The 259,224-nt window shown below is 40.4% G+C and overlaps 3 protein-coding genes across 6 annotated transcripts in view; 2 read left to right on the top strand and 1 right to left on the bottom strand.

The window, feature by feature from the left end:
* Window positions 1-3,347, top strand: part of nadka (NAD kinase a) — a 41,192-nt gene extending 37,845 nt beyond the window's left edge. For all 3 annotated transcript variants that reach the window (XM_051653408.1, XM_051653409.1, XM_051653410.1), the window contains one exon: window positions 241-3,347. In XM_051653408.1, the coding sequence (XP_051509368.1) occupies window positions 241-388 (148 nt within the window). In that variant the 3' untranslated portion in view covers window positions 389-3,347. The remainder of the gene's footprint in view (window positions 1-240) is intronic.
* Window positions 3,348-56,093: 52,746 nt separating this feature from the next.
* Window positions 56,094-120,821, top strand: LOC127415292 (periphilin-1-like). The gene is made up of 6 exons (XM_051653990.1): window positions 56,094-56,381; window positions 75,233-75,324; window positions 93,431-93,651; window positions 101,415-101,461; window positions 102,141-102,248; window positions 119,614-120,821. The coding sequence occupies exons 1-6, from the start codon at window positions 56,340-56,342 to the stop codon at window positions 119,779-119,781; spliced, it is 678 nt and encodes a 225-aa protein (XP_051509950.1). The 5' UTR covers window positions 56,094-56,339; the 3' UTR covers window positions 119,782-120,821.
* Window positions 120,822-128,232: 7,411 nt separating this feature from the next.
* LOC127415293 (prickle-like protein 2) lies at window positions 128,233-251,286 on the bottom strand. 2 transcript variants are annotated; one of them, XM_051653991.1, is made up of 8 exons: window positions 251,141-251,286; window positions 162,099-162,253; window positions 143,748-143,861; window positions 139,222-139,359; window positions 138,217-138,420; window positions 134,668-134,854; window positions 132,353-133,306; window positions 128,233-130,937 (listed from the first exon to the last, which is right to left on the bottom strand). In XM_051653991.1, the coding sequence occupies exons 2-8, from the start codon at window positions 162,228-162,230 to the stop codon at window positions 130,036-130,038; spliced, it is 2,631 nt and encodes an 876-aa protein (XP_051509951.1). In that variant the 5' UTR covers window positions 162,231-162,253; window positions 251,141-251,286; the 3' UTR covers window positions 128,233-130,035. The 2 variants fall into 2 exon arrangements, with proteins under 2 accessions (XP_051509951.1, XP_051509952.1); XM_051653992.1 differs by lacking the exon at window positions 251,141-251,286 and adding an exon at window positions 168,919-169,054.
* Window positions 251,287-259,224: the final 7,938 nt, after the last annotated feature.

Below are 259,224 nucleotides of genomic sequence, written 5' to 3'. Positions count from 1 at the left end.
CTTTTTTTATGAAATATTATATAGACACACCCTTTATATATATATATATATATATATATATATATATATATATATATATATATATTAGCTGAATGCATCTTGTTTTAAAGATGTTTAGATGTTTTTTACTAGAAAACAAGACAAAAATACTGATTAAAAAATATTTATTTTTTGTCATGTGCCTTTCTAGAAACTTAATGCATGACTAATTTTTTATGGATACTTCTCTCTACTTTTTAGTATTACCATCACTACGTCCTGTTTCCCTGTTCCCTCCATCTGTTTCCGTGATCCGGTGAATGATTGGTTTGAGAGTCTGGCTCAATGTTTACACTGGAATGTTCGTAAGAAACAGAGTCATCTGAGTTCAGAAGAGGAGGAGTTCTGAACACTTTCATAAACATGCTTTCCAACACAATCACTTAAATGATGTCCTTTCTTTTTTAAAGAGTTTTTTTTTTTTTTTTTTTAAGTTGCAGTACTGTATTTTCTCTGTTTATCATAATCATCCAGTGGTCAGTATTTTTCAAGAATCTTAAGAAAACAAGTCCAGGTTACATTTCACCCCCCCCCCCCCCCCAAAAAAAAAACAAAAAAAGAAAATTAGGCCACAATTAAGCCCACATTGTTTTTTTTGTAATTCACATTATTCTCAATGGTAATTTTCTTTCAGTTCTTAATACTGAAATAATGTAATAATGTTATACAGTTGTGTAAATCAGCAATAAATTAAAGGCAGTACAACAAATAATACATAAATACTTAAAACATTAAAATCATCATTATTTTTTTTTTTTTTTTGCATCACAATAATGAGAATTTTTAGGCAATGAAAATAATGTCTTTAAAAAAAAGAAAAAAAAAGTCATTATATTGTTCCTAAAAACAAAAGGCCTCGTTTCTGTGCAAAAAAATAAATAAAAAAACAATAATAATAAAAAAAATAAAATAAGAATATATATATATATATTATTTTTCTTTTTTTTTAAGGTGAAATATGACCCGGATGTGTTCTTGATAGGTTTCGTGAGATTAAACAGTCTAACCGATATCAGTTAATTTCATTATATTGTTGTGTAAAAGTACCATGTATTGTCAGTTCTTGGCAAACAAGATAATATAAAGGATTTTAGCAATAAGTGAATTTCAATAGATTGTGCCTTAAATCATGAAGAGCATTGCATCAAAATCCAGTCGTTCGGGGAAAATATATTTCTTATGCTGTATTTACAGCGCATTTACAATGTACTTGCATCGTACATCTTGGTAGATATATTTATATCTTAGCTTGAATATTCGTAAGAATGTTTTTGAAACCACTGTATTCATTGCATTGGTGTCTTACTGGTCAATAAGTAATCTATTTAACAGTTTGTCCATTCCAGGTTCAAAAGGACCATAATGTTTTGTTTTTAGAATGTTTTCTCAGTTTTAGACATGCCAGTAATTTTTTTTTTTTTTGGGACATTTGTATCTTCCAACATTGTGCTGGTGCAGGTTTTTTGTTTTGTTGTTGTTGTTGTTTTCAGGGGTGAGAAGGGGTCAAAACATAATATGAAATGAGCCGAATTGTGGTTTTAAGTGCCCTTCACAGGAAAAAAAGCTGAGCTTCTATAACTTTTAAATCTTATAGAGGAAAGGCAAAATTTCTGAAGGGAAAGATTTGACATAGGCCTACAGGTGATGGACAAAAGAATGGAAACACTTTGCGTTTTTCTTTGAAGTAAATAACAATTACAAATGCCAATTACCAACTGCTTGTGCCAGCTATAAAAGAGTTCTTTGATATATGAGCTTTCAAAGCAATCTGTATTATGTACCAGACATCCTGAATCACAAGTGCATCAATTACAAAAACTGCAAAATTATTTCATCCATCAGGTGGAACCGTTGCAAAATAATGAGCAGCTATGAGTAATCAGAGGGACAATTGTCACAAGCAAAAGCTCGCCTACAGATCCTTTTCTGAAAATGTGCGAAGTGTTTTGCGAATACTTCCTCAAAAACTACCACAGATAGAATGTACATTTTTTTTTTTTTTTTTTTTTTTTAAAAGCATACTGTGAATTGGCAGACCTGTCATAATGAAACATCATGTGTCCAAAATTAGCTTAAAAAGATCCATACTGTTGTATAAGGTATATATATATATAAAAAACAAGACCTTCCTTAAACATAAGATGGAAAGATTTAATTTAAAGTTCAGGAGATTTCCACCTACTCCATTTCTGTTTTTTCTGAAAGGATACAGTAGTATCTATCACACAGTCCAGTTCTGTTGAAAGAAGCTGCTCTGAAGCCAAATGATGATCCTAGTGCTACTAAATATGTATATATTAGGTCTTTCTGTTATTTTGTCCATCTCCTATTTTAATTAACTGGCATAGCATATGGTACAGCAGGCACTTTGTAAATTGTATTGATTTGTTTGTTTTTTCCCTGGCCTTTGTTTATAACATGTAAGAAGTCAGTTGCGGCATCAATTTATTGATTCATATTAGTTTGGTGGTCCCACCTGAAAATCATTCATATGGTCACATGGATAGTTTTCATTACTTTCTTTGAATCTTTTTACATTTATTATATAAAGTTTGTCATTTAAACATGTTATCTAATCTGAATTACATCAAACTCAAACCAAATGATTTGTAAAATAATGTGTTTTTGTAAAAGCCGATTGGGTAAAAATGTAAGATATTTCTATCGGAACATGAGAACAAGGGATTTTGTAACAAACAGCTGTGTGATTTGCTGAGGACTAAAATACATATTGTCACTAACATTGATTTTCAATCATCTGTGTTTTATCACATCCTGTCAGAAGTCAGTTTTTATTTACTGTCAGATTTTGTATTATTATTATTATTATTATGTTATTAAAAATAACGTTTTCCATTGTAAAACTAAATATAAAAATAAATCTCCCTTTTAATGCACTTTTCTGATTTGGTTTTCAAAGGATGTTTGCAAAATTTCTACCAGGCAATAATGTCTGTTTTTACTCCATGAGTTTGAGACATAACCATGTTTGAAATTAATTGTCTTTATTTACACGTTTAGATAAGCGACAGTGGTGATAAATCCCAGTTTATATTAATGCAATACTAAGATCTAGATAAATCTCTCAAATCTACAGCTACCGTGACCGTGATTTTGTGTTCTTTTGTTCTGTCACTGTTTCTCCTTTTGCTTTTAAGCCTATTGAATCCATCAATATGTATCCATCTTTACCTAAAGGTTCTTCCTTGTTCCTTGTTCCTGCATGGGCTTTCATCCCGTAAGGTGTGCATGCTTCACAGAAGTGTGTTTTTTCTGGAAATACAGTCAATAAAACCTCTTCAGACGGCTGTTTTTTTAATGAACTCCTATCTTGTGTTACACCATTATGGGTGTTTCTAGATTAGGGAAAGGGGAGATTTTTCACAATGAGTTTACTTGTTTCACTGACACATTCCTCTTGTGTTATCTTTAAAATAAAGCAAGAATGAACAAGAGTGTTTGTTCTGGACTTAAGAAACCCGGAAGTTGTAACATTTATAGCAGATCTGAGAAGTTCTGATGATAAAAAATGTGATCCAATGAAAAACTAACAAGTGAGTTTTTACACAGTAATGGAAAACAAAGTAACTACACATTTTGTTAAAATTGAGTAACCGAAATCAGGTCTCTGAAGTCTGGACAGACTATAATTGTCACGGCCACACAAGCATGAAAGTGTACATCCAAAGTGACTTAAGTACAGATTCCATTCATTTTTTCCATAGGGTTATTGATTATTAATGGGAATGTATAAACCTTTATAGACAGACCTACCTTGAGGTCCGAAATTGTTAAACCATCGGTCCACGTTATTTCCAACATGGTCACGTGGGAAGTAGGCATGTTGTTTCCGAGAGTTCCAGTACCTTAGGACATCAGATATTATATATTATATAATATATATATATATATATATATATATATATATATATATATATATATATATATATATATATATATATATATATATATATATAATATATTATATATTACCTTGGGGCAGGTGCGTTGCGTCAGCAGCATGGAAGACCCAGGTTCGGATCCCGTGTCGGAGGGTGTATTTTTCCATCTTACATTAAATTTTTACTTTACTGATGGTTAGGTTAGGTACGGGGGTTAGGACAGTGTTCGAAATGTGTCAGAGCTCTTGGGGAGTCCCATTAAATGTTACTTACCCAACCCCCAATATTTTATAAAGCTAGATTGTTTTTACAATTAATTTATTGTACAATTTATTGTTTAATTAATCTAGCTAATCATAGTCACCTCTTTAATTGCAGATTGTCAATCTCTTTATCACACTGTTATCTCTCTGTTTCCTGGGTTTCTCTTGCAAAACGACAGGGCAAGGTCACCACATGTTTACCTGATTCAGTGGAGCTTTCATGCTGGAGATGCCCAGTGCTTGAAATAGTTTCAGTGTTGCCTCACCCTATTGCGGTGAGGGGCTGCAGAAAAAAGACGGTAACCACGAAAACACTAGACTGTCTATAATTTTTTAACTGAACAACTTCCCAAGAATCCCTATGGTATAGTACCAAAAATTCACAGAATAATTTGATATATTCATTCAAATGATTCATTTTGATATTTTTGATAGTTGTAAGAATTAAGATGTTAGGCTTCATAATAGATTATAATATATATATATTTTTTTTAATAGTGGTCACCGTGGATGAGATGCATAGTGTATTGTAGAGCAATAAATAAAGGATTGCTCAACAATAAAAAATTTAAAATACACTGATGAGCCAAAACATTATGATCACTCACAGGTGAAGCGAAAAACGTTGATCATCTCCTAACAAGACCACATGTCAAGGTCTGGGTAGATTAGATGGTAAGTAAACAATCAGTTCTCATTGTCAACATGTTGAATGTAGGAGAAATGGGCAGTAGTAAAGACCTGAGTGACTTAGACAAGTGCCAATTTGTTATTGCCAGACAACTGGGTCAGCGCATCTCTGAAAGGGCAAGGCTTGTGGGGTGCTTCCGGTCAGCAGTGGTGAGTACCTATCGACAGTGGTCCAAGGAGGGACAAACAACAAACAAGTGACAGGGAGTTGGGCGCACAAGGCTCATCGATGCACAAGGGCAACGAAGGATATCCCGTCTGGTCCATACCGACAGAAGGTATACTGTGACACAAGTCACAGAAGATTTTAATTATGGTTACAGGAAGAATGTGTCACAACCCACAGTGCATCGCACCCTGCTGCGTATGGGGCTGCGTAGACGCAGACTGGTCCGAGTGCCCATGATGACCCCTGTCCACTGTCGAAAGCACCTACAATGGGCACGCGAGCTTCGGAACTGGACCTTGGAACAGTCGAAGAAGGTCACCTGGTCCGATGAGTCCCGTTTTATTTTACATCACATAAACGGCCATGTACGTGTGCACTGTTTGCCTGGGGAAGTGATGGCACCAGGATGCACTGTGGGAAGATGACAAAGGAGTGTGATGCTCTGGGCAATGTTCTACTGGGAAACCTCCGGCCATTCATGTGGACGTCAGTTTGATCCGTGCCAACTACCTTAACATCGTTGCAGACCAGGTACATCCCTTTATGGCAATGGTATTCCCTGATGGCTCCCTGCCACACTGCACACATTGTTGGGGAATGGTTTGAGGAACATGATGCCCTGGCCTCCAAATTCCCCAGATCTCAATTCGAGATCTGAGGCTCCACCTCACACTTACAGGATTTGAAGGATCTGCTGATAATGTCTTGGTGCCAGATACCACAGGACACATTCAGGGGTCTTGTGGAGTCCATGCCTTTGGCGGGGCGGCGCTGTTTTAACGGCACACGGGGGACCAACAGCATATTAGGCAGGTGGTCATAATGTTTTATCTCATCAGTGTATTCATTAAAATGAGTCACTATAATATTTTACTGAGTTGTAAGACAAGAGTAATATGTTAGGCTTCATAATAGATTATAATTTTTTGAATTTTGAATAGTGGTGACTGTGGGCGAGATGCATAGTGTATTGTAGAGCTATAAATAAGGTGTTGCTCAACAATAAGGATTATGTTATATAAGAACACTGTAAGAAAAACACTGGGTTGGTTTTACTAAAATAAAATTGAGGCAATTATTTGCATCAGCTTTTTGAGTATTTTAAAATCAACACATTTTTATTTGACATATTAGACTTCACGTTTTCAACATGTAACTCTAACCCAACTCAAATGTATTAATTTACAGGCCATTGTTTTAAGTCATGAAGACAATATTTATCTTGTTGGAATCTACCATTTCAAGTAGAATTTGCTTACATTTTCTTATAAACTACACAGATTTTTAAGTTAGTTACACTTGATTTTCAAATGCATTTAATTTATATTCCAAGGTTCCTAATAAAGCCTATTTATTATAAAATGTAAAAAAAATGTGTAGTTAACAAGTGCCTAAAACAAACTGAAAATATTTATTCATTTTACAATGTTAAAAATGTATTTACAACATTTCATGTTGTACATTTTCTATAAATTTATAAATGTCTCTAAGAGGTTGTTTAAAAAAATACTAAATACTAAAACACACCTACTTAATACACCAAAAGACACAAATATGAGTACAAGGAAATAGGTTTAGTATCAAAAAGTACAAGACAGGAATCGTACCTATTATTTCAACATGAACTACAGTTACATTTGGTCTTAATGTATTTAAAGACCAAAAACTAAAAACAAAATATTTTTCAGTTTGTTCTGAGCAGAAAAGTACTTTTTCGTTCCACTGCCTTCTTTCCAAATGGTAACCGGTCAGAACCAAATTAAAGAACGGATAATAACATTCAGTAAAAATGACTTAGTTATTTAGTTTCCAGCATCGACTGTCTCTCGAACTCTTTAGTCTTCATGGATGTATGAAATTCCACACGGCATACATCTATTTCACTCCCGCACTCACAACACAGCATCGCTCATTTACAGGTTATACAGTAAATAGTTGAGTTGAAAATGTGTTGAGACATACAAACCAAAGTGGAAAAACTGAATCAAAACCATTGAAGTTTTAAAAGTTAATGCACACCTGTGGTGTAACAGCCACTGCGCTTCGCTGCCGCATTACCACCTCCAGAATTTTTTGTAATTTAACTGTCCCTTGTTAATTATTCCTTCATATGTTAAAAAATTGCTAAGTAAATGAATAAAATAATGACTTACAGCTTACATTTTCCAGTTTTCTCTCTATTTTCTCTCACAGTTTGGCGCTCTCTTGCACTTGGCAGTCTTGAAAAAGATTTAAAAATGTTACATAATGATGTTCATTGTTTCTTTCATGTCCGCATTCCTAACCCAGCAGCGTTGTATTAAAGGTTGAAAACATTTACTAAACCAAATTGGTAAATATTATCTGCAAGCAGCAATGACGGACCCAAGCACCATGGGTCCATTTTCACTCTGTGGCTTTCGTAAAACAATGCAAGGTGGACACATGCATTTGGCATTTGACATTATTCTGAACAATTTTGAAGCAATTTGGGTAAATATAAGGACTATTTTAAAGTCTGTTGTAAGAGCCACACTTCTTGCTGCCAGGTGGTGGCGCTATGACCGTGACCCAAAATAGTCAAATCCATGTGATTAGCCCCCAAGACTTAACATACATATCAAATTTGATCTAAATCACACATTGCAAACAGAAGATATGAAAGACTTCCTGTTTCCCATTTTTCACCATTAATTTATTAATATAATTTAGTCTCGCCATAACAACACTGTTCAATATATCAGAAATCTGTTTGCAATTTAGCATCTTCAATGTCTTGTCATAATGTTGTCTAAATGTGGTGACAGTCACATGAATCCCCTAGGAGGAGTATTTAAAAGTTCATAGACTACACTGTTCAAAAACTCAAATGGCTGACTTCCTGTTAGGCAGACCTAATGATTATAACTATGAAAGTTGTCTGGTTTGATGAGAACTATATATGTACCAATTTTGGTGACTGTAGGTGAAAATGGGGGTGCTACAGAGGCCGTCTTACACACCCATTTTAAAGGGGGTGCTACAGAGCCCCCCTCCACATGCCCATGTTAGAACTTTTGCTCAGACCTAATGGCCAACGACTCTGATGTGTGTGCAAACTGTCATGACATTTTAAGCATGCCAAGTGCCTCATAAACACCCAAATATAGGAAGAAAGGAACAATAGCAATTAATGAATTGCATGGCAACAGTATTTAAGAAATCATATATCCCTTTACACATTTACATCAGCAGTTTCATGTAAACATAAGAGGGCTATTTCAAAGTCTGTTAAAAGTGCCATACTTCCTGCTACCGGTTGGTGGCACTATGACCGTGAACCATAATAGCCACATAAATGTGATCAGCCCCCATTACAAAACATTCAGCTGAATTTTCTTCAAAATCATAAAATACACATAGAAGATATAAGGAACTTCCTGTTTCACATTTTTTGCCATAAATGTATTGCTTCGCCATGGTAACACCATTCAAAATATCAAAAATCCGTTCACAATTTAGCATCTACAATGTCTTGGCATGATGTTGCACAAATTTGCCTAAATGCACATTCAATCCAAAATGTCCGACTTCCTGTTGGGCGGAGTTAATTACTGTAAATTTGAAAGTTGTCCGGCTTGATAATTACAATATATGTAGCAAGTTTGGTGACCGTAGAAGAAATGGACCCCACCACTTTTGTCAAAAGGTGGTGCTACAGAGCTCCCCAGCCACACCCAGACAACTCTGATGTGTGTGCAAAATATCATGAAAATTCAAGCATACCAAGTACCACAAAAACATGTGAATATACATAAAAAGGAATAATGACATTTAATGCATAGCCATGTCAACACTGTTGAAGATATCAAGAATCCCTTCAGAATTTTAAATCTGCACTGTCTTGACATTATAAAAAATACTGAAGTAATTCAGGTAAATATAAGAGGGATACTTCAAACTGTTTGCAATTTAGCATCGTCAATATCTTGGCATGATGTCGCCCACATTTGGTACCTATAGCATGAAATTCCTAGGAGGAGTATTTCAAATTCCAGAGCATGCATTTTTTAAACAATCCAAAATGGCCAACTTCCTGTTGGGCGGAGCTTATGACTGTCACCATGAAAGTTGTCTGGCTTGATGAGCTCTATATATGTCCAAAGTTTGGTGACTGTAGCACAAAAGGGATGTGCTACAGAGCCCCCTGAACATTCCCATCTTCTAGATAGTGCTACAGAGCCCCCTCTACACGCCCATGTATGAACTTTTGCCAAGCCCTAATGGCTGACAACTCTGACACGTATGCAAAAAGTCATGAGTTTTTGAGCATGTTAAGTGCCCCAAAAGCCCCCAAAACCTTGAAAAAAGAAAAATCCTTAGAAGAACAATAGGGCCGGGGGGTGCTAGAGAGCAAGCGATGGAGTAGGTGGCGTTTTACAGAGCTCTTCAGAACATTTTACCATTTAAGTATTACTTTGGCAAAATATAAACAAAAAACCCACAGTCTTTCTTCCAACTTGCTAACTAACTGAATGGAAAAACAAACCATGACCGGTAAGAACACCAAAGGCTGTAATACTAACACTGCAACAACTGGGCCTGTCAAGACCAGCACACTGTGTCCCCCCGGGACCTCGAGTGATTCACAAACTCCACAAGATGTTGGTTAATGGAGAAAAATAACCTTGGGAGAAACCAGGTTCACTGTGGGGGCCAGTTCCCCTCTGGCTAACAACATGAATATAATGCCAATATTACTTATTTATGTGCAGTGCAAGTCATAGTTTAAATTATTAAACTAAGTAAGTGTTAAGGGCCAGTGTTTAAACAAAGATTTTGTAAGAACTGTAAGATTAATGACTGATGTCTTTGAAGTTCATCCTGGATTAACTGCAGAAGTTCATATAGATGCATTCTCCTTTGTTAGTTGGCTGATAAAGGCTTTTGTTGGCAATTTATTGATAGTCTATGTATTCCATTTTAAGAGTGTAGTGTATCATTAGACAAAGGTGATGCATGCCGAGATCAGTGAGGTGCTTCGCAGTTCAACCAGCCAGTAATTTCGATGTCTATCCTAAGTCCAAGGTTGAGGCAATGGCATATGAACTACCCCATGTCTTACGGTTGGAGTTGGCATCAGTTCATCCACTGAGGTCCATTGTAATAGACTGAAGTGATGTCTGGCTGGCACCGGCTGCATTTTGTCATCATCACTCAGAGACACGTAGCAGTAGAGTCCGATACCAAGCAGGAATGGAGCTGGATCCAGCTGGTTCTGGTGACCTCGAGATAAGAGTCCCAAGGTTGAGACATGGAAACAAATAGAATAATATTAGCATAGATGCCATAAATTTTTTGCAGTTATAGATCATGATCAATGTTTCAGGTTCCAGCAGACCTCACTAAAGCAGCCTAATTGTGTGGTGAAGAATAAATCAGGTGTATGCCTGGCTAAATAGGTGAGTCTTTAGTCTAGACTTAAAAAGTGAGTGTGTCTGCATCCCAAACAGTGTCAGGACATTAATAATGTGAAACATTTCTATTACAAGTTGAAAAAAAATTCAGAACTTCTTAAACTACTTCAAAAAGTTCTCATCAAAAAATCATCCACGTGCAGCAATGACAGCTTTGCAGATCCTTGGCATTCTAGCTGTCAGTTTGTCCAGATACTCAGGTGACATTTCACCCCACGCTTCCTGTAGCACTCGCCATGGATGTGGCTGTTTTGTCAGGCACTTCTCACACACCATACGGTCTAGCTGATCCCACAAAAGCTCAATGGGGTTAAGATCCATAACACTCTTTTCCAATTATCTGTTGTCCAATGTCTGTGTTTCTTTGCCCACTCTAACATTTTTTTTTGTTTTTCTGTTTCAAAAGTGGCTTTTTCTTTACAATTCTTCCCATTAGGCCTGCACCCCTGAGTCTTCTCTTTACTGTTGTACATGAAACTGGTGTTGAGCAGATAGAATTCAATGAAGCTGTCAGCTGAGGACATAAGGCTTCTCTTGTTTAGTTGTACATCTGGCCTTCCACATCTCTTTCTGACCTTGTTAGAGCCAGTTGTCCTTTGTCTTTGAAGACTGTAGTGTACACCTTTGTATGAAATCTTCAGTTTTTTTGGCAATTTCAAGCATTGTATAGCCTTCATTCCTCAAAACAATGATTGACTGATGAGTTGCTAGAGAAAGCTGTTGCTTTTTTGTCATTTTTGACCTAATATTGACCTTAAGACATTCCAGTCTATTGCATTCTGTTGCAACTCAAAAACAAACACAAAGACAATGTTAAGCTTCATTTAATGAACCAAATAGCTTTCAACTGTCTTTGATATAATGGCAAGTGATATTCTAGTACCAAATTAGCAATTTAGCATGATTACTCAAGGATAAGGTGTTGGAGTGATGACTGAGGGAAATGGGGACTTTTTCAAATAGTGATGGTGCTGTTTTTTTACTTAATGTCCTGACTATACTTTGTAATCAGTTGAATGCCACTTTGGTGAATTAAATTATCAATTTCCTTCCGAAACAGCAAAATCTGTACATTATTCCAAACCTTTGGCTGCCAGTGTACATGTTATGGCTTCTGATGTTTCGATAAGTGTTGTAAGCTCTTCATGACCTATGACAGCAAAGGATTGAAGTTTCACATGTGGAAAATTATGAGACACTGTTTTCTGAGGTACTGTGACAGATGATTGCATAATTCCAATTTTATTTCTGATTATTTCAATTTTATGTCATTTAAAGTCATTACTATTGTGCTGCGACAAATATCTGGTTCAGCTGAGGCTTTATTCCTAACCAATTTAGCCACAGTACTGAATAAACACCTAGGATTGTTGTGGTTATTTTCTATGAGTTTGCTAAAATATGCTGACCTGGCAGCTTTTAGTGCCTGTCTGTAGCTACAGACACTATCCTTCCATGCACAGTGTGATCATTGTACCATGGTGTGGGGCTTTTTTGTTTAATTTTCTTTAGTTGAAGGGGGGCGACACTATCAAGAAAGCTAGAGAAGACTGTATTTATATTTTCTTTCATCAAGTTCTTCTAGACTTTTGGGCTCACTGAGTGTATGTGATAGATCTGGAAGATTATTAGTGAAGCTATATAAAGAATAGTTTTACCTGAACGATAGCGTGGTGTAGATTGAGTAACATTAGCTGATTGCAGCGTACAAGAGATGAGGTAATGATTTGAGATGTCATCGCTCTGCTGTAAAATTTCTATAGTATCAACATCAACTCCATATGACAGAATTAAATCTAGCGTACGATTATGGTGATGAGTTGGTCCTGTCATATTTTGTCTTACTCCAAGCAAGCTGAGAATATCGATATCATCATGATGTCGCCACAGATGGCTGCCTCGGTGTGGAGCTCCTCAGTTCTTTTGTCGTTTTTGTTTGTTTGTTCTGTGTTTAGTAATCTTTTTCCAGTCAGTTTTAATAGAGACGAACTGCTGAACATTCGACAGCAAGTACCAGACAATCTTTTCCCGGTTTTTGAATATTCAGACGTTTTGCTAGACATTTTAGTTGGAGGCGTGGCTTTGTTGTTCAGGAGACGCAGGCGAGGGAGACAAGCCGGTGCGCTGGTCAACTCCATCAGCGCGGATTTTGAACAGCGCTGCCGAGTATTCACTTAGCGAATCTCCACTCTCTTCCTAACAAAACAGACGAACTACATCTCCTCACCTGCACAAACAAGGACTTTTCAACCTCTGTTGCCTTGTGCTTCACAGAAACCTGGCTGAGTGAAGCCATTCCAGACAGCACGTTACATCTGCCAGGCTTCCAGCTGTTCAGAGCGGATCGCATCACGGAGTTAACGGGGAAAACGAGAGGCAGTGGAACATGTTTTTACATCTATGAAACTTGGTGTACAGATGTAACAACGTTAAAGAGGATGTGCTGTCCTAATTTAGAAGCGCTCTTTATTAACTGTAAGTCTTTCTACTTGTCGCGGGAGTTTTCCTCATTTATTCTGGTGAGTGTGTATATCGCACCAAACGCATGTTAGAACACAGTGCTGCAACAGCTGGCTGATCAGATCACAGACATGGAACAACAATACCCAGACTCAGTTATTATTATTCTTGGGGATTTTAACAAAGCAAATCTCACACGTGAACTGCCCAAATACAAACAGCACATCACATACCCCACCAGAGACAGGAACATACTGGATCATTGCTACACAACAATAAAGGATGCATATCTCTCTGTCCCTAGAGCAGCTTTGGGACTCTCTGATAACTGTCTGGTTCTTCTTCTTCCAACCTACAGGCAGAAATTAAAATCAACCAAGCCAGTAGTAAGGACTGTAAAGAGATGGACCAATGAAGCAGAGCAGGAACTACAAGCCTGCTTCGATTGCACGGATTGGAGAGTTTTTGAGGCTGCAGCCACAGACCTGGACAAGCTCACACATACTGTGACATCATATATCAGTTTCTGTGAGGATATGTGCATTCCTACTAGGATTTATTTAAAGTTCAACAACGACAAACCGTGGTTTACAGCAGAGCTCAGGCAGCTTCGTCAGGCCAAAGAGGATGCTTACAGGGGTGGGGATAAAGTCTTGTACAATCAGGCCAGGAATGCACTGAACAGAGAAATCAGAGTGGCTAAAAGGAGATACTCTGAGAAGCTGAAAAACAAGTTTTCAGCTAACGACCCTGCATCAGTGTAGAGTGGCATGAAACAACTCATAAATTACAGGACTCCTACCCCCAACCCTGTAGGGAACCAACAACTGGCTGACGACCTGAATGTGTTCTACTGCAGATTTGAAAGGCCCAATCTCACACCCCACACCCACTCTGATCTTCACTTCACACAAACACCAACACCTCCTGCAATCCCCCTCCTCCACCCTCCTGCTACTCAACCTGCACTTAAGATCTGTGAAAATGATGTGAGCCGCATCTTTCGATCTTCAATAGATCACTGGAGCAGTGTGAAGTCCCATGCTGCTTCAAACGCTCATTCATTATTCCTGTCCTAAAGAAACCAAAAATCACAGGACTTAATGACTACAGACCTGTTGCCCTGACGTCTGTGATCATGAAATCATTTGAGAGACTGGTGTTGGCCCACCTGAAGAACATCACTGGACCCTTTCTAGATCCCCTTCAATTTGCTTATTGAGCAAACAGGTCTGTGGATGATGCAGTCAACATAGGATTGCATCATATCCTGCAACATCTGGACAGACCAGGGACATATGCAAGGATCCTTTTTGTGGACTTCAGTTCAGCTTTCAACACCATCATCCCAGCTATACTCCAGAATAAATTACACCAACTCTCTGTTCTTACGTCCATCTGTCAGTGGATTTCCAGCTTTCTGACGGACAGGCAGCAGCTTGTGAGACAGGGGAAACTCACTTCTAGCACCTGTACAATCAGCACTGGTGCCCCTCAGGGATGTGTGCTCTCCCCACTACTCTTCTCCCTCTACACCAATGACTGCATCACCAAGGACCCCTCTGTCAAGCTCCTGAAGTTTGCAGACGACACCACTGTCAGCGGCCTCATCCGAGATGATGATGAGTCAGCATACAGAAGGGATTTTGAACAGCTGGCTGTCTGGTGCAGTCAAAACAACCTTGAGCTGAACACGCTCAAAACGGTGGATATCATTGTGGACTTTAGGAGAAACACCCCAACACTGACCCCCCTCACCATTCTAAACAGCACTGTGGCAGCAGTGGAGTCATTCAGGTTCCTGGGCACTACCATCTCACAGGACCTGAAGTGGGAGACCCACATTGACTCCACTGTGAAAAAGGCCCAGCAGAGGTTGTACTTCCTTCGCCAGCTGAGGAAATTCAACCTGCCACAGGTGCTGCTGATACAGTTCTACTCAGCAGTCATTGAGTCTGTCCTCTGTACTTTAATTACCCCCTGCCCCCCTTTCAAGAACTATACACTTCCAGAGTGAGGAAAAAGGCTGGAAAAATCACTCTGGACCCCACTCACCCTGCCCACTACCTTTTTGAACTGTTGCCTTCTGGCCGACGCTTCAGAGCTCTGAGCACCAGAACCGTCAGGCACAGGAACAGTTTTTTCCCTCAGGCTATCCATCTCATGAACAGTTAAATTGCCCCATTGAGCAATAACTATGAGCAATACACAGTTTCATCTTTTTTATATTTATCCAACACATCCAACCTCTTCTGCCATTTCATTCCTCTGAAGAAAAAAAAGAATTTTTTTTTTTTTGCACTGTACATAACAGATTGTATTAGATTTGCACTACCCATGTGTATGTGTGTATGTATGTATGTGTGTGTCTGTACGTATGTGTATAATTAGTTTAAAAATGTTTTTTATTATTATCTATGTCTTGCTGCTGTTTTTGTATTGTTTTTGTATTGTTGTACACTGGAAGCTCCTGTCACCAAGACAAATTCCTTGTATGATTAAGCATACTTGGCAATAAAGCTGATTCTGATTCTGAAATGCTAATCCCAATGTGTCATTTTCATTATCTATGTGAATGTTGAAGTCACCAACAATTAAAGTTATTTCTACAGTAACTACTAGATCTGATAGAAAATTTGCAAATTCACCATGGAAATCAGAATAAGGCCTGGGTGATCTATATACTGTAGCAAGGACAAAAGATGACAGAGCTTTTTTATTTATATCTGACGGTGATACATTAAGCATTATTAGTTAAAAATAATTAAAACTTATATCCTGTCCTCTGAGTAACACCAAAAACATCACTGTAAATTTTAGCAACACCTCCTCTTCGACCCTTCAGACAAGGCTCATTTTTATAACAATAACCTGGCGGAGTAGATTCTTTTAAAATAATATATTCATCCAGTTTAAGCCAGTTATCAGTTAAACAGAGCACATTCAAACTATGATCTGTAATAATTTCATTTACAATTAGTGCTTTGGTTGAAAGAGATCTAATGTTTAGTAGCCCTATCTTTATATGATGTATATAGTTTGGCCTTAATAAAAATTATTCTAAATTATTTAGGGAGGGGTTTGTGTTTGGTAGTTCGGGGAACAGACACAGTCTCTATGTGATATCTAGGTGAAACAGTCACTATGTGTTGTAGTTTATGTGACCTGTGTGACGTCTCAAGGCAGCTAGCAGACATTCGGATTAGCCAGTTTGTCTGCTTCCTGACCTGGGCCCCAGTTAGTCAAATACTATCACTATTAAGACTATGAGCCAAATTACTAGAGAGGAGAGTGGCACCTTCTCTGGAGGGATGGAGTCTGTCTCTCTTTATCAGGTCAGGTCTACTCCAAAATCTCTTCCAATTGTCTAGGGTGACCATACGTCCTCTTTTTCCCAGACATTTCCTCTTTTTCGGACCTTAATAAAGCATCCGGCCGTGATTTCTAAATTTGCGAAAATGTCTTGGATTCGGCTTTAGTTGCATTATGATGTGCATCTGGTCTAATACTTCATTGCGTGTGCGCGCATATTTGCATTGCTTTAACCCCTCTTTGTAAGTCCTGCCTTCTCGCACACCAATTGGTCAATTATAAGAGGCTTGCAGCAACTATTGGCCAAATTCCTGCCTGTCAATCTCTCCGCGAACGCGCGAAGCACTGTTGTGTTCAGCAACAAACAGTTGCTTGACAGTAGCAGCAAATGACAGCTGAGTGGAAACAATGCCCAAATGAAAGTGCAAATTTACAGAAGATTTGCTCAAAAAATTCCCATGCTTTCGTCCAGGTCAAGATCTGTGGGAAGCAGAACGTATGACAAAGCTGACACTTATGTGTCAGTTGCTAATAAAGGTGCAAGTGATCTAGAAGCACACATTAGCTCTATGAAGCATAAAGTATCAGCAAAAGGTGAAAGTTCAACAGGTAAATTAATGGATTACTTTTTGCTACCAGGTAAAATTGTTATCACATTGCTTCATTTTCCATGGACATTTAAAATAATAGTAATAGTAAATTAATTTTTGAATTTATGTTATGCTAATAGAGTGTCTTTTTCACTGTATTAAAGTTTGCATTCATAGTAACACTGTTTTGAACCCTATTATTCCACCCCACCCCAATCTGTTTTGGAAAACCAGAATATGGTCACCCTAGGTCTATAAATCCTATGCTATTCACCACACAAACATCCAGCCATTCAGTGACACTAATCTGTTATAAACCTCGTCACCACGGCAAGCAGGGAGGGGGCCAGAGCATATTACAGTGTCTGACATCATTTTTGCAAGTTCATACACCACTTTAACATTATCTCTAGTGATCTCTGACTGGCGAAGCCAGACATCGTTAGTGCCAACATGAATAACAATTTTAGAAAACCTACGTTTAGCATTAGCCATGTGAGTAAAGCGTGGAAAATCAAAATAAGTTAGTTAAAAAAGTATTTAAGGAGTTACTTGCCAAATACCATATTTCATAGATGGAGGAGGTTGCCTGTGGTTACCTCTACCCAATTTGATTTGACATAGGGGAACAGACTGATGTAAATTATCTATATAGTGCCAAACTAATGTCAAGTTAATGTCAAAGTCAGCCTGTTGAAATGTATGTACATTAGTCACATTCTACATAATTTTTACTATTTTGAGACATTTGCAGTAGTATTTAACCTCTTGATGCGAGTTCAAATATAAACAGTGGAAGGTTAGAGTGAGTTAGTTAAAACCCTGTTGAAAAGGATTATTTTATATATTGATATCTACACCTAAATGTTTTCATGTTCTGTTGAGTTAAGCTTTTAGCTAGTAGTTTCCCTATTATAAGCACATCGTGCGAATATTGTTACACTGGGGAGAAGGTCCAACCCAGTTAGGATGGGTAAGAAGGGGAGGGAAATGAGGGGCTTAAAGGTGTTTTTGTATTCAGGTTTATTTTTTCACTTGTTCTGTATCGTTTTTTATTTATGTAATAAATACATTTTGATTTATGTAATGATAGGGGTCTAATATGTAAATTATCACTCATCTCTAGATATACTCATTATCTCTGGTCATGACACAGAGTGCAACTACAGGAGGGATGGCTGCATGCCCAATTTCATTCGTGAGCTGGAATGTTAAGGGGTTGAACCATTCTGTGAAATGTAAGAGAGTCCTGACACATTTACATTAGTTAAAGGTGGATATAGCTTTTCTTCAGGAAACTCACCTAAAAGAATCTGATCATTCACGTTTGCGTACTAGATGGGTCGGTGAAGTTTATCATTCACAGTCTCAATCTAAATCAAGAGGAGCAGCACTTCTTATTAGTAAACATGTGCCTTTTATCTTTTCCAAAATCTATGCACACTCTAGGGGTCGATATGTCATTGTCACAGGCAAATTATATAACACCCCAGTTATCTTAGCTAGTGTTTATGACCCAAATTGGGACGCCGCCACATTCTTCACCAATTTCTTCTCCCGATTGCCTGACCTGAACATAATTTGATATTAGGTGGTGACATGAATTGTGTGTTAGCCCCTAGTCTAGATTGTAGCTCAGTTAAAATTACGCCAACTTCCACAGCTGCCCTTTCAATTCAGCTGTTTCTTGATACATATGGCATTGCTGATGTCTGGCATACTCTTAACCCCACTGCTCGCAAGTATTCCTTCTTCTCAGCTGTTCATAAAACATTTTCACATATTGATTATTTTTTAATAGATAAATGTCTTCCTTCTGTTTAGGAGTACGACTATCAAGCGATCGTAATCTCTGATCATGCTCCCCTTAAACTGAAGCTTTATCTGCCAACCGCAGAGTCTGTTTACAGACCTTGGTGACTTAACCCACTTTTACTTTCAGATAAAAAAAATCAGATTTTATCTCATCACAGATTGATCTTTGTCTATAAATTAATCAAACACCAAATGTGTCATCATCAACAGTGTGGGAGGCACTTAAAGCATATTTAAGAGGTCAGGTTATTTCTTACAATGCACAGTTACGAAGAACCAGGAATAATCGTACCAAGAAATTATTGAATAAGATCAGTAACCTCGATTCAAAATTAGCAGCATTTCCATCAGCGGATGACATTAAAGAACACCTACTTGAATTCGGTGGTGCTATGCACGGTTCGGACGTATGAACAGCGAGCTCTGCGCACTTTGCTGGTTTTAATGCTTTTTGTGTCATAAACCAGTGGGAGTTGATACGCTCTGCTCCATAATTGTCCTATGAAGACAATATGTCAAAGAATTCAAAATCCTTGTGCTCTGGAGACATTAAAAGATACTTATGTGCTCAAGCTGAGGCCCCTGAGCAACAGGCCGAGAGTCCGGGACTCAATTTGGCCGGTGCGGTAGAAGAGATTCAGCGTCAACTCTTGAACATGACAGCAATGCTGACGAAGGTCGTTGCTGACTTGGAGGATCTTGCTGTAATACATCGATCGATCACTACCATGGTGACAAAATTCACTGTGTTGGTTACAAGAGTGTCGGTTGTTGAGAAACGGATTGATTGATCTGGAGTCATCAGAGAGGGAATCAGCAGCACCAAATCCACTAGCGACCAAGACGAACTTGGAGAGCGTTAGGGAAAAGTTGGAAGACCTTGAGAATCATAACCGGTGAAACAACATCCGAATTGTTGGATTTCCTGAAGATGAAGAAGGCAGAGATATGGTGAAATTCCTAGATGAGCTCTTCCCGAGTCTGCTTGACATAACAGGCCATAAGCTGGAAATTGAGCGAGCTCACAGCGTTCCGGCTCGTAGATCCACGGAGGGAGACAGGCCCCGATCAATTCTAGCCAAATTTCTGAGATCATCTGATAAAGATCTTGTGTTACGCAATGCGAGGAGTAAAGGAAGGATTTTTTGGAAGAACCACAGCATTTTCTTGTTCCCAGACTTTGCGAATTTGACAAGGGAGAAACGTGATCAATTCAAGGAATGCAAGAAACTCTCACATCAACGGAAGGTCGCTTTTGCACTGATGTTCCTGGCCAAGTTGAGAATAGATACTAAGGATGACCGCAAAATATTTACATGCCCACAGCAAGCAATGTCCTTTATAAAGTCAATAGAATGAGTATGTCATTGTGTGATGCTCTCGATGCAGCCGAGTGGACCTGACTCACTGAACATTCATTCAACTGAGGGCCTTCTTTGATTCTTTTTGTGTTGGTTCCACTAGCATCTGGAGTTTATTTTGTGGAATAACACTCCTTCGGAACAGTTTGTGGATGAATCTGCACATTCTTTGTGTTTATGCCTCCTCTTGGATGGAGTTTGTTTTGTAGAATATTTCTTGCAAATCATTAGAGTGATTAGGGCATTTGTTACACTCATGTAACAGCCAAATGGGCCGGCTCACTGAACATTCATTCGACTGCCCGAGGAAACTGTATGTTTTTTTGTTTTTGTTTTTTGTGCTGTTCCGCTAGCGGCTAGAGCTTGTTTTGTGGAAGAACACACCTTCGGGACAGTTATGCGGATGAATCTACACATTTTTTGTGTTTATTCTGCTTACTGGCTGGAGTTTGTTTTATAGACTATTTTTTGCTGTGTATTTCTATCTCATAAAATTTATATAGAATCACCGGACATAATCTGATGGCAAAGTTGTCACGGAGACTCTCATAGGTATATGTAAAGGTTCCAACTGGAAGGAAGCAGGAAGCGGGTTGGCAGTCCAGGTAAATCAGCTTTTATTCAAGCGTTCAGCTTCACAGACAAAGTATAGGCTTTTCAGCTTCATTAACAAAGAGCAGGCTTTTCAGCTTCACGCAACATTAAACAGGCTTTCGGATACAGACGTGGCTCTTCAGCTTCACACAATTCTAAACAGGCTTTTGGATACAGACGTGGCTTTTCAGCTTCACGCAACTCTCTCTCACTGGCGTTCTTGCCGGCCTTTTCAAGCCCATCTTAATGGAGTTAAGGGGATCTGCCAGTATCCCTTAGTTAAATCCAATGTCGAATTAAATTGAGCTACACCCAACCAATCGAGCAGTTCATCAACACCGCATTGACTTTCTGGTAATCAACACAGAACCGGACTGACCCGTCACTCTTAGGTACAAGAACAACCGGGCTCACCAAATCGCTGGCGATTCTTCTATTACCCCATCTCGAGCATTGCCTCTAATTCGTCCCGAATCACCTTTTTCTTGTGTTCGGGTACTCGGTATGGCCGACTACGCACTACCACTCCCGGTGTGGTCTCGATATGGTGTTGTATGAGGTTAGTCCGACCGGGAAGAGGAGAGAACACGTCTGCAAACTCTTTTTGCAACCTGGTCACCTCCGTGAGCTGGGACGGTGAGAGGTGGTCTCCACAAGGGACCGGGGTGAATGGATCGGCTTTGAACTTCACCTCTGGCCCGAGCTCCACCCTCTCCGGAACTACCATCGCCATGGACACAGGGACCGCCTCTCTCCACAATTTAAGGAGGTTGAGGTGGTAAATTTGACGTGCCCCACCTCTATCCATTCGTTTAACTTCATAATCAAGATCCCCGACTCGCCGTGTAACCTCAAAGGGTCCTTGCCACTTGCCGAGTAATTTGGAGCTCGATGTGGGGAGTAATACAAGTACTTTGCCTCCCGGTGCAAATTCCCGTAGCTGGGTACCCCTATTATCCAGCCGGCTTTGTGTCTCTTGAGCTTGGAGCAAATTCTGTTGTGACAACTGACCCAGTGTGTGTAGCTTTGCTCGAAGATCAAGGACGTACTGAATTTCATTTTTGCTCTGGGAAGGTCCTTCCTCCCATGCCTCCTGTATGACATCAAGCACCCCGCAGGGCCGGCGTCCATACAGGAGCTCGAAGGGGGAAAACCCCGTGGAGGCTTGCGGGACCTCCCTGACTACAAATAATAGGGGGTCCAGTCATTTGTCCCAATTTCTAGCGTCCTCGTGCATGAACTTACGAATCGTGTTTTTAAGGGTTTGATTAAATCGTTCCACCAGCCCGTCAGTTTGCGAGTGAAATGATTGAATCCCCAGCAATTCATAAAGTTTGCGTAGTGTTCGTGACATAAACGTTGTGCCTTGGTCAGTGAGGATTTCTTTCGGAATCCCCACCCGGGAGATAATTTTGAAGAGTGCCTCCGCAACCCCGCGTGCTGAGATGTTGCGTAAAGGCACTGCTTCCAGAAATCGTGTTGCATAATCCACCAGGACTAATACAAACGGTATCTGCGTGCTGACCGTTCTAATGGCCCGACGAGGTCCATTCCAATTCTTTCGAAGGGGGCCTCGACTAACGGTAATGAGCAAAATGGCGATCTTGGGGTGGCCGGTGGATTCACCAACTGACATTCATGGCCGCACACCATCTGCGTACATCCCCACGAATGCCCGGCCAATAAAAGCGGGCCATTAAACGGTGTAGTGTTCTCTAAGTGACCCGCCATAAGATTGTGGTGAGCCTCCTTGGGACTAATAACTGGGTTGTATTTTCATGGGTTTGAGTGTCCTGCATCACTCGATACAACCGGTCCCTTATAATTGAAAAGTATGGGTATGTGAGGGCGGCATCCATCTGGAGCTGCTGGCCATCGATTACTCTCACTTGGTCAAAGGCGTGCCTAAGGGTTTCGTCATGCCGGGAATTCCAGTTCAGTAAGTTGCATATGCCAATTGACAAAGGTGGGCTAGGCCTACCCAAGATTTTGTTTTATTATTATGCATTCGGTCTCGGACATTTGGCTCACTGGTCGCTTCCACCTGAGAGAGCCATTGCAAAGCCTTTCTATCAAACTAACCGGAGAGGTTGAGTTACACCCCGTTATCTCGCATTTGCACTCGTTATGGACAAAAGTATCCAGAGTGTTAATTTCAGACATTTATTTTGAGTATTGGGATCTTTTGAAAATTTGGTCAACATTTTGGGATTCCCAGATCTCAATTCTATAGGTATTTACAGCTGAGCCACCTGCTCTGTATTGTTTTTGGGAGTAGCAACCCCCCCCCCACAAAAGTGGCAGATACTCTGGGAAAGGTGATTACTGCTTTTGGAAAAGGTCATGAGGCATCAGTGTATTACTCCCTGCTAATTCAGAGTCTGGGGGACGGAACTTCAACTTCTCTTAAGAGATTATGGGAGAAATATTGAAACTTGGTATTGGAGGAGGGAGTGTGGGCTAGGATTCTAAAAAATGTCAAGTCTGCATCTAGAGAGGCAAGGATTCACCTTATGCAATTCAAGATTTTACATAGATTTTACTGGACCCCCTCTAGATTGTATAGGCTTGGTCTTAAAGACACACCCACCTGCTGGCAATGCCAGTCAGAAGATGGATACGCAACCCATGTTTTTTGGGGGTGTGTTAAGATCCCAGAGTTTTGGTTGAAGGTTCAAAGTTTCATATGTGACATTTTGGGCCATCGAATTTCATTTTGCCCCAGACTCTGTATTTTGGGTGATGGGGCAGTCATACATTTGGGGGACAAACACATACAAAATTGGGTCCTGACTAGTATTATGATTAGCAGGCAGATTATTTTAAGGGGATGGAAGTCATATGGGGCTCCCTCATTTCCAGAGTGGTGTGCGGAGATGGGGAGGGTAGTGGCTTTTGAGGAGATGTTGAGGGGTTCGAGATTTGTTTGATAGGAAGTGGGGCAGGTGTTTGGTGTTTTGGGGACTCTTGGGGAGGGGCTGTGGAGAGAGAGGTTTAGTTTTAATTATATATGATTATTATATTTTCTTTTTTTTCTACTTTTTTTTGTGTGTGTGTATTCTATTTGTGACCACAGGGGTGTTCGTTGGGGTCGGGGTGGGGTTGGTGATAGGGGAGGGGTAATAGTGGGTGTTAAATGTTGACTCAGTGTATATATGTTGTGTTTTTTCTTTGTTATATGTTTATGAGTCAATAAAAAATGTTAAATGAAGAAATTTTCAAACCAACTGGCTTCCATTTTATACTCTGTATATAATGACTCCCTATCTGTGGGCTCACTGCCTGAAACATTACCACAAGCTACCATATCACTTATTCTGATGAAAGGCAAATTTGGCCTAATTTGGGAATCCTGATTTCCACTTTTTTGTGTGCTACTTTCTTCCAGTGTAAAGTGGATGTGAATACCTGAGAGTGTGTGGTGTGTTGTTTGGGTCCTTGTAGGCCACAGGATAGCACAGTTTTTTTCAGCAGGGAGACAGCTGGTTTGTCTGGGTCAGCGTGGCAGGCTGCTTGGATGTTTGACGCCGTCACCCTTCCTGCCTGCTGGTCAAACCACATGGCGCATTTTGACTGTAGTCTTGTCTCCCTTTCTATCACACGGCACTACAATTGAAAAAGGTTGAGTAACAAGTTTGTGATATTTGACGAATCTAAACAGTGATGAATTAACTTTGATTGAAAAAGCTATTAGAAAAAGATGACTATTGAATTCTGTGGAGAATTTTGTTTTCTGCACTTGAAGTATCCTAGTCACTTGTGCCTGGGCATTCCTGACATGCATGTCTTCAACTACATTTACTGACTGATGTAAACATTTACCTGATCTTATGCTTAACCCTGTAAAGACCTCATCACTCTTTGCCTGCAATTCTTGGCATGACAATGACCTGTACTGGGGCTTGAGCATCTTGCTTAGGGATGCAGGAATGTTCAGTTGCACTGCCCGAGGTATGTACCTCTTTGCCAGGGACAACAGATAAAATGGAGCTTTTGACAGGTTCCTTTTCAGTGCTTTCTGATATATGTAGCATAATGTAGAATGCTGAGCATTCATCTGGTGTTGGAGGTGGAATATTGGCAGGAGGGAGGTCACCACATCCATCAGCAGATCTCTTTCTCTGGGCCTTTATGAAAGCTATCTGGCTCCCTTCTGCATACCCTACTGTCCTTATGGCTGCCATACTAGGCTCGTTCCAGATACAGGCCTCATCAGTGCATGCAGCGGCACTCAGTTTGTTCACTGTTGCTAGCAAAGCATAGAGTATGGCACCCACATGCGAACACACTTCTCCTAACCCTGCCATTCACGTTAGGTAGCTAGCTAATGTTAGCTAATTAGCACTCACCTTTGCGCTGACAATTAAGAATTTCTTGTCCTTCACATCCCAAACAGTAGCATTATTGACCCAACCAGATCGAAAATACATATAACTGTCTGTACTTTTGTACTCTTTCATCCTGGCACAATGTAAGGGGAGGGATTCTCCACAAGATATATGTAAACATCGCCAAAGTGGAGCTCTGGCAGGGACTTCGCTGTTTTGGGTTAGTGTGTGTGCTATCTATTGATCGCCAGTGCCCAAAACTTGCAGTTTGTTCAAATATCTTTGTTTTTCTTCTTTTGAGAGATTAACTAAATATTTGTGGCTTAAAACAGATGGAATATTAACAGGCCTTTGCTGCAGTTCTATGGAGTGTCCAGTGTTGACTGCCATGTTGGAACGATATTTTTCCCTCCAGGTCTCCGCGCCAGTCACGTGACTGAAAACTATGAATAGGGCCACTGCATGTTCAGTGCTTGGACCCTAATAAATCCAACTTCTTAAGTTAAAAGTGTATTACTGACAAATCGCATGAATCTATCTCATGGCCTAGTCCATTGTAGAGATTTTTTCCTGCTCTTTAAACTAAATTGTATCATTCAATTTCAACGGTCATGTCTTTTAAATAAATGTTACTTAAATAGTATACCAAAAAAAGGCACACGTCTACAAAGCCTTTTAGAGATTACTCAAGATAATACATACAGTATACACTGATGAGCCAAAACATTATGACCACTTGCCTAATATGCTGTTGGTCCTTCACTTGCCGCCAAAACAGTGCCGACTCACTGAGGCATGGACTGTAAGAGACCCCTGAAGATGTCCTGTGGTATCTGGCACCAAGACATTAGCAACAGATCCTTCAAATCCTGTAAGTTGCAAGGTGGAGCCGCTGTGGATTGGACTTGTTTGTTCAGCACATCCCACAGTTGCTCAATCGGATTGAGATCTGGGGAATTTGGAGGCCAGGGCAACACCTTGAACTTTTCATCATGTTCCTCAAACCATTCCCAAACAATGTGTGCACTGTAGCATGCCACATTATCCTGCTAAAAGAGGCCACTGCCATCAGGGAATACCATTGCCATGAAGGGGTGTATCTGGTCTGCAACAATGTTTAGGTAGGTGGCACATGTCAAATTGACGTCCACATGAATGGCCGGACTAAGGGTTTCCCGGCAGAACATTGCCCAGAGCATCACACTCCCTCCACCAGCTTGTCGTCTTCCCACAGTGCATCCTGATGCCATCACTTCCCCAGGTAAATGGTGCACACATACACGGCTGTCAACGTGATGCTAAAGATAATGGGACTCATCAGACCAGGCGACCTTCTTCCACAGTTTCAAGGCCCATTTGTGTGCCCATTGTAGGCGCTTTCGACAGTGGACAGGGTTCATCATGGGTACACTGACCGGTCTGCGGCTACACAGCCCCAATACACAGCAGGGTGCGATGCACTGTGTGTTGTGACACATTCCTCCCGTAACCATCATTAAAATTTTCTGTGACTTTTCTGCCAAAGTAGACCTTCTGTCGGTTCGGACCAGATGGGATAGCCTTGCCCTTGTTTATTGATGAGCCTTAGGTGCCCAACACCCTGTCTCCGGTTTGTGGTTTGTCCCTCCTCAGACAACTGATGGTAGGTACTCACCACTGCTGACCGGGAGCACCCCACAAGCCTTGCCGTTTCAGAGATGCTCTGACCCAGTCATCTGGCCATGACAATTTGGCCCTTGTCAAAGTCACTCAGGTCTTTTCTCCTGCATTCAACATGGTGACTATGAGAACTGATTGTTCGCTTAGCATCTAATCTGCCCAGACCTTGACACATGGTCTTGTTAGGAGATGATCAATGTAATTCGCTTCATCTGTGAGTGGTCATAATGTTTTGACTCATCGTTGTATAATCGTAAAAATTATGTGTTAGCAACTAACGATATTAAGTTCTCAAAGTACTCAAAGTATCAAAGTAAAGTAACAAACAGATTTGATTGTTTAAAATTTCCTTTTTTTTTTTTTTTTTTTACAATTACAACCTTACTGATTCATTTTCCCCAGTGAAAGTACTATTTTCTCTTTTGTCACTATCGTTTATGGCTTGAGTATTTAAAAATATCGAGGGCCTTACGTCACGGGCACAAAATAATAAATGGACAAAGATACAGAATCTCTCCACATAGCATTCATTTAACAACTGTACAGCTGTCTGATGGTGTTGTGTTAGATAAATACGGGCATGACTACTTGCATATTAACTGCATGCATTTTAATTAACCTAGTGACTGTTCAGTAATAAGATGAGCGATTATTTAATGTCAGTAAATTAGGTGTACCAGCAATCATAAATCATCTAAAAATTATATCTTACCAGGTGAAAATGAGGATCCAGTCTGCCAGTATCAATCAATTGCCGTCTGTAAATACCTTTAGAAAACTTGGGCGTGTTTTAGATGAAAATAAATAAAAATAAAATACTTTTATGTTACAAGTGTTCTAGTGTTGATGAAACACCAAGAGACCACCCCCCCCCCCCAAGTTTAACTCCCCACCCCCAATTCAAACATTGGTTTGTGTTGGGGGTACAGTTGTTCATTATGCAAATATGAATTCCTCTTCAATGTATTAATTTCTGTACAGCTGGAAACAACTAGATGTGATTAAGAAGGTTTTTAATAAATTCAACGTACATATTCCCAACCAAAAGAGTATCAAAACACTGAGTAGCCTACAAGAAAACACTAAATACAAAAAAGTACCATGGCATACATTTTTTTTTTTTTTTTGGCATGCACTATGGTATACTTTGAATTACCCTGGAACACCATGTAAATACAGAATGGTACATAAATGGGTATTTTGTATAGAGGCAGAATTGGGTTGCAGAACTGGGTGTCGTCATTACCACCACAACCTGTAATCACCATCACAAGCTGTGACGTGCTGGTGATGACTGTGCTTGTGATGACATCTTTGCCATTTTTCCAAAAAAAAAAAAAAAAAAAAAAAAACCTAGCTTCATGGATGACTAGCAAGTCTAGCTGTATAGCTACATGTACAGTAAATTAAATAGAAAAAAAGTAAAAAGTCATCAAAATCATTTAAGTTAACAAAAATATAATGATGACACGTAATAAGTGTACATGCCTATCACTAATAATAAAGAGTAATTTTTTTTTACCTTTCAGGACACCAAAACACCAGTCTTCTTTCTTGACAGACATGTGCTCCACTAGGATTTCAAGTTACCATGGCTACCAAGTAAACTTAATGTTGAAAAAACTTTATTTTAGTGCATTATGTATAGTGTGTTGGTAATGATGGATACATTAAGGGAAGCAGTGGACTTGTCATCGGGAGAACCGGAACTTTTCCCGGTGGTCCAGCAGCGAAACGGGGCGCCATATGCCCCCCCCCCCCCCTACAATTTCACATCACATACACTCAACAAATTTTATCCAGGGCCGATTTTTTTTCCCAGTCCACCCCTGATTAAGGGACAAGTATAAATGAAAAGAAATAAAGAACAAAATTCAGATGTATTTTTGGTAAATTTTGTAGGAAATCTTTCATTTAAATGTAAATATATTTGAAACTCAGGGTTGGGCACAACACCAAAACATGCATTTTCTACCATAAAACACAAATAAAATGTACTAAAATAATTATCTTGAGACACACTAAAAAAAGTCTAGATCTGTCTTTGTCTAAACTGACTATGGACATTTAAAATAGTTGTGTGAAATGTGTTTTTCCTAGAAATACATCCCAGGGACAGAAATATGCCTGTATTCTGAGAATAACCCAAATATGGCAATTGTATATTAAAGTACCATGGTATTACCATCTGATACCATCAGATATTGGAGTGATATTGCCCAGATGTACTCACGCAGGCACACACTCATACACAGAAGGAATTTGGCCTCTGAACAGAAGCTTCCAGTACTCCGAGAAATACTTCCAGTACATACCTAAATGCAACAGCTATACAATGAATTACGGGATTTTGTTCTCCGTCTCTTGCTCCACTCCCTCATTTCCCTGATCATCTGTTCATCTGCCCTCCTGATTTCTCATTCTTTATATTTCCTTTGTCAGACTTGTTCTGTACTGGTTCATTCCTCTTGGTTTTTGTGCTCAGTCCTGTCCTGTCTGTCTGTTGCTCTGCCCTTCAGATTCCCTGGTTTGGATTCCTGATTTAAAGCATCCTGTTTTTTTATATATGGTGAAATATAGCTTTCTGAAGCAATGGGGATTACATTACAAATGTACTGACATTGGGTCCATTACAAAAAAGCTTCTGTATTTGGTTTAATTTACTGCCATCTGTTGGTCATAAACCTAATGTTCCAGCTTAATGCTTCTACAATGTGTGCTTTGAGAACATTATATTTGATTTTGAAGCAACCAATGTTGTCAGTGTTACAGGTATATTGTCGTAATTGCAACATTCACTGTTTTTTATATATATTTTTTTATAATTTTTTATTTTTTAACCCACTAAGCCACCGTGCCGCTCCAGTGCAATATATGTACATCGATATTCTTAGAATAAAATTAGCTTGTTCTAAATGGAGATATTAAATAAGACTACAACAAGGTTACATTTGTTAACATTACTTAACAACATTAGTTAACATTAACTAACAATGAACAATACTTTTACAGCATTTATACATTTTAATTAATGTTAATTTCAACATTTACTAATACATTTTTAACATCAAAAGTTGTATATGATAACATTAGTTAATGCAATATGAAGCAAAATGAACTAACAATGAACAATTGTACTTTTATTAACTAACATTAACAAAAATTAATAAATGCTATAAAAAATATATTGTTCATTGTTTGTTCATGGTACCTAATGCATTAACTAATGTTAATGAATGGAACCTTATTGTAAAGTGTTACTAATGATTACACTACATTATATATAATTTACAATAGGTTAACCAGTCATTTTATTTCTACCAACCATAGATATGAAAATGCATTTAAAAATTACAATAGTTAATTCTGTAAATAAATCCTACTTGTTGCCTACTTGTCCTATTTGTACAGCAGTTATTTCGTATGAAACTTTAAATCAAGATCTCTACAGATTAATATATAGTTTTTTGTTTTGTTTTGTTTTTTGCTTTTGGCTGACATGAAAAACGGTCTTGGTTTGGTTCTTTTTAGGAGAACTCAACTGTGAACCCTAAAAAACATTATAACAACAGCAGGGTTTAGCTAGCCCTAAAGGGAGCACTGTTCTTACACAAGATGGCTAAGGTGGGATTCTGACACTTGACATGCATTTCATGGAGGACCCCATATGAGGATCTTTCTCCTCCAGGCATGTCCTCTGCCATTGTGTTTTTGAGCACTTTTTAAAAAACATACATCAAAAGCAGGCTGGGAAGGGCCTGCACCAGAGTTTACCCTTCATGAGAATTATGGTAAAGTAGAGGGATCCCAAAGGATCAGGTCTACACCTTATTTTTCATTGTTAATAGGTCTTTAACTTTTAACTAAAGTCTAATTGTCTAAAGTTGTTGCAGGGATTATATAATTGTTCATTTTTATTATGCTCAGTGATCTAACACTGCTCGTCAATGTCGTTTGAGAATCAAAGATGGAGGGACTCACTTTTTTATATAAGCTAAACGGGAAACAGGTGAATTATTCCACCACCACGCATCAGCAAGGTTAAGAAGGTCAGTGTCATGTAATGTAAGTTGTAATTATCTAACTAAACATATGATAGAAATGTTGTAAAGACAGACAGTAATTACCACAAATGCAAACTTCTCACCTTTTGGCGAAATTCGCCGTTTAAAATTGAAATATGAATTGTCATTCATAAATGTTAATGAAAAAGCCATTTTCAACGCATGAAAACGTTGATGTTGAATTTAGAAATGTAAAACTTGTTTGTGTTTTGGATTGAAAATTTTGGATTTAACTGACAATAATAAAACTTGTAATGAAGCATAATAGTAGTTTTTGAGTCTTGGCCTCAGCCTTACATTTGACCTGGCCTGGTTCTTGGTTTTGACCTGGATTATGATTTTAATTCTAAACTTGCATTTTCCGTTTGGTTGGGACTTCAACTTTGTGTTTGGTTTAAGCCCTAATCCTAACCTTTATTTAGCCCTATCTACAGTGGGGGAAGAGGCAGGCCCACTTCTGGTGGGGTGCTTCCTTTAAGGCCCTTTTGGAATAATGAATGCAACTGGTATTTTCACTGGTTAAAAAAAGGCATCTTAAGGAAGCAGAGCAATGAGATATTGGGAAAATAATAAAAACACTTTTAATTTTAATAGTTGTCAACATCAGTGGTTCCCAACCTTGTTCCCAGTGGACCTCCAACACTACACATTTTGGGATATCTACCTGATCACACACTGTTTCACACACTGATTCAACTCATCAGCTCGATAGTGGTGACTCCAAGACCTGAATTGGGTGTGTCAGAAAAGGGAGCAGTGTGCAGTGTTGGGGGGCATCCAGGAACAGGGTTGGGGACCACTGGTCTACATTAAGTTGACAGAAAGGGCAAAGGTCACTAACCATAAACCATACCTTAGGGTTTGAGGTAGGTGATCCTAGTTTGTTTCCAGATGGGAATTAAGAAGTTTCTGCACCCAGGAGTCTTCTTTGTTAAGGATGATGTCTGGTTGGTTATGCATTAACTTTTTTAGAATCTTGATGCCCCACATCTGGCAGCTGTGAATCTCTGCCCAGGCCCATACCTGGATTTGATTTCCTTTTTAGGTTTGCTTAAGAGGTAGACCCCCTGGAATTTCTGGGGACCTAGGAGGCAGCAATCCATTCACGGCTGGCCCTGGTCCTTGGATCCCAAAGACTCGAGGCTTACACCTGAAGCAAAATCAACAGGGGTAAAATCCTTGGGGAACGAGAGGCAACGATATGTTTGCAGCTGGCTCGGGCTACTTGAAACCTTGTCTCTGGATGCTTCAAAAAAGGCCCAAGATAAGACCTTGAACTCAAATTCTTCTCAGGTGACCCAGATAAACTAGCTGTGTGAACGAGGGGTCACTTGGGGGATTGGCATGTATCCAGCCCCTCTGGGTCCACTTGGACATTTTGTACTACAACACACCATACAGTCCTTTTTTGATTGGACTTGTCTATATTTGAAATCACAGGTCTTTGGGTATTTAATCTTGGTTAGGAATTAGAATAATAATTATAATATTAGTTAATACAGTGAAGGCTGTGCGATATAGACAAAAACAATTATATCACTATATTTTTTTAGAATTTTGCCGATATTTGATGTACACTCACCTGGCACTTTGTTAGAAACACTTTGGTCCTAATAAAGTGCCTGAGTGGTCTTCTGCTGTTGTAGCCCATCCTCCTCATGGTTTGATGTGTTGTGCATTATGAGATGTTATTCTTCTCACCACAATTGTACAGAGTGGTACAATTATTTCCAGACAAAGGAAATTATTGCCATGGAATTTTTGAAGTGCAAAATCTTGATCGCCGCAGTATCTGAAATACACCACAGTGGATCTGGGACACTGACCATCCACCCACCAACGATCGATGAAACAATGATGCTATTCTACTCCGGTGGTAAAAACGAGAAGCTGGCATCGGCTTTATGGTGGACAGACAGGTTGCTGGAAGTGTAATTGCCTTCCAACCAATATCGGACCGTCTGGCAGTTCTAACCATTGACGGCACATTTAAGACCCATATTCTGTCCACCTAGGCCTCAACTGACACCAGCCCAGATGCAGCCAAGGATGACTTCTATAAAAAGCTCCAACACACGCTGGACATGATCCCGCAGACCGAGTTGACCATTCTGGCAGGAGAATTTTAATGCCCACACTAGTGCAGTTAGGACTGGATGGGAAGAAACGCTGACCAGATTTGGGCATGGTGAGATCAAAGACAACGGACTGCACCTGCTGTCCTTTGCAGCATTAAACAATCCGGTAGTAGGTAACAGCCATTTTCAGCACCCTCGCAAACACCAGCTTACATGGCGCAACCCATCTGGCGAAGACTCGGCCATCCTGGACTACATCATGATTAGCTCCCGATTCTGATCGTCACTCAAAGATGTACGTGCAATGAGGAGACCTAAGTGCGGATCTGACCACTACCTCGTCCGTGACAAGGTACAGCTGTGATTACAACGGGCGAAGCGCAAGGCACCCCCACCAGTCAAACTGAACTGGGAATGTCTGAGGGACACGGCTCTCAGACAAGAATTCCAAATCACCCAATCCAACAAATCCGTAACACTCAAACCATCGGACGATGTCGATACAGAAGAAATGCAGCTAGCGGAGTCCATTCTAGAATGCGTCACCCCTCTGTGTCCACCCATCTGCCGTTGGACACAGCCGTGGATTTTGGATGAGTGCCTGGATCTGGTAGACAAATGGAAACGAGTCAAACACGTCGACTTCGAACAGTACTGAACAAAGAGGTCAGACAGAAGAAGAAGGCAGAACGAGAAGCCTACTGGAATAGTGTAGCAGCAGACCTGGAAGAAGCAGCATCCAGGCACGAGTACTGTACTCTGTATCAGACCCTCAGGAGACTGAGTGGTAAAACCAAGTCGACCAATGACAACATCAAGAAAGTGGATGTCGACACGATGCCATGCGAGAAGCAGATGTGTGAGTGACTAGCTCTGTGCACTTTGCTAGTTTTTAATTATTTTCATGTTATAATCCAGTGAGATTCGATACACCCAGTTACATATTTGCTCTTTGAGGTAAACATGGCAAAGAAGTCAAAATCCTCAGACTCTGGAGACATTAAAAGAAACTTACGTGCTCTAGCTGACCTCTGAGAGACCTCTGGCCGCCCTGCGAGCTGGGGACTCAATTTGGAAGGCACGTCGGGAGAAGAAATTCAGCGTCAACTGTCCAACATCTCGGTGATGCTGATGAAGGTTGTTGCTGACTTGAAGGATCTCGCTGTAATACATCGATCTATAATGGCGATGGAAACAAAATTCTCTGAGTTGGTCACAAGAGTGGCAGATGTTGAGAAATTAATCGATTATCTGGAGTAATCGGAAAGGGAATTATCCGCTAATCCGCCCGCGTCCAAAACAGACTTGGAATACATTTTGGAAAAATTGGAAGATCTTGAAAATAGGAATCGAGGGAACAATATAAAAATTGTTGGAATTCCTGAGCATGAAGAGGGCAGAGATATGGTGAAATTCCTGGACGAGATTTTCCCGAGTCTGCTCGACATAACAGGCCATAAACTGGAAATCGAGCGAGCTCACAGGGTCCTGGTTCGTGGATCTGCTGAGGGAGACAGGCCCCGATCAATTCTGGGCACATTTCTGAGATCATCCGATAAAGATCTCGTGTTGCGCCAGACGAGGAGCAAAGGAAAGCTTTCTTGGAAGAATCACAATATTTTCTTGTTCCCGGACTTTGCGAATTCGACGAGAGAAACGTGATCAGTTCAAGGAATGTAAGAAACTCTACATCAATGGAAGATCGCTTTTGCACTGATGTTTCCGGCTAAACTGAGGATAGACACCAAAGACAGCCGCAAAGTATTTTTATGCCCCCAAAAAGCACTGTCCTTTATAGAAACTATGGGTGAGTAAACTATTGCATGTTACTTATGTAAGCGGACTAACTTGACTGTCTAAGGAAACTGGGCGCCATTTTTTATTCTTTCTGTCTTGGCTCCACCTAGCGGCTGGAGTTTGTTTTGTGGAATGACACTTCCTTCAAGAAACTTTTGCATTGACGGAAGATCACTTTTACACTGAAGTTCCCAGCCAGATTGAGCATGGACACTATAGATGACTGCAAAATATCCACATGCCCACACAAAGGATGTCTTTTATAAAGCTGACGGACCGAGTAAGTCATGATGTATTTTTTTTATGCGGCCTCCGAGTGAATTTGACCCTTGATCATCCAAGGAACCAGGATGCCTGTTTTGTTTCTTTTTGTGCTGGTTCCGTCTAGTGGCTGGAGCTTGTTTTGTGGAATAACACTGCTTCGGGACAGTTGTGGATGAATCTGTTCGTTCTTTGTACTTATGCCTCCTGTTGGCTGGAGTTGGTTTTTGTGGAGTATTTTCGCACGACATTGAAATGATTACGTCATCTGCTGCACGCATAACAGCTGGTTCACTGAACACTTGAAACACTTATTGTCTGTCCGAAGAAACTGAATGGCTTTATATCAGCTGGAATTTGTTTTGTGGGGGAACACATCTTCAAGACAGTTCTGTGAATAATTCTACATGTTCTTTCTGTTTATTCTGCCTGTTGGCTGGGGTCTGTTTTACAAAGTATTTTCTGTTATGTACTTTTGCCTCACAAAATCTGTATAGAAGCACCAGACTTGAGCAATCCGATGGTAAATTTGTTGCGGGGGTTCTCGTAGGCGTACATGGACTCTTTGAGTTTAGAGGGATTGACACCAGTTGGCGCTGTCGTGTGCGGGGTTAATGCGCATGCTTTTATTTTTTCTGTTTGTTTTGTTCTGGGGAAACTTCGGGGTTTGACTGTTGCATTGATGTTGAAATGTGGTCTCTGTAATCTTGTTTTTGACGCACAATTTATTTTTTATATATCAAATGTAAAATGTTATATTGAGTGGGATATCTTTCTCCACGTGGAATGTGAATGGGCTGGGGTACCCCATAAAAAGAAGGAAGGTTATTTCTTTTCTTAAGCGTAAGAAATATGATATAGTGTTTCTTCAAGAAACACATCTTTCCCCACAGGAAGCTGAAAAATTTGGGAAGATATGGTGTGGACATGTTTTTTAGTGCTGGCTCAAGTAAGGCAGGGGAGTCATTATATTGATAAATAAACATTTACAATTCAAATGCCTCAAACAGATTAAGAATATAAATTAGGAAGAGTCATTGTTGTTCTAGCAGAAATTCAGGGGCAAATGTTGATTTTGGCTAATATTTACGCACTTAATGCTGATGATCAGGGCTTTTTTATAGATCTTGAAGGGATGTTGCAAGCTGCTGGCACCCCTCATGATATAATATAGGGAGGTGACTTTAATATTTTTATGGACTCAGTCCTTGATCATAGTGAAGCAAAAGTGTGTAAGCCTCCTAGAGCAACACTGATGCTTCACAGGATGTGTAAAAATCTTGGTCTTGCAGATGTTTGGCGACTTTTGGAACGATCTGGTAGAGACTATAAATTTTTTTCATCAGTCCATAAGATTTATTCTAGAATAGATTTTTTTTTTAATATCTAAGTCCCTCATTTCATCTGTTGTCGATTGCTCAATTGGAAACGTTTTAGTCTCAGATCATGCCCTGGTGAGCTTGGAGGTGTTGCCACATATGGAGAAAACGAAATCATACAGCTGGCGCTTTAATGTATCCCTTTTTCAAAATCCTGATTTCCAACAAATGCTAAAGACTGAAATAAATGTCTATATGGAGACTTGGGAGGCACTTAAGGTAGTTCTTAGGTGTAGGATCACACAGTATGCCTCATTCACCAAAAAATCCAAAGCACGAGAACAAGTGGAGTTGGAAGGGAATATTAAAAGTGCTGAGGCAGAGCTGAAGTGCCGAATGTCATCTAATGGCCTCAGAAAATTGACCCGTTTGAAATACAGATATAATACTATTTTGTCGCAGAAAGTGGAGTTTTGGTTATTCAGGGCAAGACAGACATATTTTGAGTCAGGGGACAAAGCAGGGAAGATTTTGGCTAGATATATAAAGCAGAAAGAGTCTTTTTCTACCATTCCTTCAGTGAAATCTGCTGGTGGTGAAATTTTTCCCTCTGCCATTGATATTAATAATGCTTTTAAAGAATTCTATCTTGATCTTTATAGTTCCACGACTTCGTCTACTGATGAAGATATTAGAAATTTTGTGGAACCATTAGAACTCCCTAAATTGACAACTGAGCAAAAAAAAAAAAACTCTCTTGATTCTGAGATAACCTTGGAGGAACTTGATGAGGTTATTATGCCTTTACCTACAGGCAAGGCTCTGGGGACAGATGGTTTTGCCGCTGAATTTTTTAGGTCTTATGCTACAGAACTGGCTTCACATTTGTTAGAAGTTTATTCGGAATCATTAAAGAATGGAAAGCTTCCGCCAACCATGACGCAAGCCCAGATCAGTCTGATTCTTAAAAAAGACAAAGATCCAAAAGAGTGTAAGAGTTACTGTCCATTTTCCCTAATCCAGCTAGATGTAAAAATTTTGGCTAACCGATTAAGTAAAGTTATGACATCTCTTATATATATAGATCAGGTAGGGTTTATTCAGGGTCGTAACTCTTCTGATAACATTAGATGTTTCATCAATATCATGTGGTCAGTGGCAAATGATCAGACTCCGGTTGCTGTCATCTCACTTGAAAAAGCATTTGATATGGTAGAATGGGATTATCTTTTTAAGATTTTGGAAATGTATGGGTTCGGGAGTACGTTTATTGCTTGGATCAAGATACTTTATAGACACCCTGAAGCAGTGGTACAAACAAATGGATTAATTTCAGATTATTTTACTCTGAATAGGGGCACCTGGCAAGGTTGTCCTCTTTCCCCATTATTGTTCTGTCTTGCCCTGGAACCATTAGCAGCTGCGATAAGAAAGAAGGATCATTTTCCAGGGGTGGTGGCGGGAGGTGTGGCGCATAAGCTTCTGCTTTATGCAGATGATATTTTATTATTCGTCTCTGACCCTACTTAATCTATGCCTTGCCTCCACAGAATTGTTAATTCCTTTTCCAAATTCTCAGGATACAAAGTTAACTGGTCTAAATCCGAAGCTTTGGCTCTGACAGCGTACTGTCCAGTTACGGTCTTCCAGCCAGGCACCTTCCAGTGGCCCAAACAGGGCATTAAGTATTTGGGTATTTTATTAACTGAAGCTCCTGACTTATATCTGCATGATTTTATGCACTGCATTACCACCACATGATTGGCTGATTAGATAATTGCATGAATAAGTAGGTGTACAGGTGTTCCTAATAAAGTGCTCAGTGAGTGTATATCTCAATATATTTGCATCCCCCCAGCAAAAAGATATGGTTTGAATGGGACAGCAGTTGTACAAACAAAATGTTTACTGCAAGAACTAGACACCAGTAAAAATAATCAAGACATAGTGACCACTTACTGCTAGTTACTAAATGAACACAAAGGATCTTTTTTAAACCATATTTTTTATTTACCAATATAAAAATGTGAATAGAAAGGCACAAAACAAAGTGCAATCTGTCAGTTTCTTGTATTAGAAGTACTAAATTTTACACTTACATAAATTAACATATGGAATGATATTCAGTGAGATTTAAATGTACCAATATGATAATAAGAAGAGAAAGCTAAGAAACAGGCACAACACAAAGGGCAATCTGTCAGCTTCTTTAGACCAAAATACTTGAAGTACCAATACTATATTTTACTACACTGATGTAAATGAACACAAGGATTAAAATTCAGTAATATTTAAATGAACCAAAATAATATGAAAAGTACAAAACAAAGTTCAGTCTCTAAGCTTCTTTAGAGCAAAGTCATTTAAGTACTACATTTTACACTGATGTGCAACTGGATGTGCAACCCCCCACAAGCCGACACAGACCTGGCACTCAAGGAAATGTACGGGATTATATGCAAGCAGGAAACCGCTCACCCTGAGGCCACATTCATTGTGACTGGGGACTTTAACAAAGCCAATTTTAAATCAATTGCACCAGAATACCACCAACACATCAGTTTTAACACACGAGGGGACCGGGTTTTGGACCATTGCTACTCTCCCTTTCGGGATGGCTACAGATCCCTCCCCCGCCCACCATTTGGCAAATCAGACCATTCTTCCATTCTGCTTCTGCCCACTTACAGGCAGAAACTGAAACAGGAAGCACCCACCCTCAGAACGATCCAGTGTTGGTCGGACCAATCAGACTCTATGCTACAAGACTGTTTTGATCACGCAGACTGGGAGATGTTCCAGTCCACCTCTAATGATGACATCGAGGTGTACGCTGATAACTTAATGCGCGGACCTCCGCTTTTAATTCCGGGAATGCGGAGGAGCATAAACAAGTCAGTTATGCCCTCCGAAAAACTATCAGAGCAGCAAAACGCCAGTACAGGAACAAGATTGAAGGACAGTTTAACACCACCAACTCTAGAAGCATGTGGCAGGGAATTAATATCATCACGGACTTTAAAGGGAATAAAAACTCCGCCATGAACACCGCTGCTTCTCTCACAGATGAGCTGAATACTTTTTATGCACGGTTCGAGGGAAATAACACAGCCCTCGCAGAGAGAGCTCTCGTGGCCGAACCTACAGAGGTTAGTTCACTCTCCGTCTCTGTAGCGGATGTAACCCGATCCTTCCAACAGGTGAATATCCGTAAAGCCGCGGTTCCAGACGGCATTCCGTGCCGCGTCATCAGAGAGTGCGTGAACCAACTGGCTGGTGTTTTTACGGACATTTTCAACCTTTCCCTCTCTTTGTCTGTAGTCCCCACATACTTTAAAACGTCCACCATTGTGCCTGTACCAAAGCAATCCAAAATCACTTGCTTAAATGACTGGCGTCCTGTTGCTCTGACCCCCATCATCAGCAAATGCTTTGAGAGACTAATCAGAGATTACATCTGCTCTGTGCTGCCTCCACCAATGGACCCATTGCAGTTTGCTTACCGCAACAACCGCTCCACTGACGATGCCATTGCATCTACAATACACACTGCTCTCTCTCCCACCTGGAAAAAAGGAACACTTATGTGAGAATGCTGTTTGTAGACTACAGCTCAGCATTCAACACCATAGTGCCCTCCATGCTTGATGAGAAACTCCGGGCTCTGGGCTTAAACAACTTGCTGTGCAGCTGGATCCTGGACTTCCTGTCAAGCAGACACCAGGTGGTTAGAATGGGCAGTAACATCTCCTCATCACTGACCCTCAACACTGGAGCCCCGCAGGGCTGTGTTATTAGCCCGCTCCTGTATTCCCTGTACTCACATGACTGTGTGGCAACACATAGCTCCAATGCCATCAAGTTTGCTGATGATACGACGGTGGTAGGTCTGATCACTGACAATGATGAAACAGCCTACAGAGAGGAGGTGCACACTCTGACACGCTGGTGTCAGGAGCACAACATCTCCCTCAATGTCAGCAAGACAAAGGAGCTTGTGGTGGACTTCAGGAGAAGAGAAAGAGAACACAGCCCCATCACCATCAATGGAGCACCAGTGGAGAGAGTCAGTAGCTTCAAGTTCCTGGGTGTCCACATCACTGAGGAACTCATATGGTCCATCCACACTGAGGCCGTTGTGAAGAAGGCTCATCAGCGCCTCTTCATCCTGAGACGGCTGAGGAAGTTTGGAATGAACCGCCACATCCTCACACGGTTCTACACCAGCACTGTAGAGAGCATCCTGACTGGCTGCATCTCCGCCTGGTACGGCAATAGCACTGCCCACAACCGCAAAGCCCTGCAAAGGGTGGTGCGAACTGCCAGACACATCATCGGAGGTGAGCTTCCCTCCCTCCAGGACATATACACCAGGCGGTGTGTGAAAAAAGCTCGGAGGATCATCAGAGACTCCAGCCACCTGAGCCATGGGCTGCTCTCACTGCTACCATCAGGCAGGTGGTATCGCAGCATCAGGACCCGCACCAGCTGACTTCATGACAGCTTCTTCCCCCAAGCAATCAGACTTTTGAACTCTTGATCTCTCACGATCAATATACATCAGCACTGCACTTTATTAATCTTATTATCTCACACTGGACTGTCATAAATTATATTCTCTTAACAACACACTGGCAACTGACTATCAACCGACAGCCTGAATGTCAATACGGTACAATACAACCTACTGTACATTTTATATATACTATATATACTATTTTTTTATTGTATAATGTGTATTCTATATTGTGTGTATTTTATAATGTACATTGTATGTTATTATTTGTATATTGTGTTGTGTGTAATTATGTGTATATTAGATTTTAAATTGTGTTGTGTTAATTTGATGTTTATTGTAGATTGGTATATGTCTCATCACTGTCACGACTGCTATGTTGCTCGGAACTGCACCCAAGAATTTCACACACTATTGCACTTGTGTATATGGTTGTGTGACAATAAAAGTGATTTGATTTGATTTGAGTAATTTAGATAAAGTAGCCTATTTTACAAGCCTATCAACTGTTTCTGAGAGATGCTCTGTGGCATGACACATTTTTCCACTGGCACTAAATTCTCTCTCAGAGGGGGAACTAGTTGCTGATACAAATAAGTACTTCTTTGCTATTTCTGCAAATTGTGGGAAATGTATTTCACCACTGAAGTGGATTTGTATCACTGTCAGCATTTATAGCTTCCCAGTTACTTCTTAATGGCCTCACTCTGGGACAAAGACCTAGAAGAAGATTCAGATTTCAGATTTCAGATTTCTTTATTGGCTCAGTCCAGGCAGTAGCTTATAAAACACAATGAAAGTAATACGAATCTATAATTTATATCCATTGATTTATAAACAAGATAAAAGTTAGGATAAAAGTCAGGATAAAAGTCAAGATAAGAGACTGTTGTAATCATTAAAGTGCATAAGTATATAAATAAATAAATCAAGTCAATAAATATGGTGCACTAAAAGAATACTGGTAGCAGCGTGTGTGTAATTTCCAGTGAGAGAAGTGCTCCAACAGTCTAGACACAATGATCCTGTATAGAGATAGTGGAGGCTATAGCTCTTGGAAAGAAGCTGTTCCTCAGTCTGTTTGTATGGGACTGTATTGTCTTGTATCGCCTGCCGGATGGTAGAGAGTCGAACAGGGAGTGTCCAGGGTGAGTTACATCGCTGGTAATGCTTCTAGTTTTCCTTTGCAGCTGACTGATGTAGACTTCTCCCAGATTCGGGAGCTCAGATCCGATGACCCATTGGGCTGCTTTCACCACACGCTGTAGTTCTGTCTGGTTGGCAGCAGTGCAGCTGGCTTTCTGAAGTCCACAATGATCTCTTGTTTTTGTGGTGTTGAGGGTCAAGTTGTTGACCTTGTATACTGTCTCATCATTGTCTGATATCAGTCCCACCATGGTGGTGTCATCTGCAAATTGAATTATGGTATTGGAGGAGTGGGTGGGGGTACAGTCATGCGTGAGCAGGGAGTAGAGAGCTAGACTGAGGACACAGCCCTGCGGGGCTCCTGTGTTCAGGATTATGGTAGAGGAAGTGTAGTCTCTGATCCTGACATTCTGTGGTCTGTTTGTTAAAAAGTATAAAATCCATGTGCAGAGAGGGGCTGAGGCTGCTGATTTTTGTAACCAATTTATATGGTATTATAGTTTTGAAGGCAGAGCAAAAATCAATAAAAAGCATCCTTACACATGTGTTCTGGTGCTCCAGATGTGTCAGGGCTTTATGCAGTGCAACTGAAGCGGCATCCTCCATTGATCTATTGGTTCAGTAGGCGAACTGATGATGGTAAAGGCTGGGGGGGTATGACTGCCTTAAAGTGTGCCAATATCAGCCTTTCAAAGCACTTCATGATGATGGGGGTTAAATCAATCGGCCTGTAGTCATTCAGACATTTTGCTGTTAATTTTTTTGGCACTGGGATGATGGTAGATCATTTAAAACAGGTAGGGATGGTAGCCTGTCGAAGTGAGTTTTTGAATATGTTGGTAAACACATCCGCCAGCTGTTCTGCACACTCCTTCAAAACCCTTCCCTGCACTTCGTCCGGTTCAGCTGCTTTCTTGATGTCAATTCTGGACCTTACTTGATGGTGGTGTAGAGTGCTTGCTCATTCTGTGGTGGTGCAGTAAAGGTGGTAGGGCTATTGTTTTCGCCATCAAAACGTGCAAAGAACTGGTTGAGGACATCAGGGAAAGCAGTGTCAATGTTGGACATAGGACTGTTGTCACACTTGTAGTCAGTAATAGCCTTAATCCCTTTTCACAAGCTGCGGGAGTCATTGGTGTTAAAATGCTCCTAAATGCGCTGTTTATACTTGTGCTTTGCATCCCTGATGCCCTTCCTCAGTTTACCCCATGCATTTTTGTAGGCCTCTGTGTCCCAAGAAGAGGATGCTGCTTCTTTAAAGAAGCTCCCCAGTGTCTTCTTTTTACAGGCTGATGAACCAGGTGGGGCTTCTGCACTTGCTGTTGTTGTGGGCACTACAGTGTCAGGCTCAGAGTTACATTTGTTACCAAGTAGGGACTCCAACTCGGAAACAGCTTGGGATTTCACCTCTTCAATTGTGTTGTCTTCAGTGTAAGTGGTTTTAAACCTTGGATTACTGAGGGAGCAAAAACTTGGTCTCAGGATCAGAATATTTGTCACTGAGGTACTCCAAAAATGAGTTTTTGATTGATTTGGCGAGGTCAGTATATTCCTCTCGAGGTGCAAGGATGTTGGTGTTAAACAGATGAAGCACTGGTTTGTTACAGGAAACTGTCACATAGTCATCACCTGACAATGCATCAGTGAAATCTAGAAGGGACCATAGAGCTTTGTGAACAGACTCCAGCACCTCCAGGTCATACCAGGTTCTGTAGGAAACAAATGTTTTGCCTTTTTATTAGAGGCAACTTTGCTTAAGGCTGGTTCTTGCTCCAGGACTCAGTAAATCGTTTATTCTCTTATTCAGCTCAACTCCATCTAGCACTATTTTTATCTCATAAGTAAAAATTTTGCGTATTTACAACCTAAACGAACATAGAGAGCCTTACGAATCAATTATATACAATTGCCAATTGTACACAATGTGCATCGAACAACAGAAAGCCGAAAGGGACAATAAAGGGTTTATTTTTTAAATCACATTTTAAAGTACACAGAGTAAAAAGCATGCAATTTTTGATCTTCGAGCTTATCTGAAGTTGAGAAAAAGGTTGGTGGGACCTTTTAGTTTTAGTTTCAGTAATATTTAAAGATTTACTATCGAACTGAAATCTCACAGATGGAACATTTTAATTTTATTATGAAGTGTATTATATTCCAGTATTTCATCAAAGGATGGCCACATATGTATCTACAAAGGTCTGGACTAAGCCCCAAATATCCACTGGTTCTATGCTTTACACTACTCAAAAAGCTAACCCTAGCTTTCTATTCCAAATAATGCATTGTAACAGATAAAGGACGGGCAAGGAGGAGGCGGGAACCGGCTGAACAGTAAACATAAAGTTTAATGGTAAACTTAAACCAACATGAAACAAACACACACACACATGCAGTGCTGCCGCGTGCATCTCTCTCTTTCCCGAACCGGTGCCTCTGGCTCCCATTTATCTTGCTCTCTCGCTGACCAGCTGATTCAGTGCCGGCCGTGCATCATCACGGCCCAGCCACACCCTCCTCCTTGTCACATGCATCTTTTAAATAATGAGGTGAAATACACTGAAATTGGACAAAAAGACGTACGTTTGCCTTTAATCACCCTCAATTCATATATTCGTCTCTATCGTCTTCATCTCCATCATTTAACAACTGTCCTTTTTCATCCTCTTCTTGTTTTTTCTTTTGCTTCTGGCTGCCAGACAGGTATGTCCTCTTCATTTTCAGGAATTAAAACACATTTCTACATCATGCACGTTTATCGGTATAGCGTGAGTCTGCGGCGGCTCAACTTGAGTGTGAAGGGGGTAGCGGGAAGTGCATAAACGAGTCACAAGACACATACATCATGCAGTTTTAAATGAGATCGTGCCCCGCCAAGGTAATTATATATATATATATATATATATATATATATATATATATATATATATATTATTTTTTAATTTTTTTTTTAATCTTAATTCAGTTTTCAGATTTGCTATAAATTTCAGTTTCATGAATGGATTTGATAGTTACAGTTTAGCTTTAAAAAAAATGGGACACATTTCTATTTAATTTGACAGTATTACGGTATATTTTACAGAATTATGGTATGAGTGTGTACATGCATAACTAATAAAGCCCAGCAACAAAATATCCCTTATATCATCACCACTGCCGATCGTGAATGATAGCAGTATCCTGAAGTGAGCCGCAAATCGTCACAGGTGTACTGAACAAGTGAAGCCACTTGAGATGGAGAAGAAGAGAGACGCAAGGCTTAAGTCAGTCACAAATCATCCTCAAAATCTCAGTGCTCTGTTTCCCGTCCTCGCGAGACAAAGGGAGGGGAGGGGAATGGTGTCAGCTTTCCCAGAAAGCAAGCTGAGAGTGAAGCATTTTGATTGCACTGCAATGAGCACAATCATTCTCAGCAAGCACTGTATTAGCATGGACTGTGTCCAGGCAATAAACAGCACTCGTGTTTGACAAGGATAAACACCAGCGATATAGCATTTCCCTCACCATAATCTCCGTCAAACGTGATTGTATTATGCGCGCCAATAGTGGGGTGCAGATTGTCACGGCCATACTGAACAAGGCTCAAGCTCGTGACAAAACATCCTCAAACTCTCTGTGCTCTACATCCTGTCCTTGACACAGAAGGAGTATAGTAGAAGAGGGGGGAGCGGCTTAGGCTTTCAGAACAAAAGCAAGCTGAGAGCGAAGCTTCTTGAGTTTCATGAGATCAAAGTGAATGCAATCAATCTCAGCAAGCACTGTGTCAGCGTGGGCTAAGCTCAGGCAATAAACAGCACACACACTCAACGGGCGAAGCCACTTGATATGGAGGAGAGGAGGCATGCAAGGCTTGGGTGGGCATCAAATCCTCCTCAAAATTTCTGAGCTCTACCACCTGTACTTATGCAGTCCCTCAGGAGCCGTGGGAGGAGAGGGAAGCATTTTTCTTTTGCAAAATGGCATCTTTATTTAGACGTCGCTAAGCAAAAGGCCCTTTTAGTTTTTTTTCACTGCAAAGAAACACAAAGCAAAACAATTCAATCAATATCAAACACGGAAGTGTTCAAACGATACGCTGCTCATCTGAGCATGGCAGGGAGAGGCAGATATGTAATCCACCCACTGTTAAGGGTGCAAAACCAAATGACGAAGTCCTGAGTCTGGTTCATAGACGCAAGATGTTATCACAAGCCTGAAGAGAGCATTTAAAAAAAAAGGCACTGTGCTCCCGGATGACATATACAAAAGGGGTGGAGTGCCAAGTGCCATCTGCCAATTGATGTGATTCTAAAAGGGTTCAGCGATCATCACTCCCATAGTGTCAGGTGCTGACACAGCATCAAAGTGACTGGCTTAAAAGGGAACCGATGATTTAGAACTTATTTTTGTCAAAGATATTTGACGTGGAGCTCTGGGGACACAAGGACATTATAAGCAGTCTTTGTTCTTTTTACCAAGCCTATAAAAACTGTAATTGGGTAAAATTAAACATTATAAATAGGCTACCACAACTTACTGGGGACCGAATTTTAGGGATGTCTTTTACATTTTAAAACATATTTGAATCTATTGCAGTCTATTGTAGATGCACTTCTTGCCAACATCATCTGGCATCGCAATTCTAGAATGGCCCAACGCATTCTATATACTGTAGCCTATATGGACCATTCTACCAAACTGGTTCAAACTCAAAGGTGGAAACTTTTTTTTTAAATAGTTTTTCCCCAAAACTTTGTCCACATATATAATGTACCATACCTTAGGTACAAATATCTAGTAAAAGAACAGTCAGTTTTCATTTTATATTTTCAGAATTTTTTGTTGTGTTTTTCTTTTCCCAAAATATGTCACTACTGAAACATAGAAATAAACCAAAATAAAAAGGATTATATTTTTGTTTGTATATAATTTGTTTCCATTCCCCCTCTAAACGTTTTTTATAAATTTTTCTGAAAGATTTTTGTAGCCAAATAATACAATTTTTAACACATTTCAAAGTGCAATTTATACTTATTCTCTGTAAAATACATACACTTCATGATACTGATTTGAGAGTTAATGATTCATGAAACTAAATATATATTCAATCAATCATTATCATAAACTTTTAGTTAATAACTAATTTTTCCTTTATCTATGAAATAACACCAGTTGTTTCGGTTGTGACATTTTGTTTGAATGGTTGTGTTATATTACTTAAAATATTTTGCATAATCTTAAAAAAAATAAAAAAAATAAAAAAAAAAGAATAATTTTTTAAATGCTTTATGTTGAAAATATTACAAACACAATCGCTTTATGATAAATAAAATGTAGTGATTAATTATTAAAGACATAACAATTGGTTCTATCATCTGTATTTGGAAGGATAAACACTACTTTTGAATTGTCATTGAAGTTAAAGACTGTTTGGTCATACAGCTTTTTTTCCATACACATTAAAAATAGTTTAAAATAATAAATCAAGTGGTTTCAGTATAAAAAAATAAAAATTCAACCATCATATATTATTAAACCTTAGCTGTCTGACTTTGAGCACTTTGTTCACAAATTTATCCTACAAAAAGTGAGGAAGTGAGACTGCATCCTTGTCCATCATGGCCATATGGTGAGTAGTCAGATCCCATCATTTTGAAGTAAATGTGCTCCAAAGTCTGAAAAATCAGTGTGCAACTTTAAGAATGTCACTTCCGAAACACATATTCTCTGCAATAAAAATTTTTTTTTTACATCTAAAATAATGTTTTATTTGTATGTACAACTGTATGTACAAAGTTTATGGTTGTTTCCTTAAAATTAATAGTTGAAAATAACATTTTGTCACTACTGAAATAATCACGTCATTATCGAAACATTATCATACTGTATGTCTATGTATATGATTAGGTAGTGACAATTTTAGCATAACTAAAAAATGTTTGGGTTTTTGGGGTTTTAATCTTAAATGTTATGTTTTATGTAAGTTCATCTGTTCAAAGCTTGTAATTATTTCCTTAAAATGAGATGTTGAAGATAACATTTTGTCACTGCTTAAAATAATCATGTCACTTAGAATTAGCTAAAATTGTCACTACCGAAACAGCCACTTCTGAAACATATAATAATGTTTCGGTAGTAACAATTTTAGCTAATTTTAGTTTATGATTATTAGGAAATAATCATATGTTTTAAACAGCTGTACTCACATAAAAAAACAGAATATTTAAATTAAAACCCAAAAAAGTTGATTTAATTGCAGAGAAAATGTGTTTCATTAGTGACAATTCTTAAAGTTACACACTGATTTTGCAGACTTTAGAGCACACATACTACTATCGAACTACTCACCATATGGCCATGATAGGCAGAGATGGGAGTCCAGCAGGGGGTGCTCACCCTGTGGACTGTGTAGGTCCTAATGCCCCAGTGTAGTGATGGGGACACTATACTCTAAAAAAGGCACCATCCCTCAGATGAGACGTTAAACCGAGGTCCTGACTCTCTGTGGTCATTAAAAAAAAAATCCCAGGACACTTCTCGAAAAGACTAGGAGTGTAAACCCGGTGTCCTGGCCAAATTCCCTCCATTGGCCCTTATCAGTCATGGCATCCAAATAATCCCCATCCACTCTATAACTCCACTTTCTCCTCTCCACCAATAGCTGGTGTGTGGTGAGCGTACTGGCGCACTATGGCTGCCGTCGCATCATCCATGTGGATGCTGCACACTGGTGGTGGTTGAGGAGATTCCCCTGTTCACTGTGTAAAGTGCTTTGAATGTAGTATCAGAAAAGCGCTATATAAATGCAACATTCATTCATTCAATCACTTCCTGGTCAAAAATGCAGGGGTGTGGCTAAAATCTGGCTCAACCAATGGACTAAAACATTTTGTGTTTTGGTAGTGACATAAAAATGAGGGACAGCCTTTTTAAATAAAGTTTAATTATTTAGAAATTAAACCATCAATAGAATCTAAATAAATTCCTTTAAAATAAATGAAAAAGATCTTTTTAAAAACAACATTGAAAAAAATAAAATAAATAATTATTAAGTATTATTTTGACATGTTGAAATTTAAGTGTGAGGGTTTGGGACAGCCACCTCCTAATAGAAAGTACTGTATAAATTATGATTTTGTATATATTGTTATTTTAATTAATGCCTTGGGTTTTAATAGATCATAACATATTCTTATGACATATCTATTTCTCAAGAAGAATATATTCATCATTGGCAAAGAAAACTCAAAGAAATAAACAAATTAACCTATTTCCAAAGAATAAAATAGAATATAAACTGGCATCATATCTTACCAAGATTAAAGACTACCATCACAGGATGCTCTATAGGTTTTAAAGGAAAGGATTTTTGCAACCCAACTTTCATCGTATAGCCTATGTCCGATGACAAATATTGAAGATGCTGATAGGAGGATATCATAACAGCACAAGCTTCACTTCATGGAAGATCTGACTAAGGAGGAAAAGGGGAGACATTTGCTTCTATGGCCAAATGTGAAGAAAGCACGTGAAGACTGCAAGAAGGCCTACTATATAGGATCTAAAGCATTCATTGACAGTGTAGAAATCAAGCTTAATGCGGAAGGCCAAAGGATAAGCTGAACGGGATGGTTTAGCTGAATTTATGACATTGTTTCATCTTGAGCTAGTTTGAGTCATGTAAGTTATTTGTTCGTAATATATCTGAATTCATATTATAGCCTAACTGTTGTTCATACTTTTGAACCTGTTTCAATGGCTATGATGCTACTTTTATCTTGTTCCTGTACCTGAATTTGAGGATAGATCGAACCCTTTATATACACCTGTTATTTTTTCACTTACTGTTATCTCATAACGGATTTATCTCTTATCTCACTTAATGTAAAGGGCATACGCGACATTGTAAAAAGAAAGGCAATGTTTTTGTTTTGCAAATAATGAAAGCAGATTTTATTTTTTTACAAATCAAGTGCAGAAGATGTTTTGTTTTGGAAGATCCAGTGGGGTGATGATATTTGGTTAGCACATGGAAATAACAACCCGATCTCATGAATAGTCGTACATAATTTACGAGCTGACTATTTCATATGGTCTCGCACGATGTTGTTTGCATAACATCACATGCAAATTCCCGGATGTCTAATGCGGAAGTAAGTGTGAGTTCCGCGCACAAGGCGTTATGGACATACTTTTTTCCTCCCCTTTTTCTCCCCAATTTGGAATGCCCAATTCCCAGTGCACTCTAAGTCCTCGTGGTGACGTAGTGACTCACCTCGATTTGGGTGGTGGAGGATGAATCTCAGTTGACTCTGCGTATGAAACCATCAACCCGCGCATCTTATCATGTGGCTTATTGAGCGCGTTACTGCGGAGACATAGCGCGTGTGGAGGCTTCACGCCATCCACCTCGGCATCCACGCACAACTCACCACGCGCCCCACCAAAATCGAACCACATTATAGCGACCACGAGGAGGTTAGCCCATGTGACTCTACCCTCCCTAGTAACCGGGCCAATTTGGTTGCTTAGGAGACCTGGCTGGAGTCACTCAGCATGCCCTGGGATTGAACTCACGAACTCCAGGGGTGGTAGTCAGTGTCTTTACTCGCTGAGCTACCCAGGCCCCCAAGGACATACTTATTAATATTATGCCCTAACCCAAACCACTTATCTAAACTTAACCTATCAATAGAGTGTGTAAACATGATAGGAAGCTGTTGTGCGTGACAGAAGCAAGTAATTGTTGCGTATTAGATGGAAACAATGTCCAGCGACATCATTGGCTGTAGTGAAAATCGTAGGAATTCAAATGAGTACAGTCGTACGAATCCTGACGATTTCACTGTGAGAGTGTGTTGGGAAATAATCATTCAGCTGGTGTGATCATTCTGAAAGGCAGTTTCAGAGGGAAAATTCTTTATAAAAAATGTGATGTTAAAGGGCATTGGGTAATTTTAGTTATTGAAATTGGTAGCAATATGTTTACAATATGTAATATTTATGGCTACAATTCCTCTTCTTTGAACCACAATCTGTTAGACATCATCGAAAAAAATATATGTTTTCCCTCAGCTAAATTCCCAATGACAAAGTTAATTATTAGTGGAGACTTTAATATGGTCCATGATAAGACCCCCCCCCCCCCCCCCCAGTAGACATATGGAGATTTAGGATTGGTTGCACCAATAAGGATTAAATTAAGAAGAGTTTAGAGCTAATCAAAGATTTGTTGATCTAGGATTTATTTTAATTCGAGTTGTGTGCACCACTAAAATTTAAACATGGATTAACAAATCAGTGATTAAAATGTTAACCTGTTATTAAATCTTTCACTTGCGATTAATTTTGTCCGCCATGATGGATTAAATAGTGTAACAAAATAATAATAACACTATTTTATTTCCTTTTCGAGTGAGAACATAAAATTGTCTCTGTGAAAAACAAACTCATGCAGGTAAAAGAATTAAAAATTTTAAAATGTCTACAGTCGTTAATAACCGCTTCCTAGACAGATCAGCGGCACAAAAGGCAGATCAAATAAAAGCCAAGGAAATGTCGCAGCCACGCATAAGAAGTACTCATTTCACAAGCCATGTGAAGAATTTGATATCTCAATTAATGGAACAGTATGGGATCATAATCAAGAAGACATATAATGTTACTGTAAGAAAAAAAGAAGAGGCATGGGCCCAGCTAAGCGCCAGCTTTAATGCGTCTGCGGGTATCAAGCACAAGCGAGAAGTGATGAACTTGAAAGCCTGTTGGAAAAACATAAAAGCAAAAGCGAAAAAAGATGCTGCCCAGGAGAGGAGAGGAACTTTTCTCACGGGAGGAGGTCCACCAGCAAGCGAAATGGATCCATTGTCTCAAACAATCATCCAGATCATCCCGCAAAAGATATCTCCCTTATCTAACCCATTTGACAATGATGCCATAGCGGACCAGCCAGACCCATCAACACCAAACCAAGAAAAGTACGTTCCTACATTTCAATTAGGAAATAGCAATTAATTTAGTCATTGTTGGCTTAATAAAGCCAAGATCATTTCATAAAATGTTTGTTTGTCTTTTAGATACGAATAATGGAGAGGTAGCGTATGTTTCTTGCAAGCATGCCACAAATGTATGCGCCAGCGAGCCATGTTCAGTGTTCAAACAATATTTTGTTTTAATGTATATTTTTTTTAACAGTACTGTATGTAAATTGTATTGTGTCTGACTGTATTGTTACATTAATGTATTAATATTACATAAATTGCAATAAAGAACAAGAAGGCAACCATTTTAAATTGGTCATCTTATTTGTGCAAAGGATATTCAGGCATCTCATTTGAATTAAAAAAACAAGTTTTCAATCAATGTTAATAATTTATTGTATTGAAAGTATATTGCAGTGCATTGATATGTACATAGTTCCCCTCTCTCTCTCTTGTTTACATATTTTACATCTTTTAATGTCACATAACACAAATTATGCAGTAAAATGGTTCTCAGTTAGAGTTCTCCGGAAAGCATTTCCATTTGCAGTGGCAGTGCTGCAGTGCATCCTCTCGATCCTCATTTGGGTGATCCTCTTCAGACTGCTGTAGTAGCTCATCTCCAAGTCTTTTCCCAAAGTTGTATAATACTGCCCCTGCAACAATGACCATCAGTGTTGTCTCAAGCTTCGTTCGAAGCCAATTCTGCATGCAAGGAAACCTTTTTTTCCCCAAACACTCTCTTCACAAGACCTCTTGCTGAAGTGTGGTAATGTTGTAGCATTTCTCAGCTGATGTTATAGGTTCAAGAGGGGTTCATCAGGTAGGCACCAGGTTACCCTGGAAAGCATGGCTTTCAAGCAAAGCACACAGGTGGCTATTGTCAAAGATCCTGCTGTCATGTGTTGATCCTGGCCATCGAGCCACAATGTTGGTGATTTGGGCCTTCTCATCACACACAACTTGAACACTGATGGAGCAGTAGCCCTTCCTGTTGCGAAACAACTCTCCATTTTCTCCACCAGGGTTCTGAATCTGAATGTGGTTGCAGTCAATCGCTCCTATAACTCCAGGAAAACCAGCTCTCGTATAAAATCCAGCCGGTGTTCTGCCTGTCGGTGCAAATCTTATATACTGATATTTCAGAGTTGCAATTGCCCCTGATACCCTTCCAACAATTCTGTTCACAGTTGATTTATGAACTCCAGAAAGGTCCCCATCCACCATCTGGAAACAACCAGTGGCATAAAAGCGCTAGGCTATCAGAAGCTGGAGTAATGGTGGTATAGCCACATTTCGGTCACTGCTATGTTTAATTATGGGTCCAATTTTTTCATTTAATATAATTACAGATTCCTTGTTGAATCTATACCTCTTTGAAAATTCCTCATTGTCATAAAACTCAACAGGGTTCAGTCTGTCCTGTATTTATCTTCGAGGTACTCTTTCATTGTCCCTAATCAACCAAAAAAGTGCTACCATTTTCTATATTTAAACCTCCTTAGCTGAAAGTTTAACTGAAATTTAAATCTGATTTTAAAGTAATGGAGCAACAGTATTAAAGTTAATCTAGATTTACTGTGAAATTTAAATCAGGATTAAAACGATGGTTTAAATTGAACCATGATTATTTTTTAAACAAGGTTTAAAGTTTGGTGTGACAGAATTATTAAATGAACCTCGATTAAATCTCAGTTTAAGGTTAATCCTTATTGGTGCAGCCCACCCAAGGTTTTGCAAACTGGAATTTCTCCAGTTATTCTCACTAATCATAAAATTTTAACCTTAGAAAATTAACTTTGAAGACATCCAATGTAATTCCAGAAATCTGGGTTATTGAAAATTAAATAATTCACTTTTAAACCATCAGGATTATGTAAAACAAAATCCAAATTTGAAATTTGAAATAAGAAAATTTAGCATTCAAATTGGAAAAGAATTGGCTATCAAAAAAAAAGAACACTTATTGAATAAATAATTCAAGAGATCTCAAATTTAACCCAAACACCTACCCACATGTCCCAATATAATGTTCTAGAAAATGTACAGAAAGAATTAGACAATATTTATCAAGAAAAAGCCAGTGGTGCCTTTGTGAGGTCTAGAAGAAAATGGATGGAAGAAGGTGAAAGGAACAGCAAATACTTTTTTAATCTTGAGAAAACGAATGCAGAAATGAGCTTGATTAGAAAATTTAACATTAATGATGTTGTTTTCTGAAGATCTAAACATGATTTCTAAATACTACACAAATATCTATTCTTTTGGAGATCAAGATAACACTATTCTTTTTAAAACAGTAAAGAATACAAAAATGCTATCCTTAGAAAGTAAAATAAAATGTTCCCAAAACATTTCCTTGAATGAAATTGAACTGTGTATAAAAGCACTAAAAAACAACAAATCCACTGGAAATGATGGTCTTACATAAGAATTTTATAATTTTTTTTATGGACAGTATATCTAAATTACTGCTAGCTGTATATGAAGAGGCCTATAACAAAGGATCCATGCCTACATCTCTCAGACAGAGTGTCATCACCTTAATTCCTAAACCTAAAAAAGATATCCTATTACGAGAAAATTGGCAACCTATTTTATTACTGAATAATGATTACAAAGTAATGGCAGCAATTTTTGCAAACTGCATGAAAAATGCCTTAAATTAAATAATTGATGAAACTCAATGGCGATTCATGAAAGGGTGCTACATATCCTTAATGTTCGACTAGTTATTGATTTAGTCAAATATAGCAATTTACTAAATGGGGACCCTTTAATACTTTTTCTAGTATTACACAGTAAATCATAAATTCATATTTGATTCCTTAAAACTCTTTGGTTTTGGACATTATTTCATTAAAAGTGTAAAAACTATGTATTATGGTAGTAATAGCTCTATTAAACTCGCTAATGGAACTTCTCCCAGATTTAAAATAAATCGAGGTATCCGACAAGGCTGTCCAATATCTTTTTTAGCTGCAGCTCAAGTTTTAAGCAGTATGATAAACCAAAACCCCTTCAAAGGTATTGAAATTCAGGAAAGACAAATTAAAATATCGCAACTTGCTGATGATACAACAATCTTTCTTGGGGACAGTACTGAGGCACCTTTAGCTTTGGATATTATTAATAGCTTCTCCAAATTCTCAGGGTTGAGTTTAAATCTATCTAAATGTGAGATAAATGTCTATATGTATATTCAATATTGTCCCGTACTATTTATTTGGAAAATTAGGGGGTTATATTTTTTGTTACAGTGTCCCTACGTTACCAGTAAACTTCCTATTGCTTTGGCTAGTTATCACGAAAAGCATCACTTTACTGTAAGCACAATTTCTCTCCCAATAGATGTTTTATTTGGAACAATGGTAATATTACTTTTAACAACAAGTCATTGTACATAGAGAATTGTAATTTTATTTTAAAATATGGTTCTTTTGTAAATGAATCATAATAATAATTAAAAAATATATATTAATGCGATGAATGTAGTGGCATATTAGCCTTAACCAAACCCTCAACTGAAGATATTAATGATACAACTTTACAAAATCCCCAACTTTTAGTAAATGGTCTTTCTATTATTGATCAATGTTTTAATAATAATTTCATTAGACACTCCTTTAATGTCAGATCCAATCCCCCATCCAAATGGCTTAAATCTCACCATTTATCATGGCACAGCATCTGGACATTACCTTATAAATATGTTATTTCTAACTAAATAAAGGAAATTATTTACAAAATGATTCATCGATGTTATCCCGATAATGCAGCTATTAGTATATATATCCATACTGTATGTGAAAAATTTACTTTTTGCAACACATCAGTTGAAGATATTGAACATTTATTTTTATACTGCCCTTTCTCTATTTTGTTTTGGATTGACTTTCAAATAGACATGACAATAAAATGTAACAAATCTTTAAATTTAAAACCGTATGATATTTTACAATTTACAAAACCCAATTTTTTCTGAAAAACAAAATTACATAATTAATCTTTTAATTATTTTAGCAAAGTTTTACATTCACAAGACAAGAGTAACTCTTATGAAAATAATACAAATTCTAAAGCTTTTCAAATTCATGTAACTGCCCAAACATTAATTTTTATTTATGTGTTTTCTATTATTGTTGTTGTTATTTTTGTTCTTTATTGTATTTCACACTCACTGAACTGTTGAACAATCTAATTGATTATTGTATGCTCTGTATTTGACCATGCTATTAACCTAAGTACAATAATAATAAAAAATAAAAAATTAATAAAAAAGGATATCTACATCATGATATTCCACATTACCAGAGTTTGTGATGCAAATGCCTGAAGATCCAGAAGCTATAAAAAACAGAAGGGATTGGACTGGAAGAGTGATGAACAGTCTGTCACACTTCAGCCCGATGGAACTCACTTATGACAACAGCGAGAATAAAAACAGAAAGTGAAAGTGAAAACAAAGCTTGTAAACCCTAGGTGCTAACCTGTAAATACTCGCGGAGCTGGTGTTCATCTAAACAGAACAAAATCAATACACGATAATCGATTAATTCAGCGCGAGACGTCTGCAGACGGGATGGACACGCGGACAGACGCTTCCGCTCACGGGAGTAAAACGGTATGAATGGTTTATTTACATGAAAAATACGATGCATATAACATTTATTGGCAATATATATATATATATATATATATATATATATATATATATATATATATATATATATATATATATATATATATTTTCTGTTAATTTAGGACCGACCAAGTATAAACTCTCCAAATTGATCTGTGAATTATCTGCACTTTTGTTTCTGAATGACATTTCTCAAACTGAAAATGAAAGCTGCCTGAAGGAATTATTTAAAACCTTAAGTACAAATACATTACGCATAACAAAAGTTTGCGGATATCAAATGTTAGTAAGAAGTAAGACGTGTGTGTAGGATTGCTTGAATTATTTACCACTGTAGACATGTTTAAAAGATTTGTATAAGCGCGAGCTGTTCGCGTGCGTACAGTATAGTTTCGGCAGTTGCTGCTGCTGTGCTTCCGGTGCATCTGCAGTGCTTATCAAATACACTAAATAAACTTTTCCGTTTAACCTCTCTCTCTCTCTCTCTCTCTCTCTCTCTCTCTCTCTCTCTCTCTCTCTCTTTTTCTCTCTTTATCTTTCTCTCTCTCTCTCTCTCTCTCTCTCTCTCTCTCTCTCTCTCTCTCTCTCTCTCTCAATTCAATTCAATTCAATTCAATTCAAATTGGCTTTATTGGCATGACCTATACAATGTTGCCAAAGCATTCATGAACTAAAAATAAATTAATAAATACATGTATTACATACATAAAAAAGTCAAATAATAATAAAAAAAAATAATAATAATAATAATAATAATAATAATAATAACAATAACAACTATAAGTAAGTGCACAAAATGTAAAGAAAAGTAACTACAGAGAACAATGAGTAAATTAAACTGACATTTTCAGTATTTAGTGAGGGGTCTCCCTCTCTCTCTCAGATCATGACAAGAGAACCCATAATCTGCTGCTAAATCTATACATTCAGCCTTCTCTCCAAGAACATATGAAAGTTTCTCTATATTAATCATTCTGCTGAATTCAGGCAGTATCTGTCCTATGACTTTAAAATGTGTGTGTCTGATGGCCTCATATTTACTGCAATTATTTACCTCTATGACTTCTTGAGTGCAGAGTGAACACAGTCTGTCCTCTCTGGGTCTCCAGTTCGGTTTGTGTCGACCCGCCTCTATCGCTAGACTGTGCTCACTCTCTCGATACTTCATCAGAAGCTTCCTGTGACGGTAGTCTTTAATTTTGGTAAGATATGATGCCAAGTTTATATTCTGTCTTAATTTTTTGGAAATAGGTTAATTTGTTTATTTCTTTGAGTTTTCTTTGCCAATGATGAATATATTCTTCTTCCATTGTGTTTTGTTTTTGTTTTAATTTTGCCTGCCTGAATTGAATTGATACATTTAGCTGGTGCTTGTCCACTAAGTACTGTAAATGGTCACTCTCTGGGTGTACTGCTCTGTGTATAAGAGCACAGTGATGGTGATTTTCTGGGGAAGAGTCTGATAGGTGGAAACAGAATTTACCGGCTCTGTTTTGAATGTCAGTCAAGAGGGGGAATCTGCCCAGTTCTGCCCTACTGACCAAGCCAGAAGCACTTCTTTGAACTCCAAGGACGTTTTTACAAAATTCGAGGTAGAAAGTTTCAATTGAACTTTTGTCCCAGGATTCATAATTTAGTTTATATTTGGGTCCCCAGAATTCACTGCCATACAGAAGGATGGGTTTGATGACACTGTCAAATATTTTAAGCCACAGTTTGATTAGGGGGTTAAATTTGAATAATATTCAAATAATACACTGTATAATGCCCTACAAGCCTTGTCTATTAGGTCCTTTACAGCCATGTCAAATTGTCCAGTAAATAACTGTAACTGGTAACATCGCTAAGAATTTCTCCCCCAACTATAAAAACATATTTTTTGTCTTTAAGACAATTTTTCTTTTGAAAAATTATGACTTTTGACTTGTCCATGTTTATTGTAAGGCCCAGTTACTACAGTCATTTTCTAGAATTGAGAGGCTTTCACGTAATCCCTCTTCAGCAGGTGAGATTAGCAGCAGGTCACCTGCGTATAGAAGACATTTGATTTCTCTGTCCTCTAGATTGAGTCCAGGGCTAGAAGAGTTTCGTAGCATTGTAGCCATTTCATTTATATAAAGATTAAATAAAGTTGGGCTTAGACTGCAGCCTTGACGAACTCCCTTATTCTGACTGAAATAATCAGTTCTTTTGTTGTTTATTTTAATGCAACATTTGTTGTCTTTGTACATGTCCTTAATTAAATCATAAACCTTTCCTCCTGTTCTACTCTGAATCAGTTTTAGGAACAATCCATCATACCAAACTGAATCAAAGGCTTTTTTAAAATCAATAAAACAGCCAAATATTTTTCCTTGTTTTGTTTGGTGTACATGTTTGTGTATAAGTGTGTGCAGTGTGTAGATATGATCAGTTGTTCTCTGTTTTGTCATGAATCCAATTGGACAGTAGTTTAAAGTCTTGTGTTCTTGGAGATATTGGACTAATCTGTCATTCATAATGCAGCAGAATATTTTTCCAAGGTTGCTGCTCACTGAAATGCCCCTGTAGTTGTTTGGGTTAAATGTGTCACCTTGTTTGAAGATCGGAGTGATTTGATTTTCTTTCCAATTCTCAAGAAAGTGTCCTGATTTTAAGAGCAAATTGAATAATTTAAGAATGGCCTCATTCAGTTTGGGGCTGCATGATTCAACATCTTATTGCAAATTCCATCTGAGCTGCAAGATATATATATATATATATATATATATATATATACAGTGGTGTGAAAAAGTGTTTGCCCCCTTCCTGATTTCTTATTTTTTTTGCATGTTTGTCACACTTAAATGTTTCAGATCATCAAACAAGTTTAAATATTAGTCAAAGATAACACAAGTAAACACAAAATGCAGTTTTTAAATGAAGGTTGTTATTATTAAGGGAAAACAAAATCCAAACCTACATGGCCCTGTGTGAAAAAGTGTTTGCCCCACCTGTTAAAACATAACTTAACTGTGGTTTATCACACCTGAGTTCAATTTCTCTAGCCACACCCAGGCCTGATTACTGCCACACCTGTTCTCAATCAATAAATCACTTAAATAGGACCTGCCTGACAAAGTGAAGTAGACCAAAAGATCTCCAAAAGCTAGACATCATGCCGAGATCCAAAGAAATTCAGGAACAAATGAGAAAGAAAGTAATTGAGATCTATCAGTCTGGAAAAGGTTATAAAGCCATTTCTAAAGCTTTTGGACTCCAGAGAACCACAGTGAGAGCCATTATCCACAAATGGCAAAAACATGGAACAGTGGTGAACCTTCCCAGGAGTGGCCAGCTGACCAAAATTACCCCAAGAGCGCAGCGACGACTCATCCAAGAGGTCACAAAAGACCCCACAACAACATCCAAAGAACTGCAGGCCTCACTTGCCTCAGTTAAGGTCAGTGTTCATGACTCCACCATAAGAAAGAGACTGGGCAAAAATGGCCTACATGGCAGAGTTCCAAGACGAAAACCACTGCTGAGCAAAAAGCACATTAAGGTTAGTCTCATTTTTGCCAGAAAACATCTTGATGATCCCCAAGACTTTTGGGAAAATACTCTGTGGACTGACGAGACAAAAGTTTAACTTTTTGGAAGGTGTGTGTCCCATTACATCTGGCGTAAAAGTAACACCGCATTTCAGAAAAAGAACATCATACCAACAGTAAAATATGGTGGTGGTAGTGTGATGGTCTGGGGCTGTTTTGCTGCTTCAGGACCTGGAAGACTTGCTGTGATAAATGGAACCATGAATTCTGCTGTCTACCAAAAAATCCTGAAGGAGAATGTCCGGCCATCTGTTCGTGACCTCAAGCTGAAGTGAACTTGGGTTCTGCAGCAGGACAATGATCCAAAACACACCAGCAAGTCCACCTCTGAATGGCTGAAGAAAAACAAAATGAAGACTTTGGAGTGGCCTAGTCAAAGTCCTGACCTGAATCCTATTGAGATGCTGTGGCATGACCTTAAAAAGGCAGTTCATGCTCGAACACCCTCCAATGTGGCTGAATTACAACAATTCTGCAAAGATGAGTGGGCCAAAATTCCTCCACAGTGCTGTAAAAGACTCATTGCAAGTTATCGCAAACGCTTGATTGCAGTTGTTGCTGCTAAGGGTGGCCCAACCAGTTATTAGGTTTAGGGGGCAATCACTTTTTCACACAGGGCCATGTAGGTTTGGATTTTGTTTTCCCTTAATAATAACAACCTTCATTTAAAAACTGTATTTTGTGTTTACTTGTGTTATCTTTGACTAGTATTTAAACTTGTTTGATGATCTGAAACATTTAAGTGTGACAAACATGCAAAAAAGTAAGAAATCAGGAAGGGGGCAAACACTTTTTCACACCACTGTGTGTATATATATATTTTTTTTTTTGTGGGATTTTATTTTATCACTGAGTTCCTTTAGTGATATGGGGGTGTCCAAATGATTTAATTGACCCTTTATTGTGTATTCTAGTTGATGTAGTTGGCAGGTCATATTTGGTTTGGGTGGAGTTAGTTCATTTTATGTATAACACTGGATTCACATATACTCCATCAGCGGTGCATATGTGAGGCATGAGGGGCGCGTCAGCATTGGGCTTTCACACTGGCTGCGTCTCTTCTGCGAGACAGCAAACATCTCTGCGTGGAAAATAATGTTCTTTCTGTGATCCAATATCAAATATTTAATTTAAAAATGGCTAAAATTACCTACAAATATATTTTAGAGAGGGGGTAATGGTTAATAATTTCTTTATTCATGTAAGTTCATGAGTAGGAAGAGCACACATCACAATGCTATTGCTAAATAATTTGAAGTTACTTTCAACTTAACCTAATTGAGCTATGATAATACCTAAATTGTTGCATGTATCAGCTGCCAACACAAATTAAGTACAACTCTGATTTATCATCTGGTTACAGCATACACTGTACAGAACATGTGGTAACATGCATTTTACTTAATGTATTTAATAACATTTTATTTTATTGGTTGATTATGTTGATCCTGCATCTACTATACATAATGCCTACAAAATATGATATTACCTGGCCAATAAATAAATACATTAATAAATAAAAATTAGATTTTTGGCACAGAAAAGCAAATGCATGGCTCACACCTCGCTCACGTGCCGCTGACGGAGTATATGTGAATCTTGCGTAAAGCTTTCCAAAATGTTCTGTCCAGGTGTTTGGGTCATAGTTGGGAATTTGTTCTTCTTTTTTGGACTTATTTAAATGTTTCCATAATTCACAGAATACAGTTTGATCAGCTGCTTCCTCAGTCATGTTGAGCTTTGTTTTCATATGTTCAGCTCTTTTGCTTTTTATCAGTGACTTGTTATTTTTAAGAGTTTGTTGATAGGTGGCACGTGTTTGTTGATTTGCGGGGTCCCTGTATTTTTTATTTGATAACAATCGTTGTTCTTTTCTTGACATTTGACATTCTTTGTCAAACCAGTTTTCTTTTTACTCCTGTTCATTTTGATTTTTTTCAATGATTTGCTGGCAATTGTGAAAAAGATTTTATTTAATTGTTTTGTTGCCATATTGATGCTTTTCTCATCTGCTCCAAATGTTGTGAAGAGAAGCGCATCTATCTAGGGCTGAAACGATTAGTTGACTTTATTGACAAGATCGACAATAAAAAATTGTCAACAAAAATTGTAGTTGTCGAATAGTTGTTTGATCTCATTTAACGTAACATGAGATCATATAAAACTCTAGAGCAGCACTGCAGTTTGCGCCTGACTGAGGAGAGGAAGAAAACAGCTCACAGTCCAGACACACTAAACTTTCCAAACAGCTTCAGGTGATGTAGATCGTGAAGTATGAGGGAATTATAAAAAAATACCAAATAAGTAAATACAGAAGCACTCTCATTGTGGAATAAGCGGAGCTGGAGCTGCCGCTCCGCTGAAGCAAAACTTTTATGTCTTGTAAAACTGGTAGTCTTCGCCCCATCATACACTGCAACAAAATACTTTTTTGATTTGTTTTTGTTTTGGCTTGTTTTCCAATATAAATATCTAAAACTCCTTTAAAGCAACATACATTTACTTTAGCAGCTATATTGTAGAAGAAAAAATTGTTATCTGAGAATGTTGAATATAATATTAAAAATACAAATATTTGAAAATATCAAAAAATCCTTTAAAAAAAAATGCATTCACCTGAGAAGTAGCATATAAGATATTTAGACTTGCTTTTAGAGAATAGATCTTGAATATAAGTATATTTTGTCTTTACTGCACTCGCAGAATTATAACCAAGTGAAAAAATACACTTATATACAAAATACACTTATAAGATACATTCTCTTAGGGGGTCACGTGACGCCATGCAAGGATTTGAGGTGTGAACGGCGATCTCTGCGTACTTTGCTAGTTTTAATAACTTTTAATGACATAAACCGGTGAGATTCGATACACTCTGTTCCATAACTGTTCTAGGAGGACAATATGTCAAAGAATTCAAAATCCTCAGGCTCTGGAGACATTAAAAGACACTTACATGCTTAGGCTGACACCCCTGAGTGGGCTGCGGACCAGGGAGTCGATTAGGTCGGAGAATTGCGTGAATTGCGGCGAGATTGCGAGATGTTGAGCATGTTGGCAATGCTGATGAAGGTCATCGCTGACTTGGAGGATCTTGCTGTGATATGTCGATTGATCACTGCCATGGAGGCGAAATTTACTGATGTGGTCAAAAGAGTGGGGGATGTCGAGAAACGGATCGATTATCTGGAGTCATCGGAGAGGAATTATCTGCTAATCTGCTAGCGACCAAGGTGGATTTGGAGCGTGTCTGAGAGAAGTTGGACCGACTCACTGAACATTCGCTTGACTGTTTGAAGATCCTGAACGCTCTTTTTGTGCTGGTTCCGCCTATCGGCTGGAGTTTATTTTGTGGAGTATTTCTGGCATAGTCACTAGAGTGAGTAAGTCATTTGCTTACAATCATGTTGCAGCCGAATGGGCCGGCTCACTGAACATCCGCTTGACAGTTTGAAGAACCTGCACGTTTTTTTGTGCTGGTTCCACCTAGCAGCTGGAGTTTATTTTGTAGAATAACACACCTTCAGGACAGTTTTATGGATGAATCTACACACTCTTTGTGTTTATTCTGCCTACTGGCTGGAGTTTGTTTTATAGATTATATTTTGCTGTGTAATTCTCTCTCACAAAATGTGTATAGAAACACCAAACTTGAGCAATCCGATGGCAAAGTTGTTGCGGGGGTTCTCGTAGGCGTACATGGACTGTTTGAGTTTGGAGGGATGGAAGCCAGTTGGCGCTGTTGTGCGCGGGGTTAAAGTGCATGTTTTTCTTTTTTCTGTTTTTTTGTTTTGTTTTGTTCCAGGGGAAATTCGGGGTTTGATTGTTACACTAATGTTGGAATGTGGTCTTTGTAGTCCTGTTTTTGACAAACATTTTTTCTTATATGTCAAAATGTAAAATGTTAATATGAGTGGATTGTCTCTCTCCACATGGAATGTGAATGGGTTGGGGCACCCATTATTGATCTTGAAGGGATGTTGCAAGCTGCTGGCACCCCTCATGATATAATATTGGGAGGAGACTTTATTCTTGATGGACTCAGTCCTTGATCATAGTGAAGCAAAAGTGTGCAAGCCCCCTAGAGCAACATTGACGCTTCACAGAATGTGTAAAAATCTTGGTCTTACAGATATTTGGAGGCTTTTGAACACATCTGGTTGGGACTATACATTATTTTCATCAGTCCATAAGATTTACTCTAGAATAGATTATTTTTATTTTTTATATCTAAGTCCCTCATTTCATCTGATGTTGATTGGTCAGTCAGAAACATTTTAGTCTCAGATCACACCCTGGTGTGTTTAGAGGTGTTGCCACATATGAAGAAAAGGAAATCATATAGTTGCCGCTTTAATGTGTCCCTTTTGCAAAATCCTGAATTCCAACAAATGTTAAAGGCTGAAATCAATGTCTATATGGAGACCAACTGGTCCTCAGTATCCTCTGTGGGCGTGGCTCGGGAGGCAGTTAAGGTGGTTTGTAGGGGCCAGATTATACATTATTCCTCATTCACCAAAAAATCCAAAGTACAAGAACTCGTGGAATTGGAAGGGAACATTAAAAGTGCCGATGCAGAGCTGAAGCGCCGAATGTCATCTAATGGCCTCAGAGAATTGACCCGATAGAAATATAGATATAATACTATTTTGTCACAGAAGGTGGAGTTTTGGCTATTCAGGGCAAGACAGTCATACTTTGAGTCAGGGGACAAAGCAGGAAAACACTGGCTAGATATATAAAACAGAGAGTCTTATATATATATATATATATATATATATATATATATATATATATATATATATATATATATATATATAAATCATTTTAAATGATAAAAAAAGATACATTCTCTTGAAGCAAGTCCAAATATCTTATATGTTGCTTCTCAAGGAAATGTATCTTGTTTTAAGGATTTTTAGACTATTTTAAATGGAAAACAAGACAAAAACACTTGATAACAATAGGATTTTTTTCAGTGAATTTCTTTACTGAATTAAACTTAATAAAAAGTATTTTTTTCCCTTTAATTCAGGGAATGTCATTTAGAGGTACCTGTATTTTTAAAAGATGATTTTGTCCTCTTTATTGTTAGTAAGCACATTTAATACAACCTTTTAAGTTGGGGCACAAACTGAATAATCGGTTAAGAGCTAATGATTTATTGTTGCAATAATCGCCGAATAATCGTTCTAATTATCGTTAGATAAATCGATTATCAAAATAATCATTAGTTGCAGCCCTACATCTATCATGTTCTCAGTCTGAGTGCTGTGGAGTTCAGCTTCATACTGGGCTGGATTATTTTTTCTCCAGAAGAATCTGGTTGGGAGGGGATACATTTTAGACTTCTGATCTGAATATGGTAGAAGACTGGCTGACTTGTTTAGACTAATGACAATGTGAAAGTGGTCTGAGAAAAGTAGCTGTGGCATCACTGTGAAGTAATTTATCTTGTTTTGGTCTAGATCTGTGATGGCGTAGTTCACTGTGCTGCTGCCTAGAGAGGAACAGTAGGTAAATTGGCCCAGAGAATCACCCTTTGTTCTGCCATTAACTATATAGAAACCCAGGCTTTTACAGAGCTGCAGAATTTGATTTCCATTTTTGTTTATTGTGTTGTCATAGCTCAAACGTGGTTTAGTAGGACGTTTGTTTTGATGTATATTTGTATTATTAATAATAAATTTATCACCAAATGAACTAATATAATCCAGTTCTTTCCCAGTTCTTGCATTCAGATCCCCTATTATCAGGACTGAGCCAAGACACTGAAACTGAATGATCTCAGATTGTAATGTAGAGAAGATCTCATCACTATAATAGGTTGACTCATGTGGGGGGATGTAGGTGGCACACAAGTCAAGTCAAGTCAACTTTATTTATAAAGCACATTTAAAAACAACAAAAGCTGAACCAAAGTGCTGACAGGTAAGGTACACAGGTAAGTATCCTCATCTGAACAAATAAATTCCTTTTTCATTTTCATCCAAATATGTGTTCTCCCTTATTTAGCAGGCTGAATGTAATGGAAAAGATGTTCTTTAAACCAAACAATAATTTCTCCTTTCCATTTTTAGGGTGTTTCACTGATGGTATATGTAATTCTCTGTAGTTTTTTACTCTAATCCAGTCCATGTCTCAGTTAATTTTATGATATATGAACTACAGTATATACAATATTTACAAAATCAGGGTTCTTGCTTTTTACTCCAAAGGCTGTAGAAAACATACCTTGGATGTTATAGCTTGTGATTTTAAGTGATTACATTGTGATTTTACCAGAAATAAGAATGTATGATTTAGAGCCCGACCGATATGGGATTTTTGAGACTGATACCGATTTTAGAGGGGGGAAATTCACAGATTACCGATATGGTGGCTGATATAGATAATTTTTGAGCTGGAATGAAAACAGACCTTTTCTATGTGGATTGTTCACCGATTTTGCACCGATAAGACTATGCAAAGGTATTCAGAAGGCTGCTTTCTTAAATATTTTTATCAAAGAATATTTGACATTATTATTATATATATACATTATTATATACATTGTCAACAAATTCTAGAAATGAACACAGAAAATAAAGAATAAATAAAAATACAATAAATAGCTTAAAAAACATCAGTACTGTATGTTCAGTATCAGTCAGTTGCTGACCATTTAAATAAAGAATAAATAAAAATACAATAAATAGCTAAATAAACATCAGTACTGTTTAGTATCAGTCAATTGCTGACCATTTAAATAAATAAAAAATAAAATAAATAGCTAAATAAACATAAGTACTGTTTAGTATCAGTCAATTGCTGACCATTTAAATAAAGAATAAATTACAATAAATAGCTTAAAAACATCAGTACTGTATGTTTAGTATCAGTCAGTTGCTGACCATTAAAATAAAGAATAAATTCAAATAAAATCAATAGCTAAATAAACATCAGTACTGTTTAGTATCAGTCAAATGCTGACCATTAAAATAAAGAATAAATTAAAATTAAATAAATAGCTAAATAAACATCAGTACTGTATGTTCAGTATCAGTCAAATGCTGACCATTAAAATAAAGAATAAATAAAAATAAATAAATAGCTAAATAAACATCAGTACTGTTCAGTATCAGTCAAATGCTGACCATTAAAATAAAGAATAAATAAAAATACAATAAATAGCTAAATAAACATCAGTACTGTATGTTCAGTATCAGTCAAATGCTGACCATTAAAATAAAGAATAAATAAAAATAAAATAAATAGTGAAATAAACATCAGTACTGTTTAGTATCAGTCAAATGCTGACCATTAAAATAAAGAATAAATAAAAATAAAATAAATAGCTAAATAAACATCAGTACTGTTTAGTATCAGTCAAATGCTGACCATTAAAATAAAGAATAAATAAAAATTAAATAAATAGCTAAATAATCATCAGTACTGTTTACTATCAGTCAAATGCTGACAATTAAAATAAACAATAAATAAAAATACAATAAATAGCTAAATAAACATCAGCACTGTTTAGTATCAGTCAATTGCTGACCATTTAAATAAATAAAAAAATAAATAAATAGCTAAATAAACATAAGTACTGTTTAGTATCAGTCAATTGCTGACCATTTAAATAAAGAATAAATTACAATAAATAGCTTAAAAACATCAGTACTGTATGTTTAGTATCAGTCAGTTACTGACCATTAAAATAAAGAATAAATTCAAATAAATTCAGTAGCTAAATAAACATCAGTACTGTTTAGTATCAGTCAAATGCTGACCATTAAAATAAAGAATAAATTAAAATTAAATAAATAACTAAATAAACATCAGTACTGTTTAGTATCAGTCAAATGCTGACCATTAACATAAAGAATAAATTCAAATAAAATCAATAGCTAAATAAACATCAGTACTGTTCAGTATCAGTCAAATGCTGACCATTAAAATAAAGAATAAATAAAAATAAAATAAATAGTGAAATAAACATCAGTACTGTTTAGTATCAGTCAAATGCTGACCATTAAAATAAAGAATAAATAAAAATAAAATAAATAGCTAAATAAACATCAGTACTGTTTAGTATCAGTCAAATGCTGACCATTAAAATAAAGAATAAATAAAAATTAAATAAATAGCTAAATAATCATCAGTACTGTTTACTATCAGTCAAATGCTGACAATTAAAATAAAGAATAAATAAAAATACAATAAATAGCTAAATAAACATCAGTACTGTTTAGTATCAGTCAATTGCTGACCATTTAAATAAATAAAAAATTAAATAAATAGCTAAATAAACATAAGTACTGTTTAGTATCAGTCAATTGCTGACCATTTAAATAAAGAATAAATTACAATAAATAGCTTAAAAACATCAGTACTGTATGTTTAGTATCAGTCAGTTACTGACCATTAAAATAAAGAATAAATTCAAATAAATTCAGTAGCTAAATAAACATCAGTACTGTTTAGTATCAGTCAAATGCTGACCATTAAAATAAAGAATAAATTAAAATTAAATAAATAACTAAATAAACATCAGTACTGTTTAGTATCAGTCAAATGCTGACCATTAACATAAAGAATAAATTCAAATAAAATCAATAGCTAAATAAACATCAGTACTGTTCAGTATCAGTCAAATGCTGACCATTAAAATAAAGAATAAATAAAAATAAAATAAATAGCTAAATAAACATCAGTACTGTTTAATATCAGTCAAATGCTGACAGTTAAAATAAAGAATAAATAAAAATAAAATAAATAGCTAAATAAACATCAGTACTGTTTAGTATCAGTCAATTGCTGACCATTTAAATAAATAAAAAATTAAATAAATAGCTAAATAAACATAAGTACTGTTTAGTATCAGTCAATTGCTGACCATTTAAATAAAGAATAAATTACAATAAATAGCTTAAAAACATCAGTACTGTATGTTTAGTATCAGTCAGTTACTGACCATTAAAATAAAGAATAAATTCAAATAAATTCAGTAGCTAAATAAACATCAGTACTGTTTAGTATCAGTCAAATGCTGACCATTAAAATAAAGAATAAATTAAAATTAAATAAATAACTAAATAAACATCAGTACTGTTTAGTATCAGTCAAATGCTGACCATTAACATAAAGAATAAATTCAAATAAAATCAATAGCTAAATAAACATCAGTACTGTTCAGTATCAGTCAAATGCTGACCATTAAAATAAAGAATAAATAAAAATAAAATAAATAGCTAAATAAACATCAGTACTGTTTAATATCAGTCAAATGCTGACAGTTAAAATAAAGAATAAATAAAAATAAAATAAATAGCTAAATAAACATCAGTACTGTTTAGTATCAGTCAAATGCTGACCATTAAAATAAAGAATAAATAAAAATAAATAAATAGCTAAATAAACATCAGTACTGTTTAGTATCAGGCAAATGCTGACAATTAAAATAAAGAATAAATAAAAATAAAATAAATAGCTAAATAAACATCAGTACTGTTTACTATTAGTCAAATGCTGACAATTAAAATAAAGAATAAATAAAAATAAAATAAATAGCTAAATAAACATCGGTAGTACTGTTTAGTATCAGGCAAATACTGACTATAAATACTGCCAGTCAGTTATTGGCAGGTTGTAAAACAAGAAGCATTTACACCTGCCGAGGCAAGAGAAAGACAGCGGCAGCGGTTTTACACCATATTCTGCTATAAAAGTTCAGGGGAAACTTTCAATGGTGGAAAACCAGATTTTTAAATATTACATTTTATAAATGCAACGACTGGAATTGTTCAGTTGAAGGGGGTACCAAACTGTGAATCCTGAACAAAACAGTTTGGTGAATACATGTTTACACATTAGCTTCCACTCAGCTGACAAGCAATGAAAGTAGCTACATGGTTAGCTAGTTAGCTATAAGCTCGTTGTCACGGAGAGTAAAAGATGGACCAGCATAGCGTCTCACCAACTAGGTAACAACGTAGTGTGAAATCAACACTCAACAGACACAATCCACCACCGCACCGTTGTCTGCTGAGCTGCAAAAAGATGCTGTGATGTTTACCTTTCAATCTGCTACATTACTGACTGCACTGACAAACTATAGCTGGCGAACATAACAAACATGTGATAAACATGAGTGACATGGTCATCAGGGACAGGTTTAACGTTATATTAGTTATATTGAAACGGAAAAATGATGGGGTCATTGTTTATTAACTTTCCAGTATGTATTTCACAAACTAGTTAGCAACTTACTGTGAAGACACCACTCAACTCCACACCGCTTAACACAGCACTGTCTCCAGAACCGTCAGCTCAGAGTCAGCTCTGTAAACAGTGGAGTCGGAGCGTGCTCTGCTGGACAAACTATGTAATGACACCAATTCTAAAGCATTGTTTTCTGCATTATATGTTCTGAAAAAAGTTTTCATATCTGCGCATATCGGTAAACATATATGGCGATATCGATATATTGGTGAAAGGCTAATATCGGCCGATAATATCGGCCGATATTAGCCTAGTATGATTCATGACCCAGTCATATTATGAATTACTGAATTAAATGAAATACCTTAGTACGTCAGTTGTATAACAAAAAGATACAGTAACATAAATTAAGAAATAATTAATATGCTTAAGGACTGCTAATTAACCTAATAGATGGTCACATAAAAGTTTTAGCATTTTTTTTTCTGGCTAAAGTCGCTTGTGTCTGTAATACCTCTTCCTGACACGACAGCGGCAGTATAGCTGTTTGTCTGTCTGCTGGCATGCTTACCCATTCCTCACGATAAGGGGTTGTGCTATGGGGGCTTTTCAGTGCGACATCCTTGATTGTTTTAGCAAATATTCTCATGCCCTCTTGATGAATGTGGAGACGGCCATATAGATGCTCATGATGCGCCGATGCTTTGCTATGTGTACATTTGGCATGAGTGCACACACGTCAGCTATCTTTGGATTGATGGCATTGATGATGTTTTGTGGAGGTCTTTGCGAGGCAGAAGTGTAGAGATGATGACTCTGGCACTGGGGTAGCTCCCTCTAGCTGTTTTCACCACATTGATGAGAGCTTTGGCGATGTCCACTCTCCTGTTGCTGAGGTTATTTATCCCAGTATGCAGTATGATGTGTGAGGGTGTGCCCAATTCACCTTCTCTCAGCAGCTTTAAAGCAGAGTGAGAGGTGGGACATCAGAATTTCTTCACATTTCTCCCTGGAAACAGTCATCTCTGGTTGAGGTGGTTGCTGTTAGAATCACAGAGGATGACGATGTTGTGTTGTCTCTTCTCTGTTGCAGCTGATAGGTGTTTTTGTGGTCTGTGGTTATCTCTGTCTGGTGCTGATGTCTTTTCTCTTGGAGTTCTGAGAAGCTTGAGAGACCTGAGAAACCTGCTGGGTTGCAGGGGATGGATGGGATGGTGTGTGTTTGTGTGTTGACACACTGCTGGTGTTGTGTTGTGTTTGTGATGTGTTCAGGAGTAGAGATGTGGAGTGTTTCTGTGCTGGTACACTGTTGCTGTGTTCAGTGCTTGTGTGTAGCTGTTGTCTCATCTGCTCCAGTTGTTTCTCCAGCACATTGCTGTGTTGATCTCTTTTGATCAGCTCCTCTCTCACCCTCCTCAGCTCATCTCGCAGCTCCTGGTTGTTCACCTCCAGCTGTCTGACAGCAGAGCATAGCTGTTGAAGTTGTTGCATGCTGAGGTGCCTGGTCTGGTTTTGGAGCTGGCATAGGCTGTTGGTAGTTTCCTCTTTAAACAGGAAATAGTCCTCCTCCAGCTCAGCGATATTGTCTCTCAAGGCCTTGATCTTTGAAGATACAGGAGAGACAGGGTGTTTGTGTGTTACAGGGGAGCTCGAGCTGAGGTCAGTGTTTGTAGCTGTTATGTTGTAGGACTCTACACTGCTCAGGATCTTTCTTAAACTTCTGAACCTCCATTTTAAAGTCCATGAAATTCTTCTGGAATTCATTAAGGCTGGGTTCTGACCCCTGGACCTTAACTATACCATTGTGATACAAGTTTACAGTCAGCTTTGTCTCTTTTTCAGAGTGATTTGTCTACCTTTACTGATGCCACCTTTTCTGCTGCAGTTCATGGCAGTTATGAGTGTGCTGTGCCAGGCTGTTGGCTGATCAGTGAAGAATAGCAGATTACAACTGACTCTGTTGGGTTCTGGTCCACTGTAATCAGACAGCAGCATCACTGGGTTCTCTCTCAGGATCATCTCTTTCATCTTCTTCTTATCTTTGTTCAATTTAACTTCTGCTGGATATATTATGTCCAGCTCCTCTTAATTTTTTTTAAAATGCTACTGCCTTAAGGCAGTCGCACACCGACGAGAAGCGCCGTATCACGGCTAGGACACGGCACAGGTATCAAACACGGGGCACGTCGATGCGGTTCAGGTTGCAGACAGTACACACAATAGTTACCAAGGTTTTACCCTTCCTCAAGAATGAAGAACGCTAAAGTAAATAATCTATGTCCTTTGATAATGATTTGGGTTGAATTTAATGGAAAATATGCGAATTGCACTCCGTGGCACGGCAGAAATTTGAGCAGCCTCCGGGGTGGTTGCTGGGTGCCGGCGGTGAGCATACCTTCATTGAAAACAGTTGTTCCGAATTTTAGAATGCGTCATGTCATCCGTCAGATGCGTCTGGTGTGCGACCCCCTTTAGGCAGGCCCAAGCTGTGATCAAACGGTTTTAACTGCCATGGAATGTTAATCTGGCTAGCAGTTAGCTTTATGTATTGATTATATGTAATTTTTTATCTGATCTTTAAGTTTCTTAGAGGTCTTACCTTAAAAATCTTCTGCCTCTTTTGTTCTTAGTTTAGTTTCCAATCATTTAAGTAGCGTTCAAGTTGCAGCATGAGCTGATATAGTATTTTAAATTAATCCCACTGATGTGTTGTGAGCAGTCCAATAGTTTGTGTGTAATTTTGACAGAAGATAATATGTTTTTGAATGAAATATTTGATTTTGATGTGGAAGTTTGAGGTTTGTAGAAATGTGTGTGTAGTTTTGAGATTGTTTTTTAAAAACAGTAATATTCACACTGCTCTTCTCAAAACAACAAATGCATAAAGTAACAATAAGGACAGTCAAACTCCAAAAAAAGATACATTAAAGTATCATAAAGGTACTCTATATGACTCGTGCCCTACAATTCCCAAGTCTTCTAAAGCTATGTGATAGCTTTGTTTAAGGAATAGACCCAAATTTAAATACAAGTGCGAGCAGCAATTATGGGGCTAAGCACACCTACGGCCTGTAATCAAAGTAGAATTGCTTGTATTACAATACAATTCATGATAACTTTTGACCAATAGGTGGCATTCTCACCAAATGTAAATGGTGCATTCAGGGTTGTGCTGACATTGACTCATACAAATTTTCATATCAATACGCCAAAGCGTTGCCTTTCAGGAGTCTTTCCATCTATTTTGTAGGGCCTAGGACGAGTTCGAAAAAGAATGTTTTCAATAAAATTGAAAATGGTTTACAGGAAGAATGGCCAAACATGGCATATTTGGGGTCACCATACTTGGCGTGACCCAAGGAAGCTAATGATTTAAGTCTCATGACAACAGGCCAATTTAAAAAAGTTATAAGCATTTTATTACATAATTTGACCACTAAGTGGCCCTGTCTCCAAATGTTTTGAGTACCTTCAGTACATGGTCCCAAAGACACAGTCTCATGATTTTAAGCAAAACCATTCAGAAGTTATAAGACCATTTTTTAATATTTCTTTGCCACTAGGTGGCGCTGTGCCGAAACTGTTCAGGTACCCTCAAGTTATGCTTGTGATGACATAAACTAAGTTTTGTGTCAATATGCTAAAGCGTTGTGAAGATACAGCCTCATGTCCATTTTGGCAGAGTTTTGAAATGATGCGACCTATAAGGAATCAGAGGAAAAATAATTTTGTTTCTAGGTTATAGACTGAAACGTGTGTGCAATTTTGAACAGTTGGTGGCGCCAGAGAGTTTGAGTTAGATACCCCAAATTTGGGTCAGATAAGTTTGAGAGTGTCCTCTATCAGTGTGCCAAATTACACAACTTTCTTATATATGGTTCTATGGGCTGCCATAGACTTCTAGAGTGGAATAATAATAAGAACACAAAAGGATACAACAGGTGCCTATACCTTTCGGTGCTCGGCCCTTAATTATTTATTCCCTGATTTCAGTGCTCTGCCGCAGTTCTCTGTCAATTGAAACTTGGCATGAGAAAATGTGCTTACTGTCCTACGAACACAGTTCAACCTTACTTCATTATAGTTGACCCTTGCCTTAATGTATGCCAGTGTACTTTTAGTGTGTTTAATTGTTAACCCAAGAGCTTTGGCAAAAATATGAATGTACTGGAATTTTAGATTGGAGGATGTAATGCTCAAAAATTATTCCAATTTAAGACTGAAATTAAAAAGGCTGAAAGTTTTGAACTAGGTGTTTGAAACCAACATTTTGACTTTTTAAACCTTATAGTTACTAAGATTTGTGACAACTTCCCTGTGTGACAACTAGTGTCCTGGTTACTTGCATAACCTCCATTCCCTGATGGAGGGAACAAGACGTTGTGTCGATGTAGTGACACTAGGGGTCACTCTTGGGAGCCCGAGACACCTCTGGTCTTTGATAAAAGGCCAATGAAAATTGGCGAGTGGTATTTGCATACCACTCTCCCGGACATACGGGTATAAAAGGAGCTGGTATGCAACCACTCATTCAGGTTTTGTGCTGAGGAGCCGAGACAAGGTCCCAGCCATTTCAGCGGGTAGTGCAGCATTGTGGCAGGAGGGACACAATGTCTCATTCCCTCCATCAGGGAACGGAGGTTACGCAAGTAACCATGACGTTCCCTATCTGTCACTCACTCGACTTTGTGTCGATGTAGTGACACTAGGGGTCCCTATACGAAACGCCGCAACTGGCTGAACTGTGCTATGTGAACTAGTGGTTGCATACCTGCTCCTTTTATACCCGTATGTCCGGGGGCCAATTTTCATTGGCCTTTTATCAAAGACCAGAGGTGTCTCGGGCTCCCAAGAGTGACCCCTAGTGTCACTACATCGACACAACGTCAAGTGAGTGACAGATAGGGAACCCCAGTTTCTCCCAATCTTTAAAATGTTATAAAAAAATAAGTAATCGGGTTAGTTTTGTTCTATCTATAAACTGTCAGTTATATTTGAGTTCTTGCACTGTATCTTTGGATTTAATATAAAACAGTTTATTTTTATTATTTTTTTTAGAATGAGAAACCGCCTGTTCACAGAATGAGGAGTCCTTCGCGGAACACTCGCCCTTATCGACCAAGGTTTGGGGGGAAATACTTTCGTCCACGGTAAGAATAGGTCAAAAATCAAGATCAAGGCCGAATACAGCTAAAGGATCAAGCCATGGTTTATTTATGACTTGTTGCAAGAGGTTTTTGTCAAACATTACATCATACTGTATATTAGCTCAAGGTTATTGGAGTTATGCATTCTTTGTGAGACAAAAAGTGTAATAACATGAAATAAAATTCTTTCATAAATAATATATATATATTGATCTCTGAACTTTGTAACATGATTGCAGCTGCAAGAAAGCTGCCATTTGAACACCTGCCTTGCAATGCATGGCACATTACGAAAGTTGTGAGGCAAAGTGTGAGCACGAGGCGATTGTCTGTGTTCCACAACTGCTACTGGGTCCTTCAATAACGTATAACGTGCCAGTAAAGGCAGCCGGTGGAGTTTCTGGTGCCCCCTAGGGAGTTGGTGCCTTACGCAGACTGCGTAATATATGTATAGGGAGCGGCGGTACTGATTACCGGCTAACAGAAACCCTGCTGCTGTCTCCAAGGTTCTGTCACCGTGTCTCTGTTTGATAGTGCACTAGCCAATGCAGAAGTTAGAGACATTGCTGGAACCCTGCAGGTAATCTACACTGTCATTAACCCATTTAATTGGTCTAAAAGGAGTTTTTAATGTATTTTGCAGAGTTGTCAATTGTAAATGACAGTGCAGATTTTTTTGCATGAGTGGTGCAAATAGTCACATGACCAGAGCTATTTAATTCAACTGTGCTCCTGGAAAGATTATGTCTGTCAAAACTCCATAAAAAGAAGCGAATAAATCCTGTCATAATACACTTACAACTACCATATTTTGTACATAATTTGAATTGAGTTGTGCTGTGTTCATTTTCTATTGTTCAGCTCTGTTGTTGGGGCAGGTTTGTGTGGATGACTGAAAAATACATCTGGATGAAGAATATTTTGTCCACTCATGTTTAAAAAGATATTGCGATTATTATTATTATTAATTATGTGATTAATCGCGATTAAATATTTTAATCGTTTGACAGCCCTAATATATATATATATATATAAACAGTTGAAGTCAGTAGTTTACATACACTTAGGTTGAAGTCATTAACCACTCCACAGATTTAATTTTAGCAAACTATAGTTTTGGCAAGTTGTTTAGGGCATCTACTTTGCGCGTGACAAAAAGTAATTTTTCCAACAATTGTTTACAGACAGATTGTTTCACTTTTAATTGACTATATCACAATTCCAGTGGGTCAGAAGTTTTCATACACTAAGTTAACTGTGCCTTTAAGCAGTTTGGAAAATTCCAGACAATTATGTCAAGCCATTAGGCAATTAGCCAATTAGCTTCTGATAGGAGGGGTACTGAATTGGAGGTATACCTGTGGATGTATTTTAAGGTCTATCTTCAAACTCAGTGCCTCTTTGCTTGACATCATGGGAAAATCAAAAGAAATCAGCCAAGATCTCAGAAAAAAAAATTGTGAAGCTTCACAAGTCTGGCTCATCCTTGGGAGCAATTTCCAAATACCTGAATGTACCACATTCATCTGTCAAAACAATTGTACGCAAGTATAAACACCATGGGACCACACAGCCATCATACCGCTCAGGAAGGAGACACATTCTGTCTCCTAGATATGAATGTAGTTTGGTGCGAAAAGTGAAAATCAATCCCAGAACAACAACAAAGGACCTTGTGAAGATGCTGGAGGAAACAGGTAGACAAGAATCTATATCCACAGTAAAATGAGTCATATATCGACATAACCTGAAAGGGTGCTCAGCAAGGATGAACCCACTGCTCCAAAACCGCCATAAAAAGCCAGACTACAGTTTGCAAGTGCACATGGGGACAAGGATCTTACTTTTTGGAGAAATGTCCTCTGGTCTAATGAAACAAAAATTTAACTGGCCATAATGACCATCGTTATGTTTGGAGGAAAAAGGGTGAGGCTTGCAAGCCGAAGAACACCATCCCAACAGTAAAGCATGGGGGTGGCAGCATCATGTTGTGGGGGTGCTTTGCTGCAGGAGGGACTGGTGCACTTCACAAAATAGATGGCATCATGAGGAAGGAAAATGATGTGGATATATTGAAGCAACATCTCAAGACATCAGCCAGGAAGTTAAAGCTCAGTCGCAAATGGGTCTTCCAAATGGACAGTGACCCCAAGCATACCTCCAAAGTTGTGGCAAAATGGATTAAGGAAAGCAAATTCAAGGTATTGGAGTGGCCGTCACAAAGCCCTGACATCAATCATATAGAAAATTTGTGTGTAGAACTGAAAAAGCTTGTGCGAGCAAGGAGGCCTAGAAACCTGACTCAGTTGCACCAGTTCTGTCTGGAGGAATGGGCCAAAATTCCAGCAACTTATTGTGAGAAGCTTGTGGAAGGCTACACAAATTATTCAGACATTTCACACTCTTAAAATAAAGTAGTGATCCTAACTAACCTAAGACAGGGAATGTTTTCTATGATTAAATGTCAGGAATTGTGAAAAACTGAGTCTAAATATATTTGGCTAAGGTGTATGTAAACTTTTGAATTCAACTGTATGTGTGTATATATATATATATATATATATATATATATATATATATATATATATATATATATATATATACTATATATATACACACACACACACACACACACACAAATATCGACGTTTTACAAATCCAGAGGTTTTAAGTTAACTTCAAGTGGTGCTCGGCTATGGAATTAAATATGTGCCATTGGGATTTGAACCTGAATTTTAGGACTATAAACATTCAGATTTAGGACAATCTGAATTTAAAACCTGAATCAGTGTATTAAAAAATGTAATCTGAATTTGTGCCTCTGACTTTTTGATGTAATTCAAGTTCAAGTAAACATGTCCAAATTCAAGTCCAAAAATTCAATTAAAGTCCCAATGGCACATATTTCATTCCATACTTGGCCAGGTGTTGCGGACTGAACGTGAACTTTCAGTCCACGTAAAACTGGGGCTATGCACAAACTCAAAAATATGACAGATTCGATCTGCCAACCTAATTTGCACCAAAAAGGTGAATTAAAATGGCTATTTGGGAGCATTTTGATATCTGATGAATGACTAATAGTTATTAAAGGCGACAGATATCCGATTTGTAAAACATGCGGATAGAAGTCTGCAGTTGCTGAAGATAAGGCTGAACAAACTATTGGATGACATGAACGAAATGTTGCCCCCACAATATTCAATAAACACTCCATGTCGGGAATAAGAGGCTCAGGACCCAAACTAAAATTTTATACAAAAATGTGTCACAAACATCCAATATAAAACTCCCACAAGAGGGAAAAAACATACACAAACTACCCCGTAGGGGAAAACATAAAGTAATTAATCCAGGCTGGGACAGGGGAAAACAGGAAACAGGACCGACCGGACCGAGGTAGACTAAAATAAGGAGAGAAATCAAATGGGTTAACAAGACAGGGCAGGTGTGACTAATAAACTAATAATGGGCAAACAAGGAGGTGGGGTATGACGTAAAACAGAGAGACACACGGCGATACAGAAACAAAACAAAGTCATGTACTCTCACAAGACAACAAAACACCCGAAAGTCATGAGCACACATCGGCAAGACAATAAGGCAATATACACCCTTGCCAACTGACAAACAAGATGTGAGAATGTGTAGCAACACCAAACAAAGCAATGCCACACATTCTCACTCTAAACAAAACCTGAGTGTACATGGTGAGGCATACACCACGCTATGCATGCAACAGGCGACATAAACAAGACAGGACACCTGTGCGAGAGTTTGGTCATTCACACACCCGACACCTTAGACTGAAGTGACTGAACCCCAGCACAACATGAAGACAGCTCGCGACACGGGCGCGCAACGTGACGCGAGGCGCACCCGTGTTAACGAGAGACAAACTATTGACACGAGTGCATGCTGCCAAGATGACATAAGCACGATGTACCCACATAAATAACAGACAGACATGGAGCACGAGTGTCTGGATCCTGACACAGACCGAAACCGAACCAGACAGGAAGTCCGGATCCAGACACCGTGCTCCCAGCTTCCCAAAACAGGAACATCAAACAATATACAAGTCAGATAAAATGAGCACTAACATAAAACATAAAACACAACAGAAAGGGAGGGAAACCAGGGAGACAACTTAAGGAAAGGTGTGGGGTCTGTGGCTGTGAGCACAGGCAGTGAAAGGGGAACGACCACCATGGCCAGGAGTGCTGGCAGTGGCTGAGGAACGACCTCTGTGGCCGGAAGCGCTGGCAGTGACTGTGGAATGGCCTCTGTGGCCAGGAGCATTGGCAGCAACTGGGGAACAGCCTCCGTCACCTCCTGGCGTCCCAAAATGGGAACATCAAACAATACACAAGACAGACAAAATAAGTACTAACAGAAAACAGAAAATACAACAGAAAGGAAGGGAAACCAGGGAAAGGACTTAAGGAAAGGGGCAGGGTCTGGCAACCTGGGAGATGGTCTCAGGACAGAGGTGGGGTTTGGAGGCCTGGGAGGGGGCCTCAGGGTAAAGGCAGGGTCTGGTGGTTTGGGAGGCGGCCTCAGGGCAGAGGGGACAGGGGTCAGAGGATTGGGCGGCGGCCACTAGACAGGGGACAGGAGACTGGGCGACGGCTGCTGGACAGGGTTCAGGAGGGAACGTCTCAGGGGGCGGAGCCGTGGAAGGCTCGGGCACTGGGCATGGCAGGGGAATGGCCTCTGTGGATGTGAATGCTGGCAAAGACTGGGGAACGGTCTCCTTGGTCGTGAGCACTGGCAGGGACAGGGGAACACTCTCAGTGGCTGTGAGCACAGGCAGTGAAAAGGGAACGGCCTCCGTGGTCGGGAGCGCCGACAGCGACTGGGGAATGGCCTCCGTGACCGGGAGCGCTGGTAGCGACTGGGGAACGGCTTCTGTGGCTGGGAGCACTGGCAGCGACTGGGCATGTGTGTCCAGATCCTGACACAGACCGAAACCGAACCAGACAGGAAGTCAGGATCCAGACACCTTGCTCCCAACATGAAACAAGACAGACCGAAGAGCACACGGCAGGGAAAACAACCGAAGCTGTGCGCTCACACAAAGACAGACAACGAAACACAAGACAGACATGGGACGATGATGCCACGGTCCTGTCAAACAAAAACCCAGACTGCCAAAGTGACAGGACCATGACACTCCATGCTCCAGTTACACTGAAGTGCTCATCATTTAAGTGCTCAAGATGCGCATAAGTGGTGCTGTGCTGCTTTTTATCAGACCATCTCTTATTTTAGGACTGATAGTATTTTGCAGTTAAATGTTTAAATATTTTAGCTCATTTATTTGTTGAATTTTTGTCAGTTATCCTATTGTAGGACTACAGTCAGAGTCCATATATCCCTAACACACCTACTAACATGTTAAGTGGTGCTGTGATCTTATGTATTTATTTTATTTTTTGCCTTTGTTGGGTACTGTTAGGAAAATTTGTAAATAGAGTAATTGTAAAACAGCGTTTTTTTGTTTTGTTTTTTTTTTACAGTAATAACCCTGGATACAGCATGGAGTAAAGAGTCTTAAGGATATGAAGAGTCAAAATAGTTAGTAATTAAGAAGTAATTTAGAAGATGCTTTTATCCAAAGCAACTTACAGAACACTTACTACAGGGTCAATTCCCCTGGAGTAATCAGTTTAAGGGCGTTTTCACACCTGGCTCATTTGAAGCATTTGTTTAAGGAACTTACCAAACAATTGGTACGAGACCACACTGATGAGGTATTCTCGGTCCAATTGGAAATGATCTCTGGAGCAGTTCGCTTGTGGTGAGAATGCAGTCCAACCCAACAGAGCAACGAACTAAACAATATGGCTATAAAATAAGTTCTGAGGTAATTTTAGCTTGATCGCTTCTCTCTTTTGGATAGTGGCAGATAAGGATGGACTATATGACGATATATATCGTGGCGACGATTTAAAATCTCAGTCGATAGAGATTTTGCCATATTGTGTATATCGCAATATGTAAATTTCCACGTGCAAGGCGTGGGCTTATCTATCAGTGGAAACTTGGCCGTGCTTGGCTGCCCAAGCACATTCAATGATATTCAAAAGCGCTATGCTACTCATCTGACGCGTGCATCTGTATTTCACATGAATGTGGCACGCACTATCTCTGGAGCACATAAGTGTGCATGAGTCCAGCAGACTTCACGATATTTGTACTTCACAGAAAGAAGAGTGTAGAGCGGGATAACTTGTGCACCTTTATAATTTTTTACCCAGTAAAAACCCTAATGGAGAAAGACACCTCCACAGAACGGGACGACACCCAAACAAGTCATGAAAATGAAGAGGAGCTCGTTATTAAAACAGGTGCGACATCTGTGCTGTGGATTCACAAAAGCTGACACAGAGAATATACTCACTCGTAATACGTGTTTATTTTTGTTGGATATTTTTTTACTTTTGTTTTATTTGCTTTGTTGCATTGCTTTGAGAAGATCTTTACTTTCTTGAGAAAAGTTTATAATAATAATAATAATACTGGTTAACAACATATCATATTTTAGGATCAGGCAATCCTAGCTCACTCTCGAGACAGTTGTGCGCACACAGGAACCTGGTGCTCTCACACCTTAGCCGACTAGGGCTTCGAGTCAACTGGGAAAAGAGCAAGCTCCTCCCGGTTCAGAGCATCTCTTTTCTCGGTTTGGAGTTGGACTCAGTCTCCTTGATGGCGCGCCTTAGGAACGAGCGCGCCCAGTCGGTGCTGGCCTGTTTGAAGGCATTCAAACAGAAAACAGCGGTTCCACTGAAACTTTTTCAGAGGCTCCTGGGGCATATGGTGTCCTCGGCGGTGGCCACCCCGCTCGGGTTGATGCATATGAGGCCGCTTCAGCACTGGCTCCAGACTGGAGTCCCGAGATGGGCATGGCGCCATGGGACACATCGCGTGGCCATCACGCCGGTCTGTCACCATCTTTTCAGCCCTTGGACCAACCTCTCGTTTCTAAGGGCAGGTGTTCCTTTAGAACTGTTCTCCAGGCGCATCGTGGTCATGACAGATGCCTCTAAAACAGGCTGGGGCGCTGTTTGCAATGGGCATGCAGCCGCCGGCCTCTGGATGGGTCCACGACTGCATTGGCACATCAATTGCCTCGAGTTGTTGGCAATTCTGCTCGCCCTACGGAGGTTCCGGCCATTGATCCAGGGCAAGCACGTGTTAATTCGGACTGACAACACAGCAATGGTAGCATATGTCAACCGCCAAGGCGGTCTGCGCTCTCCTGTCACAACTCACCCGCCGTCTCCTCCTCTGGAGTCAGCAGCACTTCAAGTCGCTGCGAGCCACTCACATCCCGGGCAACCTCAACACTACAGCGGATGCGCTGTCACGGCAGGTTACCCTCGGGTGAGAGTGGAGACTCCACCGTCAGGTGGTTCAGCTGATTTGGAGTCGATTCGGACGGGCACAGATGGACCTGTTCACCTCCCAAGAATCCTCCCACTGCCCGCTCTGGTACGCCCTCACCGAGGTCCCCTCAGGATAGATGTGCTGGCACACAGCTGGCCCCCTGGCCTACGCAAATATGCGTTTCCCCCAGTGTGCCTGCTTGCACCTGCGCCCAGACCTCTGGAATCTCCATGTCTGGCCCCTGGATGGGACGCAGAAGACCTAAGTGGTCTACCACCCACGGTGGTAGACACGATCACTCAGGCTAGGGCCCCCTCTACGAGGTGCCTGTATGCTTTTAAGTGGCGTGTGTTCGCTAAGTGGTGTTCTTCCCGACGCGAAGACCCCCAGAGATGCGCAATTGGATCAGTGCTTTCCTTCCTGCAGGAGAGGTTGGAAGGGAGGCAGTCCCCTTCCACCTTGAAGGTGTACATTGCCACCATAGCAGCACACCACGACGCAGTCGACGGTAAGTCCTTTGGGAAGCACAACCTGATCATCAGGTTCCTAAGAGGTGCCAGGAGGCTGAATCCCTCCAGACCACACCTCGTTCCCTCATGGGACCTCTCTGTAGTTCTTCAGGGTCTACAGAGAGCCCCCTTTGAGCCTTTGCAGTCAGCTGAGCTTAAGGCACTCTCCTTGAAGACTGCCCTCCTGACTGCACTCACTTCCATCAAGAGGGTAGGTGACATACAAGCATTCTCTGTCAGCGAAACGTGCCTGGAGTTCGGTCCGGGTTACACTTACGTGATCCTGAGACCCCGACCAGGCTATGTGCCCAAGGTTCCCACCACCCCTTTTAGGGACCAGGTGGTGAACCTGCAAGTGCTGCCCCAGGAGGAGGCAGACCCAGCCCTGTCGTTGCTGTGTCCAATGCACGCTTTATGCATCTATTTGGATCACACGCAGAGCTTTAGAATCTCTGAGCAGTTCTTTGTCTGCTTTGGTGCACAGCAGAAAGGAAGCGCTGTCTCCAAACAGAGGATCGCCCACTGGCTCATTGACGCCATAACTATGGCATATCTCGCCCAGGACATGCCGCCCCCGGTAGGGCTACGAGCCCATTCTACCAGGGGTGTAGCAGCGTCCTGGGCCCTGGCCAAAGGTGCCTCTCTAACAGACATTTGCAGAGCAGTGGGCTGGGTAACACCTACAGCCTCCGGGTGGAACCGGTTTCGTCCCAGGTAGTGGCACCCAACACAAGCGGATAAGCCTGGGATAGCTGGCTGGGTGTATCGCTTGCACATAGTGCATTCCACCTCCTTTTGAGCTGAAGACGTGCGCCATTAATTCCCAGTAGTGTTCACAAACTTTGTTCCCTGGTTGACTTCCTTCGAGCCCTGTGGCAGTCGAGTTTTCGGAGAGACTCACTGCCGGCCCAGTACACGTGCTAACTAAGAGTCCTGTTCTGGGGTAGGTGCTGCGCATGTGGCGGTTCCCTGTAAGGCTAACCCCATGTGATAAATATCTTCCGCTAGTTCGTTTCCCTGTTGGCAAACTGCGTCTTCCTAGGGCAGAGCCTCTCTGCCCCAGTCTCCATGTTTGTAGTAACTCCTCCCCTGTTGGGTAGGATCTACCTTGAAGACTCTCCACATGGTCGGAAAGACCATGTGACGTATTTTTCCACTTAAATACCCCCCCCCCTCTTTGGGCGAGGTGTGGTCTCTGTGGTGTCTTCCCCTTGGGAGAGACACCCCCTGACTAGACCTGGTGGCCCAGTCAGATAGTCCCCCTTCTTTTTCAGGGAATGGAAAAAGAGAAGGGGAAAAGAGGCCACGACTGGGTTAAGCCTGTCTCTGTCTTTTGGGTAGTCGACTTGTCCCCAAGGAGCCATTCGACATTCATAACTATGTTGGGGGAGGTTACGTGTCGACCTGGTGTGCTGGCTATGAGGCACACAGTAGTCTGCCCACCACACACCACCAATTCACGTAACACAGTTCAGCCAATTGTGGCATTTCATATAGGGACCCCTAGTGTCACTACATCGACACAACGTCGAGTGAGTGACAGATAGGGAACGTCATGGTTACTTGTGTAACCTCCTTCCCTGATGGAGGGAACGAGACGTTGTGTCCCTCCTGCCACAATGCTGAACTACCCGCTGAAATGGCCGGACCTTTTATCGGCTCCTCAGCATAAAACCTGAATGAGTGGTTGCATACCAGCTCCTTTTATACCCGTATGTCCAGGGGAGTGGCATACAAATACCATTCGCCAATTTTCATTGGCCTTTTATCAAAGACCAGAGGTGTCTCGGGCTCCCAAGAGTGACCCCTAGTGTCACTACATCGACACAACGTCTCGTTCCCTCCATCAGGGAACGGAGGTTACACAAGTAACCATGACGTTTTTCTCAATCGATTTTATACATTTCTCCAAACTATAATCAATGCTCTCAAAACAATTCACACAGCAGATGAAACAGCACTCAATTTTGCAGAACAATTCAATTTCATGGCATAATGAAGCACTGTATACTTTTCTGATAATGCATTTATAAAAAATAAATACATCAAATCTAAAGATGTGTTCTCTATTGAATTCATAACATTTTCAGCTATAGATACACAACTGTACTATTGATATAACACATTTATCATGTTTTTCATGAAAAATGTTTTTTGTAACAATTTCTCTAAATTTTAAGTTGTTCCTGCTCTTCCTCTAGAAAGAGGACGAGGAAGTATACTGTAAGTAAAAAATAGCAGTCTTACATATTGTATGAAGCTAAGACAGCACTGTAAGCACAGATAGTAATAGTGGACATTGATTGTGGCATGCAGACCAGTGCCATTCCTCCCTCTTCTTTTTTGTTGAGATTGAAGTCACTGTAGATCTGCTCACATTTGACTGAACTCTTTGTGTGCCACAGAAAAATCGTGATTCATAACATGATCAATTAGAGGGAATCTCAGATCATTTGAGCTTCTTCTGTGTCTTCTTTACTCTACTCTTCCACCATGCTGTCTTCTTTCTCTCTGCTCATGATCATTACACCATTTGGTCTTTCCTCAACTCTGACAATGCTCACCTCTGAAACAGTTGAGAAAAATTTCCCCTTTTCTCATCAATTCTTCCTCCTATTTCCTCTTGCTTTACCCACTCTACCTCTTCTCAGTTTTTACCTCTTCTTCTTCATCTTCTTTTTCTTCTTCCTCATTGTTTGTTTGCTCTGAATTTTCATATTTGACCATTTTCATAGATAGCAAAGTCAAGATAATCATGTGAAAATTATCTTTGCAGTGTGCATTACTAACACAGCAGATATCAATATGAAGGGATTTGACAACCTGACATGTGCATTTGAGAATATGACTTTAATTTAGTTGTCTGTGTTAGCTGTTGTGAAAGCATGAATCTTGGATCAGAGAAATTTGTGTGTAGAGTTTCGAGAAAATGACGAAAATCAAGAAAAATGTGCAATCTTTTTAGGACAATTATAGTACAAAGTGTTCAGATAGCTTTGTTAATTGTTTTGAGAGCAGTGACCTGAATTTGGATAAATGTGTGAAATCGATCGAGAAAAACTGTAATAGAAGTCACATGTGAGCAAACTGTCATTTTTTATTCATTGGTTAGAATGTTTGTGTGCTGTTCCAGGATTCAGCTCATACATCAATGTACCTGTTAAAATGTTTATTTGTAGCACTATTTTACCTGTAAAAAACTGGTACAAATGTTTTTATTGTTGTTTATGTCATGGTTATGCAAAATGTCACTCCGTGGTACAGAATGTGTGTTCCAATCAGAGGTTGCACTACAAATAATCATTACCATTACTCTTGGATATAAGTTGTAAAATTTACATCAAGGCTATTTTTATCCATCATAAGTTGCTTTTGCATTATTTTTGCATAGAAAAGTGCCTGTTCTCAAGGTCATTGAGCTCTCTCTTTCTCTCTCTCTCACATACACACATGCACACACAACACACATACAGTACTTTGCCACATTACACCCAGAGAAAAAACAGAATTATGTTTTACATCATATAATATTTATATTCACATAATTCTATACCATACTCAATATACAGATTTACACAGGTACGTTTGTACAGATTTGTTAAGGTGTTTTCACAGCAGCAGTTAATCGCTTGAGGTTGCCAAGTCACTGTACTGGTGGTTTCTATAAGACGTTCCTACTCAAACTCTGTATATAACTGATTTTTCAACTTTGCAACAATCACAGAACATAACAAACCAACATGACCGTAAGAAATCAGTAAGCTATACCAATGACTTTTTTTTTTTTTCTTTCAACCATTTAAAAAAGTATGGATATTTTATGTATATAAAATTCTGCTCTGACTTCCAAGGTAAGTGATAAGCTGCCCTTGTAGATGTACTTTCCTGCAGAGCTGCATTTCAACACTGTAATTGTCGCTTGAACTTGATCAACTGTGTTTTATTACAGCTGGAACTTGATTAAAAGGTAGGCCTAAATTTCCAAAAGCAGCACTGAGCCCCACTGTCTGGAGGGTGAGTGTTAATCTCTTGCAGGATAGCAATTCCTATGTGTAGAGGCCTTGGGCTAGGGTCAAAATTGCCAGACCAGTTAGGGTCTCAAGCAGTCAGACCTTTGACTGCGTTCATATTAGATATATTATTGATTTATATATGGGTTTTACAATCTACGTTACGCATAATTGGAACTGATTGGCCCGTGCATCATGACACACAATATCAGGGTATGTGTAAAGTGGGGGAGTGAAGACTCAACTGCAGGGGCAACAAAAAAGCGTATTAATAAGGCAACAAATTCAAAGAATCCCTGAAGGGCAAAAAACTCACGACAGGTGAGGTCACAGGCAGACTGCTGTGTCAGGGGGGTAAATGAATGAGCTGGTCAAGCAGCAGAACTGCAGAGGCAGACAAGGCAGGCTGGCCAAACCGAAACTGATCGGCAAGCCAACAGACAAGAGTTGAGCCTCAACCGGCAGCCAGGGAGGAAGGTAGGTAGGGAGAGCAGCCAGAGCACGGGACCAGGAGAGACTGATGGGAGGGTCTCTCAGCCAATGTGGTCAAGCTCCAACCAGGCGGGGACCACCAGGAAACTAGGGACTGGACAAATGACAAAAAACAGACAAACAAGACCAACAGAAATTTGGTACACAGAGGGAGAGCACCACACCAAACCAAACACTTTGACAGGGCAGTAAACCACAACAAACTGGCACTATACAGAGCACACAGGGATATTAAATAGAGGGAGAAATAAGGAGGGTAACGAAAGGTGAAACAGATAAACTAATAATCAGGCAAACTAGGGGACGTAGTAAGTACTCTAGAAAGACTGAGAGGAGAGCACATACACATGGCAACACAAACAAAGCCATGTGCTCACAGACAGCAAAGGAACTGAACACAAAACAATGACAATGACAGAAGAGCAGATGGTAAAAGAACACAAACAGGAACCATGTGCTCACATATAACCAAACTCAAGATGGGTGTCAGGATCCTGGGCCTGTTCTTCGTACATCGCTTAATACATCTGAGATGATATGACGTATTCAAGATCTTCTAATCGTGATAATTCCTTTCTTGCTAACTCTGTTCTTCAAACACATGAGCAGATTTGGTTAGAATATCTGGATTGAGTTGTCTGAGATAATTGCGCCTTCATGTATCAATACTCGAAACCATGATCAGCAATACAGCGATTGGCTGGCAACACGACAGACCAATGTAATGATGTCATAAACTTGAGTAAAAATATGAATATAATATAAATCATTATATAGAATTATTTAAGGGTTTTGTTATTTTAACAGTATATAACATAATGAATATGTACATAAAATATATAGGCCTATACATTATTTAAATTTACATTACTTGATATTTCTGTATAGATTCATTTATAGATGGTTGTCAACATTAATGATAACTCTGGCCAAAAAGAAAGTAATCTTAAAAAGGAAAAATACAGAGAAAAGGCTGAAGGGTTGTGGATAAATTTGTAACTAACACTATTTTCAACTGCACATACTTTTGATTTGCAACAGTTTTTTTTATTTTAATGTCACAGATGTTACATTATTTTCAATTGGATTATGTCCTGACTTATGCAACATTTGTTTTATTATTCTTTATATGTACTTACCTACACAAACTTCACAAATGCATGAGGGAATAAAAGCTCTCTTTAAAAGCCTGCTTTCTAACATGGCCAGAAAACAACAAAAATCATGAAAGATTTTTTTATGTAAGATGTACATGTTTCTAATGGCACAAATGCAGACATAGCTCATTTATTAAGTCTTGAGCTGTATCAATGCAGACAGACTGCTTTGAAGTAAATGCAAGAACAATTTTACCAAACATAAAACTCATAAAAATGTATGAAGTAGATTACTCCCTCACGACTAAAGTGGTACCTCTAAATGAGTAAAATGAGCTGTACCTATTATTATTAATACAATTATAATTTATACTAAATCATTTTCACCTCTTCTTCAAAAAGATACTCTTGTAAGAATAATGCAGTGGCTGGGGCAGACTTCCAGTATCACATCTGCTTATAAAGGCACAATCTAATCCTGTTAAAGTTAAATAAGCCTGCTCCCGAGAAGGTTTGAGTTTACAGACCTTTTGCCATGGCAGCAACTCTGAGATGTTCTTCGAAGAACATAACAATCCAGGATTGAGACAAATCATCAACAATGAAAACCAGATAACTCAGTAATCAACATACAAACAACTGGGCCCCTGACACAAAGAACAATAAACAATGCAGACTCTTGTGACATGATCCTGACACACTGATTGATGTAATTGATGACTCATTGAAATTGTTATTTTGGTTGCACTTTATTTGACAGTACATTAACTTTTAGTATACTTGCAGTGTACTTACCCAAGAAAGTACTGAGTAATATTAGGTAACTACAGTTTAGGGTTAGGTTTAGGGTTAGTACCTAGTAATTACTATAGTTGTTGTAATTATATAGTACGTAAATGTGAAAAAGTACTGTAAAATAAAGCTCTACCATTATTTTCATAGTGGAAAACTCATCTCACATGCCACTGAGGCGCCGTTATCCACTGAAGATATTTCTCTCATCATTTACTCACCTTTATGCAGTCTCAAACTAATATGACTTTCTTTCCTCTTTAAAAAAGTTTCTTCCAAGCTCCAAAAACGACATCAAGGCAGCATAAAAGATTCGAGTGGTTAATGTCTTCTTAAGCGATACAGTCAGTTTTGGGTAAGAAACAGACCAAAATCTCAATCAGAAGCTCGATTACACTTTGTTGTGCTTGACACATGTGCAGAGCACATGTACAGAGCAAGATGCACATGTACAGAGCTTCAAATCAAAGCGATTGCTCACGAAACCCACTCTAACGGAAAATGTGTAGAGAGTCTAAGAACAAAACAAAAAACCTCAGTACAGACTATTTCAAAGACATAACTAAGAAAACAAAGAAGAATATGTAGCTCTGCTCATGAATATCCAATTTACTTGCTACTAATTGCCTCAAAGTTTGTCACTAAACTGGCAAACTTTTGCAAATCCTGTGATTATTTCATCCTAAAATGCGCTTGTATCAGGTTCCAGGCAAACCGATTTTCCATTTTGAGCAATCACCATTGCAGATATCTACAGTACTGGTCCCTAGATAGGTTTGTGGATTCTTTATTAATAGTCAAACCAAGTGGATGGCTCAAACTAAAAATAAACACAGTCAACACAGAATATGGTGTGCCTAATATTAAAAATGTTAATGGCACCTAGGAGGCTAAATAATACGGTAACACATTATATTCACATTCCCTTTGTAGAGGGTTTATAAAGGGGTTCATTGATGATTAATAACTCATCTACAATGAGTTGCATTGTAAATCATTTATGTGCAGTTATAACAACATGAATAAAAAAGGCGACTTTCATGCAATACCTGCCAAAGTGCCAGTTTTTTACTCACATGTTATAATGCTTAATAAAGGTACTTGTTCACACTTTAATCAAAATCATGAAATTTCATAATTCATCATTTATGGAATAATCCAGCAAAAAATAGACTAGTATAAAGATTAAAAGGTTTTGTGTTTATATTCATTATTGTAATGTCTATGACAATGACACTTTCCTGGTAATGTTAATGTAAAAATAATGGTGCTACTCTGAGTGGTGTCTTATACAGTCCTCTGTAGGTCTTCATGCTCACACACAACATTGTTTGACAGTTTAATTCTTTATTGTATATAATGGACACATACTGTATGGTGTTTATTCATGAGTTAACCTTGAACCATTTATTACCTACATTATTAACCTATGAAAATGTACCTTATATATTAATAAGTTACCAACATTAGAAAGTTGAAAGTGTACCTTAATGTAAAGTGAACAACTCTTAACCATTTATTAATACGTTACAAATGTTAGTAAATGACAATGTGTACTTTAATGTAAAGTGAACACCTGTGAACCATTTATTAATGAGTTACAAATGTTAGTAAATGAAAATGTGTACTTTAATGTAAAGAACACCTGTGAACCATAATGCAGGTACTGCATGGAAGTCACCCTTTTTATTCATGTTGTTATAACTGCACATTAATGATTTATAATGCATTTGTAGATGAGTTATTAATCATTAAGGGACCCCTTTATAAACCCTTTACAAAGGGAATGTTAATGTAAAGTGTTACCAATAATACCCACAAAAAGAGGAAAAAATGTTGCTCTGATAAATCATCTTCATTTGCCTTACCAAAATACTCAAACTGTTCCATGCACAGTTCAACACACTTGTGGCTGATGTCTCCAATGATTCCAGACATATTAGCTTGTTTGAAACAACAACAATTATACAACATGCTACTTCAACATTTTACCCTTCCCACTTTTTGGTGTCTTTTTTCAGTGATCTTTGATAGGTTAAAGGCCAGTTTATACTTCTGTCAAACCTATGCCGAAGGCTCCATGGAGTGGCCAATGCTGTGGTTTACATTTATAGTTTTGCGTTTGTTTTTCTGCGTCGTTCTGTGAGTACACAGCCAATGTGCTAGTGTATTGAGAGAAAATGCCTTCATTTCTGAAATTTCATAAATAAACAAAAGCAGTATAATTTATGGATTCAAGAGTATTTATTCCATTATTGTTGCATTAAAAAGGAGTTCATCAAAGTATTTAAACATTTTGAGATTAATTATTATACATGTTGCCTGTCATCAGGCATGTACTGTTTGTTTGCTTGCTCTGGAGTTGCTTAAATAATGATAAATACATATTTTGGCATATTTGGCCACTCTGTGCAGAGCAGAATTAAAATAGTACTACTCACTTAATGTTGGTTAACTTACAATGCATATAGGCAACATAACCAGCTCTAAGCAGGTGATTTTTAATTTGATGACAAATTAGAAGTGTTTAGTTTTCATAACTTCTGAAAAATGATCATTGACTGTACACCATACTGTCAAACATGCAGTCAAAACATCATAACGCACTCCTGCTTGTGAGATATTGCTTAAATATAATGTAATTATTATTGATATGTTATTATTAATTATAACTATTATTATTACTACTACATTAAATATTCCATTTAGTTATAAAGTAGTAATATATTTCTGTCATCATTTTTTCAATTTCACTAAACGTTAAATTGAGCTTTTATTTTGGTGGAAAACTGAATGAAGCCCTGTCAGTTGGTGTGTTTTTGACGACAGCTTCTCACCTGCGGATAAGCAGTTCGCTGTACAGGTATGGCCTGCAAATTAATTATATAAATATATAGTCTTCATGTGCTGCGCGCTTCACAGTAAATGACTGCGTGATGCTCATGATGCTGTTTTTTTCAGTGTATGAGTGGCCGGCTTCACATATTCACTTTGAAGTGCACAGCACATGGAGACTGTATATTTATTTTATTAAATCTCAAGCTTTTGTGGTTTAATCATCACACTAGGACATAATGATTTTAATTTAATAGTGCAAACATACATTCATATTATCCCAAAATATGTCCAATTCCATAATTTTCCACATTCTTTAGTTACTTCTGTTTTTATCACAGGATTCCGTGATTCTGTCCGTTTTTTCCGCAACGTGGAAATCATAGGGCCTAGGACTGTGTTGTCGCGTGGTTCCATTTTTGAAGAGGTGCATGTCAGGCTATGGTGTAGGTTTGCAGCAGAAGTAGAAATGGGCCTATATAGCCTTGCAATGAAGTGGGTATTTATTTATTTTTTCTCCCCTTTTTCTCCCCAATTTGGAAGTCCTCGTGATGGTGTAGTGACTTGCCTCAATCCGGGTGGCAGAGGACGAATCTCAGTTGCCTCCGCGTCTGAGGCCATCAATCCGCGCATCTTATCACATGGCTTGTTGAGCGCGTTATCACAGAGACATAGCGCGTGTGGAGGCTTCCCGCTATTCTCCACAGCATCCACGCACAACTCACCACGCGTCCCACCGAGAGCGAACCACATTATAGCAGTCACGAGGAGGTTACCCCATGTGACTCTACCCTCCCTAGCAACCGGGCCAATTTGGTTGCTTAGGAGACCTGGCTGGAGTCTCTCAGTACGCCCTGAATTCGAACTCGCGACTCCAGGGGTGGTAGTCAGCGTCTTTACTCGCTGAGCTACCCAGACCCCCAAATGAAGTGGATATTAAATCAAAGATTACTCTCATTAAAAATCTTCTTCCCTTTAGGTTTTTCAGGACTGTGGATAAGCGTTTTTTGCGACATCCAGGTGTTGTGTTGAAGTATCAGAGGTATCACGCGGGCCAGCGCTCCAGACTTCAGCCGAGCAGAGAGCACAGCCCAAAACAACTGCTGAAGCTCAGAGCCTCGTCCTCATCCAGTCAGCAGTCTAACAGAGACAAGAGCTCTTCCACAGCGGCCAGAGAACACAGTGAACACACCAGCACAGGTGAGCCGCAGTGGGTTTGTGCATGTTTTCACAGGTTTGTTGCAGGGTTTTGCATATTTAGGATTCATTCATTTTTGTAAAACTTGTTCAGGAATTTCCATTTTCAGGGCTTGATATTAAGCTTTTCTTTCGGACAAGTAAAAATTATGATTTACAGTCACTTGTAATTTTTAGTTTTTGGATTAGTGAAAATTAACCCAGATCTCTTTGGATTCATACTGTACCTGGCCTTGAAATGTACATTTTCTGGTCTGATTTAGTTGTGATAGGGTGTCAGAAGTGCTGCCATTACATTAACTTTATATTGTGAATATAAACCTGATAAGCAAAACAGACTGCAGATTAAAAGTGCCTTAAACTTTGCTGTTTTAATCACAATCAGTGCATTTCTTGCTTTCTTGTCTGCTGTGCATGAGAATCAGCATTCAGAATTCAAGAGAAATTGTTTCCTGCAAATGTGATCCTCGTGAAACTACATTTATGGTGCCTCTGTACTGCATTTATTCTTTTAAAAGTCTGTGAGTGCACCTTTTCTGAGCTGTGTTTGCAGAGGACTTCTTTGACCTCATTCCATATTTTAACATTGTGTGATTGTCACGGACAAGCATTAATGACGATCCCTGCTTATGTGTATGTATCGTGTTAGCTGAATCACAAGCATGGCCTCCATTTAAACACTAGTACACTGAAACTCCTTGACCATAGTGTGTGAAACATCATCAAAACTTCACAGAATTTCACCTCGAGGGTCAGTAATCATTCAATTAAAGTGTCTGTCATAGCATCTTAGAAATTATATTTTAAGAAATAAAATCAAAATTTTCTCTTCCACCATTCAATGCATTTTCTGATCTATAAATGTACATGCTATATTAAAATATCAGTGCATATTCAAGTATTAGAAAAGGACTGTGGGACCACAAGTCTACCACAGATCTAGCAGATTATGAGGACAAAGACATAACATTACACCGATTCACTGTGGGAAAAAATATTCTGGTCCATGACTGTCGTCAGTTTTTTAATTTTCTTTAAATAATTCTCTATTCCATAGTGAGAATAAGAAGGGATGTGCCAGCATTCACTGTACACTCAATAACATCAGTACATCTATTAAAAACTGTGCTATGTTTTAAAGAACTGCTTTCTGATTGAGAGCAACAGTCTGGTTCCAGAAGTAAAAATCCCATTCATTTTCTCCATAGGCAAATTTATTTCTAATGTTAATCTATAGACATTTAACCCTCCTGTGGTATTGAAAATTGGTATTCACAGTCATTTTTGACCGGAAGGGTCAGATTTGTAATCCTTTTTTATTTTTTATGATGATAATAATTTATTTTTCCCTGAAGTAAGAACAATAAAATGCTGCTTTTCTTTTAGGATTTTATCTTATTTTATCTTATTTACATGTAAATTTCAAAATGTTACCATTAATTTGCATATACAAATAAGCTAATTTTTGGAAAAAAATAAATCAATTTCAGAACCTACACTTCTATAAGTTGAAACATGAAGAAAATATGAGAATGTGACATAAATTGTTGGCAGATTGCTGCCATCTGGTGAACAAAATATAAATAATATTACGTGAAAACCATGTCATGGCAGTAACAGCCAGTAGATGGCTGTAGCCACCTACGGTGTAGTCTGATGGCTTAAAAACTAATTAGATATTTTATCACAAGATATGCATTTGGATATACACTGGTGGCCAAATGTTTGGAATAATATACAGATTTTGCTGTTTTGGAAGGAAATTGGTACTTTAATTCACCAAAGTGGCATTCAACTAATCACAAAGTATAGTCAGGCCATTACTGATGTAAAAAACAGCACTATCACTATTTGAAAAAAAGTCATTTTTTGATCAAATCTAGACAGGCCCTAGACATTTCCAGCAACCATCACTCCCAACACCTTATCCTTGAGTTATCATGCAAAATTGCTAATTTGGTACTAGAAAATCACTTGCCATTATATCAAACACAGTTGAAAGTCATTTGGTTCGTTAAATGAAGCTTAACATTGTCTTTGTGTTTATTTTTGAGTTACTACAATATGCAATAAACTGGCATGTCTTAAGGTCAATATTAGGTCAAAAATGGCCAAAAAAAAAAGCAACAGCTTTCTCTAGAAACTCATCAGTCAATCATTGTTTTGAGGAATGAAGGCTAAACAATGCTTGAAATGGCCAAAAAACTGAAGATTTCATACAAAGGTGTACACTACAGTCTTCAAAGACAAAGGACAACTGGCTCTAACAAAGACAGAAAGAGATGTGGAAGTCCAGATGTACAACTGAACAAGAGGATAAGTACATCAGAGTCACTAGTTTGAGAAATAGATGCCTCACATTTCCTCAGCTGACAGCTTCATTAAATTCTACCTGCTCAACACCAGTTTCATGTACAACAGTAAAGAGAAGACTCAGGGGCGCAGAAAAGGTTAGAGTGGGCAAAGAAACACAGACATTGGACAACAGCTAATTGGAAAAGAGTGTTATGGATCTTAACCCCATTGAGCTTTTGTGGGATCAGCTAAACTGTAAGGTGCGTGAGAAGTGCCGGACAAGACAGCCACATCCATGGCAAGTGCTACAGGAAGCGTGGGGTGAAATGTCACCTGAGTATCTGGACAAACTGACAGCTAGAATGCCAAAGATGTGCAAAGCTGTCATTGCTGCACATGGAGGATTTTTTGATGAGAACTCTTCGAAGTAGTTTAAGAAGTTCTGAACAATGCATTTTTTTGTTCAGCACATTTTGTTTGTAATTGTAATTTTTCATGTTATTAATGTCCTGGCTATACATTGTGATCAGTTGAATGCCACTTTGGTGAATAAAAGTACCAATTTCTTTCCATAAGAGCAAAATCTGTACATTGTTCCAAACTTTTGGCAGCCATAGTATATTTAGACATTATCAGACTATTATTTGTCAAAGTTTAGCATTTTAAAATTGATTTGAAGTGTCAGTTTTTGCAGTTAATGTCATTATGCTTGCAATCAAACCTGACCATGGTGTTACAAAGAGAAGACACAGAATTAGCATTTTTCTACCAATAATTTATTTCAAACATACAAATTTAATAACTCAAAGTAAATGCATAATAATGTCAAGGAAATTAACATCAAGAAACAGAAATGAACTGCAAAATTCTTAAAATTCAATTAGAGTATAAAACAGAAGAATCAAAGTAAACATTTTGCAATTTCAAAAGAAACCTCCACTTATTGATGTCCTGGTTCTGTGTGTGTATGTTTAGCATTGTGACTGATTTATTGTTTTTTCTTTGTTAGACAAATGTAAAAAAAAAAAAAAAAAAAAAAAGGCTCTGTGTTATTGTCTTACCAGTTCATTTGTGTGTGTAAGTGTGTTTGTGTGTGTATTTTTTGCACTGAGGATGTTTTAGAGTCTCACCCTGTATTTTGTCTGTTTTTTTTATTTTATTTTTTCTGCATTGTAGCTGATTTATTGATTGTATTTGACAGATCGAAAAATTGCTCTGTTTTTTGGTCTTTCCCATTCATTTTCAATGGTTGGTCAATTTTGACCACGTATATCAAAAGTGTTGTTTATTTATTTATTTTTACGAGCACTTAGACTTATCCAGTCAAGCCCAATTTTTTGTATGTTCAGATGGCAAATGGAGGAAAAGTCACCAAGTCTTATACTGCTCAGATAATGGAAACCATTTTTATTTAATGAGGAAAAAAATGTCTGTAAAAAATGACAGAGTACCATAGGAGGGTTAAAGACAGACCTACCTTGAGCTCTGAGGTTGTTTTTTTTTTTGTTTTGTTTTGTTTTTTCTCCCCTTTTCTCCCCAATTTGGAATGCTCAATTCCCAATACGCTCTAAGTCCTCATGGTGGCGTAATGACTCGCCTCAATCTGGGTGGCGGAGGACGAATCTCAGTTGCCTCCACGTCTGAGACTGTCAATCCGCGCATCTTATCACTTGGCTTGTTGAGCGCATTACCGCGGAGACCTAGCGTGTGTAGAGGCTTCACGCTATTCTCCGCGGCATCCACTCACAACTCACTACGTGCCACACCGAGAGCGAGAACCACATTTTCAGCAGAAAGACTGCTGAAAAAGTGCACTCTGTTAGTGTTTTTTTTTCCTTCCTCTATTGTGGCCTAGAATTTTTAAGGACTTTGTCTTTACATATGTTAACAAAACATTTATTTCAGCATTTTATTGACAGAAATGAACTGAGGGCAATTATGCTTGCCATAAGAGCTTTTGATAATGATGTTTCTGATACTGTATGTTTTACTTTACACAACATCACAAACTGCATTAGCTATATTATATAGTACATGCAAAACATACTCATGTTATGGGTAAGTCAGTCATGTTATTTAGCCAGTAAATGTCTTAGCATTTATGTGTGATGTTTGCATAAAGATAGACAGCTGAAGCATGTAAACACTGTGTTGATCGATTTTCATTGTCCATGATTCATTCTTTTTTATGTAGAAAAGTTGCAGAAAGAAGACCAAATTGGGAGCTATCGCAAGTAATGAGGGGATTAGTTGAATTTGCATTAATTCTTGTGATCACAAGATGAAAATGACTCATCCTCTTAGGAAATAACTGATACGCGTACCAGCAGGGTTGAGGAAAATCAAGAAAATGGAGATTAGGCTCCATTACAATTCATTAAATGTGTTGTGAAATGAATCGGCTACAAAGGATGTTGAAGTGGAATTTGAATGGGAATGACAGGAAGAGGAATTTTCTTGCTATTCAAAGAAATTAAAAACATCAGAGGGATTGCATGACACAAATTTAAGGTTTCATGTTGTTTGGAGAATTTGGGGGTAAATTAGAGCATGCCTAAGCAATAGTTCTATCAGGAAGATTCATTGTTAGCATCATGTCATTCATTCAATTCAGGCATCTCCATAATCCAGCCTCTGCTCTATAAGCTCTGCACAGCTGTCCTTTATCGCTTCATTATGCCGTCGTTGTTTCCCCCCCTCCCACCACCCCATCACCACAAGTTTAGGTCCCGTCCTGCTGTAAGGGGTAAGCTCCTCTCCCCTTCCAGCAGGATGTGACGGTTTGAGCAAGAATCACTGTAGGATGGGGCTTGCACCAAAGGAAACTATTATCTCAGTTTATCTGCGTTCATTCTTATTCTCAGAGTCTTTCTGGTAGAAATGAAAAGGTGTTCCACAATGCTCTATAAAAAAAAAAAAAAATTTTTTTTGAATCAGGACCTAGATTTCACATTGGCCATCAACTGGTGACCCAACACAGTACCAAAATTGTTTCTAGCACAAAAGTATTAGCATGACCTGCACAAGGCCAAAAATATGTAAAATTATTACCATAACACAGTCAGCCATTTGGGACCCCATTAGAACAGACTCACCAGGTGAGAACCACTGATCTATTGTTTCTAGACATACCCCATATATTGTATGTAGGAATGTCAAATGTACCTGTACTTCGGTACAAAGTCGATAAAAAAATAAAAAAATAAACATTTTACTATACCAGTGTTTCTGCAGTACTGGTAGTACTGAGCTTAATTCAGTTCCTGCACACTGTCTGACTGACAGACAGCTGCTAACAAATGCACACACGCTCATTTGACCACGTGTTCTGATACTCCTTTTATGCAGAAATGGACAATCAATCAAGTTAAATTATGATATGTTCTAGTGTGATTATTAATCTGAAAACGGATATGATTTAATTAAATAAATATGCAGTCTGCATTTGCTGCGCGCTTTAAAGTGAATATGTGAAGCAGCTCATAAGCTAAAAACATCAAATTTTATGAGCATCATGTGCTGTGCTTGTTGTAGTAGATTGCAGAAGAGAGCGTACATTCACTGTGAAGCACGCAGCACCTGCAAACTATATATTTATATAATAAATCGCCGAATTTTGCACTTAAATAGTCGCACTGGGCCATATAACCAACCGCTTGTCTGGAGGTGTGAAACATCCCTCAAAACACAGAAATGGGGGAAAAAAATGCCAAAATAAAGCTCAATTTAAAATAAAAGCTTAATGCATCAAATTGAACAAATCACAAGATAAATTTAGAATAAATAAATAAATAAAACTCCTTAAAAAAACTTAAAGCAATGTTTACCTAATTGAAAAACACTTCAAAGAAGCAAAATTGTTTTAATTTATTATTTTTAGGGATGTCCCGATACTGATACTGGTATCGGAATTGGGTACTCACGTACTTGTACTCGTGCTCGTAAAATTTTTCAGATAACAAAAACCGATACCATCTGACTTACGGATGTCATTCCATAAACATTCAGCACACAAATTAAAATCCCATTATGTCCTAGTGTGGTTATTAAACCGCAAAGGCTGCAACTTAATGAGATATATATATATAGTTTGTATGTGCTGAGCGCTTCAAAGTGAATGTGTGGAGCTGGGCAAATGCTGCTCATACTTTTAGAACTCCTTGTCTAATACACTGAAAACATCATCATGAGCATTATGTGCTCTATTTGTAGCAGATGACTATTAGCAGAGCATTCAAAATTCACTTTTTAGCATGAGGCACATACAAACTACATATTTATTTTATTAAATAGCAGCCTTTGCTGGTTTAATAATGACATCAGGGGTGTGAGTTTCATTCAGAAGTGGTCCTCCCTATGCCCTATTCCCTTCGAAGACTTTACCATCCACTGTGAGAGCTGTGGACTTTTGAGTCCAAAAATAACGTTCATTTGGAACTCACCTTTTAGGTGATATTTATTGGAAATGCTGTTTGAAGCGATCTTACAGCATGGCTATCATGATTGTTTTCCCTGCAAAGTGCCCTTCGGAGGCTGATTTATCCTGATTGAAATGCAGGGTATGTCACGTAGTGACCTGCTTTTCTGGAAGTAAGAAGCTTCTGTCAAAACACACAGAAACTGAAATGGCTTCACTCCAAAATAAAAGCTTCCAGCAAAATAAAAGCATCAAAATTGGTATTGAGAATTATAATATTTTACTGGTATTGGTACCGACTACTGAAGTTTTGGTATCGTGATAACCCTAGTTGTGTTTATGGTGGTTAAATGATTTGGGTAATTAATTCTAAAAAAAATTAACTATTATTAAAAACTACACTAACAGCAGTTATATGAGTATCTGTGAATTTCATTTCATTTTAATTCTTCTTACTTAAATTCTAATTCTATTTAGAATTCAGCATTCTGTTTGCTACCTCAGATGTTTAAATGCAGGAATTTAAAAGGCATTCTTAATTCAGTTCTAAATGGTGAAGAACCCTGAAATGTACATTTGAGTAGGTGTGTGTGAGAAAGTCATGTGTGCATGTATGTTTGCGCTGCAGACGTGCACATGTCTGTTTTTGAGTCGACTACAAATCAGATGTGGCGTGTTGGGAAGCTTCTACCTCCCCCTCCATCTCACACGCAGTTTTGTGCCTGTGAGATATGCAGCGATGATGGTGACTCACTGCGTGTGTGTGTGTGCACTTAGAAAGTAAGAGATAATGTGAATATGTGTGTGTGTGGGAGAGAGCTGAATGTGTTCTTGTGGGTATGTGTGAGAGAGAGAAAGATAGAAAGATGGGTCGTGTTTATATGCATTAAAGCATGCAGCACAGAGCCAGTATTTAACACAAAAGCCCAAATGTTGCGAGGCAGATTTTCCAAATCACACCCCATGGAGTGTCTTAAAGAAACCTCTCCCTTTCTCTTTCTCATGCTCTCTCTCTCTCTCATCTCTTTTTCTCTTTTTCTTTCCCTTCTAACAGACATTCCTTGGCTCTCCGCTGCAGACAGACCATCACTGTCATTCACTGTAAGAAACTCCTCCCTCTTTAAAACCTTTTGAATCCCCCTTAAAAAATGTGCTGGGTTCAATACAAGTTAAATGAATAGTTTCCCCAAACATGAAAATTCTGTCATTATTTACTCAACATTATGTCATTTCAAACCCATATGCTGTTATTTTTCCTTGGAACACAAAAGTAGACATTTCTGAAGAATCTTTACACAGCTGTTTTCCACTTAACAACAGTTATGTGAAAAAACAATGACAAAAGAATGAAAGTCAAGCTCCAAAAAGAACCTGGAACTTTCCTTAATAATTATCATATCCATATGTTATTTAACAAGGGCAATGAGGCATTTGTGTAATGTCACATTTGTATTGAGCTCACAGCAGGAGTGACAATATTTTCAGAAAATTAATTGTGGATTTTTTATTTTTTTTTACTTATTTGAATTACTTAAAACAAAATAATATTTAGCTGTACCCCACATATTGCCCACAATCAAAAATGGCAAACCTCAGATAAAATGAAAATAAAATAAAACAGCTCATGTATTATTTGGTTGGACCTCCTGAGCATGACAATCAACAGTATAAGCACTTCCTTTCACTGACCATTTGTTGAAAATCATTTCAAGCTCTATTTAGTTGGCATACTGTTTTAATGTAAAGTGTGTGATGTGTTTTTTTCTGGGGACCCCTGCAGGTGCCACAGGAAGGTCAAGCCTGCAGCAAAAGAGACGCTTTCTCATCTGTGACATGTGCTATGGCCAGACACAGAGCCATACAGAGAAAACGGGAGCAGATAGAGGAGGTAAATGTGTGTGTGCTTGTGTGTGTGTGTGTGTGAACTTAGCTATAGTTAAGTTTGATGTTAGTTTGATCTACCTAGAAGTGAGCTAAATCAGACAAAACCTCCCTTTGGAACATTTTGGAACGCCCTCATTTGGAAAAAACGATCCATAAATGTTTTTTTTATTTTTTTATTTAAAAAGTGCAAAAACAGTGCTAAAAAAGTAAGCTTTAGGGTGTTGATATCATTAACTACTTTGAGTTGTTATGACTGAACCAGACCTGAGAGGCAAATTCACTAACCAGTTGCACCACTTCTGTGCATAGCATTGCAGCTCAAAAATCTGCATCTTATTCACTATGCACCTGCAATCTATTTTTAAGCAGGTGCAATCAGCACTACAATAGCGCTGTGTCTTGAGTATTTAAATAAAAGGGGTCATGACATCCATCCATCCATCTTCTAAAGCCACTTGTCCTATGCAGAGTCAGGGGGTAGTGCTGGAGCCTATCCCAGCTCAAAGGCAGGGAAACACCCACAACACAGTTGGCCAGTCCATCACAAGGCAAACACATTCACACTCTCATTCTCACCTATGGGCAATTTAGAGTTTCCAATTCACTTGCATGTTTTTGGACTGTGGGGGAAAGTGGAGCCCCAGAGGAAACCCATGCAAACATGGGGAGAACATGCAAACTCCACACAGTCCTCGGCCCTGGGTGAGTCAGGACTTGAACTGGGGACCTTTTTGCTGTGAGGCAACAGTGCTACCCACTGTGCCGCCCCTTTATTTGTGCAGTTTTTTGTCAAAAAAAAAAAAAAAAAAAAAAAATCAGTCATATATTTGTAAAGCTTGATCATTTTCCACCCTCATTCTGACCCTCTGTCAGAAACGCTCGGTTTTGGTGCTGCTTCTCCTTTAAGACTTCACAGTACACGCCAACTGTTATGATTGGCTCTCTTCTCTTGACTGACCTGCTCTCTCTACTTGGTATTTCACTGCTCACCGCTACTGGGGGGGGGGCTACGGAAGTGATAAGGTAAAGCAGTGGTTGACATGTTGTTTTGGTGGTGGTCAGATGCAAATTTCGACCACAGTGTGACATCACAATGTGGAGGAAGTAGAGAAAGAATTGTTTTGGCAGCTTGGTTTCAAAAAATGCTCTTTTTGCAGTGAGGAGGAAGTTTTGAGTTCTAAAATGTTTAGAATGTTTTTATTGTTCAAAGACCTCTTATGTCAAAAGATCAAGGAAAATTTGATTCCTCATGCCATGACCCCTTAAGTCATTGTCTCCTTTCTACTGTATGTAAATTAGGCTCATTATAGATTGCTCTTTATGCACAAAACTCTTTGCTAATTGCCTGGTGTAGTTAACATCACGCTATTACTGCCCAAGAAAAGCGGGAGGTGACTGAATTTTTGTGAACATTTTCTATCGATCATGGCATCAGTAATTCTATCCAGGGGCGTGTCCTTAGAATTTGATGGGCCACCCCAGGTGCCACCCCATATTCTAAACTCTGATTGGTCATTTCCCAAGTCGGAGGTGGGGCTTCAATAAAACCAGGTAGAACCTTGTTGTTTAAATCGGAGCGGGAAACAGTGTCAAGAAATTACAGTTTATCAAGTGGATTCGGGGGAAACAGGAGAATCCGAAATGAATTAGAATACAACAGTCTGGGTCCGGAATTCAAAATCCCATTCATTTCTTCCATAAACTAATTGATTTTCAATGCTAACTTATAAACCATTAAGGACAGACCTACCATGAGCTCTGAGGTTGTTCATCGATGGTATATGCTTCCATTGATGAATCAGCTTTCGAAGGGCACTTAGAAGGGGGAACAATCATGATAGCCACGTTGTAAGATTGCTTCAACTGTCTATATGCGTTATTTCAACTTAATTGTTTAAAAATCATCTTTATTAGCGGGATTCCTTTTGAACAGCTACCAATGGTCCAGCAGAGAAAGCTTCACCAATCAGAGAACTGCAGCCAAAAACGCCCGTGAAATAAGCCCGGAAGCCAACGCCCACTCCCAAGATTCACTCTGAATGACGCAATCAAGTTGCTCTCCCTACACTCTCAATCTACTTATATATTTGTGTATATCAGAATATTTTGCAATAAACGTAAACTATATTGTTCTTATACTTATAATCAACAACCTAAAATCAATAGTTTTTATATATTTCCATAGTTTTACATTCGATTACATCATTCGCAGTGCTTCATGGGACTGTAGTCCGTGCCCTCATGAAAGTTTTTTGCCTTAAAACAACACTTTAATGGAGGATTTTATAATAAGTCTATGGAAGAAATGAATGTGAAAAATATTTCCGGAACCCACACCGCTGAAAATGTCGGCGGGCACTGTTGCGCTCAATATGGCTTGAACGTGCACTGCAGATCGTGCCGCATGTCACATCGCGAGACCACAACACTGAAGCGCACTCGTGAAGAGGGCTTGAAGAAATCAGGTAAGGAACCATTTCAGTGTAATCAACAGTTCCATTCACTGTAAACACCGTACAACATGATCATCTGACCCGACACCAGTGCTTGAAGTGAACAGGCCAGTACACTTATTCTGGCCAAGAACCGTTCAGTCAGATATGACATGTTAAACCAATCACACTTCACTTCCTTACGTGTGTCACGAACTGCCTTGTGTTTTTCCCTCACCTTCAGTTCAGTTTCAATGACTGTTTAGTTTTCCCCTTGTTTATGGACTACATTTCCCAGTATGCACCTTTTGGATTACACTCACCTGCCCTCCATCTTCCACAGCTGTTCCCTGTTCCCTCATTATTCATCTCTGTATATATACCCTCCTGTTTCCTTTACTCCTTGTCAGTTCTTGTTCATATATTAATCTGTAGCATTTGTGTATATATTTAGTTTGTTTGTATTCTTCCTTCTTATCATTAAAAAGCTGCAATTACATCCTAAGCCTCTTTTATAAAAAATCACCACCACGTTACAAAGTGATGTTTTGGGGTGTGAATAATATCGCTGTGCATTATAATAATATTTTGTCAAACATGCTGGAATATCTCGTTTACTTACTACTATCTGCCTCAAAGTTTTTAAATGTCTTTAAAAGAAATTAGCTTTCTCATATAGCCTATATTTATTTCCTTTCATAATGTAATACATTCAGTCTTAATTGATCTAGCCTAATACATTTCTTAATAAACGAAGCTAAATTAAATTTTTTGGAGGAAATAAAGATACGTTTTAATAAGTTTTGTTTTATTTTTTATTAATTAAATTACCTGGTATGGACATACAGTATTAATTTTATTTGTTCAGGTAGTGGAAAAGGCCTTAAATTTCATTTTAAAAACTGAGCAGCAACCCAGTATTACATACTGCAGAAACACTAGCAGTAGTGTAGTAGTATCCTATTCAGAACAACATAGAATGTGTTTTGACACCTGCTGGTCTAGGTGAGTTACACAAAGTAGCAAAGTTCAATCTGATTCTATTATACCATGGTTTTTCATTGCAATCACCATCATTAATTTTATTTTCATGAAATCATACAGCACAGCTCATGAGCAGATGACTCAGATACATGTGGAATGATTATTTACCCCCTAACACACACACACACACACACACACACACACACACACACACACACACACAATCTCTATGGTTACCACAAATAAGGCAGTAGGTGCTATTTTGAAGAGATCTGGTAATAGCAGCTCAAACACACACACTCACACACACACACACACACACACACACACACACACAGGTAGACAGCAGTAATGATTTTTTCACAGATATATACTTCTTCAACACACAAATAAACATAAATTGGGTTATCATTGTAGAAATGCACAAGATGAAGGATTATTTTATCATTTCTCTGTTAGCCATAAAGAACATTCACATTGATGTTGATTGGCTTATGTAAGCAAGTATGTAATGCTTTTATGTAACTCTGACCAAACACTCAATGAGGCAAAACCAAATTAAAATAAACCACTCAAAATATAACTTGATTTTCTGAAGAAAATGTGAGTGGTGCTCGACCTACCACCACCACGATGTTAGAGTTGCTAAGGTTTTCAAAGTGGTTTTTAGTGCATTGCTATGTGGTTGATAGGGCATTTTGGGTGGTTGCTAGCTGGTTACTAGTGTGTTCTGGGTAGTTACTTACTGAATCAAAAGATATGGGTCGGGTCCCTCCGTCAATGTAAGTCTATGGGATCAGTTAGAAAAAGCTCCTTAAGGTAACAACTGCACATTTTCACTTTTTACAGTGCTATACAGTAAATGTAATCAAATTATTTGTCATTAACTCTGTTTCAAAAGGATTTCAAAGCAATATTAAAGGAATAGTTGACCCAAAAAGGAAAATTCTGTCATCATTAACCATCATGCCATCCCAGATGTGTGACTTTCTTTCTTCTGCTGAACACAAATGAAGATTTTTAGAAGAATATTTCAGCTCTGTAGGTCCATACAATGCAAGTGAATGGTGGCCAGAACTTTGAAGCTCCAAAAAGCACATAAAGGCAGCATAAAAGTAATCCATAAGACTCCAGTGTTTAAATCCATGTCTTCAGAAGTGATATGATAGGTGTGGGTGAGAAATATATCAATATTTAAGTCCTTTTGTACTATAAATCTCCACTTTCACATTCCTTTCTTTTGTTTTTGACGATTCGCATTCTTCGTGCACCTACTGGGCAGGAAGGAGAATTTATAGTAAAAAAGGATTTAAATATCGATCTGTTTCTCACTCACACCTATCATATTGCTTCTGAAGATATGGATTTAAACACTGGAGTCTTATGGAATACTTTTATGCTGCCTTTATGTGCTTTTTGGAGCTTCAAAGTTCATTCATTCACTTTCATTGTATGGACCTACAGAGCTGAAATATTCTTCATATTGTTCAGCAGAAGAAAGTCACACACATCCGGGATGGCATGAGGGTGACTAAATCAGTGACGTGCATAGATCTTAGCAGGGATAGGGGCGGAAGAATAAAAGAGGGCACAGAATTTTTTATTTTTTTTAATGAGTAGTAATTATAAATACTTAACAAATTTCTTTGCTTTTTGAGTATTTAACCATTTTCTTATATATAAATGTGGCAGGGCGGAGGGCGGGGCCGGGTCGTGATTCTACACACCCGGCTCCTAAACAGGCTGATTAGCCAGAGAGGGATAAAGGCCGTCTGGAGACGGCAGTGCGACAGAGAGAGAGTTACGGACAGCTGTCCGACACCTGTTTGTGTTTGTCTTTTTGGTTCAGTTTATAATTAAACGATTATTTATATTATCAAGCCGGTTCTCGCCGCCTCCTTTCCATTGATGTGTTACAATATACTGTAGATATTTTTTAAATTTTTCCTTTATTACAAATAATAGCCTATTCTGTTATATTTCTCACAAAAAGCACCATGGTATAACACTTATTTATTTATTTTCAGACATGGTCTGTGATAACCCAAAGTTTATGACACGTGTCATATTAAAATCATGGTATTTTTTAAAGTGCCTTGGAGTACCGTGACAGTATCATCAATGAAAATAATAATCATTCAGTACCATGGTATTACCCTGGTAATGGCACAGTGTAATTTTTTGTTATAGGGCTCTAATGTTTTTCTTGTATCATCACTCTTTTCACTTTCTCTCATCTCTGCTCCCTCACTTCATCCTATCTCTGCTGTTTCCACTCTGACCTGGTCATCACCTTTATACAGTATAACTGACACTTCTTATGTTACTTTCTCTTTATTTCTTTTAATATTCAAATAATGTTATTTTACTGTATTCTGTCATTAATATTTATAAATATACAGGACCTTAACCCAATAAAATGGCGGAACCATGGTACTATGGTTTTGAATGGTTATCATGGTAGCCTACTTGTCCAAAAAATGGTAATACCATGGTATTTTTCTTAAAGTGATTAATCTAATGGCTTATTAGTTTCAACAAAACCAAACTGGCTTTGGCTGAACCTGACAGCTCCTTCAGTTTATTTCAGTATTCTATAAAAGATGAATTGAATGTCTATCACTGAAAGCGACGTGACCGCTCCCATTATAATTAATAAATCTGTCTACACTGCAGGTGTGCAGTGTCAGAAATGCAGTAGCAATCGAGTATTATTCTTTTGATGAACTTACAACACAATAAATGGAGTGGACTTTTTATCTGACCTGTTTCTTGTCTGAGGTAATGGTACTTTGATTCTCCGGGCGACTTCAAACTGTATTATTTGCTTCCTTGAAGAACACTGCTGCAGGAGGGGACGCCACTCGAAATATCGTTCAAAACGAAAGTGAAAAAAAAAAAAGTATTTTCTCAAAGGGCCCTACCATAAGACTGTTAGCGAAGGGTACATTCATACAGTAATGCCATGTTTCCTTCAGAGTACCCACTTCAAGGGCTCTGCACTTCGGAGTGAGTATAGGGCATAGGGAGGATCACTTGCAATTGGAATCTGCCCCTGATCTGCTGTAGTGCGCGCTCTTAAAGGCACCTCTACTTAATTTTCTTTAGTATGCCTGCGATTTACAAAGAAATATCATAACACATTATTACTGTTATTGTGAGATTATTACGTTTTTTATTTTATTTTATTTTTTATTTTTTTGCTTAACTATTTTAAATTATTAAAATGTCTCCCCTTTTTCTGGACGACCAGAAGGGCACCTTTAGATTTGTGAACAAAAGGGGCAGGGGCTTGCACCCTTGCTGCCCCCTGTTCTGTGCATGTCACAGGAGTAAATGATGAGAGATTTTTCATTTTTGGGTGAACTATTCCTTTAACATCGTCAGACACACCTTCTGTAGAGCATTTCCAAACAGTTACATATGAGCTTCTATTTCAGTTAGGATGCTGCTTTAGAAGGTCAAATGTCATCGATTGACCTTAGTGGAACATATTTTTAAGATTTTTTGTATTGTGGCATTATTTTCATGAAAATTACCCCCCCCCCATTCTCATTACAGTTATGCAAAAAAGAAAAAACAACAACAATAATAATTTATATACATTTTAAATTACATCATAGTATTCCAAAATTAACACCCGGCAATTGCCAAATTACATTTTCTATTTGCCAGGTTAATTTCACGGTGTTATATGCCACTCTGGTGGGCAATTTTTTATTTCTTTCAGTTTGTCAGGATGTTAAATAATGTAAAATTTTCCAGTTTTGTCCTAAAGGGGGCTATGTATGCATGCAGTCAGTAAGGTTGCAAGTGTTTACATGAAACAGCTCATTAACTAGTCCCGATGCTCATCGAATGTCTCAGTTTGCAGTAGGGATACCATACTCATACACTTGTACTCGTAAAAAATGCTCTGATACCATCTGACGTACGAATGTCATTCCGTAAACATTCAGCGCACAAATTAAAACCATAGTATCTCCTAGTTTGATTATTAAACCACAGAGAGTTAATGACATAAATATATACTGTATATAGTTTGCATGTGCTGTGTCTGTGTGCTTCAAATGTGAGCGCCTGTGAATGTGTGGAGCTGGTGTTGTGCTAAAGCCGGCTGCTTTTACGAGATCCTTGGCTTAAAATTGCGCACTCTGTTTGTGGCAGATGGCCATGAGCAGAGCGCTTATTGACAGAGCAGAGAGCTAATTCCCTTTATACAGACTACATATTTATTTAATTAAATAGCAGCCATTTGCAGTTTAATAATCACTCTGAGTTACATAGTGACTGGCTTTTCCGGAGGTGAAAACCTTTGTTAAAAACACAGAAACGGAAAGGGATTCAAAATAAAAGCTCAATTTAAATGGAAAAAAGTACGACAGAAATATATCACTACTGAATAGTTAAGTGATATTCACTGCAATACTACTACTATTACTAATAAATCAATAGTAATTGTATAATATTTGAGCAAAATCTCACATCTCTTATTCTGTCATGCAGCATATTATTTGACAAAAATAACTCCAATGTTGTATTTTGTATTATGCTGTGAGGTTCTGAATAAAAGCACTTGATTTGATAAAAATGATACAATATTATGTTAAAATTAATTGTTCTATTTCCGTTTGATTAAAGTTTTAATTATTTAATTTATTTGGACACCATTTTGATGATAACATTGAAATAAACCAATATGGATTTCAGAAAAAATAAAACAAAAAAACAGGTATCAGTATCGGCGAGAACTGTTACTGTGTTATGTGTACTTATGAGACTCATGAGAGTTACTTACTGTTCGTTCATTTGACAACATGTAGTTTAAAATACAAATTAAGTTTTGTTGTAAAAAGTGAATGATCTAAAAAAGATTTCTAAATGGACTATCTGGCAATTAAATATTTCATAAATAATAAAACAATACAATTCTTTAAAAAAGCAGTTTACTTTAAAACATGCTTACAGTATTGTTTATTTGTCTCTCATGTCTGTAAAATCCACTTGTCAAGTGCAATAAATTAAAAACAAAAACAATAATAATAATTAAAAAAATGGTAAATTTGTAATTTTGCCAAAATATAATTTCTTATTTCTTTTCATGTTAGGAAGAAATGACCTGGACATGTTTTCATGTGCAGCAGACCTCTTGGGTTTAGAACAGAGCTTGTGTGTGAGTGTGTGTGTGTGTGTGTATGATAATTTGTACTATATGGTAGTGATTTTGAGTGTGCATTTATCGGGTGAGAAACAGATGGTTACAGTGTTTGTGTGTGTGTGTGTGTGAGTGTGTGTGTGTGTGTGTGTGTGTGTGTGTGTGTCTACATACCTGTGGGTATGTATGTCTGCATACACATATGTGTGTGTAGCCGGTACACAGGTTGCGTGTGAAGCATCTAGTGCAGTAGTGCAGTAGTGTAGTAGTACTGCTTGCCGCATTGTGCTCTATGCTTGCTACTCTCTGCTTACAGCTATTGCCGCTGGCTAGCCTCCTTGATAGAAGGTGAAAAGAGGAGCAGAGTGTGTAAGTCTCTTCCTGCCAGTACAGAGCCTCTCCCACCAAGACTCCTGCAGTGCCTCCCCGGGGCCACACACAGAAACTGGGTATCTCACGGTCCCAGGCTAAACTACAAGGGATCTTGGAGCAGCAGAGGGCCCCAGAGATGAGGCGTGCAGGTCCACCACTGTGTGGACATGCCCTGGCGCCCGTCAACCACTGCCCCAGCTATGGGCAAATAGCCCCACTGCCTTGTGGTAAGTCTATTGAGACTAAGGCTAAGGGAGCACACCCTGACAGAAAAGCAATGCGCTGGTGGTGCGCAATAGGTGGGCCTTAACAAACAAAGGACACTGCAGCCTCCTGCAGCCAAGATGTGGGACCAATTGTCCCCCCTCGCCACTGGATTTACCCCATCATGGTGAAGATAGTGCTACTGGAGATGGTGCACATCCTGTGGCACTTTAAAACCCTTCCTTGTGCAGGTCTCCACTTTTGACCATGGTGAACAATATCTGGACCTTACATAGGTTGAAGTCTGATGGCGATGGGGTGTCTGGCAATGGGAGCAGGTATGAATGGACTGGGAGCTTCTAGTCAGAACCCTGCACGACAGCGGTACGGTATTTGGTCGCTAGCAGCTGGGACTGAGTGGCAGCTGCTTTCAGCAGACCCCTGTGCGACTGAGCAGCCCTATTGAGGGACCACACTGCTCTCCCCAATTGGGGAAGGGCTTAGAAAAGGTGGCCTAAAAATTGCCCATTCAATCTCACCTGGATAGGTTACTGCGCCTATCGGGTCATTCCACTACTGCGGTCGAAATAAGAAACAATATAACCTAAAACTGGCAATATGGAATGTAAGGACTCTCCTGGACTCGTATGGCATCTCTGACAGGCCTCACCGGAGAACAGCTCTGATCGCTGCTAAGCTGAGGCGCTACAACATTGACATTGCTGCCCTGAGTGAGACCAGGCTCCTGGATGAAGGTTCTCTAACAGAGGAATGGATGGGTTACACCTTCTTCTGGAAAGGTTTCCCCACAGGTGGACAACATCTCCACGGAGCAGGACTGGTGATCAAGAACACCCTTCTACCAAGTCTCACAGAAACATCTGTTGGCATTAGTGAAAGGCTAATGATCCTCCGTATCCCCCTGGCAAAGAAGCAGTATGCCACACTTCTTAGTGCCTGTGCACCAACTTTGCCATCTGAGAACGAGGCCAAGGAATGCTTTTATCAGGCACTGGATGAAGCTCTTTGCTGGATCCCTAAGAGTGACAAGATCCTCTTACTTGGGGACGTTAATGCTAGGGTGGGACAGAACAACAGGATATGGGGTGGAGTACTAGGTAGGCATGGTATTTGCAGGGTGAATGCAAATGGCATGAGGCTACTTACTCTTTGCTCTGAGCATAACTTTACCATAACCAACACCATCTTCCAGTAGAAGGCCAAGTATAAGACCTTGTGGATGCACCCTCGCTCTAAACATTGGCACATGATTGACTTCATCATTGTGAGGCATAGTGACATCAAGGATGTTCACATCACCCTTGCCATGAGGGGTGCAGAGTGCTGGACTGACCATTGTATGATTATGGCCAAGCTACATATGAAAGTGCGTCCCCCTCTGCAGTTGCAAAAGCCCAACAAAAAGAAGCTAAATTGCAACCGCTTGGGAAGAAAAGAAGCCAGAAGTGAGGTCCGATGCCTCTTAGCTGAGAAACTAAGCAAGCTGGAACCTTGTCTGAACCCAGAAAACACTATGGAACAACAGTGGACCTATATCAGCTCTGCGCTCTACGATGCAGCAGCCCAATCCATCGGCCATAAGAGCAGGAACCACCAAGACTGGTTTGATGATAACTCAGACACCATCCATAACTTGCTTAAGGACATGCACAAAGCACATCGGACAAATTTAGATTACCCTACATCCACCAACACCAGGCAGCATTGGCAGGCAGCTCAGAGAAAAGTGCAAAAAACAACATGGTGGACTGAAAAGGCACATGAAATCCAGTCCTTTGTTGATAAAAATGACATGCATAATTTTTATAATGCTGTCAAAACCATCTACGGCCCAAGAAATCGCTGCGTCACGTCTCTGAAGACAGCAGATGGTCTAAAGATCCTGAAGGATCAGGATAGTATCCTGTTGAGGTGGGCTGAACACTTTGACACCCTGCTTAATCAGGACTCTGATGCAGACTCCACCATCCTGGACAAACTGCTTGAACATCCTCCCATTCATGACCTCAGTCTAACACCAACCTTCCAGGAGGTTCTGTCAGCTCTTCGTTAAGAACAACAAGTCCCCTGGCGCAGATAACGTGTCTGCACACCCACTACCAGTACATTACCAAGGCCTGGACTGATGAGAACATCCCACAACAATGGAGAGATGCAAACATTGTTGTCATTTATAAGAACAAGGGTGACAAGGCCATCTGCGGGAATAGTAGGGGCATATTACTTCTTTCTGTTGCTGGTAAGGTCCTGGCTAGGGTGTAGCTTCAGAGACGCATCAGTAACATCACTGAGTCAATGCTGCCTGAATCGCAGTGTGAATTTCGGAGGAACAGGTGTACGGTCGACATGATCTTCACAGCCTGGCAGCTTCAGGAAAAGTGCCGGGAGCAACATCAGGACCTGTTTATGGCCTTTATCGACCTCTCCAAAGCTTTTGACACTGTGCAAAGAGAGCTCTTATGGGATGTCCTCCTCAGGTTTGGCTGTCACAATAAATTGGTTAACATCCTCCGCCAGTTCCATGATGGGATGACTGCTCGGGTGATCATCAGTGGACGTAAATCGGAGCCCTTCCATGTAGGGTTAGGGTTAGGGGATAGAATCTATAGTTCGTACAGTATAAAAATCATTATGTCTATGGAGAGTCCTCATAAGGATAGCTGCACCAACATGTGTGTGTGTGTGTGTGTGTGTGTGTGAACGTGCTGAGTCTTAATGTGCATTAATGTCACACATGATGGGACACAGCAAGCATCTATCACGCATGTTTTCACTCAGTAGTGACGACTTCCACAATTTCTGTGTTGTAATTTAGTGAGAGATGTGTGTGTGTGTGTGTGTGTGTGTGAGAGAGAGAGAGAGCGAGAGAGAGAGAGAGAGGTATCTTTTAGCCCACTTGAGATTAACCCAGAAATGGAAACTGTACACATAAATGTTTTAAGGATGAGAGCACTCTTTACAACCATTTTGAAGTGAGATGCAGCAGACTACCAAATCTTTTCAGACTAGGTATGGGCAGTGGTTCTTGAGTGACATTCCTACTGCAGGGACTAAAACCCGTTTTAGGGGACATTTTTAGGTCCTACTCAGGGGTAGGTACTTTTGGAGCATATAGGGACTGTGGGAGGTGCTGCAGCCTGTGATTGGTCAAGAACGTATGACACACAAATAGCTTTGAGAAATGCAGGAGTCCACAGCTTCCATTTGTAAACAAACCTTTTAGCTGCTAGACTGCTACTCAGAGGACTGCACTAATTTTACAATTCCCTTAACAGAAATAACATATAACAAACATAGTATCCAAAGAGAATCACCTGTTTCACACATGTGTGTGTGGCTTCATCAGGAGACACGCTTTGAGTTTTCATTGCATCTGTACTGTGACTATACAGAAAGTAAAGTGATTTCTGGAATACTACATCTCATTTTTCCTGGGATGATAGATATAAATGATCAGATGTTTATCGAGAGTGCCTGACATATGACATTAAACATTTTTAACAGTTTTAGTACCATTAGACAAACTATAAAAAGAAATCAAAAAATTGAACATTTTATTTTTATGTATCTTTTTTAATACATTAGGTCATTATCCTCCTGCTGCGTCTCACTTCAAAATGGTTGTAAAGGGACCATGGAGCTTTAGACTGGTTGCCCACTGAAGCTAAGCAGGGTTGAGCCTGGTCAGTACCTGGATGGGAGACCTCCTGGGGAAAATTAAGGTTGCTTCTGGAAGAGTTGTTAGTGAGGTGAGCAGGGGGTGCTCACCCTGTGGTCTGTGTTGGTCCTAATGCCCCAGTATAGTGATGGGGACACTATACTGTAAAAAGGTACTGTCCTTTGGATGAGATGTTAAACTGAGGCCCTGACTCTCTTTGGTCACTAAAAATCCCAGGGCACTTTTTGTAAAGAGTAGGGGTGTAACCCTGGTGTCCTGGCCAAATTCCCCCCATTGGCCCTTATCAATCTTGGCCTCCTAATAATCCCATCTCTGAATTGGCTATATAACTGTACTCTCTCCTCTCCACCAATAGCTGGTGTGTGTACTGGCACACTATGGCTGCCATCACATCATCCAGGTGGATGCTGTACACTGGTGGTGGTTAAGGAGAGTCTCTTGTTTAATATGTAAAGTGCTTTGAGCGTAGTGTCAGAAAAGGCATAAATGTAACATTAATTCATTCATTCATTCCTGTGGCCCAGCAATTCATTTTTGTGTAGTACATTTGTTATTTAAGTTTTTTTTAGCCCATAAATGCTACAGTGGTAAATCTTGGGGTATTATCAGAGGACTCCCTGGGCTTTTCAGAGATACCAAATGTTTGAGAGTTTGGCCATGACAACTTCCTCTCCTTGGTCTATAAATATGGATTGAACTGTATCACATTTCAATTCAGCTCATCAAATACAATATGAATTAAATATTATTTTTTCAATAAACAATTTTCATCATATGTATTTTATGCACCAAACACTTTATTGACATTTAAAAAAGGGAAATTGTAAAACTTTTTTTTTGCTGGGTCTCAGGAACTTATGGTAAGATGACATCATAATAGTCTGTAATGTAAAATAATGAGATCTTTGTAATGACAGAGCAGGCTGCATGTATAAAAATACACAGAAATATTAGTTCACACTTTAAATATATCTTATAAAAAGTATATGTCAGAATTTTCAAAGCTCTGTGATTTTTTTTTTTTGTTGTTTTTTTTTTTTGTGATGGGCATGAATGGAATGTAATAGTGATTGAGCGATTTACCTCAAAAGCCTATTGTATCATATTTGATACACGGATTTCAACAGGCATTTTCAATAAAATAATATACAAAAGTTTAACCAAGCACAAGTTGCTTATATTCAGCAAATACTCATTCCCTATCTGTCACTCACTCGATGATCACTTGAGCTTTAGATGCTCTGAGAAGCTCTTTGTCTGTTTTGGGGGACAGCAGAAGTGGAAGGCTGTCTCCAGACAGAGGATTGCTCACTAGATCGTGGATGCCATCACTTTGGCATACCAGGTCCAGGGCGCGCAGTCCCCCCTGGGAATACGAGCACACACCACTAGGCGTATAGCACCCTTCTGGGCCCTATCAAACGGCACCTCTCTAACAGACATCTGTAGAGCAGTGGGCTGGGCGACACCCAATACCTTTGCGAGATTTTATAATCTCCGGGTTGAGCCAGTTTCGTCCTGTGTGTTAGCAAGTACGAACAGGTGAGTATGTGGGCAGCTGGCCAGGTATACCGCTTGCACACAGTGCCTTTCCCCTCCCTGAGGGGATAACGTGCGCTTTTTTCATCCACGTGAGTTCCTGGGACCGGTGAACCCTGGATGTCTTTCCTCCCTCAGCACCCTGCAGCAGGCAAATTCGGTGGAGGAATTCGATGCCAGGCCCAGTACTCATGTTAGTATGCCCTGTCAGGTTAGACCCTGTACTGGGATAGGTGCTCCATATGTGGTGGTTCCCTGTCGGTAACCCCATATGACGTATTTTTCCCTGATGGTAAATCTGTGTCTTCCCTTGGGCAGAGTTCTGCTCTGCCACCAGCCGCTGCACTGTAGAGCTCTTCCCTTCCAGGAAGGACCTACTGCAGGGTATTCTCCACATGTTAACCTCCCCTTCGGGCAGGATGTGGTCTCTGCGGTGTCTTTTCTTTGTGGGAAAAAGAACACCTTCCCCGGCGGTGGTGAACTTGCAAGCGCTGCCCCAGGAGGAGGCAGACCCAGCCTTGTCGTTGCTGTGTCCATTTTACGCTTTGCATGTTTACTTGGACCGCACAGAGAGCTTTAGGCGCTCTGAGCAGCTCTTTGTCTGTTTTGGGAGACAACAGAAGGGGAAGGCTGTCTCCAAACAGAGGATTGCCCACTAGATCGTGGATGCCATCACTTTGGCATACCAGGTCCAAGGTGCGCCATCCCCCCTGGGAGTACGAGCACACTCAGAGTGTGGCATCCTCCTGGGCCTTGGTGAACGGCGCCTCTCTAACAGACATCTGTAGAGCAGTGGGCTGGGTGATACCCAATACCTTGCAAGAATTTACAATCTCCAGATTCAGCCAGTTTCGTCCTGTGGGTTAGTAGGTACGAACAGGTAAGTATGCGGGCAGCTGGCTGGGTGTACCACTTGCACACAGCGCCTTTCCCCTCCCTCAGGGGAAAATGTGCACTTTTTTCGTCCACATGAGTTCCTGGGACCAGTGAACCCTGGATGTCTTTCCTCCTCAGCCCTGCAGCAGGCAAATTTGGTGGAGGAATTCGATGCCAGGCCCAGGACTTGTGTTAGTATGCCCTGTCAGGTCAGCCCCTGTACTGGGATAGGTGCTCCATGTGTGTTGGTTGCCTGTTGGTAACCCCATGTGACGTATTTTCCATGGTACGGTTTCCCTGACGGCAAACCCGTGTCTTCCCTTGGGCAGAGCCTGCTCTGCCTCCAGTCGCTGCGTTTGTAGAGTTCCTCCCCTCCGGGTAGGACTTTCCACGGGGGCTTCTTTTCATACGTGGTACTTTCGGTTGGTAAGTCCATGTGACGTATTCTCCACATGTTAACCTCCCCTTCTGGCAGGATGTGGTCTCCACGGTGTCTTTTCCCTATGGGGAAAAAGAACACCTTCCTCGACATGAATACATCTGGCCCCAGCTGAATCAGTTCTCATTTTCGTGGGAGAAAAAGAAGAGAAAAGGCCGAAGCGGCTGGTGTGGCATAAGAACGTCTTGTCCCCCCCCCTTGGGGTACGAGGGACCATGCAACGTATGTGGGGCGTTGGGAAGGTTACGATGGGGCCGGATGCACTTGCTACTAGGTACGTAGTGGCCTGCCTGCACCTGCACCGCCGATCCACGTAACACAGTTGAGCTGGTTGTGGCGTGTTGTATAGGGACCCCTAGTGTCACTACATTGACACAAAGGCGAGTGAGTGACAGATAGGGAACGTCTTGTTTACTGTTGTAACCTCTGTTCCCTGATGGAGGGAAGGAGATATTGTGTTGATGTAGTGACACTAGGGGTCGCGCTTGGGAGCCCCAAACACCTCTGATATTTGAGAAAAGGCCAGTGAGAATTGGCGAGTGGAATTTGCATGCCACTCCCCAGGACATACAGGTCTAAAAGGAGCCGGCTTGCAACTCATTCAGGTTTGTGCTGAGGAGCCGTGACAGAGTCCCAGCCATTTCAGCGTTCAGTGTTGTGGCAAGAGGGACACAACGTCTTGTTCTCTCCATCAGGGAACGGAGGTTACAACAGTAACCAAGACGTTTTTTTTAATTGTCTCTCCTTAAAAAAAAAGACTCAAATTTAGGTTACAGTGAGGCACTTACAATATGTCTTCAATGACAAAAACACTTGAATTCCATTCTGAATAAAACACATTTCCAGAAATCTTAATTGATGACATGTCAACTTTTGAAGCTGTGCTTGAACTTCACATCTCCATTCAGGTTGTGTCTACCCAAAGGATACTGTTTCAGAAATCTTGTGATTTTATATTCTGGTGTGCACACAATTATGTTGGTGTGTTCTTTTTGATAGAAGACATTTACTCCTGGTTATCCTTCCTTGTTGAGTCTTTTCTGATCAAGCCATCATGAGCATTAACATGTTAACCAGGGCCTGTAGATCCCAGATTGTCTGTGATTTCTATGAGCATTATACTGTCCTACCTTGCTTGGATGCCCATTTTTTGGGAAGATTAGCATGTCTTTAAAAACAGATTTCCTTCTCGATGTATACTGATTATGTATAATCAATGATTTCATATTGTTTTGAAGTCTTTGTATGCTATTAACATCAATAATCTGTTAATAGTTTTTATAGAGGTGGTCACACATCATCATGATCTAGTTAAACAATTTTATAAGTAACACCTGGCTGTAATTACCTTCTTAATTTGTATGGATGCAATAGGACAAAATGGTTGTTATTTATAGACTGAAATGTAAAACACTAAATTGAAAGAGGGTGTACATACTGTTTCACATCAATTAACCTTTTATAGAAAATTCCATAATGTTTGTGTACTCTATGTATTGTGTATGTGTTGAAAATGTGTTAGGACCATATTTAGTCAAGATATTGGTTGTATTACAAACTGGTAATTGGTTATTATTTTTAGTAAATTTGCTAAAAGTAACAACAACTATGTCTACATTTTTACAATAGTTTGTACATGTGCATCATAATATGTGTGTATTCCTACAGGTGTATCGGCAGGACTGTGATACATTTGGAGTGGTTGTGAAGAAGTTGGTGGCTAAGGATCCATCCTTGGAGAGGCCAATTCAGGTGTCTCTGCGTGAAAACTTGAGGGACATTGGCTTGCGTTGCGTCGAGGCCATGGAGCAATTTATTCATGAGTATGACTCCTGAGAGCCACACAATCCATCCCCCTCACAACTACACACCATCAAGTGATGAGTGTAGACCTTTTAAGGACTTTGGGTTCACTTCACTGTCATGTGTGTTAGATCAGTAACTTTGCAGGAAAGTAGATCTCCAGGAGACATATTGAAAGCTTCAAAGGATTGCGTCAGCAATTTAAAAAAAGAAAAATAAACAGCCTTTTAAGCTAATAGGTATAATCAACACTGTAAGTAGTTGAAGGTATAAATAGATCTTTAATTGTCTAGCCTGTAATATCAGATATTCTCATAATTGGAAATAATGTCTAGCGTGATTTATGTTGTGTTTTTACTTTTATTTTGATCTTTTTTTTTTTTCATTAGTAATTTGCACATGTTGTGTTATGAGAGCATAATTTAAAACATCTCTTGAATTCTGAGGAGTTTAACATTTTGTAGTGCTGATGCTGAGTTTTATTGCTCAGATTTTCTCACGATGTCATTAACATATTTTAAAATACATTGAAATTCAAGCTAAAAATGTAAAACAAGAAAAATGGATAATGTGAACTCATCTTATTTAATTAAATTACAGCATGTTTAATTTTAATATTATTAAATGGTTACACTTTATAATGATTTGCATAAATATTAATATTATTGCATTATATAATGCATAACTGAACATATTTATGTTTAAATGTGCATCACCTACCGATCAGTTATGCATTACAGTACATCATATTTGTTAATGACATATTAAAAGAAGATATGTTTCCTAAAACATACTATAATGTGTAAAATGATATGACTGTAAATGTATTTATTTCTGCTTATAGGTAGACATTACCATTTTTACAAAGAATTATTTCTTTTAAAAGTTGCAGCAAACCTATTATGTATAGCATATTATGATGTTAACAAACTTAAAGGATTAGTTCACCCAAAAATGAAAATTCAGTCATTGTTTTCTCACCCCTGTTTTGTTATAACCCTATATGACTTTCTTTTTCTTAACACAAAGGGAGAAATTGTGAAAAAAATAAAATAAAATGTGCTCAGTGATGTCATACAATGGCAGTTTATGGTGACCACCTCTTCAAGCTTCAAAAGAACACAAAAGTATAATTCAGAAGTCTAATAAATTATTCCATGAAATGTCATGGTTACTGGTGTAACCTCCGTTCCCTGATGGAGGGAACGAGACGTTGGTGTCGATGTAGTGACACTAGGGGTCACTCTTGGGAGCCCGAGACACCTCTGGTCTTTGATAAAAGGCCAATGAAAATTGGCGAGTGGTATTTGCATGCCACTCCCCCGAACATACGGGTATAAAAGGAGCTGGTATGCAACCACTCATTCAGGTTTTACTCTGAGGAGCCGATATAAGGTCCGGCCATTTCAGCGGGTAGTTCAGCGTTGTGGCAGGAGGGACCAACGTCTCGTTCCCTCCATCAGGGAACGGAGGTTACACCAGTAACCATGACGTTCCCTATCTGTCACTCACTCGACGTTGGTGTCGATGTAGTGACACTAGGGGTCCCTATACAAAACGCCACAAGGCTGAACTGTGTTACGTGAACTGGCGGTGTGTGGTGGGCAGACTTGCTGTGTGCCTCATAGCCAGCACACCAGGTCGACACGTAACCTCCCCCAACACAGTTATGAGTGTCGAACGGCCCTTTTTGGGGACAAGTCGACTACCCAGAGATAGAGACAGGCTTAACCCAGTCATGGCCTCTTTCCCCTTCTCTTTTTCCACTCCCTAAAAAAGAAGGGGGATTATCCGACTGGGCCGCCAGGTCTAGTCGGGGGGTGTCCCTCCCAAGGGGAGGACACCGCGGAGACCACACCTCGCCCCAAGAGAGGGGGGATATTTAAGTGGAAGAATACATCACATGGTCTTTCCAACCATGTGGAGAGCCTTCAAGGTAGATCCTACCCAATGGGGGAGGAGTTACTACAACATGGAGACTGAGGGGCTCTGCCCAAGGAAGACGCAGTTTGCCAGTAGGGAAACGAACTAGCGGAAGATATAGATCGCATGGGGTTAGCCTTACAGGGAACCGCCACATGCGGAGCACCTACCCCAGAACCGGGCTCTTAGTTAGCGCGTGTACTGGGCCGGCAGCGAGTCTCTCCGAAAACTCGACTGCCACAGGGCTCGGAGGAAGTCAACCAGGGAACAACCTTTGTGAACACTACTGGGAATTAACAGTGCACGTCTTCAGCTCAAAAGGAGGTGGAAGGCGCTATGTGCAAGCGATACACCCGGCCGGCTATCCCGGGCTTATCCGCTTGTGTTGCGTGCCACTACCTGGGACGAAACCGGTTCCACCCGGAGGTTGTAGAACCTTGCAAAGGTGTTGGGTGTTGCCCAGCCCGCTGCTCTGCAATGTCTGTTAGAGAGGCACCTCTGGCCAGGGCCCAAGAAGCCGCTACACCACGAGTAGAATGGGCTCGTAGCCCTACCGGGGGCGGCATGTTTTGGGCGAGACATGCCATAGTTATGGCGTCAATGAGCCAGTGGGCGATCCTCTGCTTGGACACAGCGCTTCCTTTCCGCTGTGCACCGAAGCAGACAAAGAGCTGCTCAGAGAGTCTAAAGCTCTGCGTGCGATCCAAATAGATGCGCAAAGCGCGCACCGGACACAGCAACGCCAGGGCTGGGTCTGCCTCCTCCTGGGGCAGCGCTTGCAGGTTCACCACCTGGTCTCTAAAAGGAGTGGTGGGAACCTTGGGCACATAGCCCGGTCGGGGGTCTCAGGATCACGTGAGAATAGCCCGGACCGAACTCCAGGCACGTTTCGCTGACAGAGAACGCTTGCAGGTCACCTACCCTCTTGATGGAAGTGAGCGCAGTCAGGAGGGCAGTCTTCAAGGAGAGTGCCTTAAGCCCGGCTGACTGCAAAACTCAAAGGGGGCTCTCTGTAGACCCTGAAAAACTACAGAGGTCCGATGAGGGAACGAGGCGTGGCCTGGAGGGATTCAGCCTCCTGGCGCCTCTTAGGAACCTGATGATCAGATCATGCTTCCCTAAGGACTCACCGTCGACTGCGTCATGGTGTGCTGCTATGGCAGCAACGTACACCTTCAAGGTGGAAGGGGACAGCCTCCCTTCCAACCTCTCTTGCAGGAAGGAAAGCACTGATCTGACTGCGCACCTCTGGGGGTCTTCCTGATGGGAAGAACACCACTTAGTGAACAGACACCACTTAAAGGCATACAGGCGCCTCGTAGAGGGAGCCCTAGCCTGAGTGAATGTGTCTACCACCGCAGGTGGGAGACGGCTTAGGTCTTCCGCGTCCCGTCCAGGGGCCAGACATGGAGATTCCAGAGGTCTGGGCGCGGGTGCCGGATGGTGCCCCTTCCCTGAGAAAGAAGGGCCTTTCTCAGGGGAATTTGCCCGGGGGAGCTGTCACGAGGAGCGTGAGGTCCGAGCACCACGTCTGGGCGGGCCAGTAGGGTGCTTACCAGGACGACCTTCTCCTCGTCCTCCCTGACCTTGCACAGGGTCTGTGCGAGCAGGCTCACTGGGGAAAACGCATATTTGCGAATGCCAGGGGACCAGCTGTGCCAGCGCGTCTATGCCAAGGAAGGCCTCGGTGAGGGCGTACCAGAGCGGGCAGTGGGAGGATTCTTGGGAGGCGAACAGGTGCACCTGTGCCTGACTGAATCGACTCCAAATCAGCTGGACCACCTGAAGGTGGAGTCTCCACTCTCCCTTGAGGGTAACCTGTTGTTACGGCGCGTCCGCCGAAGTGTTGAGGTTGCCCGGGATGTGAGTGGCTTGCAGCGACTTGGTGCTGCTAACTCCGTTGGAGGAGACGGCGGGCGAGTTATGACATACAGCGGGAGCGCAGACCGCCTTGGCGGTTGACATATGCTACCGCTGCCGTGCTGTCTGTCCGAACTAGCACGTGCTTGCCCTGGATCAACGGCCGGAACCTCCGCAGGGCGAGCAGAATTGCCAGTAACTCGAGGCAGTTGATGTGCCAACGCAGCTGCGGACCCGTCTAGAGGCCGGCAGCTGCGTGCCCGTTGCCAACAGCGCCCCAGCCCATTTTGGAGGCGTCTGTCGTGACCACGACGCGCCTGGAGACCAGTTCTAGCGGAACACCTGCTCGTGGAAATGAGAGGTCGGTCCAAGGGCTGAAAAGACGGTGACAGACCGACGTAATGGCCACGCGGTGTGTCCCGTGGCACCATGCCCGTCTCGGGACTCGAGTCTGGAGCCAGTGCTGAAGCGGCCTCATATGCATCAACCCGAGCGGGGTGGCCACCGCCGAGGACGCCATATGCCCCAGGAGCCTCTGAAAATGTTTCAGTGGAACCGCTGTTTTCTGTTTGAACGCCTTCAAACAGGCCAGCACCGACTGGGCGCGCTCGTTCATAAGGTGCGCCGTCAAGGAGACTGAGTCCAACTCCAAACCGAGAAAAGAGATGCTCTGAACCGGGAGGAGCTTGCTCTTTTCCCAGCTGACCCGAAGCCCTAGTCGGCTGAGGTGTGAGAGCACCAGGTCCCTGTGTGCGCGTAACCCGTCTCAAGAGTGAGCTAGGATTAGCCAGTCGTCGAGATAGTTGAGAATGCGAATGCCCACCTCCCTTAACGGGGCAAGGGCAGCCTCTGCGATCTTCGTAAAGACGCGAGGAGACAGGGACAGGCCGAAAGGGAGGACTTGTACCGATACGCCTGACCCTCGAACGCAAACCGCAGGAAGGGTCTGTGTCGAGGAAGGATCGAGACGTGAAAGTACGCATCCTTCGGGTCTACCGCCACGAACCAATCTTGATGCCGGACGCTCGCTAGAATGCGTCTTTGCGTCAGCATCTTGAACGGGAGTCTGTGTAAGGCCCGGTTCAGTACTCGCAGGTCCAAGATTGGCCGCAACCCACCGCCTTTTTTCGGTACAATGAAGTAGGGGCTGTAAAACCCCCTCTTCATCTCGGCTGGAGGGACAGGTTCTATCGCGTCCTTCCGTAGGAGGGTAGCGATCTCCGCGCAAGGTAGCAGCGTTTCCATCCTTCACCAAGGTGAAGTGGACACCGCTGGACCTGGGCGGATGCCCAGCGAAGTGAATCGTGCAGCCGAGTCGGATGGTCCGGACCAGCCCTCGCGACGGACTGGAAAGCGCAAGCCATGCACCCGAGTTCCGCGCAAGGGGGACCAAAGGGACAACGTCATCGGATGTACTGGCGGGTGGGGCCTCGCGGCGGGGCGGAGCTTGAGGTGCCACACCCCATCGTGGCCGTGCTGAGTCCGAGGACATCGAAGCACTTACCTGGCTCCTTGTGACCACCCCCGGAACAGCCTGGGACGGGAGAGGAAGAGGCCTGTCCTCATGACCCGTGGAGACTGTCACATTGGGGCGGATTTGTGCCACAGCTGGGCGCTCAGGGCGGGAGACCGCCGCTGGAGCGCCAACCTGCCAAATGGAGTGGTGGACGGTGGTCATGATGCCAGCCGTACACACCGAATATGTGACCCAGGGAACAAGGAAACCACTCTTGCGGAGCTCTTGAGTACTGCAGCCACTTGGGCATGCAGCGCAATTAAATGCAAAAGGTAACAAAAAGAAGATCTGCTTACCAGCTCCAGAGCAGCGGGTTTCGTTGTCCCTGGGTCGCCCGTCTCAGGGGCGCTTCGAAGACCTCCGTGGGTTCTTCGGTGCCGGCTGTGAGACGGGTGGCGTCGGCTTCCTGCGGTGGGCTCCACGCCGGGGCCGGGCCGGAGGGGCGGGCTGCGGCGGAGCCGGTGCAGTCACCGCAGGGGGACGCCCTCGGCGATGAGTAGATGGGGGGATCTTGAGCCACGCCGGGGCAGGACAAGCCGGCTAGCATCCATCTACTGCTCTACCATCGAGAACTGCTGGGCAAAGTCCTCGACAGTGTTGCCGAATAGGCCCGCCTGGAAAATGGGGGCAGCAAGGAATCGTGTCCTGTCGGCCTCACCCATCTCGACCAGGTTGAGCCAAAGGTGGCGCTCCTGGACCACTAGTGTGGCCATCGTCCGCCCGGGAGACCGTGCCGTGACCTCCGTCGCTCGGAGAACGAGGTCGGTCGTCGAGCGCAGTTCCTGCATCAATCCTAGGGCGGAACTACCCTCGTGCAGTTCCTTTAGCGCCTTGGCAGACTTGCAGGAGAGCCATGGCGTGCAGGGCGGAGGCGGCTTGTCCAGCAGCGCCGTAGGCTTTGACCGTCAGAGACGACGTAAACCTACAGGCCTTGGACGGGGGCTTTGGGCACCCACGCCAGGTGGCGGCGCTCTGCGGGCATAGGTGCACCGCGAGCGCCTTTATCCACCGGGGGATTGCCGAATAACCCTTGGCCGCCCCACCATCGAGGGTAGTGAGAGCGGGGAAGCTGAAAAGATCGGGACCGGGCAGTAAAAGGTGCCTCCCGTGATCTTGCCAGCTCTTCATGCACTTCCGGGAAGAAAGGAACGGGGCGGGGCGTGGCTTTGAGCGGCGCCGCGAGCCCAGGAACCAATCACAGAGCCGCGAGGGTTCAGGGAAGAGCGGTGAAATCCACTCTAACCGACGCTCGCGGCTGTCCGGGAAAGCATGTCGTCATCTCCGCGTCAGCCTGTGACTGGGCCATCGACCCCGAAGGGAGGAGCCCAGCCGAGGCTTCCGACTGGACGAGCCCGCTCTCCGATGCTGCGCTCGAGAGCTCATCACTTTCGCGGGCTCCGAATAAGAGGTCGAACTCGCCGTGAGACGAGCCGGCGGACTCACCCGGAAGCCCGATCGGGGCAGACGAGCGTGCTGGGGAATGGGAGTTCCGCGGGGGGATACCCGGCGGAGGCGGTCCCATTGGGGTCCCCAAATCGCCCCCAGTGCTAGCCGCGCTGGCCTCAAACCCGTGGGTAAAAGGACCGAGGCGGGAGCCTCTGGGGTGGCTCGCTTCCTTACGAAGGCGAGCCGCGACCGCAACGTTGCCATGGACACATTCTCGAAATGAGAATGTGACCATCCACGAATGCTGTCTCCGCGTGAGCAGTGCCCAGACACGAAAGACAGTGATCGTGACCGTTAGAAGGCGAGAGATAACGAGCACAACCAGGAATAACACACAATCGGAAAAGCATCTTTAAAAAGACGCGTCTTTAAAAAGACGTTCCGTGTGTGCGCTCTTTTAGAGAAATATATACTCTTTTAGAGGGGAAAAATGCTCTTTCAGAAAATATACTCTCTAGTTTTTCTGCCGAAGCGCCCAGGGGCGTTCTCTGCAGTGCACCAGTGCAGAGGAGGGAGAAGCCACTGAAATGCGCCGTCAGATCCAGCAGGTGAATGAACAGTAGTATTCAGCTCAATGAGCATGACCGTTCGGCTCCGAAGAGAAAATCTGAATGAGTGGTTGCATACCAGCTCCTTTTATACCCGTATGTTCGGGGGAGTGGCATGCAAATACCACTCGCCAATTTTCATTGGCCTTTTATCAAAGACCAGAGGTGTCTCGGGCTCCCAAGAGTGACCCCTAGTGTCACTACATCGACACCAACGTCGAGTGAGTGACAGATAGGGAACTCATGATTGTTATGAAAGCATACAATAAGATTTGGTGCGAAACAAACCGAACTCTTACGGATTATTTCGTGAAAATGTTCACTTACCGTTGAACTCCTGAGCGCGTTCATGAGTCTGCACGCGATCTTGAGAGCTCTTTGCACGAGAGCAACAGTAGTTACGCAGCACACGTGAGATGGGGCATTCAAGCGAAAACTTGTTTTGTTTCGCTTCAACAAGACCATCAGTAATATTAACAACAGAAACACAACATCGCTGCACACAAACCAGAGAACAGAACTTACAAACATGTCTGAAGAGTTTGTAGTGGAAGAATAGATGCATTTCAATGTCCAGTCCTCAATTAAAAACGTGATGGAGGAGGCTGAAAGTAGCTACCAGTACCGCCGCTCCCTATAAGCATATTACACAGTCTGCGTAGGGCACCAACTCCCTAGGGGTGCACCATCTTACACGAGGGGGGCACCAGAAACTCCACCAGCTGCCCTTACTCGCATGTTATACCTTATTCAAGGACCCAAAGCAGTCGCGGAACACAGACGATCGCCTCACGCTTGCATCGCATTTTGGACTGGTGCCAGTTCATCGGACAGGGTTACTTGGCACAACGGCAAATATGGAAACCAAGCGATCGACAAAATGTCCCATTGCAGCTGCTTAGGATAAAAAACTAAACTCTAGAAAAGATAACTTTTATTGCGTGTCATTTGCCGTTTGATTAGGACAGAGTGTGACTGTAGCTACCTTCAGCCCCATCTCTTTGTTTAACAGAGGACTCCGGTTCAAACAAATAAGGCTGGAAACTTCAGTCATGTTTGTAAGTTCTGTTCTCTGGTTTGTGTGCAGCTATGTTGTGTTTTCTGTTGTTAATATCACTGGTGGTCTTGTTGAAGAAAAAAAAAAGAGTTTTTGCTTGAACGCCCCATCTCGCGTGTGCTGATTAACTACTGTTGCTCTCGTGCAAAGAGGTGCAGACTTATGAACGTGAACAGCAGATCAACGGTAAGTGAACATTTCCACTAAATAATACATTAGATTTCGGTTTGTTTCACACCAAACCTTATCGTATGCTTTCATAACAATCATGAGTCTCACAGAATAATTTATTAGACTTCTAAATTATACTTTTGTGTCCTATTGAAGCTTGACGAGGTGGTCACCATAAACTGCCATTGAATGACATCGCTGAGCACAATTTTTTTTCACAATTTCTCCCTTTGTGTTAAGAAAAAGAAACAAAGTCATATAGAGTTATAACAACACAGGGGTGAGTAAACAATGATTTAATTTTCATTTTTGGGTGAACTATCCCTTTAACATATTTATAGAAGTCAAACTAAAGAATAATGAATATCATTGTACATAAACTTGAAACACTGGTGACGTCATTTGAATTGTTGTGCAGTGAAGTATTAAGCTTGTTTGTGTTATTATGATGCCATTTTTATGTCTGGATACAATATATCTGTTGGAATTATTCCAAATGAAACTGTCATCTACTACAGTAATCTTTAATTGTAATACTATGCAAGATTAGCTGTGTGAGAAAAATCACAGAAAGAGATTATGCAAAACTGAAGCAACTTAAAATTTAGTGAAACTTTAGTTTAGACCAGCTCATGTGACTATATTACCAGAAAATACTATCCATTGTTTTTTTAATTTAGCTCTTCAATTTCCTTAACCTGAAATTAAATAAAGGCTTTGTTTGTTTGTTGACATAGTTATTTAATTAAGATACAACACATCAACTAGGGATACACATGCAGTCACCGTAGGTTTTTACACTCTACAATATGATACAAATAATGCATCTGAAGATACAAAATATAGAAATATTTAAGACAATATTTACAAACATTTACAATACTACATGAATTATATATAGCTTTTTTTTTTCTTTTTTTTTTTAAATCATTAGGAGTACATTTAATTTTAAGATGATATTTGGTAAAATGATCGTTAAATGATTTTGGAAAAGACAGTATATTGCATTGAAAACAGAACTATACCCAACATTGCCCAACATAAAGATAAACATTTAAAAAAAATTTTTTTAAAGTGACTAATAAAACAAGTTGAAAACAATGAAGAGCGCATTTAAGGGAGCTATTTAGAATGATTAGAATAGTAAGCAGCATGGGGAGTAAACCGTATTGCCACAAAATTATACCAAAAAAATGTACGAAAAAAATAAATAAAGAGAAAGTGAGTAAGGCTTGTCTAGAAATATACTCACAACCAAGTAATCTCAGAACAGACGAGACAGAGTTGTAATTAGATTTTTGATGCTCTGGGAGTTATATGGTACTGTATATGCTGAGCAGTAATCCTGAATTCTTCACAAGAGCAACGCAAATGATTTTAATTTAATGAATGTAAAACATTTCAGAGTAAGCAAGATAAAAATCCATATCCTAATTCTGAACGGTTAAGTGCACACCGAGTCCTTTCCTCAACCCAAACTAAAGTAACATTGCAGATTGTTATTGCACAGATCTCTACATAATACAATTCATAATCTTAGCTATATTTAAGATTCAATCAAATAACTAGAAGTTAATACTTTTGATTGTAGTGCCATCTTCAGTCACAGTAAGCACATGATTTCAGTTCAGAATTCATGATCTATTACTTTGAGTTATGACTGGATCATGCTTGAATAGAATTAGAACCCATTTAGTTGGATATTTGAGTACAAACACATACACCCACTCACACATAAACACTCAGATATTCACATAATCATTTGCTTATGATATGATGCAGTTCTTGCTCTTCCGCCGTTTGCGTGTATGTAACTGGGTGTGACCACTCGTCATTGTAGGACTATAACGGTGTCGCAACTGCTCATTGTCAAAGTATCGCAGCTGCACTGGCCGTGGAATGGCTTCGCCCAAAAAGTAAGCTTCATCATCAGACACCTCAGAAGAAGTGGAATAGTTAGAGCAAAACTGTCCTTCATCTTCAACCATTTCACCATACCTACCCATATACTGCCCAATTTGTGGACCTTCAGGGTCCTGCAGGGTAAGGTCAGAGGTGGTTCGGGGACATGGCCTAAAGAACTGCTGTCGATAACCATAATTTGCTCCAAAGAGATGGTGTGGCACTCTCGAGGACGACGGTCGCTCAAAGTCATTGCGGAATCTCTGGATGGGGTCCCCTGGGAAACTCTGGTTTTCGGTGGCTAAATGCAAGGCATTGTCTGATCGAGAGCGACGGGAGCGATAATAGTATTTGTGACCCTTCTGACTTTTGCGGTGGTGCAGTTGTCTCTGTCGTTGCTGTCGTGGAGAGTCTTGTGTTTTAGCATGTCTTGTTCGTGGTGTCATTGCTTGGGCATTACCTTCCTGCATACAGGACATGCTTCCTGCCAGACCCATGCAAACTTTGACTGGGTCCTCAAAACTTAGCCCCCTGGGAGAATCCCAGTATAGTGGAGGAGGGCACCTTAGTCTGACAGGCATGCCAATGTTGGCAAGATGTCTTGGGACAGAACTCAGGGATTCAGTGCTGCGGAACTGCATTGACGAGTTCAAAGTTCCCATGGTGCCCTTCTCAGAAACATTTACCCCAGAGTCTTTACTTAGGTCAGGCATAGAAAATCGAGAGAGGTGTTCCTGACGCCTGTTGGTCCCATCCAAAGAGTTTCCTGGTGATGACAGAAACAATGGGCAGAGGTCAGAAATACAGTAATTACTCCAGATGAAAACTGTGACTGGTTTAAATACACCAAGTAATCTGTTTTTTTCAACATTCCCCTGTCAAGTAGTGCTACAATTTGTCATGTTACACTACATGGCCAAAAGTATGTAGACACCCGAACACCACACACACGCTTGTTGAACATCTAATTTTAAAACCACTGGCAATAATAGGAAGTTGGTCCTCCATGACAGCTTTTACTCTTTGGGAAGGCATTCCACTAGAAGTTTGAACATGGCTGTGGGGATTGCTCCTTTTCAATTTATCCCAAACTTGTTCACTGGGGTTCAGGTCTGGGCTAAGTACAAACTAGTCCAGTTCTTCCACACCAGACTCATTAAACCATTTTACTGATGGCATCCAGCCAGGGTTGGGGAGTAACGAAATACATGTATCGGGAATATGTATTTAAAATACAAAATATAAGTAACTGTATTCCACTACAGTTACAATTTAAATCACTGGTATTTAAAATACAGTTACATTCAAAAAGTATTTTGATTACTGAAGCGATTACTTTGCATTTTATTTTCATTTGTTTCATTTAATATTTAGTCCTTTCAGATGGAAAACATTTATACATACAAATGATGTGATCCAAAGTGCATTTGAACAGCGCTGAAACACTTTCTTATGATGTGTTACATTCATACGAGCAGACAGAGAAGTAAGTTGAGGCAGAAGAAATAGAAATAAACCTTGTGTAAATTGTCGGCTTTACGCTAAGCTAAAATGCTATTTCTAGCCATTTTACATGCACATTTTACCAGACACAATCATATTTGTTTATCAAGAATATTCACATTGGATCATAATTTCTTTTTTCTAGTAAAACCTTTGATATTAGGGCAAAAATTGTATTCTTGATAATAATGTTTGTATTGTTTTCCTATAAAAAGATCTAAAAATCCTTAAATCCAATTTGATTTATCTTGTTTTAAAAACAACACTGCATAAGATATTTAGGTTTTTCAGAGAATGTATTTTTAACGTGTATTTTGTCTTACTGTAGCCTACTGTCAAAACAAGTGAAAAAATCTACCAGTGCTGGAGAAGTAATCCAAAGTATTTAGAATTCGTTACTGACCTTGAGTAATCTAACAGAATAAGTTACAAATGACATTTTACAGCATGTATTCTGTAATCTGTAGTGGAATACATTTCAAAAGTAACCCTCCCAACCCTGCATCCTGCTATGACACTGCCACATTGAATGTCACTGAGTTCTTTGGTTTGCCCCATTCTACTGAAAATGTTTGTAACATGAGATGCTCCTGCTGGTAGAGTGTGCATAAAAGAGGGTGTCCATGTACTTTTTACCATATAGCTTAATATTACCAGTCTAACTAAATGCGTGCCTACCTGTAGCATAGGAAAGGGCCAGTGAATCAGCAGAACCATGGGGTGTTTGTTCTAGTGGCGTAAGCTCGCTGAAGCTTGGCCCAAATTGGTGCCTGCTTTTCAGCAATGGAGGACGCATCTCTCGAGGGAAACCTTGCACGCTGATACTGCGCTTGTCCAAAAATCCAGAATTACGGCTTGATACCTCATTGAAGCTCATTTGTGTTTTGAGCTTAGGAGGATGGAATTCAGATTCCTGGCCATGATGCATCCAGTTTTCATTAAAAGAGTGACCTCTCAGAGCAGCTATGGCTGGAGGCTTTTTGGAATTAGCCCTGGGAGGTTCTTTGGACCATGACTCAGGACTGCTCACTACCTTGGGTGGCTGGCTGGGAGAAGGAGGGAAGGCACTACGGATGCTACACTGGCTCCGTAGCTGATGGAGATTCGGAGGCGTGGAGGAATCTCTTGGTTGAGACTCGTAGGAGGAGTAAGGCTCATCCCTGTTCACCCAAACTGTCTGCTCACGATTCAGACTTGGAGACCGACTTGGGGTCCTACTTGGGGTTCTTGTCGGTGTGCGGTGAGGTGTGCGGCTGGGAGCAGGGCTGGACACACACAGGAGATCCATTTGAACGGCTAGGGGCTCTGCATCTACTGACAGCCTATCACCTGTTGATGGTGTAGGGCCAGATAATGACTGTCGTACACCTTCACTCTTGCCTTTTGTACTATCCTTGCCAATCCGAGCGCTGCGGCGTGACTGTCGGGAACGGGCGCTCTGGAAGGCAGAGTCTGAGGAATCTGACAACTCAGGCTCGTCTCCTTGGCTGCAGAGACGTGAACAGTAGATCAAACCTTGCTTCGGCAAGAAGGGGCGGCCCAGCATAGACTGATGGCAGCGTGCACAGCTGAAACACTCCTCAGTGGCATGCCAGTGTTGACCTTCATATGCCATTTGGCCTTGGTCAATACCTAAAACATGATATAGAAACAAATGTTCAATTAGCTTTTGCAGATAAAAATACATCTAAAACAGTGGTGTTGTAAATAATGTCACCTTCTTACTGTGTGACAATATTTTAACAATATCAAACTGAATGCTAGCTTTCAGCCATTGTAATGGTTAAGTAATATTTGATATTTATTTGATATTCTATATTTGATATTCAACAAAGATATTTAAAAACATCTTTGTTGACATTAAGCCCTATTTTAAGAGCACTATGCTCTAAGTGCAGCACTATGCGATCCGTCATATGCACAAAGTCAGAGGGCATGGCCATGAAGCTGTTATATTTTCGTGCAAGTATGCGTCAAGTCGAGGTGTAAGTGGGTTGGTGAAATCATGCAGGTAATGTGCTAATAGGCTGGGTCAAGTGCAATTTAATTCTGGGGTTCTTCTCCGGTTATTGCACCATCTTAGTCCTATAATATGTTCCATTTCCTGTCAAGCAACGTTGATATAAATGAAGACCGCCCATTCATACGAATTTGCTAGTGTAAATGGGCTGTATGCAATGCACCCCCTGCTCTGTTTGTCGCTTGTGCTGCTTTGGACTGCGATGTATGTGTTTTATGCTCTCTATCGGCCTCTCTGAGACTGTTGGCTCTCATCTTGCTCACCCGTGTCTCACATGCTTGAAATATGCTTTGCTTCTCTCCCAGTGTAGTATATTTTGTATATGTTTCTCTGTTTAATATTTTATGTTTAATATCTGTACAGTGTCCTTGGGCATTGGAAAGGCATTATACAAAATAAACGTATAATTATTATTAATCATATTAATCTACTGACACAAAAATCATGGCTAGTATTAAAAGTGATTGATAGCTCTTTGATATAATCTGCTGGTGGAATCCCCAAACTGCAAAGCAGGAACTGATTTTAGACTTTGCGCCGAGATTAGACGTGGTTATCAAAATTGCAAATTGCACTTTGTGCCACTTCATTTACATACAAAAGACCCACAGTTTGCACACATACACCCAAAGATAGCGCGACCACTCCCACCTGCACCCGCTTGCGATGGCACGAAAATTATGTTTCGAATTAGCGCTCTCATGAAAATATATATTATAATATATTATAAGACGCAGTGCACTGCTGATGTGCGTAGTGCTGCACCTAGTGCTGTCACAAAAATTGATCCCTAAGACCATTACCAACCAGCAGAAACATGTATGCATGTCAGTAAAAAAGGAACACAACACATAAAAAATACTGAATGAAGAACCTTGATGCTTGCCCCTTAGTTTATCTAAATCCAATGGACTCAAGAAGCTAATTCAAAATATTTAAAGGAAAAAATGAATGCTCATTAAAGGTCTCTTACCTATGTGCTCTCCACAGGCATCACAATACTCTGCGTAGAGCGACTCAAAGCAGTTACAGCAGTGAGGCTGGCCCTCGCGCATAATGTACCGCTGGCCCCCTAGTGGAGCCTCACACTCAAAACAGCAGAAGTGTCTCATGTGCCAATGTCTCCCCTCTGCTTCTGTGCACTCATCAGCAAAGATAATCTACAGGAGAGAGACAGAGAAAGACAGAGATAAAGATTCCTTAATATCATATTCACCAGTGGTTCTCAACTGGTTTTGCTTCAGGACCCAGATTTTACATTGGAAATCAAGTGGCGACCCATCATAGGAAAAAATTTAACCTGTATTTCATGTATCCTGGGTCGCATTTCCTTTTATTTTGCATAGTTTTGTTAATGGTTTTCAAGTAGAAGGACATGCATCAAGTAACATTATTTTTGTTGTTGACGTCAACAACAAAAGCGACAGGAAGTTTTCTCACCCCTTTTAAAAATTGAAGAGCATATTTACTTATATGAGCCCATTATTATCCCGTTTGTTTCCTAATTTCAAACATAATTCAAACAGAACCTACTCCTCCATGGCTCCTCATTACCATGGTTAGGTCAGTGTAGCTAGTCCTAAATAATAATAATAATAATAATAACAAATTATAATATTTTTATAATGAATAAAAAAATGAGCGCATAGCTCAGTGTTGCTCTTTTCCTCCACAGTGCTGTTTGGCATGTCTGGGCTGCCTACTGTTTGAGAGGTTCGACTTCCACCATAATGCTTTAAGCTAGAAAAGTCTCACTAGAATTGAAATTGGTCACATCACTTTTGAGGTCTGCGCTCAAGTGAAGCCCGGTTGTTGCACGCGTGCGCCAGAGAGAAGAACAGATCATGATCACGAGCTGGTTCCGTTATGCTCGTGCGAAAGTGCAGATGAGAAGCCTTTAGCTGATTGTGAGATTATCATTAAATCTACCTCGGCAGTCCTAAATAGGCAATCACTTAGGCGGCCGCCAAAATATATTGAATGGGAGAACCATGGCATTGTTCTTTCCCTGCTGTCCGCGACCCAGTCCGAATAGACCTGCGACCCACCAGTTGAAAAACACTGATATACACTATAGGCTATATACAAAGAATGTGGACACCAGCTTCTACTGGTAATTATCTACACCCTGGTCTGGCTATTTCAGCTGCACCCATTACTAAAGGCCCAGATATACTTCCGGAGGAGTTCTTCTTTGTTCAGGGGTAAAACGAAGTTCTAAAAAGCCGAGCAATGGTATACTGTTAGTGAACATTCTGACGCCAGCCACACCGCTGTGGGAGGTGTTTAGAAGTACATTTAAATATGAGGATGCTACATGGAAAGCCTTTAAAATGTGTTTTCAATTACTTTATGCCTCATTCTATGAGTAGAATTCACTCTAGATCAGTAAAAAATGCTTTTCTAACCACTCAATGATGATTTAAAGTAATATATATGCAGTAGAAAATGTTTAATTTGTCTTGTTTAGATTCTGAATTCATGATGCTAATGCACTAATATAGATGGGAATCGTTAGGAATTTATGATTCCGGTTCCGATTCCTCTTAAGGATTCTCCATCTTCCTGACGGTTCTAGTAATGATTCCAGTAGTTCTTTTATTACTTTTAAGGAAGAATTATTTGAAATTGAGAAATGAAATTGTTATTGGATTTACTCTCCTCTGCAATCTGTTGCCAAATGATGAGATCCTTTAAGATTTCTACGGAGCAGATATAACTAATCAGGAATAACTGTAATACAATTATTGTAAAAGGTGTGTTTGCTGACTTTTTAGAGACATATCCAATAATTGATCCTAACTAGGCTATATCTAGACTGTATGTGTGGCATATTTCATTAATTAATTTGAAAAAATACATAAATTCTTTGTATTACAAAACTCGTGTATCTTTAATTAAACATTGTAATATGGACAGCCAGTCAGTAACTGCACTGCTTGATTAAAGTCTCACAGGTCTAAAGTCACATGACATAACAGTAACAGTTCCAGAGACAGTTTAGACTGTGTTCTGTTGTCTAATGTTGTACTTCAAGCTTGAAAGACTTCAACAGTTCTTATTTAATTTCGAGTTGGACATTCATAACTTGCACATCAGTGTAAGATTAATACCAATACCAGCGGTGTTCCAGCCGCATTGGCGGAAAATACACGCAGGGGAACCGTTAATGGAACCGAAAGTCACAAAGATCATCCGATTCCGGTATTTTGTAAAGAATGGAACCGGTTCTGAACAAGAACCGGTTCTCTGTTCCCAACCCTATGCGCTAACACGCTATGCGCAGCCAGAATATATGCCGATTACACTCTGTTTTTGTAATTTATGATGACACCGATACTACTGCAAAGATAGGTTCAAATAAGAGTGTTATTATTCAGAATAAAGACAAAAGAATGATGATAGGCATATCTTACTTTGGGCAGATATGTGAATGGCTTTTGCTGAAGATGGCACATGAGTGAATGGGCATTTGAGAGTATTTGAGTTGATTTGATTCCTTTTGTAGACTAATTAAACAAAACAAAAAAAAATCACATGACATGGTCTTGCAAGCTGGTATGTTCATAATGAATACTGACTGAAAAACGTAAACAAAGTAGTAGGTGGAGCTTTAGGTCACACCTACTGATGACGTGGACCAATGGCAGAAAGAAGGTGTTTAGCAGCTGGTTAGAAGTTTTCCAAAAATTTTGCCCAGTTGAGCTGTAACAAACCACCAAAACGAATGCAAAAACAACTTTTTGGCCAGATTTTGTTCTAACTGACTTCATACCCATCCGTTCTTAGATTTCATATGAAGTATATCTGGGCCTTTAAAGGTGAATAAAATCAAGCATATAGCCGTGTAATTTCCTTAGACCAGGGTTACTTATTCCTGCTGCTGGAAGGCCATTTTCCAGCAGAGTTTAGTTCCAAGTCTTATTAAACGCACCTAAACCAACTAACCAAGATCTTTGGGTTTACTTAAACATTTCAGCCAAGTGTGTTGGAGCAGGGTTGAAACTAAACTCTGCAGGAAGGTGGCTTTCCAGGAGTAGGAACAAGTAAACCTTCCTTACACCAAAATGTTTAGTAAAATTGAGGCCCTTTTCTGTTCCAGCAAGAACTTGACTGGACAGCACAAAGTTCCAGCCTGAACCCCACTGAACACCTTTGGGATGAACTGAAATGCCAAATGCAAGCCAGCTTGTGTCTAAATGGGAGCAAATCCCAGCAGCCATGTTCCAACATCTAGTGGAAAGCCTTCCCAGCCAAAAGAGGACTATTATTGCCTATGCTTCAACATCGGTGTTGTGTTTGGGTGTCCACACACTTTTGGCTATGGAGTGGATGTGTGTATGGGTTTTGATGTTCAGACATTCTAAAAGCGATTTTGTGTTCAGATGCAGGGCTTCTGGTTATTGAGCAGTCACAGATACTTGGCTCACCTACAGGAAATGCTTTGGACTGTGTTTGGGATCAGGGTTTATTCTCACAGAGGAACAGATGCTTGGATTTAGTGTTTAGATGTTCAGCTTACCTCATCACATGCTGAGCAACGTGGCTTGAGTCTTTCAGCATGGTGGCGGCCACAGTAGATCTTGCCATCCTGGTGAAAATATATGAGATCCACCAACAGTTCAGCACACATGCAGCACACAAAGCAGTGAGGGTGCCAACACAGGCCGTGGCCAAGCCGTGATGCAAAAACTGCAATGTCACCACCATTGATTTGACCTCCACACTATGAAAGAGAGACATGTCATTAAATGCATCTTGCTTTGTTATTTGTTTGGTCAACTCTGTCACATGTAGTAATTGAGCATGATTGGAAAATATTATTTGATTCCTTGCACCCAGGTATAAATAGCACTGGCCACACTGCGTAGCTTTTTGCACCCCAGAAAATGCTAATTACTTTCATACTAGATTCCAAATCGAATCCGGCTTCTGGCATTTTTTAAAGCTTTGAGCTTCTCTCATGAACAAAGGAGACTGCAGATGTCAAGATTTACAGTGCATAAGGACTTTAATTTTGGTCAGTTTCTCACCCCAAACTGATTGTATTGCATCAAAAGATATGGATTAAACCACTCGAGTCATATGGATTACTTTTGTGTTGCCTTTATGTTCTATTTGAAGCTTGAAAGTTTTGGACCCCATTGGCTTACATTGTATTGACAGAAACAAATCTTTGCTTGTGTTCAGTAGAAGAAAGAAAGTCATATGAGTCTGCAGATGCAAGAAGATGAGTAAAAGATGAGAGAATTATAATTTTTGGGTGAGCTATCCCTTCAGTCTCCATTAATTAAAAGCCCAAGCTATTTACTACTATTCTATACTATATTATACTATACTATACTAATAGTATATATATATATATATATATATATATAGAGAGAGAGAGAGAGAGAGAGAGAGAGAGAGAGAGAGAGAGAGTATTCACACATATACAGTATATATTACTACTGGGGTGCAGATAGTACATATCTATCTATATTTTTACTTCAAACAAGGCATGGGTGTTATAATTTATAAAATGTACCTGTTCACATATAGCTCCAGTAATAGTGAGAGGTAGAGGGCGGACTGTGCCTCTGCCTAGATTATCTCGCTTTCGCTGGTTGCTAAAAATCTTTAGTTCCCTCTTTTCCTCATCATCCAGGGAGGTACAATACCGAACCTGACATCAGTGTAATAACAATCAACATCATTATCGTCATAGTCATCAAGTTATACTGCAAACATTTTGTTGTTGAGGCATGAACCTTATTAAATAACATGATTTTATCATAGAGTTTGCCACAGAGCTCAGGATATGCATGAAGAATCAATTAACTAATTGTTTGATTATAGCAGCCATTTGTTCAGTCATTAATCTTTACAAACATTTCCTCATCAACATCTGCTGTACCTACTGCTTAGCAAAGCTTCATTATTAAAACACAACACTTCAGGTCCCTCATGGATTTGTACCTGTTAATGGTAAAAATGTTTATGTAAAGCTGCAAATGGGAAATCTCACATTAATAGTCACACAGTTTATGCCATAAAGACCAATATCTGAGCCTAAATTTATCTTGAACCAAGTAGAGCCCTGTGCATTTCACAATTATTGGACTGGATCTGTGCAAAAGCTCAAATGTTAAGATTCTTTAATGGCTTTAAAACCTTTGATTCATACTTTAATATTCCATAAAGATTTTTACTTTATAAAAGACATTACTATGCAAATTGACATAACATGACAGAAAGCAATTATAATAGTCCTTTTTCACAGACTGTGATGCGTATCCACCTTATTTAGCAGTGTAAATCGTTCTGTTTACTTTCGTAACCTCCATTCCCTGATGGAGGGAATGAGATGTTGTGTCGATGTAGTGACACTAGGGGTCACTCTTGGGAGCTCCAAACTGCTTTTTGAAAAAAGGCCAATGGGAATTGGCGAGTGGAATTTTCCTGCCACTCCCCCGGACATACGGGTATAAAAGGAGCTGGTATGCAACCACTCATTCAGGTTTTGTGCTGAGGAGCCGAGACAAAGTCCCGGCCATTTCAGTGGGTAGTTCAGTGTTGTGGCTAGAGGGACACAACATCTCGTTCCCTCCATCAGGGAACGGAGGTTACGAAAGTAACCAGGACGTTCCCTATCTGTCACTCACTCGACATTGTGTGATGTAGTGACACTATGGGTCCCTATACAAAATGCCACAACTATCTGAACTGTGTTACGTGGACTGGCGGTGCGAGATGGGCAGACCGCTGTGTGCCTCGTAGCCAGCGCACCAGGCTGTCACGTAACCTCCCTCAACACTCTTATGAGCGTCGAACGGTCCTTCGGGAACAAGTCGACTGCCCAAAAAATAGGGACAGGCTAGCCCAGCCGTGGCCTCTTTCCTTTTTTCTCCCCAAAAAGAGCGAAATTTGTTAACCGACTGGGGGCCATAAATGTCTACGTCGGGGGGGTGTCACTTCCAAGGGGAAGACATCGCGGAGACCACACCCTGCCCAGAGAAATGGGGGGGTATTTTGAGTGGAAATACGTCACATGGACTTACCGAGTCTTGTCAGAAGTATGTCATGTGGAGAAGTCCCATGGTAGGTCCTACCTGAGGGGGGAGGAGTTTCTACAAATATGGTGACCGGGGCAGAGGGGCCTCTGCCCAAGGAAGATGCAGTTTACAGACAGGGAAACGATTTAGCGGAAGATATCACGTGGGGTCACCTACAGGGAGCCAGCACATGTGGAGCACCTACCTCAGTACAGGGCCTAATTAGCACATGTACTAGGCTGGCAGCGAGTTTCTCAGCAAACTTGTCTGCCACAGGGCTAAGGAGGAAATTCATCCAGGGATCACAGCTTGTGAACACGACTGGGAGTCAAAAGCACACGTCTTCACCTCATGGGAGGGGAAAGGCGCTATGCGCAAGCAGTTCACCTGGCCAGCTGTCCCGGAACTTATCTACCCAGTGGGCGATCCTCTGTTTGGAGACAGCGCTTCCTTTCCACTGCCCACCAAAGCAGACAAAGAGCTGCTCGGAGCTTCTAAAGCTCTTCGTGCAATCCAAATAGATGCATAAAGCATGCACCGGACACAGCAATGCTAAGGCTGGGTCTGCCTCCTCCTGGGGCAGCACTTGCAGGTTCACCACCTGATCCCTAAAAGGGGTTGTGGGAACCTTGGGCACATAGCCCAGTCGGGGTCTCAGGATCACGTGAGCGTAACCCGGACCGAACTCCAGGCACGATTCTCTGACAGAGAACGCCTGCAGGTCTCCAACCCTCTTGATGTAAGTGAGTGCAGTCAGGAGGGCAGTCTTCAAAGAAAGTTCCTTAAGCTCAACTGACTCCAGGGGCTCAAAGGGAGCTCCCTGTAGACCCCGAAGGACTACAGAGAGGTCCCACGAGGGGATGAGGTGCGGTATGTAGGGATTCAACCTCCTAGCGCCTCTCAGGAACCTGATGATCAAGTCGTGCTTCCCCAAATACTTACCATCCACTGCATCGTGATGTGTTGAAATGGCGGCTACATACACCTTCAAGGTGGAGGGGGACAGCTGCCCTTCCAGCCTCTCCTGCAGGAAGGAAAGCACCGATCTGACTGCACATCTGAGGGTCTTCATGTCGGGAATAACACCACTTAGCAAACAGATGCCACTTCAAGGAATACAGGCGCCTCGTAGAGGGAGCCCTAGCCTGAGTGATCGTGTCTACCACTGCGGGTGGTAGGCTACTTAGGTCTTCCGCATCCCATCCAAGGGCCAGACGTGGAGATTCCAGAGGTCTGGTCGTGGGTGCCAGATGGTGGCCCGTCCTTGAGAAAGAAGGTCCATCCTCGGGAATTTGCCGGGGGGGGGGCTGTCGCGAGGTGCATGTGGTCCGAGAACCACATCTGGGTGGGCCAGTAGGGTGCTACTAGGACAACCTGCTCCTTGTCCTCCCTGACCTTGTCTGTGCAAGTAGGCTCACTGGGGGAAACGCATATTTGCATAATCCCGGGGTCTGTCTACCAGTTCCATAGAAGCAGGTCTCCTCGTCCCTGGGTCGCCTGTCTCAGGGGCGCTTCGAAGCCTTCCTAGGGTTCTTGGCAGCCGGCCGTGAGACGGGTGGCATCTGCTTCCTGTGTGGGCTCCACGCCGGGCCGCGGGGGCGGGCTGCGGCGGAGCCGGTGCTGTTGCTGCAGGAGGACACCCTTGGCGATGAGCAGACGGGTGCGGGGTCTTGAGCCACGCCGGGGCAGGATGTGTTGAATGGCCTCTGTCTGTTGCTTCACCGCCGAGAACTGCTGGGCAAAGTCCTCGACGGTGTCGCCGAACAGGCCAACCTGGGAGATGGGGGCATTAAGGAACCGTGCCTTGTCAGCCTCTCTCATGTCAACCAGGTTGAGCCAAAGGTGGCGTTCCTGGACTACCAGGGTGGACATTGCCTGCAAAATCCAGCAGTTTGAGGTGATCGGTAGGGAGAAATTGAATTCAGTGCACTGAATGCAACCGCTCGGCTCCGAAGAGAAAATCTGAATGAGTGGTTGCATACCTTCTCCTTTTATACCCATATGTTCGGGGGAGTGGCATGCAAATTCCACTCACCAATTCCCATTGGCCTTTTTTCAAAAAGCAGAGTTGTTTGGGGCTCACAAGAGTGACCCCTAGTGTCACTACATCGACACAATGTTGAGCGAGTGACAGATAGGGAACTCACGATTTTTTATATTATACATATTATAAATACTGAGTGTAAATTTAAAACATTATGCTTATTGTAATATTACCCTGGAATTAGTTTTAAAAAATGAATTATCACAGCTGTGAGAGGGTTTCTTATGCAGCTGCAGAGAGAGTGACAGTAAATTTGGCATCTTCTCCCACTTTACTGTCTTAATCCACCGCTCTCTATTTGTTTCCTCTTTTGGAAAGTCATTCAAATGTAATAGTGGACTTTTTCTTTTGCTCTTGGAGCAAATGGATAAGTGAAAATAATATTTGCTATGGTCTCCCATTGACTCCCATTCACCGCTGTCGTAGTTTACCCTGCAAATGTTTACTTCCGCGTTCCAAAACCTGGAGTGTGAAAAAGGTCTATGAGGGCAAATGTTTTATCATCAAGTTTAGGATTTTGTTTATGTTTACATCTGTCAGATTTCTGGCTAAAGTAACTAACAGGAAAGTGCACATATTAGGCCTTATTCATGAAACATGAACAGAACAATTTTTTTGTGTGTAAATCATTCATAAATCTATTCATATGTAAATTCACATTCACTTCAAAGGAGACATTTACGTATGAATGGTTTACCTACAATTTACACAGAAATTAACTCTGCTCAAGTTTAATTAATAAGAACCAATTTGTTTCTTTTTTACTTCAGTTGGTAACTAACATTTTTGTTTGAGTACTATGACAAAAAAAAAAAAACTGTCTAGAGCTACTAATAACACTGTATCAATAAAATTGTACAACATTTTGTGTTCCTTTTATACGCATGCAAACATGGGAGAGCGGGAACGCAATCATATGTAGCCTTTATGATTTTATTATTAAAATGTTTTTGAGTTATGAGTATACTGACAGACCTCATTGTCGTGCGGAGGAAGCTGTTGAAGCAGTTGCTTAATTCTATGCTTTTCACCAATGCTGTTCACATAGGGAACTTTATCCTCTGGAAAAAAACTGTAGTACTGATGAACCTGTTCACACAAACAGACAGAGACATATACATGATATAATCCATAAAACAACTGGGAAACAAAGTTTTGTCACCAAAAAGCCTTTTGACATATTGTGCATATACAGTATATAGTTGACACACTTTTTACTCCAATGCGCATTTCTCAAGGTTGATTTATTTTTGAGTAAAATTAATTTCTGCTTAGACGCAAACCTTTAAGTCTTGGTCTTAAAAAAAAACAAAACAAAAAAAACAAAACAAAAAAACAACAGTTATTTTTTACAATTATTAGATTATTTAAAGGAATATTTCACCCACAAATGCTCTTCATGTTCATGAGCGCTATGAGAGAAGCTTGAGTTGATTAACACTAAAAACAAAGGAAGTTCTCGCGTGGATATGCGTTCCACTGTAAGCAAGCTCCTTCCTTTCACTGATGAACGCACAATGGACTTTAAGAATTTTACTGAAAAATGACTTGTTTTTTTTCGTATATATTCAGAAGACTTGGAATATATGACACAAGAGCCTCATGGACTACTTTTATGGTACTTTTGAAGTGTTAAAGTCACTTTCAACTCCCCAAGACGAATTGAGATTTGAATAAAAAAAATCTCCTTTTGTGTCTTGCACAAGAAAGAAAGTCATAGAGGTTTGGAACAACGAAGGGGTGAGTACATAATGACAGAATTGTAATTTTTATTTAGGTGAATTATTCCTTTAACAGACACTGGCCTTTTGCCATTAAACAGCATATTATAGACCTTTCAGCAAAATGTAAGCAGTTAAGCAATTATGAAACAGAAAAAAAGTAAAAGGTATCATTGTTTTGGCCAACAAGTATTATAATTAATAAATGTATAACATTTAAACCACATGAGACTTGCCCTAATAAAAATTAGACAATTTGCCTGGACATGAAATTTATATAAAAAATATCCTTGAGAATATTTTTCAGACTTTTAGTTATATAGTTGTCTCCTAAATGCTGGATGTATGATAGTGTGGTATTGTGCTCACTAGCTTACACAAAAGCAATAGAAAAATATTGGAATTTTAGTTTAGAGGACAGAATTCACAAAATTTGGCCTATTCTAATTTGAGATGGTTTTAAACCAAGTGTTTGTAACATATAAAACCACTGTTAAAGAAAACACATCTGTATAATTGGACTTCTGACAGTTACTGACATATTGTACTTGTAACAACTAACCCAGATATCCTCAGTTGCATAAACCACCTGTAAGCTTTGTGTAGCTCAAAGGGACTTCATTTGAGTGTAAATCAGTTTCACATTATTGTTTTGATGTTGGCAAAGATATTTATAATGGTCATCAAAGCATTGAAAGGTTCAAAGGTATTGTGTTGAAGTACACAAAAGCAGGCCAAATATTCTTTTGAATTCTCTTGCCTACAACAAGGGTGCTCAGCACTGATCTCAGAGATCTGACCTCCTGTGATACACACACCACAAACACACACAACATCGATTTTGTGTCAATGATCAAGTGATAGAAAAAAAGACCGCTTAACCGTACATTTTTGTACAAAACAAACCCAGATGGGACTTGTGATAAACCGCATTCACACGACCCACCGAAGTGAAGCATTAGCATTTACCCATGTTGCGTTGCACTTCCATCTTACCAGACAATTTGGATAAAGCACTAAAAGCAAAACAAGAGATTCTATGCAAGTGCTTTTCATGTAGAGTTCAAAGCTATATTATTGTGGAAGGCTTTGTTTGGAAAATGTTTATAAAATACTATTGTTACATGTTGTTTTCTTTTCTAAGAAGGAGCTAAATGCATTTTGAAAGAAAAAGAAGCATATATAAAGTCAAATTTCAGCACTTTCAAAATCTGCGTTTAATTGCGATCATGCAGTTAATTGCGATTAAATTCTTTAACCGACTGACAGCAATAAATATTATATATCAACCATACAATTTTATTTTTAAGCTGTAGGGTAAAGTGGGACATCTTTTGTTACTGGGATGAATGGCAAAAACTGTCCCACTTAACCTGTATTTACACTATTTGCTGAATATTGGACGTTTTGGGTTTGAACCAGCATCCAAGGAAAATCTGAAAAGTCACTCCACGTGACTGAGAAATCACCCTGTATTCAAAGACACCAGTTAAAAGAGGGATGTTGCTACCTAAGGACATTATTTATGGTGAATTCAAAGAGGTCTTCACGCTAAATAATTAGATCCTGTCTCGTTCATTTTTTTCCCAGCATTCTTTCACTCTAGCCTTCACTCCTGAACGCCGTTTTGTCACTCATGAGGAAGACTCGCCAGCTGCAGCACCGAATGCACCCAAAACAGTGTTTGTCCACTCAAAGCAATGTAAATTTGTTCTGTCCTCTTAAACTTAGACGGTGAGAAATGTGTTTCAGAATTCAGAAGAAAGTATTGAGTATACATGATGCGTTTGCTCTATCACATATACATAGTCATAGAGGATGTCAGTGGCTTTGACCCATGTCTTCCAACAGTTTCAAATAAAAAAGTAAAATGCAAAATGTTAGATTTGTATGACATTATCACAGAAACAACACTATACAAAACATGTTAGTATTTGATGAGAAACACATTTTTGAGGTTTGTAAAGCTGTAAAAAGACTAACTGGAGAATGCATCAGAGATACATGTTAATAAATACATGTTTGAGCAAACCATTTAATTAAAGGCTTTACTGATAAAGTCAGTCAAATCATTTTGGCCTGCATTCGAACACAAAAAGACTCAGACTATTGTACAGATCTAAACTACTTAAACTTTTGTCAAACACTATCTTTTTCCTGACATCTGAGAAGAATTGTGTCCAAGATAACAGGGTCATTCTAGGAAACGACTGTTATTTCTACTTCGAAAATGTGATATTTAAAGTTTCTGATTTTAAACATTCTATTAAAAACAAATGATGTCTTTATTAATGAATTGCATTGTGCCACCTCAAGCTAATTTATGTAATAAACAGGGCTGTTCATTCAACACATACATTTAGTGCGATATTTGTTTAAGTTATAGTAAAAACCCTTACGAAAATCAAGAGTTCATGGCAAATTTGCCACAAATTCGCCAGTGATAATTTTCACATGCAAATTAGCTTTGCGGCAAACTTGCGGAAAATTGTCCAATCAAAAGCTAATTTGCATGTGAAATTTGCGGCAAGTTTGCAGCTAGTTAAGATTTTCTGTATTTCACCCCTACCAGTGAAGAGCATCAAACTTCTGGCAACTATTTGTGGCAAACTGTTTTGTGCACTGCGAATTTGTGACAAATTAACCCCAAGTTAGTGACAAATCAACTGTTTATGCAAGGGAAAATTATTCTCACCCACTGGCACCCATTTTGTAGAATGACCCACCTGTTATTTAGAGGAAACAGTCATGAGAGTGTACACATGCACTGACACACACTCGCAGCTTTCATCATTTCACACATCACAGATTCGTGCCACAGGACACATGGTCACATGTGAATGAGATCATTTCCTCTCAAAGGTCTGTCTATTACACAGGGCACCATGCTGATTTTCACTTGATTCATTTCCTGTTTGTGTATGTATAGTGTGTGTGTGTGTGTAGTTGTACGTAGGACTGTATTTAGATGTGCTTTATACCTTGATTTTTAAGTAGGCTCGTTAAGTCAAGGGTTTTCTGGTGGTATGACAAATATGGTCTTGTGGTATCCAGGCAACCGTGGCTGCATTACTGACTGCCTGAGTCGGATAATTTGCTTATAACTGTCTAACATAGTCTGTCTCCTAACGGTGTAGAGATGGCAGGTTTTAATGATGGAAGTCAACAGATAGGAACATTACACAGCATTTTATGTTCAATGTTTTTTAAGTATGGGTAGTGTGCTGTTTAGAAGTGTAAAATGATTCATATATTCAGTATTTATACACTCACCGGCCACTTTATTAGGTACATCTGTAAATCTACTTATTGATGCAATTACCTAATCAGCCAATCGTGTGGCAGCAGTGTAGTGTATAAAATCATACAGATATGGGACAGGAGCTTCAGTTAATGTTCACATCAACCATCAGAATGGGGGAAAAATGTGATCTCAGTGATTTAGACTGTGGCATGATTGTTGGTGCCAGATGGGCTGATTTGAGTATTCCTGCAACTGCTGATCTCCTGGGAAGTTCACGCACAACATTCTCTAGAGTGTAAAGAGAATAGTGCAAAAAACTAAAAACATCCAGCAAGTGGCAGTTCTTTCGGCGAAAACGGCTTGTTAATGACAGAGGTCAGAGGAGAATGGCCAGACAGGAAGGTGACAGTAACCCAAAAAAACACGTGTTACAACAGTGCTATGCAGAAAAGCATTTCTGAACACACAACATGTCGAATATCGAGGCGGATGGACTACAGCAGCAGAAGACCCCTCCGGGTACCACTACTGTTTGCTTAGAACAGAAAACTGAGGCTGCAGTGGGCACAGGCTCACCAAAACTGGACAGTAGATGATTGGAAAAACATCGCCTGGTCTGACATCTGGATTTCTGCTGAGGTACACAAATGGTAGGCCCACTGCAGCCTCAGTTTTCTGTTCTTGGCTGACAGAGGTGGAACCCAGCATAGCCTATCCGCCTCAAGGTTCGACATGTTGTGCATTCTGAGATGCTATTCTGCTCACTACAGAGGGGTTATCTGAGTTACCGTAGTCTTTCTGTCAGCTTGAACCAGTCTGGCCATTCTCTGTTGACCTCTCTTATCAACGTTTTCGTCCACAGAACTGCCGCTCACTGGTCGTATTTTTGTTTTTCGCATCATTCTCTATACACTCTAGAGACTGTTGTGAGTGAAAATCCCAGGAGATCAGCAGTTACAGAAATACTCAAACCAGCCTGTCTGGCACCAACAATTATGCTACGGTCCAAATCACTGAGATCACATTTTTCCCCATTCTGATGATTGATGTGAACATTAACTGAAGCTCCTGACCCATATCTGCAAGATTTTATACATTACACTGCTGCCACACAATTGGCTGATTGGTTGAATTGCATGAATAAGTAGATGTACAGGTGTGCCTAATAAAGTGGCCGGTGAGTGTATATACTGTATACAGCAGGGGTATTCAATTAAAGTTCCAAGAGGTCCGGTCTCTGCATTTCCTTCCCAGCAAAGGTCCAGACAATAACTTACATGGTGTCAGTAGTAAGTATACTGTAGCTATGTAATGACATAAGGAATGCTTAATCAATTTTATGAAATAATTATTATAAATGTACAAGTTGGCAGCAATAGTAAAAGAAAAAAGAAACAGTCTCTTCAAAATTAGGCAAGGATTATGACATTGGGGCACCAGAGACAAAGCCAGAGTAGTGGGGTTTGGGGAATATTCTACCAAAATATTAAAATATTTCAATTAGTTCATCAACCGAGTGTACTTTGATATGAATATTAAAAGATAAAACCAACTGTTTGTTTTGAAGCTGAATGACAGCAGTCCAGTTTTTGTGTTTGAATATTTTTAGATACCTAAGGGGTATAGCAGGCCTTGTGACTAAAGAAAGATACATTATGGGGGTTCAGGGGTACCCCCCGAGAGAAAATGTGGAAAATGTAAAAGTCTGAATGGACCGTTTTTATATTTTCCTTAAAGTGAAAATATACCAACAACAAACAATGTACATCACAATAGCAAAGATTAAAATACTGTTAGCTAAAGATAAGTAGGCCTATAAATGGAATATAAATATCAAATAATGGAAATATTCTCATGAGAACTCCACTATACTACTAGTAATATCAAATTTCGGGTTGTTTTTTCTTGCCATCTATGCCAGAGATGATGACATCTTTGATTAATTTTCACTAAAATAATCTGTTTGTGAAAGACTTTAAACATGCTGATCATAATAAAGGCAATTTTACAAGGAAAAACACGTAATTGTTTAAAGGCGCTCTGGAAGCACGTTGTCCAATCACAAACCTGGTTTAGCTGAACAGTCGGATTCATTTCAGACACATGAAGTTCACTTTGCTTCATTTTTGTTTTCTTCAGTGTGTTTTAGCGAAAGATGCCAGTATCTATATTGCTGCTCACTGTATCTTTTTGCTATGGCCTACTGTCATTAAAATGACTGCATCTGGAAATCTGTGTGTAGCTGCGGAGTAGACCTGCACACCAATCAGAAGGAATTTTGTACCATTCATCCTTACAAAACTGCTTCAGCTCAGCCATATTCTTAGGATGTCTGGTGTGAACAGCTCTCTTGAGGTCATTCCACAGCATCTCTATTGGGTTAAGGTCTGGGCTCTTACTAGATGACTCGAAAAGATGGATTTTCTTTTTTTGAAGCCATTCTTTAGTGGATTTACTTTGATGTTTAGGGTCATTGTCCTGCTGCATCACCCAACTTCTACTTAGCTTCAGCTGGTGCACAGCCACCCTGACATTGTCCTGTAGGATAAATTGTCCTGTAGAAATTCATTTTTCCCTCGATGATGGCAAGTGGTCCAGCCCCCAAAGCCCCAAATTATGATGCTCCCTCCACCATACTTCACCGTTGGAATGATGTTTTCATGTTGGTATGCAGTGCCCTTTTTACACCATACTTAGTGCTGCATGTTCTTCCCAAACAATTCAGCATTAGTTTCATTAGTCCACAAAACATTTTCCCAGTAGCATTGTGGAGTTTCAAAGTGAATGTTTTTGTTGGAAAGCAGTGGCTTCCTTCGTGGTGTCCTGCCATGGACACCATGCCTGTTTAATGTTTTCCATACAGTAGACTCATGAACAGAGATGTTAACCAGTTCCAATGATTCCTTCAAGTCTTTAGCTCAGTATTTCCACACCTTTTTTCTGCCATGACACACTTTTTACGATTAAAAAAATTACACGGCACACCACTATCCCACATAACCATCGTAAATAGTTTTCCTTTTCAAGAATTTCTGTCTTAGTAGCGTGTTTACTCGTAATGTTTGAAATTCGGCTATGCAAAAAACACAAGTCACATAGGTACACTTTATAATGAGGTCACAGGTGACAAGAGCACTAATTGGGTAATGAAAAACCATAAAACTTGCATCTTTTTCAATTTGCAGATTTGTTCTTGAAAATTCATTCTTGCAATGCCACAGCAATTACATTTTTATTTATTTGTTTATTTACCGTATTTTTTGGAAATAAAGTCACATAAGTCTCATCTCTGTATAATTCACACTGACAGAGGTTGGATACAGCAGGCACTTGGACCCGGGAGCAGCCGCCAGACTTCCCTTCAGCTGTTCAGATGTCAAACGCGCTCCATAAAGATTACAGTCCCTCAGAATCTACTCATCGTATCACAGTGTTTTTAAACATGAGAATTTGCTTTAAGTAATTGTGTGTAACAGTTTCTCAAATTCTGTTTATGTTTCATGAGAGAAATGCGACAAGTAAGTCACATCTGTTCAATACATCTATAATTCTATGCTTTGCACAAATAAACAGCTTTTAGTCAGTGAGTAAAACAATACACCTGTTGTATTCTATTCATTCATTAACGTTAGCGACTGTGAATATTTCTGATATTTTCAACCCTCTTTGCAATGTATTAATTATTCGGTTCACTGACTGAATGTTTTTACTATGAGTGTGATGAAGCGTCATTTTATGGGTATGTGAAGAGTTGAGTTTGACAGCAGTCTAGAGTTTGTTAGAATAATAATGTTATGATGGACAAAATACTTAAACTGGTTGAATAAAATACTTTGTAAAAGGAAAATTTTCTGAATTGGCAACTTTAAAACACTTCTACCATCTCTATGTTTTTCATCTGTTATGGTTAGTGATATTATAGCCTTTCACTGATATATCGGTATCGGTATCGGCATATATGTTTACCGATATGTGCAGATTTGAAAACTTTTTTCAGAACATATCAGAACTTTAGAATGGGTGTCATAATGTAGTTTGTCTAGCAGAGTGCGCTCCATCTCCACTGTTTACAGAGCTGAGCTGATGGTGGTTCTGCAGAGTTAAGCGGTGCAGAGTTAAGCAGTGTCTTCTCGGTAAGTTGCTAACTAGTTTGTGAAATACATACTGGAAAGTTAATAAACAATGACCCCATCATTTTATATAACTAATATAGCATTAACCCTGTCCCTGACTACCATGTCACTCATGTTGATCACATCTGTTTGCTGTTAGCCAGCTATAGTTTGTCAGTGCAGTCAGTAATGTAGCAGATTGAAATGTAAACATCAGAGCATTTTTTGCAGCTCAGCAGACAACAGTGCGGTGGTGGATTGTGTCTGATTAGTGTTGATTTCGCGCTACATTGTTACCTAGTTGGTGAGACGCAATGCTGGTCCATCGTTTACTCTCCGTGACAACGAGCTTATAGCTAACTAGCTAACCACGTAGTGTACTTTCAATGCTTATCAGCTGAGTGGAAGCTAATGTGTAAACATGTATTCACCAAACTGTTTTGTTCAGGATTCGCAGTTTGGTACCCCCTTCAACTGAACAATTCCAGTCATTACATTTACAAAATATTTAAAAGTCTGGTTTTCCACCGTTGAAAGTTTACCCTGAACTTGTATAGCAGAATACGGTGTAACACCACTGCTGCTGTTTATCTCTTGACTAGGCAGGTGTAAAAACTTCTTGTTTTACAACCTGCCCCTAATTGACTGGCAGTATTAATATAGTCAGCATGTGACTGATACTAAACAGTACTGATGTATATTTAGCTATTTATTTTATTTTTATTTATTCTTTATTTTAATGGTCAGCATTTGACTGATACTAAAAAGTACTGATGTTTATTTGGCTATTTATTTTATTTGAATTTATTCTTCATTCCCTATCTGTCACTCACTCACTCGACGTTGTGTCGATGTAGTGACACTAGGGGTCACTCTTGGGAGCCCGAGACACCTCTGGTCTTTGATAAAAGGCCAATGAACATTGGCGAGTGGTATTTGCATGCCACCCCCCGGACATACGGGTATAAAAAGAGCTGGTATGCAACCACTCATTCAGATTTTCTCTTCGGAGCCAAACGGTCATGCTCACTGAGCTGAATTCCCACGACTGTTCATTCACCTCTGCTGGAACTGACGGTGCATTTCAGCAGCTTCTTCCCCCTCCGCACTGGTGCAATGCAGAGAACGCCTAAAATTTCTCTAAAAGAGCGGCACACACAGAACGTCTTTTTAAAGACGCGTCTTTTTAAAGATGCTTTTCCGATTGTGTGTTATTCCTGGTTGCGCTTGTTATCTCTCGCCTTCTGACGGTCACGATCACTGTCTTTCATGTCTGGGCACTGCTCACGCGGAGACAGCGTTCGTGGATGGTCATGTTCTCATTGCGAGGACATGTCCATGGCAACGATGTGGTCGCGGCTCGCCTTCATAAGAAAGCAAGCCACCCCAGAGGCTCCCCACCTCGGTCCTTTTACCCACGGGTATGAGGCCAGCACGGCTAGCACTGGGGGCGATTTGGGGACCCCACTGGGACCGCCTCCGCGGACCTACCATTCCCCAGCACGCTCGTCTGCCCCGATCGGGCTTCCGGATGAGTCTGCCGGCTCGTCTCACGGTGAGTTCGACCTCTTATTTGGAGCCAGCGAAAGTGATGAGCTCTCGAGCGCAGCATCAGAGAGCGAGCTCGTCCAGTCGGACGCAGAAGCCTCAGCTGGGCTCCTCCCTTCAGGGACGATTGCCCAGTCACAGGCTGACGTGGAGATGAGGACATGCTTTCCCGGGCAGCCGTGAGCATCGGCTAGAGTGGAACCCTCTGCTCTTCCTTGAACCCTCGCAGCTCGATGATTGGTTCCTGGGCTCACGGCGCCGCTCAAAGCCACGCCCCACCCCCGCTCCTTTCTTCCCGGAAGTGCATGAAGAGCTGACAAGGTCGTGGGAGGCACTTTTTACTGCCCGGTCCCGATCTTTTCAGCTTCCCCGCCCTCACTACCCTCGATGGTGGGGCGGCCAAGGGCTATTCGGCAATCCCCTGGTGGATAAAGGCGCTCACGGTGCACCTATGCCCGCAGAGCGCCGCCACCTGGCACGGGTGCCCAAAGCCCCCATCCAAGGCCTGTAGGTTTTTGTCGTCTCTGACGGCCAAGGCCTACAGTGCCGCTGGACAAGCCGCCTCCGCCAAGGCGCTAAAGGAACTGCATGAGGGTAGTTCCGCCCCCGGATTGATGCAGGAACTGTGCTCGGCGACCGACCTCGCTCTCCAAGCGATGGAGGTCACGGCGTGGTCTCTCGGGCAGACATGTCCACAACTTTTTCAGAGGCTCCTGGGGCATATGGCATCCTCAGCGGTGGCCAACCCGCTTGGGTTGATGCATATGAGACCACTTCAGCACTGGCTTCAGACTCGAGTCCCGAGATGGGCATGGCGCCGCGGGACACACCGCCTGGTCATCATGCTGGTCTGTCACCGTCTTTTCAGCCCTTGGACCGACCTCTCGTTTCTACGGGCAGGTGTTCCCCTAGAACTGGTCTCCAGGAGCGTCGTGGTCACGACGGACGCCTCCAAAACGGGCTGGGGCATTATTTGCAACGGGCACGCAGCCGCCGGCTTGTGGTACGGGCCCACGACTACATTGGCACATCAACTGCCTCCAGTTGTTGGCAATTCTGCTCGCCCTGCGGAGGTTTCAGCCATTGATCCAGGGCAAGCATGTGTTAGTTCAGACAGACAACATGGCAACGGTAGCATATGCCAACCGCCAAGGCGATCTGCGCTCTCGTTGTATGTCACAACTTGCCCGCCGTCTCCTCCTCTAGAGTCAGCAGCACTTCAAGTCGCTGCGAGCCATTCACATCCCGGGCAACCTCAACACTGCAGCGGATGCACTGTCACGACAGGTTACCCTCAGGGGAGAGTGGAGACTACACCCTCAGGTGGTCCAGCTGATTTGGAGTCGATTCGGACAAGCAAAGGTGCACCCGTTCGCCTCCCAAAAATCCTCCCCACTGCCCGCTCTGGTACACCCTGACCAAGGCCCCCCTCGGCATATAAATGCGCTGGCACACAGTTGGCCCCCTGGCATGTGCGAATATGAGTTTTGCCCCAGTGAGCCTACTTGCACAGACCTTGTGCAAGGTCAGGTAGGACGAGGAACAGGTCATCCTGGTAGCACCCTACTGGCCCGCCCAGGCATAGTTCTCGGACCTCATGCTCCTCGTGACAGCCCCCCCGGCGAATTCCCCTGAGGAAGGATCTTCTTTCTCAGGGATGGGACATCATCTGGCACCCACGACCAGACCTCTGGAATCTCCATGTTTGGCCCCTGGACAGGACGCGGAAGACCTAAGCGGTCTACCACCTGCAGTGGTAGACACGATCACTCAGGCTAGGGCCCCCTCTACGAGGCGCCTGTATGCCTTTAAGTGGCGTCTGTTCACTAAGTGGTGTTCTTCCCGACGCGAAGACCCCCAGAGATGTGCAGTCAGATCAGTGCTTTCCTTCCTGCAGGAGAGGTTGGAAGGGAGACTGTCCCCTTCCACTTTGAAGGTGTACGTTGCTGCCATAGCAGCACACCACGACGCAGTCAACGGTAAGTCCTTAGGGAAGCACGACCTGATCATCAGGTTCCTAAGAGGTGCCAGGAGGATGAATCCCCCCAGACCGCGCCTTGTTCCCTCATCGGACCTCTCTGTAGTTCTTCAGGGTCTACAGAGAGCCCCCTTTGAGCCTTTGCAGTCAGCTGAGCTTAAGGCACTCTCCTTGAAGACTGCCCTCCTGACTGCGCTCACTTCCATCATGAGGGTAGGAGACCTGCAAGCATTCTCTGTCAGCTAAATGTGCCTGGAGTTCGGTCCGGGCTACTCTCACGTGATCTTGAGACCCCGACCAGGCTATGTGCCCAAGGTTCCCACGACCCCTTTTAGGGACCAGGTGGTGAACCTGCAAGCGCTGCCCCAGGAGGAAGCAGACCTAGCCCTGTTGTTGCTGTGTCCGGTGCGCACTTTAAGCATCTATTGGGATCACACGCAGAGCTATAGGATCTCTGAGCAGCTCTTTGTCTGCTTTGGTGCACAGCAGAAAGGAAGCGCTGTCTCCAAGCAGAGGATCGCCCACTGGCTCATTGACACCAGAACAATGGCATATCACGCCCAGGACATGCCACCCCCGGTAGGGCTATGAGCCCATTCTACCAGGGGTGTAGTGGCCTCCTGGGCCCTGGCCAGGGGTGCCTCTCCAACAGACATTTGCAGAGCAGCAGGCTGGGCAACACCCAACACATTTGCAAGGTTCTACAACCTCCGGGTGGAACCGGTTTCGTCCCAGGTAGTGGCACGCAATAAAAGTGGATAAGCCCGGGATAGCCAGCCGGGTGTATCACTTGCACATAGCGCCTTCCACCTCCTTTTGAGCTGAAGACGTGCGCCATTAATTCCCAGTAGTGTTCACAGACTTTGTTCCCTAGTTGACTTCCTCTGAGCCCTGTGGCAGTCGAGTTTTCGGAGAGACTCGCTGCCGGCCCAGTACACGTGCTAACTAAGAGTACTGTTCTGTGGTAGGTGCTCCGCATGTGGCGGTTCCCTGTAAGGCTAACCCCATGCGATATATATCTTCCACCAGTTCGTTTCCCTGTTGGCAAACTGTGTCTTCCTTGGGCAGAGCCCCTCTGCCCCAGTCTCCATGTTTGTAGTAACTCCTCCCCGTTGGGTAGGATCTACCTTGAAAGACCATGTGACGTATTTTTCCACTTAAATATCCCCCCTCTCTTTAGGCGAGGTGTGGTCTCCGCGGTGTCTTCCCCTTGGGAGGGACACCCCCCGACTAGACCTGGCAGCCCAGTCAGATAATCCCCCTTCTTTTTTAGGGAGTGGAAAAAAAGAAGAGGAAAAAAGGCCACGACTGGGTTAGCCTGTCTCTATCTTTTGGGTAGTCGACTTGTCCCCAAAGGGCCGTTCGACACTCATAACTATGTTGGGGGAGGTTACGTGTTGACCTGGTGTGCTGGCTATGAAGCACACAGTAGTCTGCCCACCACACACTGCCAGTTCACGTAACACAGTTCAGCCAATTGTGGCATTTCATATAGGGATCCCTAGTGTCACTACATCGACACAACGTCGAGAGAGTGACAGATAGGGAACGTCATGGTTACTTGTGTAACCTCCGTTCCCTGATGGAGGGAATGAGACATTGTGTCCCTCCTGCCACAATGCTGAACTACCCGCTGAAATGGCCGGACCTTATATCGGCTTCTCAGCATAAAACCTGAATGAGTGGTTGCATACCAGCTCCTTTTATACCCGTATGTCTGGGGGAGTGGCATGCAAATACCACTATTGTATTTTTATTTATTCTTTATTTAAATGGTCAGCAACTGACTGATACTGAATATACAGTACTGATGTTTATTAAGCTATTTATTGTATTTTTATTTATTCTTTATTTTCTTAGTGTTCATTTTTAGAATTTGTTGACAATGTATAATAATAATGTCAAATATTCTTTGATAAAAATATTTGTTTAAGAAAGCAGCCATCTGAGAACCTTTGCATAGTCATATCGGTACAAAATCAGTTAACAATCCACATAGAAAAGGTCTCTTTTCATTCCAGCTCAGAAATTAACTATATCAGCCACCATATCAGTAATCGGTGAATTTCCCCCTCTAAAATCGGTATCGGTCTCAAAAATCCCATATCGGTCAGGCTCTAGTTATGGTGCATGTGTTTGACCAGCCGACATCAGTTACGTATAAATTATGTATATAAGTCGCTTCGGACTATAAGTCGCAGGACCTTTCAAAAGATGACAAAATCTGCGACTTACATTCTGGAAAAAAACTGTATTTATTTTTGTGGAATTTGATAATTTTCCATGGCACACCGGCACAGTGGTTGGGAAACACTGCTTTAGCTGTCACTGTAGTGTTCTTTTTTACCTCACTGAGCATTCTGCGGTGTGCCATTTGAGTCATCTTGGCTGGACAGCCATTTCTAGTGAGAGTAGACACAGTACTAAATCATCTCAATTTTTAGCAATTTGTCTAACTGTGGACAGATGAATACCTAAGCTCTTCATGATAACTTTGTAACCCTTCCAGCTTTATGCAAAGCAACAACTCTTGATCATAGGTTTTCTGAGATCTCATTTTTGTGAGGCATGGTCCACGTCAGCAGATGCTTCTTGTGAGTAGCAAACTCAAAATGTTTGAGTGCTTTTTATAAGTCAAAATATCTCTAACCCACACCTCCAATCTCGTTTCATTAATTGGATGCCAGGTTTTTCAACTCCTGACTCTTATTAGCTTTTGTTGACATCATTAGCCTAAGGCAGGGGTTCTCAATGGGGCGGTACCGCTCCCCAGGGGGTGTTCAAAGGATGCCAGAGGGAGCTGAGAGCAAATTAGTAGAGAAGGGGGCATTAGGTTACAAATGGGGGGCGTTTATCTGTCATAATAATTAAATCTATCGTCAAGTTCCTCTTTGCATTAAAACGTTTATCTAGACTTGGAGTATATCAGTTGGTTCTCAATTATACAGATTGGTACGCATTTGTACCATGGTTCATCTGATTTTGAAGTCTAGCGACGCATCTGAAGTATCTGGTTTAGCAACGTCAAATACACAGGCGGAGGCACAACCTCGGCTAATGCACCTGTATGGCTCTGTAGATGGCTACATCTCAATGGACAGAGCAGCGCGAGTGCAAAGCTCTTAAAGCTCAAGCTCTTAAACTCACAGCTTTGCGAGAATCAGTGTGAAGCAAGGCGCAAGAAGCGGAAACCATCTGAATTCGGCACAGAATTCTAGATCGCCACCCTTGAATTTACTATAGTAACACTAACTGTACTTTAAGCAGAAATAGATTGATAATAAATATTATCATATCACTACTTCAGCTCAATTAAATTTGTCATAGGCTACATTAGGGGAGTGAGAGAATATAATTAGGGAATGAAGTAGGGGGGCATTCATCAAAAAAAAGTTTGAGAACCACTGGCCTAGGGGTTCAAACATATTTTCCAACCTACATTGAGAATTTTTTAATGATGTATTAAATATGTACGAGAACATTAGTTGCACGAGTGTTATTAGTTAAAACAGATTATTTTTGTTCATTATTGTTACTTAGATGAAGATCAAAATTGAGATTTTAAGACGAATTTATACATAAATGCAGGTAATTCCAAAGGGTTCACATACTTTTTCTTGTCTCTTTATACACACACACACACACACACACACACACACACACACACAGGCGGCCAAAAGTTTGGAATAACGTACAGATTTTGCTCTTATGGAAAGAAATTGGAACTTTTATTCACCAAAGTGTTATTCAACTGATCACAATGTATAGTCAGGACATTAATAACGTGAAAAATTACATTACAATTTGAATAAACTGAGAACAAAGAGTTCTCATCAAGAAATCCTCCACGTGCAGCAATGACAGCTTTGCAGATCCTTGGCATTCTAGCTGTCAGTTTGTCCAGATTCTCAGGTGACATTTCACCCCACACTTCCTGTAGCACTTGCCATAGATGTGGCTGTCTTGTCGGGCACTTCTCACACACCTTACAGTCTAACTGATTCCACAAAAGCTCAATGGGGTTAAGATTCATAACACTCTTTTCCAATTATCTGTTGTCCAATGTCTGTTTCTTTGCCCACTCTAACCTTTTCTAACCTAACCTGTTTTTCAAAAGTGTCTTTTTCTTTGCAATTCTTCCCATAAGGCCTGTATCCCTGAGTCTTCTCTTTACTGTTGTACATGAAACTGGTGTTGAGCGGGTTGAATTCAACGAAGCTGTCAGCTGAGGACATGAGGCATCCATTTCTCAAACTAGAGACTCTGATGTACTTATCCTCTTGTTTAGTTGTACATCTGGTCTTCCACATCTCTTTCTGTCCTTGTTAGAGCCAGTTGTCCTTTGTCTTTGAAGACTGTAGTGTACACCTTTGTATGAAATCTTCAGTTTTTTGGCAATTTCAAGCATTGTATAGCCTTCATTCCTCAAAACAATGATTGACTGATGAGTTTCTAGAGAAAGCTGTTTCTTTTTTGCTATTTTTTTTTTTTTTTTTTACCTAATATTGACCTTAAAACATGCCAGTCTATTGCATACTGTGGCCACTCAAAAACAAACACAAAGACAATGTTAAGCTTCATTTAATGAACCAAATAGCTTATAGCAAACTGTATTTGATATAATGGCAAGTGATTTTCAAGTACCAAATTAGCAATTTAACATGATTACTCAAGGATAAGATGTTGGAGTGATTAGGGTTAGGTTATATATATGGTACAATGGGACTAAAGGCACATTTGATTTTATTTTCTCCCAAAACACTAAAAAGCAACAAAAACTTACACAGTACTACAATAACACCTCTTTGTCACTATACACTGCAAAATATTCCTGATCCATGAGATCATTGTGTGCAGTCTAAAGTTTAATTTCGATGTAATTTGATCTAATAATTAATGATTTTTAAAATGTTGCAATTTTATGTAGCTAATGAGAATCCCTGAAATTATCACATTTATTTTTAGACAACATACTTTTCAGTTTTGTTCAAGGTGATTAAAATAAAAGCTATCCAATAAGTGAAAGGATAATATTTGGGGTAAAAGGTGTTAAAGACCCCTTTAAAACACATGTTTTTCTTAAGTGGGGTGAATAGATTTAATATAAAGAAATTTCAAAGTGGGCTCACACTGACCGATCCAATCACAATGGAGATTAACAGTATTTATCATAGAATACTCAAGATGTTAACAGGAAATGGTTAACCCTTGTCTGAAGTGGTTATTTTGAATAATTATTATCTTCATTTGTTACTCATCTTGCTGTCTCAAAAGTATTTGCCTATGTTGAAAAGTTTTGCCCTATAACTACTGCCCCTATATTTACATGATATCACTTTGGCCTTTAGACCAAATTTGAAAACACTGCTTCCAGAGGCTAAAGCGATTAGTGTTTCAGAGCATATAAACAAGTGTGACATCCATTTATATCCAGGAGAGGTTGCCAGAAGCCAGTTGTAAAAATATTTTTTTTCAGCTGAACAGGGTGTAACACAGTGAAGAGAAATGCTTATTTTATTTAATCTAGACCCCAACCAAAACCCAAATCTAACCCTAACCGTTAGCAGAGACAAAATGCAATGTTAGGGACAAAAAATCCAAACTCCTTATCATGCTTGTGATTGTTTATACAAACATGATTACATCCTTGTTTGAATGGGGATTGATCTGTGGTTTCTCCTGCAACTGACGCAACGCACTACCAGTCAAGCCACAAGGGAATATAATTGTTTTTGAGTCATTCCAAATATGTCCGATGGGAAATAGGGCATGTCAGTGAGTCGGCATATTGTTGCCAATCCTAGAGTAACAGAACTTTCGGAAACAGCATGCCGACTTCCCGTGTGATCATGTTGTTTAGTCCCGACATGCCCTATTTATATAAATTACCGTTAATAAAATTCAGTACAATAAATACTACCATTATGTAAATACATAAAAATTTAAACAGGCTAATTTATTTTTCTTGTTTGTAACAAGAAAGAGATTTTTTACAGTTAAGGTAATGTGAATTTGTCATGCAAATTTCGATTCAGTCTAAATGGACTGTCATTATGCAGCAAAAAAAAAAAAGAAAGAAAAAGAAAAGCTGTAGTGTTACAAAGGGTTATACATTATTAAAGCAAGGAATGATAAATGTATAATGAACAAGTTTGCACAGCATAACTGCACTGTGAACACTGCAATGTGAACAAAATATGATAAGCAACATTAAGCAAAGAAATAATTACACCAAAGAATTTCGAAAGGTGTGACTATTGTGATTGTAAACCAAAATAATTTACATTAATGCTTGACACATACAGCAACGAAAACCAGTTAAAATTGTTAATTTCCCAACAGAAAAATATGTATAAATCTGAGAGCACATTTTTACTGTTTCTGTCCTTATGTGAGTAATAGTTTATCATATGTTAAATCCAACATAAAATCAAAACTAACCCTACTTTTAAAAAAAGACAACAACCAACATAATATTTCATTAAAATGTAATAACTTGCTCCACCTCTGAAACAACTTTCCTTTTTGGTTGAAGTCCACAAGCCCCCTTATTTTTCCCTCCCCTCCAACCACCAGTTACACTTTTCACCATATAATCAATTCCTCATTAATAAAATCACGTTTTTTTATTTTATTTTTTTCCTTTGGAATATGCCGTTGCACAAATACAGCATGCCTTCCACATCGCAGAATCGCTTCATGTTGACTTTAAGTGTACGTTACCTGTTCAGGTTTGAGGCCGGGCGGCACCCATGCATATTCCTCCAATGCACAGCCGGAGTCATCGTCAGAGGTGGAGTTCCTCTGGAAGTCAAACATGATTTTCGAGACTGTCCTCTCCATATCCAGAGTCATATCACCACCTCATACCACTCCCACTGCAGAGAGACAGACAGAAAGAGTGAGAAGTGCAGATGTAAGCGTGTTTTATAACACACAGATGGTCTGACGGCCATCCATTAACCATCATTGCATTATGCAAATTGATGCTGAAATCATAAATGCTGCGTGCACTGAATTTCACCTGCGCAGACACACACACACAATTACAGATGTTTGCAGCCTGATCTCATGAAAATTATATGACTGTGGTGACATTTTTGCAAAATGATATTCATTAGATGTATCGTGGCAGTTCCAGGTGAAATGCTCTATTGAGTTTTACATCAACAAAACCTCCATACCCAAAACCTTCAACCTAAACCTAACTGATAGTGTAAAAAAGTGTAAAAAAAACAACAAAACTGTGAGCAAATGTGTGATGAAAAACACAATTGCTGAAGCATTCACATAATTTTGTGGTGCTTCTATGACACTTTTTGCTCACGTGTCGACTTGTGTGATCTTCAGGACTCATCCTTCGGTCCTTTGAATCACAAGTGCAACACTCTATCAGTTAAGCTACCGCACAATTTGATACCACTCAAACAAGCTTATAAATGTAGTTGGTTATGTAATGCAAACGTTAAAACAATTAAACATTATCTTTTATTAATTAATATACAGTATATATATACATACATACGTTATGGTGACAAACGAGTAAAGCGTTTCATTAGCCTATAGTCCTCAGTAATCCTTTTTACAATTGAATTCGTCAATCTGTCCGAGGTACACTTAAGGCCTGAGTATACTTCGGTTGTCTGCGTTGCTGATCGCTCCACGCAAATTTCATCATCAGTACAGTCTGTGTGGCCCAGATTTTCTTGACACACAGACAGTCCTCATCTATGTGCATCATTGGTGCATGCGCCTGCCATTGACTGCACTAAAAGAGAATCACAAAACAGTCGTAGTGCGCATGCATTGACTGCGTCCGTATTCGGCCGCGGTCAAAAGAGTATATTTTGAAAGGCAGCGTGGTTGATCGGGCACGAATCCCCAAACACAGAAAACGAAGTATACCCAGGCCTTTATTATAATGGCTTTTCTAAGAACGCTTCAACTTACACATTTGTAACATGGATGCTTTTGGAGAGTCTCACTTTAGTTGCATCATAAACACCACATTTTGTGAAACTTAGAAAAACACATCTCGAGACCCCTCCATTCAAAGTCGTGCTCTGTCCAGCTGTGTTTGAACACAAGAACACGTCCTCATCTTGTGCTGTCTGCTGTCAGTAAGTCTGTTTTGTTGCCTGTACAGCTGGAGCTCCGCTTACTTCCCCCTGCTGACTGGGAAGCTTGAAGGTGGTACTTCAAGCTTGAATTGCTTTGATGGTAAGAATATTCCTTATCATATTCCGAGGGCATGATTAATTGTGTTAATTTTTTTAACACGTTATTTTTTATATAATCAATCACACTGAATTATTGCTTTTAATCGACAGCCCTAGTTTTTACAACAGGTAGCATGTAAAAATATGAATTTAAATTTTATTTATAAATTGATGTTTAATATCTTATGATGAAGTTGCTTATATTTTTTCAAAGCAGTCAAGCAAATACTCAATCAATGGCCCTTAGTCATGAACATAAGCAGAATGAATTTCTGTGTAAATCAGATAAACTCATATATTCATTGTCAGGTAAATGGTCCCATTCAGTTTAACATGTAAATTTATATAAGAATGGTTTTAGAAATGATTTACACAAAAATTTGTTCTGCTCATGTTTCATGAATAAGAACCAATGTGTGGAGACTAACAGAGTACTGACATGAAATTAATAAAAATTAAAAACATTTTTTATAAGAGATAGAGAATTATGGTCTTTCAAACACAGCAATGCAACAGTAATATAAGCTTATTCTGCATACACTGTAAAATATTTGCAAAATAACCTAAAAATGTGCTAAATCAACAGCATTTGTTACCATCTGTTAAGCTTAAATGACAGCATACAAGTGTCTCACTGTAACCTTGATATTTGCTTTTTTTAAGGAATAGGAGGAACGAGTCTAAATAAAATTTTGTGGTAATCAACATTGCTGTCGATTTAGCTTAACTTCTATTGAAACCAGAATATTCTTTTAAAATTAAAAACATTATTTAATATGACTGAATCAATCTGACTTCATTAGATTACACCAACAAAATTCACTGATCAGGTAGAAATTACCCTTTAAAGAAACAGTTTACAAAAAACTTAAAATTCTGTCATTATATGCTCTCCCTCATACAGGGTTGTTCCAACCCGTATGACTGATATAGTTTGTTCAAGCCATGTCGGAATGATTGTATTTATGAGTTAAGGGCACATGAATGGCAATTATGAGTGAGAAACTCTGGATTTTCTTCAAGAACAGACTTTCCGAGTTAGTTGGGGGCATTTCAATTTAAGAATCATGGCGGAAGCAAATTATTATTGGTATTATTAATTTGTATGAATTTTTGTACTGTTAATGAGAATAACGATAAAACCTGCCAGAAAATAAGCCTCATTTAGCTGGTTTACGCAGTGACAAGCGTTTGCAACAAAAACGAAACTTCCCATAATTATATGTGGCTGCACAAGAATGATAATGTGTGGCTTTGCTCTTCATTTTGTTGCATTCCTGCCTGCGCTAGAAAGTGAAAAAGAATAAAAATGAAATTGCAAAATGGGTCCATTCTTTCTGACTAAAATCACTTGACCGCAAATCACATCGTGTTTACATTTTCAAAACTCATAAGTCTGAACTTTCCAGGAGGACTTAAACACACCAATAGCCTCAGTCTATTTGTACAAATCCCAGCACATTCATTTCATTCTGAATTTCACAGACACAAGTTGAAAGGCATTTGTCTGTGGATTGTAAGATAAATTTGCAACATTTATCAAATTGATGGATAATTATGCACACATTTGTTAATTATTTTGAGACTAATTTCATACCATACAGTCATCATCACTTTCTTTGCATATTTTATTCGAATGATGAAAGTGAATGGTGACTAGGGCTGGGGGGAAAAAAATAGATCAACAGACGCATGGCAGTCTTCATTTGAACATGAAGTTATCTATTTTTAAAACCCAAGATCAATCTTTTACTCTATGCGCAACCCTCTACAATCAGTAAATCAATGACATATGTGACTAAATTTCAAGCTATGTGACAAAAAAATGTCTGTGATTGTCCACTGGCTAGTAAATGTTCAGATTTCACTCGCCAGAGATTGAGTTGCATAGTGGTGAAGAAGTTCAGCATCCTTTCACAGCATGTTGAGAGTAAAAGTTTGATTTGACTCGTTCCGTGTAATGTGTGTCCAAAAACGAGATCCACGCAATCCATTTGTCATTCAATAATGTCTCTTTTAATATCCTTTCAGTTCTTTACAGTCAGTTGTTGATCAAAAACAACAAAAAGAAACAATTATAATCACTTTAAGCACCGATGCGGTAAACAAGGCAGCGCAACTCCACTTTCATTAATATACGCTTAACCAAAACACTTCTGTGAGACACTTGCTGAACTGACGCTATTCTTTAACTGGCAGTACCATTTTAGCACTTGTTCTACATATCAATGTTAATACTAGTAAATAGTATGAATTATGCATGTTAACAACAAACATGTATATATAATATATAATGCAATATATGCAATTTCAAGACATGATATTGAATAATGGATACATTTGTACATTTTTTAAAAGCTAAAATGTGACAAATTATAAAAAACTAATGAGAAAATATTATTTGAAAAATGTATCATTTCATAATATACCTGGTAGGGATGTGCCCGAAGCCGAATACCTTATTCGGAAAGGCATGAATAATGACTTCAAAATGAATAATGGATTCATCCGAATAATATAAAAAATATTTGTATGACTTATTATCCAAAAAGCACAAGGATAAAGTGACATTTTATATAAACATATCCAAAATTACAAAGAATTTATGAATCTGTGCAGCCAATATTTCTAAAGTGTAAACCTTATGAATGAAAATGTGCACAGTGTAATTTCAAATCAAATGGGTGAGGTCTTAACTCTGTTTGCAGTCTCTGTTAATTGTGTGCGTCTGGAGCTTGTCAAGTGTAACATTTCCATCCAAAATGTTTTTCATTTTTTGTGCGCATTTCTGAATATTCGACTAAAGAAAACGCGAATCATTGCACGTTTCCATCCACTACGTTTTAGGCGCATTATCTTGAGGGAGCCCGCCTTTTCATGATGGAGCCCGTTGCTTCGGTGAGAGTTATTTGTGGCGTTGGACATCGTTTTATTAAATGCTGCCAGAAGACAGTGAAGAATGAGGGTAATATCTCATATAATGAGGGCTGAAATGGCTGCTATTCCCATACGCCAGCACCTCCGTGTAGACCTACAAGCGCCCGCGCTCAAAACGACTACATATGAGTTTAAACTTCCAAATGTCAAGGGCTATGTAGGAAGAATTGTGTGCCAAGGTAAAACCTTTTGTTGGGCCAGTCACATCAAGCTATCGCACACCCATTCCAACCGACGAGCATAATTTCATCAAACTTTAGGCTACATGCACAAATGGTCAAAACACGTCATCAGTGTGCAAATAAACGGTTTCCATCACCTTAATGTGCATTTTAACTAATGCAAAACTCTAGAAAACCCACCTCCTCCTAGCGCATTAAATTTCTATGCGAATTATGAGAGTTTGTTTGCATATCATCAATGGAAACCCAGCTTATATGCTACTGAGATACGACATCATATACACTTTCCACTTCTTGAAATGTCTATGTTAATGTATCACACGTGATTCTCATGTATTCATTTATAGCCTAAACCTGAGCGCGATGTTAAATTCCTAAGTGATGATTTCACGTCAGAGCTTGTATATCTGTCTCTTAAAGTTGACCACATTTATATCAACATCAGTGATCAAGGTTATTATCTGGTTAAGACTTTATTCAGAAAAAAAGTTAAAATGCACCATAAAGGTTTAAATGCTCCATAGAGTTTTTATTTATTAGGAATATTTCTCCTTATGTAAAATGAAGAAACTGAAACATGCTTTTTTTCCTTCTTCTTTAAACTGTGCTAAATTTGAGAATGTTAAGTGTTCTTGAACTGGAAAGGTGCTATATAAATGTAACATTATTATTTGTATTATTATTATTTAACTAAATGATGTCCTTTTGTAAAAATTCCTGACAGACTTACGGGACTTTCAACTGTTTTTAGGCTATATTGATTTTATTTTCATTTCTTTTAATGTTTAAATTTGGATTTATTATTCACTGCAAAATGTGTGCTTGACATTTCACATTTTGCTTGACACCTCTTGCCTCCAGAATAATGTTGTTATATATGCATAAACAAATGAAAATTCTGTTTCATGCAAATATTAATATCAGAAATACCAGGAGAAATCACAGTTAACAACATATTCCATAGTTAATGTAGCCTACAAATGCAGCTCCATCTGGTAAGAAAAAATAAATAAATAAATAAATAATAATAATAATAATATATATATATATATATATATATATATATATATATATATATATATATATATATATTATAATCGTTGGGCTATTGGGCCAATAATAATAATAATAATAATTATTATTATTATTATGATAAAATTAGGGCATTTCATTTAGTTTTGACGCACTTTTTAAGGCCCGCCCACACCCGGTTCTATCCGAATACAGAGACAGATACAGATAATGGCTTCGCTGCACACCCCTAATACTTAGTTAGAAGGATTCCTGTATAATTAACAGCATTAGCTAAAAGATCATTTCTTTCATATGTAAGCAAAATGGACATAATAACTGAATTATACCCAAATGAATTGGAATCAAATCTAAATCTAAATCAGAATGGAATCAGGAAATTTGCATTAATACACAGCCCTGGTGGTGACTAAGGCTGTCAGTCCCTTACATTCTGCCTGAATTTTTATTTTTTGTGTGAATGATCCCTTTGCCCCATATACAACTGTATATTCATTTTTTTACAGTGTATCATGTGACAATATTTTAACAATTACTTTCCACAGCTTCACTTAATACCAAAATAAAATGTAAAAAGATATTACATTAGCAGTTTTTGATGAAAAAACATCTGAGGTTTGGGGAGCTGTAAAGACGTGTTTAAAAATATCTTTAAAACATGCTTGAGTGCACCATTTCACAAAAGGTCCTGAGAATGTCACAATGTCATTTTAACTCTGATTATTATAATACATAAAAATATAAACATCATTCTGTAAGTTCAAACTCACATGAAAATCACAGGTCATTGTAGCACAAACATTATTATTATTATCACTTTTAAATTTTGCCCTCTGATCTGTGTTATTAATTGATTTTGGTTTGTGAATCGAAACCAGGAGGCTTTTTAAAACACATCATACAATCTTACAATACACATGACGTCACAGTGAAATCACAGACACACATGCCACATGAACTTCAATTTGCTGTTTAGTGTCAGCAGAAAAAAAGGAGAACATGTAAGAATTCAAAGACAACAAATCCAAACAGCAACAACGATTTCCTGTAGAATGCCTCAACCTTTACTCATACACTACATCATACAGTACAGAATGCGTTTACATGTTAGAAGCCCATCTTTTGAATTCACTTTAAAGATACAATACAATCTAGGTGAAAGATCATACAGACCTGCTTTAGATGGCATCTTCATATCAGCATCAACAAATAACCCGAGGGCCCCGAAAACCAGAGAGAAAAATAGAAAGTGCTGCGCTAAAGCCAGAAGAAACGTTTTTCTCTTTTATGTGTCATGCCTCATCCCTCGCTCTCTCGCTCTGCCTGTGGATTTGACTGTTTCTGTGTGGGTGTGTGTGAGTGAGAGAGAGAGAGCGAGAGAGAACTCTTTATGTAAAAGGCGTCATCAGAGCATTCTTTCTGCTGTGGGACTGCTGTTGACCATCGCGTCTTTTTAGACACTTTATGTCATCACATTACTGCAGTCGTATAGCCTACGGTTACTTTACATTTGTGTTCTTAGTAAATGCTTTTTTACCATACAAGAAATTACACTTCTACCATAAGCTGTTTTTTATATGCGTCAGAACTAAGGCTGTATTAACATTCTAATTCAGTGTGACTAATAAAGAATAACCCTATAAAGCTGTACGTATAATTTTTGATACATGATTTTTTAAGGCCACTACATTATCAACATGATGAATACTTCGCTGAAAAAAACTGTTGTATGCATTGTATTAGATGTCTACTGCCTCCTGGTGGAAGTTTCTGTGCTCTTCTGGAAGTAGAAGACCTTGTAATTTTATTTTCAAAATGGCCGCATTCGTACTGTGATGCACATGTCTTTTTACTGTGAAATCTTTGCTAATATTGATCTTGTAAAAGTAACAATAATTATTATATTATTACTGATATTTCAAAATTATTATACCATGGTCTGTTTCAATACTCGATTCTGATTGGCTGGAATGCGTGCGGTTCAAACCGTTGAATGCACAGGTAGTTCTGGTCAGTTTTAATCACCATTCGATATTAATGCGCTGTAGAAACATAAAATTACAGATCAAGCAGATTGAGCTGTAGCAATTGAAAACATTTCCTAACCACTTTCATCAGCATAGCTAATTTAATGGAATTCAGCTCATTTTGCACGGAGGATGAAAAAGGAAATCAGGACCTATTAAATGTGTCTTTCATGTCCGGCAAGGTGATGCAAGATGATTTCAACTATAATGTGTTGTGTATGTTATGTTGCTGTACTGAAGTGCCGCTTATAGCCACTAGAGCCCCCAGTGCTCACACATCTCTGACTCAAACACTGAAGGAGAAGCGCTGTTTGTTTGCATTTTGCGGTGAAGCGCTACTGTCCAAGGACAAATTGCGATTTCATTCTTAATTCATTCAGTCTTGCAGCCTTGATGGATACCATACCGATGTCTCAAAGGTCAAAAACGGCAGGAGTGTTTTGAATTGTTTTCCCCTATGATACAGTAAGTGCTACTGTCACTGCCACATTTGTAACATACATTTTTCCACATTAATGTGAAAATGACAATGAATGCAAATTAAATAATACATTTTCTCTGGAATGCCAACCCCTCTGCATTCTGTGGATATTATTATTTCTGGATTGTGCATTTAAATTCACAGTTTCAAGTGTGTTGTCGCACTACTTTTTCTCTGCGCTTGAATAGGCGGAGCTGTAGATCTAATGACCCTTAGATAAAATTAACTGTTATTTTTTATTCTTCCAGTCAAAATTTGCACTGCAAAAAAATATATTACATATGTAACTAATCAATTCTGGCAAGTGATCATGGTATAAGCGGGATAATCCACGTCTAGGTGTGTGTTAAACTATTTTAAATGCACTTCGCGGAGGGTGGTTCTTCGCCTCCACGACATGCATTTAAAATCACTTTTTGTATGTCTACCACAGTAATGTAATGTCTTTGAATGATCTCATAACTCAAATTATAGCATTAATAATAATAATAATAATTATTATTATTATTATAATTATTATTAGATGTATTACTTATTATATTTGTAATTATTTTGATTTTTATATATATTGATATATGAGATTAATTTGATGAATTTGATTAATTAATTGATATATCATGTAATTTATAGAAACTTTAAGTGACAGCCCTAGTCAGAACACATTGGCATGCAATGCAAGAGGTGCTATAGCGGGCATTAGCATACATTTTTCGTTAACCATCACTTGAAGTCGGACTTAGAGTTTTTGCAGAAATCCACAACTCAGGTGTATGTTATAATATGAACATGGTGACAAACAGAGCGAGGTAAGGTAAACAATCTCTTGAGCAAATAAAATGCATCATTGCATCAAAGTTTTAACATTTAAAGATTGCAAAACCTGTTAAGCAAACGTTTCCTGAGACAAATGCACACCTGCAAAACAAATGCTGGTGTTGCCATTTTGTTTCTTGTCAAAATAGTGTTGCCATCTTGTGAGGATCAGACAACAGAACAAATTTACGGTAGGAATATGCTATAATTAAAATGTATAGAACAATAATACCCACAAAAACACAATTACTGTGAAAACATGGATGTTGTGAATCCGATCACTTCAGACAAGTAGACTGCAGAGACACAAGCAAATCACATTTTCTGTGCATCTCAATCGTGTCTGACTTGAGCAAGAAATTATATATAGGCTTTCAGTGACGATGATGAAGATGAGAAAATAATTTATGAGCCCACACACTTGGCGTCAGTCAGTGGCGGTGAGTGGGCTCTCGACACATGACAGCGCTTCATAATACAGCTGTAATTACTGCCGGTGAGTTTGAGTTGATAATTAAGCCTCAGTGATGGCAACACGTCACCATGTATTAATGACAAAACGATACGCGCTGGGCTTACTTTTATGTTTTTATGAAGGGTCCTCCTCCTGAAGAGCTCCCTTAATATTAGCAGTTGATATCAAGGTCATTCCTGTTATGCAGAACCTTTTCAACTCTGTACATAAAATGAATATGCTTATGTTGTAATTTAAGGATGTATCTGTCTAACAGGGTCTATCAGACTTTCAGAAATATGCTTAGCTCAGTAACTTAAAGTTTATTACCTATAAGGAAGAAAATGTACAGGTTGGCAGGAAGGAAATAAAGAGCTAAATTTAGCCATTGCTTAGTTGGGGAATGACAGTAAGCTTACTGGACAGTTCATTTTGATGTTTTTTGTAATATTTTGATACTTTTATAATAATATAATAATGCAGTCCATTTGTCACTGTATGTCCACATCATATTTGTCTTAGTTGTTAATTTTTAAAGGTGGAAATCATATAAAAAAATGTAATCACTGAAAACTAATACAACTTTTTTAATATTACAGTTCAGTGAATAGAGGGGTGGAATTTAAATAATTTCACTTTAGTTTAAGTGGATGTTTCCATTTTCTTTTTATTTCCATGTCAAAGGAAAAACTCTCAATTTACTAAGAAATATTCTGGGTGTGTCCATGTTTTTCTTTCACATATCTTGGGAATATTATTTTAATTGTTAACCAGTTTACAGGGTTTTTCAGTGTCCTCAATATTACTATTATATACTATTATAATATGTACTATTATTGTTAGTCTTTTATAAAATCCCAGCCAGTTCCTTAATGACATCATCCTCCATCATTTTTTGGTGGGAAATCAACAGCACAAACATCAGTAAACATTGATGAGCCAAAACATTATGACCACTCACAGCAAATAACGTTGATCATCTCCAAACAAGGTCGCATGTCAAGTACTGGGTAGATTAGATGGTAAGTGAACAATCAGTTCTCGTAGTCAACGTTTTAAATGCAGGAGAAATGGGCAGGAGTAAAGACCTGAGCGACTTTGTTATGGCCAGATGACTGGGTCAGAGCATCTCTGAAACGGCAAAGTGACTCAGCAGTAGTGAGTACTACCGACAGTGGTCCGAGGAGGGACAAACCACAAACCGGCAACAGGGTGTTGGGAACTCAAGAGGGTCTACTGTGGCACAAGTCACAGAAAATTTTAATGATGGTTACGGGAGGAATGTGTCACAACACACAGTGCATCACACCCTGCTGCGTGTGGGGCTGTATAGCCACAGACTGGTCAGAGTGCCCATTATGTCCCCTGTAATCGTCGAAAGTGGCTACGATCGGCATGCGAGTTTCAGAACTGATCCTTGGAGCAGTGGAAGAAGGTCGCCTGGTCCGATGAGTCCCATTTTCTTTTACATCACATGGACGGCTGTGTACATGTGCACCGTTTATCTGGGGAAGTGATGGCATCAGGATGCACTGTGGGAAGACGACAAAACGGTGGAGGGAGTGTGATGCTCTGGTCAATATTCTACTGGGAAACCCTGGGTCCGGCCAATCTTGTGGATGTCAATTTGACACGTGCCACCTACCTAAACATCGCTGCAGCCCAGGTACACCCCTTCACGGCAATGGTATTCCCTAATGGCAGTGGCCTCTTTCAGCAGGATAATGCGCCCTGCCACACTGCACACGTTGTCCGGGAATGGCTTGAGGAACATGATGAAGAGTTCAATGTGTTGCCCTGGCCTCCAAATTCCCCAGATCTCAGTCCGATTAAGCATCTGTGTGATGTGCTGGACCGACAAGTCCGATCTACGGCGGTTCCACCTTGCAACTTAAAGGACTTGAAGGATCTGCTGATAATGTCTTGGTGCCTGATACAACAGGACACCTTCAGGGGTCTTGTAGTGTCCATGCCTCCGCAGGTTGGTGCTGTTTTGGCGGCATGCAGAGAACCAACAGCATATAAGTGGTCATAATGTTTTGGCTCATTGGTGTATATTAGCATTGCATTGTATGTATTTAGTGATGTTCTGTGGTATTATTTGGTTTGTCTTACTCTTTTTGTATATATATATATACAAAAAGAGTTGTTGTGGATCAGTGATTCAGGTTTGTTATGCTTTCTTACTTTCTCTATGTTGCTGTTCATACGAGGTCATACGAGGTGTAATCTGGTAATCTTAGTTAATCCATTTGTACATATTTAGAAACAGATCTATTGTGTCAGTATGGTTGTTCAGGTCAGGATGGTTAATTTCTTGTGTAGTATCACTTTTCTATTTAATAGATGTTGTAAAGCACTTCATGTGTAAATTGCCAGTTGTCTGGATTTTTTTTTTTTTTTTTTGTGATAGACATATTGTTTTTTTTATCCTCAGTATGTTTTGAATTCAAATCTGTGAGAATGTCAATCAAATGTTCTATGTTCTAGTGCCCTAACAAGTCAACTCTCTTCCAAGAGCACCATTCTCTCTGAATAAGCTTCTATGAGTGAATGTGCACTATACTATATGTCACACACCCGATAAATAGAGCTCACAACCAAGATATGATGTGACCAGTGTTAAAGCTGTTTTTTGTGATGGCTACACCCCATTCGATATGCATGTTCTCATAACAGTTACAAATTTTCTTCGGACTCTATGACAGGCATCAGCAGATATGAATCTCAGTCAGGTTGACTGCCGTATTTATACATCCCATGAAATCAAAATCAGAGACCCGTTGTAGGAGACCATTTTTTGAGACCTGTTTACTTCCAGGTAAACAGACCAAAATATAGATGACATTACAATAGCACTAAACAGATGTTTGTCTTGAAAGAAAGTAAGGCTGTGAAGGGAAAAAATTACAGTCCATCCATTGCTCAGTCGACAAAACATTGAAAATGCATCTTTTAACAAATTTCCAATGTTCAAACAGGAAGCGCTCGTGTCTGCGCTGTTTCTTAATTGTTGGTCTACAAACACATGAGTGATGGATGACTTTGGCTGCTGTGCAGTGTCTTGCTGTTTTTTCAGCATCTCACTCCATGAGTGCCGTGTTTTTAAGATGTCGTGTCAAGTTAAAAATAGTTTGACACAGATCAACTGGAACAGATCTCTGTCCATTTTAAAACATCAAACCAGTCTGATGAATTTGGGGGCATAATTTTTGAGTATTTTCACAAATAAGCAAGCATACTGAGTGTTTTTATCAGCAATGGTGTATGGGACTGAAAGGGAATAGTTCACTCAAAAATGAAAATTCTCTCATCAGATGTGTAAGACTTTCTTTCTTCTGCTGAACACAAATGAAGATTTTTAGAAGAATATTTCTGCTCTGTAGGTCCATACAATGCAAGTGAATGGGTACCAAAATGTTGAAGCCCCAAAAGCACATTAAGGCAGCATAAAAGTAATCCATAAGACTCCAGTGGTTAAATCTATATCTTCAGAAGTGATATGATAGGTGTGGGTGAGAAACAGATCAATATTTAAGTCCTTTTTTGCTATAAATCTTCACTTTCAATTTCTTCTTTTGTTTTTGGCAATTTGCATTCTTCATGCATATCGCCACCTACTGGGCAGGGAGGAGAATTTCTGTTCTGTTCAACACTGTTGTACTCTGTCAGGTTTTCAACATAAGTCCTGTGTGAATCATCCCTAAGACAGTGACAGTATAGTTCTTGCAGTTAGAGCTGGGCTATAAAACGATATCAATATTTATAAAGATAAAAAATCCTCCATATCGATTATAAAATTTTAAGTAACCTTTCAAGTGCGTGTCGCTAAAAATGCAAGCAGCTCGGCAAAGTTATACTACACACAACTACAGTAACTAACTGAATCACAGTCATTAAATCGGCCAGTTAGGAAGTATTAGCTGGTTAGTGGTGACATAGCCCTGCTGTTATATAAACCAGTAATGAGACTTGGTAACCGGTAGCTAGCATCTAGCTATTCGGCTAATATGATATCATTGTGTACCGAACAAGACAGCACTGACAATGAAATATAGCTTTCAACTGAGCACAACAGCAACTCTCTGACATCAACACTAATGCTGTTTATTTATGTACTTATTAGTTAAAAATTTTTTCATTATCCATAGAGCTGTAACGTTAATTTTTTGACACAGACAAGAAAGTATTTCTTTTTCGAGTGATGTTTATTGCCGGTTAGCAATCCAGCGCATGGTGCATTACCGCTACCTACTGATCTGGAGTGTGGAGTGTCACAAGAAAGTCTTTCAGTGGAGTCAAACATCAGTTGAATACGATGAAATTGGCAAAATTTCATCGAAAAGATGTCACACACACCTTATGTAGTATTAAATCCTAAACTGAGTAAACTTCTTGAACTTCAAATTAAAAGGTAGCTTACCCTGAGGAGTTTACTTACAAAAAAACAAGTTATGTTTACATTTATTCTTGAGGTCTAACAAACATTAATGGTATGTAATGTATATTGTAATAAATATCGAAATTGTTATAGCACAGTCCTGCTCCAGTCCAGTATTTTAAGGCATCATGTCGGCAATGCTGTTAAAGCATCAAGCCCAATGCCTCTCGCCACTGTATACGCACACATAGAGCTGTTTGGTGGCATTTGGAGTGCTCTCTCTGACCGTGAACACATGAATCATTCAAACGAACAGCAGGATGCTGCCTGTGCCTCTCTTTCCAGTGAATAGCACTCGTGCTCTGGTCGCCATGGAGCTCGCTGCAGTGACAAGTCTCCGTGGAAACCTTGCGCAGCTGTAAGCAAGAAAGCCCGGTGTACCCGCAACACATTTAACAGTCCCTACACAGGGAGCGAAAGTAATCTAACATCCCTCAAACATCATTTCACTCACAATCTTTCTTTGTGTCACATATCTAATATCTCTCAAGCTCCTCGCTGTCTGTATTGGTCAATGCTTTCATTCAGGCAAAATTTGTGAGTTAGCCATGATAATCTAACAAAAACATTTTCAGGTCACAAAATAGACATTATATTTTGGACAAAGAAAATGATTACTTATTTTCACCACTAGTAAGCACATTTTACCCTCAAATTATCATTATTTTAATGTAATAAAATCTAATTTTCATTACTGTTATACCTCAAATTGTGTGGCTTGTTGAGGAGAGGGGTGTTATTCCTTTTATATAAAACAGGTGAAAAAATCCCTTAGGCTTACATTTAAGGAAGGATTCAAGTAAGAATATCCCACTTGGGGGGAGGACTCTTTTGACTTAAGCTAGTAAGAAACCACATAGCAATTTCCCAGAACACCTAGCAAACACCTAGCAATGCCCAAGTAACGACCCAGATCACCCTAGAATTGTTTTTACGAGTCTCAATCAGCAGTGGGGCAGTAAGTGCACCTCCAGATGAACATGCAACAAAACACACTTACTGACAGCAGACAGCACAAGATGAGGATGCGTTCTTGCGTTCAAACACAGCTGGAAAGAGCACAAGTCTGAATGCAGGGGTCTTGAGATGTGTTTTTCTAAGTTTCAAACTACATTCAACTTCACACAACTTCATAAAAACACTGTGTTTATCACGCAACGCAACCAAATGAGATGCTCCTAAAGTGTCCGTCTACCTCTGACAGATTGGCAAATTCAATTGCAAAATGGATTGTTGTGGACTGTAGTTCAATAATAGACTTGCGTTCAATAATATGGAAATAAACAACATATTGCCTTCTAAAGTGACTTATTGTATTGTCTAATCTAATCAATGCTTTACTTGTCTGCCACAATAAAGTAATGTATTTTAATTATTTGATTAAATATATATATATATATATTTATATTAAAAAAAATATTAATTAAAATATTGCATTATTGTAAAATATCTACATTTATTATTTCCAAATAAATATTTAGCTCCAACTGTATCTTGTCATTGTACTGCACAGATTGTATGAACATAACAACATTTTATTCCAATGTCACAAACACAGGTATCTATGCAGTTCAACTCCTTTTGAACTCAATGCCTTGATGTGCTAGTTGCCAAGGAACTAGCGCTGATCTGAAACGGGCTCAGCTCGCTTCCCTCTCGCCAAGAGAAAAATAGATTGCATTAAAAACAGGAAAGAAAGCGTTGACCTCTCTGTGTGGGAGAACACTGTAATTAGGGATTGATAAATTTCTCTTCCTTTTCCCTGCTGTGTGTGGAAGACACAATCACTTGTGTGTTTAACTGTTTTTGTGTGGGACGGCCTGAAATAGGAGCCCCGTTTAAGAGGTATATTGCACTCACGCAGAGCAGTAAAGTAGAACTGCAGAAAGCAGAAAATGAACTCTAGCGAGCATCCATTTATTACCACATCTCCTCATTCTAGATGTGCTGTCAAGCTGACTGCCAGTTCTGTTCGGAGACCTTGTTCCTGCCACTGAGTTATGTCTTCACACTCTCTCATGTCCTCTGGTGAAATTGATCCAGACATCCATGAACTCAAATGTGTGGAGAGTGGAGAATTTTTCAGTTTTGTCATCCAGTGCTTCTGAGTGTGACCGTGATTTCACAGTTATCCAGAACTGACCCCTAGCATGTCCTGTTAGACTAAATATAATTTAATTTCTCCCTACTATTATATACAGCCAAATAATACTCTTTTTTTAGACCCATATAGCGACCAGGCCAATTAATTGGTCGATATTTGGTCATATTGAGTTTATCAGCATTGGTGATGGGCATTTCTTCATATAAAAAGTTTTACTCCTAAAGAAATGAACTGTAATTTTGAAACATATGTATGAAGTCATGAGCACTCACATGAGATGAAGACTCCAGTCATTTCAGTAAACTTATAAAAGCTGTTTTATTCTACATGGAGAGGGTCCCCTCATGGGAGCTGCCATGTTATGATCACATGACTAGCCGAATACTATTCACTTAAAGGGATCATGAAATGCTCTTTTTTATATAGCTTTGTTATGTTCCCTGAGGTCCATTGATAATGTTAGTGAAGTTTTTTTCCACCAAAACAGTGTAATTTAGTAATATATGATCATTTTCCACTCTGTCTCTGGCCCTCTGTCTGAAACGCTTGGTTTTGGCCTAAGCGCCTCCTTAAAACTTCATCGTGCAGCCCCTCAAATACCGCCATATTTAAAACTCAATTGGAAGAAAAAGAGCAAGCTCCACAACATTATAAAACTAAATTTCAGGGTTTACATATAACACGCGTTCAACACATTGCATCTGAATATATTAAACTGTTCATCTCAAGCACAACTCTTAACACTTACACCCTGTCTACACCAGATGGGAGTGGTGTGTAGCATTAAAAGTAATATGAACCCATTATAATAAATGATGCTGTCTACCATGGAAGCGTCCGTTGCAGTGCGTCATGTCACACCGACAGTAAACGGGTGTCCCGTTCCATTTTGCGCTGCATACACTAACGCTACTACTGCCCACAACACAAATAAATGGTTTAGAAAGTTTGTGCCGACGCGCCTGGTGTAGACAGCATCAAGTCATTGCATCGCGTTAACAGACGCGCCTGGTTTAAAAAGGGTGTCAGCACCATAAACTATCAAACAGTCATGATATTTGAAATATTCAAGAATGGAACTGTTTACTTACTGTTTTGCGATTGGGAAGTGTTTTTAACTGCCCCATACTTCAATAACAGTTCCTTTGCAAAACTTGAATCGTTTTATGACTGGTTCATAAACTATCCATGCTGATATGACAATCCACATGATGCGCATACACAGTCCAAAGCACGGTGTGAACTAGATGCACACACATCCAGTGTCCAGTATCATCCTGCACTGAAATGCACATCAACTGAAATGTATCAAGATGGTCAAAGGTGAGAACCTGCCCATGACGTGTTAGTGCTTAAAACAACAAGAGGCACAACAGCACAATGAAACTGAATTGAATTGTAACTTGACACTGCATCTTTTAAAAGACGTCTGTCTATTGCATGTTTATTTACAAAAATAATTCAAAATTGTCCAGATGGGTCCCCTTTGGTGTTCAGGAATAGTGGGGCCACACTAGGCCTGACTGTCCAGCTCAGTTTAAGAACTGAAGCACCAGTGGGTGGGGCCAAGGGTGTGATGATGTAAAGTAGGCATTGGTGTTTTTCCCTGTAGAGGCAGTCATGAATTAATGGGCCCCCTAGTGACGTAAAGTAGTCGTGGATGAGGTATTTTTGCAGCTTGGTTTCAATAAATGCTTTTATTGCATTGGGGATTAAGTTTTGAGTTCTGAAACTTACAGTAGGTTTTAAAAGTAGAATTACCTCTTATGTGTCAAACTATGAAGGAAAAATTTATTCCTCATGACATTACCCCTTTAATCTCAGTAACCATCCTGTTATTGGACACTTTCACTCATTAATTAAATAAATCATGGCTGACTGTAAAAAACTGAATTTCTACAATGGCGTCAGTAATTGAAAACTAATGCATTTAATTGATGCTGCATCCACACCACTAGGTGTAAGTGTAACTCCAAGATGACAAACAAAAATGTTACTGAGTGTACCTTTAACTCACTAGTAAAGAAGCGCTTTTGTTTACCAGTTCCCTATCTGTCACTCACTTGACTTTGTGTTGATGTACTGACACTAGGGGTCACTCTTGGGATCCCCAAACACCTCTGCTTTTTAAAGAAAAGGCCAATGAGAATTGGCGAGTGGAATTTGCATGTCACTCCCCCGGACATACGGGTATAAAAGGAGCCGGTATGCAACCACTCATTCAGATTTTCTCTTCAGAGCCGAGCGGTTCTATTCGTTGAAGCTGAATTCATCTGCGAAGTTCATTCACCTCATCTGCTGGATTCTACGGCGCATTTCAGCGGCTTCTCCCCCTCTGCACCCGTGGAGTGCAGAGAATGCCCCTTGGCGCTTCGGCAGAAACAACTAAAAGAGTATATTCTAAAAAGAGTATATTTTCTTTCTAAAAGAGTGGCACACACGGAACGTCTTTTTAAAGATGCCTTTCCGTTTGTGTGTTATTCCTGGTTGCGGTCGAAATCTCTCTGCTTCTGACGGCCACGATTGCTGTCTTACGTGTCTGGGCACTGCCAATGCGAAGACATCGTTCGTGGATGAGTCATGTCCTCATTGCGAGAACATGACCATGGTAACGTTGTGGTCGTGGCTTGCCACCCCAGCGGCTCCCCGCACCGGTCCTTCTACCTACGGGTTTGAGGCCGTGTCGGTTAGCACTGGGTGCAATTTGGGGACATCAATGGGACCACGGACCTCCCATTCCCCAGCATGCTCGCTTGCCCCGATCGGGCTCTCGCACGAGACCGGCGGCTCGTTTCAGCATGAGTTTGACTTCTCGTTCGGAGCTCCGGAAGACGATGAGTTATCGAGTGCAGCATCGGAGAGCGGGCTCATCCAGTCTGACGCAGAGGCTTTGGCCGGTCGCCCAGTCTCACGCCAACACGGAAATGATGGACATGCTTTCCCGGGCGGCCACGAGCGTCGCGCTAGAGTGGAACCCTCCACTCTCCCCTGAACCCTCGCGGCTCGATGATCGGTTCCTGGGCACGGGGCGCCACTCACAGCCTCACTGCATGCCATAGCTCTCCTGCAAGTACACCAAGCCAAGGCGCTAAAAGAACTGCACAAGGGTAGTTCTGACCCGGGATTGATGCAGGAACTGCACTCGGCGACTGACCTCGCTCTCCGGGTGACGAAGGTCACGGCGCATTCTCTCGGGCAGGCGATGTCCACCCTGGTGGTCCAGGAGTGCCACCTTTGGCTCAACTTGGTCGAGATGGGAGAGGCGGACAATGCACAGTTACTTGACGCCCCCATTTCCAGGTTGGCCCCAGCGTGGCTTAAGACCCTGCACGCTGTCTGCTCATCACCAAGGGCGTCCTCCTGCAGCAACAACACCGGCTCCACCCAGGAGTCTGCGGCACCCAAAAGCCTGACAAAAGAATGGTTCCCTCATCTCCTGGGTCATATATCCGGTGCGCAACAACCACCGTCCAGCATCCCATTTTGGCAGGTATGGCGCTCCAGCGGCGGACCCCCCGCCCCTGTGCGCCCAGCTGTGGCACAAACACGCCCACACAGGATTGGTTCCAGTGGACTACAGGGATGAGATTCCTCCTCCCCCCTCCTCGGCCAATCTTATGGTGGGTGGCAGGAGCCAGGTAAGTGCTTTGATGTCCCTGGACTCAGCACAGCCACGGGGCTCGAGTCCCCTTGACGTGGCACCTCGGGTTCCGTCCCACCGCGAGGCCCCACCTGCCAGTACGTCCGACATGATCATTCCCTTGGTACCCCTCACCCAGAGTTTGGGCGCATGGCTCACACTTTCCAACCCGTCGCGATTGCTGACCTGGACCGTCCGACTCGGCTACGCCAGGCACCCACCCAGGTTCAGCGGCGTCCGCTTCACCTCGGTGAAGGGCGAGAATGCTGCTTCCTTGTGTTCCCGGAGATCGCTACCCTTCTGCGCAAGGGCACGATAGAGCCTGTCCCTCCAGCTGAGATGAAGAAAGGGTTCTACAGCCCTTACTTCATCGTACCAAAGAAAGGCGGTGGGTTGCGACCAATCCTGGACCTGCGAGTACTGAACCAGGCTTTGCACAGACTCCCGTTCAAGATGCTGATGCAAAAACACATTCTAGCGTCCGGCATCAAGATTGGTTCATGGTGGTAGACCTGAAGGACGCGTACTTTCACGCCTCGGTCTTACCTCGACACAAACCCTTCCTAAGATTTGCCTTCGAAGGCCAGGCATACCAGTACAAGGTCCTCCCCTTCGGGTTGTCCCTGTCCCCTTGCGTCTTCACGAAGGTCGCAGAGGCTGCCCTTGCCCCGCTAAGGGAAGTGGGCGTCAGCATCCTCAACTATTTCGACGACTGTCCGACTCATCCTAGCTCACTATCGAGAGTTGCTGTGCGCACACAGGGACCTCGTGCTTCGGCACCTCAGCTGACTGGGGCTTCGGGTCAACTGAGAAAAGAGCAAGCTCTCCCCAGTTCAGGGCATCTCTTTTCTCGGTTTGGAGTTGGACTCAGTCTTGATGACAGCGTGCACTGTCGGTGCTGAACTGTCTGAAGGCATTCAGACAGAGAACAGCGGTTCCACTGAAACTTTTTCAGAGACTCCTGGGGCATATGGCATCCTCAGCGGCGGCCACACCGCTCTGGTTGATGCATATGAGCCGCTTCAGCACTGGCTTCAGACTTGAGTCCCAAGATGTCCCGCCGGACACATCGCGTGGCCATCACGCCGATCTGTCGCCACCTCGTCAGCTCTTGGACCGACCTTGCATTTCTACGGGCAGGGGTTCCCCTAGAACAGGTCTCCAGGCACGTCGTGGTTACAACAGACGCCTCCAAGATGGGCTGGGGTGCCGTATGCAAAGGGCACACAGCTGCCGGCTCCTGGACTGGCCCGTGGCTGTGTTGGCACATCAACTGCCTAGAGTTGTTGGCAGTACTGCTCGCTCTGCGGAGGTTTTGGCCGTTGATCCAGGGCAAGCATGTGTTGATCTGGACGGACAACACAGCATCGGTAGCGTACATCAACCACCAAGGCACTCTGTGCTCCCATTTCATGCCACAACTCGCCCGCCATCTCCTCCTCTGGAGTCAGCAGCGCCTCAAGTCACTACGAGCCACTCACATCCCGGGCAACCTCAACACCGTAGCAGACGCGCTGTCATGTCAGGTTACCCTCAGGGGAGAGTGGAGACTCCACCCTCAGGTGGTCCAGCTGATTAGGAGTCGATTTGGACAGGCACAGGTAGACCTGTCTGCTTCCCAGGAATCCTCCCACTGCCTGCTTTGGTACGCCCTGACCGAGGCACCCCTCAGTATAGATGCGCTGGCACACAGCTGGCCCCCTGGACTACGCAAATACACGTTTCCCCCAGTGAGCCTGCTTGCACAGACCCTGTGCAAGGTCAGGGAGGATGAGGAGCAGATCATCCTAGTAGCACCCTACTGGCCCACCTAGATGTGGTTCTCAGATCTTACGCTCCTCGCGACAGCCCCCCACCCCCCCAGTGAATTCCCCTGAGGAAGGACCTACTTTCTCAGGGATGGGACACCATCTGGCATCCGCGACCAGATCTCTGGAATCTCCTCGTCTGGCCCCTGGAGGGGCTCCCTCTACAAGGCGCCTGTATGCCTTGAAGTGGCTTCTGTTCGCTAAATGGTGTTCTTCCCAACGCGAAGACCCTCAGAGATGCACAGTCAGATCAGTGCTTTCATTCCTGAAGGAGAGGCTGGAGGGGTGGCTGTCCCCCTCCACCCTTAAGGTGTATGTAGCTGCTATTTTGGCTCATCACAATGCAGTAGATGGTAAGTATTTTGGGAAGCACGACTTGATCATCAGGTTCCCGAGAGGCGCTAGGAGGTTGAATCCCTCCAGACCGTGCCTCGTCCCCTCATGGGACCTCTCCGTAGTCCTTCAGGGTCTACAGGGAGCTCCCTTTGAGCCCTTGGAGTCAGCTGAGCTTAAGGCACTCTCTTTGAAGACTGCCCTCCTGACTGCGCTCACTTCCATCAAAAGGGTAGGGGACCTGCAGGCATTCTCTGTCAGCGAATCATGCCTGGAGTTCGGTCCGGGCTACTCTCACGTGATCCTGAGACCCCGACCGGGCTATGTGCCCAAGGTTCCCACGACTCCTTTTAGGGATCAGGTGGTGAACCTGCAAGCACTGCCCCAGGAGGAGGCAGACCCAGCCTTGGCATTGCTGTGTCTGGTGCAGGCTTTACTCATCTATTTGGATCGCACGCAGAGCCTTAGAAGCTCTGAGCAGCTCTTTGTTTGCTTTGGTGGACAGCGGAAAGGAAGCGCTGACTGGGTCATCAACGCCATCATGATGGCATATCAGGCTCAGGACATGCCACCCCCTGCGGGGTTATGAGCCCACTCCACCAGGAGTGTAGTGGCCTCCTAGGCCCGGGCCAGTGGCGCCTCTTTGGCAGACATCTGCAGAGCAGCGGGCTGGGCAACACCCAACACCTTTGCGAGGTTCTACAATCTCCGGGTTGAGCTGGTCTCGTCCCATGTATTGGCAGGCATGAGCAGGTAAGTTCGGGACAACTGTGCTAATGAGTCCCTGTACTGAGGTAGGTGCTCCACATGTGCTGGTTCCCCGAAGGCGACCTCATGTGATATCTCTCGCAAAATTGTTTCCCTGACGGCAAACTGAGTCTTCCTTGGGCAGATGCCCCTCTGCCACCGGTTGCCATGCTCTGTAGAAACTCCTCCCCCTTCGGGTAGGACCTACCATGGGACCTCTCCACATGACATACTTCCGACAAGACTTGGTAAGACCATGTGACATATACCACTCAAAATACCCCCCCCCTCTTTTTGGGCAGGGTGTGGTCTCCACGGTGTCTTCCCCTTGAGAGGGACACCCCCCAACACAGACACTTATTGCTCCCAGTCAGTTATCAAATTCCACTCTTTTTGGGGAGAAAAGAGAGGGAAAAGTGGCCTCGGCTGGGCTAGCCTGTCCCTGTAGTTGGGCAGTCGACTTGTTCCTGATGGACCGTTCGACGTCCATAAGAGCATTGGGGGAGGTTACGTGATGGCCTGGTGCGCTGGCTACGAGGCACACAGCAGTCTGCCCATCACACACCGCCAGTTCACGTAACACAGTTCAGCTAGTTGTGGCGTTTTGTATAGGGACCCCCAGTGTCACTACATCGACACAACATCGAGTGAGTGACAGATAGGGAGCATCCTGGTTTCTTTCGTAACCTCCATTCCCTGATGGAGGTAACGAGACATTGTGTCCCTCTTGCCACAATGCTGAACTACCCGCTGAAATGGCCGGGACCTGGTCTCGGCTCCTCAGCACAAAACCTGAATGAGTGGTTGCATACCAGCTCCTTTTATACCCGTATGTCTGGGGGAGTGGCATGCAAATTCCACTCGCCAATTCTCATTGGCCTTTTTTTAAAAAAGCAGAGGTGTTTGGGGCTCCCTAGTGTCACTACATCGACACAACGTCTCGTTCCCTCCATCAGGGAATGGAGGTTACGAAAGTAACCAGGACATTTTCAGCTGTTTCAGCTCCCACAGCTCAAGCGAAGAAATCTCCAACATACTAGGACTGGATCATTTGAATCAACAAAAATCAAGTTTTTTCTTCAATTAAAAACATATTGTGCATTGGTAATAACTCGCATATATCTTTGCCAACAGTATGTTTTATAAAAATTAAAAAAATCTATTCTTTATCACAATGATACGTATTTCATCTTGTCTCCGTTGTTGTTAACTAAATAAAAAAGCACTTAGTCAACATTTTTGTCAGTAATTTCTTTGATGTGATTAATACTGGTTTTTACACAAAACTGAATTTAAAATGCAAAATAACCATAAACATTGTCTTTGTGTTTGTTTTTGAGTTGCCACAGTATGCAATAGACTGGCATGTTGTAAGGTCAATATTAGGTAAAAAATGGCAAAAAAGAAATTGCTTTCTCTATAAACTCGTCAGTCAATCATTGTTTTGAGGAATGAAGGCTATACAATGCTTGAAATTGCCATAAAACTGAAGATTTCATACAAAGGTGTACACTACAGTCTTCAAAGACAAAGGACAACTGGCTCTAACAAGGACAGAAAGAGAGGTGGAAGGCCCAGATGTACAACTAAACAAGAGGATAAGTACATCAGAGTTTCTAGTTTGAGAAATAGGCGCCACACATGTCTTCAGCTGACAGCTTCATTGAATTCTACCCGCTCAACACCAGTTTCATGTACAACAGTAAAGAGAAGACTCATGGGTACAGGCCTTATGGGAAGAATTGCTAAGAAAAAGCCACTTTTGAAACAGAAAAACAAAAAGAAAAAGGTTAGAGTGGGCAAAGAAACAGACATTGGACAACAGATAATTGGAAAAGAGTGTCATCTATGGCAAGTGCTACAGGAAGTGTGGGGTGAAATGTCACCTGAGCATCTGGATCTGAGGATCTGCAAAGCTGTCATTGCTGCACATGGAGGATTTTTTGATGAGAACACTATGAAGTAGTTTAAGAAGTTCTGATTTTTTTTTTTTTTTCGAATTGTAATAGTAATTTTTCACATTATTAATGTCCTGACTATACACTGTGATCAGTTGAATGCACTTTGGTTAATAAAAGTACCAATTTCTTTCCAATAAGAGCAAAATCTGTACATTATTTTAAACTTTTGGCTGCCAGTGTGCGTGTATATATATATATATATATATATATATGTTTCTTCATGTGTTTCATGTCATGTGGTCCCCTAGTCATGTGATTTCATGTTTCCCTCCATGTTCATGTGTCTGTCTTTCATTGGTTTATTGTCTTGTTACCTTGTTATCAGTTCTGTCTTGTCATTGTTTATCATTGTCATGTTTCTCTCTTGTCCATGTATTTAAGCCTCATGTTTGCCATTGTCCATGGTCAGGTATTGTTAATGTAACATTGTTTGTGAGTGTAACTTTGTTGGATGGTTCATGTCATGTCATGTCATGTCAAGTCAAGTTTAATCAAGTCAAGTTAAAGTCAAGTTCATGTTTTTGTATTTTGTTCACGTTGGGAGTTACAGCTGATAATAAAACTGCACTTGGGTTCATTAAACGTCATTGTCTTTGTCATTGCCAGCAACAGCGTTACAGAATACCTGACCCTCGCAAGATGAACTCAGTGGTTCAAATCCTGCGTCTTCACCAGGGGAATCGATCCCTGGCAAATTATGTGGAGGACTTCTGAACTCTGGCCTGCCGGGTGGACTTTAATGAAGTCGCCCTCAAGGACATTTTCTGGGTGGGATTGAGTGAGCCGGTTTCCTCCTTGATGCCGGGCAGTCGCAGTCCCCTCAGTCTGGCTCAGTATATAGACCTTGCCCTGCAGATAAGTGGTTCTACATTCACTGTGGGGGAGGCGGATGCCGAGCCAGAGTTCCATGTCATTGCGTGCCAAGCCAGAGTCCCACGTCATTGGCCGCCAAGCCAGAGTCCCACGTCATGGCCGCCAAGCCAGAGTCCCACGTCATGGCCCCCAAGCCAGAGTCCCACGTCATGGCTGCCAAGCCAGAGTCCCACGTCATGGCAGCCCAGGCAGAGTTCCACGTTATGGTCGCCGAGCCAGAGTTCCTCGTCATGGTCGCTAAGCTATCGTCATCTTTTGCCCCGGATCCTGAGTCTACTCCAGGCCATGTCACAGCCACGCCTGAGTCTGCTCCCTGTCATGTCACAGCCATGCCTGAGTCCACTCCCTGCCATGTCACAGCCATGCCTCAGTCTGCTCCATACCATGTCACAGCCACACCTGAGTCTGCTCCATGCTACATCACAGCCACACCTCAGTGTGCTCCATGCTATGTCACAGCCACACTTCAGTGTGCTCCATGCAAGGTCTCAGGCTCACCTCTGGCCAATGAACCAGCGTTGTAGGCCTTGTCCGTTCCAGAGCCATCTCTCACTGGGCTATTTGAGCTGAAATTGGTTCCTGCCTTTGTGCCCACCCTTAGTTCTCCTGATCAGGCAAGGGGAACTTTCGACCCTCCGACCCCACCTAGACCCTCTGAGCCCTGGTCCTTCGATCCCTCAGTCCCACCTTAGCCCTATGTCCCTTCAGCTCCACCATGGTCCTTCAGCCAATTGCTTCTCTGGGGTCCCTCGTCCCTCCAGCTCCACCTTGGACAGTCGGTCACCTGGCTCTGTCTGGCCTCTCCTATCCTCCAGCTCTGCTTCGTCACTCAGAGCCTGCAGCTTCACCAAGGACCTCCTTCCCTACGGCTTTACCTTGGTCCTCAGTAACACCGGTTCCGCCTCTGTCTTCCAATCCCACAGCTTCACTTTGATCCTTCGAGCCTACGGTGCTACCTCGGTCCTGTGAACCTCCGGCTCCACCATGTCCCATCAAGCCATCGGCTACTCTCTGGGTACAAAGTTCCCTGATGTCACCCCTCAAGTCTCGATCCAATGCTAAATGACCTGTCTTGCCAAGCCATGCCTATATACCCCCCCCCCCCCCCAGATCCCTACAGAATTTTTTGATTATGTCATGTTTCATGTGTTTGTTCATGTTTTGGGGCATCAGGAGCCAACCCTAGTGGGGGGGATATGTAATGTTTAATGTGTTTCATGTCATGTGGTCCCCTGGTCATATGATTTCATGTTTCCCTCCATGTTCATGTGTCTTGCTTTCATTGGTTATCATTGTCATGTTTCTCCCTTGTTCATGTATTTAAACTTCATGTTTGCCATTGTCCATGGTCAGGTATTGTTAATGTAACATTGTTTGTGAGTGTAACTTTGTTGGATGGTTCATGTCATGTCAAGTCTAATGAAGTCAAGTCAAGTTAAAGTCAAGTTCATGTTTTTGTATTTTGTTCACGTCGGGGGTTACGACTGATAATAAAACTGCACTTGGGTTCATCACACATCATCATCTTTGTCATTGCCAGCGACAGCGTTACATATATATATAGTGGATTGATAGTGATCATATGAAGCCATTTATTATCACATTGTTTTTGGCTCCTTTTTTAAATCATAATGTTAACAGAAATCACCCAAATGGCCCTGATCAAAAGTTTACATACCCTTGAATGTTTGGCCTTGTTACAGACACACAAGGTGACACACACTGGTTTAAATGGCAATTAAAGGTTAATTTCCCACACCTGTGGCTTTTTAAATGCAATTAGTGTCTGTGTATAAATAGTCAATGAGTTTGTTAGCTCTCACGTGGATGCACTGAGCAGGCTAGGTACCAAAGAATACCATCCCCACTGTGAAGCATGGTGGTGGCTCACTGATGTTTTGGGGGGGTGTGAGCTCTAAAGGCATGGGGAATCTTGTGAAAATTGATGGCAAGATGAATGCAGTATGTTATCAGAAAATACTGGCAGATAATTTGCATTCTTCTGCATGAAAGCTGCGCATGGGACACTCTTGGAATTTCCAGCACGACAATGACCCCAAGCACAAGGCCAAGTTGACGCTCCAGTGGTTACAGCAGAAAAAGGTGAAGGTTCTGGAGTGGCCATCACAGTCTCCTGACCTTAATATCATTGAGCCACTCTGGGGAGATCTCAAACGTGCGGTTCATGCAAGACGACCAAAGACTTTGCATGACCTGGAAGCATTTTGCCAAGATGAATGGGCAGCTATACCACCTGCAAGAATTTGGGGCCTCATAGACAACTATTACAAAAGACTGCACACTGTCATTGATGCTAAAGGGGGCAATACACAGTATTAAGAACTACGGGTATGCAGACTTTTGAACAGGGGTCATTTCATATTTTATGATTGTGCCATTCTGTTATAACCTACAGCTGAATATGAATCCCATAAGAAATAAAATAAATGTGTTTTGCCTGCTCACTCATGTTTTCTTTAAAAATGGTACATATATTACCAATTCTCCAAGGGTATGCAAACTTTTGAGCACAACTGTATATATATAGAACATAAGCCCATCATTGGCCAACAGTTCATAGCAAAAATCCATTTTGCAACTGAATTCGTTAATCAGTCCGAGATTTATTATAAGGGCTTGTCTAAGGACGCGTCAATGTACACCTGCATCAGATGGACACTTTTGGAGCGTCTCAGCTGCTTTGCATCATAAACATACCATTTTTAGGCTACTGTGTTCAGTTAAAAACATTTTTAAACTTGAAAACACATCTTGAGATACCTGCATTCAGATTTGCTCTCCATCAAGCTGTGTTTGTATGCAAGAATGTGTTCTCATCTTGTGTTATCTGTTCTCAGTAAGTGTGGTTTGTTCTCTGTATAAGCTGCTATTTGCCTATACTTCAAGTTTCGAGTACTCCATGCTTGAATTGCTTATATGGAAGCAATATTCCTTATTACGGTCTGAAGACATGATTAATTGCGTAAATTTTTTAACACGTTATTTTTTGTATAATTAATCACACCGAATTAATGCGTTAAATCGACAGCCCTACACTTTATAAAAAAAGTTTAAATGTTACTGTGGGGTGTCATTTATATAGTGAATCTTTAAATATTACTGAAACTAAAACTAAAAGTTTCCACTAACTTTTGTCTCAGCTTCAGATACATTTAAATATCAGAAACTGCATGCTTTTAACACTCCGTATTTTAAAGTGATTTAAAAAAAGACTCTTTTGGCTTACCGTAGTTTTGAAGCCTATCATTGATTTGTCAGGTGTTTTAAGTTAAAAGATAACAGGCTGTAAAATAGATGCATATGAGAAAAAATAATTACTAGATTTGCCAAAATTTGCAAGGTCCTAAAAGTGCTGTAAGATATTTTTTTATGGAATGGTATGCATAATATGTTCCTACTCCCTGAAATATATCACTGAAATAAGTGCGCAGAGATTTCTCATCGGTCTCTGTGACAGCACTAGACTGTGTAAACAGCAAACAAAAATGCGACTAGGGGCTGCAGATACATTCTTTGTTCAGCCAATCAGAAGATGTGCTTTCTTCCTGTCAATCATTTTGCTTGTTCTCATAGTGTAACAGCTGAATCACATTCAGGTTTAATGTCATATTCAGATTCATAACAGTTGTCAGCTGTTGGTGCTATTTTTCTACTGTTGTGTTTGACAACCTTGAGAAGAACTGCTGACCTAATGTTCAGTGACAGTCTCAATGCTATCTTTGGAGGGTGGTGTTTTGGTGGTGTTTTGGAAAGAGGGGTCGTGTCTAATTCAATGGCTCAGTATCTTGGAAGTTTCAGAATGGCTAAAATCGCTTACATCATATTTTTTTTGGGGGGGGGGGGTTTCTCCCCAATGCGCTCTAGGTCCTCGTGGTGGCGTAGTGACTCTCCTTAATCCGGGTGGCAGAGGACAAACCTCAGTTGCCTCCGCGTTTGAGACCATCAATCCGTGCATCTTATCACATAGCTTGTTGAGCGCATTACTGCCGGCGACCTAACGCGTGTGGAGGCTTCACGCTATTCTCCACGGCATCCACGCACAACTCACCATACACCCCACCGAGAGCAAGAACCACATTATAGCGACCATGAGGAGGTTAACCCAACGTGACTCTACCCACCCTAGCAACCAGGCCAATTGGTTGCTTAGGAAGCCTGACTGGAGTCACTCAGTACGCCCTAGATTCGAACTTGCGACTCCAGTTGTGGTAGTCAGCGTCTTTACTTGCTGAGCTACCCAGGCCCCCGCTTATATCATCTTTAATAAAAGAGCTTTGCAAAAACTGTCAAAAAAATAAAGAAAATGCCCTGGCTTGTGATTTAAAGTATGCAAATTCCTCACACACTCTGCTTTAATAATCATTATTGGGGTCAAACAAAAGGGAACATATGGAATTGACTAATTTCATTTACCATCAGGCTTTACATATAGCCATAAGGATTACATATAGGCTAGCCTATATAAAAAAAGAAAATAAAAAAGTCAATGTTTAATTTTTACATTGAGGATCTATTTCTATACTTAAAAATACTTTGCTGGTTCATTTGTTTTACCTTGATTTGATCATATTACATTATATTAAAAAAAAAATACATTAAAAAAAGCAGTTAATTTAGATGTTACCACATGAAGCACATTTTATTTTTTACCAAACACAAGCTAGCAGAAAAAATAGGTAAATATGGAATATTAACTAAACAACAATACTGCCCTTCAAAGACAAACCGCAGCAACTATGCATTTTGTTAGTTATGACCAGAAATGTGTCTCTGAAATACGAGTTTCCCACTTGGAGGTTGCACGTGAATGACCTCTCAAGGTTTCTGTAGTGAATGACAGGCTTTAATAATTTTTCTAAATACAGCTAATTGTTAGTGCTTGCCGTTTTGGTCATTTATGTATATCAGCAACCATTTGATGCATGTTGTTGCTACATTTGTACACCGTGAAAACAGCTTGTATTTGACTAAAATGTCATTATGGTCAGCAAGCTAACTGAGCAATATGTAATATGGTGTGACTGGTGTCAAAATAAAAGTTCCTCAAAAAAATGTGTATAACTGAACCTGCCGTCTTCCCCGTTTCCTGTTCTTTCTGACAACAAAGCACTTGAACGCGACATACTCGTAATTACCAGTTCAGAAGTGGGAAGTAGGATAATTCTGATAGCACATGAAGGCAGCATAACTATCTGGATCTTGATGAACAAAGTATCTGAGAGACTCTTTTTGGGGTAGTTCTTTTGAATTGTTAACATAGGTATAAACACTGTTTGGACTACAACGTACTTTTTACCGGTTCTTTTTGTTTTCTTTTGCCAGTGTATAGCTATCCTGCATACTTTAAAAAATATGTGGGTAATTTCACAAATGGTATACCATTTGGAAAATACATCATTACATTTATGTATAATCTATTTATTGACTGATAAATACATAAAACTCACTTTTATTTTTTTGACAAGTTACAGGCCTGCTAATTCTCTATCTGAAGACATTTATTTGGTATTAATGGTGTTGAATTCTTTAAGCTTGTTGGAGTTGACTCCACTACAATTGGAAGAGAAAAAATAACCACAGCAGATTAGTTTGAGGAAATGAAAGAAGAGAATAGGGCTCTATCAAGGAAAAAAATACAATACTTTATCTGATGTGTGGGACAAATGTCAGAGATCAACACAACCTATTTGATTCATGAGTGTAAGTATGTCTTGGTCCTTACACTCAGGAATCAAATAGATTATGTTGATCTGTGACATTTTTTTCCACCCATCTGATAAGTATTCTCTTTCTTTTCTAGTGTACACCTGGTTTACTCTCGTATTGATGATTTTTTCTTGATATAGCCCTACTTTGTTCTGTTATTTCCTCAGACTATTGTTATTTCTGATTATGCCCTGCATATGTTAGACATCTCTCTCTCTCTTCCAATTCTAAGAGACGGCCCCAGTGGAAATTAGATACAGAGATGATTTTTGCAAATTTTTATCCCAAAACTTATACTTTTTCATTAAGACTAACAAAACAGAATCGATCTCTGCATCTCTTTTATGGGTGACATTTAAAGCCTTCCTTCCTGGTAGGATTACTTCATTCAAGGCCCACTAGGTTAAGAAGAGGAAATCTCAGAACAAGAGCTTATCAGCTCAATTTCAGAGGTAGATACTCAGTATTCTTTTGCGCCCAGTCCTGAACTTAAATTGAAACGTCTGAAGTTGCAAACTCAATTTTTAAACAAATAAAGCATGGCAAAAGAGCAGGTCATCTTCTCTCATCCCAGCTTAAACATCAGTCTGCATCTCGCTTTATTACACAGATATACGATAACTCCTCAGACAAGATTGTAACTAACCCTGATTAAATAAATTCTGTTTCTTCTCCTTTTACTCTTGGCTTTACAATTTCTGAACCTCCCCCAGAAACATTTACAGTATAATGGAGACATTTCTTCACAATTTAAGCATACTATTGTTAATACAAACATGATGGAGACCCTGGACGAACCTCTCAGGTTAGATGAGATTACCACATGTTTTGCACTCATGCAGAGTAATAAGGCACCAGGCCCTGACGGTTTCCCCTAAGATTTTTATAAGAATTTTTTTGCTCAGCTTGCAGCCTTACTGTTTGTTATGTTTAATGATTCTATGGAGCACGGCTCCCTACCAGCCTCTTTGAATCAAGCGTCCATTTCACAAGACCCAACTTTATGTAGTAGTTATTGGCCCATCAGTTTATTGAATGCAGACATAAAAATCTCTGCAAAGGTGTTGGCAAGGCACACAGAAGCATGTCTTCCTGATATTATATCTGACAACCAGACAGGGTTATTAGGGGATGTAAGATGTCATCCAACACATGGCGATTGCTGAATATAATTGTTAATCCATCTGCCTTTGAGGCCCCTAAAATGGTAATCTCCCTTGATGCTGAAAAAGCATTCGATCATGCTGATTGGAATTATTTGTTTGCTGTAGTAGGAAAAATTGGGTTTGGGTCAAATATCATCTCATGGATTTGCCTTTCATATGTAGCTAATTTTGAAAGCCATACTTCCACCTCACTTGAGGGACATGTCAAGGATGCTGTCTCTCACCTCTACTTTTTGCCCTGGCCATAGAGACACTTTATATTGCTCTGATGTTGTCTATATTAATATCTGGTATCCATAGAGGAGGGTTAGAATATCATGTTTCTCTAAATACAGATGACCTGATGTTGTTTGTTCAGGACCCAGTAGGCTGTGCAGATGAGATATGCACATGCTGAACAATAAAATTTGAACTTCACAAAAAGTGAATGTTTCCCCATAAATTATGCGGCTAAAAAAATTCCTGTAAGTGCCCTACCTTTTCATTTTTCCCCAGTGGGGTTAAGCTATTTGGGTGTAAACATTTCGCACTCTCTCGCAATCTTCAATGGCATAAACATGATGGAGGTTTGGCTCTGCCAAATTTTCTATTTTATTACTGGTCAGCCAGTATTTCTTAGATTTTCAAATGGTGTAATGCTCCTGAGGTTAAGTGGTGTACTCTAGAATCTTTATCTTTATAATTTCTTCTTCCCTTCCAGCGTTAGTTTTTGCACCTGTGTCACTGTGTCCCACCAGTTACACCAAAAATCCTGTTGTTCTGTCAACACTAAAAATTTGGAAACAATTTCAGCAACATTTTAGGTTGGACTCACCCTCTGTCCTCAGTTCAGGGTTGGATTCTTGCGGCCCACTGATCATAGGTTTCACCATAGATATCTAATATATCTATAATAATAATGATAATTATTATTATTGATTTATATATGGGTTTCATAGGCTATGTTGTGCAGTATTAGAACAGATCAATCCATGCTGTGACCCACTGAATGATGTAATTGATGACGCAGTGAAATGGTTATAATAAGACACAACACTCAACCTCATTTACTCTCGGGTGCTTATCTTTATGCAGCTGGATGTTAAATAGGCTAATAGCAATAACGAAAATGTGTTTAATTATTTAGGAAACAAAAAAGTTTATGATTGCAATATTCTAAATAATTTTTTCCACACAGTTTATAGGGAAGATAAACTTAATTAATTTAATTAAAGACTGAAAAATCTGCATTGCATTTGAAGTATTTCCTACAACTGCTGCTAAGGCCCTATTGCGAAATGCAATTTCAAATCCAATACATAATTAGTCGTCGTAAGAGAACACTGCGATTCGGTTGTTGATCAAGTGCAAACCTTCTTTCACATGCCACTAAGGCAATGCTAGATTGAGGAACTTAGGAACTTGTAGGCAAGCCCAGTTGTACATTTTTGCATCCATCCGCACTGTTTTTCAATTGTTTTCCATTGTAAACATGCGCTTGATGGATGATTTTGTCCATTGTGAAGCATCTCGCTATTTTTCAGCGTCTCGTGCAGGAGTGCTGCGTTTTTTTAGACACCATGACAAGTTAAAAAGAACTTGGCTCGAGTTGCGCTGGATACCTGCTTCTAGCTGTTTTGTTCAGTGTAAACTGCCCTTTTCTCTTTTTTTGATTCACTTTGATCTGATGACAAAGATAAGCAAGGGAAACGTGGAGGAATAAAGTATTATGGGGATAATTTTTTATTTTCAAAATTAATTACATTGTACAGCAATAATGTAATATTTTAAAGAAGATTTATTTGTTCAATTTTGGCTTTTGTTTTAAATCTTTTTTTTAAAATACATATCATAATGTGCATCAACCTGCTAGCAGCCCACTGGCCCACCGGGAAAAGTCCCGACTCTTCCGGTGTCCAATCCTACCCTGCCTCAGTGCTATTTGCAATAATCACCTGTTATTACCTTCTGCTATTGATCAGACTTTTAAAAGATGGAGAGATAAGGGCATTGTTTGTTTTACAGATCTTTTATTGATAAGTTTTTTGGTACTTTTAATAACCTTATTTCCAAATACAAACTATCTACCTCAGGCTTATTCACAGATGAGCCAAAACATTATGACCACTCACAAAGATTTTTTTATTAGGGCTGTCGATTTAATGCGCACATTTAGTGTGATAATTAATCATGTCCCTGACCTGTTTTTGTGAATCTGTGGCAGTAGGGGGCAATCAGCGCAATTCCAGCTGTACAGGCAACATGCCTTGTCAAACCAATGATAGCAGCACAGTTGTCCACAGATAACACGCTCTTGTGCTCAAAGACAGCTGGACCGAACACAACAGAATGCAGGGATCTTGACATTGTTTCCAGTTTTTAACTACGTTTAACTTGACACAGCATCCTAAAAACACAGGGGCAGATTCACTAAGAATTAACTGCACCTGCTAAAATCGCAGTTTTTTTGTATGCGCTAACTGCGCTCATTTAGTGCCCGATTCACTGAAGGAATTATGCAGATCAGGCAGCGCCGCAAACGTGCCCACAAAATCGCTGCTGAACACAATTTGCACATGCAATTACGATCTTGCGGTCCGATTCTGAGTGCAGTATATCCGAGGATGCCGCAGACCACCGTATTTGACCCACCCTGCCAGGACTGAACAGCATCAATTTGATCCAGATACCTGGATAATCTTTTAAACATGCAGAACATGCACTGGATATATGCCAGTTTATAACGCTCTTCAACATCATTTGATAAGTATTTGATTAATTACTACTGAAGTGATTGGTTGAAAATGTTCACAAACATCTCTTTTAAATAAAATTCATTTTACTGCCTACTTTCATTTTGTAGTTACAGCACGATGTAAATTCAGTTTTGTGAATAAAGCACAATATTTAATGAGCCTAATTTACATAAAAAGGAGGCGTGTTTGTGCGGAAAGGAATGACATTGACTTCATTTAAGTATTGAAGACGCAGTGCAATTTCAGAGCTGATTGCGCCCGCTAAACATGATTGTGGGTGGCTAGTGAATAAAACGCAGGTATTTATGCTGAAATACCACGTTTACAAATACACATTGTGTAATTAATTTGATATAAAATTCTATTGACAGCCCTACTGTTAATTATTTGGTTTGACCATATTAAATCATCCACGGTATGTGTACATACTTTGAAGGTGCACTCAGTAACCTTATAAAAGCTGTTTTATTCTATGTGGAGAGGGTCTCCTCACAGGGCTGCCATTTTAAAATCACATGACCAGCTGAATACTGCTTGCGTAATCTCAGTAAACGCCCTGTTATTTAACACTTTCACTAAGGGATTAAATTAATCATTTCAGTGAACTGTGTCGATAACTGAAAACTATTGCGTTTGAGTAATGCTCCATCCAAGCTAATTTTTGGATTCAAAAAATTACTGAGTGCACTTTTAAGGACCCAGAAATAAGTACATTGACATGACTACGCCAGAAGGCTACATCAAAAACTTTTCAATCTCCACAGAGCCATATGGCAGCTTAAAGATGATGCTACAAAGAACAATTATTGCCTGTATTGTTTCTAAACTATGTAACTTCTTAACCTCCCATATCTGCTCATGTATTCGGTTCATCTAAGGCTTTTTGTTTCAGAGCTCACCTTTTCCTTATAATTACAGCCATTGTCTGTGTTCACCGCACTCATCCCCCTTATAACTAACGAAACTAAAACCAGATTATTATATTGTATGTAAGTCCTTTACATATTTTTTAGGCGTTTGTAATTGTAGGCATCCATCCATGTGTGCATATTGCCTCTCGTGTTCAGATTGGCTCCTTGGTTCAAAAACTTCCCTTTTTTTCTTTCTAGCAAGCTCACTTAATGCTCTCTCTGTTTATAAATTACCATGTTAATATAACGAGTGCTTTTGTGGATGAAATAATCACTGTATCTGCCAAAGTTTACATCAATTCTTTTAAAGATATTCAGAGTTTTGTTTAAGGCAAGTAGAAGCAAGTTAAATCTGAAGTGTGTAACTTTTTTCAATGTTAAAATAACTTTCTCCTATCCCAGGTTAATATGCAGGGACAACTATCCGTAAGCCATTTGCTGGTTGATTTTGGGGATGCTCCAATCAGGATTTTTTACAGCCGATACTGATTTGCTGGAGAACACACACTCTCTCATGTGAAAGGAGAGATGAAAGATCGGAGGAACAGGTGCTACTCTTAACGCCGTTTACTTGAGAGTTATTTATTTAAGATGTTTGAATTAAACTTTATAACCTGCATTATTATTATGATGCCTATGCCCGGCATACGATAATAAAGATGCTTCACAGCACGTGCCGGTTTCCCTTTGCAGGTTTGCATGTAAAACGCCATATAATGTACAAAACCTTTTCATATCTGCCATATCACACACATACGGCATCGTTCTTAACTGCCGAATCAAGTTTGTTGTCTAACAACAATCCGTATATGCGATCAAGCAAATTATGAGACCATGATCATGTCATAGGTTGTGAATATCGACCGATACAGATCGGTGGCCGATCAATAGGAGCATCCCTAGTTCGAAAACTGTTAAACACTGGCTCTGTGGCGCTATTAGCATACTGTTAGTTTGAGCAGCATTGACGCAACCAATGGCATGAGTTTAGGGCTGGATGATCTGTTCAAGTAACATGGTAGACAGGGGTGAATTTGGAAGGCTGTTTGAAAACAATATCTTTTGCAATTTCATTTGGTAGCGCTAGTGCTGCACAAATTACACACTTCAGCTTTAACCATACACAAGAACAATATTGCACTTTGTTTTCAAATCCATGGAATAGTTTGTACTTTACAGCAGTGTTTCTTAATCCATTCCTGGAGGACCACTAATATTACACATTTTGGAAACTAATACAGATCATTACAGTCTGAGGTGCGCTATCTACTTTTGGTTTCGATTAACTTTATATTTTTTAAATAGATAGTTTACCTTTAAAGATAGTTCACCCAATAATGAAAATTCTCTCATCATTTACTCACCCTCATGCCATCCCAGATGTGTATGACTTTCTTTCTTCTACAGAACACAGTGAAGATATTTAGAAGAATATTTCAGCTCTGTAGGTCCATACAATGAAAGTGAATGGCTGGCAAAAGCTCTAAAAAGCATATGACTCCAGTGGTTGAATTATTAAAATAATCCATATGACTCCAGTGGTTGAATCTATATTTTCAGAAGCGATATGATAGGTGTGGGTGAGAAACTGATAAATATTTAAGTCCATTTTTTACTACAAATTCTTCTCCCTGCCCAGTAGGTGGTGATATGCAAGAATAATGTGAATTGCCAAAAACAGAAGAAGAATGTGAAAGAGCAAATGGAGATTAATAGTACAGACAGAAACAAAAACACGTTAGGTGTGAACGACCCCGTATTCATATGACACAGCACCAGTTGAAGTTTCTCAAACTTACCGCTCAAAAAAGTTGCCTTTTGTTTCATATGATTGTAGGTAAATATCCACTTCATCCAGCTAAGTGTTCTTCAGTATCCTGATACTGTTTTACTAAATAAGAAACCACTGCAAATGATACAGTGAGATAGCAGTCCGAACGAATTGGACTGAATCAAAAATTTTGATTTTGCTAACCCATTTGGCTAATTCACTGAAAAGAATCAATGCAAAAGAATGATTAATTCGTGAATTGGGCATCACTAGTTCAGATTCTACACAGCCGACATAAATATGGGAGAGACTTCAAGATCGCTGATATTGTCAGTTAGAGAACTTTTTGTCAGATAAGTCGAAGCGCTCATTTTGAAGGGAATCGACTCTTGTTCAAATCCAAGTCAAGACCGAGTTTAAATGCTCCTGAATCCGTGACAAGACCAAGACCATAAAAATATGTTTTTTGAGTCTGGTCTCGAGTACTTCAACACTGCCAAAAACCGAAACTAACCTAAAACAAATTCTATTCTTTTATTGCCTTGAAAGCTCTGCCATGTCCTTCAGGAAATGCAATTCTAGTTAATTAGTGTTACTGTTTTCTCCTAACCTGTGTTTGCTTTGTTCTCAGGGCTGTGGCAAAGCTGACAAAAATGGCAAAAGCGGTGTGAACTTTGCCCATGAAAGGGATTTCTCAACTGTATGTACATATTGCAGGATTTCAGCTAAATATTACATGCCTCTCTATGACTAAAGCTTTTGCTGGCTCATGCTGTTTTTGAAGGAAACCGAATTTATGTCTATATTTGACAGCAGGTAAATGTAACATGCGTTAGGGTAAAATTCTGTGGTGGCTGTCTTTCACTTCCAGAGGAGTATTTTATTGGTCAGATGTTGCTCTTTCATAGCTCAGATATAATGAAGTTCTCATTTATGTTTAAAAATATAAATTATCCGATTAATCGCAACCTTTATTTGAACTCAATATTGATTCTAAAATCCCCAACATCGATCTTTTACTCTATGCGCAACCCTCTGCAATGCACGTCAATTACTCGCATAATCGACCAAATTTCGCACTAAATTGTGACTAAAAATTTCTGTTCAGGTTTCACTCGCCAGTGACTGAGTAGTGTAGTGGGGAAGAAGTTCAGCACCAAGATCCTTTCACTGTGTGTTGAGAGTAAAAGTTTAGTTTGACTCATTTCGTGTAATATGTGTCCAAAGATTAGATACACGCAATCTATTTGTCATTGAATAATGTCTCTTTTAATATCCTTTCTGATCTTTACAGTAAGTTGTTAATCAAAAACAACAAAAAATAAATATTTAATTCTAATCACACATGGCACAGATGCGGTAAAGAAGTTGTGCGACTCCACTCTCGTTAATATGCGCTCACCCAAAACACTTCTGTGAGACGCACACTGAACTGACACTATTCTTAAAGAGAAGGTACCGTTTTAGCACTTGTTCTACAAACCAATGTAAATACTTGTAAATAGTTATAACTCATGCATGTCAACTATAAACATGCTACATACTGTATATATATATTTATATATATATATATATATATATATAGAGAGAGAGAGAGAGAGAGAGAGAGAGAGAGAGAGAGTGGGGTGTGAGACTAGGCTTTTCAAATCTACAGTAAAACACATTCAGGTCGTCAGCCAGTTGTTGATTCCCTAAAGTGTTGGGGGATGGTGTCTTGTAGTTATTAATGTCTTTCAGGCCTCTCCACACTGATGCAGTGTCGTTAGCTGAAAACTTGTTTTCCAGCTTCTCAGAGTAGCTTCTTTTAGCCACTCTAATCTCTTTTGTCAGTGTGTTTCTGGCTTGATTGTACAAGATTTTATACCCACGTCTGTAAGCATCCTCTTTGGCCTGACGAAACTGCCTGAGTTTTGCTGGAAACCATGGTTTGTAATTGTTGAATGTTAAATAAGTCCTAGTAGGAATGCACATATCCTCACAGAAACTGATTCACACTGGTGTCTGCAGCTTCAAAAACACTCCAATCTGTGCAGTCAAAGCAGGCTTGTAGTTCCAGCTCTGATTCATTGGTTCATCTTTTTACAGTCTGTTTAGCTGATTTAAGTTTCTGCCTGTAGGTCGGAAGAAGATGAACCAGAGAGTAACCAGAGAGTCCCAAAGCAGTTCTAGGGACAGAGTGATATGCATCCTTTAATGTTGTGTAGCAGTGATCCAGTATATTTCTCTCTCTGGTGGGGCATATAATGTGCTGTCTGTATTTTGGCAGATCACAGGCTCTTTTAAAATTGCTGAGAATAAAAATAAGTGAGTCTGGGTATTGTTGTTCCATGTCTGTGATCTGATCAGCCAGTTGTTGCGCTTGTGGAGGAATATAAACACTCACCAGAATAAATGAGGAAAACTCCCACGGCGAGTAGAAAGGCTTACAGTTGATAAAGAGCGCTTCCGAATTAGGACAGCACATTTTCTTTAACGTTGTTACCTCTGAACACCAACTTTCACTGATGTAAATGCATGTTCCACCGCCTCTCGTTTTCCCCATTAACTCCGCAATGCTATCCGCTCTGAACAGCTGAAAGCCCAGCAGATGTAACACGCTGTCTGGAATGTCCTATCACGGAAGTTTATTGACTGCATTGTATTGATTATTAATTGATATTACTGCATCAATAAACTTTGTTATACTTTAAAGAGAAGTGTTTTGGTTTGTTTTGCATAAACCTGTGTCAAGGGCTTGCAGGGGATGTTAGTGCTCGGATTCAAAGCCTTCATTGTTTTCCTTTTGAATGTCGATGTTCTCCGGACGTCGACTTTCCTAAGAGAACAATCCTATATTGAGACTGTTATACTGTCTGCTTATTAGTCCCTGATTCCAGGGTGGTGCCCTGGCGATATTAATCCTTATTAATAGTCTATTGATTTTGATAATTGATAATTATCTTTGATACTAATTAATATTCTATTGAATTTGATAATTGATGGTTATCTTTGATGATTTTTGATTTAAAGGATTAAAAAGCTAACATTGATTCTAATCAATGTTCTATAGATTTTAATAATTAATAATTATCTTTGATAATTATTAATTATTGCTAATAACCAAACCCTCTCCTGAATGTAGCGCACAACAATCATGTTCCTCAAACCAATGCCGAACAAAGTGTGCAGTGTGGCAGGGTGCATTATCCTGCTGAAAGAGGCAGAGGCATCAGAGAATCCATTTTCCATGAAGAGGTGTATCTAGTCTGCAACGATGTTTAGGTAGGTGGCATGTGTCAAATTGATGTCCACATGAATGGCCGAACCCAGGGTTTCCCAGCAGAATATTGACCAGAGCATCACACTCCCTCCACTGGCTCCCACAGTGCATCCTGGTGCCATCACTTCTCCAAGTAAACGGCGCATGTGTCCATGGCTGTCCACGTGATGTAAAAGAAAATGGGACTCATCGGACCAGGCAAACTTCTTCCACTGCTCCAAGGTTCAGTTCCAACGCTCACGTGCCCATTGTAGGTGCTTTTAGTGGAGGACAGGGGTCATCATGGGCACTCTGACCGGTCTGCGGCTACGCAGCTCAATACGCAGCAGGGTGCGAGGCACTGTGTGTTGTGACCTCCCGTAACCACCATTAAAATTTTCTGTGACTTGTGCCACAGTAGACCTTCTGTCAGTTTGGACCAGATGAGATAGCCTTTGTTGCCCTCGTGCATCGATGAGCCTTGGGCGCCCAATATCCTGTCACCAGCTTGTGGTTTGTCCCTCCTCGGACCACTAGCGGTAGGTACTCACCACTGCTGACTGGGAGCACCCCACAAACCTTGCTGTTTCAGAGATGCTCTGAGCCAGTTGTCTGGCCATAATAATTTTGCCCTTGTCAAAGTCGCTCAGGTCTTTACTCCTGCCCATTTCTCCTGCATTCAACACGTTGACTACGAGAACTGATTGTTTGCTTACCATCTAATCTACACAGACCTTGACATGTGGCCTTGTTAGGCGATTATCAACCTTCACCTGTGAGGGGTCATAATGTTTTGGCTCATCAGTGTATGTTTGTAATGTACCACTTTAGAAAGTCCCCTGTATAATTTACAGCATTAGATGAGAGAGAATTTCTTTCATATGTAAGCAAAATGGACATTATAACAAAATATATATATACCCAGAGGAATCGGAATCAAATCGAATTAAGAGCTTGTGAATCAGAATCAAATTGAATCAGGAAATCTGTATAAGTACCCAGCTCTTTTTATGTTGCATTTAAGTGTCAACTTTGTCTCAGATGTTTCTCCACAGACAGACTTGAGCCAGAGTAAGAGAAAAGTTAATTTGGATAGCATAGCTCAAATCATTTGATCTAGGAGAATTTGATGAGAAATTATTTAGTTGATATTGAGATCTATGAATTTTGGATCTTAGCAAATCTGATTACAGTTTGAGATTTTGTTGAGCTCTACAACTCTAAAGGAGAACCAGGACACTTCAGCCAAAGTCACCATTTGTTCCCCATTTAATCTCATTGCTGTCTATGAGAATTAACTGAAATATTAAAGAGATCTCATTTGTGTTTTTTGTTTTTTTATTATTATGGATTGACACCCCATTTTGAGAGACTATAGCAATGTGCCTTCATTGTTATTGGGCATTAACAGAGGGCAATGTTTGCTTTCATTTCATTTAAATCAGAATACAAAGAGAAGGTTTGGCCTTAGACTAATAACAAGACTTGAAACACAGACAAAATGGATTTTACTTTCTATCCACATATGCATCTATCCTTTAAAACAATTTTCAGCATGTCCTGATACAAAAAACAAAACAAAACAAACATGACTCATTATCTCACTCCTTTTTTCTTCTCTACACTTTTTACAACTTTATTGTGTGTTTAACAAAGGCGGCCTATGAATCAGTGTCAGCATGTCACTCAAAGAAATGCCAACTCAAAGAGTCACTTACCAAAAGTCTCGGATAGTGACAGAAAACTGATTAATAGATTGGTACACATCATCTTTTGGGCCGTACATGTCCTTATAAACACAGACAGACAGATGTCTGGATAAAGCACTGAACTGATTCGAACAGAAATACCTACAGCAGTTTCTCGCAAGTCAACATGTTCAGTCTCTGTAGCAGCTTAATTTAATTCAACATTCCTGGCACAGAAAGCAGTGGAATGGATTTAGAGCGCATGATGACACTTTGTACATGTTGTCATGGCAACGAAGGTTTGTTACAACACACATCGCTTCCTAAAGCCATCTTTTCACTGCATCCGACAAACGACAGACGATAGACCGGAAGTCATTCATTTCCAATGGAGAGTCGCACAGGGGCTGTGTGAGGTTCCGACCGTCTCCAGATGCGACGTTTTTGGATCCGATTTGAGCCTCGGCTGCGTTAAAATATTTCAACTTGTGCGACTAGACTGTATGCAACCGTAATTGATGTATTCATGCAAAACTATCAGCGCGAAGTGAGAAATATCAATAGATTTTGTTCTAAACTTTTTTTGAAACGTCTGCTACTTCTGTCTTTTGGACAATTAATAATGTAGAAGTCAGAAATGATTTTGGAATTACAGTAAATGTGTGATTAAATGTGTACAGGTGTCATTTATTTCTGCACATGCAAAACCTACATATTTAAAATCATATCTATGAATTTCTGATTCATATATGCTGAATTAGGGTTGTTGTTGCTGTTAATTATCATAATATTAACTATAAAAACAGTAATAATGATAAATAATGCTTTTAATAATAAATACTTAGTGAATATTAATCCTGAATTTTATTGAATTCATTCATCTGCTCAACAAAATTACACACAGTAATGTCATTCTGAGGTAAACAGTGGTAGGCAAAAAGGTGATTGAGAATGAAAGGATGAAAAATATTTATTTATTTGGCATGTTAGGCCATCAGAGAAGGCTTTGCTGGCCCCGAGAATTCACCACTGAAGGTAAACCACTGGGAGCTTCTCCTTCAATGAACAAAATCCATTGACTCCAATTGATCCAAATGACTATTCATCACGACAATCATATACGAATGTCAGAGACAGTGAAAAGGTGGTTTAAGTGTCCATGTAATGATGCAATCTTGAGTCTAAGTGTCTTGTGTATTGTGCAAAGCTGAGAAAACAAAAAAGTACAATGTAAAAAATACACACAAAAAAAGATATTATATGCCCTAATTTTAAGGTTTGTGTATGAAAACAAATGCAAGAAATGAGAAATTGTATTTTGCATAAAGAAAATGAAACCTATTTATTGTTCGAATTGTGTATTTTCTTGATGTGAAAAGTGCTATACAAATTAATGACCTGCTATTTTCACGTTTATTTTATTATACTTGTTTAAACATGTTTAAAAATATAAACAACCCACGTTACAGTAACTTCACTGGAAAATGGTGCCTATTAAACAGTAGTAAATTGTGATCAGAAAACATGTGAGTAATGTTCTATTCATTAAACCATGACCAATATACCAGTATAAGCTTCAACAACTCTACCATAAAACATATCCAAGCATTATAGCAAGTAAACAACTTCGCCAAACTGTTAAACATCAATCTAGACTACTGTACTACCGCTGCTGAAACAGTTGCAGCTTCCCCAGTCGACACACATGCGAGACACGGTAGCTGACCTTTCTTCTCTGTGCTTACGAAAATGTTGTAAACATGCAAGGACAGATGTTGTAGGCCTGCGATTTCATGCATAATCCCACCCGACAGATGAATAAAAATCATTATCCCCGTGCAACCCCTCGTCCATATGCGTGGACGTTGTATTTTTAATTTAAATGAATAAAAACTGACTGAATACTTTTCACAACACTAGACTGTCATTTAAGTGTTAAACTTCTGGTGCACCGAGTCACGTGACACAACAGCATGCCATCGATTTCTGCGAAGCACTCCTAAGTGCCTCTGGTAAGAAATATCTTGATGTTTTTTTAATTGAAACCTTTTTGGTTGTAAAGAGGAGAGTCTCATTTCGTTTGATATGCAGCTTTAAAAATCAGTTCATTTTTTGCACATCAGCGCCCTGACAAACATGATGCCCACATATGTGGACACTGGCACCGCATTTCCTCACAAGTAGAAGAAACATGTTAGTGATTGTGAATAACGTCCTGGTTACTTTCGTAACCTCCATTCCCTGATGGAGGGAACGAGACGTTGTGTCAATGTAGTGACACTAGGGGTCACTCTTGGGAGCCCCAAACACCTCTGATTTTGAAAAAAGGCCAGTGGGAATTGGCGAGTGGAATTTGCATGCCACTCCCCCAGACATACGGGTATAAAAGGAGCTGGCTCGCAACCACTCATTCAGGTTTTGTGCTGAGGAGCCATTTCAGCGGGTAGTTCAGTATTGTGGCAAGAGGGACACAACGTCTCGTTCCGTGGCCTCTTTTCCTCTTTTTTCTCCCCAAAAAGAGTGGAATTTTGTTTACCGGCTGGGGGCCATAAGTGTCTACGTCGGGGGGTGTCACTCCCAAGGGGAAGACACCGCAAAGACCATGGGGGGGGGGGGGGTATTTTGAGTGGAAATACCAGGGGCAGGAGGAACCTCTGCCCATGGAAGATGCAGTTTACTGACAGGGAAATTATTTAGCGGAAGATGTATCACATGGGGTCAACTATGGGGAACCAGCACATGTGGAGCACCTACCCCAGTACAGGGATTAGTTAGCACATGTACTGGGCTGGCAGCAAGTTTCTCCGCAAACTTATCTGCCACAGGGCTAAGGAGGAAAGTCATCCTGGGATCACAACTTGTGAACACGACTGGGAGTCAAAAGCGCATGTCTTCACCTCAGGGGAGGGGAAAGGCACTATGCGCAAGTGGTTCACCCGGCCAGCTGTACCGGAACTTACCTGCTTGTACATGACAATACACGGGATGAGACCGGCTCAACCCGGAGATTGTAGAACCTCACAAAGGTGTTGGATGTTGCCCAGCCCGCTGCTCTGCAGATGTCTGCCAGAGAGGCGCCATTGATCAGGGCCCAGGAGGCCGCCACACTCCTAGTACAGTGGGCTCGTAGCCCCACAGGGAGTGGCACGTCCTGAGCGTGATATGCCATCACGATGGCGTCAATGACCCAATGGGCTATCCTCTGTTTGGAAACAGCACTCCCTTTCCGCTGTCCACCAAAGCAGACAAAGAGCTGCTCGGAATTCTAAAGCTCTGCGTGTGATCCAAATAGATGCGTAAAGCACGCACCAGACACAGCAACGCCTAGGCTGGGTCTGCCTCCTCCCAGGGCAGCGCTCGCAGGTTCGCCACCTGATCCCTAAACGGGGTTGTGGGAACCTTGGGCACATAGCCCGGTCGGGGTCTCAGGATCACGTGAGAGTAGCCCGGACTGAACTCCAGGCACGTTTCGCTGACAGAGAACGCCTGCAGTTCCCCTACCCTCTTGATGGAAGTGAGTGCAGTCAGGAGGGCAGTCTTCAAAGACAGTGCCTTAAGCTCAACTGACTCTAGGGTTAACCAATGCGGCCTCATACCCATAGGTAGAAGGCCATAGTCTTCTTCTCACAATGAGGACATGACCCATCCACAAACGATGTCTCCACGTGGGCAGCGCCCAGACACGTAAGACAGCGATCGTAGCCGTCAGAAGTGGAGAGATAACGACAGCAACCTGAAATTATACACAAATGGAAAGGCATCTTTAAAAAGACATTCCGTGAGTGCCACTCTTTTAGATAGAAAATATTCTCTTTTTGTTCTGCCGAAGTGCCCAGGGGCATTCTCTGCACTCCACGGGTGCATAGGGGGAGAAGCCGCTGAAATGCGGCGTAGATCCAGCAATTTGAGGTGAGTATTGGAAGGATTGAATTCAGTGCACTGAATGCAACCGATCGGCTCCGAAGAAAAAATCTGAATGAGTGGTTGCGAGCCAGCTCCTTTTATACCCGTATGTCCAGGGGAGTGGCATGCAAATTCCACTCGCCAATACCTATTGGCCTTTTTTCAAAAAAGAGTGACCCCTAGTGTCACTACATCGACACAATGTCGAGTGAGTGACAGATAGGAAACTTTCAACATTGACACATCTGTGGGTCATTTCACTTCATTTTAATATACATTTTATTATATTTTATTTTGTTATCACTGTATAATACGATTCTATATTTATTAACATTAGTAAATGCATTCCTATATTTACTGTGCATTTTCACGTTGAAAATCAATTGGTTCATCCAAAAGCTGAAAATGTTGCTTTCAGAGGTTGTATACGGAGTTATGATGAAAATAAGGTGCATTTCAAACTGTTCTGAGATCAGTGAAGACAGAGAGAACACTTGAGGTTAAGTCATTCACTAAATAGTGAGCAATGGAGCATCCTATAGCTCTCTATGCAGCTAAGTGCATTCACTCCTAAAATCTGACCAAAAGTTCAGTTTCAGGCTGCAGATGATGTTTGGATCACTCAACATGTTTGACAGACATGTGACAATGATAATCAGTACATAGATTCAGAATTCTATTTTAACATGGTTGGCAGTGATTGGATGATGCTGGCCATTACTTTGAATAGGAATTATTTATTCAGCTTTACATAAAATCAGCTGTAATGTCTCAAAAACATGAATAATCAACACTTCTGGAAACATAATAAACAATATACCTTTTTCACACTCCAGGTTTTGGAATGCGGAAGTAAACGTTTGCAGGGTAAACTTTGACAGCAGTGAATGGGAGTCAATGGGAGACCACAGCAAATATAATTGTCATTTACCCATTTGCTCCAAGACCAAAAGAAAAAATCCTCTGTTATGTTTGAATGACTTTCCAGAAGAGGAAACAAATAGAGAGCGGTGGATTAAGCAAGTCAGATGGGAGAAGATGACAAATTTACTGTCACTCTCTCAGTAGCTGTAATCGAAACCCCCTCGCAGCTGTGGTAATTCGTTTTTTAAAACTAATTCCAGGGTAATATAACAATAAGTATAATGTTATAAATTTACACAATATTAAAAAATGTATAATATAATTTCTTTTTTAGATTACGCTGCTAAATAAGGCGGAAATGCGTCATCACAGTCTGTGAAAAAGGTTATTTGATGAAAAAAGTTTCTATAGCTTAGTATTATTTAAAATGTAGTCCCACTGTCCACATACAGTATGTGGACATTCATTTTTAGGAAAACTATTTGCTCTAAAATTATTATTTTTTTGCTTGTTTTTAAGGTGCTACTAGTTACAAATCAACAAAGGAAATGGAAAATGCACACAGCCATCACGCTCGGGTCTCAGGAGGTTATTGTAGGCTTACCATAGTAAATCAGGGGTAAGGCAATGACAGGGTTCTGAACTAAGGCTGAAACGATTAGTCGACGTTATTGACAATATCAAAAATAAAAAAAAACTGTCGACAAAAATTGTAATTGTTGAATAGTCGTTTGATGTCATTTAACGTAACATGAGATCACATTAAACTCTAATGATGATGCACGAGAGCAGCACTGCAGTTCACACCTGACTGAGGAGAGAAAGAATTACTCAGCTCACAGTCCAGACACACTCTAAACTTTCACAGCTTCAGTTGATGTAGATCGCAAAGTATGAGGGAATTAAAAAATAAAAAACAAGTAAATACAGAAGCACTCTCATTGTGGAATAAGTGGAGCTGGAGCAAAATTGCGTGTCGAGCGTCTTTAAAGGAAACACCCCGGCGTTACATCTTTAATGCAGTTATATTTAATAGCTTTATTAAAGTTCAAATAATACGGAAGCAGATCATGTAAATAACTTCAAACTCAGAAACTGGCATTTCTCTGTGCGGTCAGCACCTCTTCTATGAGTTGTGTGAATGTCCCGATCTAAGGGGGAGAGATTGAAACTGCACCCAGCTGATGCACACTCTGTCACGGGGACGCTCATCCCTCGAGCGCACACGCTTAATGCAGCTAGATTATAACGTGATGACTCATAACTTATTGAATCATAATATATGTGTCACTGTGCATTTCTTATCATGAAGAAAATTGGCAATATGCAGCTTTATTAATAAGAGAGAGGCCCTATTATGCTTTTTGGGATTTTACCTTTCTTTAGTGTGTAATATAGCTGTTTGTGCATGTAAAAGTTCTGCAATATTACAAAGCACAAAGTCCACGCAAAAAGGAGTTATCCTCTCCCAGAGACAACACTGCTCCTGAACTACACAAAACGCCTTGTTTGTAGTCCAGCCATTTCTTCCGTAAAGTATCTACATCACTTTGTAACACATTTGCATAATGCCCGCCTAAGGGCTACTTTGGCCCGCCCTCAAACAAAGGTAGTTATAGCTGAGGCCAGGATGCATTGGGTTAGTGTTGTAGCCATGTTGAGAAGATGCTGTTTTCTTCACTGCAAAAGCAAAACCTCTTTGTTTGGACTTCCAAAGGCAGACGAATTGAAGTATCAGTGGTTAAAATTTATTTTTACCACTATTCCTCAGCAGTACAACCACAACAAATGCCGGATTTTCAAGTTGGTTACTCCTGAAAGATGGTGCAGTTCCCACTTTGTTGGGACAATCTGGCGCTTCAGGATCACAACCTTTAAGTATGTTAGAATATTTGTAGATTTATCTACTACTGAGAGTTCAAATTCAGAGTTTTGTGTGTAGCTACAGTGTACACACAGTGCACAACTGTAGGCCTCTGCAAACCTGCTAGCTAACATTATTGTGTTAAAATAGTTTTGCTAATCAGCTGCGGGCCCACTTTTACCTACAACTGTGTAGAATTATGCAGATTGTTTGTCGTTCTTACTGTCACGAATAGTGATCAAGTGTGGAGATGGATTTTGTTTTACAAAGGGTAATTACATCTGCAATCCATAGTAGTGCTCGGCTAACTTGTTATGTAATGTTATTGTTTTAGTAAGGAATTACTATTCAGCTGTGAGCCGGCTTTTACCTAAAACTGTGTAACATAATTGTCAATCTCAAGAGCCTTATATAATTATATAATTACAAGCTGTAATGTTATAGCCGCTATCCACGTTAGTCCACAGCTAACTTGCTCACTAACCAGGAGTAAGCCTCTGTTCTCCATTCATATCTCAGGCGAAAAATGTTTGGCTACACCCATTCCAGCAAAAATGACTATCTTAGATGCACTACGTGTCTTTTACTAGAAGCTTTGTTAGGTTCACAATAATCAACAGTGTACTTGTAAGAAAGCTACAAAATTAAAACTTACCACTGTGAAACGTTACAGTGTACGTGTACAGTACAAGTAGACTATGTATTTGAATAAGTCATATGAAGCTGCTTTTCATAGAGTATTTAGTTTGTAAATAGGCACTTCAGTGTGATATTTGAGGATGGCTGCTGCAGCACATGTTCATATTGTCAGGAATTAAAATATTTGGGAATTGATTTGATGCTGTCACGTGATGAAGTAAGATTGGATGACGTCATCGGAACTTGCCATACCATGGCTTTTGGTGAACTGACGCCACTGCTGTCAGCTTGGACCAGTCTGACCATTCTCCTCTGACCTCTCTCATTAACAAGCCATTTTTGCACACAGAACTGCCACTCACTGGATGTTTTTGTTTTTGGCACCATTCAGAGTAAATTCTAGAGACTGATGTGCGTGAAAATCCCAGGAGATCAGCAGTAACAGAAATACTCAAACCAGCCCATCTGGCACCAGCAATCTTGTCACAGTCTAAATCACAGAGATCAAATTTTTTCCCCATTCTGATGGTTGATGTGAACATTAACTGAAGCTCCTGACCCGTATCTGAATGAATTTATACATTACACTGCTGCCACATGATTGACTGATTAGATAATTGCATGAATAAGTAGATGTACAGGTGTTCCTAATAAAGTGGCCGGTAAGTTTATTTCATAAATGTGTTTTGCATATACTGTATATGGGTATATTAAATATGTATGATTTTTGTCTGTCTGTATCCTTGTATTTTATGTTATAATACAATTGCATATTTTTCCCTTGATGTTAACATAACATACTGCATTTGAAAAACTGTGGCCAGTCAGAGGTTCATCAAAGCAGCATGTTTCAAATCAATAAAGTATGACACATGACTAATCAATCAGTTAATGACTCACACACTAATACAGTAAAAACATACAGGATCCTGCAGTACAGTGAGATGTATGTAGCACATTAAGTGAAGCTGGTTTCTGCGCATTACCAGTGACACTGACTCACAGACCATCAATGCTGACAGTCCGTCACATGACAACAGCGGGCAGGGGTTTGGAGGTCATGCTGCTGGTCATGAGACTCATTTTGACATTGTTGGACTGACTGAAATATCAGAAGATAGATCCTGAATCCCCTCAGGAGGCCTCAAAGCCATCTAATCTAAATTTAAATCATTTATTTGCATACTCTGCTGCAATTCTAACAGCAGAAATCTAGCTGTCAAATAAATTCTGCTTTTTAAAACAAAGTATTGATGTCAGATTAAACTTCAACATGATCATACAAGAAGACGGCATGTTGTTTCCAAGAGTACCAGTACCCTAGGATCGGAAACATTATGCTAAATCACTGACAAGCGGCATCTCCATTCACACATTTTTGCATCAGCTCCAGTATGTTTACCTTCCTTTGTGGTGCTACCGGAACGTGTTGCATCGGCAGTGTCGGAGACCCGGGTTCAGATCATGCGTTGAAACAAGGAAGTAATCGCATTCGCATAGTCAGTGACAAGCGTGATTCGGATATTGCATTTATGGTTAAGTTTAGTTTTGGGGTTGGGGGGTTCAGTTTATAAAATATGCATTCCTCTTCACTGTATTACATCCTGTACAGCTGAAAACAACTGGCTTCACAACTTGCTTTTGGCACCCCTCTGTGGACATTTCACCCAGAAAATGGAGCTCACACGTTATGGGGTGCCATTTGTAAAATTAATGGCAATTTATAATTTTGTCCGATTTAACAGCAAAATCTGCTCACATTTGGCCAGATTTATGTTAATAAGCATTTACATTTTTTCTATTTTTTTATCCATTTACTGTATAACAAATACTTAAAAATAAATATCAAATCTAAATCTAAATGTTAAATCTAAATCTTCAATTTAAATGTAAATGTTAAATGTAAATGTTAAAACTAAATGTAAATGTTAAATCTAAATGTAAAACTCTAATATAAATCTTAAATCTAAATCTAATTGTTACATATAAATGTTAAATATAAATATAAATGATAAATATAAATCCTATATATAAATCTAAATATAAATCTGAAATGTAAATGATTAATATAAATCCTAAATATAAATCTTTAATATAAACCTTAAATATAAATCCAAATGTTAAATCTAAATGTAAATCTAAAATATATATCTTAAATATATGTAAAATCTAAATCTTGAGCTGAACATTTAGAGGACATGCAAATTAATAATGCCACTGAGCTGTCTTGACTGATGACGTTAAAGCAGTGCAACAGTGCAGCAGCTGCAGATTAGGCTTGTTTGAGCAAGTTCTGTGCAGAATCGATCACCGGTGATCACAGTCGTGTCTAGAAGGTAATCCCCCAGTTACCTAAAGTATCGCGAGAGCCGCATTGCATGTTCACACACTGTATTTTTTGTGTTTATTTAGAGTCCTACAGAAACCAAACACCTACACCTAAACCTAACCCTAACCTTAACACTGCCACTAAATCTAACCCTAAACCTAAACTTAGTAACAGCAGATGAGACTCTTGCAAGACTTAGGCTGCCGGGGGATTACTTTCTAGACACAGCCGGTGATCACTGACAGGTGCATGCTGGTTAGAAATCTTTCCAACTTCCTGTGATGTCATGCCAACGTATGTCAAAAAATATGGAGCGGCTGCCTATATCGCCTATGCCATGATCCGCCACTGAGTGCTACACACACAAATGCATTCATCAACTCAGCGCGACTTGATACTTTAAAGGAATAGTTCACCAAAACTGAAAATTCTCTCATTATTCACTTACCCTGATGCCATCCCAGATGTTTATGACTGTCTTTCTTCAGCAGAACACAAATGAAGATTTTTAGAAGAAGATAGAGCTCTGTCAGGTCCTTATAAGGGATGAACAGTGGTGCCAGCACTTTGACGGTCCAAAAGTCATATTTAGGTGGCATAAAAGTAATCCATGCGACTCCAGTCGATCAATGAATGTCTTCTGAAGCAATCGATATGTTTGTGTAAAAAATAAGTTGATAATTAAAATGTTATTAACTTTTAAAAAGCGCTTCCTGCCAGCAGCTGACGCAAAGCGTAACGTAAGCGCTTCGGCGAGTTCACACGAGAATTCGGAAGCAGTGCTTATTTACGACAGAAGAACGAACATCATGCAAAAGTTTGGCCATATCAAACTGCATCAGAGACCTGGATGGAAGCAACGATTTAAGTTAAAAACATTTTAATTATCAATTTGTTCCTTACACAAACCTATCGATTAGCTTCAGAAGACATTCATTGATTGACTGGAGTCGTGTGGCTTTTATGCCGCCTAAATGTGACTTTTGGACCGTCAAAGTGCTGGCACCCGTTCACATTCATTATAAGGACCTGACAGAGATTTATCTTCTAAAAATCTTCATTTGTGTTCTCCTGAAGAAAGCCATTTATATCTGGGATGGCATCAGGTTAAGTGAATAATGAGGGAATTTTCATTTTTGTGTGAACTATTCCTTTAAGAGCTGTATTTAATGCTCTCCATCATTAATAAGCTGAAAGGCAAGCGGCAAAAGTATCAACGGAACGCACATGCTCGAATCAGCTGCTGCTCTCTGCTGCCCTGTCTCACTGCTTTAACGTCATCAGTCAAGACAGCCCAGGGGCATTATTAGTTTGCATGTCCCCATGTAACGTTGCTGGCTGTTGGCAATGATGATGACGAAGACGATGATGAAGATGATAACCCAAGTGCAGTTTAATTACAAAAGTGAATCCAAAACCCTAACTATAAACGTGAAACATAAAACATAAACATGAACTTGACTATGACTTGACTATAAACATGACTTGATTAGGAGCAAAACACATCCACATACATTCAATACTTGACAAGGGACAATGGAAAACATGAGGGCTTAAATACAAGACATGGGAGAACATAAACCAGTGAACAAATAGAACTGATAACAAGCTAATTAAACAATAAACTAATGAAAACATGACACATGAACATGAGGGAAAACATGAAATCACATGACAAGGGATCACATGACATGAAACAGGAACTAAACTTTTCAAAATAAAAGACATGAATCAACAAAATACACATGACATATCCCCCCCACTAAGGGACGGCTCCCAATGCCCCAACACAAGAACAAACACAAAAAAACATTACAAAGTTCCAAAGTTCTGTAAGGAGCTGGGGGGGGGGTGTCTTGAGGCATGGGGCGTGGCGTGGCGAGAAAGGGCGAGGAGCCAGGGCAAAGTCCATGGGGGGTGGAGCCATGAGAGGCTCGAGGGGTGGAGCCATTGAAGGCAGAGCCGTGAGAGGCTCGAGGGGCAGAGCCATGGAACTTGGTGCCCGGAGAGTAGCCGAAGACTCGAAGGGCCAAGGTGGAGCCGATGGCAGGGAGGACCAAGGCAGTGCAGGAGGCTCGGAGGAGCAAGGCAGAGCTGGGGGATCGGAAGACTGAGGTGGAGCCAGTGGGACTAAGGACCAAGGTGGAGCCGAAGGGAAGGAGGTCCCCGGTGGAGCTGACAGATCGAAGGGATGAGGCGCAGCCAGAGGATCGGAGAGCCAAAGTGGAGCCAGGTGACGGACAGACCAAGGAGGAGCCAGAGGGACGAGGGCCCCAGCAAAGCAGACATGCTGAAGGACCACAGTGGAGCCAAGGGAACGCAGAGGCAATGTCGAGGGACCGACAGGCCAAGGTGAAGTCCAGGGCTCGGAGGGTCCAGGCGGGTTCAGAGGGCCGAAAGTTCCCCTTGCCTGCTCAGGAGAACTAAGGGTGGGTATAAGGGTGGGAACCATCTCCAGGTCCAACTGCTCAGGCGTTGCTGTAACGTGGCATGAACAAAAGATGGCGCTAGCTCAGCAACCATGATGAGGAACCCTGGTTTGGCGGCCATGACGTGGAACTCTGGCTCGGCGGCGGCCATGTCGTGGAACTCTGGCTCGGCGGCGGCCATGACGTGGAACTCTGGCTCGGCGGCGGCCATGACGTGGAACTCTGGCTCGGCGGCGGCCATGACGTGGAACTCTGGCTCGGCATCCGCCTCCCCCACAGTGAACGTGGAACCAGTGACTTTTGGGGTGAACTGAAACAGCAACTGTAAGTCAGGCCCCATCGACCAACATCAGTTCCTGACCTCACTGATAGCCTTGTGTTACTACATACAGTATAGTGGAAAGCCTTCCCAAAAGAGTGGAAGCTGTTATTACAGCAAAGGGGGAAATTGATGCCTAAGGTTTTGAAATCAAATGTTCATCATGCACATATGGTGTCCACAAACTTTTGGCCATATAGTGTATATCCTGTGAATCTTACTGTGTCTAAATATGCGGATGTTTCAACACCTGCTCATTTGTGGATGTGAGGATAAAACATTAATCATTTATTTTTTCATTGTGAAATAACTCAGAAGTTTTGGTCTTATTTTATTCTCTTATAGTTAAGCTCCCTGAAATTGCCCAGTCCTTACATTTAAAAGATATTATTTGCTATTATAGCAACACTTCCAATGATTCAAAGGAATATATTATATTTTTTATTTTTTATTTTGTATGGAAAATTCTTCATCCATAAGCAAAGGTTTTGTAACTCACAGCCTACTGTCCCACTTTTTTAGTTGAAGTTGAGGCATTTCTCAAATCCTTTCAATTGACTAAAAACAAGAAAAGTGATTGATTCCTGAAACACTATAAGAAATGTTTTGGTAATACCACTTATGTGGTATGCTTATGTTATTTATTTTCATTTATTTATATTTTTTTTTCTTCTATTTGTTGTGTATGTCTATATTATGTTTCATCTCCCCTTACTTGATTAATGTGAAAGTTTGTACATGTGCTCATTAATTTACCCTGCAGAAAAAACAATATATACATATATATATATATATATATATATATATATATATATATATATATATATATATATATATATATAGTGTTGGGTGTAATGCATTTAAATTAAATTAAAAAAAAATTTAAGGCAATTAAATTACTTTTTCCTTGAAAAAAGTTAGGTATTACTCTTAATTTTTCAGTAATTTCATTACAGTTACTTCTGATGTAATTGCATTAATTACTGTATAGACTATAGAATGATTCTATATAAAACAAAATTTAAATTTAACTTCGGTAACACTTTACAATGAGGTTTCATTTGTTAACATTAGTTATCATGAACTAATAATGAACAATACTTATTAAGCATTTATTAATCTTAGTTAATGTTAATTTCAACATATACTAATACGTTTTTAAAATCAAAAGTTGTATTAGATAGCATTAGTTAATGCACTATGAACTAACATGAACTAATAATGAACAACTGTATTTTTATTAACTAACATTAACAAAGATTAATAAATGCTGTAACAAATATATTGTTAATTGTTTATTCATGATAACTAATGCACTTACTAATGTTAACAAATGGATCCTTATTGTAATGTTTTACCTTAACTTCTGATATTAAAATGTATGTTTTTTAATTTAACACTGCCCCCTTAAATTCTTTGGCCAATTCAAGAATAATTTATGTGATTTTATATGATTTATTTGAAAGAATTAAAAGAAAAGTTTCATGTCTATCCTTGTATTGTTGATCTGGTCGAGGTTGATTTAAAAAGCAATTAGTAATAACTAATTACTTTTCAGATTGAGTAATTAGTACAGTAATCTAATTACATTGTAGAAGATGTAAATATATATATATATGTATGTATGTCCAATAAATGTGTAGCTCAAGATTTATATTTATATTTAACATTTATATTTAATTTTTATATTTAAGATTTATATTTTATATTTACATTTATATTTAACATTTGGATTTATAGTTAAGATTTACATTTAGATTTGTATGTAGAATTTATTTTTAACATTTAGATTCAGATTTAACATTTATATATATATATAACTTTTATATTTATATTTGAGTTTTACATTTAGATTTAGATTTGATATTTATTTTTAAGTATTTGTTACACAATAAATGGATAAAAAAATGAGTAAAAAATATTAAATGCTTATTTATGTAAATCTGGCCAAATTGGGCAGATTTTGTGGTTAAATCTGACAAAATTTAACCAGTTTTTGTAACACCAAAGACACTTAAAGCTTTGACCACTGGCAGTGTTTCTAATTTCGAGAAGAACAGACTGATTTCAGCTAAAGAAAAGTCAACCTACTGTTTCTGATTTCACTGTGAGAACAGTATGTAGACTTTCAGCTATTACAAAACAGTACAGTGATGGTATCAGTTGGCAGATGGTACTGTTTGATTATCATATTCATATACTATGCAATGTAAAAGGTACATTAAAGAATAGTATGGTAATACCATTATAGCAGTGTGCAAACATCATGCATTTTTCTCTAGGTATATTTTTAAGGTAATGTCATTCTAGTTTTATGTAAGTGACTTATAAGGTGAAGTGTCTAATGCATGGCCTGTCAGCAGAGTATCTGATTGGCCAGCTTGTGCAGGATGTGACAGATGGCCAGTGAGGGACAGATGGGAAATGTAGGCGAAAACAAGAAGGTTAGTGTGTTTGTGTCACACCACAGTCATTCAGCACTACACAATATCCAGCTCAGACACAGGAGAGAGTGGACCCTGACCTGAGAACAGAGACTGATCACGCTCACATCTGATATTCACATTACTTCTGCTACTGTGGGCTCAAACTTGTTCAGTGGATAATGTCAATAAGATATCTAGAGAGCAGGGTGGCTGACAGCCAATTTAATGCTGATATATCACATTATACAAGGTAACACTTTACAGTAAGGTTGTATTTATTAACATTAGTTATCTACATTAGTCTCTCTGTTATGGAACAATTTTGAAAGCACTTTTTAGTTTTCATTTAATCTTTTTTTTTCTTGATAAAAAAAATTAAAGCTATAAAAACATATGTTTTATTTATATTGTGAACAAATATTATAAGCCTACTATAACATGATATGTGATAAAAGCTTTACAGTAGGTTAACAAAATATTCTTGGCCCACATGCCTGAAAGTTTTTTCCTTCTGTCCTACTTGTTGATGAAGTTGAATAGTCCTGGTATAATGTATCAAAAAGAATGTATTTCAAAGTAGAATAGGGTTCCTGTAGCTCAGCTGGTAGAGCATGGTGCTAGCAACACCAAGGTCATGGGTTAGATATCCAGAGAACACACAAACTGATAAAAATGTAAACCGTGAATGCAAAGTAATGGCAAGTTTACACTATACGATTTTAGGCCCGATTTTCACTCGCCGACAGTTTTGTGGAGATCGCCGACAAAAGCCCGAAATCATAGGCAAATCAGAGCTCGCTCCCGTGAGCGACGAATGCAATCTATGAATTATCAAAGACACAATCTGAGAGAAGCGCCGACACGTCGCCGATGTCAGCGAGATATCTAGCATGTTAAATATCTGGACCTGACTGCGATTCCAAATCGTGCAATGTGAAATATGTTTAGACTTAATACAACTGCAGCATTAACCTACAGCCAATGAGAGAGCAAGAAACGGGGCACGGGAAGTTTCAGTGTGAGGAGTCCTGATGTACCTGCAACAGAACATCAACTAGCATGGCTGTGGTATCAAGAAAGTCTCATTGGACGGAAGAAATGGAGGAAAAATTAGTGGAACATTGGCAGGAGCACCAGTGCCTATTTAATGTTTCCTCTGAACTGTACCACAACTGGGTGGAGAATGAGAAGAGTTGGAGAGAAATTGCCAATTCTCTTGGACAGTAAGGTAAGCCAATAGGTAGATTTTTCAGTAGGAGGTACTTTTTCATATTGTAACAAATAAAATATTTGATGCCTTTAGCCGATTAAAAACATACACATCATATTCTGAAATGCATAACATATGATCATGCATTTGTTTTCGTATCTCGTATCACTTCTCGCGTGTACTCTGTTGTGAAATGTAATTTGGAGTCCAGGCAGAGTCGTCGGGGATTCGTCAATAGTGAAATGTTTTGTAATGTGTTCATCCCTGTCGCCGATTCCTCGTGTGATTTGAAAACCCTACGACTTCCATGACAAGACAGACAATTGTGTAATATGAACGGTACCACAATCCGACGTCTTTGAAAGTCATGTAGTGTGTAGGAGGCATAAGTCGCTTTGGATAAAAGCATCAGCCAATGCATAAATGTAAATGAGAATAAAACATATCACAGTTAAATGTGATGATATCCGACTGAGGCCATTCTGTCGGTAACATTTTCAAGGTGCAGGAAAATCGTCACCTTGCTTATGAGACTGTCCTTGTAAAATATGTATTTATTTCATTTCAGCAATTTTGTGTACATCTCATATGATGTCATTAATGTTTCAGCATTAAGTCAGTCATTGGCCACACTGCTCTCTACATATCTGTCGCAGCCGTTGAAAATCATTATCCGTCAACCACTTCTGGACATCAGTTTGTGTGTGTGTTCTTGATTCTTGACTCGTGGATTACAGCCTTACCGGCTAATGTCTTTTTCATGTTGTCTGAGTTCCCCCACCTTAAAGATTTTCCCAGACCCAGTTAAAGTCCACCTGACACTTCTAGAAGCTTCATACGGTCCCTTGATACTTGACCCAGATTGACCATTGTACAAACACAGCTTCATTTGGAAGCCAAACTGACAAATACAGAACAGAAATAGAAGGAAAGTCATTTCTTTTGTTCTCTGCTGCTAAACTAAGCTTCACTTAATCTCATTGTAACAGAGCTTTGACTTTTCTTTTATGTAAGCTGTTATAGCTCAATATAGGCTGCTCTTCAATGACTGTTGGAGCACTCAAGCTAAGCTGTGCTAAAATGCAAAATGGAAAATTATATTCTTCACCGCAAATTTAATATCTACTCATTTCACTCTGTCAGCAGAGAAGGCTAATGCTAATGACATCATAAGTGCATAGTCCAGATGTGAGATATCAACAGATTTCAGCTGTGCATGCAAAATACTTGATTTACTGTCAATTCTAGACATGGCACAGCACAGATAAGGTCATTTATCTTCCTAGATAATGAAAATCATCTCAATATAAAGAAAGGCTAACATTTCTTATATTCAATTTCAAGGTTTTTGAGCAAACCAGATAGTGGTTGAAAAAAAAAGTATAGCTCAACAAATTACAGCTCACTGGGTGTAAATGCTATATTTAAAACTCTGTATTTCAAAGCTAGAGGCAAAATGCTATATTTCCCAATGGACTGATCTCACTGTGAATTCATAAACAGTAGGCTGCCATTTCATGAGCAAAACTCGGTCAGTTCTTACTGAAATTCAAAGCACTGCCCCCCAGTGATCAAAGAGGGAAATGTTTTTGAATGTATGGACACGTGTCAGCTTCAGTTTCCAGGGGAAATGCCCACAGAGGTGCACCAAAAGTGAGTTGTATATTGAGTTGTTAAAATTAACTTAATTTTAAAATTAATAAAAAAAAGTTAAGAAGTTCATGAGTTGTATAGCAAGTTGTTTTTAAATTGTATATGATGTAGTTAAGAAGAATGCATATTTTATTTACTCTACCCAAAAGTCCCAACCCTAAACCTAATCTAAAAATGTAATCTTAGTGGGAAAGTGGAAATCATCCTAAATTCAATCTTTTTTGGGGGTTTTTTTGCATTTAGGATTGCACCTAAACTAAACGGTCAGAGCTTTAGATTAGACATTAGAGCATGGTGGCAAAATACATTTAAATATATAACTCATAAGTTAAGTTAGACACTGAACATTAAAAATTGATAATGACAACCTGGTTACCTGTGCAAAACTCACCCGCACAATGCTAAAATGTTGTGAGTGGTTGCCAGGGGGTTGCTATGTGTTGATAAGGTATTCTGAATTGTTGCTGTAATTGGGGGATCGCTGGGTATAAGTACCCATCCAAGTCTTTATAGCTATGTTTCTATCCAGTTCCGAATAAACATTTAGCAAAAATTCTAAATAATCGCTAAAACAATTAGGGGAAAAAGCAGTGTTTCCATCCCATATGTTTAAGAGAACAAAATCGTCATTTCTGTGGAAATTAGCGCAAAATAGAAATGTAAATTTAATAAACGACTTGTGGTTTAGAGCATGCAGACAAAACGCTCTGATGAACATCATGTTTGCTAGCGTTCAGAGGCAGATGTCTTATGTCTGGGGGTGAAAGCATATCACACAGTTCTGGGAGGTAATAATACACAAATATTTACAAGACAGACTTTGACATTTCAGAATAACCAGAGCAAACATTTAAGATACTATGCCATGATATTGATTATATTCTCTAAACCAATAATGGGTGAATTTCAATCGAAAATGAACATCCCTATGCCTTACTCACTACGAATGACGGAGCTCTTGATGCGGGCACTCTGAAGGGAGCATGGCATTCCAGTTTAAATGTACCCTTCACCAAAAGTCTTGAGAAAGTGCCATTTGTGAAAAATGTACTTTCTTACTTTCAATTGGAATGACCCTTCGAGTGGTGTCCCCTTCCCGAAGTGCCCTTTAAGGGCACAAAAATGACGCTTGGAAAACTCCCTATGTATTCACATGGCTTGTTGAGGCAAAGTCACATGTCTTTTTTGATGCACATCTATATTCCTATTTAAATTCCATAGCATTATATTCAGTAAATGTGTTTACAACGTAGGTCATGTGCATGTCTTTTTATCAAATAAGACATTTAATAAATTTTATGCACATTTTGGGAACTTTATTCGCATCTTGATGTTTCCATCCAGCATTTTTATGCAATATCCCAAAATTTGCATTTAAATATGTCGATGGAAGCCCAATTTATGAAATTCTGGTCTTTATATATGGCTTGGGTTCATCCTTTAGAGTTAGTCTATGAGATTTTTTCACCTGTTTATCATCTATCCAGTAAAAATCATACATATAATCACTTAAAAAAGTACACAAAAAAAAAAATGATTAGTAAAATTGACAAAAAAACATTTTTGCACAGTTTTTCTACGTAAATTTTAATGGTATACAATTAAGTCAAATCTACTTCATGACATGACAACTTCATGACATAATATTGATTAAAGTGAGTAAATTTAACTTAAACATCTCAGTAAATACAGTAATTTTACTTACAAATCTGATGTACATGATATTTAAATATACTTAATAAAATGTAAATAAAAATTGTATTAGAACATGTCACATTTGGAACTTTCCTCATTAACACATTTAATCTCGTACCACATGAAATACGGAAGCCGTACTCAGGGAAGCTTATTGCATGCTATATAGTCTATTAGATAACATCACCTTGCAAAATGGCAGTTGGGACAAAATATTGAGCTGCACACGCAGATGCACGCAGACACTTGTGCACAAAATTAATAGATCTCTTTTTTTTTCTTTTTGTTTTACGAACAGGGCATTTATAATTATAATAATTAATAATTATAATTTTCTTTATTTATCACACATTATACATTTGCACATATACAGTGAAATTCTTCTTTTTCACATATCCCAGCTAGGCTGGGGTCAGAGTGCAGGGTCAGGTTAAGTAGAAAATGAAAATTAGACTTTACAAAACAAGAACTTACCAAATGTAACAACAAAATCAACAAAACAAATCGGTGTTAATAAAACTTAAATAAAGTTGTAAACGGTGTAAGTAAACTTGCAAACAGTGGAACCATGCAAGCTCATTAATTATTCAAGCCAGGTACATGCTGGGAACACCAGCTTCATAAAGTTATTTTATTTACCTGTGATTTTCTACTTTAGGATTGATAAATAATGATGCATTGTCTTACACAATCTTACACAATCATAAATAATATTTACTTATAATATTATTTGTTTTACTATTTGCATTTGTTTTTACACATTTGAATTGAGAACAAATTGGGGAATTTACTTAATATTTTCAAGTTCACGCTAAAATTAACTTATTCAATGAAGAAAGTTCTTAATCTTTCCTGCTCTATTTACTTTACCACAAAATCATTTTGTTCAGTGTGTTATAGTCCAGCTCTCCTCAACAAGCCACACAAACAGTGTTGTACAAGCTATGCATTGTAGTTTAAACTTAGTAGAGTTGAAAAAGTATAAGCATGCTTGCATTGAAAATATTTTTTTATTTATTTTTTTATTTTCTCCCATTTTTCTCCCCAATTTGGAATGCCCAATTCCCAATGCGCTCTAAGTTCTCTTAGTGGCGTAGTGACTCGCCTCAATCCAGGTGGCAGTGGACGAATCTCAGTTGCCTCTGCGTCTGAGTCCGCGGCATCCACGCATAACTCACCACGCGCCCTACCGAGAACGAACCACATTATAGCGACCATGAGGAGGTTACCCCATGTGACTCTACCCTCCCTAGCAACCAGGCCAATTTGGTTGCTTAGGAGACCTGGCTGGAGTCTCTCAGCATACCCTGGATTCGGAGTCGCGACTCCAGGGGTGGTAGTCAACATATTTACTTGCTGAGCTACCCAGGCCCTGAAAACATATTTTATTTGTAAATTAAAGTAAGGTTAAACCAGCTGATGAATTTCACAAGAGATATGAGCAAAGTTTTTATATATGAGCAAATGTTCTAGTGTATGTGAGGAGTTTGACTTCAGTTTCATATTGAAGCCCTTTAAGCTTTTGAGCTGGTACAATGTGACGTACATTGCAGTAGTGGGGTTATGAAAGCTTCATGGATAACAGTTTCATGCTGAGTGAGAATATAAAGATGAATATATTCATACAAAAAATGACTGTACGGCATTAGAGGCTATAAATCTTTCTCTCATTTATTGCAAATGTAAATGTAAGCAAGTATCCAACAAGAACATTTCAAAAACAAGAGAAAGTGAGGACAATAGAACATTTTGTCTCATTCACGAACCGCATACATACACATATTTATGCGTAAAATCTGTGTGTGAACATTTTCAAAAAGTATATCAGAATGTGTGGCTCACTAATGTGTGTTAGACATCTTAATAAAGGATTAAAAAAAAAGTCAAATGATGAGAGCAAGATGGATCAGGAGAGAAATGTGAGGATTTCTGCATATGCGACTTTGAAAATTGTACTATTAGAGGATCATGAGAGCTGCTTTTCTTATGTCATTTGTTTGTGTTGTTTTGGAGCTTCTGTGGCATATATACGTAAGACCAGACGCAGTCACAAAATGGAGGACAGCACGAGTAGACAAAAGAAAGTGAATTCTCTGCTTGATGGTCTCAAGTACATTATTCCATAAATTTCATCTGATGGCAGGTGACTGACCTACTGGAATATTAATACCACAGGTGAGAGCTGGAGATCATTAGTGGGCAGCAATTATTCTAATTAGAAAACTTTTTGTACTTCATACCATTTGACCTACATTTGGTTTTCGACCATTGAAAATAGGTGTCACATTAGTCACGTTCACACATACAGCCTTTTCCAGAAAATGACCCATAATTTCCAGTTTAGTGGTCATGTGTGAACATGACTCTTTTGAAAACACTGGTAAACATCTGGCTATTTTCCTTAATGTGAAGTTGTATCATTTCCAATACATTTTCTTATTGATGGTATGTGTGAACTGAGCCAGAAGATTACCGGTTTGAATTCGTATGAGGTCAGGGCGCACTGACGTAATAACATTCTGACGGAGGTGATGCAATTACTCTGCGCCACTTACCGTTGGTGACTCGGAAGTAAGAAAAATGTCAACAAACTGGTCAGATAGTGAAACTAGAGTGCTCCTCTTCATCCGAGCAGATGAATACATTTCCTGACAGCTGAAAGGAACAGTTAGCGATTTCCCATGTATTCTCAGATGAACCTACGTTCTTCACGCAGATCTCTGTGTAGCGAAATACGTACATATTAGTGTTCTTTTCAGCTTCATATAGCGTCTCCGCCTTCGGATGCTAGCAACAACATTTTGCTCTCTGTAGTTCAACAGTCTTATTTGAAGTCGTCGCATACAGTGTCGCTGAGTCTCGAGCAAGTGCATAAATGAAAACAGTCGGCAAAGAACTGAAAAAAAACATTACCGACCGCATACGTTCAGATAAAAATCATACCCCACCATGTTTTCAAACTAAAAGCCCACATTTCCAGTGCAGCCGTGTTGAGGTCATTTCTGGCAAACAAGGTTACTTAGTTTAATGGCATTTGGTGCTGATGTGTGAATGGTAGCAAAACTGAGAAAAAAGACAGGAAGTAGTTTCATGTGTGCACAGCACATTTGGTGCATTTACCAGTAAAGGCAACCCAACGATTTTCCTGTAATTTACCTGGTTGCATGTGTGAATGGTGCTATTGAGAGCATAATATCTCTGGGATTTAACCATACAGGGCCTTAAAATGAAGATTCTGAAAGAAAAATTTGTTCTGAACCAGAATCTGAAAAGATATTAAGATATCTTTAGTATTTCTAAAAGTTATAAGCTCTATAAATTTGGAAAAAACAACACAAAATAAAGTGTTTTTCACCCATTTTTGTATTAACACCATTGCCATATAATGCAACAAGAGGTGCTGAAAGTTAATAATTTTAGTAATAGATCTACCTATCTCTGTGTAAAAATAAAATAATGACGCTGACACCTTTCTGAGGTTTTGTACCTATAGTTTTGATAAAAAATCATAAGCGAAAATTATCATTTTGATCCCCCACCCCCATTAAACAGTGAGTTACTCAGTAAATATTACTCCATGGAATTTAACATTTTGGTTTTCATCATCATTTATGTTTATCTTCTTTTGGATAAAAGTATTAACAGAATAAAAATTTTACTCCAGGGACGTTTCTGAAAGTTGATTTGACATAGAATAACCCTATTTAAGATGGTTCATATTCATTTCATTATAGGTAACCCAAAAATGGGAAATGTACCACACTATTATTTGCTTATAAAATAAAGGCTCTTTCTTCACAATGAAGCATATACCACCGAACCCTAAATGAATCCTAACTGGGTCTCCAGTATCTTCTCTCGCCTTTAGCCTTGACAGGTCTCTTACTGTACATTGGCAGATCTAGAAAGGTTCTCCACTCAACTGAACAGGACAGAGAACTGATGAATGTCAAAAATGACTGCTGCTCCTGGCACTCTGAGGTACTTTAAATGGATCAACCCAATCCTGATTGCAGGAACACTGTGTGAATGGACAACTTTTCTGTTTAGTTCTGAAAGAGGCTGGCACCCACGCATCCAACACATCGTCTTTGACTTCAACCAAGCCTGTAATTTCCTTACACAAAAGCCTGAAGTTTGCACACTAATTCGTGCAGTACTGCATAGTGTTACAGAATGAGCAAAACTTATTTTTGGGGTTCTCCTTTGTTCTCTTATCAATGGCCAGAAAATAAACTTTTAAAGGTTTTTAATGCTTGTGATGTTGTTTTATGGACTCTTATTTTTTATAGTCTTGCGTTTTCCTGTTTCCTGTTATTACAGGTGTGTCTAGTTTGTAATTAGCTTGTGTATTTAAGCCCTCATGTTTCCCTTTTTCTTTGTCTGGTCTTGTCCCTTTAATGCTGTATTGTTGGTGAGTGTGGTTTAGTTTGTGAGGTTTGGTTCTTTGTATTGTTGTGTCTTGACTATATTTGCTTAATAAATACTGCAAATGGATCCTCAGACCCCTCTCTCTGAGTACCCGCGTTACAGTGTATCCCAGTAACCATTGGTAGTTTGACTTCCTGAAAAGAGTGTAACACTGTGACTCTGTGATGCTTTCAAAAGATTGTTTGATGGAGCAGTCCAACATGTCAACTTCTGGGTGAACCAATGGTGTGAGTTTGGATACTTCCTTTGTTCATGGTGCTTAGATTTTTATGCCTTGAGCCTCTTAGGTGGTAGAGATGATGAAAGGGCTGAGAAACTAAATTCGAATTTTTCACTTAAATATTACCAAAGTTTTGAAATATATTCTTATTTTAAAGACATTATTTCAATTAACAACAACAACAAAAAAACATATTAGCATAAACGTATACTTGCATAAAATGAAAAAAATGAGCCAGTTCATATTCTCAAATCTTAAGTTAATAAGTAAAACTCTTAATAAACAGTTCAAAGTTAACTTATTGTTGCACAATATTAGGGAGACAAAATGCTGCCAAATATATTTGCAAAAACATTAAGTATTTCAAAAGACAAAGCTATATTTATTTGTAAAAAATAAAAAATAAAATAAAATACAAAACAATGGGGCTCATTCCTGAAACATGAGCGGAATGAATTGTGTAAATCGTTCATAAAGCCATTCTGACAAAAATTCTCGGATTCATGAAAGTTTTAGTAGTTTCAAAACATAAGTTGGTACGAAAAAATTTACACCTGCTCCCGACCACGTGTAAATCATGCGTTAGACATCGAAATGTTTTGCGTTCTTTCAGGCAAACTGAGATGATTTTCTTTTTTACAATTTTTATTGAGTCCCTTCAACAAATTAAATAAACAAAACAGAAAATACAGAATCAAATTATATAAAATTAAACCCTTACCCCCAAACATCGATGTAAAATCTTAAATTGCTTAAGGTGCACCCTTGCATTTCTAGATGTAGACTTTACGTTTTTTAGAATCCTAGCCCACACTTCCTCCAATACCAAGTTTAAAGCTTTCTCCCATAATCTCTTGAGAGAAGTTGAAGCTCCGTCCCTCAGACTCTGACGCCTCATGACCCCTTCTAAAAGCAGTAATCACCACTCCCAGAGTATCTGCCGCTTTAGGGGGGTGCATGCTACTCCCAAAAATAGTACAGAGCAGGTGGCGCAGCTGTAAATATCTAAAGAATTGAGACCTGAGAATCCCAAAATGTTGAACCATATTTTCAAAGGATCTCAACACTCCACTCTCATATAGGTCACTGAGCGTATTAACCTCCCTCACAATCCACTCTGACGGGCAGAACGGGGACTTATTAATACATAATTTTCGGTTCAGCCATATGCTCGAGGCAACATTTAAATAAATGTCTAAATTAAACACTGTTTGATGTGTAACTTAACTTCTCCGGTTAGTTTAATAGAAAGGCTTTGCAACAGCGAAATAGGGGCAAGACTGTTCCTGTTCAATACAAAACCAGGGAGGGGCTCTCTCAGGTGGAAACGACCAATGAGTCAAATGTCTGAGACCGAATGCATAATAATAAAACAAAATCTTGGTTCCCTATCTGTCACTCACTCCACGTTGTGTCGATGTAGTGACACTAGGAGTTGCCCCTGGGAGCCCCAAACACCTCTGATAGTGGAATTTGCATGCCACTCCCCCGGACATTCGGGTATAAAAGGAGCCAGATTGCAACCACTCATTCAGATTTGATCTTCAGAGCCGAGCGGTGTCTATGTACTCCACTGCTGTTCCATTCACCTTGAAAGCAAAAAAGCATTCTAAGCTGTTGGATATACCGCGCACTGCAGCAGGTTCTCCCCCCTCGCATGAATAAGTGCAGAGAACGCCCCTGGGCGCTTCGGTAGCTACACTAAGAGAGTATATCTAAAAGAGTATCTCTCTAAAAGAGTGAGCACTGATGGAAAGCGTCTTTTTAAAGATGCCTTTCCGTCTGTGTGTAGTTCCTGAATGTGGTCGCTATCTCTGCCTCTGACGGCCACGATCGCTGCCTCACGTGTATGGGCCGTAGCCACGTGGAGACAGCGTTCATGGCAACGTTGCGGTCGCGGCTTTCCTTCTTTAGAGGAAAAGCCACCCCAGCTGCTCCCGCCCTGGTCCTTCTACCTACGGGTATCAGGTAATGACGGTTAGCACTGCGGGCGATTTGGGGACCCCAATGTGAGCGGTTCTGCCGGGTGAACCCCCACAGACCTCCCATTCCCCAGTACGCTTGTTTGCCCCGATCGAGTTCTGGGATGAGACAGGCAGCTCGCCCCACGGCGAGTTTAATGTCTCTTTCAGGGTTCGAGATCAGAATGAGCTCTCGATCGCAGCGGACTCAGCTGAGTTCCCACCTTCGGGTGTGGTCGTCCAGTCTGAGGCTGATGCGGAGCTGACTGCCATGCTTGCCCGGGCCGCCATGAGTGTCGGGCTCGAGTGGAACCCTCTGCCTTGCCCTGAGCCCTCGCGTCTTAATGACTGAATCCTGGGCTCAAAGCGACGCTCACAGCCACACCCACCCCGGTTCCATTCTTCTCAGAAGTGCATGAGGAACTCACAAAGTCGTGGCAGGCACCTTTCACTGCCCGGACCCGGATTCAGAGTTCCCCTGCTCTGAATACCCTTGACAGTGGGGCAGCCAGGGGGTACACAGAGATTCCTCAGGTGGATAAGGCAGTTGCGGTGCATTTGTGCACGCAAAACGCTGCAACTTGGCGGAATCGCCCGAGACTCCCATCCAAGGCCTGTAAGACTACGTCATCCCTGACGGCCAAGGCTTACAGTGCTGCTGGACAGGCCGCCTCCATCCTGCATGCCATGGCCCTCCTGCAAGTCCACCAGGCCAAGGCGCTGAGAGGGCTACACAAGGGTATTCCTGACCTGAGAGTGATGCAGGAGCTGTGCTCGGTGACCGACCTCACCCTGCGGGTGACGAAGGTCACAGTGCAGGCTTTCAGGCAAGGCGATGTACACCATGGTGGTCCAGGAGCACCACCTGTGGCTTAACCTGGATGAGATGAAGGACGGCGACAAGGTTCGCTTCCTTGACGGCCCCATCTCTCAGGCTGGCCTGTTCGGTGACACCATCGAGGACTTTGCTCTGCATTTCTCGATGGTCAAGAAGCAGACGGAGGCTATCCAGCATATTCTGCCCCGCCGTGGTTCAAGGTCCCGTGCCCCATCTTCTCGTCATTGAGGGCATCCTCCTGCGGCAGCAACACCGGTTCCTCCACAGGTGGTGCACAGACCACTCCATCCCCCGGTGGAGAGCTGGGAGGAGAATCCTTTGTTCCCTTTTGTGTTCATTTTGCTGCATGCCCGAGGGGCTGCGGCACCCACACTTTCAAAAAAAGAGCAGTTTCCTCACTCCCTGGGTCACACACTCATTGTTTATGGCCGTCGTTGTCACGACCACCATACATCAAACATTCGCGGCCAGGGCGCTATGAATGCAGTTTCCCTGCCTTCGCACACCCAGCTGCGGCACATACACACCCATGCTCAGGTGGTTGTGACGAGCCACGAGGACGCTCAGCCTCCTCCCCTGTCGCTGACCGGTCCTATGATGGGCATGCGGAGCGAGGTAAGTGCTTTAGCGGTTCTTTCAGCACAACCATGGGCTCGGGACGCCCGGCTCCTCAACATGGCAGTTCCTGCTCTGCCCCGCCGCGAGGCCTCATCCGTAGGTACGTCAAACGCGATTGTCCCATTGGTGCCCCTTGTTTGGAGGTTGGAGGCGTGGCTAGTGCTCTCCAACCCGTTGCTTTGGCTGGCCAGGACGATCCGACTAGGCTACGCGATTCAGTTCGCCAGGCGCCCGCCCAGGTTCAATGGCATCCGTTTCACCTCGGTAGGAGGCGAGGACGCCGATGTCCTGCGTGTGGAAATAGATAGAGCCTGTCTCTATAGCTGAGATGAAGAAGGGGTTCTACAACCCCTACTTCATCATACCAAAGAAAGGCGGTGGGTTGTGGCCAATCTTGGACCTGCGAGTGTTGAATCGGGCCCTGCACAAACTCCTGTTCAGGATTCTGATGCAGAAACGCATTCTCTTGTACATCTGACATCAAGTCTGGTTCGCAGCGGTAGACCTGACGGACGTGTACTTCCATGTCTCTATTCTGCCTCGACACAGACTCCGGTTTGTTTTCGAGAGCCGGGCACATCAGTACAAGGTTCTCCCCTTCAGTCTGCCCCTGTTGCCTCGCGTCTTTACGAAAGTCGCAGAGGCAGCCCTTGCCCTAAGGGAAGTGGGTGTCTGTATCATCAATTATCTCGACGACTGGCTGATTTTAGCTCACTCTCGAGATCTATTGTGTGCGCAGAGGGACCTGGTGTGCAGACACCTCAACCGACTAGGGCTTCAGGTCAACGGGGAAAAGAGCAAGCTCTCTCCAGTGCAGAGCATCTCTTTTCTCGGGATGGAATTGGACTCGGTCGCTATGATAGTGCGCCTAACAAACGAGTGCACCCAGTCGGTGCTGAACTGCCTGAAGTCATTCAAGGGAAGAACAGCGGTCCCACTGAAGCAATTTCAGAAGTTCCTGGGGCATATGGCATCCTCCACGGCGGTTACACCACTCGGATTGATGCATATGAGACCGCTTCAGCACTGGCTTCAGACTGGGGTCCCGAGATGGCCATGGTGCCACGGCATGCATCGCGTGGCTATCACGCCGATCTGTCGCCACGTGTTCAGCCCTTGGATGGACCTTGCATTTCTGCGGGCAGGGGTCCTCTTTGAGTAAGTGTCCAAGCGTGTCGTCGTCACAACAGACGCCTCCAAGTTAGGCTGGGGCACCATTTGCAATGGGCATGCAGCATCAGGTTCCTGGACAGGACCTCGACTGCACTGACATATCAACTGCCTCGAGTTGCTGGCAGTATTGCTGGCCCTGTGGAGGCTTCGGCCGTTGATCCAGGGCAAGCATGTGTTGGTCTGGAAGGCCAAGGTAGTTTACGCTCACGTCGCATGTCACAAATCACCCGCCATCTCCTCCTTTGGAGTCAGCAGTGACTGAAGTTGTTGAGGGCCACTCAAATCCCAGGCTATCCTGAGAACTTAGAAAAGGAATTAATAATTCTGTGGAGGCAAGGCATAGATCTAGTAGGGTCAGAGACAAATAATAAAATATCATCTGCGGAAAGCAAAAGCTTATGTGCCACGCCTCCCACATCACCCCTGGAAAATCATCCTCCTTTCATATCGCGGCTGCTAATGGTTCCAGGGCAAGACAGAACAATAAGGAGGAAAGAGGGCAACCCTGCCGGGTGCCCCAGTCCAGAGTAAAATAATCTGAAATGAATCCATTCGTTTGAACCGCCGCTACCGGGTGTCTATAAAGTAACTGAATCCACCCAATAAAAGTATTCCCGAACCCGTACATTTTCAAATGAGAGGGGCCTCTGCCCAAGGAAGATGCAGTTTGCCAACAGGGAAACGAATTAGCGGAAGATATATGTCACATGGGGTTACCAACGGGGAACCGCCACATACAGAGCACCTACCCCAGTACAGGGCTTTAGTTAGCACATGTACTGGTCCGGCAGTGAGTCTCTCCGCAAACTTGTCTGCCACGGGACTCGGAGGAAATCAACCAGGGAAAACAGTTTGTGAACGCTACTGGGAGTTAACGGCGCACGTCTTCAGCTTAGGGGAGGTGAAAAGCGCTGTGTGCAAGCGATACACTTGGCCGGCTGTCCCGGACTTACCTGCTTGTGCGTGCCACTACACGGGACGAAACCAGTTCCACCCAGAGGTTGTAGAACCTTGCAAAGGTGTTGGGTGTTGCCCAGCCCGCTGCTCTGCAAATGTCTGTTAGAGAGGTGCCCATGGTCAAGGCCCAGGAGGCCGCTACACCCCTGGTAGAATGGACCCGAAGCCCTACTGGGGGCAGCACATCCTGGGCATGATATGCCATAGTTATTGTGTCAATTAGCCAGTGGGCGATCCTCTGCTTGGAGACAGCACTTCCTTTCCGCTGTCCACCAAAGCAGACAAAGAGCTGCTCAGAGACTCTAAAGCTCTGCGTGCGATCAAAATAGATGCGTAAAGCGTGCACCGGACACAGCAACATCAGGGCTGGGTCTGCCTCCTCCTGGCGCAGCACTTGAAGGTTCACCACCTGGTCCCTAAAAGGGGTTGTGGGAACCTTGGGCACATAGTCCGGTCAGGGTCTCAGGATCACGTGAGAGTAGACCGAACTCCAGGCATGTTTCGCTGACAGAGAACGCTTGCAGGTCTCCTACTCTCTTGATGGAAGTGAGCACAGTCAGGAGGGCAGTCTTCAAAGAGAGTGCCTTAAGCTCAGCTGACTGCAATGGCTCAAAGGGGGCTCTCTGAAGACCCTGAAGAACTACAGAGAGGTCCCATGACGGAACGAGGCGCGGTCTGAAGGGATTCAGCCTCCTTGTGCCTCTCAGGAACCTGATGATCATGTTGTGCTTCCCTAAGGACTTACCGTCCACTGTGTCGTGGTGTGCCGCTATAGTGGCTACATACACCTTCAAGGGGGAAGGGGACAGCCGACCTTCCAACCTCTCCTGCAGGAAGGAAAGCACTGATCTGACTGCGCATCTCTGGGGGTCTTCGTGTCGGGAAGAACACCACTTAGCAAACAGATGCCACTTAAAGGCATACAGGCGCCTCGTAGAGGGGGCCCTAGCCTGAGTGATTGTGTCTCATCGTGTCTCAGCCGCAGGCACGTCCATAAGCCGGCAGCGGCGTGCCCGTTGCAAACAGCGCCCCAGCCTGTTTTGGAGGTGTCTGTCGTAACCACGACGTGCCTGGAGACCTGCTCTAGGGGTATGCCTGCCCGTAGAAACGTGATGTTAGTCCGAGGTCTGAAGAGGCAGTGACAGATCGGCGTGATGGCCATGCGATATGTCCCGTGGCGCCATGCCCATCTCGGAACTCGAGTCTGAAGCCAGTGCTGAAGCGGTCTCATATGCATCAACCCGAGCGGAGTGGCCACCGCTGAGGATGCCATATGCCCCAGGAGCCTCTGAAAGAGTTTCAGTGGAACCGCTGTTTTCTGTTTGAACACCTTCAAACAGTTCAGCACCGACTGTGCGCGCTCATTCGTGAGGCGCGCCGCCAACGAGACTGAGTCCAACTCCAAACCGAGAAAAGAGATGCTCTGAACCGGGAGAAGCTTGCTCTTTTCCCAGTTGATCCGAAGCCCTAGTCGGCTGAGGTGCGAGAGCACCAGGTCCCTGTGTGCACACAACACATCCCGAGAGTGAGCTAGGATTAGCCAATCGTCGAGATAGTTGAGGATGCGAATGCCTACTTCCCTTAGCGGGGCAAGGGCTGCCTCTGCGACCTTCGCTAAGACGCAAGGGAACAAGAACAGATCGAAAGGGAGGACCTTGTTCTGATACGCCCGACCCTCAAATGCAAACCACAGGAAGGGTCTGTGTCGAGGTAGAATCGAGATGTGGTAGTACATGTCCTTCAGGTCTACCACCGCGAACCAATATTGATGCCGGACGCTTGCTAGAGTGCGTCTTAGCATCGGCATCTAGGATGGGAGTCTGTGTAAAGCCCGGTTCAGTACTCACAGGTCCAAGATTGGCTGCAACCCACCATCATTTTTCGGTACATGAAGTAGGAGCTGTAAAACCCCTTCTTCATCTCGGCCGGAGGGACAATCTCGTCAGACATATCGGCGGGTGGGGTCTTGTGGTGGGGCGGAGCCTGAGGTCCCACACCACGTCGTGGCTGTGCTGAGTTCAGGGACATCGAAGTACTTACCTGGCTCCTTGTGACCACCCCCGGAACAGCCTGGGATGGGGGAGGAAGAGGCGTGTCCTCGTGACCCATGGAGACTGTCACATCGGGGGGTGGATTTGTGCCACAGCTGGGCGTTCAGGGCGGGGAGACCACTGCTGAGTGCCAAACCTGCCAAAATGGAGTGGTGGACGGTGGTCGTGATGAAGGCCTTGCACACCGGGTATGGAACAAGGAAACCGCTCTTGCTGAACTCTTGGGTACTGCAACCACTTGGGCATGCAGTGCAATTAAATGCAAAGGTAACAAAAGATTTTCCTCCCGGCCCTCCACTGGGGGATGGAATGGTCTGCTTACCAGCTCCAGAGCAGTGGGTTTCGTCGTCCCTGGGTCGCCCGTCTCAGGGGCTTTTCGAAGCCTTTCGCGGGTTCTTGGCAGCCGCGAGACGGGTGGCATCTGCTTCCGCCAGGGCCGGGCCGCAGGGGCGGGCTGCAGCGGAGCCAGTGCAGACACCGCAGGGGTGCGGGATCTTGAGCCGTGCCGGGACAGGATGTGCCAGATAACCTCCTTCTGCTGCTTCACTGCTGAGAACTGCTGGGCAAAGTCCTCGGTGTCGCCGGACTGGCCAACTTGGGAAATGGGGCAGAAAGGAACCGTGCTGGGCATCGCCCGCCCGAGAGACTGCACTGTGACCTTCGTCACCCGGAGAGCGAGGTCGGTCACCAAACGCAGCTCCTGCATCAATCCCGGGGTGGAACTACCCTCGTACAGTTCCTTTAGCGCCTTGGCTTGGTGGACTTGCAGGAGAGCCATGGTGTGCAGGGTGGAGGTGGCTTGTCCAGCGGCACCAAAGGCCTTGACCGTCAGAGACAACGTAAACCTACAGACCTTGGACGGGAGCTTTGGGCACCCGTGCCAGGTGGCGGCGCTCTGCGGGCATAGGTGCACCTCGAGCGCCTTATCCACCGGGAGCATTGCTGAATAGCCCTTGGCCGCCCCACCATTGAGGGTAGTGAGGGCGGGTAAGCTGAAAGATCGGGACCGGGCAGTAAAAGTGCCTCCCACGACCTTGTCAGCTCTTCATGCACTTCGAGGAAGAAAGGAACATGGGCGAGGCGTGGCTGTGAGCGGTGCCGCGAGCCCAGGAACCAATCATCGAGCTGCAAGGGTTCAGGGGAGAGCGGAGGGTTCCACTCTAGCCCGACGATCGTGGCTGCCCGGGAAAGCATGTTGTCATCTCAACATCAGCCTGTGACTGGGCGACCGCACCCGAAGAGAGGAGCCCAGCTGAGGCTTCCGCGTCCGACTGGACGAGCCCGCTCTCCGATGCTGCGCTCAAGAGCTCATCACCTTCACGGGCTCCGAATAAGAGGTTGAACTCGCTGTGAGATGAGCCGGCGGACTCATCCGGAAGCTCGATCGGGGCAGACGAGTGTGCTGGGGAATGGGAGGTCCGTGGGGGAATACCTGGTGCAGGTGGTCCCACTTGGGTCCCCAAATCGCCCCCAGTGCTAGCCGCGCTGGCCTCATACCCATGGGTAGAAGGACTGAGGCGGGGAGCCTCTGGGGTGGCTTGCTTTCTTACGAAGGTAAGCCGCGACCGCATCGTTGCCAGGGACATGTTCTCCCAATGAGTACATGACCCATCCACGAACGCTGTCTCTGTGTGAGCAGTGCCCAGACATGAAAGACAGTGATCGTGACCGTCAGAAGGTGAGAGATAACGAGTGCAACCAGGAATAACACACAAATGGAAAGGCATCTTTAAAAAGACGCGTCTTTAAAAAGACGTTCCATGTGTGCTGCTCTTTTAGAGATATATACTCTTTTATTTCTGCCGAAGAGCCCAGGGGCATTCTCTGCAGTGCACCAGTGCAGAGGGGGGAGAAGCCGCTGAAATGCGCCGTCAGATCCAGCAGAGGTGAATGAACAGTCGTGGGAATTCAGCTCAGTGAGCATGACCGTTCGCCTCCGAAGAGAAAATCGGAGAGTGGTTGCATACCAGCTCCTTTTATACCCGTATGTCAGGGGGAGTAGTATGCAAATACCTCTCGCCAATTTTCATTGGCCTTTTATTAAAGACCAGAGGTGTCTCGGGCTCCCAAGAGTGACCCCTAGTGTCACTACATCGACACAATGTCGAGTGAGTGACAGATAGGGAACTTTGCTTAATCAGTTAGCCAAAATTTTTGACAATATTTTAACATCTGGCTGGATCAAGGAACTTGGATGGTAACTCTTACACTCACTTGGATCTTTGTCCTTTTTAAGAATCAGACTGATCTGGGCTTGCGTCATGGTTGGCGGAAAATTTCCATTCTTTAAAGATTCCGTATAAACTTCTAGCAAAAGTGGACAATATAGACATTGATTTCAGTCTTTAGCATTTGTTGGAATTCAGGAATTTGCAAAAGGGATACAAGTGCCAGGGATACAAGTGCCAACTATATGATTTCTTTTTCACCATATGTAGCAACACCTCTAAACACACCAGGGCGTGATCTGAGACAATTTTTTTTCCAATTGAGCAATCAACAACAGATGTAATGTGGGACTTAGATACCAAAACAAATCTATTCTAAAGTAAATCTTAAGGACTGATGAAAAAAATATATAGTCCCTACCAGATGGGTTCAAAAGTCTCCAAATATCTGTAAAACCAAGATTTTTACACATCCTGTGAAGCGTCAGTGTTGCACTAGGGGGCTTGCACACTTTTGTTTCACTATGATCAATGACTAAGTCCATCAAAAGATTAAAGTCTCCTCCCAATATTATATCATGAGGGGTGCCAGCAGCTTGCAACATTCCTTCAAGATCTATAAAAAAGCCCTGATCATCAGCGTAAGGTGCGTAAATGTTAGCCAGAATAAGACTTTGTCCCTGAATTTCAGCTAAAACTATGACTCTTCCTAATTTATCTTTACTCTGTTTGAGACATTTGAATTGTAGATGTTTACTTATCAGCGTAATGACTCCCCTGCTCTTACTCGAGCCAGCACTATAAAAAAATGCCCACACCATATCTTCCCAAATTTTTCAGCTTGAAGAATTTTTCTTGAAGAAACAATATATCATTTATCTTATGCTTAAGAAGAGAAATAACCTTCCTTCTTTTTATGGGGTGCCCCAACTCATTCACATTCCATGTGGAAAGAGACACTAATATTAACATTTGACATTTTGACATATAAGAAAAAAGAGATGTGTATCAAAAACAAGATTATAAAGACCTCTTTCCAACATTTGGTGCGACCATCAAAACCCAAATTTCCCCCAGAACAAAACAAACAGAAAAAAGAAAAACGTGCACATTAACCCCGCGCATAACAGCGCCAACTGGCATCCATCCCTCCAAACCCAAACAGTCCATGCACGCCTACGAGAGCCCCTCGTGACAACAGAGTGACAACTTTGCTGTCAGATTACTCAAGTCCGGTGTTTCTATAAAAAGTTTGTGAGACAGAATTACACAACAAAAGATAATCTATAAAACAAACTCCTCCAACTTCTCCCAGACACGCTCCAAATCCACCTTGGTCGCTAGCAGATTAGCAGATATTTCCCTCTCCGATGACTCCAGATAATCGATCTGTTTCTCGACATCCCCCACTCTTGTAACCACCTCAGTGAACTTTGCTTCCATGGCATTGATCGATCGACGTATCACTGCAAGATCCTCCAAGTCAGCAACAAACTTCGTCAGCATTGCAGACATGTTCAAAGGTAAGAGTGTAAATCGACTCCCAGGCTCGCGGCCTGCTTGGGGGCATCAATTTGAGTAAGTGTCTTTTAATGTCTCCAGAGCCCAAAGATTTTGAATTCTTTGACATACTGTCCTCCTAGAACAGTTATGGAACAGATGGAACAGAATGTATCGAATCTCACTGGTTTATGTCATTAAAAGTGTTAAAACTAGCAAAGTGCACACGTCCGATCCTCGCATGGCGTCACGTGACTCCCCAAGATGACTATGTTTTATAGAAGTGGAAGTAAATGAGTAATGAAAAAATGAACTAATAATTAAATTAGTGAAATTAACCTTAAAAAGTAACTTATAATAGTAAAAAAGAAGCTTTGTTTTCCTTTTAAATCATATCTTATACTTATTTAGAAACGATTCTTTGCTGCTTGAATTAATTTTTTCAAAGTATAATTTTTTCCCCAACTCTGCTTATCATTTTTCCAGCAGAAGAGCTTGACATGGGTTCATGGAAAGATGCAATTTGTGTTTGTGTCCTCTAATTTAATATAGGTATCTGTAATTAGTGTTCAGTTGATAACGTATGGTCAATGCTAATGATGTTAAACCCATAAATAAACATCGCAGACAGGTGTGTACACAATACAACCGGGAAAAAATATTAAAAAGCACACTGTTGTATATCTTGCAAATCTGTAATATTTTACAGTGTTTGATCAAAGATCTTCATTTTATTTATTTCTCTGAAGATTCTTCCAGTTGCAAGTATATCACTGTTCCAATCATGATTTACCCAAGAAGTTTCACAGATGATGCTTGAGATGCACTGCGAACTGAACCAGCGAAGTTGGTGGTGGACATCTTCCTCCTTTCATGAACTGAACATGTTTTATACTCATGTCAAACCATTTTTATTGACTTCTTGACTTCTATGATTCTCAAAAGAGCGTCATATGACAGCAAAAATATGAGATGACAGTAAGTCCTCACCTTCTTTGAGATGCTATTGTGCTTGATAAATCAAATTTTTATGATGTGAATGCCCTTCATTCATAAAAACTGTTCCACATAGGTGTTAACAGCATTTACTAGCTAGTCTGATGCCTTCCTTATATGGTGTTTTCATGGGAGTGGATTATGATAATTGTGAATGAATGTCCAAGCGACCCCTATTTACGAATGTTTGGAATTCACTAACATACACACATTTTACTAACAAATCTGGGCAGTAGGAAACGTTTGTGAATCTGGTGAAAAGTTTTTGTGACGGCCCATTTTACACACAGATTACTCTGAATTTACTCACATATTTCCAAAAGTTTCATGAATGAGGCCCAATGTATGTTGTAAACAAAACCCAAGAATTGAGAACCTTTTTTTTATTTATTTTTTATCTGCAACAGACTTATGGCATTAATTCTTTTTCAACCCTTTTCTAATGTTGGCAGTAAATATTTCCCTTTATGCTTCATTTGCCTTTGCTTTTCACTGTGTGGCGCTGTGTGACATGGGGTGGAGTTTTGAGTATAAGACCATTATGTGAGGTGTTGCTTATTTACGAGGTTGAGGAGCATATGCAGTTTACATGTACTATGAGCCCGCTAACTTCAAAACAAAGCGGATGCGATCAGCAGAAACAATGTCACAGTGATTTAAGGTTTGTGTCATTGTCTCTTATTTCTAACCAACAATAATATCAAGTAATGTTAGAAGCTGTAAAAAAAGAGTGTAAAGAGTGTTTCAGTGTAAGAATCTGTTTCTTCAAGGGCACATAACATAACATAACTATCATTATGTCTCTATTTAGATAATTATTTAAATGTATTCTAGGAGTGTGTTTGTGTTATTATATCAGCATTATTTACAGCTACTTTTACAGCCATAATTATTCAAATTGAGAATGTTTTTCAATGAATTGATTTAATTGAATATCGTTGAAAGAAAAATACCCTCATAAAAGTAAAATAAATAAATAAATAAGATGAAAATGCTTCATAAAAGCTCTAAATAGCACCATGTTTCAATGATTGTGTAAACTAATATAACATCCAGGAGCAATGGGCACAAGAACCCTTTAGTAAGGCCCTTCATGCCCCTAATAAACATAAATGGAATCTTTATTACGCACACACACACACACATACACACACATCTGAGCACACAAAATTAAGCATTTACATAATGCATTTATTATTATGCATTTCTGTCATTTCCATTGGAAGATTCATCTACACTCTAAATGACGTTTAGTCTAGAAGTAAACTGATTGTAAAATGCATCATGCTGCTTATTCAATAAGTATTCAACCCATTCATTCAACTGCGTTTATTTTGCAGTGTGTGTGTGTGTGTGAAGTGCACAAATAAGGTCAATAAGTATCTATAATTCATCTCCTGGTTCATTTTTAATGTGCTCAATCAATCAGATCTTTAGAGTTGGGACCGCCTGCGTCTGACATCTAAAATTAGCACTTAAATGTGAATTGTGCAATTTTTTCAGTGATAAAGTACTTGTCTCGTATCCAAGCTGAATATGTAGGGTCAACTATAAGTAAGTCATCACAAACTCTGTGGCTCTGCACATCTATGAAAACATTGCTCTGTTTTGTTTTATTTTTGATCGACCTGTCTAGTGTGAGTTTGTGGCGATGCTATCTGTTTTTCCATCAATGGCAGATGGAGGGAGTTTTGGGGAAATCTGTTAGAAAACTAGAGGTGCACCGATCAGGACATTTAAGGCTGATACTGATATTTTACCACTGTGATTGTCGATACAATCCGTCACTGATATTTAGTTATTTAGATTAGATAGGAGGATCTTAGATTATTAGGAGGATCTTGCTGTGATAGAAGTTAAAAGCTGCAATTATATGTTAATGCCCCACACTGTAAAATTACTTTCAATTTACATTCATTGTAAAATGCTAACATTTAATTGAATTAAAAACTGTTAAGAATAGTTCTGTTGTCACTATCAAAGGTAACTGTGACATACTGGCAACCAGTAAACACCATGAAAGCATTACACACAGCAGAGATATATTCAACAATAACAGATATACTGTTTATCTACTCCAAGTTTCAAAACAGCTCCAGTGAGAAATCATTAATATCTATGATTTGTTTACCGTCTTTGGTGCTTTGATGTAACACAAATCACTTAATAATTATCAAGCAACTGCATGAAGACGCGGTGCAGTTTATATGTCACACATATATCTCTGATTCCAATCGGGGTTCTCACAAAATAGCACTGGGATAAATGACTGATGAGAGATTGAGATCAGTTAGACAGCATGCATGTTGGGAGTGAGTGAAACAGAGCTTAATCACTCAAACTGTCTTTAATGTATGTGTGATTTTGTGCATGCTGCAATAAAAAAATTATCTGACCTGAATCTAGGCATGATCGGCTGATCACCGATTTAAGACGAAGTTCGGCCAATCGCGATCGGTGCATCCCTATTGAAAACAATCATTTTTACAGATCCGTTTGGTGCTGCTAATGCCGCAAAAATTACACTCTTCATATTTATCTATTTTGCTATGAAACATGTACAATAGCTTTTTGCAAGGCATTTCAACATATAATGCAGGATATGAATAATAGATATCTATAATTAAATTTTCACAAGTTAAAATGTTAATTCTTGATACCAGAAATGGAATTACTACTAGTGAAAATGCTCATTTTTGATCTGTAATTTGGTTTTTCTAGTGGCAATGTTAAAGGTGCACTCAGTAATTTTTTCCTCATTTAAGAAGTTTTACTTCAAAATAAATCAATTGTAATTTTAAAATACATGTATAAAATCATGAGCACTCGTATGAGATGAAGACTGCAGTCATATCAGTAACCTTATAAAATCTGTTTTATTCATACATGGAGAGGGTCCGCACATGTTAGAATCACATGACCAGTTGAATACTACGCACTTAATCTCAGTAACTGTCCTGTTATTGGACACTTTCACTCATTGATTAAAGTAATCATGGCTGACTGTGAACTGCGAATTTCCACAATGACATCGATAACTGATAATTATTGTGTTTGAATGACGACACATATTAAAAAAATTATGAGTGCACCTTTAATTGCAGATATCAGGGAACGGGTTTGAGATATCATACTCTCCAATTTAATAAGATATCTTAAAAGGCTTTCTTAATAGTTACAGTCACATTATTGTTACCTGAAAAAACAAAAAACAAACATTCCCACTTGTGAAAAACTTATTACAGATATCAAAAATTATAATTTTTTCTAGTAAGAAGAACTATTGCTAATATGTGAGATTGTAATGTCAACTAGAAAGACATTAGTGATATCTGTAAGTACGTTTTAAACAGAAATGAATGACAGATCATTGTGAAACTTCTAATACAGTTAAATATAAAAAATGACAGCTTTTACTAGTTGAAATCTGTTTTTTATTATCAAGAATGTGTATTTCTGTGACATGACTTTTTATTGAAAGAGAATTAACGTTTATACTAGTGCAAACCTAATACAGTAACTGGCATCAACAATTTGAATATTCACTTGTAGTAATTTCATTGCTGATATCAAGAATTAGCATTTTAACTAGTGGAAATTGAATTATAAATACCTAAAATTCATATCCTACACAATATTACAAATCAATATGGCTTGCCATAATGTGCTTACTTTTGAGTTCACTTAACCCTTACCAGCCGGAGCGTTTAAATTTGGGAACAATTATTCCCATGGTTCCTGTCTCAGTATCTTCGCCGTCCAATCACCGATTTTATTTCTGAAAACTGCCAGATACTCATGACACATATGCACATATACAGTAATTGGTTAAGGGGTTACTGGGCGTGAATAATATATGTATCGTCATCAGCGTCATCCTCCATTTGCCTGAGCAGAGCCAGAGAGGATACGCCGGGAGATTATCTCCAGTGTTGGACTTACTGTTTCAAATTGAAAACTGAGGTGATCTTTCGAGGTAAGACAAGTTATTTAACATGTGTTGTCAGTATTGTCTATTGAAAGTCAAAACGTTTTAGTTACAAAGCATTTATTTGTAGGAGTAACGCTAGTTATTTCTGGAAAAAATGACTTGACCGTCGGCGTTCATCGGACAGGCAGCTAGCCTCTATTTTTAAACAAATTTCTGTGAAACTTGCTAAATAAACATTAGCTAGCAATACTATGTACATTTTCTGCTAAATATCAATAACTTTTTTGGCCAATTTTGTCACTTGTGGAAGATAGTCAAACCTTTTTTAGTTACGAAGCATTTATTTGTAGGAGTAGGGTTAGCTAGTTTTTTTCTGGAAAAATGTACGTGACCGTCATCGGCGAGCCTCTTTTTATGTCAACCTTTTTTTTGGCAGTTTCTGTGAAACTTGCTAAATAAACATTAGCTAGCTATACTATGTAAATTTTTTACTAAATATCAATAACTTTTTTTGCCAATTTTGTCGCTTGTGAAAAATCCACCTGAAGTAATGTGAGGCAGAGAGCAGATGCTGTTCAGACTTGCCTGGAAACTGGTCTGCTAGTTAGATAAGTTATCTAGCTTGTTGATTTTCCCATGTAATAAAAAAAAAAAAAAATGGTAGATAACTTTCTTAAATTTAGCAGACAGACTTACCCATCCATCACACAGACATGATTTTAGATTGTGTGTAGCTTCCTGTTCACAAGGAAAGTGTGAGAGGGCTGTCTGCAGTTGGACATTCTGCTTAGTCTGCAAGCCTTTGGTATATTCAGTATATGGAGTTGTGAAGAACACACTGCTGGCTACCAATTGTTGTACTTTTTTTCTGTTGTAGAGATGGATAGAGACTATGGCTCCCTGCTCAGCACCCTCAAGAGGAGGTGGCAGCTGACTACTGATGAGCTTAGGTTCATAGCAGCGGAGGACATGGCTCATGAGGGCATGAAGATATGGCTCATGAGGGCATGAGCACACAGGAGGAAGATCTGCTGGACCAGGAACTACTGCAGGAGGACCCGGACCATGAGGAGATGGAGGATGAGATGGAACCTGATCCCCAGCCAAGACCATCAACTGGATATGTATGAATGTGTATGTATTGTTTGTTTTTATTTCTCATATGACTGATACTCACAGTAACACTAACACTGTTACTCTTATTATTTTGGGTATGGCTAGCCATTATCGCACAGGTCCCAAGTCAGATAGAATGCGTAAACACTTCCCTGACTCTGTTTCTTATCCCTCGTACTCTGAAACCGATTCACAGGCACCAAAACCTTTCCCATTTAAGCCTAGCCATCCATTCGGTATTGACTTAGGTAGCATGTGTCAGGCTGTGTGGTCAACCTTCAATATGACGTTGTGAGAAATTGACTTTTTCATGCTGTTTTTTACTCAAGCTGTAGTTGCTGAGATATGCAGCTTTACAAACCGTCAGGGGTGGGAGCTCGTCCTAAACTGTCTGTCATATTCCAGCTACCAAGGAGCTTGGATGGAGGTGACCCCCGATAAATTTTAAACATTTCTTGGGTTGCTCATTTACATGGGGTTTTCAATTCTCCCTGATTCCCATCGTCATTGGGGAACCAAGTCACTTCAGGGCTCGTGGGTGAGGGGATTTATGTCGCGTGACCGCTACAATGCTCTTTTAGCAGCTCTACATGTTATAGATCCTACAACAGAAGATAATCAGGATCGCCTTAGGAAGTTGCATTATCTTATGGACCACCTCAAACAAAAATGCCAGCAGCTCTTTCAGCCTAAGCAAAATCTCGCAATAGATGAACGTATGGTCAAATCTAAAGCTTGGTCAGGATTTAAACAATACATGAAGGGCAAGCCTACTCGGTGGGGTTTTAAATTATGGGTAATTGCAACATCAGACTCAGGGTATACTCTCGACTTTAATGTTTACACATGTAGTCATGATGGGCGTGTCACTGACTTGGCCACCAAAGTAGTTGAATTGTTACTGCAGCCATTCAAAGACCAGGGCCACAATGTTTGGTTTGACAACTTTTACATGTCCCCAGCTCTTATGGTTAAGTTGTTGGAAATGGGAACTAATGCCTGTGGGACATGCAGGGTGAATCGTAAACTGTTTCCTGCAGAATTTAAAGACATCAAAAGATGGGGACGCAAGACAGCTCGTGGGGATATGAGGTGGTGTAGGATTGAGGGGAATATACTTGTATTTCAGTGGAAGGACACGCATGCAGTTACATGCCTCTCCAATTTCCACAATGCGAATAGCTCAACTGAAATTACTAGGTTTGTAAAAAATGATGTCGACTGGACAAAAGAAGTAGCCCTCCAGCCCACTGTCATCAGCGATTATAACAAAAACATGGGCGGTGTTGATAGGTCAGACCAAATGATAAAATCTTATGACGTCCTACAAAAAACTCAGAAGTGGTGGAAGACTCTTTTTTTTCCACTTCATAGACATTGCCGTCATCAATAGTTTCATATTGTTTAAGGAATGGCAACACATTCATGCGGCACCAGGGGATGAGCGTAGACCGGTGAATTTAACCCAGATAGATTTCAGAGAAAACCTGGCTCTTCAGCTGGGAGGTATCGATATTCAAGCAAGTTTCCCTTTGCATACACTAAAGCCTGTAGTCCCTCCTTCATCATCACTCCACACAGCCCATGTCCCTAAATTTGAAGAGTCCTCTAAGAGATGTTGGCTATGCTATCGGAAAAGTAGGACTGAAAATACAACTAAAGTAGCTAGTTGCGTGCCGGAATGTAATGGCAAAAGACTTTGCTTGGTTCACGATAGGAACTGTTTTCAGTCTTGGCACTCAGCTGAGTGTGACCAGTTTCGTGAAGAGGCCAAGGTTGGGCTGTGTTTACTGGTGTTGTTGTCCTTCCCCTCCCCTCTTTTCTCCCTCTCTTCTCTCCACAGGTATTGCAGTTGTGGAGTATTTATGAATTTATATATATTCTGTTCCTGCACTCTTTTTTTAATTAAAAATGTATTTACTGTAGAGAGTTCGAAAGTTTGATTTTGTATGTTTTGCTGTGTAATTCGTGTGTAATTCTAATGTTCAAATTAAATAAAGTGTGTGTTTTATTGAACACATAAAATGTATATTTCAGTGTTTGTGTCCTTCAATTTCAGATGCAATCTCAATTTATTATTACAGGTGCTCAAAAGGAGTATTTGAGGAGTGGTCATGTGAAATGTATCTTAACATTCTAAATGTTTGTTTTATTCCGTTTTCCCACTAATCACTAGAATGGTCATAACTTTTAAACAATAGATTGTATTTCTAATCTGTTTGCTATTCTACATTGCCCACAAAATGATGTATATTTCATACACTCTAAGTTTCTCTCTAGCTTGTAATTAAAATGGTTCAAAATGCAGTTGTCTAATGAAGTATGGTAGCTGGAGAAGAGTTTTGTAAAAATTGCTGTGTGAAATCTTATTGATAAAGGATGATTAGCCTTAAATAATCATACATATATTTATATCATTTGAAAGCCCTAGTCCTTCTCTTCAATATGGTATATACAGTTCAGGTGTGTGATGTTATATGAATATGAATGTAATATGAATATGGATATAAATATCATATTCTGGCACATAATGGATTTTTGGAATTTTGGGCTCAGCCTTTAAAGTGTTAAATTAAAAGTCATGCAGCTAACTTTGATGAATTGTGTGTGTGTGTACATGTTTATACTACATTGTGGGGACCAAATGTCCCCACAAGGATAGTAAAACCTGAGCTCACCTTGTAACAGATAAGGATGGGCAAGGAGGAGGCGGGAACCAGCTGAACAGTAAACATAAAGTTTGATAAAAATTCAACATAAAACCAACATAAACAAACACAGACACACATGCAACGCGGCCGCGTGCGTCTTTCTCTTGAACTGGCGCCTCCGGCTAGTCTTTGGCTGTGTCTCGTTTGGAAAGATGCATCCTCCGGAGGTTGCATTTCTCAGCCGCATACGTCATCGAGGCTGTCTTATTTCAGAAAAGCGAGCAGGACACTTCGAATGCAGCCTTCGAATGCGACCTTCTTTCACGGGAATTCGGAGGATGCTTGAGGTGTATCCTTCGTGGGCTCTCACAACCCACAATTCTTTGCTTCAACGGAAATGTCTAAAAAAATTACAGCAATTTGCCCGTAAATACGATGTTCAAACGCAAGGAATGTTAATTCCCAAGTTGAAGTACCTCAGTAGATGAGTGCAGAGTATATAATATGTATAATTATATAAATATATAATTAAAATAAAGTATTAGAATAAAAGTACACCTGTAAAATCTATTTTCTTTTCTCTTTACATCTTTATAACTCTCCTAAAATTTACCTCATACATGCCCTTCTAAAGGGACTTTGTTCCCTTCTTATTCAAAGCGCTCGTGCTTGTTAAAGAGTGGCATGCTGGCATAGCAACCATGTTACGTTATGTTTCCATTTGTCCTACGAAGGATGTCTCGTTTAAATGAGATTTTTTTAAAGGAGGATGCTCGATATACTGCAGCCTTCAAAGGACGCATCCTACTTAGCACGCAGCCTTCGAAACGAGACACAGCCTTTATCCCCCTCCCAGCTGATTAGCCAGATTCAGGGCCGGCCATGTGTTTTCACGGGCCGGCCCCACCCTCCTCCTCGTCACACACCTACATTGTGGGGCCCAGCCAGCAGTCCCCACGAGGAAAATGGCTTATTAAATATTCTAAACTATGTTTTTTTGAAAATACAAAAAGGTTTCTGTGAGGGTTAGGTTTAGGGGATAGAAATTATCGTTAGATCTCTATAAAATCCATAAAATGCATGGAAGTCAATGGAGAGTCCCCACAATGATATAAAAAAAAGTTTGTGTGTGTGTGTGTGTGTGTGTGTGTGTGTGTGTGTGTGTGTGTGTGTGTGTGTGTGTGTGTGTGTGTACGTGCATGTGCATGTGCATGTCTGTGTGTGCGTGTGTCTGTCTACGGTCATATGTGAACACGTACAGCAGATCGAAGCCATGAAAATAGCAGACAGGAAGATCTGCCCCTCTGGATGGAGATATGAAAGCATAAGGAAGAGGAGGAGAGAGAGCCAAAATCACATCAGCTCAGTTAACACTCATCTCTCACAGCATCACACGCACACACACACACACACACACACACACACACACACACACATTCTGCGCTTGCACAGGCTGAACAATCTCTCACTTGCCACCCACGCTATTACTGAGCAGAGAAGGCTTTAACATACACATACACAAACCTCTAACACACAGACACTCATATCTCAGAGCTCAAAGACGTCCACACTGCACAACAACTGCACATATTGCATAACATACAAACACACCTGACTAGAATGTGCACACGCCCCCTTATAGAAAATGAATGTTTGCAGTTTAAGATATCCGCTTCTCACTACATCATATTCCATATTTACTGTACACACACAATGTCATAATGCACGGCAACTAAATAAAATGTACAATATCAATATGCATATGCATATATACATTATACATTTAGAGCCATTTGAAGTGTGCCACAATTGAAATAATCACAACTAAACACAAACGCAAACAAACTCAAATCATCTAAACACATGCTCGTCTAAAACTGTTATTATTTATAGTCACATTCCCTCATGTTATCACCTAAAATATGCAGAGGAACATACACACACACACACACACACACACACACACACACTCAACGGATGACACTAGCATTTAAAGAGCATGTCAAATCACATGGGGAAGCATGCTCGCACGTGCACACACACACACACACACACACACACACACACACACACACGTTATACACTAAAGGCACCTATAACTGCGCAATATGCTCTGCCAACACCCCTCGAAATAAATAAATAATAACCAACTTTCTGCCGATTTCTATGCATTCCCATTATAACAACCAGTTGCATGTTACACTCAAGCATGCACAATAATACTTGTACCATGATTAATAATGATTCCTGTTTTCTAATGATGTACTTGTATAACATCTCTTATATATGATATATAACAGTGTAATATACAATACACTCTAATATATAACATCTATATGAGAGTAGAATATATTATATACACTTTATACAACAACAAAATACTTAAACCAACATGAACTTTCCTTTGGTTTTTTCCTATTAATATACTCTTATATATAGACTAATATTTCTTTCATACACACATTTATATGCACTACTGATATGATAATTCACCTTTCTAATACTCACAGAATCTGTGCCATTAGATAGACTTACCTTGATTTCTGTCTTCCTAGTCAGTCTATTTCTGCCCCTTTTGGCTTGTTGGTCTCTAGACTGTATGTTGCAGGTGTGGTGGTTGTCTAAGTGGTTAGAGTTGGTAGCAATCTTCTTTTGTGTCAGAGTGGGATTGAAATCTTGGTCTTCTTGTATTCTGGTGTGTTATTATGTTAGTGTGAAGCGCAGCTTCTGTTACTGTAGAGTGAGCGCTCCCCTCCCTTCCTCACAAAATCCTGTAGGAGTGAGTCATCAGGTTTGGACCAATCAGATTCTGAATGACTGATTCTAATTAGAAACACGAGGGGGCTTGCTGAGAGAGGAGAGGTGGGCACATTTTCAAGCTTCAAAAAACAACAAGATGAACACTAATAGTGCACTAATAAGAGAGGAAGAAAAGAGAAGTAGGCACTCACAGACTACAAGGAGGGGAACAATTCCGATTATTAGGGCCCAAGCACTGAAAGTGGGAGACCCTATTGTTCTTCTAAGGATTATTATTATTTTTATTATTAGGGCCCAAGCACTGAAAGTTCTTCTAAGGAACTGCGGCACCACTTAGAACATGGGCATGTTCGGGGGGCTATGTAGCACATCCCTTTTGAGCTACAGTCACCAAACTTTGTACACATATAGATCTCATGAAGCCGGACAACTTTCACGCTGACAGTCATAAGCTCTGCCCAAAAGGAAGTTGGCCATTCTGGATTGTTTGAAAAATGCATGCTCTGGAATTTGATATACTCCTCAGAGGGATTTTATGTTACAGGTACCAAATGTGGGCGGCATCATGCCAAGACATTGACGATGCTAAATTGCAAAGGGATTTTTGATTTGTCGAACAGTATTGCCATGGCGAAGCGATAAAATAACATCAAAAAAATGGAATAAGGAAATGTCTCATATATTCTGCATGCATGGAGTGATTTTACATAAAAATTGAGCCAAATGTTTGTCCTTGCAGGCTGATCACATTGATGTGGCTATTGTGGTTCACGGCCATAGCGCCACCAGCTGGCGGAAGGAAGTGTGTCACTTTTAACAGACTTTGAAATATCCCTATTATGTTAACCTGAATTGCTTAAAAAAAATAGAATAATGTCGAGACTTAAATTCTTTTTTTTTTTTTTAATGTAAAATTCTGAAGGGATTCTTGATATCATAAATACTGTTGCCATGGCAATGCATTCAATCTCATCATTCCTTTTGTGTATATTCAAATGTTTTCAGGTATTTTGCATGTTTGAATTTTAAAGTTTATTGTTAATAAATATATTTGTTAATTTTTATATAAATAAAATATTATAAAAATATCAAATGAAATGTAAAAATACTAGAAGACCCATGTCTAACCCAGTGTGTTGTAATTGCCACTCTGAGTGGCAATTACAAGAAATGTGTAACGGAGGGCATCCAAGCTCCATTGTTGAATGATTCCCAAAATAACACTGAGAAGATTTTCGTGTTGTCCCTAGAAGGGATCCCTCTTTCGTACGTCATGTATATGAAGTATGTGTAACTACGTTCTTCAGTTAATTATATTTCTCATTTGTGTTTCTCAGATGTGTTAAACATCTCCAGTTTCATCTAATCTGTGTATGTTTTGATTGCCGATCCGGTGCTGGAATGTGTTATTTTGAATTTATGATAAATGTTTGTTCTGGCTGTTATCAGAGTTGTTTAGTGTCAGCAGTTTTTTCCAGGAAATAGAAAAGCAAAATATGTCCCCCATTGTGATTGTCTTCTTGGCCGTATTGTTTGTGTGTATGTAGAGCATGTGTTTTGTCTCTCTCTCTCTCTCTCTCTTAATCGCTCTAGGGTGAGCTGATTGTTAACGTGCAGCACCAGCAAACAGTGTGTTTCCTTCCTTTATAAACCGAATGTTTCATGGCTGGGTTGTGCGATGGGTGTTCGTGAGCTGTGCCATCTTGATCACCGATGTGCTCATGCAAATTCCTGCTGCTGAAGCGGAGAGTTTGTGGACGTCACTGTCTGAACTTCGGAGGTCGCTGGGTTTATTTATTTTTTCAAATATAGAACGGTCAATAAATGTGTCTGTGTTTCCACCACTCTCGTCTCCCCGCATATTTTATTGCATTTTATTTTTAAAGTGTAACACCCATCCACTGATATACAGTGGCAGACGTATTCATTTCTTTGTATTTAACAAGACAGCTTTTGGGAGCCGTGAAATTATTCCAAGTTTTTTCGCAAGTGAACAGCCACTGTATTCAGCTCTGACTACGTTTATTAGTTTTAATTCTGCTAGAAGCTGGCGCAACTTGTGTTGACGGTGTTTGTGTAATCACATAGTCCTATATATTAGCTAATATTCAAAATATTTGTTTTTTATTTTAGTGCAGTGTTTGAAATCATGTTATGTGCCGTTCACATGCTTTAATGCGTTTGTTTTTGCACTAAAATTACACGCAGCGCCACAAAAGAGCAAAACGTATGTGTCTTCACTCGAGACATTTAACAGTTTAAGTTCTTTTTAACATGACATGGCATCTAAAAACACGAACAAGCCGTCAAAGACGTCTGTCTAGCGCACATGTACATTGAAATAATTTTTAAAACAGCGCAGACGGACACATAAACGCGCTCAATGTGAACGGCCCCTCAGTGTAAGACTAGAACTCAAGTCAAATCAAGTGAGCTTTATTGTCATTCCGTTATATGTAGAGACATACAAGGGAACGAAATGTCGTGCCTCACAGGACCACGGTGCTACATATATAAACATATTACACATAGACCTATCTAACTTACATACTTTACATATACTTTACATTGCCTATACTTTATTATTTGTTACTGCACATCTTCACCCTGCATGCTGAGAATGACACAAAATTATGACACACTTATTATTTAGATTACAGGAATATTAATGCATCTCATAAGCTTCGAAGTGGAAAAAAAGAATTAAATGAACGAATTGTAGCATGACACCAGAACTATTTTTTCTTCCACTCATCTTGATGCGCAGAAATGCTAAAAAAAAAATACACCAGCAGTCAGACAGCGCTCACACTTTCAGTCATAGCGCTTGTTCAAAGAGGGAGCAGTGCTTTCCTGAGGTAATGACAGAAAAACAGCATCTGGAGTTATTCACACTAAGTAATGACAAGCCTAGACGTGACGTATTATAATGGCCTTGTTTGACAATTTTTACAGGTTTATTTGAATTAAGAGTTGTTAAAACATTGATAATGATCTTTAATCCTCGTTAATAAATGATATCCTTATGAAAACTTACCATGGCTTTACTGTAGTAATATTGTGTTGTAACCACGACTGTAGTAACCATGTTTTTTTTGTTGTTTTTTTTTCAGTAACCAAGGTTTTGATACAATTAACCATGGTTTTACTACAGCATTACTGTAGTATCCATATGGTAACTTGGTTTCAGTAATAGTAACCATATAATAATATCTATGGTTCATTTTGAGGTTTTATATGTGGCTTATACTAACAAATTTTTTAAGGGTAAACAAAGCAGCCTAATAATTTTCTGTTTAGGCCCATAAATATATATTTAAAAAAATTAAGTAATAATAAAGTTACTAATTTTATCTAAATTCAATTTAATAGAGGTATCGGTTTTGGTATCGATATCAGTGATATTGGCCTAAAAGTACTTGGTATCGGATCGAAAAGTAAATAAGTGGTATCGTCCATCTCTACCATCATGCCTTCAGAATCCCTCAACAGTGCAGGTTAATAGGCATCTAAAGCCAGTTTGTCAGATTCATCAGCCAATCAGATTGATTTATTTGTTCTTGTGGGTGTGGTCAGTGTGAACTTGCAGTATTCTAAACTAATTTATGTCCTCATTTGCCCTACATTAATTTAGAGGCTATTTAAACAGTTGTGCATATGAATAACAAATGCAGACTCAAATTTAATATACTTTAAATTTATTTTGACAGTGCACAGAGCAAAAAATACAACATCAGAATTGCAACTAAATTACAGGCCTAAATGACTTCTGTGCCTAATGCCATGAATTACATTTGTTAATTTAATTTAAAGCCAGTTTATGGATAAATAAAAATGGTAAATAATTTCATTGCAATATAATCTTTAGATCTACATTTTTTTTTTCAATAAATAATTATATTAAATTATAACAAAATGTTACATTTATCAGTTAGCAAAAAATTTAAAATTACAATTATGCAAAAAAAAAAAAGAAAGAAAGAAAAAACTATACTCCTATACATTTTTGATACATAAACCTAAAAAAAAAAAAAACATTTTGTGTCACACTATTTATAAGAGATAGATTGAGGAATACTAAAAATGTGTGGGCACAACTCCAAAAAATGGATGAGGTACAGGGGTGGAATGAGGTCCTGGATCTCAAAAGACCCGAAGTGTATGGAAGGATGAGACAAAGGATCCAAGTACGGAGACAAAGATCTGATATTTATTAAACAAAACAGCAATGCAGGTAAAGCTTCAAATGGGGGGGAACCCTGGCACCGACTGCAGCGTGGAGAAGGATGGTGTTTTCGTAGGCTTGTGTGCGTAGTGGCTGTGTAGTGTAGATCTTCGAGGAATCCAGAGAGATAATATGTTCATAGGCTTATGTGCGTAGTGGTCGTGTGCAGAGCAGTTCCAGTGCAGAGAGGTATCGCTGAGGAGAACTCGGGAGAAGCGTCAAAAGAGGCGAGGCAACAGGCAAGATGGTAACCACAATCCCGGCGCACACAGCGCAGACTGGTAACCAATACACAGAACACGTAACAGGGTATACTAGGGCAGAGGGAGAGAGTGGTAAGCAACAGGACTCAAACAACAATCGAGCGACGAACACAAAACAGAGTGAAATAAATATAGTCAGGGAACTAATGGCGATCAGGTTTCGCTCGCTCGCAGCAAGCTGGAATGATCATGGAGATAATCAAGGCTTCCATGGCGACGCTGATTACACAAGCCAGCGACACCTGAACCAGACAGGAAGAACATGTAATGTCAAACTAGAACAAACCAGCGGACTCACTGAGACCATGATACGAGGTTTGCATTTAAGAGTTAACCAACATCTTATTGAGTTTTGTGTTCCTTGCCCTGGTCGCCTCTGACCTGCTCACTAGCGGTCTAAATACAACTATTATTTACATATTTCATTATTTATTTAATTAAATCATGTTTTTTATTAAACCGCACTATTATGACTAAGACATTACAGATATTACAACTTTTTTTTCTGTGAAAGCATAATTTTTTGTAAAGCTGCTTCGAAAATACTATAAAAGTGCTATAAAATAAAAATAACTGGACAACCTCCCAGTTAGACTTTGGGAAACACTTAATGTTATTTGAATTGGTGCTATTTTTGTGCATTTCTGTCTTTATACTGTGGAAGGCTTTGTTTTGAAAATGTTAATAAAGCATTATATTGTAACATTTTCTTAAAATGCAAATAAATGCATTTTGACAGGAAAAGTATATATCGTGTCAAATTTCAGCATTTTCAAAATCTGCGATTAACTAAAAAAAATTGTGGAATTAAAAATGTTATTGAATGATAGCAGAAGAAGTGGCACAAACAAAGGTTTCTTTGAATTAAGTTTTATTGAAACAGTGCACAAGTGGGGCATGCAAAGAGGGAAAAAGGTGGACCGTGGAATTGGAGGGTGGTGATTCATCTTGGTAGTGCCAAGGTGACACTGTCAGATGAAGGGTAAGGAGGTGAGGTGGTGAGGAGTCTTCGTGGGGCATAAAGTGGGAAAAGGCTTGGTCCAAGAGCAGAACAGCAGTTAAGAATCACTTTCTGCAATGGGAGAGTGGCATAAGTTAGTCTTCTGTTGTATCAGTGCTCACCTTCTCTGTGCTTGCTGTGCTTTAGGTGGCACTGATTAGGCTGCCCTGCTCGTTGACCTACTTTTCACCATTGCCCAGTGCGACACTGACAAGCACCACAAAGGCTCGCTGTTACACCCACCACCCCAAGCATTGACCTGGAGAACCTGGAACCTTGGGGGTGCAGCGGGTATGTGGGGGAAAGGAACACACCAGACCTGATAAGATTGAGTGCATCCTGGATAGCCCATATGTGTTGCCATGGCAGCCCCTTTTCTGTGCCTTATGGTAAAGTGGAAATCTGGAGTGTGAGGAACCATCATGTAACTCTGTGATTAGTGTTTTGCACCTTCACTATCCACTGCATGGGAGCGTATTCTGTAAATAGAGTGAAGCTGTGACACAACAAGTAATAGGGACTGCCCACTTTATCGCCAAAGCTTCTCTCTAAATTGCGGCATATTTTTGCTCAGCAGGGGGCAACTTACGGCTTATGAATAAGACAGGATGTTCCTCACCTGTGAAATTCTTGAGACAAGACAGCCCCATCCCAGTTTCTGAAGAGTCAGTCAGAAGAACGAAAGAAAGAGTGAAGTCCGGAGCATGGAGGACTGGCTCAGAGAGGTAAATCACTACTTCAGATTGGCGAAGGCCTTCTCTGTTGTTGTTGTCCAGACTACCTTTTCTGGCTGTCCCTTCTTTATCAGGTATGTGAGGGGAAGGCAATTTAGTTGAAATTTGGGATAAAGCATCAATAATACCCTGCCAACCCAAGAAAGTCACATACCCCAGTCTTTGTTAGTGGGTGAGGGAACTTTTGCACAGCTTCCACCTTGGAGTCTTGAGGCTTAATGAGACCTCTTCCAATCCAAAGTCCCAGGTAGCGTGCTTCTGATAGTCCCAGAAAACTCTTTTTTGGGTTGGCAGTGAGTACAACCCAAAGGAGGTCACCCATCACCTTCCAAAGTCGCTGGATTTGGTCTTCCCAGGTCTCAGAATGAAACATGACATCATCTAGGAAAGCCAGTGCATACTGTTGGTGAGGTCTTAAGCTGATGTCCATCATCCGCTGAAATGTGGCAGGTTCCCTATGCAGTCCAAAGGGTAGGACGTAGTACTGCTAGTGCCCAGTAGGGTACTAAAGACCATTTTTTATTTTGCTGCTGGAGGAAGAAGCACCTGCCAGTACCCCTTTGTCAGGTCCAGCATTGAAATATAGCGGGCTTCCCTAGATGGTCCATGAGCTCATCGACCTGGGCATGGGGTATCCATCAAACTTAGTTTCCTTAAGTCATTGCAAAACTGGTATGTTCAGTCGGGTTTTGTACTTTGTAGGGCCGCTGCCTGACGATGACCTCAGGTGGCATGACGATCTCATGTTGAGTGATGGAGGTCCGTCCTGGCTTGTAAGTAAGCACATCTCTGTTTTGGTCTACTAGCATCATCAGCTGCTGTCTCTGGGCAGGGAAGAGCTGATCCCCTGGGGAGACTTCAGCTAGGGACTCTGTAATGAAGGCAGAGAGCTGAGGAACTTCTTCTTAAGGAGGTTAACATTATAAAGGTGCTCCATCCTTCATCGGCCAGGCTAGCGGACATGATAGGTCACGGGTCCAACCCTCTCAGTGACCGTGTAGGATCCCTGCCAAGAAGCCAAGAACTTACAATTAGCATTAGGGATCAAGAAAAGGACCCTGTCTCTGGGACAGAACTCACGTTTCTGTGCAGGCCTATTGTACACTCGTTTCTGTGCATGCTGGGACTCACATAAGTGCTCCCGCACTACGGGCATCTCTCTGTCTATGCGTTCCCTCATGTCCCACACATGTTCAATTAGGGAAAGTGAGGGGATGTTGTTGCTGTTCCCATGTCAGGAGAAGGAGGCCCAGTGGCTGCCGACCAAACAGAAGCTCAAAGGGATTGAAGCCGGTCAACACTTGAGGTACCTCCCTGATACCGAAAAGGACATACAGGATCATGAGGTCTAAGTTGTGCCCATCCTCAGATACTCTTCCCTCCACAGTATTCTTTTCAGGGTTTGGTTAAACCTTTCCACCAGACTGTCTGTCTGCAGGTTGTAGACGGAGTTGTATAGGTGGTGAACACACAACAGTTTCCACAGGTCTGGCAAGGTCCGCCATCAGCCGAGAGACTAATGGAGTACCCTAATCTGTGAAGATCTACTTCGGCAGCCCAACACTGATGAACAAGAGAAACAGCTCTTTAACAATGTTCTTTGACGTGGCCTTCCTAAAATGGTATTGCTTCAGGAA

Source organism: Myxocyprinus asiaticus, chromosome 24 (genome assembly GCF_019703515.2).
Source record: "Myxocyprinus asiaticus isolate MX2 ecotype Aquarium Trade chromosome 24, UBuf_Myxa_2, whole genome shotgun sequence".
In the NCBI taxonomy this organism is placed as follows: Eukaryota; Metazoa; Chordata; class Actinopteri; order Cypriniformes; family Catostomidae; genus Myxocyprinus; species Myxocyprinus asiaticus.
The sequence above is the reverse complement of the archived record's forward strand: the minus strand, read 5'-3'. Positions and strand labels throughout refer to the sequence as shown.

Coding starts and splice junctions, on each gene's coding strand:
- LOC127415293 (XM_051653991.1), bottom strand. CDS start 162,230: ATGACTCTGGATATGGAGAGGACAGTCTCGAAAATCATGTTTGACTTC. Junction 138,421..139,221: donor CTGGAGCTATATGTGAACAG/GTACATTTTATA, acceptor TCTCTTTCATAG/TGTGGAGGTCAAATCAATGG. Junction 133,307..134,667: donor TGCCTGTGGAGAGCACATAG/GTAAGAGACCTT, acceptor ATCATGTTTTAG/GTATTGACCAAGGCCAAATG.
- LOC127415292 (XM_051653990.1), top strand. CDS start 56,340: ATGGACACGCGGACAGACGCTTCCGCTCACGGGAGTAAAACG. Junction 56,382..75,232: donor CCGCTCACGGGAGTAAAACG/GTATGAATGGTT, acceptor TATTTTTTTTAG/AATGAGAAACCGCCTGTTCA. Junction 93,652..101,414: donor CAGTGAACACACCAGCACAG/GTGAGCCGCAGT, acceptor CCCTTCTAACAG/ACATTCCTTGGCTCTCCGCT.